Source organism: Sparus aurata, chromosome 22 (genome assembly GCF_900880675.1).
Source record: "Sparus aurata chromosome 22, fSpaAur1.1, whole genome shotgun sequence".
Lineage (NCBI taxonomy): Eukaryota > Metazoa > Chordata > Actinopteri > Spariformes > Sparidae > Sparus > Sparus aurata.
The window spans coordinates 28,159,924-28,448,281 of NC_044208.1; the positions used below are offsets into that span (position 1 = coordinate 28,159,924).

Genomic DNA, 288,358 nt, shown 5'->3' on the forward strand with positions numbered 1-288,358 from the left:
GCTGCTGGAGTTCTGTACAGTTGTGCACTTTGCCTTGAATGTAAATGTTAATGCTGGAAACTCTCGTTATGACCATCAACGACACCATTGTTAACTTTGGTGCGAGACAAGTTGAGGGAAATAAACTTCTCATATATCGTCATATCTCTCAAATACTTCATCAAATGATCAGCAAATCTTAGACAGCTTAGCATTGTTCACCAATTCACCAAAAATGTAGAAGAAGAGACGGAGCATGCACATAAAGCTTGCGCGCTGTAGTAGACAGACAGTAGAAGGAGAAACCAAACACAAGAAGAAGAAGACGAAAATGGCTCGTGCAAGGAAACCAGAATCATTTGTGTGTACCGATAATGAGGTCGAACTGCTGCTGTGACCGACTACAAGGCGAGGCACGCTCAATATCTCCTGCAGCACAAAGTCTGCCATTGTTGTTGTTGTTGTTGTTGTTGTTAAGAGACGTCGCTGGGTTCAGAGGTGGAAGGCTAGAGGTCGAGGGGGTGGGCGATGATGTCAGCGATACGCAAAGTATGCAGATTCGCTATCCAAACGAGAACGTAAGTGCAGCATTTTCAAATTCTTCCACCCTGAGACCAGGTTTCAAAAAAGTGCGTTTACATAATCCATGTGGATTTCCATGTTTCCATGTTGACGCCCCTAAATAGTAAAGAAAACAGCCTGCAGCCTGTTTTTTATCATCTAGGAGCTGCACGAGTGAGAGCGATCAAGTATTGATTTGATCTGTGTCAGAATTGTTGGTTGTGACAGAACACAAAAATCGTTGCAAAGCCGAGTTATTTTGCCAGAAAGTACACACACACACACACACACACACACACACACACACACAGGCACACACACACACACAGGCACACACTCAGTCACAAAATGTACCAAGTTTCTGTAAAAACGATCTTTTTATCAGCTTTTGTCACGAAGCTTCTCTCGTCTGACAATGACGCCGCCTGAATGGCATTTGCTGGAAACTGCTCACAGATTCGTCTGAAGCGTTCAAGTCATTTTCTAAATGGCATCAGTTTTTTCTCGCTGGCCTAAAGAGACCAAATCTGTGCCATTCTGAGAGTTCTTTTTTTTTTTTTTTTTGGTCAGCTTGGACTGATTTCTAACGCTGAGTCACATCAAGCTAAAGGGCTGCCTCATTCCTGACAGATGTCTCATTTAACATTTCTATGAAGTCTGTCAGAGCCCCTTCAGAACAAGCTGCTCAGCGCACATTAATCTGGTAATGTGAGAGGTTTACAGATCCAGTCCTGAAGGAGACATGTTATTCTCATTTTCAGGTTCATGATTATGTTAAATCAGATGTTGGGTTACTACCAGAACAGGTTTACGCAGTTTAAACGCATCAGTTTTCTTTCACTGCCCGGTTCTGCAGCACTGTATCCCCCCGCTGTGTGAGACGCTCCGTTTTACTCTCCTGTGATTGGTCGGCTCACACATGCCTGACCCAGCACGGCTAACAACAACAGAGCGGCTAAACCAAGAAAGGAGCTTCTGTCGGTGCGGACTGGCTTTATTTTGTAGTACTTTCTCTCTGCACAAGAACCTATAAAACACTGAAGGAAAGGAAAAAACAAAAACAAGCATAAAAGTTCTCCTCAGATTCTGCTGAACCGGTCACAGAGTCATCGTGGCGACCCAGATCGTTTCACACATGTTTTATATTTACCATTTAAAACCCAGATGATTACATCAGTACTTTCCCAAGCCGGACCGCAAAATCGATGAAAGGGTTATCCCGGAGCAGCTAACGATAAATATTCTAGCCCTTGAGGGTAACGTTAGCTAGCATGCTGCTGTTGACAGACACTTATAGTATCACCTCCAGCTCTCGTATTTACAGCGAACACATCACATGTACAAACTGCCCCAAATTTAATACTGCACGTCCGTGAGTCCTCAGAAACAAACCTGTTAAGTACGAAGCAGCTCGGACAAACGGTTCTCGAGACATACGAATCACAGACGGACAGATTCCTTTGCGTTTTAGAAAAAAAAGTGTTATAAAATACTAAAAATCACATCCATCAATATCCTTTCATTTGCACTGCATGAATGCTGTCGCTCAACAGACTCCACAGACAGAAACTGTACATGTTACATTCATGGCCAAGCGTTTCACATTTCTGGCTTTATGTGTGAAACACACAGCGGGACATCAACACGTGGGCGAGCGTGACGAAATAATTCACTGGTGAGCAGCACCGCTGGCAGTAACGTGATTCTTTGACGTGCTACTATCTGAAGGCAACACCTTTACAATGACGCCTGCGCCCGCCGTCCAAATCCTGTCCGTCTCATTTCACGCCTCCCGTCGACTCACAATGGCGTCCGCTTTTTTTTCCAGCGTGTCAAACATTGTACAGCACCGATTCTACAACACACGGCAAAAGTCACACCTCAGCTGTATTCACGTTAAGATCTGGCTGCATTTACTTTGTGTTTTTCTTATTTTTCTGCTTTCATTCTTACATTCCTTCATATCTCAGTCCGTTTTATGTTAGTTTGCTTTATAAATTCATGATCTTGGGAAATATATCAACTTAAATAAGGCACGATTCTGTCAGGATTGTTTCATTATGAATGTAAAAAGAATAAAAAGGAGTCTGGATGAGCCTCCTACCTGTCAGATCCACCTTCTCTAATCTAGGAATAGCCACCTTCTAAAACTAAGTGCTCACCACTTTTTTGAATGCGCACTAAATACCTCGCGGCCACGCTGTCAGAAGTGTCTGATCGCCGAGCTGTCCTGTTATTTCCTGCGAGAAGGAGGCAGAACGTGGGAGAGAAGGGAACATATCGCTGACTCAGAGGCTGGGAAATGACCCGCGTCAGCTTTGGCGAGTTGCTCTCGCTTTAGTTTACACGCATCTGACGTTGGACGGCGCTCGGGGAGATGTCTCTGGTCAGTGTCATTCTCCCAGACGCACCAAGAGGAGGAGACGTTAAATGTGCATCAGCTTGTAAGAGATCCGTATTCCCCAGTGACAACTTTTTAAAATAGTATCACCACAGGCAGAGGCTGATTTAAGATTCTTTTAGCTGGTGGCTCGAAGTGATAATGAACTTAAAAGACCTCCACTGAGACCAGCGAGGAGACGAAGGGGTTTATTCCCACGGCGGCAGGATTCTGTCTTTTTGATGCTCTGGGGCTCGTGATGAAAACCGCCCCGACTTAAATGAGTCTCCACTGATTTAGCGTCGCACTTTAGTAACACAGTTGGACTCGGTGGACAGTTTTGGACTCTGATGTCATCTATTTTTACTCCACATATTCTTCTACCTTGTCAAAGCCTGGTGCCTAGATTTCCCACAATGCACCAACCTACAGGTCATGAGGAAGGTTTGGGGAGTGGCTGATTTAGTCTCAGGATGCTGGCCTCAAACAGAACACCAATGTTTTTTACTTCCAAACAAACACTTCTTCATCAGTCCCAGAACTCAGGAGAAACATGGCCGAGCAGCTTGTAACGACCCATATTTGACGTTTCTCGTTAGACAACGACCTCTATACAATCAAGATCTTTATGTACCACAAATCAACTTTTTATTTGTGTAAACATTACATACCCTGTCAAGAGCAATAGATGAAATAAAATAAAAAATAAATAAAATTTACTTGCCTTACTCCCCAAGTGAGGCAAAAAAGGCTTCAACATCATTTTAAACAAAAAGAGGCATACAGTTTACTGCCACTGTTATATCCCTCCACCTTTTACTGTCCCTGCTGTAAGGCTCCAGACGTCTAAACGTTTCACTTACAGTGAGCTGAGTGACGGGTGTCTTTGGGATTTGCTTTGCCCGGGCTTGTTTCTCATACTCGCCGTATTCTGTTGTGTGGCGCGTTCTCAAATGCCGGATGAGGTTAGTTGTATTAAATTGTCGTTGTTGGTTACCACCTCTTGGAATTTCGGCGTCACATGTCTTGCAAACAGCGAGTTTTACATCTTTTTCGGAAATTCTGAAAGGAAAAGGAAATTCTGGAAATTCCAGACCGGAGAACTCATGCTGCCAGTGCCAGCCTCATTCATGTGGGCGGAAAAACAGTCACAGGTCATTTACGTCACGCACGGAAAACAGTCTCGGGTAAAAAAAAAGATTAAAAAAATTATAATATATATATTTATCATGGCAGCAAAAAGCAAAGGAGGAAGTTAGGTTGATAAGAATAAAGAGTGAAAACATCTGCATGAGGAGGAGGAGGAGAAAAACAAGCACAGGATTTCTGCCGAGGAAACTACTGTCCTACAAAGGTCTTGTACGCCAGTCAGTGCTACGCTAGAACTCTCACGCTGTATTGGAAACATGATAAATCTAGTTTTGGGAGCATAAATGGTAAATAAATGTGTTTGCATCTTTCACTAGTACTTGACCTGTTCAGTTGTTAGTTTTATTGATATGTCAGACGTCGGGCAGGTTGAAGGCGTTGGCGTTGGCGTTGGGGTCGGTTATGGTTAATGATGGCAGAACCCCCACCCCGTCGTTCTGCCTTGTGATTTGGCCTCCTGCTGAGTTTACACTTGCTGCATGACCTTCACGATACGCAGCGATGCCTTCATAATCTCCATAAACTGCAGCAATGTGGTCAACAGGGACAACAGCTTATGATGCTTGTTAGCCTGAAAGAACCCAACAACATCTGGGAAAACCGGCGGAGATGTACATACATTATGCCACTTTTATCTGTGCGGCAAATGAAGCGGGGTCCTCTCCCAAGATAAGATGTGTACACACACACACACACACACACACACACACACAATGCATTTCTGATACTCTAAGCACATTTTTAAACGCTGATATATATGTACAAGTTGGCAAAAGTCAAAGAGGTTAATGTGTTGCATGGATAAGGTTGAGCGGGGACAGGAGATAAGGGCCTTCAGACGAGCATGTCCTTGTGTGGGTTTGCCTCTGCGCACATACTGTACACACACACACACACACACACACAGCCATCATTTCCAGCCTGATTAGCTCTACAAGCAGCAATATCCTGAGGAGAAGACAGAGTGTTTTGTTCCACCCTTTCGCAGCTTCAGAGACAAGAAGCAAAGCAGGAGATTAAGAGCAACGTCGCTCCGACTCAGAGAGAATCTTTGATGAGGTCCCTTTTCATACGCCCGCTGTTTTGAAGCTATAGTGGATATAATAGATATCAAATGGAATGTCTTTAATAATGTAAAGGATCTAACGGGAAGAATTTGCCCGTGCTTACCGTCGATAGAGATCACAGGGGATGAGATAACATAGTGTGTTTGGAAAGTGTAAACATCGGAGTCTGTGCAGAGAATCAGAGTCCAAACCACTGACAATGCATTGTGAAATGTCAGAAAATGCATATGCATTAGCGATGAAGTCAATACATTGTTCTCTGGCCAAACATTGACTTCAGGGAATACGAGGGTACAGGACACCGACGACACCCGCGGAACTGCAGGAATATAAATCAGCGAGCTGTCCATAGCTGATATATACTGTACATCTACATGGAGTGTGTGAGGTAATTTAAATTCATTAGATCTAACAAAAGGCCAAAGGTGCACAAAAGATAATAAAGTTCTATATATACACTGAAGCAGCCCACGAGATGTACAATATTTGCATAGTTGGCCTCAGCCGTCACTGACGAACGCGGTTAATAAAGGCGGCAGGAATTTATCTTGCACATGAATTCTGACAGTTTCATTATTTTCATACAGACGCAGCTCCTCTGCAAAATTGTTTTTCGCCAATTTAAAAAAAAAAAAAGGATAAATCAATAATTTCTTTCCAGGCCACGAGCTCGTCGCTGCACGTTTTTTGCATAACTTCTCTCTCCGTGCCGCCATTTGCAAGGCAAAACCCCAAAAGTCACTACAGATTTGGATTTTTGTTTTTTTTTTCCCGAATCTCCCCCATTTAATCACAAATCTGCATAAAAACTTCCACTGCAGCCGTAAATATCTATAAGAACTCCCGCTGTCGTCTTAAAATTGCATATCATTTCTTTCCTCCGCCACAACTTTGCATAAAAACTCCCTGAATTTGCATCCGGTTCCACGCATCACCAAAATAGTGTCAGGTTTTGGACATTTGCACATTCCAAGTATAAAATCCTCACATTGCATCAGTGCCACAGAAAGAAAAAAGCTGCAACTGGAGGAAGAAATGTTTTTCCAGAGAGTGACGTCACATTTCTACAAGTTCTTTGCGGTGTCATGGTCACCAGAGGATATACTGCATATTAAACATACTGCTAGCCCCGTCTGTTAGCGACAGTGCTAACACCTGCACAAAATATCTCATCCTCCTGTTAAAAGTATTTTTAATACCACTTAACTTTGACGGTTCATCATGTTGAGCTCAGCTTCTTCTCACATCCAGTATTCTGCAAAACTAACTGCAGCAGTAAATGAAAGTATTTACTTTATTATGTGTCATGGAGCAAAAGCATTTAAAAAGTGGTTTCACTTTTGGCCTCTGGTAGAAAAGACGGCTCGTTTAACGCAGCCCAGCGTCTGAGAATGATTGAAGATATTTGTCCAGTTAATGTTCATGGACCTTCTTAACTAACGTTAGCTTCTGTTGCTCTCCGTTAGCAGAAAGCACTTTGACAAGACACCTGAGAACGTGCATGAGGTCACATCGTTCGGATTGTCAAAGAATTGAAAAGAAATCCACGATCCAGCAGCGTTTAACAACTAGACGGCAGAAATTCTCATATTTCACGTTACAATCCGCTCACACAAGGCCAATAAACAAGTGATTAATTGATGTACATTGCTACTAATTGTCACATAAATCCCCTTTTTAATGAAAACAAGCGACTGAGTTGTAACGTCATGCCCTCTTCCTGCTTCCAAAACATAAAGCAGGCTCTTTATAAAGCCTGCCTGCGAGGTCACACAGTCTTGCTAATGACAGAAGGCAGTAATGTAGTGGGGTTTTTTTATTCTGAGATTTGATCATAATATGTGAGAAGCTCTGGAATGAGACCACAGGCGGGCGCTTTGAAAGGGGCAGAACAATCGCGAGTCTCAGAGGAGAAGCTGCGTCGGAGGAGGACGGAGCCAATTCCAGCCTTGTTTTTTTTTTTTTTTTTTTTTCAGCCTCTCTTTGTATTCTCTCAGATCTGCGTGGCCTCAATCCCTCCGTCTCTCATTTCTCCCAATTTTCCCGATAATTAATAGGTTTTTTAATATTTCAGCAAAGCGCAGAAGAACACACACACACGCACGCTCGCTCAAAAGAAGAAGAAGAGGAGTCACATTCGATTTGATCTCAGCTATTGTTTGCGAGTTCAATGAAAGGCACGGGTTTTGGGAAAATGCTCTCGAACATCTCGACTGAACTTTAGAGGCAGCGGCTGGTTATTGGATGTGACTGTATAGGGCCAGAAAGCAGAGCTGATTATTACAGATAAAAGAGGGAATGGGAAGATAGAAATATGCCGCCTTGTGAAGGGATCAAGTTCGATTAGCGGCTGAAGAATATGCAGCGATGTATCCCATCATTTCCGATCTATGGATCTGGATTAACACGCAGCCGCTGAGCGCTTGATCAAGGGCCTGTCTGCTGTATTCCACGTCCACGCGAACCTGAGACGACTGCATGGACGAACTCGTCTCAAGTGGGAGTTGAGCCTCTCTCCCTCTCTCAGGAGACATAATTAGGAGGGAACATTTTTGATGATGAGAAAACGCTTCTAGGCGGATTTTCAGTGCAGTGCATATGAGATTAACTGTACATTACATGGGTTTATAATCCCTAGGCTCACTAAGCCAGGAATTAGCATGCATGATTAGGGGTTTTAAGCCAGCTATTAGATGAGAATAATACTGTAATTCACCTAAAAGGGCTTGCAGCTGGGTTTATGACTGCTCTATAGTCATGAACTATTCCAATAACCTGAAACTGGAGACATAAACAAACCGTCTGAGAAATCCTGGTGGAGTAAAAACTAAGTACAGTATTTTGAGATGTTTATTTGCTGAGTGCAGATTTTTTAACATGACCTGCCTCCTTTATTTTTCAGCAGTAACCTGATTTTCCACTCACGCTGTTAGACTTGATTCGTTTTTTGGAGCAGCTCAGTAAAACCAGGCTTCTACTTTTGGCCTCTGAACGGCTGTCGGCTGAGAAAGAGAGGAGAGAGCGCTCCTCATTCAGTCGCTCTGTTCAGGCGACCAGATGGTCTAAATCTGAACTGGCCATAAAGGGCCGTTCAGACTGAACACGATAGACGCAAATTGAGCGGCAACTCTACACTGAAAATCAATGTAAATGGCGTGATGACACGCGATTCAAGCGGCGGCAGCGGCGCAAATGGAGCGTCTAGCGCGGCACGAATGAAACGTCTGGAGCGTCTGAAGTGACGCGAATAAAGTTGAAAATATCGAACTTTTCAGACGGCATCGCACCGCGACATCCAATCAGCGACGAGTTCAAGCTGACGACGTCACTCACGTACGGTTGTTTACACTCAGACCAACATGGAGGAGAAGCTAATTGTAGCTGTGTGTGGGCACCGACCCGAGCTAACAGGTCCTCGAAACTGGGCTCCAGTCAGCCTGAGGTACCGCTGGAACCGGTCGTCATCCAGGCGGAGCTCCTGGAGGTGACAGTGAAATTCCCTCAGCTCTGTGTGTCTCCGGAGGACTTCATGAGCCAGACACGACGGCGGGTGGTTTTCCGGCGTTTCTGGGACTTGTACAGCAGGTACAGTGCAGCAATGGTGGTGATATCAGCCATGATCGACGTGGAAAGAGAGCGGGTTGAGAAATACCGGTTCAAAAATGAGCAGGCAAGCGCAAATGACGCGAATAGTCCAAAATGAATAAGCAGCGCGATACAAGCGTCTGAAGCGATTGTATTCGCGTTGTGTCTGAACGCCCCTTAAGTCTTCCTCGACTATCTTTTGGACTAATGCTGCCTCTGTAGGACTTCAGAGCGACTGTGTCAGACCAGGTGAAGGAAAAGTCAAACCTCAGATTTGATATTAAACTCTCACACACATCAGGGACAGGAAGTGATTGATCATCCTGCTCTGCCTCCTCTGAATCCTCCTGAAGACATCAAGCAGTGTTAATGCTCGGGACACAGTGGCTCTTTGAGCTAAATGCTAACATGCACACAATGCTAAAGCCGTTGTTGCACGAGTAAGTTAATCATGTTCACCTCAGTTTGATGAGAGTTTTACAACATTTGTGAGTTTAACACAGAGTAACTGTCACTTAATCATCAACTAAAGTTGTGGTTTAATCTAAGTTTGACCCGATATTGCTGCTCCATGAAAGGTCCAGCTGATACCGACACCGGTTGTTTTGCAGATGCTGAAGGTACCCTATAGCATCTTTGTGCATGCTTTCTAACATGTGGTTTAGTCACAAGTACCTGGTTAGGTTTAGAAAAAGATTGTTGATGTGTGCGTTCACACTGAACAGGAACCCGTCTCCTGGGTGAAGGTCCTGAGCAGGTCCGTTGTTTGGATGCGCTCACATCTGAGACAGTTGTTCACCACGAAGATGCTAAAGGGTTCGTCTGCGTCCACCTGAGATGTCGAGGTAAGTGACAAAATGTGCAAATTCACACTGACTTCTGTTTGAGCTTCGGCTGATCTTTCTTTTGGGGAAAACAGAACTTTTGCAAACAACAACCACCTAAAGGCTGTTGTCAAATAATTTCCCCTCTAACCTGCTCTTGTGCCGCGCCACATGAACTCACACCTCCCTCCAAGTGTTCTTGCTATTCTTCTGTATGTTTAAGAATTCATTCCCAGGCCTCCGAGTTCCTCAAGCCTCTCTGAGCTTGTTTTGTAAATGCCCTGCGGCTTCATCAGTATTCCATGGATGCAGCCGGCTCTCCCTCTCTCCCTGTATGATTGTGTTCCTGTGCAGGGGAATAAGATCTGATGTGGCTGTCTACAGGTAGACCGGCAGCTCCCCGGAGTCCAGCCACCGGAGCAAAGCTTAGCCCCCCGATTCCTAAAGCCGGATGGACAGAGAGAGGAGAGGAGCCAGGTGTGTGTGTGTGTGTGTGTGTGTGTGTGTGTGTGTGTGTGTGATACAGTAGAACAGACTGAGGGATAGATGTGATGTCACAAATGTCTAACTTTTTGATTGAGTCAACACTCAGATACTCCTGAACCATCGCAGAACACAAAAGGTCATCTGCGCTTCCAGACACAGTAAACATGTGCGCTGGTTCCCAAGTCTGAGACTTTTAAATTGCCGGCCACGCCTGAGACTGTTTCAGTGATTTGAGTAGGAGCAATAAATCCTCCAGATTAAAACAAAATGCTTTGTTCCTTTTTAGAATGAGGTACAGAAGTGTTCTCTGGTCCGAGCCTCTGTCGGCAGGACAAAATCATTCGTCTGTGATTTCCCAAAGCATTCCTGTGTTTTATGATGTGACGATGCACAAAAACAACTTACTTTTATAGAAACGTGACTATCTTTTGTCATCATGGTACAATAATAACCACCAGGTTAATGTTAAACAAAATGCATGACCTGGCCCAGCCTCGTCTCACGCCAAGGTGTTAACAGACCTGCTGGTCCAGTAGAAGTCACTCTCCTGGGAAACTGAAATAAGGTCTTTAGGGTTATTTGGTCACAGAAGAGGCCAAAAACTGCTTTGTCATGTTCAATAATATTGTGACCGAGGGCAATAAGTTGTGTCTATACTTATGATATAAATAATAACACAAGGTTCCGTAATCAGTCAGCAAAATTTTATTTTCCGGCCAGAACTGAAGCACATACAAGGGAGAAGAAGAACGCTGCAACGAAGAAGAAGAAGAAGGCAGCTGAAGAGGAAGAAGGTGGCAGCGAAAGTGAAGAAGAAGAAGGTGGTGAAGAAGAAGACGGCAGCGAAGAAAAAGGAGGCGGCGGCAACAAATAAAAAGAAAAGGCGGTAGCAAAAAAGAAGAATGCGGTGGCGAAGAAGAATGCGGCGAAGAAGAAGAATGCGGCGAAGAAGAAGAATGCGGCGAAGAAGAAGAATGCGGCGGCGAAGAAGAAGAATGCGGCGGCGAAGAAGAAGGCAGCAGCAAAGAAGAAGGCGGCGAAGAAGAAGTCGGCGGGAGCAACGAATAAGAGGAATGCGGTGGCGAAGAAGAATGCGGCGAAGAAGAAGAATGCGGCGAAGAAGAAGAATGCGGCGAAGAAGAAGAAGGCGGCGGCAAAGAAGAAGAATGCGGCAGTGAAGAAGAAGAATGCGGCAGCAAAGAAGAAGGCGGCGGCGAAGAAGGCAAACATGGCGAAGAAGAAAAACGTGGCGAGAAGAAGCATGCGATGAAGAAGAAGAAGGTGACGAACAAGACGAAGAAGAAGAAGAAGAAGGTGGAGAAGAAGAAAAAGGCAGCGAAGAAGAAGAAGAATTTATGTCAAGGGCGGTGGCGCTCAAACTGCTTTTGTCCACAGGGGGCGCCAGAATCAACAACAAAGAAAAGTTCTGTAGCGGCTTTAAGTCTTTCAGTTATTTTATTCACTGGATTTTCCAAAAACAGACGGCGCGGTTGGTTCATCTGCATAATAGCTCTTCAATAAAATATACCAGAGATGTATAAAACCACACATATACATATAGATACACACTTTATAAAACAATGCATCTGTCTATGGAAGATTTTTGCGTGTATTACACTCCAACAGTGTGAAATATACGAGACTGGAAACAGTCGGGCTGACAATTGTAATCCATACTTCAGGTACAGCAGCAGCACATAAAGGCACAGAGAAAAAGGTATTATTGACTTATTTTCTGCTCGCTAATGATTCTGTCACACTTAAGCAAGCAGCAAATAATATATTACCCCCTCCAAAAAGTCACCGAGGCCGAGGCCATCTACAGTAAACTCTCAGGCCCCGGAGTGTTAATAACGTGCCAAAAAGCTGTGAAATTAACTCTCATTGCACCTTTAATTCCAAGTGAAGCCGGCGCTGCTGTTGAGTTACGGATAAGGGTGTCACGGTGGAGGAGCTGCGTGTGCGAGAGGACGAGGACGCGGGGCGAAGAGATAAATGTGTTTTATTGCAGACTGTTTAATTACATCCTTAAGAATAGAATATGAAGGCATCAATTATACTCACTCACCTAGCGAATGTTCTGCATTAGGTAAACAGGAGGATACTGTTTACTCTTGACAAATGCGCTCTGGAGAGCATGAATAATTGTGAAGGGCACAACCTCTGCCTCGCTCAGATTAATATTTATGAAGGCAATTTTGTCTTTTAATTTTCCTCCCGGAGCTCAGTGGCTATAACCGGGGTTTTTTTTTTATTTTATATGTGTTGATTGGAGAGACTCAAACCTCTGAGGAAGGATATGATGGTGTCATCAAAATGTTTTTTTGGGTTTCACTCTTTATTTCCCCGACCCGGATCGATCTGCGCTGACATCTCACAGCTTATTATCTGAGATGAGAAACTCTCTCTCACACAATGCTTCTAATATTTTCCCTTTTCATCGTGCACTTTGTCTGAACTCATTCGTATAGAAGCGAACAGCTTCTACCTATGGTTCTCAGGCAGCTCATCCACTATATATGGCATCGATCAGAGAACAAACACAGAACTTCGCAGCCTGCTCTGCTCCCCTCGCTCACCCCTCGAGACGTTGTTGATCTTGTTTGTGTGTTCTGGCCCGGGTTGCCAGGTCTTGGTGAAACTGTTTGTTGTTCTGTTGCCTCCCCTGGCAGAAGAAATTCGCGGACAGCGAGGCATCGAACGTGGGCACGGTCAAGATCTCATTTCTTCCCTTCTGTTGTGTTTCACTCCATCAAACCCGCCAATCAACAGAGAGACCTGACACTGGAAACCTCAAAGCGAGAGCGAGGAGGTGAGGGAAGGGAAGGTAACGCCGTTCAGTGTGTACGCAGAGGGAAGTGAGCTCGCGATCGGACGAGAGCGTGGAGCTGGTCATTATTCCCAGATTGTCTGCAGATCGCGTCATCGCTCATGTCAGCGGTAAAATTAAACCTCCACACACACACACACACACACACAAATCACAACGGAGGCAATACAGTCGGAGCGCGGCTTCTCTCCGGAGTCAATAGTTCAGATTTCATGGCCGTATAACTCCCAACGGGACCAAATGAAACCAGATCTTTGCAGCGAGCGTTGATTATCGCTACAGTAGTGGCTTCACAAACAATTTCATAAGACTTATTAGTGACACTCGTCTACATGCGGCCCATTATGACCTATAAACAAATTAGACCTTGTATTTCTTAATAGACGCCGGTTTTCTAACGGCGTCACATCCCTCGGTGCTGCTGGTGTGGTCAGCTCATTTCACGGCAGGGAGAGAAAGATGCAATTCAACAGCGACGTAAATTTGACTGATCACCTGGACTCTCCGCTTTTATGGAGGCAGTGAAAACCTCTATTTCACACATCATCTCAAAATATCCCATAAACGCTCAGCCGGGCACATATACGGTTATTGAGAGGAGCCGCGCCGAATGGACAAACAGAGGCGGAGACAGGCGGGCTGCCGGGTGTCCGACGCCACCCAGAGAGACGGATCGGCACCCCGCGTTCATATTATAATAATGCAGCTCGGGAATAATTTACACTGAGATAATCCATGAGCCCGGCTTCAGGTCTGAACTATAGCAGGGACATTAAAAAGGTATTAATGCAGTACAATAACAGCAGGCCGTCTGTCTGAACCCGTCTCTCCCTCAGGCCCGGCTCAGACCGGATTTCAACATGCAGTATCATATTACGGGTTATCTGATTTCCACTCGATTCACTGAAAAGCAAACTGCACGTTCACGCTCTCTTAACCCGTCAGTGACAGCAGCAGATGTTTGTGTCGGCACAGTTTCAACCAGCCGATTCATCCGGAACCTGCAGAATCACCAGACGTCCTGAAGAACTGTGTGATTTTAAGAGATGTCGAGTGAAGAGACACTTTAATTCAAGTTAAACAGAACAAAGATTAACTAAAGTCATCAACAGAGTGTGAAGGATTAACAGTTTAGAAGTCATATCTATGTATTGTATTAAGATATCTAATGAATTTAGCATGCTAACCAGCTAGCCTCATCCTAGCATCTGTGCTAGGTATCTGAGCTCAGAGCTTACAGTCCGACCGTTAGATGCATTTCTAACCATGCTAACTAGCAGTTACTCTGTTTATATGCTGCCCCCTGTTGGTTTTGAGTATGAAGTGATGAACAGGTGGTCATTTTAGTTTTTTTTATATTGCAGCTTTTACATGCGATACATTCATTGTTTTCCTCCTTGTAAAACTACCAGCCTGTCTGAAGTGCGTCTTAACATTTAGCAGCTGTTTGAACAGTTTCAAGTTAATTTCAACATTTATACCAAATTTAGAAATTAAGTTAATGTTTTGTGACAGTGTAAACATGTCAAATTTTGCGGAAAGTAAACATGTATATATAGGAAATTTCTTTGGACGCCGTAGGAAAATCACCAGACTCCCTTCAGAATTTGCTAAATTTGGGATTTTTAGTTTGAAAGAAACTTTACAGACTTTTGGAAACAATGTCCACAACAAAGTCGTAACTACTTGTGGCTTCTTGTTAATTCGGCAAATGTTATACATGAAGATGTTTCTGATGTTTGTGTCTATTTGCGATCAGAAGTGGTCAATTACAACTCCAGATGATCCAATCAAAGATAAAATAAATCAGAATATTCAGTTCATCATATGTTAAGATATGAAGTCTGAAACTGACAGCAGTAATATAGAACATTTCTCCTTCATTTAATAAATTAAAATCCAATCTTATCTCTTCATTTTAGTCATTTGCTGATTATTAAAGATGCAAATAAAGATTATTTTCACAGTCAACTGATCTGTCAATTACTTTTTTTAATTGTTTGGTCTCGAAAATATCAGAAAATGGTGAAAAATGTCAGTCCATGTTTCATAAATCCAAAGATGACATCCTAAACGTCAAAGACGAGTAAATAAACCAGAAAATATTCACATTTAATCACAAAATATTCACTTTTTTGTATAAAAATCTACTTAAACTGACTTGAATATTAATTCAACAGATGACAGCTTATTGATTGCTCGATTAATCACCGCTGCTCTGATAATTACACACATTAGCGTCTGGATGGCTCCAACATCGCCTCGTCTGAAAGTCTGATGTGTGTATGAATGTGTACAAAAAGCATTGAGAGGATTTCTTCCTGGTTTTGAGCCAAAGCCCTTTTTTTTTTTCTTGCAAAAGAAAATCGCCCCTAAGCTTCACAATCCCCTCGCTCCTCTTCACTCCTCTCTCCTCCTCAGTGATTGGCATGGATTTAATAAAGCAGAAATCGGTGAGGGGATAATGGCTTTTACCTGGCTTCACCTCATCAGTGTATTCCGAGCGAAGAGCATATTTAATGCGCGTTAAGTGGGCTGTACATACTTGGCGTGTGGCTACTTATTCCTTACCGGTGGGGGGAAAAAAAGCCACATTTCTGGGCTGATGAGCCTGTAGAAGAGAGAAATGTGTGGAGGAAATAAAAGTGATCATCTGGAAAAGTTATGCAGGCACTTATTAGAATTCGCTTTGCCTTCCTCGGGATAATTACGCTGATTACATGTCAATAAACGTTCCCTTCATTAGCTGCAGAGCTCGTACAGCTCAGACAGCCGCTGATGGTGGTGATGAATGGTGGAGAGGAAAAAGTCTCCGAAGCAGCTTTTTACACAATAGATACTAAATCTAATTTATCATCAATAAAAGTCCCTGATAATAGGTTTTGGACATGCAGTCATCTCAGCGACTGATGTTCTGTGAGATCACGTTGATATGATTTAAATCATCATCATCATCACACCATTTTCTCCGTATTTATATTATAATCCAGCAGATTTAGCTTCGGTTCATTCTTGACCTTGGCAGCAGCAGTTGGAGACGAGCTGCACTCAGTGCTCATTTACTTCATCCACCATAACACACACACACACACACACACACACACACACACACACACACACACACACACACCTCATCAACATGAGCCTGGACCTGTGGGGATTTGTCAAATGCCAATATGAACCTCGGTGCTCAGAATAATGAAGGTGAGTGGATGATAGTGTGCAAATGACTCACAACACATGAAGGAGCCTTCATACATGTTTATGACTTATTTGTGTCATTTGATTAAATTAGAAATGACATTTTTGTCCCAAACAAAGACATCAATAACTTTACAATTTGGTCAAAAATGCAAAAATTGGGTGTCCAAGCTCTGTTCACAGTTTTAATGTTGAATACAGCTCACGTTAGCTGACTGACCGACCACATGAAGCATTTTTCTTCTTTTGGCGAAGGCGAGCTGTCTCCCGTCAACTCCAACGCTGAGCGGCAACTTTTAGGGTGTAAAAATGAAGCTGATGCAGAAGTATTTAACACTGCAGTTCCTCAAATGGCCACTTGAAGCTGTCAATCCCTGCCAGACGTCACTGTAAAAAGCCCGACTTAAAGGGATATTCCGGTGTAAATTTAATCCATTGTCTAAATCACCGTGAAACTGTGTTAGACTCCCTCTCGAGAGATCAAGTTTGCAAAACGCTAGCTAACTTAGTTTTAGCATCCCCAGAAACGACCGCACGACAACAATACACTGCAGTAAATGGATCCAAATATAAAACCGCTATCAAAAAGGCACAAATAATGCTCAGAACAGCACCAAGTCCCGCAGTAATGATCATCATTGAGCTGTGGAACTCTGCACTCGGTAATCGACTCACAGGGCTTCCCCACAACAAGGAGGGCTTCTCGGGTGGTGAGATTTGTTTATCTATTCCGAAAAATCCGGCAATGATATCAAATGTTTGATGCCTCGAAATATGTGCTGGGACCCTGTTTCTAATGTTGCTGAAGTTTGGAGCTGTTCTGAGCATTATTTGGAAAATCCCTTTAACAGAAGCACGTTTACATCTGAGTACAAAAAATCAGTTGGTCTCTGTAGCTCATTTCCCTGCTCATGACTGTACAGGGGCTGAATTTTATATAAATCACTTGTTTATCCTACATTAGGGTTAAAAGTTATGCATAAATAAGGTAATTGTCATGTAACAGCTAGCAGACCGCCTCCTCAGCTTCACCTCAGTCAGGCATTGATGCCTTTTGGCACATTTTTTTTTAAATGCAAAAATCAGAAATATCACTAAAAGTAATTCCAAAATATCACATTTCCGCTCATCATTCTGTAGCTCTTGTAATTCTGGGTCTGTATGAATCAAGCTAAAATGACTGGATGTCAACACGATGCATTTCTTAGTAAATATGTGAGCATGCAGTTCCTTGATGTTCACTGATCTGTTGTTTATTCGTCATGCAATTACATAACATCTCCTCAGATCCTCTGCAACACTTGGAAGCCTAAACTGTTATTTGCATGGCTCAGTAATGTACACAGAAAAGGCTGAAAACGATGATGTTGTGTTTTAGAAATTAAATGCCGCGCTACAGGTGGTTTCTGATTAATTAATAGGTTAATTTGCTCGTTGAAGGGATCACGTCTTAATCCCAACGAAAAAAAAAAACCCACGCTCCACTTAAATACAGACGTCAGCCCTTTATGTCAGCTGGAATCAGTTTTAAAGAATACAGACTATATAACAAGCGTTGCAAAAGGAGTGTGTGGGCCGTGTTAAATGCTTACTCATATAGCGCTCCTCTCACCTTCCTGTCTTAAACTTCTTAAATCACAGGCGTCGCAGTAGCAGCTGCAAGTCGCTTCTATTCAAATGCCACAGTTCCCCTGAGCACACATGGCAGATTGTTAATTACAACAAGTCTGGGGGAAAATTACTTTATCGATTTGCATCAGGCCAGCTACTCCGAGAGAGAATACAGAGCGGCTGAGGCCGAATTTGACTGAGTCTGATGTTTATATAAAACAACCTCTTCTGTACGAGCTGCCGGAGCGAGTGTTTTATGTCACTTGCAACCAATTTGCCTTCATCCCGTGACGTCTTTATCAGTTATGCATCATGGGTACTTTGCTGCCGAGGTGAAGTCACCCAGCGTTGGCGCTCAGCATCCCTCCGTGTGTCTGACGGCGTCTGATATGGCACTGCTGTCTGTTCCACTGCAGTACCTCTGGGAGAGCTGCAAAAGTTCAGACAGGGAGAGGAAGGTTGTGCAAGAGGAGTTGAGGGGCAAAATATAGAAGGGATGAAAGAGAGAAAGATGGAATAGAGGGGGAAGGAGGGGTGACAGAGAGAAATAGAGAGGTCAGGGACCCGAGGGGGAAGTAAAGGGACAGAGAGAAGAGGAGAGAAAATGTAATGTGCCGAGGCCAGAGCCAGATAGACACAGCCACTCTGGGCGATGGAGACATCAGGACTGACAGAACTGGCCCGAGTCCAGGTAAGAAGAAAAAAAAAATAGACAGGCTGTACAGGGAATTAACTGAACGACCGGGGGCATGGCTTCAACAGCCACGTCTGGAGAACTGACAACTGTAGATGAGCCAAGAGACACTGAGGAAATATGTCAGGCAATCAGCTAAAGCTGACAAGCGTAGCCGTGGTTGCTAAAAATCTATTGACTCGACAGGAGCTGACCGCTTGATACGGTTTCTGCAGGAGTGCTGGGAGAGGTGGACGGTGGCGCGCTCTGCCCGGAGTTATTCCTGCTTGTGCCGAGCGATGAATCTTAGTTTTTTAAAACTTGGTCATCACAGCTGTGCTCTAATTGCTCCGGTCTCCAAACACTGATGCATATATGTACACCTGCCAACGTACCGCTGCAGGGATTAACACACGCACAGCACATGTTTTTTTAATGTCTACCTTCTTATACATGCATCACTCACTTCGGTGAACGCGTGCTGCAGAAAGCGAGCAAACAAACCAAAGTCTTTAATCTATAATTGATCTGATACAGGCGTAGATGTTGGCCCTCGGCGAGAAACAACCACCGTCCCCTCACGTCGGTTGATCCGCTTGTAAAAACCAAGAGGATCTTTATTTATTCCCTTTGATGGACATGTAAAATAACTGCTCTGGTTAACAGCACAGGCCTCATTCAAAAGAACACATGATGAAGACATCTGAGAAACTAGAAAGCTGATAAAAACGTCCTCCAACAGAATTTATTCCTCAAAATACATTCAGGATATACAGTAGAGTGATCTGACATATCTTCCGCCTCGGTTAGACTCCACGAGGACGAAGCGTTTGCATCGTGAATGTCGATGAGCGCTGATTAAACACGCTCTATTGCAGAAAACACCTGTGACAGCCCAGGAATATTTACTGGATGTTTATCTACTTCAAAGCAATCTTATTATCTCATTATCTCATTATCTTTGCATTCTGGTGAGCCTCCGTTTGCTGCATTGTGCTAAATGAGTCTTATTAACACCTGCCGCTGCCCTTGAGAAGCGAGAGGAAGGGAGAGGACAGGTTGATGGGAGGGATAATCTCCACTATAGCTCGTCTTTAAGTGGTGATTTGTTCAAATTTAGCGGGGATGTTATTCACAGGGAGGCTGAGTCATATCAGGGACGTTATGTGTGGAGGTCAGTATGTAAAAAACAGACTGACAGAGTCTCAAGGTTGAGTACTTGTCGAGGTAACTGTGGAGTTAATTGAAGTCTCGTCGCTCACTGTTTTTATGCAGAGCACATTAACGACATTAAGCTTTTTTATTTTTTGAGGCAGACGTGTGGGAGTCAGCCGCCGTGACAGCAGCTCTGACTGAGGCTGCAGCACTGCTGCTTTCAGATAAATGCTAATGTACTTACAACTACAATGCTAACATACTAATAGGCCTATTCAGCAGGTGTAATGTTTACCAGGATCCTTAATGTAGCGTGTTAGCATGCTAACACACAACGTACAGCTGACATTCACGTAAATGTCGTTGTAGTTTCGAGGCAATTAAGTTATTTTAGCAATGAAATCATTTGTTTGGAGTTAGCTTAGAGCTAATTTACACCCGCAGTGCCCTGACAATGTGTGAGGTTTTGTGCTCAAGACATGAGGAGACAATAAATGTTCATGTAGGTAATAAATGCTCAAGTTTGCAACTTATTTTTGTACGAGTTTGTTAGAAAACAGCAAAAAAAAATAAGCCCAAAGTTTTCGTGTTCCTGAGTTTTTTTGTTTCATTTCCGCTTTTATTTTGAAACTATGCCCTTGTGTGTCTCCTCTTTCTCTTCAGGTTCTCCTGTTTTTCCCCTCGTTACCTCACATGTTCCTCATCCTGTCGTTAGTGTGTCTGTATCGTCTTTGTCAGTTTGTTTCATGATGTCCTCCGTCAGTCTGTCTGGTTCCTCGTGTCTCCTTTTGGTATGTTTTGGGTTCTTCCTTCTCGTTTTGATTAGAACTTTGTTTTTGTCCTCGCGACTCATTTTGTTTTTTTCTAACTCTCCTGGTTTTTGTGCTTTTCCAGCTTGTTAAAATAAAAGCTCGTATTTTGTTTCCCCCATTTCCAGCCTCCTGTATTTGTGTGTCTGCATTTGAGTCCTAAAGCATGACCTCACCATAACAAAAGTAATCTTTAAACCCAAAGTAATGTCTTCAAATAAACTTGCTATCAAATGAGTTTGATTCATATCACATCACCTCAGAGTACAATCTGTACAGTGAGCGACACCCTCCATCTTCATCCATGAGTGAGATGAAACGCATTAACACCATATTGAAAAAAATAAAAAAAAACCTTTTAACAAGGAAGATGAAAGAAACCTCAGAAGAGCCACAGAGGATGGATCGCTCTCCAAGGACGGACAGACACGCAACAGATTGTACAAAAACAGAAATCAAAGTTTAAAAATGTAATTGAAAGAATCTCATACAAGGAGAGTACAAACTAATCCGTCTAATATGACAAAAATATGTGTAAGACGATGGTAAGACAAGGTGCTGTTTTTCATATTTAACATCAAGTTTTGACTGTTTTAATGTCGTTATTTCAAGTGAAAACAAGATTTTTATTTAACCTCACCAAGTAGATTTAGTGGCTTTTATTTTGAAAATATAAAGGGCATGTTTGTAAGCTAATGACTTGACCACAGAAGAGACCGGAGAGGTGACAGTGACACAGTCGAAGGCTGACGAGGAAGCAGCACGTTTCACAGCATCCGTCCAGTGACTGCTGCGATATGTCAGCCTGGACTGGACCGGACCGGACCGGAGCGGAGCAGAGCGGTGGAGCCAGGAAAGGTCACTGCCGCATGCATGACTAAATAGAATTACCCACCACCAGTCAAACAGCTGTTACTGAGCTGTGGTGTCGAATAATCAAATCAATTTTGTTTATGTAGCCAGAAATCACAAATCACGTCACTTCAGGACAGACAGACGTACAAAAAAGGTGTCACATTAAAGGGATATTCCGGTGTAAGTTTAATCCATGGTCTAACACACAGTGAAACTGTGTTAGACTCCCTCTCGAGAGATCAAGTTAGCAGACCGCTAATTTACGGAGTTTTATCAACCTCAGAAACGACCGCACGACAACAATACACTGCAGTAAATGGATCCAAATATAAACCGCCACCAAAAAGCCACCAATAATGCTCAGAACAGCACCAAACTTCAGCAACAGTACAAATAGGGTCTCAGCACATAGTCCGGGGCATTAAAACTTCGCTAGCTTAGCTGGATTTCTACTGTGAAGCTGACTAAATTTACCACTCTTCTGCAGCAGCTTCCTGTTGACGGGAAGTCCCGACGAGTCGATTACCGAGTGCAGTAGAGTTCCGCGGCTCATGGATGAAAATGTATGATTATGACTCCATGGAAAAGCAATCAAAGTTCATATGTGTCTTACCTGCCAGTTTATAACAGTTATTATCGAGAGCGGACAGGGAAAAGAACAGAATTGAGCATTTCTAACCGCACTCGGTAATCGTCGCGTCAGGACTTCCCCGACCCGGAAGCTGATGGAGGAGAGTTGAAATCTGTTTTTAGCTTCACAATAGAAATCCAGCTAAGCTAGCGGAGGTTAGATGCCCCGGACTATGTGCTGAGACCCTATTTGTACTGTTGCTGAAGTTTGGTGCTGTTCTGAGCATTATTTGTGGCTTTTTGGTGGCGGTTTATATTTGGATCCATTTACTGCAGTGTATTGTTGTCGTGCGGTTGTTTCTGAGGTTGATAAAACTCCGTAAATTAGCGGTCTGCTAACTTGATCTCTCGAGAGGGAGTCTAACACAGTTTCACTGTGATTTAGACCATGGATTAAACTTACACCAGAATATCCCTTTAACAGAACAAAATGGACAAAAACATTTTCAGCAGATTACTATGATGTCATTCACAATGTCTATACCAGACAGGAGCACAAGATGCTATTTGTTGTACAAGCATCAGCAGCTGAGCAGGACATTGTAATGACTCTCTGTACACTTACAGTCAAATTAAACATTATTCGAGTGTTTTTTTCTCTCTCGGGTCAATAAAAAGGTGACACATCCATCCGTTTCATCGATAACAAGCTCCTAAAAGCAGCTTTTCTCGGGCATACGCTTTGATTTGGGATTATTAATCGTCTTGTCTCCTTTTCGCCAGGCACATTACAGCGCCGGGGTGGCCTAGCTAACACGGTTACATCAGCGGCGGCCTGGCTAACAAACCCAAGCATCTGCCGTCCCTCTCCCCCAGTCTCTGCCTCTAATGTCGTTAAGCCTGATCCAAGACACTTTGTTACCATCGACTGCGGAGTAATGATGCATGGTTACTGATCACTCCAATACTTTCTGTCTTTATAAGCCTGCCCGGGGTCGCTCTCGCTTCTCAAACAAGCCATTTTTTCCCCTGACCAAAACCAGGAAAAGCCGGTGTAATTAAGTATCGATCACACAGAGCAGGTAAAGTATTCAATATCCAAGTGTGGCTCTCCTGAACAGACATTTATCATAAAGAAAAGACTGAATTTACTTCTGTTATTTCCCCGTAAGTCGGAAGATGAACTGTCAGTCGAAGTTAAAGTTGTGTCTGTTTAATGAATCATAAGTTACAGACTCATTCTGCGAGTCCACGGCCGATAGAACGTCCTCATAATGAATCATTCCTCCCCAAATAAAACCATTTCTCTGCTGCGTGCATTTTGTAATATCACATTAGGATTAGAGACGATAGGTGGCGAGTGTTTGTGTGTGATTATTGAACTGTCTCATCTGCCAGTCTCTGCTTTTATAAAGTCTATATTTTCTTTGAGCGTGGACTTTAACAGCGTGTTCATGGTCGGGAGTGTTTTACTGCTGATTGGATTACATTGCGAGCGTGTTTTGTCCCCTTTATGCCTTTACACACCGCTCTGATGTTGGTTTACGCACCGATACAGCAGACAAGGGGAGGATTTCCTTACAACCAACTGAATCAGACGTCACATAAAAATCTTTTCATGGGACACAAGTTTTGTTGACTGCTCAGCGGCTGTGATGAGCGAGCATCGGCTTTTAGACCTCGACTGGTGTTCTGCAGACGTCACCGGGAAGGAAATTGATTTAATAATCCGTTCAGAAAACAAACAGCATGCTCCGGCGTTGGTCCGATAATGCTGCGTTGATCCGTTCTTCCGCCCCGGACCTCATCCCTTCTTGGACAGAACCAGTCTGTCGGCCTTATGGACAATCTGGAGCTCGCTAGTTTTACAAGCTGTTTATGAACTATTCAATTTTAAACGGAAATCCTCTTTTAGCTAATATCTTCTGTGCAGTCTAGAGTCTCACTGTTCACTGAGAGGCGGCTGAGCCCAGATAAGCTGCGCCCCCACATGATCCAAAGTCCTGGTCCAGGCAGACTCCAGTCAGCTAATGGGCCACCTGGTCCCACGGCTAACTGGGCTTATTAGCAACATGAGCTAGCTAGTCCCCCTTGTGGACACTTTGTCTGCAGCTTGCTGGTTTACGAGCTGTTAAAGATATATTAGCATACAGGCTAACCTCTTCTACTGTTCATATCTGAATTTTAACAATGCTTGCCACAAATTAGATGTTTGTATTTTTATGTTTCATACAAGCAAAACGAGCAAAACGTCCTTTAACCATCACAAAGGCTGTCGTTTCCTCGAAGGAGCAATTTGTGGGATTTTGACAGAATTTGGGTTTTTAACATAACAGAAAGTGAAGTACAGATGGCGTTGACACCATGTCAAAGACGCCCATGCACTGTAATGCAGGGATGCTTACTGAAGTTAGCATGCTAACTAGCTAGCCCCAGCCCATCCTGTCCCGTAACACCACTTTGTACCTCCAGAGGCGACAGTCTGAACCAGTCCAGGCGACTGAGGTTGCACAAAGACTACAGTCAGCCAACAGAGCTACTAGCTCCAGGGTATCTAGCTACAGAAATCAATAGCTTGCAAAGAGCAGCAGTTAAAAATATTGGCATATTTTACAATATACACATTTTTCACTCCAGTCTTATGAAAAGTTGCTCGATAAACTTTAAGATCTTTTCAGACAAATCCTCCTTCACTTCCATGAAAATCATCTCCTTCAATACCAGACGAGATTACAATGATGCAACAAATGTTCTCATATTATTCTTCAAATTTGTGAAAGTAGAAGATCAACACACGCTTAAATTACAGCACTTCAACACAGGCAGTGAGCCCACAAACACTAATGTATTGGTACTCACTAACTAAGACCGTCTCTTTTATGTTTGGGCAAACACAGCAGCAGCTGAACAGAAGCGGCGCAGTCGGGGAGGAAACAACTCATATTCTTGCATTACATCTTGTGTTTCATGACATGTTTATGCGCGCGCCTGTGGAGGGGGTGTCTGCCTCACGTCTGATGTGAACTCGCATGACTGTGCAGGACTGTATATGTGCGAGTGTTTGTGTGCAGTATGCAGATCGAGCGTCAGAGGACAGACTGCTCCCCTGCTGTTCTCTGCAGGGACTATGATTAGCTCGTCTCTCCAGGACTGAGACCTCAGCCAGCATCTGTGTTGCTGCTCCGCGACCTTATTGATGAGCCGCCACGAGCTGTAACAAGCACGCTTTGTGCCGCAGCACGCCTCCTGTAGGAGAATCACGGGCAGGACAGGAAGCCAGCGAGGAATCCCGGGCCCTCCCTGTGAAACAAACTGCTCTGTAGATCAGACACCACGGCAAGTACATTTAAAATGAGCTGCAACTGCAACAGAGTCGAGAAAGTTAGCAGTCCTGTGGTGATTTGGTTTTGGGCTGAATTTCAAAAACCTCTCTGTACTGACTGCAGTGGATTCAGTTCACCTGTGTGCAGGTGAGGAGACTGACCACTGATTAATGAGTGGAAGCTGCTTGGGCCTTTTGCAGACCTCATCATGAGAGAGTACCAGAAACTCTGGTCTGTTGAGGCCCCCGTTAAGATTTCTTTGGCTTCATTTCATTCTAGTTGTGTTTATTCTTCTTCCAAGTTGAGTGACCACAGAAAGACACCAGTCCCTGACCTGCAATCTGTAAACTATGGGCCAAATTCCAATGCATCTTTTTCCCCAGCAACTAAACCCAACTGAGTTCACACCCAGGATCTGTGTCCCATGTAGTCTTCAAACCCAGCGTTATGAGAACTCAATGGTCCCTTCCTTGTGTTGTGTTGCATTGATACAGTTACATTTCCCGAGAAAACAAAACCTGAAGGACAGAGGTCGCAGGTTGGGACACTAACAAAAAAACACTGCACAAATCACAAAGAAGGGTCAGAGCTAATTGGTCCCTCGGTGTCTAAAATGTGGCGGTGGGAATAAAACACACAGCCACCCGCTGATTCTATCAAAATGATTGGACTCAAAATCAGAAGGTGAAGTAGGAGGCACTGGACAGAGAGGAAACAAAATGTATAGACGCCGGCCAGAAGAAAACTCTCAAACAGAAAGTCGACTGATGGTGTCGACTCTGTGGAGACACTCGAGCATCCGAACAGAGGAGCTGCAACCTCCTTATAAAACCTCCCAGCTGACACTCAGTCAGAAATCAGTCAGCTGAGTGAAACATCACAGGTGTCAACAGCTCCTGATGACCTGGATCTTGGAAAATCTCTGATTCTGATCTGAGATAATAAAGAAGGACATAAATCACCCATCTTGGAGACATTTGTCTTAAACCTGGAGGTGACACACACAGGATATATTTATACAACGTGCAACCTGACACACTGCAGCGTCACACTATCCCAGCATTCAAGTTTCCCACCCTGAGCGGGACATTGGAGGAAAATGGCCACCGTGTTTCTAAAGTGTGCTGCTCAGCTTTTGCTTCCAGTCGGGCTGCTCGGCGCACTGCAGAGAAACAATTCCCCTGTGGCACGAAAAGCATTTTCCCCAAAGAGAAACTGTTGACAGAACATCAGGAACCGCACACAAGGTTGATTATGACTCTTTGCATTATGAGCTGAGCATATTTAATGAGCTGCATAACCAGGAAGTGAACGTGGAAGCTGGACAGCGTTTTTTGTGGTGTATGTGATAATGAGCGATTATCACCAGTTTGGATGAGTCCATGTTTCCATCCACACACTCTTCACCTCCTGCTTGTTGCAGCTGAAAGAGCACAAAGTGTTTCCTGGATGTTTCTGCACTCTCAGTTCTACGGACGACTGCGGAAACAGCCAATTTTTCGAACTTCATCCGACACCTCAGCGACTCCCTGTGGAGCCGAAGTTTCATTCAGTTCTCTACATCAGCAATACAATTATTTATAGTGTCTTGTTTTCCCCCAGAGTGAAATGTCTCAAGTGTTTTTCCAAAGTGCCTCAGTTCGGATGAACAACACTTCCATTTATGCCGTTTTTCTATTTCAAATTGTCTCTCAGTGACGAGGAAAGAAAGTGTCTGAGTCCTGAACTGATAGAGCAGGAACGGTTTCAGGTGTACGCACCGAGAGTCGGCTTGTTATCAGGATTTCTCTGCCAAATATAGAAGCTAAAGTTGAACTGCAGAGAAGAAAAGCAACAGTACTCTGTACTTTAATATTGTATTTATTCACTGAAACCTTAAAAAGCACAGCAAGTACAAGTTGTCTTGAGTAGAGTAACTCTGGAAAGTAAGTAAAAGTAGAAAGTAGAGAAGTTGTGCATTTCCAAAAATGAAAACCACAAACACAACATCTTGCCGGTCATTGGCAAGATGTTGTGTTTTGGTGCTGGTCTTAGCTGTTTTTTCCAGCAGGGCGCTCTGCAACTTATTGTCCAGAGGATCCACGTCTTCGTTCTAAAGCACCGACACTTAATATCATATTGTACGTCCCGTAATCTTTAACCCGTTTGACATTGTTTTGCAATTCAGCTGCAATACAAATGGTTGAAGTATTTGAGGTTCAGGAAAGTAAACAGAAACCTGACATGTAGGTACGACTGGGCCGCTGCTAACTATCAGACGTAGCCGAGACGAGCAGTTTCAGCAGCTGCTTGTATAAAATCAAGACAGCATCGTGTTTCAGCGTGCCACTGATGAACCAGCAGCTGCTCTCTCTGCTCTTACTATCCTGCTAGCTGAGTTACAACAACACAACTGTACAACCTCATCCAGAGGTGGCTGGTACCGCTCGCCACGAAACCCTCGGGAATGCATCAGCCATTTTCCTTTTCTGTCTTTTGGGAACACGCACTGAAATTGGATTACATTTTTCTAAAACACCTTTTTAGGGGACTGGGTGCTGCGAAACATTACCACATCGCTGCCATATGTCTGACTGACACACAAACACAAACTCCACAAACAAAAGTGGCTTCATCTCCTAACAAACGACGATCTGAAGCGTTGTACATACTGTGTTTAAAGTGTACAGTCACGCAGGCTCTCAGCAGGAGGTGTTTCTGTCGAGGTCGCCGTGAAGTTGCAGTTGTACCCATACGTTTGTTTCTGCAGCAGCCACCTCGACTCACGCTGTTCTCTTTATCTCCTCCCACAGTAAAGCCTCTCCTCTGTGAACTCGCGAGCATCTTATCTGGGCAGCGCTGTCTCCACACCGGCACAGATGTTCATATCAGGCTATTGCATCACTTTTTCTTTCCCGCAGACAGGCAGGAGAGAGGAGAAGTACAAAAGGAGCGGGAATAAATCACGGCTTTTGTTATTCTAATTCAGAAGGGTGCAGATGGAGAGGTTGGCTGCTTTAATAAAAAGTACAGAGAACATTAGCAAAACATGATTATAAATGACACCACGAAGAGTCTGGTGTGAACACTCAGTTCCAAAGTTGGGAAAACAAGTTTCAGGAGGATTTATTGTGCTGAGAGTCAAACTCCACAGACAGACGACACGTATCATCACGTATGCAGAGTCTGTCGGTGAACTTTGCGTTGGATCCGCTTTGTTCAAATACCAATTATATTAAGAGAGAGAGACTGATAAATAATACATGTCTCACTTCTGTACAGACAAACAGGAAAACAAAGACGGAATAACTCCCGACGTGTGCGAAGCTCATCTCGTAATTTGAGCTGCTGCTAATAGAATTATCAAAAATGAGATGGAACGAAACAAAAAGCCAAACATCTGGAGGCTCAAAGGGAGACGAGTCAATAAACAAGTTTAAAGCAGCTAGAATCAATATTTCTTATGGTAAGTTTGTTCAAATAACAACGTGACAATATCAAAATTTACAAAGGTTCTGTTAAAACACTCTAGAAAGAGAATCACGTCCTAAACCTGCAGCTCTTCTCGTCTCTGCGGAGCTTCATATTGAGTTTCAGCTCTTTGTTTATCCGTCCGACCCGCAATTTGACCATTTCTGTTCGCTCTCATGTCTCGTAGCGTTGCATTTGTCCACAGCAGGCAGCTGATTTCAGAGAAAAAAGCTTTTAAAACTGGAGGTGCTCTACCCGCCGAGCACCAAACAGCTGAGAGTGCGTTGCAGCTAAAAAGCCCAGAAATGTCCTTCAGGAGCGGCTCGAGACGGAAAAACAGCGACAAAAGAGGAGAAAACATCGGAAATGAAGCACAACTCAACTACTACTCTTATACTCTGATATATCAACGCACGGCAGAACATATTGCTGTTCGCTCCACACCAGTTTACTACAGCAGCACACTCAGGAAGTAGTGAAAGAGGGCCTTAAAGGGATATTCCGGTGTAAGTTTAATCCATGGTCTAACACACCGTGAAACTGTGTTAGTCTCCCTCTCGAGAGATCAAGTTAGCAGACCGCTAATTTACGGAGTTTTATCAACCTCAGAAACGACCGCACAACAACAATACACTGCAGTAAATGGATCCAAATATAAACCGCCACCAAAAAGCCACAAATAATGCTCAGAACAGCACCAAACTTCAGCAACAGTACAAATAGGGTCTCAGCACATAGTCCGGGGCATCTAACCTCCGCTAGCTTAGCTGGATTTCTACTGAAAAGCTGACTAAATTTACCACTCTTCTGCAGCAGCTTCCTGTTGACGGGAAGTCCCGACGAGTCGATTACCGAGTGCAGTAGAGTTCCGCGGCTCATGGATGAAAATGTATGATTATGACTCCATGGAAAAGCAATCAAAGTTCATATGTGTCTTACCTGCCAGTTTATAACAGTTCATTATCGAGAGCGGACAGGGAAAAGAACAGGAATTGAGCATTTCTAACCGCACTCGGTAATCGTCGCGTCGGGACTTCCCCGACCCGGAAGCTGATGGAGGAGAGTTGAAAGTCTGTTTTTAGCTTCCCAATAGAAATCCAGCTAAGCTAGCGGAGGTTAGATGCCCCGGACTATGTGCTGAGACCCTATTTGTACTGTTGCTGAAGTTTGGTGCTGTTCTGAGCATTATTTGTGGCTTTTTGGTGGCGGTTTATATTTGGATCCATTTACTGCAGTGTATTGTTGTCGTGCGGTCGTTTCTGAGGTTGATAAAACTCCGTAAATTAGCGGTCTGCTAACTTGATCTCTCGAGAGGGAGTCTAACACAGTTTCACGGTGTGTTAGACCATGGATTAAATTTACACCGGAATATCCCTTTAAGTGCAACCCCTGCACTGAATAACAAAGTGACTCCTGCGCCGCCGTCTCCACCAGCACGGCGACGGCAAATATACGGTTTGAAGGTTTCCATCTGACGGCGGGTCCAAACAGGCCATTACTAAAGGGAGTGGGGCTGTAGTGCAGAACAAGGTGGATGAAAGGGACCACCAACCCTCTCATTAACATAAATAAGGAGACGGGCACACACCCCTTTATATTTAGGAAGATTTGAGGGGAAGCAACCATTTTACCTCCTCTCCCTCTTGTGTTCAGGCTCACCCGAGCAGCCGCTTCTGTGCAAACATTCATCAAACTGCGAATAAAAATACCGTCACTGGAGCTCTGCAGGGATTTATGCAATTATTCAACTGGTTTATCAATTTAAGGCTATTGAACAACTCACAAAACAGCAACTGTTGTTTGTCAAATGATGCTTGCTAATAACTTTTTCTTTTTCCTGCCGTATACAAATTCCGTAATTCATTACAAGTTGCAGACGTTTCCTCAGCTCAACGCTCTCGCACTGCAGCCGGAGAACAACAGAATGGATGTCGGGGGAAGAAAAAATAAATAAGCACCCCATTTAACGCACCTCTAACCATATTTGCCACATTCATCATCATCATCTACTTTTACCTTGAAGCGAGTATTTTGTTGCGAGATGCAGCATGTGTGCACAGAGGCCCGCGACACGAGCGCCGCCGAGTGCAAACAAAGCCGGCGCCGCGCTGATGTTTGTTTCTCCCTGCAGAGAACGCAGCGGACCACAGTGACACTAAACCTGGTCGACTCTAAGAACAAATGGCAGGAGGAGAGCGCCAACACGCAGCCAAGGTCCTTTCTGCCCCCGTGGCTGCTCGCTGATCGAGGATGATAAATGGCTGAACATGGCCGAACCCTCATTTGGCTCTCACAGCATCAGGTGATAAAAGCGAAGCCCTTGTCAGGGATGGAGTGTGCTCTGCTCTGCAAGGACAAGGCCTCACACCCACAGAGACACTAGAGGAGAATGGACTTAATATTCACAGCAGGCAGGCAGGCAGGCGGTGTGTTCGGGAGCTGGCTGTGGAAATACAAGAGACGTGTCAAGACACAACTCTGTAGCCGAGTAAAGAACGACTGTAATCACACACAGAGGTGGAACTACAGCATGTATTTACAACAAACCACATCAGGAAGCTGTCGTAAATATTAACCCGTCATCACATTAGCCTTTTGCAGGTAAACGTGAACATCATCATCGACTCGTTCATAAATCAAACACGGACAGCGGTGAGTTATTAACAGCAGGAGAGCCGCGCGGCAACCGCATCGCACTTTAGGACGATTCGACGGTTAATTATCCGAGCGGGTCTCACCGGGCTAATCACTTATCAAACATCCCTGCATAATGTGAATCCACTCTGACGAAGTGAACAGAACAGGAAGAAAAAAAAAAATCTTTTAATTAAAGGAAGCAAGCAAACAAAGTAAAAGCCACGGCTAATTATATTCAATCAGTTTGCAATCATAATGTTGCGTGTCTCAATTACAGGATTTCAGTGCCCTCATCGCTGTAATCGCACAAGGCATGTTTGGGTTTTTGCAGCCGGCCTCCTCTGTTAAAAAATGCCCACCCAGCTCTCTATTATTATAGCATGCTGCCTTTTGGGATAATTGATTTGGTTTAATATAATAGAGGATGGCGAACAGGGAAGTCTCAAAGGAAATAGGACTGTCATCCGCCTTCCATTCTATTATAACACGTCGTCCCCTCACCTCAATCTGCTGATCTCCACAACTAATGAAGTCGTATTTGCATACAGACGTTACACGCGGCTGTGGATGTTCAGAAAATGATTGTTTTGTCTTCAGTATATCTATTTTTGTGCACGTCGAGGTAAAAATATTTTTGCTTTTTCTTTTTTATCGCAGGTCGGGGAAACAGAACTGTGCTTCTCATCTCTCAGATGATGAGACGAAGATGGTCGTCTGATGTATAAACGTGAGCAATGTTACAAGAACGCAGATCCATGTCATGTGACGGGACATAAAGCAGCATGTACAGAAATATCCAGTGTTCTGATTCATTCCTAAACATGTGTTTGTTTCCTGCCGTCGTCTGTACTCCTCATCCCAACGAGATTTAAGCATAGCTGCTCACAAAATGTCCAAACATCTCATTTAAAGACGACATGTGTAGTTTTAATGACGCCTTCAAAAGAGAAAATGAAGTGATACGTCTAAAATAAAGTGTGTGCAGCTGTGTCAAGGTTGTGTATATTATCCAGATGTGTTTAAGGAAACCGACTCAGACACAGATCGACTGTGAAAACACATTAAAATGACCCACAGTGAAGTTAACTGTCAGATGTAACTTGAGTTAAACGTGCGTAGATTCACAACTGAATTCACAAAAGTAACGTAGTTGTTTGAACCCAAACTAGATGTTTTCTTAAAACTAGTAATAGTTTTATTGTCTGAACCTAACCGAGCTGTGACAGCGACAGACTCGTCCAGATGTTTTAGGATTCAAAACACGACCTTCTGGGAGCTCCTGTCAATCAACTTATTCAGTCGTGTAGGTGCGAGAGTTGTTAAAAGTTAGGCTACCATGAGGAAATGAGTCTTCCTAATATTTTTTATTGATTTTAATGTGTATTTTAAGACACACAGCCTTTAAAACTTTCTCAGCAATAACTCGGCGGACCGGTGTGGTAACACTGACGACGCCTCATGTTGAAAGAAATCTCAACCTTAAGCCTGAATGATAACTGCGACTTCTTAAAAGCAAAATAAGAAAGCGTTGTTAAACAGTTTGCAGTGAACCGTCGCCGCGATCTACGAGAAAAGTGGAACCTTTATTTTGCTAAATGCTAAAATGTCAGGATATAAAATTCGAGCATGAACTTTCTGCATCTGTTTGTTAGTTGCAGCTCGACATCCTCGTGTTTCTACGTCCATATCGACATTATCTAGAACTGGACTGCGTGTCTTGTGTGCAGGTTGTGATCGTCTGCCGGCCTCTTAAATGTCAGTACGACACTGAGTTGAACGCCTGATGAACACAGGTTTGTTTTTCTCCGGCTGCTGTGGATCGTATTACATCAGCGTCATGTACGACGGGCCTGTTTAACCTTCTTCATGTGCGGTATTATTCTGATTACCGTTTAAGCCATAGGTTTGCAATTACTCGCTAATATTAATGTCAATATGTCGGTGCTCTAATAGACCTCCTGTCACTCCGCTAACCCAAATATTAGCCATCTGGTGCGGCGCTGCGAGGGGGTACAAATCCATCCTATCTGTGTACTAAGGAGCTGATTATGAATGATGTTTAATTGGGAGTCTGATAAAGCTTTCATGAGCTCGGAATTTCCATAAGTCATTATCCTGCAAGGTTTTAATATCTGTAATCATATTAATCCACGGAGCACAGGTGCATGAATCAAAGGCGCTCGTATTTAAAGGATGGACAATTTTCTGTGAACAGTTGTTTGCTGTTTTCTGAACGATGGGGTTGAGTCGGGCTGTCGTTTGTCTGCTGTCAGAACCGGTGCGGGGGGGAGAGAGGTGAGTCAGTGGAGGAATAATGTGATTCAGGAACAAGGCTCGGTTCTGTTGGCTGCAGGATGAGTCTCGCGTTAAAGGGATATTCCGGTGTAAGTTTAATCCATGGTCTAAATCACCGTGAAACTGTGTTAGACTCCCTCTCGAGAGATCAAGTTAGCAGACCGCTAATTTACGGAGTTTTATCAACCTCAGAAACGACCGCACGACAACAATACACTGCAGTAAATGGATCCAAATATAAACCGCCACCAAAAGCCACAAATAATGCTCAGAACAGCACCAAACTTCAGCAACAGTACAAATAGGGTCTCAGCACATAGTCCGGGGCATCTAACCTCCGCTAGCTTAGCTGGATTTCTACTGAAAAGCTGACTAAATTTACCTCTCTTCTGCAGCAGCTTCCTGTTGACGGGAAGTCCCGACGAGTCGATTACCGAGTGCAGTAGAGTTCCGCGGCTCATAGATGAAAATGTATGATTATGACTCCATGGAAAAGCAATCAAAGTTCATATGTGTCTTACCTGCCAGTTTATAACAGTCATTATCGAGAGCGGACAGGGAAAAGAACGGAATTGAGCATTTCTAACCGCACTCGGTAATCGTCGCGTCGGGACTTCCCCGACCCGGAAGCTGATGGAGGAGAGTTGAAATCTGTTTTTAGCTTCCCAATAGAAATCCAGCTAAGCTAGCGGAGGTTAGATGCCCCGGACTATGTGCTGAGACCCTATTTGTACTGTTGCTGAAGTTTGGTGCTGTTCTGAGCATTATTTGTGGCTTTTTGGTGGCGGTTTATATTTGGATCCATTTACTGCAGTGTATTGTTGTCGTGCGGTCGTTTCTGAGGTTGATAAAACTCCGTAAATTAGCGGTCTGCTAACTTGATCTCTTGAGAGGGAGTCTAACACAGTTTCACTGTGTGTTAGACCATGGATTAAACTTACACCGGAATATCCCTTTAAAGAGACGAGCCAGCGTCAGTATGTTACCTCTGTTTTTGCATACCATTCTTCAAATGCATGCTGTTGGTCATCTATTTTATCATCATAGTAATACACTTCTATTTCTATTTCTTATTGTTACAACCACACAGAAAGAAAACCCTGACAAGTTTCAGCTTCAACCTTTGTTAAAAACAACACACTTCTGACCTCCAGGCTGTTTAATGTTGAGAACTTCTCCGAACAAGCCGTGCCGCCTCGCCCACTGTCAGTATGTATTTAGCTCCTGAAGCTAAGTTGCCGTTAGCCGTTAAGCGATGATGCTCATTAGCCGGCTGAGGGATACTTGTGCGGCCTCCTTCAGGAGAAAGTATAGTTTATACATTCATTAAGTATCTGGCTGACAGAAAGCGGGATGCCTCATTAAATATATGCACAGTTTATCCTTTGGGACATTAATGCACGTCTGGGTACATTTGATGTGATTCACGCAGTTTAAGCTAACGCTGCCTGAGGTGTGTTCAGCTCGAGCTTGAGGGAGAGTTTCTCAACGTTCGTTAGTGTTAGCATCGGCATGTTGCAAGCGTGGCTCATACACGCAACAGTTTGTTGTTTTGAAGGCATAAATTATCCAGCCAGATTCCTTCAAACTTACTTTTTTATCAAAGTCAAATGTTCATAAATTCCTTTTCAAAACTGGCCCCCAAATAAATTAAGAACACCCCGAGCGATTGAAATATCTGAAATCCTATTTGGATGTATTTAAGCTCAGTTTTATTTCTCCCCCCTGCTTACAAATGAGCTCTTGCCCAGGAGGAAGAAGCAAGAAGCTGTATTTTTTTTATATCTCTTCATCTGAGAAGCAATAATGATATTTTTCATATCTTCATCTGGCGCAGGGACGAGCTTTAATTACACAGATATGCAGCCCCAGAGTGCATCTTGCAGAGCAGTACGTAGGTACTAACCTCAGCCGCGCTGCCTCCGAGGCCACGCTGATGGAGCGGGAGATAGTACGATGAGTTCTAAAGAGAGGCAAGAGGAAGTACAGTAATGAGAAGTGGCAGAGGAGCCTATTGTCCAGTCACAAGGTCAGATCCAGCCGGGCATTCAGCTTCAGCCATCAGCGTTTTTATGATGCTGCTTGTGTTTGTTCTCTGAGGGATGTTTGAACTTGGAGTGCAGCCTCAGAGTGTGCTTTACGTTTCCTGCAACACTTCTAAAGTCACACTAAGATGTATTCTACAGCTACAAGTGGATTCCCAATGTTTGATTGCTCAATCTGATTTCCGTTCTAGATTTGTACACAACAGCGTCTAGATAATCAGCACAGAAGTCCAAAACAACCTTAAAAAAATGTCTTGGATAACTGTTTCCTGTCTTTGCTGCCTCTGTGGTTCGTGTGATAGTTAGCTTAAATCATTTGGTGAACGGACAAAATGTACATTTGCTGACCGAACTGTGAGATGCAGTTAAAGGTAAAAATGTTCTTACTTTCTTCAGGAAGAATCACGTTCGTAGTTCAAAGAAGCCACAATGAACCATGAAGTGAGTTTCCATCGATGTGTTTTTACAATGTAAACATTAAAAAGTGGAAAAAAGGTGAAGAATTAAAACACGAAACTTACAAGACTGACAAATTGGTGGCAGGTACATCATTTTAGTTGCTTTTTTTGGAGTTATCTGCATTCATATACAGATTAGTGGTCGTCTTCCAACTTAATTCTCTAGTCTCTAGTTGCAAATCGTACTGTAAACACTGACAGATATCTGCAGGCTACACAGAAAGCCTCAAACGTTATCTGTGATCCTGAGAGGATTAAGTGTCGTCTGATGGCAGCTGATGGGTTCAAGGACGGAAAAATGTAAAGATCGTTCATTTTAACTGTTTAACATTTTCATTTGTCTGCTGAGGATCAGCTCGTTAGCACACATCTGACGCAGGAACCTCTCCTGACAGTCAGGTACATATCTCCCTCTCCACCCGTCGCTCCTCCTATTATTATCAAAATTTAAATGAAATTGCGCTCCTGATCTCTGAACAAGAACTTAATCGCCCGTCCAAACAGTCCAATCTGTTCGTGTAGTCGCGCCGTCACATCTCAGCTCTTCTTGTCTTTGATCCAGTGAGCTCATAAAGTCCGACTGGTTTTCGAGCGGTTAATTAAAGCCGGTCCTGTAGGGCCAGTTTAACATCACGGCACCCTCCAGACATTCAGTGGCCTTAATTCAGTCTGCTAAGGACGTAGGGAAACTGGGAAGTCTTGTGCTCTGTACACTTGTAGCTTAATAGGTAGCAAGTTAATTAGTGAGAGGCTAAATTTAACCTCAGATGTTGCTAGCTGCAGTGCTAACTGTGTATTTAGTCACATGGCGTGAAAACATCAAGTTACCATCAGATTTAATGTTTGCTTTTTCACAGAATTTGGCACCAAAACCAGCACCAATACACAACATATGCTGGGCTGGCTGGTGACCCAGCCAGCCCAGCATATGTTGTGTATTGGTGCTGGTTTTGGTGCTGGTCTATGCTGGTTTTTAAGGATGAATGAATATAGCACCACTGTAGGAACACAAGCCGTTGTCTCTGCATCTTAAAGTGGTCTCATTTTGGCCATGATTACCTTTAACCCAAATCAACTCCTTTTTCCAGCATTTGGGACTGAAAGCCCCCATATCCTGGCCTGGCAAATTCCTCTCCTCTCCAAAGAGTGGGAAGATGTTGTTTTTCTTGCAATAAACAGATCACCAGAGATCTTCTTTGTAATTTACAACGACTAAAGCACATCTGGTCTGTTCCTCTTCCTCCAAAGAAGATGAACCCCTGTTCCTCAGGTCAAACAAGGTCAAGCCTGATAGAGTTTTCTTTGGTCACACCAAAAGGAAGAAGGACTGGTTTCTAACATAGATGTGGTGATTTAAGATGTTTTTCAAATCTACGTTTCTCTTCCTCTGGAACATTCTCCAGTGGGGGAAGGCTTAATGGGGAACCTTATCTGTGTGTTCTTCTCCTCACATGTCCAACTGTTATTTACGATCGTTGTTGTTCCTGGGTCTGACATACCATTCGCCCTTTTGCAGTCTTCTGTTCTCACCCTAATTCAAATAAGTCTTAAATAACAAATAAACTACATCTCAATTTCTTAAATTTAACGGATCCCGAAATAGAGTTAAGAAGGTCATTCAACAAGATCTTTCTTATGTTATTGTGAAGCCCAAATGAAGTTTATTACTCAATAAGTTTGAGGTCAACAGAAACCCCCTCCCCTTTGTCGATGGAGGAGAGATTTGAAGATCACCATTCCTTGTGTAATACTTGTATTATTTACCAGTTAAATGTCTGATATGTTTTGTTAAAGATAGAACTACAAGGAATATGTATAAGTCCTTGGTTCTACTGTGTATTGTATACTTTATTGTCATATGTTGTATACTTAAGTGCTTCATGTTTTAATCAGGTTATAATTCTTTTGAATGACAAATGATCATTATCATGTTGCATCTTTTCACAAAGGCAAACATTCGACTTTTAAGATGGTGAAGTTTTGGGAAGGTTAACACATGATTTCAAAACATTAAATACAATAGTATAGTTAGATTAAGTTTTTGGGAGCCTCAACTCAGATCACAGGAGGTGTGACACTGTCAGCCAGCCCCTGCTACAGGTCATAAAAAGAGACGCTCTCTCATTCCTCTTCTCTTCCTGCTCTTCTGCTCTTCTTCTCCGTACACGCTCTCCCCCTGTCCTCTTCTCCCCCTGCTTCTTCTCCCTCTTCTTCTTTCTTCTCTTCTTTGTTTTTCATTTTTATTTTATTTTTATTTTTAAAGTAATCTTTACTTTTATTTTTGCAACAAGCTAAGACAAGCGAATTGAATCCCTACTTTAAGTATTCACTTTTATTCAAGTTTTTAATAGGACAAATTCTTTTCTTTTGATTTTATACTGTTAAAGTATCACCGCCTGGTCCAGAAGAAGTTGAATTAGTTTCAGAACCAGAACTTGACTACCACTATTTGAAACCACCAACAAAAGTCTTTTTCAAGACTGTAATCATCTGATGAAGAACGTTGCAGTCCATCGTCTGCCTCAGAAGCCGTGCAAGGAGTCTCCGTAAATAGAGCCTTTGTGTGCTCCCAGCCGAGATCAACTCTGCCCCCAGCGCTCCCAAGGCGGAAACCCGCTGGGCCTTCGGACCAAGAGTCCCTCAACAGAGTACCGGCCTTCCCTCTGGCTACTGGACCGACGCGCCGTGCCGTGGTTCAACCCAGAACTCTCAAAGAGACCAAGCTTCAGTGCCTCCTGACGCCCAGACAAAACAGGCTGAACGTCTTCATACAGCTGGATCCACACACGTGAGAATGAGTGGTGTCTAAAGTTCTGACTTCTGTCTAAAGTTCTGACTTCTGTCTAAAGTTCTGACTTCTGTCAAAGTTCTAACTTCTATCTTATGAACTTAAAAGAATTAAGATTAGGGTCTCGTTAGTATTAAAAGATTACTCCCGTAATATTTAATATATAAAAACCCGACCCTTTAACTTTACCATCTACCGACGGTCACACGACTTTATTACTTTCCTAATTGCAGTCTTTACATTTTCTGTTATCTGTTGTTCGTCTAAAATTGTCATGTCTTTTATTTTACCCAAATTATTTAGTCAATAAACATATAATCGTTTGTCTTTGTCTGGAACTTAATTTTAATATGGAGAACCGATGGATACGTGCAAAGAATTCACTACTTCAGAATATTGAGACTGAATATTGATTGATATTGAATAAATTGATTTTGAATGGACTCTAACTGTCCAAGCCAACTGGTACAGTTAGGTGTTTGGAATAATGTCCTCCGGATTATTCCAATAACTAAACACGGAGGTGGTGCCCCCTTTAACGAGTGTAATATTAATTGCTAGTGATTAATAATCATATATATATCAAAGTAGTGTGTGAGCAGTGTCTCCTACATCATATATTTATGGTGCTGCCCATGTCAGGACCGCACACCATAGTATCCTACATTATTATTATGGTGCCGCCGTGTGAGGCCACCTCAAAACCACGGTTCTCTGCATTAAATTAACTACAGACAAACATCGATTGTAATAATCAAAACCAAGCTGTTTAAATATCGTCTGACTGTCCACCGAGTGATTAGTGTGATACTTAACTTTATATTCTTGCCTGCACACACCTTGAATTGTGCATGAACATAAAATTTCGCTGAGCTTTAAGAGTTGCTTAAGATAAAATTAATGAGTACAAATGCTGCATTGTAACAAGATTTATGAGAAATAAGAGAGCTTTCCACCACCCTTATGTTGAAAGTAATGTACCCAGATTCTGCGTTGTAATCAGATCTGTGAGTTAGAGGCTGTTTAGAGCCACCGCGCGTTATTCTTTTGGCCGGATGCTGCGAGTTCCAGATCCGTGACCTAATTTGCATGCAGAAGTGTCACTGTACACTTTTTAATAATCGATTTGGATAAGTCATTTCTGCTGCGCGACGACAGGGAATTGATCTTATTCCTAAGTTAAATTGCAATCGGCTGCGAGACTCCAGCGATATGTTTAATTTGCTTAGACCCTCGCGTGTCCTAAATTAGCGTAGCTAACTAAGGAGGGCCACAGCTGTGAAAGCAGTCAGAGGTTGTTCGTTAAGGTATCACTCTGTGTAGTGTAATACCAAGATCGGTTGCCGTGGCAACAATCCTGTCAAGAAGGCAGTGTATTTTGACTGTGTAAAGGCGACGAAATCCCTTTCTCAAGTCCATATTGCGAAAATACCAGTAAAGAAAAGCAATGCTTGTAGCTGGTTAAAAGAAAAAGTTTAGGCCGTGAAAAAGGGGCGAAGAAATCCTCCTACCGGTTTAAATTGTGAAATCCGAAGTAAATGGATAAAATGCTTACTGCGGATTAAAAGAAAAGTTTAGACTGTGTAAAAGAGGCGAAGAAATCCCTCGATCAGTTTAAATTGTGAAATCAGAAGTAAAAGAATGAAATACTTATGCTGATTAAAAGTTTTCTGAAGCATTGGAAAACTGTCTGTGAAAAAGAGATCACTTCTGGCCGCCGTCGCCCAGAAGTTGCTGTTGAGTGAAAAGTGAACTCAACTGCTGTGAATTCCACAGCTTAGAAGTTACTCCCTCAGTGGTCAAACCACCATTGAGCCAAATTCTGCTAAAACAAGTGGGGGTATATAAGTGGGTGGAGCTAAAAAAGCCCCTCCTCTTGACTCCTTGATCTGTTGCTCAAACTGTAGTAAGACATCCCAAATTTGTGAATAGCACCTATCTGTGCTCGGCTCTATTAAATTGAATTTGTAAAATTACTCGTAAGTGGCTGATTGTGTTAACAACAAATACTTTTAAAATAACCTGCTTTGAGGATTGACTTGGTAAATGGAATTATGATCTTTTCACCTTTAATAGGTTGAAATCCCAAACATTGAGTTGATCAATTGTTAATAATGAAACTTGTAATACTACCAACCTTAACATAGGAAATTGATGTGTCTAATTACGCAGGTAAATCAAATAATTTAATTGTAGAATCCTACATCCGATAATTTAACCCAAATTTAATCAAAACTTTAGTTTCCTTCAAAAATATTTGGAATTTGATTTTTATATATGCTTCGCATATGCAAGTCAAACAATTAAACTGTTAACTAGTATCCAAGTGGCTTTACGATTAGATTCAATACTTAGCTTTTGTGTTAACACACTAGCTCTCAGACCCTTTAAAACTTAGATGATTGCAGTTTAAATCAAACCTCAAGTCAATTAACCAAACAAACTCCACTTTTAATTCAAAAAAAAAAAAAAAAAATCATATTAGATAAATAAAATAAGCAAAGTACTGATGAAATAATTTAAAAGTACACGCTAAAGACAGGTCTAACTACCGATATAACTGTCAAACAGGGAAGACAGAAATCCCTTAAGAGTCCTACAAGAGGCCTCATGAAGCCTACTTTGGACCAAGAATGAAACAAAAATAAAGGAAGAATACGGTGTAAACTTGATAAATGCACAAATGTATTATCTGAAATAATCTGAAGGTCGTGACTCCAATGAGTCTTACAGCTAGTCATGATAGTCACTAACACTATAAGACTAGTACTTCTTACTAACCCTCAGAAGAAGTTAGGGTTATCAATATTGTTTCCTCCTCCCTTTTCCTTTGCTATATGATTAGACCTTAGCATATGATAGAGACAGACACCAACTCTGATCTTGAAGTGTGCCACGAAGATGCCTCAACGACGGACAGTGTGACTTCATCGATCCAAAGTTCCTGCTACCACGGACATTGGATCGAAGTGGGGGAATATGTAGGAACACAAGCCGTTGTCTCTGCATCTTAAAGTGGTCTCATTTTGGCCATGATTACCTTTAACCCAAATCAACTCCTTTTTCCAGCATTTGGGACTGAAAGCCCCCATATCCTGGCCTGGCAAATTCCTCTCCTCTCCAAAGAGTGGGAAGATGTTGTTTTTCTTGCAATAAACAGATCACCAGAGATCTTCTTTGTAATTTACAACGACTAAAGCACATCTGGTCTGTTCCTCTTCCTCCAAAGAAGATGAACCCCTGTTCCTCAGGTCAAACAAGGTCAAGCCTGATAGAGTTTTCTTTGGTCACACCAAAAGGAAGAAGGACTGGTTTCTAACATAGATGTGGTGATTTAAGATGTTTTTCAAATCTACGTTTCTCTTCCTCTGGAACATTCTCCAGTGGGGGAAGGCTTAATGGGGAACCTTATCTGTGTGTTCTTCTCCTCACATGTCCAACTGTTATTTACGATCGTTGTTGTTCCTGGGTCTGACATACCATTCGCCCTTTTGCAGTCTTCTGTTCTCACCCTAATTCAAATAAGTCTTAAATAACAAATAAACTACATCTCAATTTCTTAAATTTAACGGATCCCGAAATAGAGTTAAGAAGGTCATTCAACAAGATCTTTCTTATGTTATTGTGAAGCCCAAATGAAGTTTATTACTCAATAAGTTTGAGGTCAACAGAAACCCCCTCCCCTTTGTCGATGGAGGAGAGATTTGAAGATCACCATTCCTTGTGTAATACTTGTATTATTTACCAGTTAAATGTCTGATATGTTTTGTTAAAGATAGAACTACAAGGAATATGTATAAGTCCTTGGTTCTACTGTGTATTGTATACTTTATTGTCATATGTTGTATACTTAAGTGCTTCATGTTTTAATCAGGTTATAATTCTTTTGAATGACAAATGATCATTATCATGTTGCATCTTTTCACAAAGGCAAACATTCGACTTTTAAGATGGTGAAGTTTTGGGAAGGTTAACACATGATTTCAAAACATTAAATACAATAGTATAGTTAGATTAAGTTTTTGGGAGCCTCAACTCAGATCACAGGAGGTGTGACACTGTCAGCCAGCCCCTGCTACAGGTCATAAAAAGAGACGCTCTCTCATTCCTCTTCTCTTCCTGCTCTTCTGCTCTTCTTCTCCGTACACGCTCTCCCCCTGTCCTCTTCTCCCCCTGCTTCTTCTCCCTCTTCTTCTTTCTTCTCTTCTTTGTTTTCATTTTTATTTTATTTTTATTTTTAAAGTAATCTTTACTTTTATTTTTGCAACAAGCTAAGACAAGCGAATTGAATCCCTACTTTAAGTATTCACTTTTATTCAAGTTTTTAATAGGACAAATTCTTTTCTTTTTGATTTTATACTGTTAAAGTATCACCGCCTGGTCCAGAAGAAGTTGAATTAGTTTCAGAACCAGAACTTGACTACCACTATTTGAAACCACCAACAAAAGTCTTTTTCAAGACTGTAATCATCTGATGAAGAACGTTGCAGTCCATCGTCTGCCTCAGAAGCCGTGCAAGGAGTCTCCGTAAATAGAGCCTTTGTGTGCTCCCAGCCGAGATCAACTCTGCCCCCAGCGCTCCCAAGGCGGAAACCCGCTGGGCCTTCGGACCAAGAGTCCCTCAACAGAGTACCGGCCTTCCCTCTGGCTACTGGACCGACGCGCCGTGCCGTGGTTCAACCCAGAACTCTCAAAGAGACCAAGCTTCAGTGCCTCCTGACGCCCAGACAAAACAGGCTGAACGTCTTCATACAGCTGGATCCACACACGTGAGAATGAGTGGTGTCTAAAGTTCTGACTTCTGTCTAAAGTTCTGACTTCTGTCTAAAGTTCTGACTTCTGTCAAAGTTCTAACTTCTATCTTATGAACTTAAAAGAATTAAGATTAGGGTCTCGTTAGTATTAAAAGATTACTCCCGTAATATTTAATATATAAAAACCCGACCCTTTAACTTTACCATCTACCGACGGTCACACGACTTTATTACTTTCCTAATTGCAGTCTTTACATTTTCTGTTATCTGTTGTTCGTCTAAAATTGTCATGTCTTTTATTTTACCCAAATTATTTAGTCAATAAACATATAATCGTTTGTCTTTGTCTGGAACTTAATTTTAATATGGAGAACCGATGGATACGTGCAAAGAATTCACTACTTCAGAATATTGAGACTGAATATTGATTGATATTGAATAAATTGATTTTGAATGGACTCTAACTGTCCAAGCCAACTGGTACAGTTAGGTGTTTGGAATAATGTCCTCCGGATTATTCCAATAACTAAACACGGAGGTGGTGCCCCCTTTAACGAGTGTAATATTAATTGCTAGTGATTAATAATCATATATATATCAAAGTAGTGTGTGAGCAGTGTCTCCTACATCATATATTTATGGTGCTGCCCATGTCAGGACCGCACACCATAGTATCCTACACCACGCTGTTCATCCATCAAAGTGTCGGGACACGTAGCACTTTTGGGAGCTAAAGCTCAGACGTCTTTACTCTAAACTCTCCAACAATAAAAGCCTTTTCTCTCAGATGTAGCCACTCAAACAAACATGAAAACATCACCATGTTTGAGTTATTGCTAAAATATTCCCTCTCTACCTCTCTCATTTGCAACATACACTCGGATGGAGAGCCGGCTATTGTCTATAGCAACGAGAGCGAGTCTCAGAGGCTGCCTGAGCATAAATAATGCATTGTGTTTACGCTGACAGCGTTCTCCATAGGGTAAGTGAGAGCAGGGTCCTACAGCGAGAACACTCTGCGAGCAGCGGGGAAAAACAGACGTGATGGACCGCTCTGCTTCTCTCCGGTGCACAGCCATTTTGTTAAACATTGCAATCATCACGGGGTGCTGCCGAGGACAAAGAAATCGTCCCAATTGTTTCAGCCCGTCCTCACTCCTGCTGGTATCTACCCGTGCTGCTGTCTCCGCTCTGACAGGGAGTGTGTTTCAAAACTGCCTGTCACAATGGATTGGCAGGTTGAGAAGGTGTGTGTGTGTGTGCGATACGTTACCTGTGAGCGGGTTGATTGGCAGGCGAGTGTCTCGGAGGAGTGCTACAAAATTGTCACTCCAGTTGACGCGCTGGCTCCTGTCGGTCGCTGCAGAGTTCGATTGGAAACCATCTCGATTCTCACTCCTCACATTTTGTAATCACGCGGATAGAAAGTGTAACAGTCGGATAATGTTTGGAATAAATACTCGTAGTTTTTTCTTCCACTGATTGAAGTATACCAGCATGCAATTAGTAGTTTCAGTAGTAGTTTCTGGGCTTTCCTCCTAAAAGGTGTCGGCGTGTAGTTTGATGATAAAAGAATTCTGCTGAGGCAAGGCTGGGTGGAATGATAGAGCAATCTTTATTGAAACAGAATCTGGAGCCCTGTGTCCGGATCAGAAGCGGCCGCTTTCTGATATTTTCAAATCTATGGAAAAAGCAATGCCAAAATGCTTCAGAACTCCTATCAGCCTTCGAATCTTAGGAGATCTACCAAGTGCCACGCTCTCGTTGTTCCTGTGAGGGCCTTTTTAGAGTCCCTTCTCAAGTACACCCATGTCTTCTGATTGGTCCCCTTGCCAAATTATCCAATAGACTAAAAGAAGAGTTTGACCTGTGTTAGGCATCTCTCACCATTTGGCATGCAGGTCAAACTTAGCTAAGCACTTTATCGTCTGTTAACCTTTGACCCCTCACAGTTGGAAGCCAACCCCTGGACCTTCACTCACACAATGAATATCAATGAGTCATGATTGAACTAAGTAGATCAGTCATGACTGAATCTAACCTAAGTAGATCAGAATGTGTTGCCCTCCAGATACCTCACGATCCCTTCAATGTAACGCCGATCAGTAAGTGTATTGACTCAAGTGTTTGTGTGTATAACAAAATAGTTTTCTTGCCTTATTTTCGAGTGTACGATCAGGTCAAGTATGATGAGACCTTGTCCGCTGATTCGTCCACGTTTGGGGATGATGTGTTGTTTTGGGACATAATTTTATTCAGTCATTTCAGTGCGAGATGTGTCGTTTATTGCGTAACGCTGAGGAGGAACTGAAGTGTCCCACAGCCTGAGGAGAGAAGCTGCTCTGCAGTCTGGTGGAACGGCACTGAAACAAAGTCTACATGACTGTCGGCATCCTCTAAAAACAAAAGGTCCTCGAAGCTGCATTGAGTAAGAGATGAAAAACATCCTCCACTGCTGAACTCATGCAAATGATCTTTAAAATGACACAACATACATTATTCTGAGTGGCAGTTTGGTTTCACACATATGATGAGTTCATGCAGATGTTCACTTCAAATGTCAGTGACATGTAGAGTCTATAAATAAGAACCCGCTTATAACTAAGCCACGACGAGCGAATCATCTGCATGAAACAGAGTTGAGCAGCGTGCAGGTTGGTACATAAAGGAGGCAGGAGCACAAACACGATCTACAGGGACATCAGGAGCATTTCATGATTTCCAAGCAGTCGTACTGTGAGTAGAGATATACAGTAATTGCTGTAACAGAGCTTCACGCTGCAGACAAAATTATTTCCTCCAGACGTCTGAGTCGGTTCTCAGAACTGAAGGCACTGACACGCAGACTTGTGGGCTGAAGGCGAGCAATAAAAGTGTCGCTCCAGTGGGCGCTGACGCTCGTCTCCGTTAGTCACTCGGAACAGCAGGCAGAGCCAACATGGTGGAACATACGAGCAGCTGAAGTGTTTTAAAGTCCGCCTCCGCCGCCCTCCTCAACCCACTGAAAGTTATAAGCTGGCCTGCAAATGAGTCGAACAGTACAGTGTGTCATAATATGTATATAAAATAAATGGGGTGGGCGTGGCTTATTGTGGAAGTGGGCGGGGCTAGCTGAACGATCTTATTGATGAATTTCACTTGTTTTTTTTCTTTTTATCGCCACAAAAATATAAAAATTCCAGATGCTTTGTCACAGTTGGTGTTTCTCTCTCTCGTACTCCTTGGCAGGGAGCACGCAGCCAACCCTCAGGTGTGTGTGTTCAGGTGTGTCGTGTCAGTGTGCAGGTGTAACTCAGCGAGCGAGCGTGGCAGAGGGTTTCCCCCTGGTTCATCAGTTGCATATTGAAACATGATCGCCTGTTCTCGTTTACAGCGATGCAGCTGCAACTCCCACACATTCCTGATGAAGCCAATAAGATGAGTTTATTGTTAAAGTCTCAAATACTTGTTCATCGCAGAAAGTTTTTCAGGGATTATAATCCAGCTCTGCCGCGGCTGTCGGAGATTCAGCAGAAGACAGTGAATCTGATATCAATGACGGAGAATCACGATCAGTTACGTGGCATCGTTTGCTGTTAATCCCTCGTGAGCAGGGAGGAAATCTGATCCCACATGAGAACGGGAAGTCTACAATATAGAAAAGTGATTAAATACATTTAATGGCTATAGTTGAAAAAGAAGAGCCGACAGTGCTTGATGTCATCATGCAACAAATGCTCCGCCAGCTGAAAGACATCTGCTTATTATTCCGATCTCGTACAGTTGTAATCCAGCGGTGTAACTGCAGTTTGGAGCAGGTAATCTGTAAATCATTACAGTTTTCCTTTTGGAAAATAATCCCCCACAACACGAGCGATCGGTGTGACAGTGTGGAGGACCTGCTCTCTGTATCTGTCACTCTCTGCTGATTGGCAGGTAGCATTCTGGAGGTGAGCCATGAAACTGTCACCTCAGCGGGCGCCCGGGGGCCTGGCTGTGCCGATATGATTTATGTAGGCGCTGATTGTGTCAGTTACTCTGCAAAATGATTGTGTCACTCCTTCCTGTAATCCCGAGCCCTGCAGTGGCTCTCTGCAGCAGGGGGGCGAGAAGCAGGACCGCTTCACAGAGGAAGCCTGGGTGGAAAGGTTTCCTGCAAAACTCGTACATTTTTAAAGAAATGTCAAATTCCCTGATAGCACTTCTAAGTGTAAATTTGACTTTGAGGATGTAGGTCAGCAAATCCTTGAACACGAGGACGTGTCTGCGCACCATCAAAGGAGGAGATCGAAGGTAGTCCTGGTGCCAAACACACAGTTCAGTCTCATTAAATTCTAAGTCGCTCTGCTTGTGCATCGAGGTGCTGCAATCAAGAGGAGAGAATTTAGATGAGTGCTCCTCTGGCCCTCATTTGGTTGTATAATTCACCCAGAGGACATCTGTAACAGGGAAAAAAAAGGGGGAACGGTGTTAAAAGCAGGAGCGCAGGTTGATGAGGCTGAGAACTGTGGCGGATCACAGAGTGGGTTAAATTAAGAGGGACATTTCAGACATGCTGCGAGGATGGCAGTCACAAATCAGAGGAGAGATTCAACATGGCAGCGACCAATAACTTAAACAAATAACGCTTATTCTGAGGGCGCTCTGATTGATTCCAGTGAGTCGTGCTGAAAAGCTACGGCGGGCTCGAGACGGTGACCTGAAAAGAAAAAGTTGAAGTTGAAGTAGTGACAACAGTTCCTCTCCACGGCATCGTGTCTGCACTAATCACAAGCCCCGGCTGCTCGGCTCCAGAACTAAGAAACAAACGAGGATGATGATTTGTTCTGTGGTACCGGTCCACCTATCCCCTCAGCCACAAACAGCTCGCTGCCAGGACCTCGCAAAATATGCTGCGAAAGGAATCCGTCATTTTCAAAAATCTCCACTTGTTTTTTTACTTTCATGCAACCAAATTCTGGTTCTGTGTTGTGTTATTGTAGTTCTGTCACATCTAGTAATTATCTGGTCCCTCAAATAAAGTCGCAGGATTAAGAAGATCATAACTATTGTACATCTGTCTGCAGACTTAAGAAGTTATTTGATATGGAAACGAGAGAAAGTGAGTCTGGCCTCCGCTCAGCAGAACTCGCTGCACCATCTCATCTATTTCTGGTTGGCATTTGAAAACCAGACTGTGAAAAAGTCCAATTTGTTGGGAAAAACCAAAAGAATGAATGCATAATTAATTCTTTTTGGCATCTCAACATACGTCGAGTGTGTGTGTGTGTGTGTATTCAATACTGTTACTTTGCAAACTCTTGTTCTAACCTGGCATTATTCAGACTGGCATTAGTTAAAGCTACTTACTCGGAGCACTATTCTCCGTGTTTGAGCAGCTGAAAATGCAATAAGTTGAGGTTTTGTTTCCAAAACAGAGTCGGAGCCAGAAAACTTAATGAGTTCGCTCTCCATGCACAGCCATGAGATCCGGCATTGAGGCCAACCAGAGCAGGAATAATACAAGGTTGAGGATTCAGTCTGACATGGAGTGTTTAAAAATGTAATTCTGTCAAAGCTGCACTCATCAATATTTGAGATTACCAATGGAAACTTTTTTTTTTTTAAGTAAAACCTGTGTGTGATGTGAAAGTGGTTTTCTGTTGCGTCGTCAACTTCCCAGCTCACCTCAGATTTGCAGAGTTGTAGAGTCTTTCAGCTCGTTGTTTTGGTTTCACCGCCTGCTAAAGTTAGCAGCTAGCAGTGGAACATGATTGAGCATTTAGCTCAGTGCAGCCAACAAACCCTCGTACGTAAAGAACCTTATTAAAGGTCGTTAACTCTCAAAAGAACATGAACATCGTTGTGTACCAGCTAGTGATGGCTCGGTCGCGAACGAATCAGTTCAAACGAACGACTCTTAAGAGCGAACGAACTGAACTGATGCCCTGTTTCACTTCTCTCTCGTTCGTTCATTCTCACAGATGAGTCGCTGTGTTGTTCACTGTTTAGTTATCAGTGGTGGTGAAGAGGAGGACTGAGAGCCAGCCAATCGTATGCTGAGTCTAGGACACTGTTGTCAAATTTTAGCCAATGAGAAACAGCAAAGCATAGCAACCGTTTCCATGAAAAAAAAAAAACATTTTCTTCATAGCTCATCGTTCTTGTTCGTTCACTGATTCCTCTCCTGGCGTTCTCGTTCAGTCAGTCACTCGTTCTTGGCTAGCCGGCTTTAGCTGTTAGCTGCTAACTGTAGTGTTGTCTAAAAGTGCATATAATCATGAAGTTGCAGCTATGTATTTGCCTTCAACTACAGTGTTATGTTGACCGTTAGTACGATCGAACTGTGCATTACGTGATTCACCGCTAAATGACGTTGTACTGCTAACGCGACTGAACGAACGAACGAACGAACTACATGAACGATTCTTCCTGCCGAACTGACCGACGGGAACTGAATCTGCACATCGAACGATGAAATCCACCTCTAGTAACAGCGACAGGCATACCGGACCTTCACACGCTTGTTTGTCATGTTAAGTCAAGAAATCTACGAAGTTAGGTTCAGGCGAACATGTGACGTAACTGAACTACACAAGTCAAGCCACCGTTGACTCGACCAGCCGTCTGCTGGGGGGAAAGTCTTGTGCTTGTTCGATCTGACCATCTGTTTATACTACTTTGTCTGACTTCCTCCTTTGCTGTCTTGACCAGTAGAGGTCGCTAACTTATGTGAATCATAATCAGGTGTTGTCACACTGATCATGTGCTTCAGACTGGATGTGGCATTTTCCATTCTGCTAAAGAGCCACTTGGTGAAGACGGAGCTGAAAGGAGACTTGAAAATTGGAGTCGCAGTTATCCGGTGGCCAGAAACAGTCGTTAGTTTGATTCCCGGCTACCTGCCTCTGTAAGTATGTGTGGACAAACCCCAAACTGCTCTCAATGACTCTTTCATCGGTGTGCGAGTGCGTATGAATTGTTATTGCTCCTAAAAGTAGTCTTTTTGTGTTCTGATGATCTACCTGTGGTCCATGTAGCAGCACCAGCCCGGTCGGATGGTGTACGTACCTGCCGATTCTCCCAATTTTCAGTCATTTCGAGTGATTGTTTATTATTTCCTAGTGATCCAAATCAAATGTGTGTTCCTCGGCTTCTGTGTGGAGTATGTGTGGTGTTACCTGGCAACCCAACCCAGAGGCAGAGGTGTGCACTCGTAAACGACCCTGACTTGACGAGGGTCACCCTCGCTGCTCTCGCCGCCCGCCGCACTCAGTTTGCCGCTGAAAATGGAGGTCACGTAAAGAAGAAATACACTCCCAAATTTTCAGTGAGCTCGGCGTGAGACTTTCACCTTTTTATTGACATTCCCCTCCTCGCTCACTCTCAGCGGTCCTGCCGCCTCCGCTCTGCAGACCGAGCCCCGCATCCTTTTATCCTTCCAGCCATTTTACTTTCCCATCCTTTTACTTCATTATTCTGTGGGTAAAAAGGGAACAGGCGCCAAATCCAGACACCAGAGAAAATCCCATTCATTTCCAACAGCCTTATATTGGCAGGTGTATTGAATGAGTGTACCATTTGTAAAAAAAATAAACCAAAAACCCGGGCCTGAATCCTCCCTGTTTGAAATTCAGATGAGCCGGTGTATGGAGCATGTGGGAGCACATCCTGCCGGCTGCATGCTGCATTCACTGCATATTCAATTATCCGTAAATATGATCCTCAGTCAAGTGCTAATCACAAATACAATCTGTGAGCACTGTTATTTCTCCGATATCGCCACAGCCAAGAGCCAGTGAGTCAGTGTAAACAGTAAATATGGCAATGTGTTGTGTTGTCTGCATCACAAGGTATAAAAAATAGAACCGCGGTATCGACGGTCCAATCATTACAGCGCAGCGGTGATTGTGCTTTTGTTATTGACCGGGTTTAATAGAGCCTGCTTCTCTCAGCTGTGTCTCTTCTATCAGCTTGCAATCAAGGTAATTTAAAAAAAAAAGAAAAAAAAAATTAGAGGTTTTGCTGTTTTCACTGCGAGCTGCTTGATTGCATTTCCATCTCTGAGGGAATATAAATAAACCTCCTGGGTGATGTCGAGCAAGAAGAGAAAGACTCTTCAACGGTGAGAGTTGGATTTGTGGATCAAAACTCACACAAACACACAAACAAACACACACTCAGAACAAATGCTGCATGAGGCATCGCGGTCGGTCGTCATCGGGTCGAGAGCAGATTTGTCACTTACATTTCGTGTCTCCTCTTAATGCCTCGGCGTCGCGTCGGCACGTCCCACTCTGCAGACATATCAGCGACCTGATCGTCCGCCCACACGCCGTCACGCACTCTAATTGTCTGGGTGTTGATTCTGTCCCATCAGTTTTTGTACTACGTTTCTTTTACGGGAATTGTGGGTTACGACTCCCTTTACTGTCTGAATGAAACGGCTGAAGAAGAAGTTAAAAATGTGACAAATTCCCAGAGGCTGCTATTTCAAAAAGTACTCATGTAATATAGACGTAATATTCTGGTGCTAAAGAAGATTAATGCCTCCAGCTGGCACAGCGTTGCCATCTAGCTTCATTTTAAGAGTTTTAAAAGTAGAAAGACACTGCCTGCATCAGTCACATTGTACATATTGCTTAAAGGTATTAAAATTTAAAGGCGGAATTGGAACGATGTGCCTCCGTCGAACTGTCTAAATCTCCATCTTTCACGTCTGGAAAGACTTGCCATCTTCCTCCTAATCCGCTCCTTCTTCACAAAGTTCTGGAAACTGTAAAGCTCTTAAAAATCACAGAGCAGACGAGAGCGAGCGTGGGTAAAAGGGAGGAAAAAAAACCTGGCAAGAGCACCGGCGGGGCGGAAAGTTCAGCTCGATGAAGAGGGGGGGGGAGCAGTGGGACCTGAATTCATCTGAGCAATCAGCCTGTTTTTAACAACATCAAAGATGCAGAAATCAAAAGAACACAATCACACACACGGATTCATTTAACGCCGCAATGACATCGGCCTTTTTTTTTTTTAGTTTCTACAAAACTTTTACTAAAGTTGATTCTGTGCTGATTTTGTTTCTGGAGCCTCAAATGGCCCGAGTCCCCCAGCAGGCACCGTCCACAACCCACCAAAACAGCAACATCAGTGACACACACACACACACACACACACACACACACACACTCATCACATCCCTAAGCTTGTGAGAAACCCGCTGGTCGGACCTCAGATCTCATCAGAGGCAGCGTTGCCTGGTTACGTGCGGCAGGTTGCTCACAGAGCAGCAGTGTTAAGCACGGATGGAAAGGTCAGCCGCGGGGTCCTGCCAAGTATTTTATCAAATCACACAGCTGTGTGGCTGATGAGGATTGGAGGGACTGTGTGTGTGTGTGTGTGTGTGTGTGTGTGTGTGTGTGTGTGGAGTCAGCTGTGCCTGCCTGACTACCCATGCATTTGATGTTGTCTTTTAAAACTCGATACCTGCAGGGGTATTCGCGCTAATGCCGCTTTCCAAATAAAAGCGACTGCGCCCGTGACTGAACATATTCTGGAATTAGCCGACGAGCAAAAGGAGGAAAAAATAAGAGCGTTATTAAGGCAGCAGCCCCCCGTGCAGCGCGATTGTGTGGCGACTGTAAATCCCATCAGGTTTGGAGCTTTAGGAACCGGCAGTCCTTCGCTCTCTGATTGGAAGCGAGTCCTCGGAGGTTTGGGGGAAAGAGACGGAGAGGGACGGTGAGAAGGGAAAGTGAGCGATCAGGCTGCAGCAGATGTGAATTCACACACGCAGACAGATAAGCCTTTTTTGTCTTCGAATCAACATACAGTACAAAGTCAGCTACATTCAATCGGGGCCCTTTCAAGTGTGACGTAATCGCACATCGACTCAATATCACACATCCATAACAGCCCATGTGCCTCTGGTCCGCGCAGCACAGGCTATTAGCATTCTCAGTACACTGACAAATCTGAATCCTCTTATAAATATTCAATCATCTGGCAGTTTTTAAGGTCTCTGACTCAGGAGTCCATCACAGCAGCAGGAGTCCAGACGCAGAGTGCAGCCGTTTGATCAGCAGGGCGTCAGATGAGCGGAGCTGTGCCGCTCAGGCGAGCTATTACAGCCCGTCAGAAATAATGCACAAATGCAGACAGGGGGGGTTTTTTTTGTGAAAAGAGCTAAAGAGTGACTGTGTTTTTTAAAAAGAACAAGAATTGTTAACCACCAGCACATTTAGGGAGCCATTAGAGCCTCGGTATATTTCAGCTGAGACAAAAACCAAACAGCATTTCCAGCTCTCGCAGGTCCCATTCTACATGTCTGGAGACAATAAATGCAATTACCAGCGCTGCATTCAAGTGGCATCGCAGCTGAATCTGGTGTTGTGGCTCTGCATGGAGTCTGCTGGGGTGAAGATCTGACGTCTGCTACAGAGGGAGAAGAAATGAGGCGAACTCTTCTCCAGAGCGGCTCCTGAGTCCTGTAACTCTGCTAACAGACGCTCTGTCACCCTGAGCTAACTACAGTGCAATTACCAGCTGGTCTCATTGATTTGAATTGAGACACGTCGCAAACACTGGCTGATGTTGCTGATCGCTAGCATGGATCCAACAATTAATATCTGATTCACTAACAAAGACCACGCCAAAAGCTGTATGGAATGAAAACAGGAATTTATTACGCATAATGACGCATGTTAGATGCTGGGAAGGAAAGGGTCGAGGGATGGAAGGATGAAGGGATGATGGGGTAGGGGTCGAGGGATGGGGGATGAGGGGGTTTAGGAAGGACGGGTGAGGGTTGACAGGAAGGGAAAGAAGCTGGTGGGATGAGAGGATGGAAGGGGAGGTTTGGCGAGAGGAACAGGAGGAACGGAGCGGGTGTGGAGACGCTGAGTGGGGGAGCCGCCTCCGATCTCTTCGTTAGCCCCCTGGTTCCTGTATGTGGATGAGAGAGAGAAAACACAAGGAAAGAAGGGGAATGGGAGGGAGGGATGTAGAGAATCAGTCAAAGAGGGAGTGAACGGATGGGGTGTGCTTAAATATATTTCGGGCGGAAATGAGATGAGTTCGAGGCGTGGTCTTTGTTCCCGAACCTAGTTATAAAACTTCATTGAAAGCTGCTCAGTGGTGCGTGGATCCAAAAGAGCTCGACTTCCTGGGAATAAAATGACGTGTCGACGTTTCTGTGGCTTTCACACACGTGAGCTGGTTACTTCAGCTCTTAATGAATGCACATAGTTGTTTTTACAGTTTCAGATTGTCCTCTCCCTTCTTGACTTTGCGTCTATGTGTTCGCGGAGGAGGAAGCGACTGAATCGTCTGTTTGCAGCCTTTGATAGAGACGTAGCTACACGTGCGTGTAACAAAGCTTTGGCGTTCACTTCTCCTGCTCGTTACTCGTTAATCGTATTCACGCCTGATGCTAAATATGTTACCTGCGATTGGCAAAGATCCCTTTTATTGTACCGCGCATTCAAAAGCGAACACAATAGACGGCGATGTAAATGAGCAGCTGTGTGAAGCACCACTTTGTGCGTGTTTGACGGACGTGACGCCGGCTCTTTGTTGGCGAGGAATGTACGAAAGCATGAAGTGTGACATTGAAAAGGCATCGGAGGGATGATGTGAGTGAGCAGGCAGCCGCCCGGCGGTCGGTCCGGCGCTCAGGTGGTGTATTACTCTACTTTTTTCTCATTCTTCTATTCCTGTGTTGCCCCCCGCCTTTGTTCAGCCCTGCCGGCTGCAGCTCGCCCCGTCTGCCCGACAGATTCTGCAATGAATACGTTCAGAGAATCCCCTCTTTGTGGAACATGATGGATGAGGAGTGCAGGAAATACATTCACCGCTAATGCTTTCCCCTTGACCCACTCTCACGACACGCCGCACGTCTATATTTTGCATTTTAATAGCTCCTGAAACTTCTCCTGTTAGCGCATGACAAGTAAATGCACATCCTAACAAAGGAGATGCTCTCTGTACATTTTCATAAACACCATCCGTCTCCCGGAGGAGAGGCCGGGGCTCAAGTGCAAGCGCGATAGATCGACAAGCAATCAGCCGACTCTAAGAAGTGCTTACTTAGCCCATCGCTGTTACTGAACTGCGCCGCTGTTAATACAGCTGGAAGGGATTTGGAGAGAGAGAGAGCGCCTGTGGAAGTGCTTCAGTGCAGCTCTCGCCTCGTTCTCTCGTCTCCTCCTGTGACGTTTAGTCAGTCAAGGGAGACATTAGCGGAAGGAAATATATATTACAAACTTCTCGCAGTCTTCAGAGAGTCGAGAGAGTAATGTTGCTTCGGAAGAACACATCAATCCATCCGGCCACGAGCTATTAAAGTTTTTTGAGCCAGTGTCTAGTGATTCCTGTGATAGTCTCCCTGCATGGAGACAAATGGATCCAGTGCAGCTCTGTGATCCAAAGTGAACATCAGACTGACGTTTCCAGTGGAACATGGAGGCAGATGGGATGCAGAGCGAGCTGAGATTTTAACAATGCACTGCAGACCCCTGAGTCATGTCTGCGAGCGGTTACAAGAATGTGCCTAAAACTTTTCTGTCAAAATTTGTGTTTCTTCTTCGCAGCGCTTGAATCCTTTTTTTCACAGCTCGCCGCCGATGCAGACGCGAGCGTGTACACTCGCTATCGTGGGTTTTTTTTGTCTTTTGAATCACCAAGAAATCTAGTCCAACAACATTTCAGAGGAAGCAGGTGGCGATGTGCCACGAGCTACATTAAATCAGATGATCCGCTGTGTTTTTTATGAAGCGCCGCGTGTTGTTTTGTGTGTTTCATAAGATGAAAGTGTGTTTTTCGCTGTAGCTTCCAGTCTCTTCGGAGAGAGCGAGGCACAGACAGGGGTGATTGCAATTTGCTCGCTCCTCAGTCGCTGCAATGGATGGATGGCATGTTTGGAGCCATTAAATTTTTACTGTGCAGAGAGAGAGAGAAAGAGAAAGAGAGAGAGGGAGGGAGAGAGGAAGGAGAAGCAACCTGGCTGCCGTGTGCATTCCTCACCGTTGACTTTACTGGTCCGCCGGGAAGATGTGGCGAGAATGTGTTTTCACCACGCAGTGACGGAGAGCTCGGGAATTCATTAGAGATGTTGGGGAAACGAGCGGAGACGAGCCGCGGCTGTCCTCGGGGCTCCGGGAGAGGGAAAAGAAAACTGCAGCAGATCAATCAGTTATTAATACAGTCATTTTAGCTCACGCAGCCTCATTTTGTCTGGTCTTCGAGGTCGAATTAAGCGACGAACTAATGAACACATCAGTAACACTCGGCTTGAGGTGATAAGGGATTATAACACATCACGAGCAGACGATAAGAACATAATGAGGGCATTAGCATCATTATTATTAGGACATTATATAATTTGCAAAAATATGCCAAATCCCAGAGGATTTACTGCTTTCTAGGGCAACGGCATGACTAATAACATTTTCACGAGAGTCATTCCAGATTTCAAATGTTTCTACAATAATTCTCCTAATTTGTGACGCATGTAATATTCGCGAGCATGTGTTTCTACCGCAAACAACCCGAGGAGAACTTTACTGGCGCTCCTGTGACACGAGTCCGTTCTCCTCAGAACCTCGTTTCGCGAGTCAGATAACTGCTTCCGACGGCCTCGTCCAATTAGCCAACGCGTCTACGTTCATTGGCGACGAAAAAACCTGCTAATGAAGAGCAATGAAAACTTTTACGGCTCGATCCTGTAGGTCTGGAGGAAATAATTAAGCTCGGAGTGCGGAGGCTCTCCCCCGCACACGACTCGTAAAAAGCCGGTTCTGTCATCGCAGATGGCGGAGGAGTTAATTCACGAGGCGTTCTCTTCGCATAATTGGGTCATCCGAGCAGTCAAAACTGTGTCTTGATATGGGTTTTAGCAGACAAGCAGTACCCAGGGAGCTCCGAGCACACAAACATTTTATTTGCCCATTAAGAGGGAGGATGTTCAGACAAAACTTTTACAGAACAATGTTCTCCCTCTTGTCCTGTGGTGGTTAGTGGAGGGAGGAGGTGCAGATCAGAGCGGCGGTGAGGAGGAGGAGGAGGAGGAGGAGGAGGAGGAAGAGGAGGAGGAGGGTTAATTTAGGAAAGGCTCGTAAACACGACGTGGTGCATCCGCCGGTGTTTACTTAATGTTGCAGCTGCTGCTACCGTTCCTCCACCAGATCCTGCTTCCTCTTCTTCTTCCTCCTCTTCTTCTTCTTCTTCTTCTTCTTTCTTCCCCCTCGTTCAACTGGAGGAGGATAAAATGAACGCGCTGATGAGCCAGCATGAGTCTGAAATATTTTATCGCCGCAATCACAGCCATCATCATTATCATTACCATCATCATCATCATCATCATCATCACCTCTGTCATCATCTCTACGAGCATTGTAATTGTAAAAATGTCTGTTTGATTATGACAAATGACGAGGCAGAGATTTGGGGGGTTTTTGTTCTGCTCGCAAACTAGAATTATTAGCGACACTCTCGTTATCAGACGAGTGTAATCCCATTTGCATGCCTGCGCAGCCACAATAACGAGGTTTCCGGCGCCGAGTTGAGGAGGACGGCTTCTGTGTATCTCTCTGTTTTTTATTTAACCTTCATGTAACACCCCGCAGATGCTCGGCTCACCAGTGCACCATTACAATCTGTGTGAAGCGAGTTTCTTTTTTCCCTCTCAGCGAGTGCCGCGACAAGCTAATCTGCTTCCAGCTAAGTTGTCCTAGCAGCCCATTACAGTCAGCTCACAGCGAGCCGTGCCACTGGGCCCGGCGACAACAGGGCCCGATAAGCTATGAACATTCCTCTGATTTTGGCAGCCTGATTGGTCCGTCTGGCCTATCAGACCCCTTCAGTGGATCAGTGCAGGTTGAGCAACCGCAAGAAAAAAAATCTCTCCGCTCCTCCGGGCCGAGTTTCAAACCCACTTACACTTTTTTTTTTACTCACGCGCGGGTCATGTGCGAATAAAATGTGTCTGTCTTTAAAGTGGCCAATATACGGCTGCAGATTGAAAGAGAGATTGCCAGGCTTAGCATCTGCGGCCCTCCTCCTCCATCTCCTCCCTCTCCTCCTCCTCCTCCTCCTCTTCCTCCCTCTGCTGCTCCTCTTGTCTGTTCCGCAGCGATCCAATAGTTCTGGCTCTTCTGGGTATTTAGCTGTGGCCCAAATATGCAGCTCGTGTCACGCGGGGCAGCAGGCATTCCAGCGACATCACAAAGATGGATTAAGTCATGCGTTAAATTGCCTCTTTGAAGGAAATGAATAAATAAATTTGAGGGACTAATTCCTTGACTGTGCACCATCTCTTGTGTGAGTGTGATTGCATGATGCTGGCTTAAAACATCCCCCCTCTCTGCTCCGCTCTGTTCTCCGCTGTGTTTCTGTCGCTGGGTTAATTCTCCAGAATTGCTTTTTTCCATGACCTGGCAATGTCAAGAAAGCTATAATTGCATTTGTGTACTAAATGTATTAGCACGTATAGAATCAGGCAGCTGGATGTACATTAAACAAAACAAAAAAACAACGAGCCATGTTCGATTTTTAAGAAAAAGTTGATGTATGCCTGCAGGATGTGTGTCCTGATTCTCCTCAGCACACAGGCACGATCAATGTTAATGTCTGGCTTCTAATTTTTACATTTTATAAGGTGTAGCATTTATTTCCTGTTGGCTAAACTACAATATTCATCAGCTGTCTGTTGTCTGTACACCAGAGATGATTACAGTCTAATAAACGTAGGAAATCTGACAAATTGTGATCATTTAGAGGATAACAGACGGTGTTTGATCGGCCACTAGCTAAAGTTAGCATTCAACAACCTCCTAGCTCAACTTACTGTTCAATTACCAGTGATGTGCACAAAACATTGTGGCCCAATTGTTGAAAAACGTACACTAAAGTGCCCTCCTGGTTGGCAAAACACACTAAACTGCCCCCTTGGCTGGTTAAAATATGATAAACTGCCCTCTTGGGAGCCAAAACGCGCTAAAGTGCCTTCTTGGGAGCCAAAACGCGTTAAAGTGCCTTCTTGGGAGCCAAAATACGTGCTAAACTGTCCTCTTGGGAGCCAAAACGCGCTAAAGTGCCTTCTTGGGAGCCAAAACGCGCTAAAGTGCCCTCTTGGGAGCCAAAACACGTGCTAAAAATGCCCTCTTGGTTGGCAAAACACACTAAACTGCCCCCTTGGCTGGTTAAAATATGACAAACTGCCCTCTTGGGAACCCAAAACGCGCTAAAGTGCCCTCTTGGGAGTCAAAATACGTGCTAAACTGCTCTCTTGGGAGCCAAAACGCGCTAAAGTGCCTTCTTGGGAGCCAAAACGCGCTAAAGTGCCCTCTTGGGAGCCAAAACGCGCTAAAGTGCCCTCTTGGGAGCCATAATGCGCTAAAGTGCCTTCTTGGGAGCCAAAATACACGCTAAAGTGCCCTCTTGGGAGCCAAAACACACGCTAAAGTGCCCTTCTTTTCGCCTTTTCAAACAGTCTGCGCACGCCACTGTCGGTTACATCTGTGTTTTTCCCGTTCAGGCTTAAATAAATGTGTCTGACATGTTTGTGTTGATATTTAAGAACCTTACCCATCAATTCGTCTCTCCAGATCTCACATTCGACTGTCTCTGCAGGCACTGATCAATCAGGAAGTGGTGAAGCGGTAAGAAACCAACACTCATGTGTCTTCCCGTCACTCCACAAAGAGCGCTTCAGTCGTGAAGTTTGAATAAGGAGTAATTCATACGATGGCATCGCCTTTTTTACCAGACAAACCTCAGAAAAAGGAACCATGTGGCTGGAGTGTCCATCTCTACTTGCTGTTGTCTGTACAGGAAACATCTAAATATCACAGTATATTCTGTTTTAAAACCCACAAACGCAGGATTTGATCTCCAGTGCACAGCAGCTGATCGGTAGTCTGTTTACACGACAGAACAAAATGGAGACCCAGTGTGCTTTTTTTTTTGGTTCTTGTGCATGTAAAAGATCTTGAAGGTTAAAAAGCCCAGTGTCTGTGCCAGCAGGAGCTCCTCTCTCTGTCGCTGCTCCTGTGGCGCCTGAAACACGCCTCATCAGTCGTCTCGCCTTTTGATGCCGTGGCTTCTTTGACATCACACATGCGTCTGTTCACGGTGGGAGTGAAGCTAAGTGGAAGCTGAGGACGGCGCAGAGCCCGACAGGAGGCGCGGCGAGCAGACTGAGACGAGATTATTAGACAACTGAAGTCTGTAAACTTATTCTGCTGGTAACACAAAATAAAATTATAAACCTCTTAAACTTTTGAGCTGGACTGTGCGAGGTCACGGGAGATACATTGCAGTGTGCAAAATAAAAGCGACTGGTGACTAAAAACGACAGTTCGGTGTTTCGACGTCAGGTACCGACGGCGGCTGACAGCTCGGACTCGGCGTGATTAGCCAGGATTTCCTCCTCCATACTTTTAATTGCATCAGCTCTTCACCTCGATCGATGTGTTTGGACATCCAGGAGTGAGTGGCCAATCAGTGAAATCATGACATCAGTTAATATTAGCACAGGAGCGACAGGAGAGGGACGGCGCCGTCGACAGGATCACGTCAGCTTTAATTGTCATACGTGAGATAAGTGACACACCAGCAGTTTGTCAATATAACCAGAAGTAAACAACTTCACCTGTATATAATACAATCTGACTCGGGTACAATAATAGAACGGTTGTTTGAGTATCACAGCTGTAAATTAGTTTTGACTTTTTTCTTTTGCTTTAAGCTGAAATACTGATAAAGATATTTATATTATCGGAAGAAAGAAATCACGAGAATCATATCGCCTGAGGGAAAACCTTAAATATTGAGAAACAAAAATAACTATTATCAGGAGAAAAATAAGAAGATGGAACGACAGAGGACGAGGATCTCTCTCTCAGGACGGACAGACATGCAAAAGATGTCGTACGTACAGAACAGAACAGCAAAAATCACAGTTTACAAGTTGCATCAACTGAATATCTGTTTGTGACACATGACTGAGCAGGACGACGCTCAGAATCTCCACCGTGGTGACCTGGAGGAGGACGCACAAGATAATGAGTAATAAAACAGAGAAGATCAGAGTGAAGAGGCGTCAGTTTAACAGAAATACAGATATAAGAGCAGAGGAGAGCAATGATCCAGATCCAGAACAGGATGTGACGATCCATAAGCAGCAATATGTGAGGCAGCAGGAGCCAGGAGAGGTAGATGGTCCCAGAGGCCGGCGGTCCATCCAGAGGAGGAGGAGAGAGTGAGAGAGCGACACAGCTTGCAGCTTGTGGAGACAGACGTGTGTCGTCTTTATTCTCAGGCTCCAGATGTTCCTTCCGCAAGTGACGCAATTCCTGAGAGCCTGTTGCCGGTTGGATTGGAGATGCGTAACCGTGGTAACCCGTGTCAACCGTCAACCTCACCTCTACCGGCAATCTGCAATAATACTTGTGTAAAACATGTTTTATTTGGCTTTTACTTAAGTATAAGGTTTCACTTATGATGACACACTGTTGTGGATGTAATGTTAACTGAGTTGACTAAGGAGCTTACGTTAATTAAACAGCTACCGTTAGAAACTAAAATTGAAGCATTATAACGTTAGACGTTAAACCAGAGCTGCACTGGTCGCTGTCCGCCGTTGTCTGTTGTGTTGTTGTCGTCACCGCTGCATTGCATTGTGGGATATTTATGCCGGCGTAGTGTCCAGTGCTTGCATACCAGTGGCGTGCGCAGACTTTTTGAAGGGCAGGGGCGAAAAGAAGGGCACTTAAGCACGCGTTTTGGCTCCCAAGAGGGCACTTTAGCGCGCGTTTTGGCTCCCAAGAGGGCACTTTAGCGCGTGTTTTGGCTCCCAAGAGGGCACTTTAGCGCGTGCTTTGGCTCCCAAGAGGGCAGTTTATCATGTTTTAACCAGCCAAGGGGGCAGTTTAGTGTGTTTTGCCAACCAAGAGGGCACTTTGGCATGCTTTTTTGGCTCTCAGGAGGGCATTTTAGCACGTGTTTTGGCTCTCAGGAGGGCACTTTAGCATGCGTTTTGGCTCTCAGGAGGGCACTTTAGCGTGCGTTTTGGCTCTCAGGAGGGCACTTTAGCGCGCGTTTTTCAACAATTGGGCCACATCACTGTTGCATACTGTAATATTTACCAGAAATAGTATGCACCTCACGTACTATTAGGTTCATACTAAGGTTTCGGACATACTAAAAAATCTCACATACTGTTTTAACATACTCAATAGCATGTTAGCATGGAATTTCAGTACGTCCACACTCGTCTAAACTACGAGCTACCACGGCTCCAGCGATGCGTGTGTTATCACGGTCTTCCACAGCTGATATACTGTGAACTTACACTGGTAGAGTATGTAAATGTGTTCATTCACAATTCATTTAACAGCTGACAATAAGCGAACACATCTGACTGGGAGATGATGAAGGCGGTGCGTCGCAGAGATCCAGCCGCCGCCCGAGGAGACGAGCTCTGGAGAGTTTATCCGACTCGCTCTAACACGCTGTCACTCGGCACCAGCACATTCTTAATTGATGCCGAACATCTCTCTCTTTTTTTTTCTTTTCCTTCATATCTTGTGATTCACTCTACACATTATTAACAGAATAATTCTCTTTGTTCCTTTGGTAATTTCTCCTCAAAATACCCTCAGGGTCTTTTCTGTAACATTGATTTAAATGTCATAACCAATACATCCGGTTCTTTTTCCCACATTTAATCTCGACTTGTAGTACTCCACAAGGCACATGTGGAAGTGATTTGTCAAAACTATCAGTGTTGAAATTGCTGTAATCAGAGGGTAACAAAAGATTGTACTCAGACGCCCCCGCAAGAAACCTCGTGTGATTTCATTTTATGTTAAACTGAAGCATGATGGTTGTGGTGTCTGTACAACACACGGGAGCAGCAGCTGTCAACGACTGCAGCACATTCACACTGTTCCACAGTTTTAAGGACTGTATGCATATTTCTGTTGGAGAGATGGGTTTGGATCTTTGGGGACAAAAAAGGGGGATTGTAGTGTTTTGGGTCTGTTGTGGAAAATCACCTAACAAGCCACTGCTCAAAAACAGGATTGTGCATTGAACTTTTGTTAATATTGGTAGAATATCTGACAAGGTGTCTGTTATTGGGAATTCATGGACGACATGGAGACGCTTAGCTTGTAAAATCTAAAGTTTTTCTCTTTCTTTTTGTTAGCCTTGGTGGTTTGATTAATACCTGGAGCAATATTCACAATTCCATAAGGTTCTAATGCAATAGAAACCTTCCCTACTCCAGTAAATACGATCGTTAGAGAGGACTTGGAGGTAAACTATTCGGCTCGGCTGTTATTAGCCAGGTAGCTAACGTTAATCCATCAGCCAGCAACGTCACTGTCCCCAAATCTTAACTAGGACGTGGCCTGATACCAGTCGGTTCAGAGGGACCGGGTCGGATCTATAAAAGTGCATCGTGCTAATATAACCATCAGTTATGTGCGAGATGGTCAATGGTCAGACTCCTTGATGAACGTTGAGTGAAAGTCATCTGCACTCCGACATCAGCCAAAAACAAATCACACGGTAGAAAGTTAGCAACATCTCTCGCTCGCTTTGGTTTGTTGCTAAGGGAATCAACGACCAGGCTTTTGAAAGGGTTCACTGGCAGTGACTGAAGACAAACACTGAAGAGTTGTTTCGCACATCCTGAAGTAAAATGCCAAAGTTAGAAACTGGAGCTGCGACAAGATGGAAAAAGAAAAATGAGTCAGGAGAGACGTCTGCTGTGAAGATCCTGACATGTACATAAAGTGAGACAAATGTAGACAACTGGCACCTACATTACCCACAATGCAACCTGAAATCTGACAGTTTGTTTGCAGATTTTTGTTATGCTAGTAGCAGCTAATGTAGCCTTGAGCTGTTAGCCTCCAGCAGAGCTGAGGCGCAGGCTTACAGAGGTCGAATTCTTTCCAACACCAAACCCTCAATTTATTTCCAACTTTTCACAAATGCACGAGCACTTCGCAACACCTGTAAATACATTTTGACGTGTGAAATCGATCATCGTGGCTGTTTGAGAGCTTTTCTTTGCGACTGTTTCACACATCAGCTCTTATTTTCCTGGATCTTCCTGCAGCCGAGCTCTTCAGGACACAATCAGCACCACGGAACGGCTCAAAGCGAAGGAGTTACGTAAATTCTTGTCTGTTGTTTCGTTACATAAAATCATCTGATTGGCTGTTATTACTGCAGCTTCAGTGAACGCTGTTTGATCCGTGTCTCACACAGCAGAGGATGTGCTGTCATGTGATGACTGGTGCGCCGTTCAGCTGATAACCTCTAAACGTCCTCTGTTGAAAAGAAAATAAGTTTTATGGCCCCTTTTTCCACCATTGTGTTGAATAAATGAACAAAGTGAGGAGGATCAGAAAATCAAAGCTTCTAACTAAAACATGATGCGGGCGTCTCAGCAGGGGGCTCAAACAGGCCCGGTTTACATAAAGGAACGTCTCCAACAAAAGCCGCTTTCAGATGTTGGCCCGCTTCTTTCATCAGCTTGAGGACGCAACGGACATTACTTGAGAATTCAGGGCATCAGAGCGTTGCTTTGATATTTTTATGTAGTGTTCCTTTAAAGTAAAAGCTTCAGATGGTAAAGATAGTTTTTATATTCTGTTCATTCTGAGGAGAAGCCTGTGTAAGTACAGTACACGTGCGAACGCAGCAGAAACACAGGATTTAAACCGCCTTTAACATTTTTACCGATTGTTTTGACGTCATTGCCGTTGCGCAAATGACCGGAGACGCATGAGAGGAGACTGAGCTGCACTGTAGCGCCGCGGCAGCAGATATACATCAAGAGGAAAGACGGGCGAGCCGACTGAAAAACATCTGGATGGGTGTGAGAGATGGTGCGTCTACCTTCTGCAGACACGATAGAGGGCAGGGAGGTATCAACAGCTCGGCCTATTATCTGGTCTAATGGAGGCCCTTCTGTTAGAAACAAAAGCCCTGGGTTGTTTTGCATCAGCTCCTCCGATGATTGGCCGACGCTCGTCCCACGTCGATGGAGTCAATTAAAAGCTCCATCCGTCAAGCGGCGCCGGCTGCCTGACGCCGAGCCTCAGCGGAGAACACACACACACACACACACACACACTGTCGCTCACTCACCAGTTTACTGTCACGGGGTGTCTTTTCTCCGTCTTGGTTTATTTTCTTTCTCTCTCAGTCTGTCTTTCAATCTGTCTTTCTTTCTTTCTCTTCTTCGTCTTCTTCTTCCTCTTCGTCGTCTGTCTAAGTCACCATGCCAGACTTCTAAAAGCAATTTCATCCTTCCTGTGCTGTCACGCTCCGTGTACACAATTTCCACCATTGTTTGGTTTCAAGTGTAATTTCTAAAATTTTTCAATACGCTGAGTATATATTGGAACTGTACGGTGTGCGGTGTACTTAATAATAAATGGTCTTGAAGCTGAATGTGGAATCGCAGCAGCCGGAGTGTGTCGTGTGTTTTAAGGAGGTATTTAATGAAAACAGGAGCTAAAACAATGAGCTGATAAAAATTCACATCCACATATTTGTCTTTGTCCCTAATAGGATTAGGAGGATTGTTCCTGCCAGCCCTCATCCTGGAGTTGGCACACTGCGCTATATAAAATAATGCACACACACACACACACTTGTGAGCGTCAACCATGAATCTGAATTCCACATGTACGTTTAAAATACCAAATACTGTAGGCTACACGTCAGGTTATACACGACACAGAACAGGTTTTACGGACCATAAAACCACTCATATGTTAACAAAAGCCTGACAGAACAGCTGATATTACAGAGTCGCCGTCCTCCGTTCTTTCTCTCTTTAAAGGATAAACGTGCAGCGGCGGAGCCACGTCGACTTTAGCCAACTGCAATTACCACATTCCTCTTAAACGAGACTGGAGCGAGTCTATTACTCAGACATTTATAGTTTTATATACCGGCACAGCAGGCTGGAGTCATTATAATAATTCCAACAATAAAAAGGCGTGACTATAATTACTGAAGACTTCTTTCCAAATATCAGTTTACACTTAATAGCCGTGTAAGCTTAGCTCGAGGCTAATATGCATAGACGGTCGCAGCTGATGAATAGATCGTAAATGAGCAACTTAGATTAGAGGAAGAAATGTGAAGGTGTGACGTAACGGTGCGTAACAATGCATTGTGTCGATAAAATGCTAAATATAATAAATAATCGTACGACGATCTGAAGATATCAACGCTTCCTGGAGCATCTTGTGTCGTCCGGAAACATTATTTAAAACCCCCGAAACGACACAATACAGTAATAATTTTTTCTTGAGTTGTGCTTTTTAAGAGACTTGTAACCGTGGTTACTGGCGTTCATGCTGCGCGGTTATTGGTGTTCATGCAGCCGTGGATAATACACTGTAATTCACAGGAGAGAGAAGCACTGGGGTTATAAATTGTTTAATTAAGGAACATATTAGTGGATGGATGCGCTCCCTGTCTGTCACACCAGCCAGACCGCCACTGGAAACGTCCTGGAAAATCATCTGCGTATATTTAGAGATGATTTCACCCCACAAAAATAATAATCAGTGATTTTTATTTTGTTTCTTTCACATTATTCTCGTCATTAGAAACATCTGGCAGCCTTAATTATACCTCACGGTGAAGCCAACTTTGGTCCGAGCTGGTGTAGGAGGCAGTAAATGAAATTCCTTCTTAACTTTCACCAAAAATCATGAGTCAGAGTCGGTCGGCTTCAGAGCTGCTGGATCTGCATCTGCATCCACTTCTGGCTCCACAGCCGGCGGTCAGCACGCTCTCCTCAGTCCATTTTAAAGCTGCTATAATAACTGTTTTTATATTAGCAATGGGTATAATGAGTATGTGTCATGCTTGTAGTAATTAACCTGCAGAGATGCATCAGGCAGCGGTGTGCTGTGAGTTGTGAACTTGTTGTTGAAGAGGACGTTTTGTTTAAGACCAAAAACCGATCTTAAAAACTGAATGCATAACCCTGAGAGTTAATTCTCCTCCTTAGCTGCTCATTAATTATGTAAAGGTGCACAGGCTGCAGCTTTGTGACACAAAAAATAAAAATACATCTCTTGGGTGATAATGAGACCTGCTTCTAAACCCAGAACATCCGAGGTAATCTCAAATAATCTCATTACAGCAAACCTGTGAACCTCTGCTCTTCATATAAAAGTGGCCATTCCTTCCCTTCTCTTCAAAAGAGAGCAAATATTTGATTTTTATCTCTGATGCTCACTAAAGTAATTCTTTAGCGAGGAGATTGTCGCCCAGCGTGAAAGAGCTTAATCTCAGACTCTAAAGCTTCACTGAGCGGTCGCTCAAGGGTCAATTATCCAGAGGAAAGATATAAAACTCAGACGTTGGCGTTGTTTACCACAAATAATAAAGCGAAAGTGTTGCATAGCCCTCGTCAATATTTGGCAAAGATGCAGTCCAAAGAAACACAAATAACCTCAAGTGCAAAGAGAAAAATGTTCTGTAAGACCTTCAATTATTTGCTCGGAAACCTGATTACTTATTTAGGCTAAATGATTCGGAAACACCTAATGAACAAGTGGGATTTTAAAAGACGGCGCTCTGGAATAATTCTCACCCTGCTTAACACTTATGACTTGCTGATGGGGTCTAAATTGAGTGTGTCAGGCCTATTCGTCTTGACCGCCCCCCCCCATCATCTCCTGAAAGCTCTGCGCCACATTGATTAAGTTCAACAATGGCCTCGTTCACACAGCCTGAGAAATGGAGGGGGAGCGCCTCGGAGCCAAAGTAATCGTGTATATTAAAAGGAAAGGACGCTTTTGTGTTAATAAACCTTCACACCCAATAATTACTTATAATGACAATGAACAATATGATATCGGTTCAACTTTAATGGCTGTTTACAAAGCTGGCGACTATAATAGTCAGAGTGGATGTGATGGAGGGAGGTACTGGGGTTATTAAAACAATATAATTGTAATATATTAGTGTTGCTGGAGGTGTTGGTGTCGGGAAGTTTGGACGTATACGCCAATATTTTTATATCAGCTGATGATATCGGCCATTTGATGGTTCAGTCAGGCTCTAATTTGGAACGATATAGCCGAAGAACGCGATTTAACCAAGTTTGCATCAAAGTTTTGGGCGTTTTTAGACATTTTAAATCCTGTTTTTGGACATAGCAGAACTTTGACAGTTGAATTTGCGCCGTTGAATGCTAGCAAGTCGTCTTCACGCTGCGGATGTCCAAAATAGACAAAGCTATCGTAGCCTGTCTCTTTTGAATGAACTGTGTGAACTTATTGTGCTAAGCTAAGCTAAGCTAGCTTTTTAGCACATTTGAAGCTAACGAGCCAACAGGTTTGCTAAACAAGCTCGTTAGGTGTCAAGATATTCCAACAGGGCTTCATTCCCCTCGACATTAACGCTCTATTGAATTAATATTGTGTTGTGGTCGAGCTACACTCTCTCATTATGAGTCCGCCCATAGAAATGTGTTACTGTAAACATTATGTGATGTTAATTTTGGATTTGTATTTCTTAGTTTGTAGCACAAAGAAAATTAGCACTTCTTCTTCTTCTTTTTCTCCTTGGGGAATAAAAAAAGACTCATTCTCTCTACATAAAGACAAAGCCAATTAAAAATGAGACGCATCGTCAGGAAGTAATTTCATGTCAATTGTCAACAAATACAAGGCATTTCCATAGAATCACACGGGAATTTCACTCTTCGGAGTCGTGAGCTGCCTCCAGCCTAAACAGAACCGGCAGGTAAACAGAGTGGATCTCAGGAAGGAGGATCTGGACGTGATGAGGCGGTGCGACTGAAATCCTCCATGTACTGATCCGGTGGACGTCAGCTGACTGACATGTGGAGCTGCTGCCTCGAGGGGACGCTAGCAGGACTGGAGACACCCGGACAGACAAAAAGAGTTCTCACACTTGCGTCTCGATCGAATTCTCGTGGCCTCTGTGACCAGAACATCTCACGCCCAACAGACATTCGACAGCTCGGTTGCCTCGTATTATGCCGTCACTCAAACGCACCGATAAATTATTGATGATGGGAAAGAAAGAAAAAAAGTGTCACGAGAGACGATCTTTAAATTATTTATTTTTCATGTCTTATTTACGCTTCGGTTCAACCGCAGCAGTCAGCTCTGGGTGATATGTCACACATCTGACACGGCGCGGTGCAGCCCGGGGTAATCACAGCGGCGCTACATCAATGCCGGAGACATAGAGTATAAAGGCGCACCGGGAGGGAAATAGGTGGCCTGTAATAGCTCCGCGGTCGATGAGATTGGCTCGAGCCACATCATCCATTTCTTAGACCCAAACAACAGCAACCACAAGACCTTCTGTGACTGTGATTATTTCCTCTGACAGATACTCTGTTACGTTATTGAGCGAATTAACAAAATGAGAGCAACACCGCAGGATTAGGAAGGTTTGGACGACTCATTATGAATCCTTAACGTTTGGAAAAAGTGCAGAATCACTTCTGAACTTTGTAGTTTTGAGTTTTTAATCAGAAGAGAATAAAGATCTTCACTGACTGAATTCTTTGTTTATGCTTTATGCTCTTTGTTCTCATAACTGAATAAGCAATCAATGAGCACTTTCATTCTGCTTGACTTTGTTTATATGTGGCGGACTCTGCCACCTTTCCAGCTTCAAACGCTGATCTGTGCACCTTATTTCCCTCTGAGAGCAGCTTGTTTATTCAGTGATGGAGAAAATAAAAGAAACAGAATGTGTCGGAGCTTGTTTTAGCACCTCTTTAATATTGTAAATAAAGAGTTTGAATTTCTTCTCCAAAACTACACAGCGACCCTTTAAGCAGACAGTTTTTGTTCCTGTGTGTGTGCGTTCGTACTCGCCGTTCGTGCTCTTTGAGAGACGCTCTCGTCCATTACAGAATATCCCGGGCTGTAATCACGAGCCATTTAGTTTGACGATTAACCGTTCCCATTGACCTGTCCTTTCTATTATGGAGCGCTGCCCTGCATTAGCCTCCCTGCATCTGTAAACATTAACCTCTGCTGGTATTATTACACATGCTAATCCAGTTAGCTGGCTTGCCGTCGACATCCGGCCCCTTGTTTAGCTTCCTGATCTACTTACTCTCTCTCTCTCTGTCGGTCTCGCTCTCTCCAGCTCAGCATGCAGGACGTTGGTTTGCAGCTCAGACAGTCATCATTTGATAGCTCCTGAGCTGCGCTTATCTACTCCAGGGTCATCAGACAATATTTCTCTCAGTTATCTCTCCGCTCCCTCCATCAGTCCATCCATCTCGCCGGCTCACGCTCACTCTGGATGACACATTTAAAAGAGGCGATCAGTCAGAAGCAAAAGTGCCTCTTTTAGGGCGAAACATGTTATTACTTCATGACGTGTTGCAGCGTTATGTCTGCTTTTTTTAAATCGTGGTTTTTTGTTGGTGCAGAGTAGAAGGTTAGATGTGTGTGAAGAGACGGTCTTTAATCAGTCTCAGCTCCGGTGTCGGTGAGTGTCTGCCCTGCTGGAGATGTCCTTGTGCGTTGTGTTGAATATTCGTTCAGCTCAGGTAAACTGAATAAAACATTTTCAAAATAGGGAAAGTCTGACACGGTTGAGATCAGGCTCATTCCAGGAGAAGTGTCAGGTATGTGTAGCCAAGATGCACATTCACATTGTCCAACACAAAAAGCTTTTAGAAAGAAGACGCAAGAAGCAAAATCAACCTGAAGCGGCAAAAACAGCAGAAGATGAAGGACACTTCTCTTATAATTCATGAAATCTTAAAGGGATATTCCGGTGTAAGTTTAATCCATGGTCTAAATCACCGTGAAACTGTGTTAGACTCCCTCTCCAGAGATCAAGTTAGCAGACCGCTAATTTACGGAGTTTCATCAACCTCAGAAACGACCGCACAACAACAATACACTGCAGTAAATGGATCCAAATATAAACCGCCACCAAAAAGCCACAAATAATGCTCAGAACAGCACCAAACTTCAGCAGCAGTACAAATAGGGTCTCAGCACATAGTCCGGGGCATCTAACCTCCGCTAGCTTAGCTGGATTTCTATTGTGAAGCTAAAAACAGATTTCAACTCTCCTCCATCAGCTTCCGGGTCGGGGAAGTCCCGACGCGACGATTACCGAGTGCGGTTAGAAATGCTCAATTCCGTTCTTTTCCCTGTCCGCTCTCGATAATAACTGCTATAAACTGGCAGGTAAGACACATATGAACTTTGATTGCTTTTCCATGGAGTCATAATCATACATTTTCATCCATGAGCCGCGGAACTCTACTGCACTCGGTAATCGACTCGTCGGGACTTCCCGTCAACAGGAAGCTGCTGCAGAAGAGTGGTAAATTTAGTCAGCTTTTCAGTAGAAATCCAGCTAAGCTAGCGGAGGTTAGATGCCCCGGACTATGTGCTGAGACCCTATTTGTACTGTTGCTGAAGTTTGGTGCTGTTCTGAGCATTATTTGTGGCTTTTTGGTGGCGGTTTATATTTGGATCCATTTACTGCAGTGTATTGTTGTCGTGCGGTCGTTTCTGAAGTTGATAAAACTCCGTAAATTAGCGGTCTGCTAACTTAAACTCTCCAGAGGGAGTCTAACACAGTTTCACGGTGTGTTAGACCATGGATTAAATTTACACCGGAATATCCCTTTAAAGTTGCACCAACGCTTGGACGCTTTTGTCGGACCACAGCGGTAAGAACGCTTTGCTCCTGCAGGTCGGCGGTTGTGAAAACGCCGCACATTAAAGTTTTAGATTTCATGCTCCGTGTTTTGTTTCCACACATTTTGTCCACTTCACATGTGACAGATTTCCTTCTCTGAGAGACTGGAAGCTAAAAAATTGAGACTAAACCACTCTGGAACTGTTTGCAGGATGAAGTGCTTCCATTACCATCACCCATTAGGGAAGCATCATTACATGGGAGCCTTAAAAAGAAGTGTTATGGTGGTATTTGGTTCAGGAACAGCGAGTCACTTCCTAACTCACTTAGTCAAGCCCGACCCTATTTCCCCATCCACAGTCCCCCTCAGCTGTTGAAGTTGAGCGGTCCCTCCCTCTGATGAGTGGATTCGGTCCTCTCACTCACTCGGAGATAAAAATCAATGCTCTCCCACAGAGCTGTAATCAATAGCTCGGCTTCCACGTGGAGCCGAGAGAGAGCGGCGGGGAGCTTCTTTCATTATCCGAGATTGTGACAGTTCTATTCTTCCGTGATGGTTTTTTTACATTTTGATTGACCAAAGCTTTTACTGTTATTTCCAGCGCAGCCAGGGTGTTAAATAGGTAGATGAGCTGGTTTTGTACAGACATGCTGGTTCTTAGATTTAAAAAGCAACGCTCAGAAAAAGATTGGAATATGAATTGTTTGTCACAAAGCACTAAATATTGTTAGGCACTAATTTTATGACTAATGACGACGACATGTTGCTTCTGCACACATCACTGTGGCATCAGGTTTAGATTTTCTAACTATGATATTCAGTTTTAATATAATATTTAATTCACATAGTACAGGGAAGGATCATTAACAGATGTTGGAGGTAAACTACACCTGCTCTAAATTAGCCATGAAGAAGTTGAAGTATTTGCTACCACATTTAAAACAACGTCATCATGTCAAACAGCTGCAGCTTTGAGCTAAATGCTAACGTTAACATTCCAATATGTTTACAATGAGAATGCCAACATGCTGAGGATGTTCACCACTTCAGTTTAACATGCTACTGTTTGCTAATTGTCACAAGGCCCTTTTAAATAGAAAATGCTCCACATTTGCAGCCAGGTAAAGGCTGCAATGTGCCGTCTTGTCCATGTGAAAAGGTGGTGTAGTATTCCTTCCTTCTTTTCTAAAAAACGCCACTGGTGTGGGCGTAAACATGTGACGTGAAGCACCAGACAGGAAGCAGGTCGAATTTGTCTTCAAAATAAGGGCTTTACATTGCACCCCATTGGAGTTTAGAACTGGGCTCTTAGCGGGGGGCTTTTAATTTGAAAGTAGCGACCGTTAGTAGCTAGCAGCTACAACAACAACAAGTGGACAACGAAGACAGCTACAGAGACGCTAGCATCTCCTGGATCTCAGCGGCTGTCCAGTTAATCATCTTAACGTCCGCGGATGAAGTGATGGACTGACTGCTGTGATCAGCTGTTTCCTGGTTTTAAAACTCCCCGGCTGTGTGTCGCACAACTGCACACGTCATCAACACCTCCGCACATCTCACGCAGTTGTCGGCATCTATGGCTCGGACTGACATAGCAGTGGAGGTGGAAAAAAGTGTACCCTCTGAGGTGTCCAAAACAGACCCCCAATATATCACCTTCTGTCTAAATCTGCGGACCTAGCTGCATAAAAACAGCTACTGATTTTGCAATATTGTGCAGAGACACACGGAGGCAGGCAGGTCAGACAGCAAACAAGCAAGCTCTAATGATGAAAATCATAATCCAAACAATGAAAGGCAGGCAAAGGAAAGTTCAAGGAAAGAAACTAAAGAGACTGAAGTTAAACCAGGACAAAGTGGGAACACAAGGACGGGAGAACAGGCGCCGGAAACATGAGGGGAAAAGACGTCTTCACACTTCCCGTTCATCGTCTGTGTCACGTTGGCAGATCACCAGGAATCTCAGAGCAGAGTGGCGCTCGTCCAATCAGGTTCAGCCGTTGAGTTTTGTAAGCATGGTGGACGGAGGGTGTAGTTTTTTATCTGTCAAAGCGAGGAAGCGTTGCGTCACTTGTAAAACATAATGACTGATGAACGATTGACACACACACAAAGAAAAAAAGGACAAAGGAAATGGAAAGTCACAGCAAGAATCACAAGGAAGGAAGTGCTTCATACAACTGTACTGAACCTTTATTCAGTCCTCATCCAACACAATCAGTCCTGTTTATTCACTCGTTTTGTGCCTCTCTGACTCTGTCGCTCCTGCTGCCGGCTGAATGTCATCTCCAGTCCTTGACGGGAAACAAACAAAGAGCTGAAACAACAAATGATACAAAAAAAAAGTCTCCTCAGTGGCGTTTACATGACCGCTGGGTTCAAATCGCTCTATAGTTTGTTTCTGAAAGTTTTTCCAAACCATAAGAGAAACTTTTTAAAACTGGTCGTCATAAAGGACTTTATAGTTTATCGACTTTACAGCGTCTCTCCGTGAGAAGTGACTTCTCAGCTTTCTCTTAAACTGAATGGGCTCAAATCCAGAGAGGTCTCTGCTGAAAGAGCCGTTATGAAGCGGTGGTGATGGTGATGTTTCAGGAGTTTATCCAGTTCACGTATACGTTGGCCAACAAAAAACTGCCTGTTTTGTTTTGTTTATTGCCCTTTAAAGCTGCAGATGAAGGTCCATTTTCCTCCGTCGCCTCTGTGTCGCTGTATTTTTATTTGCAGCATCGAGACGCTGCGTCGTCATTTGCAAGAATATTCTATAAATTAAAATGACTACCTGTGCTCAGATGGCTTTTTAGCAGATAAGTGCTGCTCTTGCACGTCTAACAGCGTCGTTCCTGTGGGTGAAGGTTTCATCTACACATGTGAGGATGTGTGTGTGTTTGAGCTGGACCCCCGAGGCTGCTCACAGTGTCCGACTGGAGAAACAACCTGAAGATAATTTCCGCTCAATGTGGTCATTTCTACAGCACAACGTTTGAAAAAGGTGTGTGACCTTATCTGACAGTCGGCGTGGAGAGAGACAGGAAACACGGGGAGGCAGCAGCGTCGTGAAATGCATCTTAAAGGGCAACTCCTCAATTTTTACACATCAAAGTGTGTTTGCAGGTCTTTTGAAGTGCTGCTGCATGTATGAAGCCTTTTGTGTCTCCAGAGGGAGCTCAGTCAAGGCAGATAAATGCCCTCGAGTGATGTCACCGGAGGCTACAGTGCCATCACTCGAGGGCAGCTGGAGCTGCAGACTACTAGTTTGAATATGAAACAAAAATCTGTGAGTGTGAAGTCAAAAAATAACTGAGCTCAACAGACATCTGAAGCTGCATTAGCCACAGATAGAATAACACGACCGAGCACGCTAAAAAGCAGCACAGGTGACCTCATACTTCATTATATAAACAATAAGTAAGTCTGTGGGCTGAACTGTGTTCACATGGAGGCCGTTCTGCTCTGACATCATCCTCAGGGCGGGAAATCAAAATGTCGTTCAGCTGCATCCCAGAAAAGAAAATGGACAGTTAAAAAATGTGGAGGGACGTATTTCAAAATGAAAACAACATTTTGTACAACACGTTAGCGAACGATAGCATTCAACGACTTCCTGGTTTACATTTTTCTTGCGAGGCGTGTGATGTCACAAATCCATCTCGCCAGGCTTCATTCTATTTACGCGTGTGGTTAGTCAGAAAATGCTCAGAGCAGTCGGACGTCCTTTTCAGGAAAGGTGGTCGTTACGGGGGCGTGGTTTAAGATGTGACGATGGCGGGAAGCGGTCGCTAACTTGTAAACAATGGCGGTCTCCGAAGACATTAATGTGGATGTTTTATCAGAGCTGGACAACATTTTTTAATTTAAAGAAGAGCAAAGAATGGCACTGAAGGCTTTCATTCTTTCTGCAACCGGTTAAGATCAGAGTTAGATTTAGCAGCTGGTTGAGTTCTTCTACTGTTGATCTGATCAGCTGACGTTAACCTGTGATGGCTCGTCCAATCAACTTCCAAGTTTTTTTATGACAGAGCCTGACAGTTTCCAGCGTCTCCTTCCCAGATCGATCTGTGAAAACAAACCAGGTAACTAAACTAAAATAACAGTTACATTACACGATACGAGAGGAAAGTTTTAGATTGATTCTTAAATATCACCACACCTCACTGCTAACATTAGCTAATGTATCAAAAATGTTTTACCTTGAAATACATCCTGATTTTAACAATTCATCATCGTTAAAGTTGCTGATCAATCTGAAGTGGTGAAACAATAATAAACTAATACGCAGCATGACTTTATCACAGCACTCGAGCTTCCCACCACAAACGTGACGTCTGAGGAAACTGACTGAGAGTTAAGAGGATATTTTTGTGATGACTCAACACACTTCCTAGTTTTCTAACGATGATCACTCTCATGTTTGAAGAAACACTGCTTAAGTGCCGTCCTGGAGTTCCCTGTGGTAGATAAAACATAATAATAATCCTGTGTGTGTTTTGTTGAAGAGGTGGAATAGTTATAATCACATAATTAAACATTTTAATTGTTTCATTATGAATGTATCACAACCGTCTGAGTCACACTGCGTACTGACTAGAAAGTTACTTAGAGTCATCATCATCATCTGTGTCCGTCACTTCCTTGTCTGTCGATAAAGTTGGATTGAATAACACTTTTAATGCCTTGCTCCGCAGGTGTCAAACTCATCTTTGATTTAAAGCAATTCCAGTTTCCTCCGAGTTAGTTTTGCTCCGCTCTCCTCTCCAGATTCGTCTCTGGTGTTCGAGCATTCGTCTTCCTGAGTTTGCAAGAAAATTAAACACAATGAAACTTTAATGATCAGTCTGGGGGAAATTGATTGGAATTATCTCATAGAAACTTGTTAATGAACCCCCCGAAAAATTTTAAGTCGGACGTGTACATTGTACGAGCGCGGGATAAACGACGTCTCCAGAATGATGTCTTACGTAAGCGTCTTTCAGAACAGAACGGCATTAATATTCTAATTATCTCTCCTTTTGACGGAGAACAAAGTGGCAGCAGCCTGTGAACGACCCGGGAATGTTATCTGAGTAAAACACACTCTGCACAATGATGCAACTGAGAACAAGACGGCGCAGTGTTTTCTCTTTTTTTTTTTGTATGTATAGGACCGACGTTCCCACCTGTTCCCCAGATATCTCGTATATTACATTCTTTATATATATTCTTTAGATACGAGGGAGCATGTGTGGGTGTTTTAATGAAATATCAGTAAGAAGGAGGAAAAGAAAAGAGCCGCTTGTCAAACTCAGAACTTCGCCTCGACACAGAGGCAGTTAATTAAGGACCTTAGCGACGGCACGTGGCTTTGAATTAATCTGTCCTCATTACCGCCGGAAGAAAGACTTGTTAGTTTATTTTCATCCTTTCTCTTTTAATCTGTTTCTCATCGTCCTACATTCGTTTCCTCTCCCATCCTCCCGTCACCTCCGCTCTCTGCTGATGGCTTCATGTGCGTTAGCCCACAAGGTGATGTCACAGCCGATAAACTGGAGCTGAAGCTGGTGGTGTGGCGGCGTGCGAGATGTAAAGCAGATCTGACTTCTGATTGTTATTTGAAGACAGAAAGCAAACTGTTTTTCAGAGTTTATTACAAAATAATTATTTGAGCGAGGCCGCAATGATTCGCAGTGTCTTGTCTTGAGTCTTTGTCTGATTTTGAACAGAAAAGTCACCTGTACTAACATCTTAAACCAACAGAAATATAAGTGATTATGTGTAAAGTGGGAAAAAATAGTGCGTAATTTGAACAGCGGACTTTGCGAGTCAACGTGAAGATTTTTTGAGCCAGTTCAGGCTTTTGTGTCCGAGACAGGTCGTAGAAATACTTCAAGAGCCTCAACCGACTTCTCCACGGAGGAGAAGCTTCAACAAATATTGTTAATTTCTCATCCAAGACTCCAGCACTGTAATCTTGAGCTTCCACCAGTAATTATTAATGCACAGAACACAGTTTGAAGTTCTGTGTTTGGATGTTTTCTTTCTGAAATGTGTTTATGTAACAGCCCGTCCTCCTCAGAAAGATGAGCAGATCGTTCGAAGCTCCTCACAACCCAAATTTACGTTTCTTGTTAGGCAGCAGAGAAAACGGGCGCTCTGGTTGAGGAGAGAAAGAAGGAGGGTTCAAGAGAAACAGATCAACTCCTCCTCCTCCTCCTCCTCCTCCTCCTCCTCCTCCGTTGGACCTCGAGGGACAGATAAATTGATCTGTATCTGTGAACAGGTGACTGTAATGTTAAGCGCCACCATGAGAGGAATCATAAATCATAAAAGTTCACAGGTTTTGTCTTACGCAGCCGTCAATCATCGCAGGCTCCCCAAGTTGTCTCTCAGTCGTCAAAACTTTGAGGAGCTCCTGATTTATTTGTCCTCAGGGACTCCACATATCATACCTGCCATCCCTCACGGTTTTCCTCCAGCGACTCTTGTTCTTCTTCATTCATCCTTCCGGGGTCACAACTCGCCTGTAATGTCTGTTGTTCTGTTTGCATCTCGTCCTCCTCAGCGAGTGAGAGGAAGAAGAATTCCTGTTAAACGTAAAGCTTTAAAGGAAGAAGGCGTGCATCCTGTTAATCACGGAGGTCCAACGATGTCAGTCATCATCGAGAGGCTGGAGGGCGAAGGCGTGAACAGATACACTGATGACTGTATGGAAGGGGCGGCATTGTTTGAGGATTAAAAGTGCAAAGTTATTTTGTTATTTTGTTATTTTCATTCTTTAAATGTCTCTGAAACTCTTATTTTTTAAAAATCCTTCCAATTTCTGAGGATTCAAAGTCGGCTAGTCGTCACACTCTTCACCTCTATGTCAGCTCGAACATTCTGATGAGTTGCAGGTATTTATTTTTAAATAAAACACGAAACACAAAGTACAGTGGAGGCTGACGGGCATGTCATTAGTTTGGGTGATTAACCAAAGTTCTGCCTCAGAGCGGATCACCGATGTCATCACGATCAATCCTGCGGGGGAAACTGGTTCCGTTTCAGTCACATCCTCCATCACCTCCACCAGCACATCCTCCATCACCTCCACCAGCACATCCTCCATCACCTCCACCATCGCCTCCACCATCGCCTCCACCATCACATCCTCCATCACCTCCACCATCACCTCCACCATCACCTCCACCAGCACATCTACCAGCACCTCCACCATCACATCCACCATCACCTCCACCATCGCCTCCACCAGCACATCCACCATCACCTCCACATCACCTCCACCATCACCTCCACCATCGCCTCCACCATCACATCCTCCATCACCTCCACATCACCTCCACCATCGCCTCCACCATCGCCTCCACCATCACATCCTCCATCACCTCCACCATCACCTCCACCATCACCTCCACCATCACCTCCACCATCACATCCTCCATCACCTCCACCAGCACATCTACCAGCACCTCCACCATCACATCCACCATCGCCTCCACCATCGCCTCCACCATCACATCTACCAGCACCTCCACCAGCACATCTACCAGCACCTCCACCATCACCTCCACCATCACATCCACCATCGCCTCCACCATCGCCTCCACCATCACATCCTCCATCACCTCCACCATCACCTCCACCATCACCTCCACCATCGCCTCCACCATCACATCCTCCATCACCTCCACCAGCACATCCTCCATCACCTCCACCAGCACATCCTCCATCACCTCCACCATCGCCTCCACCATCACATCCTCCATCACCTCCACCATCACCTCCACCATCACCTCCACCATCACATCCTCCATCACCTCCACCATCACCTCCACCAGCACCTCCTCCATCACCTCCACCATCACCTCCACCATCACATCCTCCATCACCTCCACCATCACATCCTCCATCACCTCCACCATCACCTCCACCATCACCTCCACCATCACATCCTCCATCACCTCCACCAGCACATCTACCAGCACCTCCACCATCACATCCACCATCACCTCCATCATCGCCTCCACCAGCACATCCACCATCACCTCCACCATCACCTCCACCATCACCTCCACCATCGCCTCCACCATCACCTCCACCAGCACATCTACCAGCACCTCCACCATCACATCCACCATCACCTCCACCATCGCCTCCACCAGCACATCCACCATCACCTCCACCATCACCTCCACCAGCACATCTACCAGCACCTCCACCATCACATCCACCATCACCTCCACCATCGCCTCCACCAGCACATCCACCATCACCTCCACCAGCACATCCACCATCACCTCCACATCACCTCCACCATCGCCTCCACCATCACATCCTCCATCACCTCCACCAGCACCTCCACCATCACCTCCACCATCACATCCTCCATCACCTCCACCAGCACCTCCTCCATCTCCTCCACCATCACCTCCACCACCACCTCCACCATCGCCTCCACCATCACATCCTCCATCTCCTCCACCATCACATCCTCCATCTCCTCCACCATCACCTCCACCATCACATCCTCCATCACCTCCACCATCACCTCCACCATCACCTCCACCATCACATCCTCCATCACCTCCACCAGCACCTCCTCCATCTCCTCCACCATCACCTCCACCACCACCTCCACCATCGCCTCCACCATCACATCCTCCATCTCCTCCACCATCACATCCTCCATCTCCTCCACCATCACCTCCACCACCACCTCCACCATCGCCTCCACCATCACATCCTCCATCTCCTCCACCATCACATCCTCCATCTCCTCCACCATCGCCTCCACCAGCACATCCACCATCACCTCCACATCACATCCACCATCGCCTCCACCATCACATCCTCCATCACCCTCCACCAGCACCTCCACCATCACCTCCACCATCACATCCTCCATCACCTCCACCAGCACCTCCTCCATCTCCTCCACCATCACCTCCACCACCACCTCCACCATCGCCTCCACCATCACATCCTCCATCTCCTCCACCATCACCTCCACCACCACCTCCACCACCACCTCCACCATCACATCCTCCATCACATCCACCATCACCTCCACCATCACATCCTCCATCACCTCCTCCATCACCTCCACCATCACCTCCACCATCACCTCCACCATCACATCCACCATCACCTCCACCATCACCTCCACCACCACCTCCTCCATCACCTCCACCATCACCTCCTCCATCACCTCCACCATCACCTCCTCCATCACCTCCACCATCACCTCCACCACCACCTCCTCCATCACCTCCACCATCACCTCCTCCATCACCTCCACCATCACATCCTCCAGCAGGAACAATGTCCGCACTGCACTTATGTGGGCTGATACGGCCACGCAATGATTTTTATAGGTCCAATAACGCCGGGGCTTAATAAGTGTAATCTGTCCGCCAGCCCAAAGGTTGAAGCCTCGCAATATATCAGCGTCCCAGCGCTATATTGCCGATCTGTAATTGCCTGGCTGGTGGCTTAATTGTTGAGGTGTACGTGGAGATCATTTGGAAATGATCCATCACTTAGTACTGTAATAATGAGTTTCCAATGGTTGGCTGGGCTGAAGCAGCCTCCCTCGCTCCCCACAGAGGGAGTTGTTGAACCGGTGCTGCACTGTGTGGTGAGCTGCAGCAGAGTGGAATCGTAAATGTGAGACTGTGTGTGTGAAGGAGGGATTGTTTATGTGTGGACGTGTATATATATATGTGTGTGTGTGTGTGTGTGTGTGTTACTCACTGCAGCACTTTTAATCAAACCGTCACTATCCCCATGCGTCCTTCAATTTGTAAGTACAAACCTGCATCGCATAGAAATCAGGAGCGAGCCTCCTCTTAATCCATGAAGCTGCATCGTCTCAAATTATCACGAGAGGAGGCTGAACGGCTGAACTCGCTCTATTCTCTCGCCACTTTCTGCCTCCCCTCGCTGCGAACTGACAAATAAAAGCTAAAGTGCCGCTGTCTAAAAAAAAATAAAAAGGCGGGGGACAGCCACTTCCACCATTTACCCAGTGGACACACACACGGCGCTCCAATTTGCAATTTTCTTGTTTTAAATGTCAACCTGCAGTTGATTATGCAGTCTGCTTTTTTTCCATTAAGCAGCATCTCAAAAGGATTTAATGCACTTGGAGTACAAAGGTTACGAGGGGGCTGTTTTTGAAAAGGCGCCCATTACCATAATAAAGAGCACACAATTTCTGTAATCAAACAGGCCTGCTGTCGCCGCGCGGCCCTCGAACGCCACGCAGCAGGTAATTTGAGCAGTTTGAGCTGAACTTGAGAATTTTCTGTAATGTCGATTGATGAGCGGTTAAGAAAAACACTTTTCTTCCCGCTGGAACTTCATGAAAGTGACAGCTACTGATGGATGGGATGTCATTAGAAACAAACGACATGAAAAGCTAAGGGACGGTTGATCGTAGCTGCTGCTGTCATCGTGAAATATCGCTGTGAGGCGACCAATCTCCAAAAAAAAAACACCCTCCCTCCGTATCTGTGGGTTTAAAGTGTGAAGAGAGAGAGTCGTCTGCTGGATGCTCCCTTCAGCCACACTGTGAGCGCCGCGCTGTAATGAGAGATGTTGTTTGGTTTTGTCTACAGTGATATATGATAATGACGCCATGTTTTGTTATGTGGAGTCAGAAATGTTGTTGTTCTAACATTTTCTTTCAACCGTCCCGACTGCACAAAGACATGATGCCTCACTCGGTTTACTCATCTGAGCAGCGCAGCATCTGCTGCTGGACCACATGCACGCCGAGAGGCATTTCCAGAGTGAGCAAATGCTGTGAATCATTTGGCATTGATGCTATTTTAAATATATGCAGCAATCACTGTGTAATTATATTCAAATACATATGGGTTTATCTTTCCTACTCAGACCAAAATCCATGAGAGAGTAATTCAATCTGTAACCACGTGATGCTCTGTGATTGTTGCTGCAATATAGGTGTTATTTCTGTGTTTTGTATTTCAGATACAAACCTACAGTTGTGTCCTAACTCACACACTAACACCGCTTGTCCACTGGCCGAAAATCCCACTAAGATCAAGTTTTTGTGTGCAGTGGGAATGTGTGAAGTGATGAAGCATTAAAGCAAAACTCTCGCTAAAATGCAACCGAGGCTTTTTTTGTGAATGTGCCCGAGTCAAACCTTCGTGTAAAAGCATCATTACAACGAAAGATTTAAAGTATTTTCGTTTTAGGGTCAAACTCATTTTCAATGGGAGTGCTACGGGCACTTTTACGATAGCATCAAAATCTCTATTTTTAAAACAGTAAGAAGGCTCGACACAACATGAAACTTTGCTGGTAGTATCACCAGGGTCTCTACACATGAACACGAGCATTGAGAACATTGTTTGTGTACACAGAGTTTACTAAAAAGAAGGTTTTTGAACAACTCACGTTAGCAGTAGCTTGTTCCGCTCGCCGCCTCCTGCCAGTGGAGAAGTGTCGATCTCAGAATGTGACGTAACCTGGAGGACAGTTAAGGTGGAACTACTGACTTCCAGCAACAACGCAACGCGATATCTCACGTGACTTTTCTGGCTTTTTATTTTAGTATTGTTTCTTATATGAGGCTCCTTTTTCAACTTCAAGGTCAATATTGTTTTTCACTAACGACAAAACAACAAATTATCCTGCATTTATATGGAACTAAGCTTTAGGAGCGTTCCACCTTAACTGTCCTCCAGGTTACGTCACATTCTGAGATCGACACTTCTCCACTGGCAGGACGGCGGTGAGCGGAACAAGCTACTGCTAACGTGAGTTGTTCAAAAACCTTCTTTTTAGTAAACTCTGTGTACACAACAATGTTCTCAATGCTCGTGTTCATGTGTAGAGACCCTGGTGATACTACCAGCAAAGTTTCATGTTGTGTCGAGACTTCTTACTGTTTTAAAAATAGAGATTTTGATGCTAGCGTAAAAGTGCCCGTAACTAAAAAAGCTCAAATCCGCTTAGCCGTCGTCTAACTTGAATTTGGATGAGATCATTTAATCGTGTGGCTCTTCTAGACTTTCCAAATGTTGTCGGACAGAACGGCTCAAATTCTGACAGTGAAATGAATCACGTCAGGAGGGTTGAGATGCTCAAATGAATGATTTCACAATGGCTCTGTTATTGTTCCAGCTGTTTCCAGTACATGTTCACCAGGATGCTGCTGGCCGGGTCATTGTTGTGTAACTTAGTGTCATCCTTCTGAATTTAGCGTTTTCATCAGAGTCGTACTGGCACATGTACGAACACACAAACTGCAACTGAAGCAACAGAATACATTTTGACATTTATCACAGCTGAATATTGAAATTTCAGCCAGTTTATGGTGATTAAATAAGTAATCGTGAATTGACGTCGTCTCTTTGAAATTCCAAGTCAATTTCAAGTCTTGTAAAGCAAATTTTTTTAAACCTGAACAGTCTCACAAATTCAAGTAGACCAATTATTTACATCAGCTGTATTCAAATCGTTCAAATCCAGTTTGAACAATGAAAGTCAGACACTATGAAACAAGATTAAAAAATTCAAACTCAAAATTCTAATCCGAACCTCCAGTAAAAGTTTATATTCATATGGATATAAATATTTGTACATACAAGCTCGGTCCTTGTGTTTATAAAATGCCTGAGAGGAGATTTTAAAACATCAAGATATAAAATGTGTTTTGAGATAAAGCCTCAAAAACACCCCCCAAATTATTTTAAGTCCATATCGCCTCAGCCTTTCATTCTATAAATAAAAGCATGCATTACATTTTTATCTATTCTATTATTTTTTATGTACTATCTATAAATCTGCGTGTCACTTTATGATGCGTCAGTGTGGGAGACGTAAAAATAACACCGGCGCAGGTTGTTAAAGTCGCCCCTCGCCCATCGATCATGTGACACCTGTGTTTCTGACGGCTCACCCTTCACAATTCATCTTTATTTGGCCACCGTGTAATTTCTACACCGCAGCTATGCTCTGGTCAAGCCACTCATCTCTCTCTACAATTTAACTGTCTCATTTCTCCACCTAAAAACTGCAGCCATCACACGAGTGATTTATATCTTCCTCGTGTGTGTTTTTTTTCTCCTTCTCCTTCCACTCTGACTTTCCTGGCAGGCTGAAATTGCTTTATTATTCCCCCAGAGTCTGTCAAATCCCCCAGCAGCTACAAACTCATCACCCATCACTGACTCTTTGTCTGGGAGGAAATAAAGTGTCGGGATTTCCTGGGTGACAGATTTGTGTAATCGTCCTTCGTCCGGGCCGAGGGGAACAACTCGGTGGACGCAGGAGGAGAGAAAAGGGAACGAGAGCGAGCGGGTGGCAGATCAGTCTGCCTCTTAAAGTGAAAATTGAGTTTCTTTGAAGGGGAGCATCTCAGGTAGTCAGGGTCCAGGACCTTTTCCTTTTGAATCCTGAAAAAGGAGAAAGTCATCCTTCCGGTCTCTGCCTCTATCCAATGCCTTATCATGGACCGGCTGACAAGAAAGACCGCAGCATTCAGGCTGAAGGTTTCCTCAGCTGTTTGTGTGTGTTGCCTCAGATCTGTGTGAGGACACCATTTTTACTCTCCTCTCTTCTACTCTATAGAGCAGAAATGGAGGGATAAACCGAATTATTCCCACCATTGATTTGTTGAAATTGCGATTATGGCAGTTTCTCATCTTTATCAGTTTGTCGTCTCTAAAAGGAAAAAGCCCAGCGAGTCTGCCGAGGGTTGTTTGCTTTCTTGAGAGTTATATGAGAGCAATGGATACAGGAGAAACTTAGCTTAGCTTAGTTTAGCCTAGCTTAGCTTAGCTTAGCACAAAGAGTGAACGCAGGGCAGTGGCGTGCACAGACTTTTTGAAGGGCAGGGGCGAAAAGAAGGGCACTAGCACGTGTTTTGGCTTTCATGAAGGCACTTTAGCAAGCGTTTTTGCCACCCAAGAGGGCAGTTTATCATGTTTTAACCAGCCAAGGGGGCAGTTTAGTGTGTTTTGCCAACCAAGATGGCACTTAAGCGCGCGTTTTGGCTCAAGAGGGCACTTTAGTATGTGTTTTGGATCCCAGGAGGGCACTTCAGCGTGCGTTTTGGCTCCCAAGAGGGCACTTTAGTATGCGTTTTGGATCCCACGTGGGCACTTTAGCGCGCGTTTTGGCTCCCAAGAGGGCACTTTAGTATGCGTTTTGGATCCCACGAGGGCACTTTAGCGTGCGTTTTGGCTCCCAAGAGGGCAATTTAGCACGTGTTTTTCAACAATTGGGCCACACCACTGACGCAGGGTGAAGCCCGGTTCTGTCCACCAGCACCAGCACAGCTCACTGATCACTGCAGTCCGTTAAAAAAACTGTTTCATAAAGATTCAGGCGCTTCAAGGCAAGAAATAGTCAGGCACTTAATGTTAATTAAAAATAGCAGACGACTGTTTGCTCCCACATATCATCTGTTCCTGTAAGAACAGGCGGCGTGTTGTGGATATTGATCGGGTCGGGTCGGTGATTACAAAGGCCAATAGCGCTTCATGTGCATTAACGCTGACTCTGACGGAGCTCGCAGTCCTGCCGGGTCGACTCTTGTCGTGGTGGCGACTCTAAGTGACGGACTGACACGGAGAAGACGGAGGCTGGACGACAGGGATCACGGTACAGACGGGTTCTTCTTGCCGTGTTTGTGCTCCAAATAGGACTTCAGCACCAAAAGGAAGTTCTATACCTTGGTTCTGCACAGCCTCAAGCCAGACGGTTAATCAGGAGGCTGCTGGTTAGCAATAACGCTAATTAGCAGTTACTTTAGCGTCATGTGCAGTAAAGCTAACTGTTCAGAGTTGAAGCAAAACAGCTGGTGGACAGCAGAAAATACGTTCTTCCTAAAAATATGATCTAGTTTCACCCAAATCACTGCAGTGTCCTTCTTTTTATACATGGCACGATCATAAAAATGAAGAAAGTGTTTATTGGATGCAAAATTAGTACACGCCCCCAAGTGCAGAATGAGTCATCAATGTTTTTTTATCCTCTCCAGGAAGTTACAAGCTCTAAAAACACAATTAAAAATACCTGAACTTGTGTTAAAGTGTGATGGAAACACTCAAACATCCTTTTTGACTTCATGGAAACTCTTAGAAAATAAACTCTGTTCCTCTGAGTGAACCATTCAACACTGTCAATGGGTTTACAGGAACAAATGTCACGGAAACATTTTCCTCAGTCAAAACTTTGCAGTTGCTGACGATGCGTATCAGCGTGGATTAAAGGGGCAGGTCACACAAACACAGTCATAACAGTCCTGTCATATTTCTTGTACCAGTTGTTTTGCAGTTTGAACTTAAACCAAGACTAGCGAGTCAGGATCATTCGCAGAAAGTGACAAAAATATGTAAAATTCACCATCGACCCCCCTGAAAGCAGTTCTGCTCTATTATTCTTCATAGTTACAGGTTAAACCCTGCAGCCTTTCATTAAGAGCTGCAGAAAACTGGGACGCTCTGAATGTCTGTAATCAAACTGTCGTTATTTTTTTTCGCCCGCCAGGCAAAAAAACTATTGTCCATGAAAATCACATCTCGAGAGAAACATGGAGGTACAGAAATTTAACTGAGTGTTGATGGAAGGAAAGCGTATAAGTTTCAGCCACGGCCAACTTTTTCTCAGCTTGTTGACGTTCACGTATCGGACGGCTCTCGGTGGACACCGCAGGCTGTAGGAAATAAATAATCTGGTCCAGAAGACGAAGGGCCAAAGCATCGCTTTCTCACAGTGGGAAAGTCTGAAGCTTGTTGCCAACTTTAAAAAAATCAAACTGTCAAGGATCCCCTTTAAAAATCACATCCCCAGGCATGTGAGTGTAAAAGACATCCTGTGGAAACAAATCCGAGTACGTGAATCAGGGGTTCGGTATCGATTCCCTCCTGAGACACGTCAGTAATATCATCCGTATTAATAAACATCATCGTCTTCTCACTCGTCACGTCGACCCCGGTTCCACCGACTCCGGCCTCCACGCTGGACTCCTCACGTCCTCCTCCTGCAGACCTGTCAGGGTTTCTGCAGATGGAAGATGAGCAGCTGTCGGCGGCGATCAGCCTCGTTACAGAACACCAGCTTGTTATCAATAAAGTTTCTAGAAGTTCTCTCCGGAGCAATTTGCAGCGTCTGTGCTGCTCCGAACGAGCCAGACTTCTGATTTCACAAAGTAAGCTCACTTATTTCTCAGAGGAGGCGATAAATTAAATTCAGGGACTTGACTAGATTTCAAAATTCATGCTTTTGTGATTATTGTTCTCCTCGCGCATTCAAAGATGGATTTATTGGCTTTGTCTACGCGAACAATTAAGCCTCTGACATGTGATGTATTCTCTCTCGCTGTTTGTCTTGTTTATTATATTTCATATATTCACTCATCCGTCCCTCGTTTCTTTAACGCAGACAATCGCGTATTGTTTATTAATTGTTCACTCTGTCACCCATCAGTTTGTGTAGGCTGTGTGATTACACAATCCCTGCAAACAAATGTATTATTTTCAGTCCATGTAAAACCAAATCTTCTCCTCTGAAATATATAAATCAAAACATGAAGCCTACAAACGGCACAAATGCAGTTTATTGTATTATCACGTAACACTCGGCCGATCGGTTTACCAGTGAGAGGAAGAAAACCTCGTCAACAAATAAGAATGTAATCAAATTACCAGCCGTCATGTTGAATTAACACCAAAGAAAAATAATCAGCAAAATTAAGATTGACAGGAGCAGAGCAGGGCCACACACACACACACACACACAGGCATCTCGTTTATGTTCCTGATCTCCAGGAAACCAGAGAGTCAGTCGGACATTAAAGAAAGTTTAACACAGTTTGGAGTCAGAACCGTTCAGACCCAAAGTTGAAACACCAGCGTCGTGTCTCTGACGCTGCGTCCGATCCTCTAATCTTCAGTGAACCCGGCAGGATGACCTCCGTCTGACCGCTCACACCTCAGCTCACACGTTTAAAAAAGGGCAACATTTCACAATGAATCACTTCATTTCAGTGGACCCACAACACTCGCTGGCGTCACACAGAACCGGTGTCAGCAGGCGACCGCATGTGTGTTAGAAACGACCGCCCTACATCAGGGTTTGTGTGGCGCACTCACAGGTGTAGGAAAGTCTGTATATTACTCAAATTATCTCCTGATATGATGTCACGGCTCCGCATGATATCAATGTTTCAGATGTTCCTCAGCAGCCACATTATCGATATAGTTCAGGGTTAATTTGCCCACTTCATGCATGTGTTACACGTGTAAATACACGTTCATAACCCTCCCTGTCATCAGTCGACTGAGTGTAATCGTTCAGTTGCATGAAACAGGCGTTTAAAAAGAAAGAAAACCCCAAATCACCAACATGCTGCTCTGTGCAGGACTAACATGATCCCATGACCTCGCATGTTTAGTGACGTGGCAGATTAGTGCAGGGTTCAGGTCACAGACAGCGCTGTAGCTGGACTTTAAATTGCAAATTTGCATTGTTGACCGAATGGTAAACGGCTGTGACAGCGCTGATTCCTGAAGAGTTGTGTGCTGACATTTTAATGCTCAAACCCAGAGAAAGCCATGATGTTATTTAAGGTAACAGTGTGTTTCATTTGGTCACATGTTGCTAACTTCCAGGAAAATATCAGAAGATGTGAACATTGTAAATGTAACATGAACCTAAATACCATGACATATTATTATATTCATATTACCTCATCTATGCATATCTCTGCAAAGCAGATGACTCTGCAGCAATGGTGGTTGTTTAACAGATAAAAACTCCCATGATCCCACACTTCTTCACAACCCCGTCTAACTATGTCTTTTGTGTTTTATTGTGAAAGAGAGACACCGAGCAGCAGAGGTTATAAAGTGTGTTTAAGGGGGCGGCTGGTGTGAATTATTAGCTATATTGCACAGTCCACTTCCTTTTAACCTCTTCTGTCTGGTCCTGAAGAGCAACGGTTTGCAGACCGCAGTCAGTGTGACAACAGTCTGTCCCATTATCAACCGAGCTACCGGCTACTGAGTGACAGTCGGCGAGCTCGGAGGGAGCTGACGCTATTGTAACTGAGCAGCGCTAGCATGGCGGCAGCTAGCATACGAGCTACAGTATTTTACTGACGAGCCCTGAAGAAATGTTCACTACCATGACCAACTGTTTTTGGAGGATGCACCGCTACGATCCTTCGTGGCCTCTCGTATCACAAGATTCTTTGCGCGCCCAAAAAAGAAGAAAGAAAAAAAGAAAGAAAGAAAGAAAATGGCGTAGATCATCACTGTCGCGGGCCTGGGCGGCAGAAATGGTGACATAAGGAAATGCTCCAAAGGCTAGACCGTCACATTTAACAACGGCTGATGAGGTTAACAAGGTCTCTCGGAAGGACTCGCCTTCGAAGACCGAAAAGGTCGAGTCTTTCAGAGGATGCAGACCCTGAACTGAGACGCAACATGTGACCAACACATCCTCGTACCAAAACTCCTGAATAAGTTGTTTGCCAGTGACTCCAAAAACAGGCGTACTTAACCTTTGTTCCCCAACCGTCTGTCCCCGACCTCCAACCTCTCAATACTACTGCCCTTCACTTCCTCCTTTGCAGCTGTAATATTTGCCTACAGCCACAAGAGGTTGCCGACATAACAAGAAACAAAAATGTGGTTCATAAAAACCTGCTTTCATAATCAACCTCATGCTTATGGTGGTTTATTCTGACGTGGACGGGCTGGTCACGGCACGTTCTCGACCGGGTATCCAGGACTCCTGTAGAATCAGTATTTATGATCAATCCTAAGTGATCCACACAAAACAGCTCAGTCTGAACACAATATGTCTGATGTTCATATTGATATTTCCAGCAGCCTCGTCCCAACACCGATAAACCTCATTATACGTTTGGAAAACAAGCGTGCCCTAATATTTAGAAATCAAATTGGGGAGCGCAGCCACGTGAAACTGCACCCGCTCTCGTCTTCTCCCCGAAAGGTTCAGGAGGGCTGCCTGTTCCACCAACTTGGTTTAATTACACTGATGTGAGAAGCCAGTGAGAGCTTGTTAAGCCTCTCTGATTGTTCTCCTCCGGAGCCCTTCACCTATCTCTCCCCCGACGATGACACTGCCCAGCATCACACCAGCTCAATTATCCATGAAATATTCTCCCGCACGCGTCCTCTGATGGCGCATTATGTCGAGAATGACTCTCTGGTTGTGCTTTTCAGCTACGCATGAAGATCCAGGATGCCGAGTGATTAAAAACAACAACAACACGACCGAGCAGGCTGGATGTGAGGGCCCCCCCGCTTTCATTTTCACCTTGTTTGTCGTTTTTTTGTCTTTAATTAAGCAGCTGATGGTAAATTGTTTGTTGGCTCTTATTGGTCTGTTCCCCGGCTCGTTCACAGTGCAGACTGGTGTGCCGCCGGTCACAGTTGCCATGACAACAGCAGGGACACCAGCCACCGGTGGGAAGTTTTGCTCTCTCATGCTATAGATTGGTCCCATTGTTCTATTTATACCCGCTGGGGAGGAGAATTTAAAGTGCTTTAAAAAATATAAACACAAGCCAAAAATAAGTTGTGCTGTGTTTTTTTTTTTTTTTTGTGAAATGCAGTGGGATGTGATGTGAATGGCATGCGCAGAAATGTGAAGTGATCCAGCTTTTTGTTATTCAGCGCCAGCACCGCACTGCGATAGCAAAACTCCAGCCTCATCTTTAATTCATGATTTACCACTTCACAAAAAAAAAAAAAAAAAAAATCTGCTTCTCCAAAATAATCCAGTTCTACAAAAGCCACGCATGTTTGTTCCAACTAAATCTGCTTCCCTGTTTGAATCAAGATGTTCCTAAAAAAAAAAAATATGGAGTGAAGTAGCAAACGGCTGTCAGGTGACAAAGGTTTTGCATCAGAGAGAATAGAGCAACGCCGCCGGCAATCACGTAAGGAGCCCCTCCGGAGACCGTAGGTGGTTGTCTGTGCTGACACATTCGCAGCCCGTTCACGCCGCGGTTTATCCTGCTGCTCGCCCAATACCTCACAACAGGACCACCGGGCCTGGGCCGCTTTATCACCGAAACACATGAAGACACAGACGCAGACGCCTCGCAGGGCCGGAACAACAGTCTGCAGGGCCGCTGTGGAGAGGTGGAGGGGGGTAAACAAAGAGCCGCATCGTCTCGGGAATACAACAGGAAAACACTGCTGAGGATCAACACACAACACACAGTATTCTCATTACCGAACACAGTCAGCTCATCGCAGAGGTCTGTCTGGATTTCTCCGTTTTAGCAAATATATCACAGACTGGGGCCTTTTACTGGGTTCTTAATGAGAAGCAGACGACAGGAGGACGGTTACAGAACTGTTCTGTCAGATTCTAACAGGAACCGTGTGAGAAAACACACCGTCTGGCAAAGTTTGGTGATGACGTTTGCGTTTTTTCTGGAAGCGTACCAGATTTTACAGGGTGAAACTGTAGGTGTCTCAATCTCCATTTAACTCGATAAGCAGTTGGAAAGTGGGAACGTATAAATGTGAACGCAGTCGCTGTGGGAGATTTTTGGATGGCGACGCTTCACTGAGAGGAGAAAATCACTCTGAAATAACTTTGAGTGAAAGACTGGGCAGGTTCACCCAAGTGGCAACCGACCACGGCTGAGTGTGGGAGCCAAATGTGGAAGTAATTTAAAGCAGCACCGATCAATTTTCTTTTATCAATCAAATGACTATGAAAAGGTGCCACTAAGTGACGAGGTCCGCGGAGAGTCGCCCACCTCTGCAGCTCCCCTCGAGTCTATAGATCTTTTTGTCAGCTAATTGTTTTGGCCCCAGCTCGCACTAACTTCATTTCCAGTCGTAGCAAACAGATGTTTTTAGTAAAAACGCTCTGATAACAAAGCTGAGCTACGCTACGAGCCCGATACCAAACAACAGGCGTTAGATATTAGCAAGTAGCCGGTGAACGTAGCGAAGCATTTTGTAGCTAAAGGCGCACACAGCGCCGAAATGCTGATTTATCGCCTTATAATGATGTTTTTTGCAAACAAATGACACATGTGCACGTCCAGCAGATGCAAAGAAACATTAGCATTCATATTAGGTCGTGTTTCTGCTCTGTTTTGCTTTCCACCAAATTGTGAAATAAACATCTGGATCTTTAGCTGCTTAACAACAACTTCTACGGTGTGTTCAGCAGCTAGCTGCTAGCTCTATCCGTCCTGAACAGCTTCAGGGTTTCTAGCTAGAGTTTAGATTCTCTGCCCGAGCCCGACCCAGACCCAGACCCGACCCACGGCCCTTGATCAAGCATTTGTGTGTGTGTGTTTTTTAATAACTCAAAATAATGACTGTATTTCCAGCTAGAAAACGCACATCTCTCTCCTCCCTCCAAGTTGCTTGTGTCGCTGCGTGGTTTTACACATGAGTTGTCCTCGTGCTGAAAACGTGACTTCTCACGTACATGACGTCACTCCTCGAGACGCAAGAAGAAAGAAAAATATATATTTTTACTACGGAAAATGACAAAAATAATAGTAACACACAGTGACTTGAATAAGTAACTTTAATCTGATTACTGGTTTGGAAATATTACTGCGTTAGAGGTCAAGGTCAAGGTAAACTTTATTATCCCACAGGTGGGAAACTCATGTGGTCACCATTGCACATTACAAACAACAACAGGACAGACCAAACAACAAGAACATGAAAAGACATGACAGGCATGTGTGAATGAATAAAATAACTGAATGTTCATTTGAAATAGTTTAAAATACTTAGGAATGTTTTAGTCTATTGTTGTACAGTCTAATTTCTGTAGGCACGAAAGACTTGTTGTACCTTGTGGTCCTGATTTTCCTCTGCAGGATTCTGCCACTTGACCTGCTACTTCTTAGAAAACTCAGGTGAAGAGGGTGGGTTGAGTCATTTAGGATTTGATCTATCTTATTTAAACTGAGGTCAACTCCAATGATCCTACTGGCTATTTTGACTATTCATTGCAGTTTCTTTTGATCCTGAATATACATGTTTCCAAAGGCACAAATAAGGCCGAAGGATAAGACACTCTGCAAGAGAGTTTTGTAAAACATCTGACGAAAGGCAGCTATCTATCTGAAAATGTTTCAGTTTCCTAAGAAAAAACATCCTCTTCTGCAATTTTTTTGGTCTTATTTTGTGCACATTCTTTGAATGTCAGTTTGTTATCGATTTCAACATCCCAATATGTGTTGAGACCTGCTCTACCACTTCACCACTAATATTTGAGGGCGGAACTATAATTCCTTTTTTGTTAAAATCTAAGACCATCTCTTTTGTTTTCTTCGCATTAACCACAAGGAAATTGTCTGTACACCATTTCATAAAACCTTGCATTTCCCTTTCAAAACCCTCTAGGGATGCAGTGTTAGACTTTAAAGATTACTCATTACTGAAAAAAGTGGTCAGATTAGTTACCGGCGTCACTGATTGTTTATTAAGTGCAACAAGGAGCTTGAGAACGTCAGTTAAAAAAATGTCGGGTTTAAATTGGGCTCATAATTACGGTTAATGTGTCGGGCCGGGCTCAGACACAATATTTTGGGCCCGATCTAAGCTCTATTTCTAGCTTCTTTGCTAAAAGGGCTTTCTGCTGCTGCTACTAACCGGCCTTATGTGAGGTGAATTTGATCAAAATCACAGCAATGAGCTGAGAGATGCTACACGCTCGTGTGACGTGCGTAGAGACTTCCACCATCTGACTCTCATTTGAACCAACGTTAATGTAAAATCATCGACGAGCGTTTTGGGCCGTGCGTGCTTCCACTGACAGGCGTCTCTGCCGTGGTGGTTTCTGCTCGCTCATCTCGCCTCATCTCGACCCAGCCTCTGCTCCGCTGCCCACATTTTGAATGTTGGATGGCCGATAGAAACAGCAAGATGTGTCAGAGGGGGAGCGATGGCGATCAATCAGCGCCGTGTGATTCTACGCCAAAGCGGGGGAATGCAATTCCTGTCGGTCAAGGCGAATTTGGAGGAAGTAAAAAAAAAAAAAGCTGGCAACCCAGAAGGTCGTATCTTTGTAGAAACTGTTGAAATGACATCTATTACCAGAGATCTGGAACATATTACCTGTTTCGCTTCGGGGAGATGAACTTGTTTTACCCGTGGATTGGTTTCCAACATGTTGCCTGGCTATCGAAGTCCATCTGATCCAAAAGTCTCAGCAACCTTCACTTTGGTCATGGAAACTATCGTCATTAAAACCAGAAGCGATGCGTGAAAAAAAAAATATCAGACTTTATCCGGCGTAAGTGGATAAGAATTGCATTTATACGTGCGGCGCTGAAACTCGATCGTTTTGGCTCAAATCGGGAACTTTAACTTTCGTCTTAGCGAGAGAAGGCGAGGAGGGCGAGCGTGCGGCGCTTTGTTTGCTTTGATGATCACATTTTCTCCCAGATATAAATACGAGTCTGTCTCCAGAAGTGTAATTGAAAGTGAGCGCGAGCGTTTGAACCACACCACCGGTCTCACTCTGCCACACTAATAAGCTACAATTCCAGCTTTGATGTGGAAGTATGTCACCTCCTGAGGAGAGGAGCAGAGGGAGGGACTCTCCCTCGCTCGCTCGGATTTCTTTTTTTTTTTATCTCCTCCAAAGACAGATAATATCAGTGTGTGTGTGTGTGTGAGATGTCATCTGAAATGAGCTACACACACACACGCATGCTGTTCTGTACCTCAAATTATTAATCAGCATAACAAAGAATCATCAGCAAACTGGCACAAAGGAAAGTGGCAGTTGTGTCGGTGGCTAAAGGAGCGACATCCATGATTAATTGATTGCAGATACGCCACACGGGACGAGCAGCTTTCCTGACAAATTGCCGAGCACAAAGTGAAGAACAAAAAGACGCGAGGTGTAAAAGTCGTCGCAGGAAATTCATTTTTCATTCCTCTCATCTGACATCTCCGTCTGTCCGTCCGTCCGTAAGTCTCTCCCCCCGCCTCGCCTCCCCTCGGCGTCCCCCCTCATTAACACACCTTTCAACTGCGACATATAGATGACATTTAAATATAAATCAGGAGCATTAACATTTATAAACATGAGGGTTTTATGATGGCTCGGTAATGAGGTGTTATAAATCCCAGGGCCATGGTTCACAGTGCCAGCAGATACATAAACCGCCGAGGGCACTTTAACAAGGGCACGCTGCTGTGGCGCTGCACTCTGCTGTCCCGCTGAGACTTCTGGGCTGATCCGCTGAGGCCACTCCATGACTGATTTATGGGCCCGGGCTGCAGGCAACAGACATCTGCATTTACTGTACAACATATAAATCTAATTCAAGATAGGTCGAGAGATAAAACGATGTGCTCGTTGAATATCTAATTAAATCCACGTGCACGTACACTGCACACTCTGACAGCAGCCTCCGTTGTTGATTTTGGACCCTGGCTGCAGGCGCTGGTGTTGAGCAACGAGGCCCGGCGTGCAGTCGATGTTCTGATTCAACCCAAAGACCTCGGTTGGAGTTTGAGGTCAGAGCTCTCTGTGCAAAAACTGTTTCTGCAAAAATTGACAGCGTTGTCTAATCGTTCTGTGTTGTAGCATTAAAAATGAAACTATGGAGAAACCAGCTTCACAAAGAACAATATTTATAGTTTAATACAACATGAGAAGAGTCACAAATGTCTTCATGCAGATTGTTAAAGGAACAGTTCACCCAAAAACTTAATCAAGTTACATCAAGCAGAAACAGGCGACAGACGCCGTTCAACCTGTTACAAGACACTGAACCATCAAAATGATTTCAAAGCTGCTATTTTAAATTTAAAAAGTAACATAATTAACTTTAAATAATTCTGTAAACTCTTCCTACATGCAGAGTTCACGGCCTCCTCCCTGTTTTTGCAGGTTGTCTAAGACGACGTGAGTTCTTTGTATTTAATGTTATTATTTTTACTTACTTGTAGAAGTTTACTTTTGTAATTGTGAGCGCTGCCTGCATGCAGCTGATTGCCTCTCCAGCCTTCCTTCCTGAATGTAGTCCCAATTAGTGGAAGTTTATAAAGAGGAAGTGAGGATCTGTATTGTTAGGCTCTAATGAAGAGGCGCACGGTGTCGAAGCATTAGTCCTTAAAGAAAAGTTTGCTGCTTCTCCTGATGCTACAACGCCCGACGCTTTAGATATAAAAACGCACAGAAAAGGCCGTCGACTGCGTGTGAAGAGGTTTCTTTACTTCATTAATGAAAAGATATCAAAGCTGCAAGAAGATGAGAGAGAAAACATGAGAGACAATATCACAGATTTGACTTTGGCGGAAAATTCTGTGTTCTTGCAGGAAGATGACACAGAAAAACTGTCAGAATCAGAACCATTCAAGCACAAGACTGAACATGTTTCAGTTCAAATCATAAACCAATGCTACTTTACTATCTTCTTCACTACTCACACATGCAGGGCCGGAGCCTCTGACCCTGGATCTGCTTTTAAAAGTCCTGCACTTACACAAAAGGTCTAGATGGACAGATAGAAAGACACTCTGCAACATTAATGGATAAGCGATGTTAGACAGAATCGCAGAGTAAAAGAACAACCGCTATAAAGTGCAGTTTGAATGATGCTTGTGTAAGAAAAGCCATTAAGCGGGGGATCAATAGCGGTGGACAAGCAGGCCGAGTATTAAACCGATCATGACATCAAGCTAAAGGCAGAGAAAGGCCTCTGAAGACTTCCCTTTGGCAGCACTTAATTCATCTGCAGCGGAGCCTTTTCATTAAGCACTGGACGTAATAGATGATGCATTGATTCCCTCTCCGTCCACCAGACTTTCTGTCGAAAAGAATCCGCCACGTCTCAGAGTTTTCCGACAGTCGGGAGCAATCAAAAACAAACATTCGTCTTTATTATTTTCCACTCCGAGCTGCAACGGGAAAGAAAGATCGTTTTTGTCTATTCGTCACGTCGCCCGCCTCGCCCCGGTAGGAGCCGCCGCGCTCGACTGCAGCAGCTTTTTATTTTTCAGAACTCGCAGTTCAGATTCTGTTTTCGTGCAGGAGTTGTGAGTGAGGAGTGACATCAGCTTTCAGGTGAGGGTGAGGAGGTGAGAGGTGAAGGAGAGGATGTGATGGAGCTTTTTGCCCCGCAGCAGTCTGTCAGCTCGTTGATGACACCTCCCTGTTTGACGCCGACTGTTTCTACATTTCAGCTGCGTCTCCAGAGCTGAGATTTTTCCTGCGTTGTGGATACAGCGCAGGGTTAAATCTGCGCTCGCTTCCATTCAGAGTGCTGAGGGGTCAAACCAGGAGCTGAAGTCTTTTACAGCTCTGGATGGCGGTGCATTGAGCCTCGGCGTGCCTCAGGACACAACAGCACACTTGTAACATTTTACTGCAGGTGCAGAGCGAAGCGAGTCTTTTATGATTATTTGGATTTGTAGGCTCTATATAACAGCCACTAGGGGGCACACTGTTGACAGCAGGAAAATAAGAGCGCGGATGTGACCTGACCTTACCTTTTGAGTTTATGAGGGGCTGCACTGAAGCTCAGAGCGGAGCTGAGGTGGGACCAGGAGGCAGAATCCACCACGGCTAAAGCCAAGACTGCTGTCAGGACTGGATACAGAGAAGAACAGCCAACAACGCTCCGTCCAAATGTGGTGGAAAAACCTCTCTGGATCTCTAGAGTTCACTAACTCACATGTCAAACAACTCATAACAAAACTGAAGTGTAAAAATGACTCCTGTAGAATCATAGTTTGTTTTTATCTCGTCTTCACGCGGTGCACTGACGTCCTCGAGTGGGGAAACTACAGACGTGTCAGTTTGGTTTTACACAGATCTGATAAACAAGATACAACATGTTAAATAATGAGCTTAACGATGACTGAAGAGGCAGCGTAGCATCGACAGGCGTATCGTACCATCGTTATACTTTCAAAGTCTGGTGAGATTTAGGTCAGTTTGGGTTGAAATGCTGCGTTACATCACTTCAGCTACGATCGGAGGTACCCAACTTAACTTAGGTTGTTGATATGACTTTATTATGTTGAAGTTAAGGCGCAAGCAGCAAAATCTGTGCTTTTTTAACCCGACGATCCATCCCGACCTCCTCAGAAGGTTCCTGCAGGCCAGCCATCTTTGATTTACGTTGTGCATCTATGAAATATGCTTGAAACAGCACCAGATGTTGACAACGCGTCGTTACTTGACAAAGCAGAATTAAGTGTGTTCACCTGGTTCTTACGTTTGGATCAAAGCCAAGCCGATGTGATAAGAACCGGGTCTACTGCAGAGTCAGCTGACCCGCGAGTAAATGCAGAGTGGACCTTCAGGAGATCCTTTCTTCTCATTCTCCAAGGAATCTAATCCTTCCTTTGTTGTTTCCGGTCATTATGTTATGCTAAGCTAACTAGATGCTAGCTCTCACATCGTAGTTAACAGACAGCTGTGACAGTCGGATCCACCTCATCACCTCGTTCCTGGAGAGAAGGGTGAGTTATCACATCGGTTCGACAAACAACTTTGACGTGTTTTATTACTTCTATGACATTTTTTCATTGAATTACTTTTTTTTTTAACAGGTCGCTCATCGACTTTGAACTCCTGTCAGATTCAATACTTCTGTGTGTCATACATGTGATTGTCCTGTGTCTTGTACATGTTGTTAACTCAAAAAAGAAAAATAAAGATCTATAAAAAAGGAAAGAAACACAACATTAATAACACCTGAAAACACTCCACACAGGACGGCTTCAACAGGAACGTGTAGAGAACTACTGTATATCAGTAAGTCATGTTAAATTATCACAATAATTTACTGAATCATAATAAGCGACTTGAAAACACCTACATATTGTGAGTAGTGACGCTGGCTCGTTAACATCCACTCCGTCTCATTAACTGACATCCGTCTGCACATCAACACCTGACTTATATTTAACCGTGAATCAGGTGTGAAACGACACGTGCACAATTATCAATCACAACTTGTTTCACACATTAGTTACTGACGTCGTCTCTCCTTTTAAAAAATGTTTTGCTGCTTCATAATTCCTTGATTACGGTTCCATTAATTACGGTGTTTATGTTCCCTCGGAGCAGAGCGTCGTCCTGCCAAACCTTTTCAGCTCGTCGCTGCACGGAGACAACAGATTTCTCAAAAAATATCACACTTGAATCATTTTAATTCGGAGCACATTTACATTAATATTCACACCCATATGTCACATTAGTTGCTGTGCAGAGTGTGAGAAACAACTTTTGAGAATGAAGGAGGACATTAGCATGTCGATGTTTAAGTAATGGACGCGTAGCTCGCCGATATCACTTAACGAATACATATGTAATGCAAAAACGTATATCGGGTCGGCATCAGTGTTGGCTGCCAATGTGGCATATGGATGTGAATATCATGTAAACATGCTCAGAGTTGATTATTAATGTGCGTTTGGTGTCTCCAGCTTGTGTTTCTCATGCATTAATCATGTAGGTTGGACTTGATAATTGTGGCCAATATATAATAGTGTGGAAATAAAAGCGTGTTATGGAATAAAATATGCATAAAAAGGACAGAAGTTTGAATTGTTTGCGTGCCATTTAGCTCCGGATGCAGGAACACATCAGAGAGTGCAAATTTAAACATGTGGAGGAAATAAGAAACAAACAAGTAACTTTATCATAATTTTATACCTCTTGACTTGGAGAACGGTCTGTTGATTCAAAGTAAGTTCCTGATTTGTCTCCATCTTCTCAACACTGATCATCTTCCGCGTTCCAGCTGTCTTGTGTGTTTTTAACACGGTTTTACTCGGATAGCAGCAAATTTCTCACCTCAGCTTTAAACCTAGCATGACGTCAGCTGTTAGTTTGTGGACTTTTGAGTTTAGCATTGTTTTTTTTGTTGTTTTTTGACCATATTTGGACGAGAGAGGAGCTTGGGAAGGTTTATCCTGAGGCCCTGCTGCTGTTGCACCTTGTCAATCACAACTTAGCCTCGCCATCACTGATCATCACTGCTTTATCTTCTATTTTACTCCACATGGGACCATAATTTACAAAATGAACATCATGCTGTATTGAAGAAGACTTGAAACAAGTGATTGAGTACAATAACTGTGAGGAATCTGTTTGCTGAGGTGATGAATGTAGCGACAAGTAGCATCATTTTCTCATAAGCTTACATACTTTTTGAAACCAGTGGAGTTTAACCTCTTGATGCTGAAGCTGAATTAAAACACTGTTATCATTAACATCAACACGACTTTTGGATACTCGGTGTTATTGTTATTATTCTGTTCAGCTCGTTAGAAAATATCAAATTTTTAAAGAAAGATTCAGCGAACAAGAAGCAAATTTGTACCTTTTGTGCTTTAAAGACGCCCAAAACAATTAATTGAATTTCTTCATCTTTTAATCATCACTGCAATCAAAAAATAAATAAAAATGAACATCCTGCTGTAGTTTCTAGACAACTTAAAGTTTTCTAATAAGCTTACATACACTCAGACTCCTTTTTGAAACCAGTGCCGCTTTAAGGCGTTTTTTTTTAATACGTCCCAGTTACGCTGATTTCTTCTGGTTGACAGATTACAATAAATCTTGAGTTGTGTTTCAGGAAGAGAACCTTTTTCTTGTGGCAGGTTTTGAGAGTTTGCCAAGAAAAAGGCAGAAGATCTTGTTTAAAGGCGAAGCCGCAAAATATCCGGTAACTTCGTAATGAAATGAAATGTAATAAACGGTTCGCCTGCTGCAGGTGAGCTTCTTCCTGGTGTCTGCTGGGGCGCCGGGCTCTTTGTGAGGATCAAACAAAACAACAGATCAATGTTGTACAGTGATTCTCCTCGCCGTGGTCCGTCAGCTCGCTGCTCCCGCGACTCGATTTGTTCTTTAAAGTGAACTCTCGCCAGATAACTCAAGAGGAAAACTGTCCGCTCTGCATTCCTGCTCCGGGGAGTTTACTTTGGCTGCTCATGTCAACACCTGCAGTGCATCTTTTATGATCCTGTAAATGTTTACTGATGGCCTCCATCCGACAGGTCGTAGGAGGTGGAGTGGTGTGTGTGTGTGTGTGTGTGTGTGTGTGGATGACCCTAACAGGCCAGCAGCAATTTCACCACGCATTAGCCGTGATGGATCAGCCGCACGCTGCCACACACCTTCCAGCTGCAGGTGTAAAGAAACAGCCGACACATGTATGGAGACACGAGGGGAGCGGTGTGTGATTCTGGAGGGCTGATGCAATATGACAGGGGAATAATAATGAATCGCAGCTGCTGTCTCACCGCTGACCTGGATTGATATAGAACAACTGTGATACAGAGGCAGTCAATCCTCCCAAACACAGCGGGTTCTCTCCACGTCTAATCCCATTTGTCAGCGGCGGAGGCACGCTCGAATTTTTTTTTAGGGTCGTGGCGTCGAACAACACTTTCAAACGCGTCGAGATGGCAGCCGACGCCGCTCAGAGAACGGCTTTACACAGTCACAGTGTGTACGTGTGTGTGTGTGTGTGTGTGTGGGCACAGATGCATAGGTCAGCGCAGTTAGTGAGTGATGTGCTTTGGACTGTCAGCACGAGTTACTGTAATAAAACATCACAAGCTGGGCGCGCTGTGCATACAAACATTTTTCGCTCAATTTTTCCCGCGAGTTTATCTCCCCGCCGCCACAGAGGCCTCGACATGAAAGGTGTTGCGTCGCTCACTGTACATCTCGTCATGCTCGTGGCAAGGCGGGCATAAATAATAAACATTATCGGTTTCCTTATTGTTCGTCTTTGATGCAGGAGCAGCCTCCTTCTGTCAGCCTCGCTCCTGCCTCCTCTTCTTCTCCTCCGCCGGCTTTCATGCACATTTAACGAGGTTATAACGCCGACGTTTCGGTGCGTCGGGTCTGTCGTACTTGTGTACTCAGTGGGTTTCATCATTGACACTTGCGTAAAAAAGGAAACCACGGGGGTTTTGTTCTTATTGTGTCCTCTTGGCTGATAACAATGCCACAGCCTGTGTGCAGAAGAAGTCTAGGAGGCCTCTTAATGAGAGACCCAAACACAGAATTTTAAAACTATCCCTGCTGTGATCTCAGATCTTAACGCTAGATATGAGAGAATAAACTACCCGGCCTCACTGTTATTTATTGCAGCGAGATTGCAGTAATTTAGGTGCTCGTCTGATAGCAGCCCGAGCTTCGGCTTTCCAAGCTGAGTGAAAAAAATAAATAAATAAAAGCAGCTCTGTTTTTGGGTGGATTCCCCCTTTAATGGGCGAGGCGGCGGCGCAGCTAGCACACAGATGATAGCAGATGATAGGAGACAGAGCCTTTCCACGACCTTCCGAGCACTCAGCTCGTTTGACTTTGATGTGTAAAGCAGAGCGGTGAGCGGCTGCGCTTTAATTCTCGTCTAAATTACAAACTCAAATGAGCAGAGCGCCAAGTGAACAATGGCAAGGTGCAGAGGACCCCCCGTCTGTTCCTGTGACACCACAGTGCCACCTGCTGGTACTGTGTGTGTGTGTGTGTGTGTGTGTGTGTGTGTGTGTGTGTGTGTGTGTGTGTGTGTGTGTGTGTGTGTGATACCATTTTTTTTCCACAGTCTCAACAGATGCTGCCTGTGATACTTTGATAGCAAATTAAAATATAAAGCAGAAACACTTATTTTTCCTGTTCTCTCTTCATCCTTCAGACTCTGTGACAATAATTCTACATTTTAAAGATTTGACTCCTGGACGCAGGACGTCAGAGTATTTGTGCGTGAAGTTTCCACAAACGCAAGCATCTTATTGGACAAGAAACAGCTTCTGGAACCAGGATGTGATGTTATAAAATAAGACTCTCCTGTCAGAACACTGCTGGAGGACTGCAGATGCTTACTGACCATCAACAGCTAGCTTAGCATTAGCCTCGACTTGTGACTGCACTCACCCAGAAGCTGTGTCCTGTCAGCTAACGTTCACACTTTAGGAATAAAACACCAGGACAGACGACTCAAAACACACAAAGTATAAAAGCAAGTAAGTATGTAAAATGGAGAATAATCATAAAAAAGTATATAATTAAAATGTACTGCAGTAATCTTGGTAAGAAGATCAGATTTATTGCACAGGATATATAATAGAAATAAATAGGCTACAGCGTAGGCTAACTGTTGGCTAAAGTTAGCACGCCCTATAAGAATAAACACAGAAGTCAGTAAGTTGACTTTGATGTTTTCGTTTCACATTTCTTTACTTTTGGAGGAGGTGTGTTACAGAACATGTCAGTCTGAAAAAGCACTGAGTGTACAAACTCTGTGAGACGAGTAAATCTTATTTATTTACTACATTTCGAACCTCTATCTTTAAGTCCCTACTTTACTGTTACTAAGTTATCGAATAGTGTCCCCTTTTACTTATTTTAGATATGTTGTGTCTCATTGTTTGCTTCTTTGTAGTATCTATTATCTGTTATTTCAAGTTTTCAGTGATTCTTCTTGTGTGTAACACATATTCACAATGTGTTTGATATTCTAGTTGTCTTTGAGGTCAATCAAATCAATTTTATTTATATAGCCCAAAATCAGCATCAGTGAAAATCATCCTCTGTCCTTAGTCCCTCAAATCAAGACAGGAAAAACTCGCCATGTTGAAAAAAGATGGAGGAAACTTCAGGAGGAGCCACGGAGGAGGATCCCTCTCCCAGGACGGACTGACATGCAACAGATGTCGCATTTACAGAACAGAACGACAAAATCACAGATTACAAGTTGCACTGACAGAATATCTGATGCAAATTAAATAATATATGTAAAGTTTGAGGATCCAGGAGATGACTGAGCAGGAGGAGAGTAAATCACACGGAGATATCATGGATCTGGTCTCGTGCTGGATCAACGAGGTCAAACTTGTCTTTTCTTATTCAAACTGATTCAGGGTTTAAGAGTTCAACCTCCAGCTGTCTGAGGTGTCATGTCTGTAAATTAATCTGTAATACGGGATGAAAACAGAGAATCATGAGGAGAAAACTCAGAAACATTTCTGGTTGAGCAGCCGGCGACTCACATTGGACTGTAGTTCCATTATCACTGTTTCAGTGACACCAGGAGTGCATGCAAAACATCGAGCCGGCGAGAATTCATTTGCATCTTGTCTCATTGTTCCCAGGACTCCTGATAAAATGAGATTGAATAATCACACTCAGCTGTTTTCACTGTATCTTATCACATATTGATTGAAAACCTACAGAATGCTGCTGCGGTCGGCACACAGTATCTCCTCACTGTCTGCTGTGACACCTCGTGGGTTTTTTTTGGCCTTCTTTGCTTGTGAAACTGAATAAATTCATCACAGTGTGCAAATAACCACACAGGGAAAATATGTAAATGCACGTCTGATCCTTTTCCAAATGAAATGTTGTGCTGTTTGCAACATGTGGGCACAAGGTCACGCCACACGGTGACCACGCAGCAGGATCCGTCTCAGGGTTTTTATTGACATCCGATCGCCAGCAGCTACATAAAAAACACAAAAGTTAAGCACATAAATTGATCTGAGTGCAGGAGGTCAAGGCCTTACTCTGAAAATAATCCTCATATTTAGTTATTTCTTCATGAGGTCCAAAGTCTGAAAGTGGCATAAACGAAAAAGTTCACCCAAAACTGAAAGTTCTGGCATCATCATCTGCTCAACCCGCATGTTTTCAGATCAGTTTGGGTTCTCTGGATTTTCATTTTGGTGGGAACTTTCCTTTAACTCAGACAAGAGTCTGAAAACAAAAAGAAAACGCTGCCTGTGGCCTAAAACAGCAACCAAAACAATGAGCTAAAAGAGGAGGATTATCTGGGCATCTCTCTTTTTATGTAAACCTAATCACTCACCTAATATAAACAGTATTGATCATATCATACTGGTCAAGTCACCCGGCTGGTATCTGTATCTGTATTTGTTTTGAGGCCTTTGATAGCTGCACACAAACAGCTGTTTGCATCTGGAGACTGACTGTGAACCAAAAGAGACAAGATTCCAAAACAATGAACTGAAAGATGCTAAAATGCACCTCAGTGCTGAGGAGAAATGCAGAGTTAAGGTGCTGATTATCACTTTCAGAAGCGTTTTCGTGCCGTCTGAACTTCTGTTAATGCAAAAATATTGATTATAGCAGTTTTAAGGGAAGTTGCAACGGCTGTGATCAACTTTGTTTTGAGGCCTGCACCATCCCGCAGATATCACACCGTACAGCAGCTGCTATGTGAACTTACTCTCTAGTTCCTCTTACAGTTTGCAGCTGTTCCTGTTCAGAATCCCACACGTGTGTTAAACACTGGAATATGCAGCGCGTGATGACAAAAACCTGAGACGTCCTGGTCATCGGTTCATTTTTAATGCCCTCTCCCTGCTGCCCCGCCTGTCAGTCATCGTCGCAGCGGTGAGGCGCCGCTTCTCCTCCCGCCACCTCCGACCGAATGAGCCGCGCGAGAACAGTCGAACAGAAACAGCGTCGGGCACGCCCTCGCCTCCATGGCGTATGCATTATAGATGCCCACTTCACAACGTGTCACATCATGTCTCGATTTGCATGCGTACGCTGCATTTGATCTTCTTTATGCAGGAGTAATAACCAATGAAGAGATCTGAGAGATTCTCACGAGCTCGACACTAATGAACGCGTCTTTGTGCCGAGGCTCAGAAACCACGTTGGGTTTGTGATGTTTTGCGGAGCGAGGAGGCCTCACTGCTGTGCAGATTCAACTTTGCCTATATAACTGAAGTCAAAGAGATACTTTGTGATGAAAAAAGTACTTTTGTAAGTTACATTTGCTGTAGTGAAACTGTAATGAAATGCAGAGAGGAGCATTCGACTTTCTCACTGGTGACTCTGAACGTCTACACCTTTGTAAATACGCCCGAGCCGTCTGTTTCCTCCACAGCAACACTTTGTTTTGCAGCGTCGTGGGAGGTGCTTGTGTAGGAAAGCCTCCCAGCATGCTCCAGGGCTGCTGTGTTATACATCGTGTATCTACCAGGTCTCTGCTGCTGCTGCCACACTCTCTGCTTTTATACAATTAGCTGCCGTGTGTAACTGAGGTTAAACTGCGAGAGATGATGATGATGTTAGCGCATGTTTGAGTCTGTTGCAGATCTGACTGAATGCTGCTTAAGGTCAAATCTGCTCTCTGCTGATTACTTTTAATTTATTAAAGTATTATCAGCCAGTTGACAGCGAGAGTGAACCGGCACATAAGCCCGATAAAGACCCTCTCTGAGGTTGGACTTAGAGCACAGCTGCGATTTTTCTTGCATGCCAACAAAAAATAAAGTTGCAAGAGTTATAAGAGAGGAAGCAAAATCCTCTTAAAGTGCTTTTTTGAAAAGAGCAGTCTGTAACCTCCGGAGCCAGCTGATGCTCAGTCATCTGTTTTCATCACAGCCGAACTGAGAAACAAATCAGCCGCGGACGACAGAGTGAGATTCACAACAGTTTCAACCCATTTGGACTTCTCATAAGAGGGGAAGAGAAAAATATCACACCGACACAGGATTACAGAGACAGGTGAGAGGTGGAAGCATCACCTGTCACCAAACTTTAACAGTTTTTAAAATCTGATTTGACTGTTTAAAGTCTCTCTCGTCCCGTTAAATTAGACAGAACCTGGTCTCGTTGGACCAAGACGGGAGCTGAGTGGCAAGACGTGTCTGAGGCTTTGGTTACATGCTGGTTTTAGAAACAGAATTTAGAGTTGTTTTGGAAGCTGTTAGCTGTTAGCGATCCTCCCACATCCGCTCAACATCACCACGTGAATGTGCAGCAGACTGTTCTTTGCCCTGATTGGATAAAGTGGGCAGGGATACCAGGAAATGTCTTCTCTCTTTGACTGCAGATCAGAAACATGTGCTGTGTCTCAATTCAGGATCTGCATCCTTCTGAGGAGCATTTAAAGGCCAATTACGTCACAACGCCGCGCGAAGGCTGTCCCAGTCTGAAGGCTCCTCCAGATGCTCCTTCTTCTCCCTGTTTTTGGAGGATGCACCACTACGATCCTTCGTGGCCTCACATATCCCAAGATTCTTTGCGCGCCCGAAAAAGAAGAAAGAAAGAGAGAAAACGGCGGCGTCACGTGGCGTATATCGTCACTTTCGCGGGCCTGGGCGGCAGAAATCATGACGTAAGGGTAAAACATCTGGTGACGCAACCAGGAAATGCTCCAAAGTAGACCGTCACATTTAACAACAGCTGACGAGGTTAAAGGTCTCTCTGAAGGACTCGCCTTCAAAGACCACAAAGACCGAGTCCTTGGAAGGATGCAGACCCTGAACTGAGACACATAATAACAAGATTACTGTTGGAATAAAGAGCCATTTACTGCCTGCAGTTTGTGTGTGTGTGATGTGATTGAACGTGTCGGCGTCAGCAGCAGCCTGATTACTTGCAGATAAAACTCTCTGAAGCTGATGGTTCAGATTTGGATGATCCTGAGCCACCTGCCAGGTGAAAAGAGTGTGAAAAGGCTCTCGCTGGGTCGGATCAGGACTGAGGCCGTCCGCTGTGCCTTCACCGGTCACACTGGCTGTAAAGGTCCTGGATGACGGGCAGCTTCTGCAGGGCGGTGCAGTGGCTGTGAACTTCAGCTGTATTGCTAAAAAAACAAAAAATATAACCTGGTGTTCACTGTAGTGTTGATTCTTTGAAACATAGGAGTTTACTAAAAACTTGTACAGTCCTCTAAAATGTCAAATTGGCCATTATTCATAAATAAAAACAGGAATGGGCTCAAAAATGATCGTGTGAACTGAGTTACTGACAGACTTCACTGCTGCTCAACGGTACGATGTTAACACTTCTAAAGAGCTGCACACTCAGCTTGTGTGTGTGGGTTTGTGTGTGGACGGGGAGACAAAGTGTATGTGTACCGATTGTGTAAACGCTCCTGCAGCAACTCTTCTGTTGACAGGTCAAAGGGCCGAAGTGTCATGTGAGGCCGATGACCACCAGGTCGCACATCGTCTCTCTGCTGTCTGACACCGGCCGTCTTCCTCCAGCTGACCACTGGTAGCAGATATCAGCCGCTGCGTCGGTCAGGTAACACTGATAAGGAAGCATTAGATCTGAGAGCCTCTCGTGTACTCGCTGTAACGTTGCCCGATGAGTTGAGAAATGAAATCACTTTATCTTTCAGGGTCTCTCTGTATTTTCTCCTCAGTGTAAAAGACAAGAGTTCACATTCTTACAAGCAGAAACACTCAAACTGTTTCTCACCAGGCTGCCACTCATCATTATTCTCATCATAGATCTGATTCTTTGGGCTGTAAAACATCAGAAAACTGAAAAATGCTCCCAACAATCTGGAGACAAAACTCAAAGATAGTACACACATTTAACGCTGAGATGAGTACTGTTACTTCATTTTATCTAGTAGTATTTCCCAGATAGTAAGGATATTAAAATGATGTACCAGTAGTTTACTTGCGAGTGTACTACGTCAATACTTCTTGGCCCACTTTTTCAGTTTATACACGTATTCTAAGTAGTAAACAACTACTTTACATCAAAGTTTTATTTTGTACTGCAACCACACACACTGAGCTATACAATAAGTGTATAAGTACTGGATACATATACCCACATTTTAGTTTATCAATAATATAGAAATAAAATCATTAATATAGAATGCAGAATAATCAAAAAGGACAGGAGACATAATAAAACAATAAAGGAATTAATCAAGTAAAAGCTCATTTAAAAGGGTGAGTATACTTTGTCGTGTGAGATTAGTAAACAACTTCTTTACGTCTTAAAATGTATTTAAAAAGCACAAAATTACGATCAAATGTTTTGAGATTTAATGCCTTCCAGCCTGATTAATCAATCGTCTATCAACGTAAATCGATGAAGCGGTGGATCGTCGCTCTGCTTCCACAAAACACATTGTTATGTGATTTTGCCGCCTGCAGGTTTGTCGTTCCCCCGTGAAGAAGATGCTCCCAGTGGAGTTCTCAGGATGAAAACCAGGCAGCGTCTGTCAGATTTAATGGTGGATGGTGGACTGAGGGATCCAACCTGCAGCAGGCTGACGGGGTGCCGCTGCCGCTCCCCTCTCGGTGACACTGAGCGCGGCCTTGTGGGACGCCTGCGGAGGGAAAGAGGAGGTGGCAGTCAGTCAGTTTGAAAAATGTGGAAGCTGAAGGGAGTTTTCAGTTTTCTCAGCATCCTCCGGAGGTGTGTGTCACTACTCTGCAGTCGGCGCTCTGTCAGTGGAGTTGGCGTATTCCTGCGTTGTTCATACCGACTCACATTCCCCAAAACAAACCCGAGAAGATATTCCTGCCTCTCCTACCCTCTGAGACTGAGTTTGACCTCGTCAGACCTGCCAAACAAATCAGTCATCCGCAAAAAAAACTTGCTTTTGTCCATTTCTTTTGGTTTGCTGTCCAGGGAGGCAGAGATGGAGGATCTTGGCAGGAAGAGATCAGCATCGGTGTCAGACTCAGCTACAGCCCGTCTGAGTTAAACTCATCATGAACTCATTACTTGTTTGTTTTAACCATTAACGGCCCTCTTTGCTGCAGTTTGACACAATTTCCACCGATATATATCCGGCGGATTGACGAGAGGCGGCTGACAGATTTATTAAAAATTTACAAGAAGCAGCTTTTCCCGTCTTGTGCTGTAGACGTTTCTGTCTCTTCACTTCACTGTAACACAGCTCACTCGACACTCGATCGGGTCGGAGGCGGACTCGGCAGCTGTTTGCGGTCGGCAGCGCGGCACTTCACAACGTTTTTTCGTCCACTGGAAGGAGAAGAGCACTTTATCATGTTTCGTCTATGACAGCGGCATTCAAGGAGGCACGTTTGAGGGGTTTTTCCACACATGGGGGCATCGAGCATCGCAAATCACAGAGCCACTACTCAGGAGGGTTGATACGTAGGTTAATAGATATCCAAATAAAGAATAAACAAATTGAAAGTGATGTGTAAATATACTGGTGTTGACCTGGACACTGTCTTGCTGGCTCTTCTCTGGCGTTACGTCCTGTAAACACAAAGATTTCTTGATGCAACCTCTTCTATATCACGTCGGCCTGCGTGTATCGTTGTTTTGTACGAGCTTGTAAGCGCACCTGGTGGTCGCGGTGTGGTTTTAGCTGGTAACATTGCTGGCAGGGAAAAAGAAATGAGAGGGAAAGAGTCTCAGATTGGTTGGTGACCCTGCGATGAGTTAAAACAGAGTGCTGTACTGATACCATGTTACTATTAAACAGCATTTGACAGCGACAAAATGCATACAAATCTGTTGTCATGCTCATCATCAATGTCTTCTTCGCTGCATTTGGCAGAAACTTCGATCAGACAGTTCTATTAAAGATTCACGAGGACCGTCCTCTTTTTGACGATCTTTACTGATGCAACACTCGACGCAATGTTGGTAAAGACCCACTGGTGTTGAAGAGGAGGTGCATTAAATGTGTATGATCTTACAGTAATTATTACATGTTGCAGAAATCAAGTGATGCAGCAGGAATCAGTTGTCACTGAGGGAAAGGGGAACAGTCGAGACACCGTGGTTTTTTAAAAAAAAGGTAAATGCATCGACGTGTTGCACGACTGCAGAACATGTCAGTGTCAGAACTAATGTAACACTGAGTTTCGGCTCTGCTGCCTGGTAGTTTGTTCAGTTCCCACAATATTTTATGGCTGTGGCTTTACAATGTTTGCACAAGGTTACAGCCTTCAGTCGATACCGATCCACGGCTCTCCATCTTGTTTTAGTCCAGAGTTGTAACTAAACCTGAACAGAGAGACAAGTTCATCAGCGTGTTGTTTGAAAAGGACCGCTGGAAAAAGTACATTTCATCGTTTTTGTGCATGTGAATGTGTTTTCACACAGCAACGTTATCTTTTCCAAAATGCAGTTCATAAATACTGCTGCCAGTCAGCATTCATCAAACAAAATAAACAATTTGAGCTGCATTTCAGTCTCACACTTGTCAGGCACAACGTGCACAGGACGGCCCTGGCAGATAAAAACCCAGACCAAAGAATATGATGCTCAGATTTGTCTATTTTACATATTCGTTGCATGCTCTGTCGCGTTAACGTGCTGCACTTGATGGTGAAGATCTCAGAGTGACTCGTGCCTGATTTCCTTCAGGAAATTCTCCAATGAATTGAAGCCAGAGTTTATGTCGCCTGCAGAGTCCCTAAGATTCAAACGTTGATGCTCCTGGCTGCAGCTCAGCATGTTTCATGGACCTGAACCTGGTTTAAAGGAGTTTCAGGCACAGACGGGACGGTTCAGATGCCCAGTGGCAGGTACAAGATGTTCTCTCCAACATAACCTTTGGCATTTAGGCAAAAGAAAAGTCAGTTCTTGGAAAGGAGAGCATGTGGCAGATCAACTCTCCCTCTTGGCTTTGTTCTGGGTGGTGCTGGTTCTGCTGGTGCTGCTGGTGCTGCCCGGCTGCAGCCAGCAGCACGATCACAAACAGCAAAGATCACGGGCGTCTTTACAGCCCGTCTACACGACAGGAACAACCCGAGGATGCAGTATCTGACAACAAAACACCTTCATAAATGTATATTGATACCTTCTAAACAGCAGTACACTTCTGTGTTATCACACTATGTAATCCCCACTTATAGAAACATAATTCCAATTTAAAGTCTAAAAATTCGCAAATATTATATGAAGCATTCAAAATATTATCATTAATTTCTTCTTGGCTGCATTCGGCAGAAACTTCACCATCACATTCCACCGAGAGCGGACACGTCTATTAAATATTCACGAGGACCGTCCTCTTTATTTTTTCTGTCCTGTGCCAAGAGATTTCTGGCAAGACTTTCTTTACTGATGCAACACAGCTCGCTTGACACAAAAGAACCACTGGTGCGGTCGGGGAGTTGCATTAAATGTGCATGAGCGTACAGTAATCATCCCACAAACGCAGAAATCCAATGATGCACCAGAAATCAGCGGCCATGGAGGGAAACAAACACTCGAGTGTTTCCATCAGGGTTTTGTAACGCAGTGGTTTGTGGGTCTGGAAGAAAACGGAGCTCATTTTAAAGTTAAATGCATCAGTGCGGTGCACAACTGTGTGGCGGTAAAATGCCTGCAGACCAGAACAACCTACATGAAAACATAAACAAAACACATGTTAATCTAAAGGGGACGCTCAGTGTCAGCTACGATAATCAAACTGATGTGGAGCAGCCAAGAAAACACAACAGGACCCAAACAGACCAGAGCTTCTGGATGAGACGAGGTTCTCAGTGAGCCAGGGACAGATTCAGAATCAGTACCAGAACCACCTGGTGTCTGTTCCCAACCTTTCTTAAAGGGATATTCCGGTGTAAGTTTAATCCATGGTCTAACACATCGTGAAACTGTGTTAGACTCCCTCTCGAGAGATCAAGTTAGCAGACCGCTAATTTACGGAGTTTTATCAACCTCAGAAACGACCGCACGACAACAATACACTGCAGTAAATGGATCCAAATATAAACCGCCACCAAAAAGCCACAAATAATGCTCAGAACAGCACCAAACTTCAGCAACAGTACAAATAGGGTCTCATTACATAGTCCGGGGCATCTAACCTCCGCTAAAAACAGACTTCAACTCTCCTCCATCAGCTTCCGGGTCGGGGAAGTCCCGACGCGACGATTACCGAGTGCGGTTAGAAATGCTCAATTCCATTCTTTTCCCTGTCCGCTCTCGATAATAACTGTTATAAACTGGCAGGTAAGACACATATGAACTTTGATTGCTTTTCCATGGAGTCATAATCATACATTTTCATCCATGAGCCGCGGAACTCTACTGCACTCGGCTAATCGACTCGTCGGGACTTCCCGTCAACAGGAAGCTGCTGCAGAAGAGTGGTAAATTTAGTCAGCTTTTCAGTAGAAATCCAGCTAAGCTAGCGGAGGTTAGATGCCCCGGACTATGTGCTGAGACCCTATTTGTACTGTTGCTGAAGTTTGGTGCTGTTCTGAGCATTATTTGTGGCTTTTTGGTGGCGGTTTATATTTGGATCCATTTACTGCAGTGTATTGTTGTCGTGCGGTCGTTTCTGAGGTTGATAAAACTCCGTAAATTAGCGGTCTGCTAACTTGATCTCTCGAGAGGGAGTCTAACACAGTTTCACGGTGATTAAGACCATGGATTAAATTTACACCGGAATATCCCTTTAAGCCTTCACAAAAAGGGCGTCATCACACCCTGATTGGCTGAGAAGGAAACGCCCCAAGCGGCCTCCACTCCTCCATCAGGAGTCAGTCTCTCCTCACCTGCACACAGGTGATCTGAATCACCTGCAGTCGGTCCAGAGGCTGTAATCACTCATCAATACCAAACCAGCGCTCTCTATCTAACCAAACCATCACTGAAAGACTCGACAGTCATCGTCTTGTTTTTAAATTACTCCTGGAAGATGATCACACACACTTCCTGTTAACATTTATAAAACATAATAACCAACGTCATAATTTTGCTGAAGTGTCAAAACACAACAATGTCAGAGATCTTTAACGCTGTTATGAAAAAAAAGGTTTTGTATGATGAAGTTCTCGGACTGAAACGTCGTAAATTAATGTATTTTTCCAAGTTAGACAATGTGACGGAGTTTCTCTGCAACTTTTGATCCACTCTCCTCCACACAATGGGAAACACTATATAGACTCATTAACAACTCACATTCAACTCCATCCTGTGAACTAAACAGAAGATTAGCTAGAAATGAGCTCATGAAAATGAAAACATCAGATGCCGGTTGTTCACGACAATCTTTTATTTCACAATGTTGAGACAGCAATGGAAAAAAAACAACACGTCTGCTCGAAGCGTTAACAGATGCTTCTACCTGCTCATGTTTGTATGATGCACTGCAGTCGGCTGGAAACCATATAAAATGATGCATTAAGACATTTAAACACCTGGACAGGCTCGGGTTAGGTTTTCAGATGCTGAGGTAAAAAGAAATTACCTCAGCATCTGAATGTCCTGAAGCTACTGAAGCTGCAGTGTGCACATGTAACATTCATTTCCCTCCGCATCGTTTACATGGCTGCCGGGTTGTTGATCTTGCCCATGAAGAGGATGCTCTTGGTCGAGTGCTCGCAGATGACGACCAGGAAGGGTCGGTCGAGTCTCATGATCTCAGGCATGCTCATTGGCATGATCTCCATGGTGGTGACCGCCGCCGCCTCTGTTCCTGTTTCATCCACGCTCAGCACGGCCTGGTGGGAAACCTGCGGAGGAAACCAGGAGGAGGGAGTCTCGTTAGCTCTGTGAAACATCCGCTCTGTGTATTCGCGAGCGTGTGGAGGCGTGTTTGCTTTAATCCTACCTTTGAGACTTTGAGCTTGACCTCACTAGACATGCCAGAGAAATCGGCGGTGTCTCCGAAAGCGTCAGTTATCCCCATTTCTTTCAGTGTGCTGTCCAGAGCGGCTTCAGCAGAGATGGAGAACTTGGGCAGGAACAGATCCACAGAACTGAGAAAGAGAAGAACAACAAGGTCAGACTCACTCGAATCTGGAGATACTTTAGCACTCCACTTTACAACCAGGAGGTGGAAAGGTTGAAAAGAAAACCAAAGTCATCTTACTTCCTAGAGAGCGAGTCGTGCCAGTGCATGATCTGCTCCTTGTTGATGCTGCTCTCCACCTCGGCCATCTTGCCTTCCTCGGGCAGGATGATCACCATGGAGGTGTTACCCTTGTAGGGCAGCCTGATGACGGAGGTGTGGTTTTCTCCGTCCCGGTAGAAGTCGTAGCGGCCGGTCCTCTTCATCATGTCCACCTGAACCTTGGTGGTTTCGTCCACGGTGAACTCGGCTTTGTGTGTCTGGTTCCCGTCGAAGGGTTTCTCCCACTGTCCTGTGTGACGCAACGACGGTGGGAGAAATGCAATGTAGTTACAGCACGTCAGCTCAAATCATCTTGATTTAAAATGTTGTGTTAGGGGCTGAAATTATCAGATTTATCTGTTTAACATGTGTTGCATGCTCTGTTCCCTTAAACAACCCAGGGTGAACAGGTTTCTCTGTATTCGTATGTGTCCTACCTCTGAAGTAGACGTAGTTGATCAGCACCATGGCCATTTCAGGGTCCAGGTCCTTCACCATATCTTGAATCTTGTCCTGTGTTTTGCTTGCAATCAATCTGTTGATCTCTGCTGCGGCCTCGGTCGGTTTGGTAAAGTCGACGTTGAGGATCTCACCGGAGTAGTAGTCCTTGACATCCTTCAGGAACGTTGCCAGAGGAGTGAAGCCCGTACGCACCGCGGCGGCGTTACCGACATCCAGCTTCTGCTCCTGCTGGCTGTGGCCAAGCATGTGGAAAAGATGCTGGTAAGCTTCGTTGACCTTTGCCTGGGTTTGAGCGCTGTAGCCCAAGCTGGAGAACAGCTGCCGGTGGGTTTCACCGCTGGCCCCCGCAGACAGCATGGACAGAGCGGTGGAGATGCCCAGCGGCGAGTAGAAGATGTTCTTCCCAGCAGCAGCTTTGGCACTCAGACTTTTGTAGAGGGCGAAGGCGAAGTCGGCATTGGGAGGGGACAACATGTGGCAGCTCATTTCTCCCTCGTGGCTGTGGTCGTGGTCGTGACCGTGACCGTGGTCATGGCCGTGGTCATGGCCGTCGTGCCCGATGTGGTGATCTGCCCAGGCTGCAGCCAGCAGCAGCGCTGCGAGTGCACAACTAGCAAAGATACTACGCATCTTTACAGCCTGTCCAGGAAACAAGAGGAGTCAGCTGGGCTCAGCTACAGAAGATGATATTTTATAAAACCCACTTATTTTCACAGAATGCAAAGTTGACAGTAGCTGATGACTCCATAACTTCCAGACTGTTATATATCATGTCTTCATGTCTTCAAAGCTTCAAATTTAAACCTGAGTAAAAGTCTAATCCAAGAAATAATTGTGTATTTCAATAAAGAGCTACACTTACCTCCAAAGTCCTCTTTGCTGCAGACAGTGTGCACAGAAGCTTCCTCATTATATACAGGAGCTCTGAGAGTCAGCTGACAGTTTGGTGAAACATTAACTAAGACCAGCCCCGATTCTCTGTCCTGAGGTATCTGGCCGCGCTATCTTTACTGATGCAACCAGCTCCCTCAGAATAACCCGGCTGAAGAGCCGCTGTGAGATAATGAGCCGCTGTGAAAAATCTGTTTGTTTTGCATCAAGAAAACAAATGACACACCAGAAATCACTGCGGAAAGTTTGTGTTAGTTGTTACGTGTGTTCTGCTGTGCTGCTTTTCTCTCTACCTCTCTCTTGCTCTCCCCCTGTTTCAGGTAACACCCTCCTCCCTCTTCACCTGAGCACACCTGAAATTAATTGGTGCTCTAGAGTGGGGGAGGTGATAAAATGGCAGAGAGTGCAGGAGCAGCAGCACACGGTTGAGGAGGGTTTCTCCCCTCACTCTTTTGCCCCGTTATTCTGGACGGGTTTGGTGGAAACCTCCATGCTCCTCTGGTGCTGGGGTTTTGTTGGGTTAGTTTGTTGTGTTCCTTTTTGGGCTGGAGATTGCCGGTAGTTCAGTTATCTCGTCTCTTTTGTTTTAGGTTTAGTTTTCCTTTCGGTAGTTTAGGGGAGGGTGTGGGAACGACAGCTCACTGCGCAGCTGGTCCCACATCTCATCTTTTGTTCTTTTTGGCCGGCATCTTCAGCCCTCTTTTGTTTGCTGTTGGGTTTTCTTTTGAGAAATGTACAATAAAGTTTGTTAAACGGTTTACATTGAGTGTGGCGTCCTTAATATGTTGCTTCCTCCGACCCCTTTGAGCCTAGTGCTTAGGTTATCATAATGGAGGCCGTAACATGTCATTCTTCTGCATGTTTGCATTGAGAAACCTCGAAAGTAAACCTCTATACTAAAACATATCTGAGAGATCATTTTGGAAAGTTTTTGGCAGTTCAGGAAAAAAAACTTTAAAACCGTAGCTGGAATTTAAAAGGAAGCATCTTTCAGCCTCTACGTCTGCAGGCATCTCTGCTGCTACACCCAAGAATGATATAGTACTATATATATATGTAGTATATTCTACATCTGACAGTATAAAAGATCCATTTGAAACAGCATATTGCAACCAAGGCCAGAAATAAGGACACAAACACAAAGATGTTTTCTCTCTGAAGCAGCGGCTGCATCGTCCAAGGATGAACTGGTTGAAAGTAATCAAACCGACCTCGGTCCACTACAGGTTGTTCTTTAGCTACCACAAAGGACATCCCATAATGCTAGCATCCATTCATATCTTGTATGGCGAGAGAAAACATAATGTATGTCAGTATGCCCCCACTCGAGTGCTTCAAGGCGTTTTTCTCGGCAGATGTCCTTCGTCTTATTATACAACCATCAAATCAAACTTATCCCCACTGTGCAGAGAGCGTGACTGAAACTGTGCTAATGCAACTTTCTGAACAAATACTATATAAAAAAGTAAACTAATGTATTTCACTTATCAGAAAATAAGAGTGAGATTTGTTCTTTTTATGAAACACATACGTGCAGCAGAAGGTCGATTTGTTTAGTGAGCTTTTGTTTTGAGCACCTTTTACGTTAATTCTGCTTCGATGTGTTTGCAAAGCTCGCGCAACTTTTCAACCAAACACAATCGGAAAGTGTTCAGCTTGTTCAGGATGTCCGCTGATGAAAAGCTGGCCATCGTAGAGCGGCGAGCCACAAAGATAATCTCAATACTGGAGGAGCACGAGCCATTCCTAATGCTGAGCTCGGTTGACACAAAAAAAAAGCATCCAAAACTCTCAATCATCGTCGGCACATTATCTATAAATTGATGCAGAAACCCCCTTGAACAACGTAATGATGTTCCTGCGTGCTCCACCACTCGTTAGACGTTTCACAGAGAGAAACAGCGAAGAAGAACGGAGCGTTGCATCGGAGCGCAGAGCAGCTGACAGCCGTGGGTATTTATAGCACCCGCACCATTAATTCACGACGTGTACCTGTAAGCTATCATTGGCAGCGATACGGCAGTCGTCATTATTAAACGTCAGGATGAGATGAGCGGTGATTAATACAGATAGAGCTCAGGTTGGAACAGAAACCAAGTGCCTCACAACTGAGGATACGATTAAAAGATCATTAACCCGGAGTTCAGACGAAAGCGATGGAAGGAGTCGCTCGTAAACAATCGAGTTGACACGACGATTCAAATGCAGCTCGTAAATTCGTCTTTGATTGCAGGAATAATGAGACAATCAGGGAATATCTCAAATACAGTGTTTTATTACGACGTGTCTCATCGTTTATTTAATCTCACATCACATCACCTGGAGCCGCAGCAGGAATCTGTACAGAGAGCAGCGGGGACGATGTGTTTCTGTAGGCTAATGTTAGCAGAAATGAATAAGCTCTGTGGGTAAAATGAGTTTGATACTTTAATAAGATTAACTTCACAAATAAACACTGCTTTGTTTTTGAGGCGTAAATGCAATCGGCAAAGACGAGAAGCGAACGTTCGGCTGTAAACGAACCGCTGATCTACAAGTCGGAACGTTTTAGCTGGAATAGTTTGCAAATAAACGAGAGAGCAGATGAGTCTTTGTGTTCGGCTCATTTTAGTCTCTTACGGGGCTCTTTTTAAGATTTTGTAAGAATGTACTTGTATTAAAATCTTTTTTTATTGGCCGTATATGAGCGGATTGTAACGTGACACGCAGGAGTCTTTCACCAGTCGCCGCTACGAGCACGTGGACGATGTGTTGAAGTTCTTCGCGAAGGTTTCGGGTTCAAATGTTTTAAGACAAGTCGAAGGTGGCGCTCTCCTCTCCAACGGTAGCTAATGTTTCAGTCCGCCCAGCCTCTTCTAGCTCGCGTCAGCCACCTTATTTCAGGCGTGCAGCTGAAAAGCCGTAAGAAAATAATGTCAGCAGTCGTTCCTGTGGCAGTTTGTTCACCCTGGATGTGAAGTGTGCGATCACTCTCACCACCCTTTCTTTGTCATGTGTGAATTAACTGTGTGCATGTTTTCCAGTCGCTCCGTCTGGTGGCCGTGACTTTTGAAATGTCAGTTTCAGAATCACCAGATCTATAGAAAATAAATAAATAAAACAGCAGTAATGCACCTCACCTCCGGGGACCCTCCTCTTCTCCTGTTGGAGATTTTGAAAAAGCAGCCGGACACTTCTTGATTAATAGGCTGACATTTCTGTTACTTGTGATAGATCTGTTGTCCTATTCATCAAACTCTCCTCCATTCATCATCTCCTCATTGTGCTAAATATCACGGCGACATCTCCACGAGGCCGTCTGACGCTGAGGTAAGAACGAGCTAATCTCAAGGCGCCACTAAACTCCAGCGCAGTGTGAAAATGTAACACAGTTTGATGAGTTTCTCTTTGTTGTCTCGGCGAATAAGCCTGGATGTTCTCGCAAAAAGCCATTTCCGAAAATTGCATAAGACGATAAAGAGATGTAACAGGAGGAAATGGGTTGCTGGGTGGAAAAAAAAAAATGACAAAGGAGAAAATGCTTTTGTAATGGAAGAGAAAAGTGTTTTATGTTGGGTTTTTTTGGGAGAATAGCAGCGATTCAGTCACACGGACAAATTACTGCCATTTAAATGTCTTTTCATCATTTCTGTGAGGATGGAGGAACGAAGTATAAATCATCCTGCGATGTTTGTAAGAAGTGGAGGTGAAACAAAAACACACTCTGCAGCAGCGAGGCGAGCGCGACGCTGTCGTCTACACGTCTGTGGGATCCATCATCCTCCCGATGAGCAGAACGAGCCCCGTAACATCGTCGTAGATTATGAACACGAACGGTCTGTTGAAGGTAATTCTCGGGGGGACGGAGAAGTCCAGCATGATGTCGGGTCTCCCCCCGTCCTCTGACTTAGTCTCCTCCACCTCCAGTTTGACTTCATGACGAGCCTAACGAGTGTAAAGACAGAAAAACACAGGAGTCGTGAGAAAACAGAGACACACTGAATAAAAGAGTGAATGCACATGTTAAAGGGATATTCCGGTGTAAATTTAATCCATGGTCTAAATCACCGTGAAACTGTGTTAGACTCCCTCTCGAGAGATCAAGTTAGCAGACCGCTAATTTACAGAGTTTTATCAACCTCAGAAACGACCGCACGACAACAATACACTGCAGTAAATGGATCCAAATATAAACCGCCACCAAAAAGCCACAAATAATGCTCAGAACAGCACCAAACTTCAGCAACAGTACAAATAAGGTCTCAGCACATAGTCCGGGGCATCTAACCTCCGCTAGCTTAGCTGGATTTCTATTGTGAAGCTAAAAACAGACTTCAACTCTCCTCCATCAGCTTCCGGGTCGGGGAAGTCCGGACGCGACGATTACCGAGTGCGGTTAGAAATGCTCAATTCCGTTCTTTTCCCTGTCCGCTCTCGATAATAACTGTTATAAACTGGCAGGTAAGACACATATGAACTTTGATTGCTTTTCCATGGAGTCATAATCATACATTTTCATCCATGAGCCGCGGAACTCTACTGCACTCGGTAATCGACTCGTCGGGACTTCCCGTCAACAGGAAGCTGCTGCAGAAGAGTGGTAAATTTAGTCAGCTTTTCAGTAGAAATCCAGCTAAGCTAGCGGAGGTTAGATGCCCCGGACTATGTGCTGAGACCCTATTTGTACTGTTGCTGAAGTTTGGTGCTGTCCTGAGCATTATTTGTGGCTTTTTGGTGGCGGTTTATATTTGGATCCATTTACTGCAGTGTATTGTTGTCGTGCGGTCGTTTCTGAGGTTGATAAAACTCCGTAAATTAGCGGTCTGCTAACTTGATCTCTGGAGAGGGAGTCTAACACAGTTTCACTGTGTGTTAGACCATGGATTAAACTTACACCAGAATATCCCTTTACAGACAAGGAAAAAAGTAGAGTCAGCACATCCATTGAAAGTGAATTTCTGATGTGAAGTGTGCTCCTCAAAGGTCTCAACCAAGTGCTCACATCTTCAGGTAGTTTTTGTACTTTTCCAATCTAACAAAGAAAAACAGAATACTCTCGTTCTCTCTGAACCTTGACAAGCTTCAGCGTCTTCTTCGCCGATATCGCTGAGAAGTCTGCTGAGTCGGAGAAAAGGGATGACACCCCGGCGGTCCTCAGGAGGCCTTCTAAACTGTAGGATTTCCTTAGCTGGAACTTGGGGAAAAGGATTTCTGCCCGCCTGCGAAAAACAACAATCAATGTGTGAATGGATTTGCTCGAAAAGTTGTCTTGTTACGACTCGTGCGAGCCGTCCTACAGGCCTTCACTCGCTGATGTATAGAGAGCGGTAATTACTGCTGACTTAGGAGCTGCTCAGCATCATTCATCACAAACAGCAGAAGGCAGCGTGACTGCAGGGCGAACCGGTGAGAGGCTGTCGCTCTGCGCCACGACACGGATCAATACGCTGTTCTGTACGCTCAGGGTCGAGCAAACACACTGTAAACAGGGCAGATACTGTACACGCTAACCTCACATATGCACATAAACACACGCCTCGCCCCAAATAAAGAACGCCCGGCAATAAATACGACCTCTCACTGCAACTGGACTTCAGCTTCACTTTTCATCCACAGAGGCTTCTTCAGTTCTGTACCGTTTATTGTTAAACCCGATTCAGTGGGAGCGATTCTGTCTTACATGCTGTTGAAATAACACGAAGGTTTGAACCAAGTAGTTCCAAAAATTCCCAAACTTTTTCACTTCGAGGGCCAAAACTGCTTCTTAATAATGGACCACAGATTAGAAACTAACACGTGTTGCTTTGTATCGTTGGGATGCAAAATGTAACTGTGCAGAAGTAGAAAAAACTATTCCAGTGATCCATTTTCTACTCCTGATCTAAGTTTTCTCTCCTCTGTTTATGATTTATGACTGGAAATTAAAGAAAAACATGTTTTTCTCTCAGGATAATCTGCGGACGTTCCTTATTGTTTCCACTTCCCTCTCTGTCGTCCTCAGAGCCCAAACAGTGATTCATATTATTTTACTTCATCCTGATCATCATTGTTGTTGTGAAAAAGTGAACTAACGTATGTTTTTAGTAAACAGACACACACACATTCACACGGCGGCCATTTTTCTCTGAGGGTGTGAAGCCTTTAGGGCGGCTGTGGCTCAGGGGTAGAGCCAACATCTTGTTATTGGAAGGTTGCTGGTTTGATTCCTCTGGTCTGCATATCGAGGTGTCACACAGCAAGATACTGAACTCCAAACTGCACCTTGCATGGATGTATGTATGAATTACTGTATTCACTCTGGACAAAAGCGTCTGATAAATGCCCTAAAATGTAAATGTATGCTTGAATAACATTCCAGGTTGCAAGTCTTGTAAACTTAGTGACAAATTTGAACTATTTCACCGCCTCAGAATTGTCTCCACAATATCACGGTGATGCTAACTGGGAAGTAGCTGAAGGCTAACGTTAGCTGTGATCTAAGGGAAGCTAATGATTTAGCAACATACTGTTTAACCTTGAAATATGAGCTAATGTCCCTCTCTGTGATGATGTCAGAGGAAAATGGCCACCATGTGAATGTGTTCTATTTAAGGTACCATTAAATCCACTGCAGAAGAAGACGGCGTTGGAAACATGATGAGAATATTTACATTTCCCTCACGTATTATATTTTTAAGGAAGGTTTCTGACTCTGATGGATATAAAAGTATTTACTGCCTTTTAAAAAATGTGAAAATGTTCATTGCTGTGAGCTCTATGAATTAAATTCCATCAGACTCCATTAACTCAGGCATCGGGAACAGAAATCTCAAAGACAGATGTCTCATAAACTGGACACAAAAACACAATCTGCATCGCTGGAAGCCTCCGGGGGAGTGAATCCAATATTTGGGTGTAATTAATTGTTTTTAATGCGAACCTCTCGTTATAATTTTGTCTCTCTAGCTTTACAATCACTGTGTTTTTCCACACAGTTCCTTCTGGCTTCTTCATGAATTCACTTCTGTAAAAGAACTCGATGAAATTCAAATAGGGCTGCAAAATGACAGAAGTTGAAGCTTTTCATATTCACAAGAAGTCTGTGTGAGTAGTCGGGGAGATATGCGAGCGAGAGGGAAGCGTGACGCGTTCTGCACCTCATTTGTGTTCAGCAGTTCAGATTTCCCACCTACCCCGGCTTCAGGTTGCTCAGCCAGAAGCTCATGCGGCTGTGGGAGAGGCAGTCCTCCAGAGGCTGCAGCTCGGCCTTAGGAAGCAGGAGCAGCGAGGCCAGGCGCTCTGACTGGGCCAGCCGCACCACCGTGGCCGAGCAGTTGGTGTCGTACAGCATCATGGCCTCGGAGGAGTCGTCCCTGAACATCATGGCCACCTCCACGCTGGTCGTAGCGTTCAGCTGGAAGCTCCGTGGCACCGTGTGGCGCCGCTCGAACGGCTGACGACCTGATTAATGTGTCATCGATAAAAAGGGAAAGGTTACGGGTGAAATATGAAATAAAACTGATTGTAAAAAGGTCGAACACCGACTGAAAGCAGCCGCTGTGTTAAGTCACACCACCAACTTTCACAAGTGAGCATCTGCTCTTCATAAAGGATGACTGATGAAGGAGCAGGTGCTCAGTGTGCTGTGCAGCGGGTGGTGCTGCACATATCCAAAGTGTGCAGACTTTACTTCTTCTAATTAAGCCACAATTCATTTTCATTTGAGCTTTCGCTTAAACGTGTTTTTGAAGGTGGATGTTTCTCTCTCTTTTGCAAAGCAGTGAAAGTAACGTCTGTCTGAGCGTTCTCCCTCACAGGGACTCTGAATATTCGTGCACCGAAAAAACAGCAACTTTTATCACCCGAACAACGAGAAGCTACCTTTGAAATACACAAAATTGTTAAGTTCAAGTTTGTCAGAGCCTTCCAAGTCTTTCATCAGCGTCTTAAAGCTGGTGTTGGCGGCGGCAGGTCCAGTCTGCTGAGGCCTGGATAAAAAACTGTCATAGTCTAGAGAAGATTTTCCATTAATATGAAGGTCGCTCCACATTCTCAGCTGATCCTTGGTCTTATTCTCTGCTGCATCATCAACATCAGCTCTGTTTCCAGCATCTCCAGGTCCCACCCCTGCTGCAGCCCCGGTCCCAGCCTCAGTTCCTGCTCCGGCATCAGACTCTGCCCTTTGCACCCCAGCACCGCCACCCCCACCCTCCTGGAGAGCGAGTCTGTGTTGCAGGTCTGTAAGAGCAGATATTGTGGCCTCCACGCTCCGCTCTGTCGAGTTGGCTCCCAGCCCCAGCGCCTCCAGGGCCTGGATCCGACTCTCGGACCCAGAAACGCGGGACAGCAGGGCCAGGGCTGATGCCAGGCCCAAGGGCGAGAACAAGATGTTGCTCTGCCTCGGCTGCTGGACCCCAGGCGCCGCAGTGGTTCTGGTGGCCAGGTCATGGTAAGGTTCAAAGGCCAAGGCTGTGTTTAGGGCTGATGTGTTGAGCCGCCGCTGCTGAATGACCTCTCGTTCCATCCGGCCGAAGCGTTTCTCAGGCCGTGGCAGAGCCAACCCATCTGCTGCGCGAGCCGCCAGCGACGCCAGCACCGTTAGACACGCAAAGCTGTACGCAACAGACGCCATCGCTCCTTCTCGCTCCACGCTGGCTTGGCCTGATTCAGAGATGCCGCAGGTTGATCTCACGTAGGACCGGCCAAACTCCAGCTTTGGGGAAGTGTTGTTCTTGTGGCTTTGTGCGGGGGCGGCGGGGGTGTTGAAAGTATATATCGATCTCCAGGGCCGAGCTTTCTGACCCGTGGGTCGAGTTCCACGCAAACAATGGCAGCATGTTGAGTTTCACAGAAATCCAGCAGCAGCGTGTGTGTGTGTGTACGGAGGACAGCGTATTCTCATTCCCCCCCTTAATACACCTTCTGGTCAACATGGATTTTGAACACTTACGCAACTGATGCATACTTCAGTTCTGCAGTAGTTTCACCGCACGCTCATTAGTTTTTTTCCCAACATCTCATGTAGAATTCAATATTTAGGCCGACACCTCTCATGGAAAGCACGAGACGAATCACAGAACAAGTATTTGATTTATTATTTACATCACAGTCGACAAAATATCATGAAAACGACTGCACTGTTGATTAGCTTGAACTTGATCGTATCTGCGAGGGGAACAATGAAGCGGTGCACATTCTCGGCCACAAGTGACACAGCGAGAAGCCACGAAATGTCAAAAGTGCTCATTAAATACTCTCGGCTTAATCTCCCCCATGTCAATACAGCTTCTGACTAAAACAGCAGGTCATGTGGGATTTTTCCCAGCAGTCAACAGAAAGCAGTGGAGACAGCTGCTGTTGTGATGCTGCGATGCCACCATGTGGTTGTTACCCTCCGACTGAAAGAAGCATTACGGACGTGCATTCAGCAAAACACACCTCACTCTCCCCATCTCTAATAATAATGTGTTCTGTAAGAGACCAAGCGGCTGAATAAAATGCATATTAATGAGAACAACAGCAGGAGGTGTTTGTCTGAAACAAAATATTTCTGCTGGCAGCAAAAAAAGCAAACAGCATCATTAAAAGTTGCCTTGAGGGAAATTATTGTGACACAGATAAAGAGTCAAGCCGGCGCTAAGTGTCCCTGCTCGGCTCATTTTGTGGGAAACGGAGCTAATAAGTGTTTCTTATTAAGAAAGAGCGGGGCGATGTGCAGGAGGGGGAGCTGGACTCAGAGGTTCATCTGAGGGAGGATGAAGTAGCAGTAGAGCAGAATCCACAGCAACAGCAGCGTTTCCAGCTCTGACGGGGTGACGACACAAGAGGCTGCCGGAGACGGAGCGCCGAATCCCTCCGCTCTGCTGGAGGGAAGATAAAACACGAGAGCGTCAGATTCAGACGCTTTACATCCAGAGTTACTGTGAGGAAACAGAGGATGGGTTAAAGCAATGGAACCAAGCAGATACAAAGTCATTATCTATGATGATTTACTCTTTGATCAGTTGAAGTTGAACACTGTGTAGGAAATGTATTAAAACAGTGTGTTTCCACTCTGATGTTCGCTGCAAACGATCTCCAAGAGGAAGCCAGAGTTGTTTCAAGACGAGCAGAATATAATAATGATGACTAACTTTTAGCTATATAACCACATTATTTAGTACATTAGCTTCTGAGAATAGAGAATAGATTTTGTTCTGATTCATTTTAATTAGCCTATATTTGACAGAGGTAATGTTTTTTTGCATGTTTGGCGATTTGGAGCTGCAGCTGCATCATTCCTTCGGGAGATTCATTCTGAAATTGTAATTTATTTAATGCTGTGTGCTACTCGGACCCAGTTACACATCTGAACGAGCATTTTAAGTTGTTACCTTGATTATGATACTTTGATTATTCAAACAGAAGTTGTAGTTGCAGAGATACACACTGGATGGTTCTTCACAGGTTAAAATCTTGACCTGATTTGTGTTTTTGTGGCTCCGTTCATCAGGTCCGGTCCCTCACACATTTATTTATGTCTGGAGGTTGGTGCATAAACCAACCTAACCTGATCGTGTCTGCTAGAATCAATCATTATTTCAACAGTCAATCGTCTCTGTAACTCATAAATCACAGATTATATGACCTACCTGAATGACTGAGAAGTTGCACTGCGGCCAGGTGTGAAACTGGCGTCTCCACCGTGGACGTTCACACCTCCGGTCGACTCATTTCTGGAGGTCGTTTCACCGGGACGGTCTGACGTTGTTGCCTCCTTGTCGGTCAGTTCGCGTCTCTTCGTCTCAACATCTCCATCTTTCTTCTCTGCCGCCTCGACGTCCACTGAATTCATGACTTCATCATCGTATTCTTCTTCGTCTTCACCTGTGCAATTGAAATCTTCCATTTTGTTGTCACTGACTTTGCTCTCGTCTTCTCCTCCTGTGTTAGTTCTCGTTGCTCCGGCTCCTCTCACTCCATATACAGCCTCGCTGACACTCTCCATCTCTTCCTCCGCTACGTTATCCTCTTCATCTCTTTCTTTTCCAAACTTTCTTTCCTGCCCTTCCCCAAACATCGTCAAATTGGCTTCCTCTTCCTCTCCGCCTGTCACTCGCTTTTCTCTCGCTTGTCCACATTTTTCGAACAGCCCTCTTTCTGTTTCTTCCTCCCAACTAGCCACTTCAAAAAGCTTTGTTTCCTCGGATTCATCCACCCGAGCCTCCGTTTCATCGAATCCATGTGTCACCAATTTGGCACTTTCTGTCTTCTCCGTCTTCCTCTCTTCCTCACTGTAATCACCCTCATCATTACTCTGTCCGCTGACAACTCTCTCCTCTTCCTGTCCCTCTGGCTCCGAGTCAAACACAGCTCCGGTGTTTGCCATCTCTCTGGAACTGATTTCATCCTCGTCCCAATCAGACTTCATGTGAACCGCTGACTGAGCGCCGCCGTCTGATTCAACATGTTGTGCGAGTGAGCCATCTCGATGTTTACATCCATTGCTGTTTAACATCTCAAATACTTCCAGATGTTTGGACTCATCCGTCTGCTGTCCATTCAGGAACATTTCCTCCGCTGTTTCCTCTTCAACCCTGGGTACTTGTCTTTTCGGCTGATTATACGGTTGGCAAACCTCTTTATTCAGATCCAGGATGTAGCTGTAGGCCTCCTCCTCATCTGAGTCCAGCGCTGACAGGCTGTAGATTCCTTCCTCGGAGCTCAGAGAAAAGCGACTTTCATCTACTCTTGGCTTGCTGTAGCTCTGATCCGCAGACGCTTTCTCCAACCATGATCGAATATCCTGGCTGACGACCGTCGCGTCCAGCGGACTGGGTGGCTTTAAAATGCCTCGAGACCCGCTTTTCTTTTTGTTAAACGGTGAGATGGCAGCGCTGCCCACAGATAGTTCCGTCATGCTTTGGCTACGACAGGATGAAAAGATGTCACTGCCGCTGGAGGAGAGGTCAGAGGAACTTGTGTGAGGCGAGGTGGCTCGGAGGCTCCCTGACGGTCTTCTGGCCCACTGCTTCCACAGGAGCTGCTCGCTGCTCTTCTCAAAGCCTTTTAGCAAAGCTTGTGCTTCCGGGTCATCTGTAGAGGTCTGCCCGAAGTTCACCGACTCAAGTGATCCAAAATTTGGGATATAAGGAACATCGATGTCTGTGCGATCCTGTAATTTAAAGGTTTTTTGAGAGGAAGTCACTTGATATGTCCGCAAATAAAGCCCAGGAAGAAATATGTGTGATTCAAGAATTGTTTTGATGAGAAGATCGTTACACCTGTCAGCCAAATTTGATGAGTAGGGTTTCAGTCAGAAATCAATCTTACAAATTGGACCTTCAAATCAAGATATTGTTTTAATCGGGACTAAACCTTCCATCATTACTGCACCAACCCAAGAAGTAGTCCTGCACAGAACCTCAGAGAACAGCTGTTTTTACACATGCAGTTTCTACAGATGTGAGAGTGGAATCAACTTTTTCATGCAACTCCACTAGAAAAAGCAACAACACTGATACTAACCTCATCTATCCCAGAACAATGCCTGAGGAACATTGACACATAGGTGATGATGGACTGCTCGTCTGGCGTTGTGCATGACACATCTGTGGAAAGAAGAAACAACAGTTTTCAGAGTAAAATGTTGTTAAGGAGAACGTCCTGCTGTTGGACGAGCCGGATAAAACACCATGTGATAACCAAGACACAACTGAACTGGCATTACACACACAAAAAACCACCTTTGCTGCCTGTTTCTGGCCAGATCAGCAACTAAGTCGGTCAGCGGTGCTTCGATTTACTCCGACAACCCTGTGATAGATTAAATCTTTACCCCATGCTGGGATTCCAGCACCTGCTTTGCATGGGTGCAGTGGTTTCTACTGTTCAGGTCAAGAGGCGAAAGACACTTTGTATTCTGTAAGCTTTTACCTTCAGGCTCCAGCAGAGGTGCTATATCCAAACTATGATGGGCTATCGAGAAAGCCAGCTGGAGGTTTTCACTTGGCTCTCTATGCATGCTCTCCCTCAGGTCAACCAGGGCTGGATTTATGGACTTAATCATGGCCAAGAATGCCAGCCCACTCCTCCAGCTCTTCCCAAAGTCATGCATATCCACCCCAAACCTGCAAATTAAAGAAGAAAAAAAAACAAAAAACCATGACCTCAACACAGCCAACTCAAACAGTTTGCTTCACTCGTCGTGGTTTTGCGAGTGCATGATTAGGTTAGTGATGATTCATGGACGACAGTTATTTTGTAAGCGTTTGGATCTTTTTTCGGACTCACTTTGATGTGCATCTTTGGACCCACTGCAGCAGAGTCTTGATTGCTTTCCCATGGTACTTTGGCTTCCTGGCAGCCTTCCGGCCTTTGCTTGGCAGGGTGCTGCAGGAGAAGCTGCCAATGTCATTTGGCAGGGGTGAGAGGTCAGTAGAGGAGGGGTAACTGCTCATTGATAAGGAAGAAAGGCTACAAGACAAATGCCTCTGGAGGCCTCTCGTCGCAGCCTTTACCTGGATCAGGGTAAAACAGCAGGAGTGTTTGTAAGGTCAGTGACGAAGACAATCAACTGGGCATGAACTGAAATAATACCCTGACACGTGAGTGTGATGGATGATAGGGGAAAAGAAAACCTGCCTGGAAATAGAGGATGATGTTCCAGATGAGATTCAGAACAACAGAAGGGACGCCATCAGCAATACCAGAGGCATCGATGCCAAGCAGCTTCACCTGAGTGAGCACGGGGAGAAGACGTCATCGGAAATCAAGTTTTTCCTGATTTGGAGGTACACAAATGTGCTGCATGTCCAAACAACATCACTTTATTAACGTAAAAACTAACAGACTCACATGTCTGTCATCCAGGAAGGACAGAGCCTTGGAAATGTTGTTGAGTCTGAAGAGGCGGTGAGAAGACGACCTGAACCTGTAAAGCTAATTCAGACATTACAAAAGGAATGTTTGAAGGGAAAAGTTTGACTTTTAAGGAAACATGCTGAGTGTTGGATGAGAAGATTGATACAACTCTCATGTACGATACAACTGAAGCTACAGCCAGCAGCCGATTAGCTTGACCTTGAGTAAAGACAGGAAACGGAAAAAAAAAAAACAAAACCACCAGCTCGGCTCCTTCCAAAAAAGAAACTCTTGATTTTTATTGGCTGAGCTTTACGGATGCATGTAGGTAGACCCTCCCTCAAAGGAAAACCTCCTTTCCTCCAGTCTATTTGCTAAGCTAAGCTAACTCACTTCATGCATACTGCACAGACGTGAGAGTGATATCAAACTTCATCAGACATCAGACTTTTTGGATACATTTCCTGCATCCTATAGGCTCAAAAATATGGTGCAAAGTGAATGAACTGAACTGAAACACACCAGAGACATTTAGATAACTGAGCAGTGTTGTAAACTTCTCGGTGGCATCGTTGATCTTACCAGTTTGCAGCCAGACAGCTCCTCCAGCAGAGCCATGAGTATTCTGCCGTCCTGAATGTCTGTGAACAGGTCGTGCACCGCGACTGGAGGATCTCTCTGGGAGGATAACAAATCGGAGAGCTTATCGGTGATTGCGTTTATGAGCTAAAGAATAAAAAGTTTGGGTGAGACCGTATCGATTTGTGCCTCACTCTCTGCAGGAACACATTCATCCATCTGGTGAAGGTCCTCGTCTGCGCTGCTTTCCTCTCGTCTGGGGAGAAAGAAAACAGGGACTTGGCACAGAAAATGCAGCAGTTTCACAATTGAACACTGAATATTATTGTAAGCTTGCACATGCCTGTAAAGAAAAGGCACATGGGAGGTTTGTTTGGAGTACGATAAGCAGGAGGAGTGAGACAGAACGTGGGGAAATGTTGTATGTGTTAATCCCAAAAAGACTGCATTAGAAGAAGTTTAGCAAACCTGTTTTTTAAGACATTTTAGATCCAACATGTTTCACGTTCGAGGATATTTCAGAACTTAATCATCAACTACTGAGGAAATTGTGTTTGATTGGGCAATCAGGCGCGACGGTGCCAAGTCCCAGAGACGCCCACCTGGAGAACGACTGAAAAGAAACTGGGTTGAGAGGAAAAGACAGACAAATGTTGTCCTTCACAGAGTTTCTGTGTTCAAGAGTCCTTGAAGAGTTATTTAACATCATTATCACACTGCAGGTCAGTGATAGCCATCAGCATGAGAACGTGTTTCTTGTAACAGTACCTTGAGGCTGCTCATGTTGATCACTGATCTCTCCCACTGATTTCTTTTGTGAGTCCCCGTTGGCCTCGTCTGGCATTCTCATTTAACTTCCGTCTCACTTCCACTGAGACATTGTGGAGATCAGATAGGAGAACAATTCAAAATGTCAAACACTTGAAGTAATGAGTGGCGCGCTGAGCTTTCCTTGCAGAATGAGGACGAAGAAAATGCAAAGTGGAAGCAGCGTGTCTTGCCTGAACACGCTGAAACCTCCCTCTGAGGTGTTGATCAGCTCTTCCACTCCCTCAACGCAACTCAACCTGAATCCTATTGGCAGGCTGCGGTTCATGAGGTCCTGTCAGAGGGGGCCGTCGCATGGAGTCCTCAACCGTTCAAACGGAGGAACCAGCCCGGATCGCTGTGTTAGGTTACAGGTTGAATGGCTTTTTTCTGCAGAGGCCTGTAATAAATCTCATCAGAGTGATTCACTGACTGCAGCAGTTTCAGCTCAGACTCCAGGAATGAAAAGTCTGACCCACACAGGAATGAGCAGATGGTGCAAAGGTTTTACTGAGGGTACTTTACAGCATCTGCACATAAAAAACCACATGTGTGTTATCTACAGCAGGGGTTTAAGAGACAGACTCGTTTTAACTTGTATTTTATGCTTTTATTAAATAGTGACAGCAGAGAAATCACAGGACATGAAGGGACAGAAAACCAGACTTCAGTCAGCCAAAGATAAAGTCACCCCAAAAATGAAAATGTACTCATGATCTGCTGTCCACCATGTCATTTCTGGAGCTTCACAGCAAAACTGGGTTGCAGCATGCTCCTAAATGACTGAAGCAGATGAGACGACTGAAAGAAACAAGGCAAATCTATGTCTCCAGAACTCCTGAGATCCTAAAGTGATTTGAAAAAGAGGTTATTCACGCCCTTCTTAAAGTCAGAATCTTGAGGGTACCTGCTAAGCTAAAAGCACTAGCATGCAACTCGTCTGAAGTGGATGTAAATAATGTCTGTTTAAAATCAATTTAGGATCTCAGGGCTTCTGGAGACTCTGATAATGTTGGACGAGCTGCATTGAGGCATTTCACGTTTTGTTTTTTTCCGTTGTTATCTTATTAGAACAAGTCCCGGCTGCTTCAGCTGTCTGAAAGAATGCTGCAGCGTTGTTTTGTTGTGAAGCTCCAGAAATGATTTGTGAACGATGAAACTTAATCTGACTTTCAATCAGGATGGGCGTGAATAGCTCTCGACTGAATTTTCACAATACAATCTGAAGCCAAAACGCTGCACAAAACTGGATTTTACGACTCAAATACACAATTACTTTATCTTTCAACTCGACTGTGATGAACAGAAATGTGTGTTGATTCCTCTGTGTTAGCATCCTCGCTGCACAATGAGCCCCTTCATTAGTTTTCTCTGCTGCAGAGGAAATGTGTGAGAATCAACCTGACAGCCTACTTTGGAGATTTAAAAAGGTGTATTCCCTGTACAGTTGTGTGTAATGCTTCTTTTCTAATTGTGAAAACTAATAAACAAAGCAAAGAGGAAAATAATGCATGTTTCAATGCATTTAAAAAGCCCTTCTGGGCCAACATGGCCGCTGATGACGCTAATTTGAATCAGTTTTAATATATTTGAAGAGTGAGATTGTGCTTTTTTCAGTTTGGTGACTCATAAACATTGAAAAATTGAGAATTATCCTTTAAATCCTTTAGTCCTCCATCAGCTGCTGGCATCTTAACACACATTTTCTCTGTCTTGTCTGGAGGTGGGTTTAATAAAATGCTGTATTGCGATAATACGCAATGTGTTAATGAAGATTTCTCAATGGTGAAATTATGTTTGATGCTTTTTTCTTCTTCTGCAGCTTTAAAAACCGCTTACAGTATCTCTAACCTTTTCTTTATTTTGAAAAATGTATGACATGTAATTGACTCACTTTACAAAATGTAACATTTATTAAAGAACACGCAGGGCAAAGTTTTTTAATCACTTGTGAATATCTGTGGGGAGCTAAACCCTCATCTTGAATCTCAATATGGGGCGATGAAGCCGTGAAGACAGTCCGCGCTTTATGCAGCGACCCACATTTTATGAAGAGTTCTGCTCATCAGACCTCAGCAGGCAACCTCCATGAATCTTTAATGAGTGAATTCTTCCATCAGTGAACAGAAAAGTGTATAACACGTGTCATTTATAAATTATATCAGCACCAGCTGCGGGAGGCAGACATTAAACAATCATAAAATTAAATTAGCACAAGAACCAAGACTGACAGACTCAATAACTGAAGCCGAGGTCTCGTTTGTTCTTGAGGGAACCTTATCACAATTACAAAAAAAGATAAAAGAGTGAAAGTCATTTTAAAAAAGTTCATTTATTACAAAAATTGATCCAAGTAGGTGAAACATTATGTGCCTTATTGTTTGTGACAGCTGAAAGTGTCTGACAGGAAGAGCTTCACCTGTTTCAAACAATATCAGGCTGTCAAAGGTTTTTACTCTGCCTGCCTCAAGAAAGGTGATGGCTACAGAGCGAGGCCATCACCGCCGTGGGAGGCAGGAATCTGTCCAAGGAACATCGCACGTGACACTCCTGAGCCTCCAGAAGTCACGCCTTTTCATTCTTTGAGTTGCTTTCTGCCACCTTGTTGTGCTCGCATGCAACAGTCCTTGCAGGGAGCAGCTTCACAAGGCTGCAAAGGCTGATGGAAACACACACACACACACACACACACACACACACGCGCTCTCAATGAATGAACACGAAAATCACAATCTAAATGTGAACAAACCGCATTAACACCTGACTGTCCGTGTATGTTCTCGCTTTTATTAAAACATTTAAAAGATTACATGAAATAGAGAACGTTCCCAGGAATTTTATCAAGTGAAAATTCTGAAAATCTTAAAGGATTGAGGAAAGCACAATGAAAACACTGGACGGCCTCAACATGTCTTCTTTCCATCTGGGACACTGACCACCAATATCTGCGTACACCCAAAGCTGGTTTCCTGCCTATTAAACTAAGATGACTGTGTTATTCTGATATTTTAAAAAAGGAATAGAGGACGTTTGTCTTTGTGTGGGGCCAAGTGTTTTACCCAGAGGTTGTTCTGTGATTCTGGTGTCCATGTCCCCAAAGGCCCCATGATCTGACCCCCATTTTGTCCCCAGCAGTAAGAAGCCAGCACTCAGCCCTGGCAGTGTGTCCGTCGCCCTGCAGGAGACAGAGGGCGTCATTTCCTCCCCATGATGAAGCTCGGAGCCTCGGCGTCATCATCAGCCTCTCTCTCCTCGTCGTCGTCCTCTTTTTCATCGCTGCTGTCGGAGCTCGTGTCGTCTTCTTTATCCTTTTTGGCCTCCATCTTTGCCTTCTTCGCCTGCTGCTTCTTCTGCTTCAACTTTTCCCGCTTCTTCCTGCGTTTTGCCGTCCTCTCCTCGGCGTCCTGTCTGTTTTGCTCCACCTTGTCCAGATATGTCAGGTCCTCGTTTTGTTTGTCTGCGATCTTGTCGAGAAAGTCCTGCCTCTGGTACTCTCTGCGGCGGAGGTGCCGGTAAACGTGGAACTCGCCGCTGCCTGCTCCGGCGCTGGACCCCATCACATCTCGGACGAACTCCGGCGGAGCCCGCGGGTTCCATTCTTTGGGCCGGTCCGGGATGGGAGCGGGTTTATCCGGGTTCCGCATCAACCTCTCCAGCTTCAGACGTTGTTCCTCCGCCGGAGTTTTGGCGATTATTAGAGGCTGAGCCTCTTTTCCTCCAGGTTTCCCCGGCTTGTTATTCTTTTGCGTGTGCGCCGCCATCTTTCAAACGGTCGTCGTCTTTTTCCCCTGGACCTATTTCCGCTTTGTTCAAGTTGACCCGGAAGTTGTTAACGGCTTCTTGAAGCTGGAAAGATTTTTTAGTTTTAGTTTTTCACAATTTCTATAATAGTTTATAATTTTAATACGTATAACTGCAATATAAGTAAATAGTCATATGTTTTAATTCGTCTGTTTGATTACAAGTCCTTGTGTAACTAATGTAATTGATGTTTGTCGTCGACCAATAGCAAACCAGACTAGAATGTGTGCGCGCGCAGCTGTCCAATCGCAGTCTAGATCCCGCCCCCTTCCCGGCAGCGTAGCGTGTGTTATCGGACTAGTTTGACTCCGGGTCGTAAAGGAGCAGGCTTGTTCACTTCTACGACACTTCTCTTTTCCTTCATATCAAGTTAAAGCTTACCAAAGACCATGAACACTCTAATTAGATCGACTGCGAGCTGTTTACGGTCGGGGGTGGCGGTGTATCTGCCGAGACAAGCCGACGGACGCGTGTGCTCGGCCTCGGCCCGGCTCCTGTGCGCGGCGGCGGGCGTCCATAAAGACCTTGGTGAGATGGTGAAGAAGGACAAGGTGGTGGTGTTCATGAAGGGGACGCCGGCTCAGCCCATGTGTGGCTTCAGTAACGCCGTGGTTCAGATCTTGCGGATGCACGGCGTGGACGATTATGCTGCGTACAACGTGTTGGAGGACCAGGACCTCAGACAGGGTCAGTAAGCCGAGATAAAACCTGCTCATGACAACAACAAGTGGGCACCTCTCAATCTAACTTTGTAAACTTCTTCATGACTGACAGCGGCAGTTAGGACACTGCTAGCTTGTAGCATTCGTTAGCTTCGCTCAGCTGACACACTTTGTGTTATTGGCACATTCAGACTCGTATATCAGCCGTTCTTTAACGGCCGGGTCCAGTTCTCAGAGGAGAGTTTATCAGCTCCCAGCAGCAGGACCGGAGGGTGTGGTCCAACGTTCCCCCATCAGCCTGTCTGTCACACAGCTAACACCAACATTGTTTTCAATAAAGGCGTTAAGGAAGAAGGAAACGGTCTGTGGTGCTGTTACGTCAGCTCTGACCTTTTTACGGGGATTTTCTTAATTGAGATTTATGTTGCAACAGCAGTGAAATAATGCCAAGTCATCATGACACACGTCATGCTGAGGAGGGACAGACCGACTCAGTTTAATTCACCCAGGATCCAATTTAGTTTGGGACCAGGTGTAGTGTTGTCAAAGAACAGCAATCCAGATATTTTACCTTAGTTGGATTAATTACAACGATGCTGCATTGATTTAGTGTCTGCAGAGTGAGAAGAGCAGGAAAAACACCACATTCCTTCTTGTAGTTTCACACAACAGTAAGTGAACTGAGCGCTAACAGGAGGAAGAGCTCTCAAAATGTCACACAGGAGAGGCTGATGAAGATTTTGTTATTGTTTTAACACACTGACCGAGTCTGTATTACTGGTTTGACCAAGTTCCACTGCACCCAGTTCATTTTAAGTTTCTATTTGATTCATTTCATGTTGTATATTTTTCTTTTTACATTTGTATCCTATTTACATTTGACGTACCTAACATTTCTTACTTTTATGTAAGTAACAATGTATTTGTAGTTGACTGTTTTGCACTCTTGCACAGTTCATATTAAAACAGTTAACTTGTTCACTGTAAATTTATTGTCTGCAGGTTTATTTTGTTACTTTCCAGCTCACCAGTGAATCAACCCCAAATCAAATTCTGCTTAGGGCCCCATAAAGCCTCGGGGCTGGCGATATGAATCAATGTTTTCACTTTGCATTAATGCTAATGGATGATCTAGTCAACGTATCGATCCTGATCTATATATTATTACACCCCTTGTATCAAGGTTGTGTTATTGTGACAGCCTCACTCTGCACACCTTTGTCCAGGTCAGTCTACTACACAGCCTCTTAAAAGGACTGTCTGTCCACTAATACTTTATTTATTGGTTATATCAATTAAAACTTGTACGTGATACTGCGAATATAAAGCAACCATATTTTACCATGTACATGTTTTTACTCTGGTGATGTCTTTACTGATTGGTTGTTGTTCTGGAGTACCAATCTGAGATCACTTGATGATTAAATTACAGTTGGTGCTGTTGTGGTTTCTTTGAATTTGCCATCAGTTGTATGTGACTTCTAACTGGCTTTAACCTGAAATTACTTGAACTTAATTGATAAAGTATTGGCATTAGTTTAAATCTGATTCTGACACCGACGCTATCTGTCTTCAACAGGAGTCAAGGAGTTCTCCAACTGGCCCACGATCCCTCAGGTGTACTTCAACGGCGAGTTCGTTGGAGGCTGTGACATCCTGCTCCAGATGCATCAGAACGGAGATCTGGTGGACGAATTAAAGAAGCTAGGCATCAGCTCTGCACTGCTGGACGCTGAGAAAGAGTCCAAGTAGAGGAACACGATAAACTTCACAACAGCTGACGAGACAGAGGACACATTTATCAGGTTGAACCCCCACTCAGACGATCACAGGCAACTCAACTCTCCAGGCAGACTTTTTGCAAAATTGATTCGCCCTTCCGGCTGGCCGACAAGGCTGATGAAAGTGACAGGTGTAGGCAGTTTTGGTGGCAGCACTGTATCCTGAGCCACGGATATTTATGTCTCATATCTTAAGCAGCTTGAAGAGCGACACAGAGCTTCTGCTGCACTGCTAATACTCCATTCAGGTCCTCAGAGTTTGCAAAATCACGTGCCTAACAAGTGAGGGCTTTAATGAAGGAAAAACAGTTCCACCTAACCCTCCACCCACATTTCTCATCCTCTCTTTAAAGCTGCAATGACGATATTTGTCCATGCAGGGGCAGCGCAAACCAGTTGCAAAAACAACACTGACCTATATGCCTTGGCGATATGACAAACTCATCAGCAGCTTAGCCTCAATAAGAGTTGTTTCTGGACACATGAGACTTCTTCCAGCTCTCTCTCGGTCTCCAGCAGCTCACCTGCTAGTCGCAGACTTTGTCTGTCTGGTCCAGGTATCACACACACACACACACACACTCAGACAACAGCTGCCTCCTGTAGCAAAAAACAACTGAACCAAAACAGTGAAGTGTGTTCGTCAGTACGAGCAACGTCTGTCCCATCACACACGTCATCATTTGATCCACTGATCATTACTTTAATATCTCTAAAAGTTTGCTCTTCACCCTCTAGTTTCTACGCTTTGAGTACTTTTCTATAATCTTGATCCTTATAAACATACAGGAAAAATACAATATTATTACCAGCATGGTTGTTGGAATCACAAGCTTTTTCTGATAAATACAGTAATGAACATCGAGTCACAGCACAGTTGAACTTCTACTGCCAGAGGGAGACTGTCAAGTTCCCTTCCTATGTTTAAAATAAAAAAAGCCCTGCTACCTCTACTGCCCACCTTTTTCTCCAAATTACAGCCTGTTGACCACATGAGCCTCAAGGTGCACTGACGCTAATTAAGATCTTTATTTTGCTGCCTGGTCACACATGGAGAACATGACATCATCAAGCTTCTAGTTGTGCTGCCTGTTACTACAGTATACAAGACGGAAGAACAAAGAGGGGAACACACTGATGGTTTAATGAAATGTTTTAGTCTAATGTCTGGCCCATTACATGTCTCATGTCGATGTGACACACATGCACTGTCAATACTTCTTTGATCGGCCCCTCTTTGTTCTACCAGAAACCACGTTTCACTCTGTATGTGTCCTCTCTGTTTTAATGTGTACACCCGCTGAAACGCAACAAACATACCTGGATACCTTTTTTTTCCCTGAAGATGACCGCTGTACAGCACATCTGGGCCGACAGAGGCAGTTCTATTTAAAACCATGTTGTGTTGGTCCAAACGTGCGATATTTAATGTGTCACTGAGGGAAGTGTTTTGTTTTTGGAGGGGTGGGGGAGTGTGTCTGTGTGAACTGTTCTCACTGAGCCCTCTGACGTTTATCAATCCCACATGTTCTTCCTGCTGCACACAGTTGTATTATCAAAGCAATGGTCACGTAGTACACTGTAAGATATTGTACATTGAAAGCATATTATTAAATGTATTTTAGCTGCACGTAAACCCTGCACCCATTAAATATTTTGTGTGAGACACAACAAGCGACTCAGCTTCTTTTCTGACACCCGTTAAAAGCAGAGATATGTTGGTATTGGCGTATGTATGATCTGATATGAGACTATATAAAACACAGTGTTGGGAAGATTACTTTGGAAATGTAGTTGGTTACAATTACAAGTTACCCTGTTGAAAATGTAATAGTAGTGTAACTATTTCAATTACTTTCTCAAAGTAATGTAACTAATTACATTTGATTACATTATGATTACTTTTCTTAATTTTGAATGAAATCTCTCAACTGCTAACCATTTTCACATTTTAAGACCTATAGTGTGATAAACCTTTCAGTTCAAAGGTTTCACCATATATTATGAGTCTGACCTTAGGCCTGTACTGCGAAGGAGGCTCACTTCCTCACTAAATGGAGCGACAACAGGCTGATTTCAGCCAAGAGGAGCAGGTTGTTTTAATGGAGAGAGTATGAGTGATACAAAAAAGCCTGATCACAGCCTGAAGCAACAGTGTTGCTGCAAATATGACAAGAGGAGGCTGATTTTAATTTCTGACAGCTCTACATTGAGCTGCTTTTAAATATGAAGCTTTAGAGCAACAACAACTGTTGTTTTAAACTGTGTTTTATATTGTTTTCAAATATTTCACTGATCACAATAATAAAATGCCAGTGTGTGTTTTATTGAAAGCGAGGCTGGTGTGCGTATGAAAATAGGTTACAGTGGGTTTTTTAGGTGCTGTAGCTACAAGCAAATCACATGTTGTCTCTGTACAAAGACCTTTTTAAATGTGAGAAAACAGTAGACTACTCAAGATTTGCGTTTGGGCAACACATAACAGGCGATACAATTAATTTATTCATGGCCACATTAAGTTAAATGATCTGTCCTGCTGCGAGCGCACAACTTCTTTCAGTGGTGACTGACTGTATATAAAAGTAAATAGGCTATAGCCTAATAAATGACCTCCTGACATGAGTCGGCTCATCAGCTGAGCAGCGTATCCCCTCAGCTGAACATCTGTAGGCGGAGACGCTCAGAGAGAAAGTAACCAGCAGCGGATCAGCGCGATCTCTCCCTCCGTACAAATGCTCTGTTCTGATCCAGCTCCACTGGACTTTCAAAGTAAAGGTGACGCCAGTTGTAAATGAGTTAAATAGTGAAACAGCGGCGCTTTTATAGCCGATTTTATGATTAAACTCTGAACAGAACCTGGTCGGGATCAGGTTATGAGCTAAGCATAAGTTACCATGGTGATGTAGTCGGGTTAAAAGAGAGCCACCTTTGTAATACAGGGAAGCCTGGCTTCTGTCTGTATGAAGTGTTTTTTGTATTTCCAGCCCAGGAACATCTTGTGTGCCGCTGACACTGTTGCTGCCGCCGTACAGTTTGTAGGTTGAGTCGAATGGCACATGACCAGAGAGAGCCAATCACAAGCGTCAGTTTTGGCGGGAGGATGTTGATATGAAAAAAACTAAAAACAAACATGAATCCAGGGGGGCGAAAAACTATTTGATAAATCCGAGCTTTTGCGGCGATTTTTCAAATGTAACTTAAGTTGTAATCATTGAAATTTCCAAAAGCAACTGTAATTTAATTACATATTTTCTCCCAGTAATGTAACGGATTACAATTACGTAAATTTTGTAATTAAATTACGTAACGTCGTTACATGTAATTCGTTACTCCCCAACACTGATAAAACAATATTTTTTCAGGTATTATGATGTAGAGAAAGATGATTTAGTGATAACTAATACAGTCAGTGTATACAATGTATACATTGTGTTGTGTATACAATGTTGTTTAAGTGCATTAGTGTAATTTTAGACAACGTTTTGTTAAATATCCTGCCTGCTACATCTTTTACACAAGTGTTTCATTAAATTTAAGGTATAACTACCAAAAATTTCTTTATTTTTGGTCGATATAACCAAGTTTAAATCCTGAAAACTTCTCTTAACTATTACTATATTAATTATTTTGCTTTGTCTTGTCCACAAACCAAACACATTCAGTTAACTGTCAGAGAAAAGAAACAGAACACATTTATAAAGTTTAAATCATTCCCCTTAAAAATTATTAAAGTAGTTGCCTAATAATTCTAATAGTTGACAACTGATTTTTGCGTTGTTGCAGCTCTTTACAACTTTTCCAAGCTATCGATCATAAAACCTCTGCAGACGTGTGGTTGGATGGATGCAGCAGACATGATGAGCTGATGGCAGGAAAAGCAGTTTCAGGAATCTCATCAACAAGCCAATATGAACGTTGGACCAGGATCCTGAAACTGACGTCATGCACCTGTGCTTCTCTTACTGTGTCAGATACAGATAAACATTTTTGTACCAATATCATGACATCTGGACACCTGCGACATCTTTAGCAAATAAGTTGATCAAAAACTGACATTTGATTCCATTTGTTATGTCTGGATTGCTAAAAGCCAGTTAAGACCCTTTAAAAAAAAAAAAAAAAAAAAAAAAAATTAGATTACGCAAAAATCAAAAGACTCAGCAGAATTGACCCAGACGACGTTACAGTTTAACGGCTTTGACATTTTTTGTTGAATTTCTTTTCTCACTTCCTCGTTTGGAAAACCCAACTCATGACTGATGATCTTTGTTTTTTTTCTTGTACATTTTACTGTATTAGTTTCCTTATTAAAGAGGTTGCAGTGATGAGATCATCCTTAACATGTTTGAAAAAACTTTTAATACAAAATACTTTCTTTTTTTTTACAAAATATAACTGGTCTTTACAGTATAACGACTGTAAAAGTTGCAGTGTTAAATACATGGAGACAGTCCAGTTCACAGCTCTGTGTCACGTCCTCCCCCTCCACCATCATCTCAGTTGCTATCCGCAGTCCAGTAAAGCAGAATACTGTTAGAAAAACAATAAGGAGGCGTGGAGAGGATTCAGGTCAGAGCTTCTGCAGGAAGCGGAGCACCAGGTCTCTCAGTGTGGTGCGCAGCGGCTCGTTGTTGTCACAGACGATGTGCGTCCCGTCCTCCTCCAGCTGAATCAGCGTGTCCTCGGCCTGCAGGTGGAGGATGTGTCCGTCTGCCGTCTCCTCCACCTTCACCTCTGTGATGCCGTGCTGCAGGAGGAGGAGAGAAACGCACAGTCAAGGTCGTACAGGTGTGTTTCTCTGCATGTCATTCAGGTGTGGATGCAGAAAGAGGGGGATTCTCTTTATTTAGGGCACAGGTAAAATGTCCTGGTCTCTGTTGGAACTAGTTCAACTCTGTGTGTTATTGCTTCTTATTACAATGTTTGCCCATGCTTTAAATTCAATCTAAAATGTCGTACTTTAGATTTATTATTTTAAATCCCCGGTCTCCGCTATAAAAAAAAAAAAAACCTACTAATCCCAATAACATTATGCGTGAGGAGACTGTAACATCAGATACGATGAGATTCAAGGGTGCCATCATCTCCTCTGGGAATACTAAAGCCACAGTTAAACGAGGGCGCGGTGTCAAGTACAGAAATTAATTTAAACTGCTGGCTGTTATAAAAACACACAGATGTCTCACCTTCTGCAGAGTGGCCAGGAAAGCATCCAGCGGCACCGCTCCACTCAGCAGGGGTTTGGGGGCCAGCACTACTGGAGGCTCCTCCATCACCCGCTTCCTCTTCTTGCTGGGGGGCACTGGAGGGGGTTTGGGAACCGACTGGCAACACAGGAGAGGAAAAACCATCGATGTCTGGCAAAGTTATGCCAATCGTGTCCAAATATACAAAGCTGCAAATACACGTGACAGACACACACTCACCTGCAGCGTGTGTTTGTTGTCTTTGGAGTGCAGCACTGCCGACACTGTTGCAAGGGAGACGCCGGGTTTAATCTCGGAGGGCACCAGGGAGTTGGCCAGCTAGGAACACAAGAATGTGGCTCTTAGACATGAAAATTAGCCACCTGGTTTCTGAGGAGTTGGACTATCACCATAATGCATTCCTCTCCGTAACTGTGACAGCTTTTTCTACACCATATGCCACTGTCGTCTACCCACACACCAGAGAGTTTAAAGTCTGCGCTCACCATCTGTTACCTCAGGGACAGAGTTTATCTTTCACTCAGCACTGTCAGCGGAGTCTGTCAGGTTGCTTTTAACCCGACAAGTTGAAGAATATATATTCATAGCCACATGAGCTGGAGCTCACCTCAGGCAGTATGTAGACGCGCTCGTAGCAGCGTCTGAAGGGCAAGTTGAGTACAGAGCAGCGTCTGTAGGGCATGGGAGGAGGCTGCAGCTCCAGCATCAGATCCGAGCGGTGGGACTGGGTCAGGGGAGGCTGGGTGTACTGCTCTGGACACACCACATGGAGGGGCTGCAGGAGGGGGGAGACGAGAGACAGGGGTCAACTCCCGGTGGGTGAAACAGTCCTTTGAGAAGCTTTTAGCTACACCATGTTGTGGGCGGAGCCTGTCGTTTATTGAAGATACAGCAGGTATGACTGAAGGAGGGTTTAAACTAAAGTGTGTGGCTGATGCAGCTCGTGAAACTGTACAGTCCCATGACCTCTGCTGTCACTTGATTTGTGGTTGCCTTTAATAGCGAATGTCAGTGTTTTGGAAATGGAACTGAAAGCCTGCATCACATCAGGAGAGAGATGGTGGACATCATGCTACTTAACAGTACAGCCAAACCATCAGTTTGCGGTCCCTGTAGCACTCTAGGATTTGTTGTGTATTCCCTGCAACTTTGCCCGACATGCTGATCTAACGCAGTTCTGTTTTTCTGTATGTGCCTTCGCCTTTTAGCTTGTCAAATTGTTTCCATCCTCTGGTTTTTACCCACAGGATTCCTCCTGACTCAGTGTTTATTGGCTTATTGCAAAATTCTCCACATGGGAACAAAAAACCTGTGAGGCAGCAGTTTCTGCACTCGACAAACTGATGGAGTTCCAGTATTTATCTTGCTCTATTTGCCAATAAAAACCAGCACAGTCCCACTTTAAACCACATTACGGTTATAAAAATCAGGTCAGGTAGGTGTAATCCCTTATTTCTCGTATATAGTGCTAACAGTAAGACCGTACCTGGACTTCCTTGAGCAGCTTTGACACCTGGTGGAAATTGAGCCGTGTGTCAATGGGACAGTAAACACACTTCATCGCCAGCGGCTGGTAGGGAGCCAGAGCATCCAGGTAAGAAAAGTCTGGCTCTGGTGGCGATAAAGAAAAGTCATGGAGACTTTTAGAAACATCACTTTAGCTGGAAAACATCTTTTGCATTCCTGGCCAGAGTGTAAAATAAGAAGCTCGTAATACAGCTGAAGTTACCGGTGAAGATGATGGTGTTGAGACTGGACTTGCCCCACAGCTCCATGAAGTGAACCACATCACCAAAGCGCAGAGACGGGTGACCAGTGAATACCACACATGGCTGACGGAACTCACTGCTGAAGTCTCCGTGAATACTGGGGTAGTGCTTCAGCTTGTTGGTCTGGATCAGCTGAAACAACAACACAGGAAGAGAAATGTCAACAAAACTGTTTCTATCTTCGGAGCAGAGACCCGTGGGAGAGACTGGAGCTCAAGGAAATTCTCAGACCAAGAAAAGAAACCAGATGAACGGTACACATGTGCAGAATACAACTAAATTATTCATTGCAGCCCTAACTTCATTACAGAAACCCTCTCCAAGCTTTTTACAGACTTACAAGGTCACTTCAGCCCTCAGCAGATAAATAACTTCTGTATCGACTTTCTCTGAGACACAGCAGCAGAACTCACCTCTGCATGAGGGAATGGAGGCTCTGGAAGATACACCTTTGATTGCTTGTTATGGCAAAGCCTACAACCAGAAAAATTAATTAAAATCACAAATCTAATCAGAATATCCCAACATCATGCTGAGGAAAAACATCACTGTTACAAATATTTCAGTTTTATAATTTCCTGCTATTTCATTGCTGCTTTTGTTCTTGTAAAACAGGCGCTCCTCACCACTCGGCGAAGATCTGAGAGAACTCCAGCGAGCTGTTGGCGACAGGTGAGATGAAGTAGAAGGGCGTGGTCCCCAGGTTGGCGCTCTCTATGAACTGGTACAGACACTCCAGCAGATCATATATCACCCCAGAGGAGTAGCATGGCACCAGCACGTTGCCTCCGGCTCGGATCGTCATGGCTAAAGGCACGGGTTCAATAAACAACCGAGATTAAAACACTCAGAATTAACAAAGACTCCAGAGACAGAACAGAAGTATGACAAATATTTCAACATTATGAAACTTAATGTTGTCCAGTAAACCTACCGAGGTTGCTGCAGAATTCTCCCAGCATGCCGTCTGGGTTGGCGGTTGGCATCTGGGTGAGGCCTGTCAGAATCAGAACATCACTGTTCTTCAGGGAGCTTTGGTCCATCGGCTGAGAGAAGAAGAAGAACAACAACAGATTATATAAAGCTTTTTCTTCAGGGCTTGTCCTGATCTTCTATAGCAAGGAGGCTGGACAAACCTTAACAACACTGCAATACCTTCTCAATTACTCAAAAGTTAAAGAAAAAGATCAATTTGTTCACTGTACGTTATATTTTGGAAAGAACAAGAGTTTGTTTTTCCTATTTTCTACAATCATAACTGACAAAAACTGATAGATGAAAACAGAAATACAATAAGAGGGTTTGATAAAGTTTCAGTTCGGAGAGCCATTAAGGATCTGACTTGTTCATGTCAAAGCATTTTACATTCATAATGTTAAGTGAAACACAAATATCAAACTCTTGATCACTGCACGGTTTTCTCGGGCCAGTGTGTAATTTACGCATTAGGACTGTTGACCCACCTGTGGATGTGTGGTGAGGAGGGATGAACCTGACACATAGGACACTTTCTCATAATGAGACTGGATGATCCAGTTGGAGCTGCCCAGTGAGTAACCAGAGCTTAAGGGGGAGACCTGCACAGCTCCAAACAACTCCTGGAGGAAGAAAAAAGTGGACAAGTACATTTATTTTCTTACTTTGTACAGGCAGAATAATTCCTCCTGTCCTCATGGTACACTGGTGTATGACTATGCAGACAGTGTAGGAGGAAAGAGGCTCTTACCACTTTCTGTGAGTATCCCACAAGCTGAACTTTGCTTAGGGCAGAGTTGACCTCCTGCATGCTGTAGCACCGCTTCCACGTCCACACCTCTACTGCATCCTTCAGTGGCCCAGGGAGCATCCTGACATAATACAATCAGGGTTTCATTCATATCATACTATGTTAGTATTATGTTGTGTAAGTATGTATTATGTATGTAAGCAAGAATGAAAAACATGACATTCAACTTCAAAAAGATTGTACGAGATGTCAACAATCACCTACAGTCACTGTTCAGTTTATCTACCTTTGTATTTCTTTATTCTTCCAGCAGGTGGCAGACTGGGCTTTGGGAACTCTCTCCATGAAGTTCACCAATTCCTCCATCAACAGTCTGAGGAAAATAACAGCAAAACATCTCAGCACTTCTCACATATCTCAAACCAACGTCTTCAGATTCAAAATACAGCATCAGCTGTATTTATTGTTCTGAGATGACATATTATTATTCAAACACGACAAAGCAAGGTTGTTTTTCGACCTCTATTTCTTCTTACGTAACCATGATAAAAATGACACATGCAGTGTTAAAATTACTGCATATTTTTTTTACTAAATTATAATAAAAACAATATGGTGAATTTTTCATCCTTTGAATCTTCCTACCTGCCAATCTGCAGGGTGGGCTCTGTAGCATACACTGTCCCAGTGAAGCCTGTGTGTTCAGTGATGTAGGGCAGGGCCATCATACAGTGGTAGTTAGAGATCAGGATGACATCAATGGTAGACAGATCCAGCAGCTCTTTCTGTGACCAAAATTAAAGTGAAATATAGTTTATTCAGATCAAAATTGTATTGTTCTCCAAGTAGAGCAAAGTCACTTGTTTGAAGCATGTGATTGGTTGTGTCTTAATTAAATCCACTGTTTGTGTTGGGGCTGCGTGGTTTACCTCAGGGAGACAGAACTCTGGCTGCGAGTCCACAAACACACGTCCTGCACATTCCTTCAGCTCCTGAAAAGATAGAAACTGACAGTTTTATTTTCCTTTTGTAGCTTTATGTCACAGATAAACCGTAATACAGTTGCACTTTAATGACATAGACAGAAAACCAGACTTGACCTGTAACACAAATTGTGTGCTGTACCTTTTCCAAGTTTAACGTTCCATCCTTAGAGACCCAACCAGGTAACTTAGAGAGTCTTGGGCTGAAACAGCACAGAAATAGAAACATGCATCATGATTCAGAACAATGAGAACTCTACCACTAATGAAATGATGGACTGAAAGAAGTCACTAATGTCAGTGACTCACCTGTGCACCAGAGGAAGGGGCAGGAAGTTGAGGACCGAGGTGGTGTCCAGCCCACAGTCCAACATGATAGTGGTGGATTTGAATTTGAGGACATTGCAAGGCAATGTTGGATGGCCAGACAGACAGTACTGAAAGACACGAAGGAGTCACCAGAGACAAACGTAGAAATAAAACAACAACTGTGACAACAACAGAATACATGACAGATGCAGCAGAAGCAGATAAATCATCATGTATTTTATCTTATTTATTTTGTGTCTCTTTTCTGTCTTCTCCTTATTCCCTTTATGTGATTTTGCCTTTTTTTAAAAATCATTTTTACTCCTTTTACTGTAATAACTTTTCTTGTTTTAACTCACTTCAGACTAGACTTCCTTGTGTTTGTCTTTACTTTTGAGTGCTTATTCAATAGTATACTGTCTTCCTGACTTTCCTGCTTTACTTGATTGTCAAAGCAATTTGTAAACTCTCTTTTTGAAAGGTGCTCTATTAATTAAGTTTATTAATAATTTTATATCATGACATTATATTCAGTCCAGGCAAGAGATGCTGTCAGTCTATAGGTGTGTATAAAGGCACGCACAGTCTCACTATAAGAATAGAGTGATTAATTTATGATATCAACCAATTAACTCAGCGTTGTATAAACTTTATGGACGTTATATATCAAATAGTTTGCACAAGTTAGCAGTTAGCTGACTAGGTAACGTTAGCAACAGGGGTCCAGACAGGAGCAGACACATATTAGCTGCTAAGCTAACAGAGAAGCTATAGCTACACGTTCCCTGGACGTTAATATAATGCGTTATTATAGTCAGCTGGAGAAGACTTGGTTATATTACTAATGCTAACAGTCTGTTACTCACCAATTTCATTTTCAACAATAGTTAACGAGTGATGCGCTAGCTGTAGTTAGCCGGCTTTGCTAACGCTGCATCCTGCAACAGTGTTTGTGGGGACTCCGGTGGTTGTGGCTACGTCACTTCCTGTCCACAGCGCCCCCTGCTGACGCGGAGTGTTTCTTAAGTGCCGGTTAAAAAGTTAACAGGCGCGTCGAACGAGCCGAACACTGAGCAGAAAAACATGTATCAGAGTGTCAGCGACTGTCCCGAGAAACACACAGCGCCTCACACAACGTCCATTAAATACAAATCAGAGCAAAGATAGTCGCTGTCAACAAATGCACGTGCACACAGGAAGCTCGGATTCGCTGAACCGAACAAGAGCCGTAGATATTTGAGTTCACGCAATTTCATCAGGGGGCTTTTGTGTAATTATTATCATGAATGTTATTATTGTGGTAATAAAAGCTCAACATTACGTATTATTGTAACTGTTTAATGACATTGTGTTTAGTTTAATTCAGTTTTAGGAGAGCGGGGTGACTGCTACAGGACCGTAAGGCAACCGTCCCCATCCACCACTCTGGTTTAGCCGCCTCCCATGCTAGCAGCGGCTAACTAACTCCAACAGAACTAACGACCTGTCAAACCACTCCCGAGTGACTCATGCCGGGAGATTAATCTCGACAAAGTTAAATAAGTAACGCGGTAATGTTGCGAAACTGATGTAGTGACGTTGGCACACGGCTCCGTCTGTATCTCCGGTAGGCCTCGTTTTCTTCATATAAAGTTATTTGGGTGTTTTTGTGGCTAACGGCTAACCAGAGGATACCGAGGTTAGCTCGCCTTTCCAACAGCTGAGGTCGATGTTTTCTCATGGAGGATTTGTACAATTGTTAGTCAAAAGGATTTACGAGTGGGCAAGGACAGGTAGGGGCTGAGACACCGCGGTTACCACCGACATGGTTGATATAGACACACACATACGTCTTCTACAGCTAAAGGTTAATGTGAGGACAAAACACCTGGAAAGTTTAGTGATGGTGGCTTAATGGAAAAGTGAAGCTTGGCTCGGACCCAGGTGACGTCTGGGGAAGTTAGCCAACGGTCACATATCGTAATAACTGCTCGAGCTGAGTCAATGTCGCCCTCTGCTCTATGAAACATCTGCTACTCTGTTCTTAAACACTCAAAACAGGAGTCAAAGACAAGTATAGGTCTTATTTACATTTACATTACATCAATTCTTACATATTTAATAGGTAGAATATTCATATTGTAAAGGAAAACAATGCATTTGGCTTTTTTTTATACTGCTCAACAAAACTTTCCATGTCTGTATTCATAACTTGGTCACATTAAGTTGTGCACACAAAGTCTGAGTGTCTATTTTTTTGTGTCTAGTCATGTTGTCTGTGTCATGACTGTCAACCACGTTAGTCACCCGTCACTGCTTCCTGTTTATGCTGACTTGAGTGCTTCATCCAGTAAGTGTCCTTGTGTTGAACAGACCAGAGGAGGTACACGCTCGGTTTCTTAACCATGGGGAACGCCTGCAGTAATCACCTTGGGATCCCTCCCGCCAAGGGCCCCTATGCTGTGGGGTGCACTGACTTCATGATGGACCACACTGCACAGGTACCAGCAGAACAGAGGATATGAGCACGTTGTCTGTGTGTAAAATACAGTATATGTCTTGTATGTTAGGACAACAAGGAAAAAGACAGAGGTGCTGACTTGTGTGAGCTTCTTGTTCACAGGGAAGCTTCTTCCGGCTGTACTATCCCTGCCAAGAGACTGAGAAGGCAGAAAAACCAGACTGGGTCCCGTGCAAGGAGTATTTTAACGGTCTGGCAGACTTCATGAAAATCAACAGGACTCTTAGTGAAAAGATTTTCAACTACCTCTTTGGTAATTTAACTTAAATCAGTCAAACAGTATGCAAACACTTCACAACTCTTTTAAACACGTGTATGTCCACTGTGTCTCTTTTCAGGAAGCAAGTGTTGTTTTTGCATGTTTATGATACTGCTCAAAATATGAATTTTTCACTAAAATGTTGCGCCACATAGTGTAGTATAAGTTGTGTTATTGTTGCATATAAATGCGTACTTTCGCTTCATTACCTAGCAAGAATAATCTATTAAAAGCAGAAATCATGTCCTTTATTATTAGTATCATTATAAATGATCTTCCTCTGCTAAGTTTCAACTCTGCAGGTTAATGCTGTCCTTGCCTTTTTTAAAAAAAAAGCTTGTGCTTGTATCATTTGTTTATTTCAGGGTCCTTTAAGATCCCAGCCTACTTGGATGCTCCGTTTAAATCAAATGGAAAATGTCCTGTAGTTATCTTCTCTCATGGCCTCGGAGCCTTTAGGTAGGTGCACACTCTATCTGAGCGCTGCTAAACCATTTACTCATTCTTATCTGTCACTATACATGGGCTCATTTATTTATTCTTGGTGTTTTCTAGGACTTTGTATTCAGCTATATGTGCAGAATTGGCCTCTCGGGGATTCATTGTGGCGTCTGTGGAACACAGGTATGTGTGCAAGATTTTATTTATTTACTAAATATACTTACAGCTGATATCGTCATGATGATGTCGGGATTTATTTCATCAACTCACACCACATAAATAAAGGTAGTACGGGCTTCAGAGAGATGTTTGAAAAGTGCTGAAATTTTAGATACAGTGTTTGGAATTGAAACTTCACAGCTTTTAAATGAGAAGATGTTTTATATTGGCTCAGGTTGTATTCAACGCCAAGTCTACTTAGAGACAGGTGACACATTCAAACACGAAACTTTCCCTTTCCCTTTTGTTTGTCACCCTTAGAAGGTTATCGTGAAATATATTGGTTTTAATTTGAGGAAGTGAAATAATCATTTGAGTGTATGTATGTATGTGTACTATTATGTGATCAGCCACAAGTTGCTGAAAATGCTTGAAAAGTGCTTGAATTTGACTGTAGACAATGTGAAGGGACTCTGATAATAGATGTATTATCAGTCAGTAATTCAAACAGGCCACATGTTGGAAGTTTTAATGTATGGATTCTTTAGGTATTTGAACTATATTCAGACAGTTGGACTGACGATACGCACGCTGGAAATGTGAAACTCAGGCCGCGTGTCAGTCGGAGGAAATTCTAGTTGAACGTGAGTCAAGCAAACAAAACCACCAGGCAGTCTCTTCTGCAGGCGGCTGTCTGTTTATCTGTGGAGTAGGAGTGGAAAGGGTGTGCAGACAATAGTACGAACCAGGTCATCACATTTCTTTTCAGTATAGAGACCATAGGGGGACCATATGGAGATGAACATAATGGCCACAGTTAGTCCGTCACTCATGTGGACTAAAGTGGTATTTCACTCAGTTTTAGCGGCTGGTTAACGGCTGAAGCCACAGAAAAAAAGCCTGAGCGTGTGCTGTGACGTTGTTTCACATGCCTGCACTGGCGGTCAGAGGTCAGTCCCTCCGCTCACACTGCTTTTGTCACACTGCCAAATTAGTTTGCTAAGCCTTTGAGCATAAACAAACCAACGCAGTCAGAGAAAAGAATCTATCATTGATCTGCAACCTAGAAACTTTCCGTATTTCTTAATCATGTGAAAGAAGACGTATAGTAAGCTACATTATAGTTATATTCATCTTTTAGTTTAATTTAAACTTTGATTCAGTTTTGTTTAAAGAGACAGTGAAACCCAAAATCAAAATACACACGTTTCGTCTTACCTGTAGGGCTTTTTATCCATCCAGATAGTTTTTGTGTGAGCGGCTGAGTTTTGGAGATGTTGGCCGTAGAGTCTGCCTTCACTTGGCTTGTGGTGCCTAAAGAAAGAATAAAAAGGAATACAGTGGAAAAACTCGTCAGCAACATCTCTTTTTAGAGAATCATGACTCAGTTATTTAAGATAATCCACAGACTTTGTTGTGAGCAGTTTCATTTCATTTTCTTTCTAATGAAAACCACCTGCAGACTGTATTACTGCTCAGGAGGAAGCCTGATGAAACCTCCTGATGGACGAGAGGCTCGTGTCCACGTGGGATGTAAACATAAGTGCTGTCGTCCTCAGATGAGCTGTGACGTTAGCCATCTTAATATGCTCAGTCAGCTAGCCACGAGCACTACAGGAGGACAAATATGTTGTTTTTTTATGAGGTGAACTTAACTTCCAAACACATCCAAAGTTGACTAAAGAAAGTTTGGAGCGAAAATTTGGAGAGTAAAAAAGTTTTAAGGAAAAATGTTAAAAAGATCTAAATATTGAAGATTTTTCCTGTGACCGTTTTCATAATTATGTATACATCTTTTCTATGCAGAGACCAGTCAGCCTCAGCTACATATTATTTTCGGGAGAAGACGGAGTCAGAGATGGCGAATGATAACGTGCCTAAAACATCGGCCTCGGCCCAAGACAGCATGATCAGAGAGTGGATTTACTACAGAGTGTTGCAGCACGGGGAGAGTGAGTTCCCCCTCCGCAATAAACAGGTAGGAGGTCTTTACGTGCGTGACTTGCTTCTCACTGTTACAAGGCAAATTTTCCACTTGTCTGCGTGTTTGGAAGTCTTCCAGCAGCTGGATTGCACAACATCTGAACTTTACACACAATAACCAAAGTGTTGCGTGACCTTATCGAATCAAACCACATCCTCGCTCCTTCAACCTCCTCTTTGATATTTTATGTGATACATGTAACAGTCGATCTTTTCCTCTGTTATCAGGTTTGGTTTTATGTGAAGCTGTAGCAGCATTTGCTGTATGCTTTTTCATTTTCTTCTAACCTGTGTGAATGTTTGGTTTCACCCCCAGGTGAAGCAGAGAGCAGATGAATGCATTCTGGCTTTGGACAGACTCACTCAGATCAACTCAGGGAGACCAGTGCAAAATGTTCTGCAGACAAAGTTTGACTGCACGACGTTGGAGGTGACCTTTTCATGGACTTTGTTGTTTTTCTTTGATCAGTTTTATAGAATTTGTGGGTTTCTTTTGAAATGAAACAAAGCAGCAGCACACAAGCTTTAACAAAACAATGAAAAAGAAAAAGAAATGTCAACATTACAGGAAGTCTGTGCCCCACAGATACCGCTGGTAATACAAGCTGGAACATGAAATACATGTGTCACAAGAGTCAGCATGTTTAAGTTCTTTCATTTAGATATTGTTGCACAAGCAAAGAAGAAACAACTCGTAAATGAATCGAAGTCGTCTCATAGGGGTGGGTGGACCGCTTTTTAAGGCAAATAACAAAAATGTTCTTTAGGAATCTCCTCAGTGAAATACCAAAGTATTGAAGCCAACATACAGGAATCCTGTACGTTTTACAGTTTGACAAAAAGGTTATTATAGCCAACCATTTTCATGTCTCAGGTTTGAGGTAGAATATTTTTGCAGTTTTATTAATATAATTTATTTAGATAAGTTTCAGTGGGCTGACTGTATTAGCTGGATGTCTGAACATAACATGTTATACTTAACAGGTATGACTAAGATATTATTTCACTGTATGTGCCTGGGCATTCCCTGCCTCGGCAAAAGACTCTACTATCCGGGGGTTGTGGGTGCTGATGAAGCATCTTAATCCTAATTTAATCAAGGTAACGGTGCTTTTCATGTGGTCACATGTTGCTGTTATTGACGGGGGAATGACAGACAATATGTTACAACAAGCCCAAATCCAGTTTTTACATATCCAGATTGATTATAGGGGGTGTGGACAGCAAAATCCCAAATGAAAACACAAACAGCATTTTTGAAGTGGTTTGAACCAACACAGTCTGTGGAGTCGCACTGAAATACACTGACTCAACAGACAACAACTCCCATGATCCCACGCTGCTTCACATCCTCATCAAGTTACATCTCTTGTTTTCATTGTTTTGACTGAAAGACGCCGAGCAGCAGAAATGTCACACCGTGCATTAAACAGTTTTCTCTTCTTTAACGTCTCTTCCTCTTGTCTCCTGGCTAACAGAACTCCATGGATCTGTGTCGGATAGCAGCCATGGGACATTCCTTCGGGGGAGCAACTGTGGTTGAAGCTCTGTGCAAAGAGGTTAAATTCAAGTACGTAAGGATTTATAATGTACATCCATCAAACAGCGTGTCTGCTTGTTGAGTAGAAGCAGGGATATGATACAAGAACAAGTACCGTGTGTTATTTTTTATCATAAATTAAAAGTGAGGACTTGCAATCTAACAGAAACACATCAAGCATGAAAGCTCAGCAAGATTTTAAGCAGCTATACCAAGTAACGTGTATTTTGTAATAACATCACCTGAAATCTCTTCAATCAGGTGTGGTGTGGCGTTGGACGCCTGGATGTTCCCTTTAGACGACGAGATCTTTGCACGGGTGAAGCAGCCGATCTTCTTCATCAACTCAGAGAAGTTCCAGTGGGCGGGGAACATCAGCCGCATGAAGAAGCTGGACTCTGCCAGCATACAGAGGAAAATGATCACCATCAGGTACAGGCAGCGCTGACGTTAGGTGAAAATGAAGTCGGCGTAGTTTTGTGGGTTGTGTACAAATCTGTGTTGTTTTCTTTGAACTGCGGTCCTTCATCAGAGGGACAGTCCACCAGAGTTTCCCAGACTTCACCTTCCTGACGGGCAACTGGATCGGGAAGCTGATGAAGCTGAAGGGAGAGATCGACCCTGAGATCGCCATAGACCTCTCCAACAAAGCAACACTAGCCTTTCTGCAGCGTCACCTCGGTGAGAAGCTTTCACCATCCCTGCCAGTCATTTCTTTGACTTTCTTAATATTCTGTGTACCGAGTGATCATAAATCTTGTTTGGATTTTGCAGGTCTGGAGGCGAACTTTAACCAATGGGACCCTCTGATTGATGGACAAGATGAAAACCTCATTCCAGGAACTAATGTTACCGTGCTTCAGTCGGCCATCTGAACTGCCTCATGCTGCAGAAACTTCCCTGTGACTGTCTGGCCGTCAGCTGCATGGTTCCACCTGATGCACGGGACTCGGTGGAACGGTCCCAAAATGTGAAGCCAGGGCCAGCTGGCCCTTCAGGATATCATTTTGGTGTATTAATAGATCGAAGATAATCTCTACCTCACCAGCAGGAAGGATTTGTTTTTCTCGACAGCGAAAGCGCTCTCAGTGGACCAGCGTTTGTTTCATGAGGCCTGAATGTTGCGTACGAGCAGTTGAACACTTCCTCTTTTCACTGTTAGTGAAATCTTCACTATTATCAGCAATTTCTTCAAGACGCTCTTTTAATCATTTTCCTCTTTGAGTGTATATAAAGCCAGCTGAGATGATAATGTTATTTCACAAATACTGTACGTATCTTTGGATATATATGAGCTTTCCAGCAGACGTGAGCTCCACTATGATTGCAGTGTTATTATGCGATGAGGCCTGTAATGAGAATCATATCCAACCGACTGGTTCTGCATTGAAGACCCCTGATTTTAGTTAATTATTAGCTGAGATAGTGAACTAAATGTATCCATCCTGATTGAACAGAGTACATAAGCAAATCAGTGTCTTTAAAAGAATACAAACACTAAAATGTTCTAACATGCCATAACTCACAGCTCTGTTCCTCCAGGGTCAGTATCATGTTACAGCCTTCCACTTTTATACACATCTGCCATTTATACACAACAGAAATCCAATAAATCGGGTTTGTATACAAGTTCAGTGTGTCCCAATTTCTTCAGCTGACTTCCGGTGACCTCCAGGTTCTGTTTTCCAAGTCATAAACCCCTTAAAAGGAACAGTTCACCCAAAATTCTACTCTACTACTTACCTTCGTAAGCGTTAGCGTGCAAGTTTAAGTTACATCTTTTCAAATCAATTTGGGATCTCGGGGGTTAAAGAGACTAGATAAAGCTGTCTGAGCTGTGTGGATTTGCTTTATTTTTTGAAATATCTTAAAACAAGTCTGCATCTTCTGTGGTTACTTAGCAGAGCGCTGAGACGCTGTTTTGTTGTAAAGATCCAAAAATATTTATGGAATTCTCCAGTCTTCCTATTTGCATGAGGTTGAGTAGATAATGACTCATGAACTGATCCTTTAATGCTGGGAGCTTAGAAACGGATTATAAAGGCTAAAAGTGAAGCTCCTGGACATACCTGTGTAAACTTCAGAGGTAGACTGCCATCAGCCATTTGACATTATGCTGAAAAGTAGTATTGAGCTTTTTGTGGATCCAGGGATGCATTATGGGTAATGAAGGCACTCGATTTTGAAAAGAGAGAATATGTGGAATATATGGGTGATATCTGGTTCTGCTGTATCGACTGTGTATTTGTTCACAATGAGTACACAAGTGTTACAGGAGTACAGTGGTAGTTAGACCAGTGGACTGCTTTTCAAAACCTGGCACCTATTTATTACCCACAATGCAACTGGAGGCAATTAAAAGATCACATGCAGCTTTTTCTGCAGTCACAAAAGGCTTTATTATGTTTTATCCATATGCAGTAGTACTCCCCAAGACCTTTAATAAGTGTAACAACAAACCATAACACATCTTTACAGATCTGCAACAATATTTATTTTGCCAACATAAAGATATCTTCAACACATGCATGTATCCACACAAAATACAGAAAGATTTCTTGAAAACTGCTGAATGTCGCCTGACAACTGCACAAATCAGCGTTACTCTGAAATAAAAGATTCAGTACTTCTAAAAGAACTATCAGGCGTTTCATCACTACAGATCATCTGTAACACAACAGTGCCCTGAGTAACACTGGGCAAGCACACACTGACAAGCATCACTGTATGAGAGCACTTTTAACAAGATGCTTGTAGAACAATTAAATTATTGGGTCAAAAGATAATGATGACCTGCAGGTCCAATCCAATCAAACAAAACTGCCACTGCGGACTTTGAGAACAAACACAAAGAGAAACAAACTGAACTGAAGCCTGTTTGATTTAACTAAAGCAAATGAAGCTGATACATTTCAATGTGATGTATCAGATAAAGACACACGAAGGAAACAGAGAAGTGTTTACTCCTCTGGCTGCTGCTCAACAGGCAGGATGTCAGCAGAATCATCATTAATGATCAGAGAGAGATGAGTTATCTTCGTCAGCTGAGCCTCTAAAAAGGAAGAACAAAAAAATACTGTTTTGGTAACTTGGTTTTGCACGCAACACATATCACAGTGTGGATACAATTCTGCAAAGGAAAGAAAACAAGTGATGAAGATTAGAACAAACAAGAGGAAACTGCTTTAGATCAGCTGACAGGAAATCTGAACATTTCCATGTCAGCTGAGTGATCAAAGTTAAAGATGTGCTAAAGACTGATAAGACAGTCTTCAACTCCGACATATACCACAACTGCTTCATGCTACTATTGTAAGCATCAAGTTTATTTATTTTAACTACACTGACATAATTATAACATCATTCATTAATATCACTTACCAAAACTGTCATCAGCAGAAAATGATATTTCTTCACCAAGCTCACCATCGCTGGAATCCTGTAAACACATTTAGAGAACTCAGACAGGTTGTTTTCTGGCATTTATTTGACATCTCCTGTTCTCTGCTGGCCATGTAAACACACTGTGTTTCTCTTTTGGGGACACTTGAGGTCTAACACAACTAATAAAGTGCATATACCTCCTTAGGAAGGTGCACTGCAAGCATCCGACATAGGCCTAGTACATCCTGAGTGCCTTGTTAACACCATGTAATGTCTACAATCTAGAGCTACAAACACTTATCCATTTAAACCTTAAAGTATCAAAGTTATCGAGACACACGTGGCCATTTTAACCCTGCGGTTATACTAGAATGAACTCAACCATCAAAAGACACTTTCCTCGCACAATTACCTCGTCTGTGTGCACCAGCTGCTCACTGTCCTCCGTCTCAGATTCTTGTTGTGGGTCTGAAAGCATAAGGAGGAATCAGTACGAGCAGGCTTACAAACCAAATTAATTTAGTTAGAACATCAATTGCCATGCATGGCTGGCTTATTAAGTTGTTACCTTTGCACGAGTCCGTCAGACTGATCTGTCTGACAAGACAGGTGACCTCTTCAACCAGGTTATCCTGAAACGCAACAAAGACAGCATTCACTCATCAGTGACGTGATGTTCTGGTGTTTCATTTTAACACCGTGTTGATTGATCTCATTACCAAATCTGGACAGCAAACTGTGCAGGCTTGTGGCTCAGCGTCAGATGGCAGAGCTGCATACACAGAGGCAGGTGACACAAATATCACACTGTATGTTGGCATGTTTCTAAATAGACTATAATCAATGCAAAGGATTCACATGGACCATGGGAGTAGAGTATGTTCAGTTAAATGATATGGCTCTGATGGAGCTTCTGTGGGGAAGCTCCACATCTGTTGCACATCCTTGAACATAATGTGAGAACACAATGGGATAAATAAACATAAACAAGAGACTCGTCAAGACCAATCACGGACCGATCTGTAGACCAGGCTGATGAAAAGCTTAACAGTTAATATGAGTAAGAACTGGTCTGTGGAAATGTCCAGGGGTTAATAACACTTTCTTTGAGAATAACTTCCTTGTGATATTTATTATTGCACAGCCATTGGCATATTATGTCAAGTATGTTTTATTAGAAACAACTCACCATCTAACTGTTCATGAGGAAGCTCCACGTCAGGAAGCAGCGATTCATTTTGGCCCTGAAAATTTCAGACATTGCACCACTTTAATGGAAAGAAAAACAAATTTAGACACATTAAAAATAACAGCTCTGTATGTGTAGCACTTTACAAACAAAACCAGCACACAGGCAGGGAGGACCAAGAGGACCGTCAGTCGTGGTTGGTTAAATGAAATATAACCTGCCTCTCAGTGTTTCTGTAACTGGCCACGTTTATTATTTGAAGATCATAAAGTGTTCACCTCTGAATAGCCTCATATGTTTAAAAGAGGTCTGCGTTTTACCCGCCCTGAGCTACACTTCAATAACATCACAAAGCCTGCATCACACTATAAAGACCCCGCAGATGCATGTCCTCATATGTAGAAACTCAATGTGAAGCAATTTACCATTTCCTCTGAAGTCTCACTGCTGGGACCATCATCTCTTGCACTGGTGAATTTGCTGTCTTCACTTGGCTCGTTTACATCTGCACGCACAAAACAGAAGTAATTGATAACACAATATGAGCTGTGATGAGAGAGATTAACATGCCTGGCACACGCCTGGTCACTGGAGTATCATACCTGTGCAGACATCCGTCAAACAGGCCAAATCTTCATCCTTGTCAACCTGAGCAGCAATAAAGACAAAATTCACATGTCAGACATGACAAGCTCTGCAGTTCAAGGTTGAGATTTCTGTGAATTTAAATTCTTTACCGATTCTTTAGAGGGAGTTGTGCAGGTGTGTAGCTCACTGTGTGTTGTGTCAGTGTCAGCATGCAGGGCTGCAGAAACACAAGGACAGATCATGTAGATACACTAAGAGTTTCCCTGATGACCAAGAAGCCTCTTTGATGGCACAAGAGAATGAGATTAAAATATTTCACATTATACGTTAGATCAACAACTCAGACAACAAGATGATGTCATCAAACCTGAATATGTATCCTCATGACGAGCCAAGGTGTCCCCTTCATCCGTCACGTCATTCTATAACAGAGCAGATTATCCATCACTGACCTGAGGGCTTAGCCTAATGCAGAGTGTCACTGAATGAATGATGTGAAAGTGTCACACACAGTTTTACACCCTGTTCACTTTTACTTCACTATTGGCAAATCCACCGCACAAAATACAACATTTCCATAACATCACCTCAACATGTGTGGTAGCACACAGCACCTCTTCCCTTGGGACAGTATCTCCAGCTTCGATTCCCGGCTGTGTCACAGTATCTACGAAGACAATCACACTCCATCATCAAAATACAGTCACTGAAAAACACACAGCATGACATTTTACACTTATTTTACCCAACAAATGTATTTCCACCAACATTTGTGGAGTGGGACATCATTTACATAACATACATAAACAAACTAATTTTTCTAAACCTTATCCTTAAACATAATTCCCTTTTACAGAGCATTCTGTAGCCAAAGTACATGTGTGTTGTGTGGTTAAAAGTAAGAATTCCTCACCAGATGCCGAAAGCTCAGAGAAGGGCAGCTCCAATTTAGTCGTAATCTAAAATGTGACAAAATATAAAAGTGAAATCAGGGAACTAAAATATTATGTCATTGCAAGTATTTTTCTCCATTACAGGTTTTATTCAATTGTCTCCTATGGAGATACTACATTTCCATAAGCTTACCTCCAGGTGTGCAGTAACACATGGCACCTCTTCCTTTGGGACACCATCTCCAGCTTCAGTTTCCTGTTCCGTGAGATCATATATGATCTGAAACATGGAGCACAAAAAGGCCAAATGTCAATACATGTTTCATATTGAGATGAGGTACAGCTCTCATCTCCATACAACTAAAATCATGACAAAACACCTCCAAAACCTTGATCACATGCATTCATCAAGTACTTCTTCTTAGGTAAGATTGCAAAAAACATGTACCTTGTACATATACATGTACAAGTCTTCAGATTTGGTTTCAGTCGTTTCCAGATCCAAGCTTTCCCTGGGACAGACAACTTCACGGGGAACCTTGAGAAGAACAAAATACTGTATCAGAATTCATCAAGTCTACCCATTTGTACTCACGTCAGTGGTAGTATGTGTGTAGATGTGCGTTGTTATTTTCTGGCATAAAGTCACTGAACCAAATTTACCATTTTCGCTGTTGTCGTCCTGCCAGGAGGATTATCCCTTACAAGGGCAACCTCGCTGTCATCTCTCTGCTTATGTGGATCTATGCAAAGAAAAAACAACAACAAACACAACATTATTAGCTCGCTATATTACTGACCACAACTTAACAGGTGACCATCAGTTGTGATACAATTTTAATTTCCATATTTATAAGACTCTTCTCATTTGATGAAGAGGAAATGCATCATATTTTCTACTCATTAGTAACAAAGATAAAAGAAGAAAATTAAATATGTTGCTTACCAGTAGTAGTCATGTTGTCAAAGCTGGTATCCATGCTGTAGGTATTTATCTCTTCGAGCACAGACTCCAAGCCAGTAATTGCAACCTTGGACTCATCTTTGGCTTCTGTAGGGTTCTCATCTAAAGGAGAACTTAAGGCATCTGGCCCAATAGTGTCCATCCCTGAGGCACCTTCCTCTTCAGTGCTTTTCTCAGTTTCCACCTCATTCGTGTCACAACTTAAGGTCAAAATAACTTGGTCACTTTGGTTACTGGGTGGTGGTAGCTTGGTTTCATCACTATCACAAGGCACAATGTCTTCAGGTTTGGTTTGAGGGACCTCTGTAGTGCCAACTTTTTTCTCCCCTTCATTATAAACATTTTCTCTTAGGCTCTCCGTCTTTCTCAGTATTTGAGGTTCAGTTGTCACACATTCTGACAAAATCTGATCCTTCTTTCCTTCGTGGGACTCCACAGAAGATTCAGAATGAAGATTCTCTTCAGAGCTTTTACTGTGCTCTAAACTACTTGCTGGTCTGTGGATGTCATCTGCTGTTTGAGTGTCAACAAGTTCGTCATCGCCCTGCTTTTCACTGCTGTGTCCCTGAGGGTGATCGTCAACAACAGCAGTGTCCTTTTCTTGACATTCATGAGAGTCTGGCTGATCCTTGGGTGTTGCAGTCTCTTTCAAAGATGGGTCACACTGCAGTGGTGTTTCGCATGAAGCAGTAGGTCCAACATCGCCAGGTTGGTTTTCTATCACAGAGCTCTTCCACCAGGTTTTCAGTGCCTCATTTATCACCTGGCCCTCACACTGCATCTGAACAAGGCATTTGGTTTGTCTTTCTTCCCTTGTCACTCTAGTGACAGTCAGCTGCAACACTTTGTCTGTTGTAAGTGCTGACAACTCATCTACTGCACCACTGTCCCAGGATCCATGCGAAGCACCAAAGCCTTCAAGCTCACACAAAAAAGCCTGTTGAGGAGTTTCCATCAGGTCGGTAGGCATTTCCCTCACATCTGTAACACTGACTTGGGATTGGTTTCCATAGTCTACAAAGAGAACTGACAACTTGTCTCCATCTTTGTCGATGACCTCTGCACGGTACCACAGATGATCATCTGCAAAAAGAGCAATACATGGGCAGCCAGGGGATAGAGAGCCTGGGATGATAGGTTTGTGATCAACTGCGCCCCCAACTTCTGAGACACTTGATGTTATCTTATCAAGCTCTTCTGAGTCTGCAAGCTGACACCAAAATGTCTGAGCATCATTGACAGTTGTGATGTAGACCTCTAACTTTTGTCCCTCTGAAAACTCTCGCTGGTGGTAACGTAGAGAACATGAGCTCAAGAGTGATGACTGTGAGTTCTCTGGTACTTGCCTGATGTCAGAGTGCTGGGCAGGTGTTTCCTTAACTTGTCCAAGTTTCCCTAAAGTGATTTCAGACTCATCAGTGGAACATCTAGCAGGAACTTTACACTTGATTTTCACACCATTGTCTTCTACACTTACTTCCCACACAGATCCTGTCTGCCTGATGAACTGGCATTTGAGCACCTTCTCTCCATTACCACCAATGTCTTCTCTGAAAGCTGACATCACTTCTGGATCAAGCACTTTCCCTTTTCCAAGAGCTGCAGCATCACTCAGCATACAGTGTGTGCTGTACATGCGAAGTTTCAAGAAATCCAAATCGAGTCTGGCTATCTTGGAAATTGGCACCACTGCTGTATTTCCAAAATCAATAAACTCAACAAGAGTCATTGCATTGCTGTGAATTTCTCTTACAACTGCTCGGTACCATGAGGAATCATCTAGGAACTCTGCTTGAACAAGGTCACCTTGATGCACATCTTTGATGTCTTCTTTGGGGGTGGATTGGGGGTCATTGAGTTTTTCAGCAAGGGAGAATAGTTCATCCTCCTCTTTGACAAGCTGGACGTAGAAACTCAGTGGGCTGTTGCAATGCGAGACATAAACATCTGCTACCATACCTGATGTGATAGATTTTGAGGGCAGGTCTGCCAGTTGAGGGAGTTTACCAGCATCATTGTTCTCTACACATTCTTTGCCAGTTGATTTGGGCTTTATGATTTGTTTAGTTTCTGAAGGAGGGCTCTCTTTTTTTGGTTTGATAGAGGCACCTGCCAGCTCAGAACCATTTCCCACATTACTTGGTTTGCTTTCACATGACTGCCTTTGGTGTGGAGGTCTGTACAGCGGTAACCAAGCACCTTTGGCCCTCTGACCATTTTCACAAACTTGCCGCAAAGGCTTCTGTGCAGACTGCAGATTCACGCTGGCATCCCTGACTTGATGTCTTGGTTTCGGAGCAGGGACATTTTTTTTGATGGTTTGAGTTTGATCTTCTATCTCTACAGCTTGTTTTGCCACAGTAGTTTTTGGAGTCTTTTTTGCATGGCTTTCAGATGCTTCAGGTCTTTTCCAACTCTGGCAGACAACCTGCTCTTCTGAGGGCATCTCAATCTGGAACATCTTCTTGATTTTTGAATTAATCTGAGTTTTTCCATTGTATAGCTCAACCAAGAGTTTCCCATCTGGTTCTCGAGCCACTACGAGGGCTCGGAATTTACACTCTGTAGCATTTGTCTCAAACCAGCTGTTGACCTCACTCTGAACATTGGCAGGGACATCAGAGAGACCACACACAAGTGCTTGTACAGGCACAGACATTATGTCATTAGCCTCTCTGGGAACTGGAAGCAAGTCAGATTTTTCCACCTCAAGAGTGTCACCATAATCCACAAAATGAACCAGAATAGCTGGCTTTGTGGCCTTGATCTGTCCCCTGTACCACTGACCATCAGTGTACCTTGCAAAACACAAAGTTCCAAGGACTGTTGGGAGCTTAACATTCTCAAGCTGAAGGCAGAGATTGTTCACTTTGATTCTCAGATCTTTTGTCACATCAGCGTTCCTCTCCAGGTGGCAGTAGAACTGATTGACATTGTTTACACATGTCACCATGACCTGTTCCTCTGTTCCAGTTTTGACGTTGTGCGTTGAATAGTAGTATGTGTCCAAACGGAAAGATGGCCCAGCGCCTATCTTGGGAGGTGCACTTTTGACCAGGCTGACTAAACTGGCAGAGATGCTCTCAAAGGGAGTCTCTAGATCCACAATGTTGAAAACAATCTTCTGCTCACTGTACATAACAGCATATATGGTGCACTTCAAAATCACAAGGTTGGATGCGGCAGTTTGCACAAAGCTGTGGAACCTTGATGTTGCTTCGTCATTCCACTTATTTTTGGCAGACGAGGGGTCAGTGGGGTTTAACAGACTGCATCGAAAAGCTTGGCCTTGCAGATCGAGGAATTCAGGGTGAATTCTCCTCAGTTCATAGATGGAGACTGTCTCCATCTGGCCATAGTCAACAAACAACACATCCACATGAGGTGTTTCATGTCTGTGAATTACAAGGGCTCTGTACCACATTCCGTTATTCGGGTGGCGAGCAACACAAGCTGTTTCAACAAGAGGTTGAAACTCGCTGCCTGCGTAATGAGCCTGTATTCTATGCATGAGCAACTTGTAGTGTCCTGTATTCTGAACTAGTTGGCACCAAAAATCATTTGGGCTTTCAATGTAGGAGACACTAACATCAAGGACACTTCCAATGGAAAACATCTGCTCCTTGAATGTAGGAGTTCTCCTTTCATTACTGGCAGGGCCAACTGTGTTTAGGATCTGGCACACTCCTTTGTTCCTAGATACACCTGATAATCTGGCACCAGGAAGCTGTATGGGAGGCAGAAAAGCTGGTTGTGTGGCAATTTTGGCTTTAGGTTGTCTTTGTGTTTCAGCCCGTTCAGCAAAGCCAGAACTACACATCAGCATACTGAGATCTTTATCTCCCTGTGCTTTAGGATCTGTTAGTTGGACAACATAGCCCTCCTCATGTTTGGCTGTCACATGTACATTTAGTGTTTTATCTGTGACTGCTTTGATGAAAAAGTCACAGGCACTTTGACTCCATCTTCCATCTTTTGGCCTGATACCAGCCAGGGAGCATTTCAGTGCAAGACATGGCAACTTTTTGAACTCGTCAGGAAGGGCCTTGATGTTATTTTTGTCAACCACTTCAGTGTTTCCATAATCGACAAAGAACACCTTGATTTGTGTCTTACAAACCTCAGCCACAGTTGCTCTGTAGAAATTACCATCTTCTGAATTGGCAGCACAGTAGAGCCCAACTGTTGGATTTTTCACCAAATGTTTATTCTCTGAGTCTTTGTACAAATGGTAGATACTATCCATAAGTTCATCCAATTTGTTTGCATAGTTCTCTGTTTGGATCCAAAACTCTGATGGATCAGAAACATGCTGAACAGCCGCCACATGAGAGGAGCTGAGAGAGAGGTCTTCAGATGGCAACGTCTTCCCTCTTCCTTGCCCTCCTTCTTCCCCTACAGCCTGTCCAGGAGTTAACATCTTTCTTTGGTTTGCCTCCTGCTGTGCTGGACGCTGATGGCTGTATGCAGTGTTACAGATAGCATAATCTGCAAGTGTTTTTTCACACTCCAACGAACAGCTCTCCTTGGACCCAAACAAGTTGTTAATGTTTTTGATATCATCACTGTACAGCGTGACATACTGAACACCCTCAGAGATGCTTTGGTACTCAAATTTGGCAATCACCGTCTTGTGCAGAAGAAGGGTCCTGAGATAGTCAATCTGACTGCTTGTCCATCCAACCCCTTTGTCAATGATTCCATGGAGGGAGCAGACGTAAGTCACAACAGGCAGCCTGAAGAACTCTGCAGCCAGTGGTCTAATATGCTCCACTAGAACAAACTGTTTGGTTCCATAGTCAACGTTCAACACTTCCACCATTTTGTTAGTTGGGAGAATCTGTTGTAGTACAGAGCGGTACCACCTGCCATCACTTCCTCTTGCAGCACAAGGAAACCCAATCATTTCTGGACCAACAATACAACTGGTAATTCTGCCCTCACAGCACTGTGTGATTTGCTCTGAGAGTTTCTTCAACTCTTGTGAGAACACCTTCAACTGGCAAAAAATCCTCTGTGGGTTTGTCACATCTGTGATGATGACTTTCTCGACGGTTCCTGCTGGCAGCTCTGGGTACAAGAAGAGCTCCTTCTTCTGCAGTCGCTCACCACCTCCGTCTTGAGACATTTCGGCTCCACTTTGTGACTGCAGCGACTTGAGAACAAAGTCCTGAAACATGTTTGGAGACATCTTGGCAATTCCCATCTCATACATTTGTTTAGATATGCAAGGTATGTGCAGGATAAATGTTCTGTGTGGTACCAGTACATCTTGCACATGTGCCTTCACAGATTTTCCAGAGAGAGATCTCAGAAACTCAAGAGCCACAGGAGACCATCTGTTCTCAGCTGACAGGGGTAACACGTTGGCTAGTACACAGAATTCCACCTCAGGTGGCAGTAGGAAATGCTTCTTCTCACCCCATGACAACTTACTTGTGGTGGTAGTATTTGACACCCCTTTGTCAATGAGGAACACACTGTATTTTGAGCCATTCCTTGAGACAATGCGAGACCGGTACCACGTACCATCTATCTGGACCAAGCACTCATCACCAGGATTTCCTTCAAGTTCTTGAAATGCATTTCCAGGAGATTGAATGTCTTTGGCCAACGACTCATAATCTGCTGTCCTCTCCTGGCTAAATTTTCCCCAGAACTCCACAAGGACACAAAGGGGATGCAAGTTAACCTTGGTTATGAGAATAGTTACATCTGATCCTCGTGTAGGCAATCCTTGGATTGAGGACATTTTGGCAGTTTCATGAAGTCAAGCTACCTATGAGGTATCATCCCTCATCAACACATGGATGTTATCTGGAAAAAAAACAAACAACACACACACAAGAAAACATTTAAGTCCTACTCCAATGTATTTTGGTATTCTCATGAAATTTCATTATTTTTCTTTAAAAGGCAATGTTGATGAGCAATGCCATTTGCCATATAGTTTTTTGACAAAAATGTAGCTTTGCGCTCAAAGCCACAAAATTTAAGCTCCTTTAAGAAACAGGGCAGTGCGTATTGTGTGGGTGGTCAGGAAAGAGGAAGCAAGAGAAGCACAGATAGCTGCAGTGACCGTGTTCATAGCAGACCGGTGTTAGGGACAGTTTAGCATAAGTTCTGACGTGGCTGTAAACGTACAGTTCAGGTCACATTTTCATCACATCCCTGCTAATATTCATGCTGCTTATCCATACCAATATCAATGTTATCATAATCGCTTTACCTTGCTAAAACGCCAGTGTGGTTGCAATTAGGGGTGTCAACGTTTACAATTTGTTCTACACGTGTAAACGGGGCTTCTAACCGACGTGTACCCGGTTACACGTCAGAGATTTATGATCTCTTTCTATCGCAGTTGTGGTAGCACCGATGCCAGCAGCAGTCTCTCCCTCCAAATTGTTTGGGTGTTTCCATCACAGGTGGTTTAGCATGGATCTCGTGCTGTTGTTGTAAGCCAACTTTGCCTGACATAGCCTACACTCAACTTGATTTCCACTGGCAGTTTGTTCAAAAAACACACAGTGCTCCGCTTGTTGACCGCCGCCATCGTGTCCCCCAGTCAACTTGAAGTGATGTGACGCGACACTGGCTGTGGGTTTTTTTTTTTATATCAACGTAACATTGTGCCCCATTCATCTACTATGTATGCGGATAACTGCACTAGTGGGAACATTTAAGTGTATAGTTATTATCTGAAGCTTTCAGGCAACATTATCTTACTTTCAGTTTTAAAAATTGCGCACGTCCAATTTTCCTTCGGGCGTTGGTATCAATTTATAGCGGGTCGGCTCTGGTACGGAATGTAATCTGTGCTACTGTCGGAAAACAGGTCGGATGCGGTGACCCGTGCAGGACTCTGCTCTAAGTGACCATTTTAATCCTCTAGCCAATTATCAAGCTAAATATCCAACATGCTAGTTAACGTCAAAGACTGCGGTGGAAGACGGTAAAATATTTCCACTGGATTTATTTATGCCTGAATTTTTAAGGTGTGGCGGCTTTTATTTTTTGCCGTGGCGGTGCGCCACAGTCAATTACATGTAGGGGAAACCCTGAATACTATATATATTGATGAGAAATGAACGAGGAGGAGGAGGAGGAAGAAAAAAAGACGTGTAAACGGTTATTGATTTTTCTAAACGGTTATGATTTGTTATGCGTGTATCCGTTTACACGTGTAGACGTTGACACCCCTAGTTGCAATGGTAATCATGACATATGACTATTAACCAAGCCCCCACTGGTTAAAACACTGCTGCCTGTTAGACAGGAAGAAAAACTGACTGAAGGGGGGCTTTAAACACAACAATGCCCCTCACTTCCAGAAACTCTAGAAGACTGATCATGATTAGGGCTGCAACACTTTTTATTACAGATTCATTTGCCAATATCTCCTTAATAAATATGATCAATAAATCTTACATTAAGCCCAAGATGCTGACTTTAAATTGCTTATTTTGGCCAAACAAGATACACTGCTGAAGGCATTACAATAGTCTGAATACATGTAAAACTACAGAAATTAACCTCCTCCCATCTTTTAAGGATAAGTTTTAGACACAAGCTAAAGTTACTAATCATTTAAATGTAAACACTTGATGTGTGATTTTATTAGTGTATACAACTTTTTTATTTTTGTAGCATCCTCCACTGTGTGCTTCCATGTTGGACTATTTTCTACAGTAACAACGTGAAGTGAAAAAAGAGTGAACACCTTCACCATTTTTCTCGAGTGCCTATACAAGCCCGAGAATGATTTGTTTAATAGTGTAATGTTAAAAATATATTGGCACTACATTTGTTTGATAACTTTAGTTACTAATTATTTTGCAGATGACATACAGCATCACAGCCAAAGTAGCACTTCTTTTTTTTTATTAATTTGTCAGCGATCTTTTTTTTTTTTTTTTTCAAATAGAAATGTATAGATTCTGAGCATCTGAAAAATTTTAATTTTCAACTCAGTTAATCATTCAAGTCCATAATGTATTGACCCATGTCAATAGTAAGAGTAGGCCATTTGTTTTTGTCCGACAGTAGGTTCACATTAAGGAACAGCTTTATACTCCAAACTTTCACTATGACGCAAAACAAGCCACACCATCATTGGAAAACACCTAACACTTGCTACTTTGACTATCTTGAAAAACAGACCAATAGCGCCGAGATCGAAAAGTGGCTTAAGGTATGTCGATTGCTGCTTAAAGGCATATAGCGATCCCTAGAATGGCATACCGATCCCCAGACTGACATACAGATCCTCAGAGTGGTATAAACCGATCCTCAGACTGACATACAGATTCTCGGAGTGGTATGCTGCTATTATGCCGCTGTTATTCCACCGACACATGACGGTATGTGCAGCTTGAGATTGTTATGGCACTGAGAGACTGTTGAATGGGTACCGCTCCCTGATGAATGTGCAAATGTAATGCCACTGGGCTGGTTTGACGACAAGTACAGCTGTAAACATATACTTTTCTTTTTTTTTGTCTTTATTGACAATGCTAACTTAACACTTTACCGCAAGTAATGTTATGTTGTTGGGATTGTAGGCATATAGACAGTAATTACACGTGGGACTCTTACGATATGATAGAAAAGCAATATGTCTAAATGTCCGCCTATAAACTACCTAAAGCTAATGAAAGCGCTAACCTTAGCTAACATGGCTAATATTAGCCCAGCCACCATAATAATGAAAACCCATCACTAAGTATTGTTTTGTTGGCAGGCTCAAAAGTTCTGCTATCGATTAGTCAGACTGGCTATAAGGTGGCTGGGCTAATATTAGCCATGTTAGCTAAGGTTAGCGCTTTCATTAGCTTTAAGTAGTTTATAGGCGGACATTTACACATATTACTTTACTATCATATCGTAAGAGTTCCACGTGTAATTACTGTCTATATGCCTACAATCCCAACAACATAACATTACTTGCGATAAAGTGTCATGTTAGCATTGTCAATAAAGACAAAAAAAAAAAAAAAAAAGTTTATGTTTACGGCTACACTTGTCGTCAAACCAGCCCAGTGGCATTACATTTGCATATTCATCAGGGAGCGGTACCCATCCAACAGTCTCTCAGTGCCATAACAATCTCAAGTGGCATATACCGTCATGTGTCGGTGGAATAACAGCGGCATAATAGCAGCATACCACTCCGAGAATCTGTATGTCAGTCTGGGGATCGGTTTATACCACTCCGAGAATCTGTATGTCAGTCTGGGGATCGGTATATACCACTCCGAGAATATGTATGTCAGTCTGGGGATCGGTATGGCATTCTAGGGATCGGTATATGCCGTTTAGCCGCAATCGACATACCTTTAGCCACTTTTCGATCTCGCCGTCACTCCAGCACACTACTCTCAGGTTACATACCCCAACACAATATAACAATCTGGAGAAAAACATCAGGCATTTTTAAGCCGTTTTCACTTCTTAAAATTTAATTTGTAGAAATCACATATAAAAGGAATATCTTTACAATTGACTTAATGTTATACTTACAATCTTTAACAACACAAAATACATTTATAAGAAAAAATAATGAATAAAACTGGTCTGAAATCTCTGAAGACCGAGAAAATTGGAAATTAAGAGTAAGCAGATGAGGCAAATTCAACATTTGCAAGCGAGCGGGCCGGTTTGAACTGAATTTTGAAATCCGCACTACAGTCGTGCATTAGCTAAATCAGTTTTTACAACAAAGGCAAGGAATTTGTTTCATGTGAGCTACGATTGTATCCAGATGTAGTTAGCTGGCAAAAAAAAAAAATAATAATAAAAACGCTAACGTTAGTCACTTTCATTATTAGCAACAAAGTTGACGTTAACGTACTTCGACCATGACGCCATTTTAACGTGAACATGGCTCGGCAGTTGACATTGACTGTGCCAAACGAATGATGGACAAATTAGCATGGCAGTTTAGATTTATACATTCACATCAGCTCAGACAGACTTGTAACACGACAACTCACCTGTTTTATCACAGGAGCTGCTGCTGAATCTCCTCAAAGTCAAGACGACGATGGCGGCCGAGTTTCTACAAAATGTTAGCTAACCTAGCCAAAACACACACACACAGCAACCGGTGGCGCTAACGTTAACCCGACCGCCCAGACTTTGCAGATTTTGCTCCACCGATGTTGGTCCGTTGTTTTTTTTTCTGCTGTTGTGATAGATGATCCGATAAACTGCCACAAAATGTTTCAGTGTAGCTACGACTTCAACAAACTGCGCACAAACCGACGTTAGCTGTCAGTTAGCGGCTAACGTCACGCAGGGCAGGATCGAGCGCGTGCCGAAGACGCTAAACGGTTTTTTTTTCTGACCCGGAACTAACGCTGCTGCCGCGTCACACGTGGACGTCAACACGTCAAACTAATTAATAAAATTACACGTTGATTATTCTGAATATTACACATATTGTATCACACATTACATAGTGTGTAATATAAAATGTTTAAACACAAGATGATTAACACATATAAAATGAACATGAACATCTTTACATAAAATGAGTTTGGGGATTTTGTATTTAAAATGTGCTGCAGCTGACAAAATGTTTTATTGTTTGTTTAAGTGATTTGTTTTCTAAAGCTATAAAGCATTACGTTAATGTAACTACCAGGGTATTTGTCTTTTATAAGTTGGAAAATGACCAAAAATAAACTAATCTAGATAGATAGATAAAATGCTTAGTACTTATGAGATAAAATACAATAAAAATATTGAGGTAGATAAAATTAAATGTTCAGGTAAGTGAAACTAAGGTGCAAGGGGACATACTACAAATGACACAAAAATTAAGCAATTTTTTTTTTTTTCATAAAAATATATATTTTTTTTAAGGAGAAATGACAGATTAATGTAAAAGCCTGGCTCTGATCCTCAGAGTGCTTTGTCTTTTCCCACCACCAGATGAAAGCTGCTCGACACATCACGTAAAAGATTCTCACTGTATTTTGTCATGATATTATTTCACACTGCAGTTCATGAACACAACAATCAAAGTCCTGTTTAAATGTTTAAAGGTCAAAGGCGACTACTTCCTCCTCTTTGAAAGCTACCATTCACAGCATGGTGCAGGCAGTTCAACCACATGGATTCATTCCTTCATGTTTCTTTTCATTTATGAAGTAGGAGAATGTTGAATTACTGAATTGAACTAGCTCAAAAGTTTTTTTTATATTACTTTGGTGAACTGACAAATGACTGTGATAACTGGCAGTACTGCGAGTTACCTGGTTAGTGTCACTAATGTCTTGTCTGTTAAATTTTTCAGGAAACATGTTGTGGTTCAAAGAAACACTTTTGCAGGGGTGATGAGGAAAGTGTTGCCTCAGGAGTTACTTCACAGGCACCTTCCTCTCCACAGACACGACGAAAGCAAAAGGAAGCTCACAGCATGTATAGATAAGTAAAGTCGAAACACCACAGGAAGTGTGTTTAATCATCTGTTAAGTTAAACAGGATATGTGGAGAAGAGCAGTAGATAAATGTTACCATAGATTTTGATTATGTTAATCAAGTTTGATTTGAACACAGATTGATTTACACAATGAACCTTCTGTCCGTCACTTTACCATGAGAAGTAAAGCGTCTGTCATTTCATCAAGCTGCAGACCTGCTGCACACACTCTCCTGCAACCACAAGAATCAGCGAGCCTGCTTTCAGAAAGTCTTGTATTTATAACTCATATTGCCCAAACTGCAGTCTCTAACGATGTGGTTATCTATTTTGGTCATGTTTATTCTTACATGTGGTTGAATTTATGAAAATGACATGCAAATTATTTTATGTGCATGTTTGGTTCTATGCAAAAATGAAGGAAAGTGATACTGTCATTGGTGCATCTCTGTGGTTGACATGGCTGAATCACACCAGAGGGGGGAGCTAATGAACCATAATGAAGTAACTCTTGCACAAAGTACTGTTCATCCTGTGAGTCAGATTTCTACTGTCAGACTGTAACATCGGGTGATCTTTTTCACTGGATGACTGTTCAGAAAACTTGGCTACATAAGTACACAAAAATATTTTAAAACAGACCATCTAATAATTTTATGGATAATGCAGTGAAGTCAGTGACACCTGACAGTTGTCCGACCAAACCATTGTGTAATAATGTTTGTCAGCTTAATGTGCAGAAACCTGCTTCTCACACAGGTGGCTGGATGTGCAATCAGCACTAAACATGTCGCACAAAATGCTTATTTGGTGTACCACATTTATCTAATCTTTTATCGCCATTTTTTATCTTAAGTCATAGAAACAGAATTATGAAATGTAGCCAAGGTTATGTGCTGTAAAAATAACTACATGAGAGCTTGTGGAAATTAAAACTACCCTGAGAAGTGATGAGAACTGGCATTCAGGGGACGAAACCTCAAAGACAAAACTTACATCTTCTATAAACTGAATTCATCATTAGTAATGCCATTTATTATTATGAATACATTATTATACACATTTTGAGCAACAGAAACCACTCAGTTATCAAAATGTTCAGCTTTTTAAGGACACGGTGGTGTCTTTCATTTCTATCTATCATACCTTGGGAAATGTTTAGCTTTTTCTGCAATTTTTTTCCCATTCTTCCTTATGGGGTTTTTTAAAATTTTTAATTCTGCTACTACTTCAGTAAACGTTCAAGCTAGAATAGCAAGTTATAAGTTATATACTATAAAATATTAGTTATACAATTAAAAACACATAACACATGTCCTGCCCTGGGAACAGACTCTTCAGAGGCTCTTTATTAGAGGATCCGGGTGAGTGTTTCCCTCCGGAGCCGCAGAGGGCGGCACCGCGCCGTCAAGCTCCGACAACCGGAAACAGGAAGTCCGTCACCAGTTGACGACAGCAGCCATTTTGACTGGAGGAGTGAAGCTCTCTGGAACTGCGTGTTTAGTTGTTCAGCGGTCATATTAACACATAAAAATCCGTCACTATGGCTATGCAAGCGGCGAAACGCGCTAATGTAAGTCCGAGCGGGTCGGCGGGAATATTCTGTGATCAAAGTTAACGATGATATTAGCTTGGTTAGGCTACCAGCTCCTCGTCAGCCAGCGTTAGCATACAGCTAGTCGGTTAGCATGCTAACGTTTTGAAAACAATCACACCGCTGGTGCTGAAATCTGTCGCAATTTTTCATATTTATTTTAAGAATACAACATTTCACTAATTTAGGTGACTTTCTTTGGGGTTTTATGCCGTCTGTAGTTTTGTTTGATAAACGTGGCAACATATCTGCTTACGTAAACACTGCTACATCGGCTAATATTGTGTTAGCTAAGACGGTTATCGGTTCAACAGAGTAACTTCACTTTAGTTAGTCTAGAAGAGGGTTATATGGTCTCTGTTTCATTGCTGGTCAAGAAGATAACTTAACTGATAGTCATTTCAAATATAAGTCAGTCAAATAGTAAAAGAAATTTGTAGCTGTTAGTATGAGGAAGTTTATCTGAAGCGTGTTTCCATCAACTGTTAGCTGTAATCGAGTAGCCTTTACGTTGTGACATTGACTTCTCTGTGGTTTAACCGAAAACCGTGTTTTTTACCTGCTGTGTTCTGCAGATCCGATTACCTCCAGAGGTGAACAGGATCCTGTACGTCAGGAATCTTCCTTACAAGATCACTGCCGAGGAAATGTATGACATCTTTGGGAAATATGGCCCAATACGGCAAATCAGAACGTGAGTATTTGTACACAGCTGGAGGGTTTTCAGCTGTCACATCTTTTAAAAGAAAACTTGGTTTGATCATTTTCATTAATGATAGTTAGCAATCAGGCAGATCTGCCTGAATTTAATCATTGTGTGTGTTGTTACCAGACATTTTCCCTCTTAGCTCCTGATATTGTTGAATCTAAATAAACATTTCAGGCTCTGAGAGGTAAAGCTCTGAAATATTTAACAAAAAAGCCAAGACTAGACTGAAGTTCAGGAAAAATAATAAACGCTTGTGTAGCAGGATGCTGGATTTTGTTGCCAGTTGTTGAAAATTGACATTGTTTTGTGTTATTTCAGTTACTTTATAATTCGCTTTGTGTTCTTTTAACTCAATGTAGCGTACTCGGATTTTACATTAAACACAGATCATGTCAGTAGCTCAAACAGTTTGCTAAAGGAAAAATGTCCAGCATATTTGATACATTTTTAATGATGAATTGAGTGCAGCTGACTGTAGCTTAAAGAAATCATTTACAATTTGTATCCCTGCTTGAGTTCCCAAGTAGGGAGGTGGGTTCATCAGCACTGATGCAGGTTTCCCTCAAAAGTTTAGACTTTTTGTGAGATAGCAGGAAAACATCACCTGAAAGAGGATGGTCAGAATGTTTTAGAGCATCTCCCTCTATTTTGTAGGGCTGGGTATCACCAGGTACCTCGCCATATGATACTATCACAATATTTTGCCCACGATAATATCATGGTACAGCGATAATCGATATATTGCAAGAAATGTCATCCACGATACATCACGATATCTGTGTCACTGAAGAAATCTAGAATTGATTGACTGTACTGAATCCATTTCACAGGAATTACAAAACACTGTCAATCAATTTCACATGAATGACAGCCAAGTAAACCAAGTGTTTACTGCACAGTGGCTCTTCTTGACACACACACTGACCGCAACTTAAATATTATTAAATATCGATATTTGGCGTCAGTGTATCGATAACGTACCCCAAGACGAAATAAAGCGATATAGTATCGAAATTTTGGTACACCCCTACTATTTAGGCAGCTCACCAGGAAATACATATCAGTAATGTCCGTGTATATTTAATCAAAATATTCTCTGAAAAAATGGTCTCTAAACTGCTTCAGTGATATTTAAATGTCCTTTTAGGTTGCATTTACACTGAACCGTCCTGTGGGGCATCGCAGTTGTGGGTCTTGTAGTCACTTCCTGTGTGTTTCTCTCTTCCTTGCCTCTCAGGGGGAACACACCTGAAACAAGAGGAACAGCCTACGTGGTTTATGAAGACATCTTTGATGCCAAGAACGCCTGTGACCATCTGTCAGGCTTCAATGTCTGCAACCGTTACCTGGTGGTCCTCTACTACAACGCAAACAGAGTACGTATGAGTGTTACCGTGTCTGTAGGCGTCGTGCGGTCAAAGGGCAGTCATCAAATATGCTTCAGTAAATGTCTAACAAAAACACGGTTTTCAGAATAAAGGCTCTGATCTTTATCTCTTTTCTCTGTTTTCTCGTCTCGACTTTGCAGGCTTTCCAGAAGATGGATACAAAGAAGAAGGAGGAACAGTTGAAACTTCTAAAAGAGAAATATGGCATCAACACAGACCCTCCAAAGTAACAGTCTGGAAACCCGATCCACCACCGTCGCCTCGTACACCTCCACGTCTACAGTCTTTCCTTTTCTATCTGTACAAAAATCACAAGTCTACGCTGGTATTGAATGACTGATACCGATGTTGAAAATGTTTTTTTTTTAATGATTTTGTTAAATGAGTTTGAAATATTATGTATCATTTCCATCAAGTGAGTTAACATCAGGGCCGGGAGCTGTTGTGTGCCATTCATATTAAATATTGTTTCTCAAAATTAACCCTTCAGTTAGATTTCCAGAAAAGAACTTGGGTTTCTGTTTCTGTTGGAACAATCAACAGGAAGAAACAATATTTACCCTGTGAAAGATGTTGAAATCTAAAAGGGCAGATTGTTTTTCAGTCTTTTTGTTTTAAGTTTGACTATTTCATCCACCTTTTTAATTTAAAGCCGACCTGCATTAAACTGTGTGTGATGCCACATTGTGTTGATCAGCGCCGACCATAAATGTAAATGGTTTCTGTAAAATAAATGTTCCTTTTCTAAAAGCTCCCGTCTCCTCCTCTCTCCGTACACACACTGTACAGGTAACATAGCAGAAGCGCTGTCATCTGTGTGAACCCTTATAGACCAATAAGATTTATACATGTGATGATGCAGTTTGCTTCATATGTGTGAGGACACGAGCCTCCAAATGAACCCGTTGCAATTGGTGTCATTGGACCACAGAGTCCTGGGCAAACAGACATGTGCTGTGTCTTAATTCAGGGTCTGCATAATTCACGGCTACGATCTTTCGCGGCCTCACATATCCCAAGATTCTTTGAGCGCCCGAAAAAGAAGAAAGAAAGAGAGAAAATGGCGACATCGTGTGGCGTAGATCGTCACTTTTGTGGGCCTGGGTGACAGAAATCGTGATGTAAGGGTAAAACATCTGGTGACGCAACCAGGAAATGCTCCAAAGGCTAGACCGTCACATTTAACAACAGCTGACGAGGTTAACAAGGTCTCTCTGAAGGACTCGCCTTTAAAGACCACAAAGACCGAGTCCTTCAGAGGATGCAGACCCTGAACTGAGACACAGCAGTGGTTTCCTCTGTAATGTGTTTGTTTCAAAAGTGACATCTAGTGGTTGCACAGGGACATTATGGCATCATGTCTTCATGAACTGAATAGTATCTCTTAATATGTAGCATTTATTACTAGATAAGCAGTTTAAACAGTTAGCTTTCAGTTAAATGAATGTAGCCTATTTAAATGTTTAGAATTCTATTTGTATGTAAATTAGCTTAAAGAAGTGGATAAAATATCTCAACAGGCATCTTAAATTACTGGCTGGACAGAAACAGCTGACAGTAGGTTAGTGCAGAAACACTTTGTGACAGATAAACACTTAAATTATGTTAAACAACTGGATGAAATCTTGAATGAGCTTTTACTCGAACAGTGGAGATAGTTAAAACCGCTGCTCTAGGTGAACGTCTACTAAATATTGTGCAGGAGGCGGTTCGTTAAGTCAGCAGACGAGACGAGAGCCCATAGAGTTCCTTTTATTAGATTAAATCACAACACAGGGAGTAGTGCAGCCATGTCGTCAGGGACACAATACATGCTACAAAAGAATCCTTGTACACGTTTGCCTTTGCTTACATTTGGTATCTTGATAGCAATTAACAGAGTTGGAGTTAGAAACATTGTCTGGCCCAAAGATGTTCATGTAAAGAAGTTCAGATTAGAAACTGACAGGTGGGGCGGGGGGGGCGGGGTTGGCAAGCCACACTGCGGCGAGATGACGATGGACTGGCAATGTTAGATCTTTATTGCAGTACTGTACGTTGTGACACGTCACCTGTCTCCTCTGACCTCCTTCAGCTCTTACAAAGCACTGGTGGTGTCGGTGCTTTCAGCCGGGGGCCAGGTAAACTTACTGAAGAAGAAGAAGGTACAAGGTGGTTTACAGGCTATTTCCAAATCGTTTTTCTTTTTGTTTTTTATTCCAGGAGGTAACCACGCTGAACTTCTCTACATTTCGTATGCATCAGTACGTGTACAACGTGTGAGAGAGGGGAGTAAAAAAGTACAAAAAGATTGACTGATCGGTAAGAGAGAAATACTTCGAGGGTCAGGGAGGGCGAATAGTCCAACCTACGAAAAAACATGGCTTCACAGTAAGGGCCGTCCTCTACTAGTTACAGTGTATAATAATGAAACGCCATTCACTTGCTCCTCTCACTAACTAGCATTCGTTTACTTCCACTGAAAAACAACAAACAAGAGAGTTAAAATGCTGCGCGGGGCCTTACAGTATTGTCTTCTCCTCAGCGAATCTCCTCTGAATTTATCGTAGTTGATATGCAACCTGCAGGCTAAACATAGTAAAACAGTGGATGTGATGGTGACACATAACTAACCGATGACAGTTTAGATGAATACTTCTTGAAATCCAGCTAAAGGAAGCGTCATTCATTCTCCGGAGGAGGGGGAGGGGGGGGGAATCCTGATCTTAGAATGCTTAATCTCACTTGTCTGATTGCTTCAATAATGCATCAATTTATCTCCGCGTCCAAAACGATGGATTCCTCCACATTCAACGTCTACTCAGTTGTAACGAGATAAGTGTGTTTGAGATGCACGAGGGAGGGGGAACATACACTACGGTTAATCTACGAGGAAACATGCTCCCACAGTTAAAAGCAGTCAAAAGAAAACGTCTCGACAGATCACAAAAAGTTACATCCCATACGACGATACTTGTAGAAGGACCTACTGCAAGGTGGTTTATTTTTTTCTTCTCCCTATTCAGTTAAAATCTTTTCTCAGGGCTTCTCCCGAGTGTCACGTGATAAGGCTTTCTGTCTGCAATTACAGGATGCAAAATGAGGAGATTTTTAAGGCAGAACCTAAAGGCATGCAAATTAACTACGTTTACATTTCTCTTTACTGACAGTACAAGCATGTTTCGGAAGGAAAAAAGTTGGACAAACGCTGATCCATCTCTTCTAGAGCTAACGTTTTTCGAGACGATGGATAAGAGTGTCTTACTGGAGGCAGATACATCATCATAGGAATTTGGTTCAGTCGACATTACTCGGTATTATGAAACACATACAGCTAGCGTCAGTAAACTCGGTAACGATAAATAGAGTAGCGGCAAATTCAACGTAGCACATCACTGATGCGCAAGCTCCAGTCGAATGAAACTTTATGGAAAATACTTTGCACACTTCACATTTTGGCAGTTGATCTTTGAATAATTTAAATATATATTCATATTTATAGATCTATATATATATTATTTGTGCGTGGTGTTCTTATGTAGTGAGCTGTGTGTGTGTGTGTGTGTGTGTGTGTGTACTGTGAGTGTGCACCTGCACTCTTGAACCCGCACACTGTTTGTATGTTGTGTGTAGATCTTTTTATAGCAAATAACATTCTCATGCACACGAGTGTTTCAAACACAAGAAGCAGATCCATTGAAAGGTAGTCCAAGCATATATTTTTTTTTTCAGTGGAAATAGCTGCAAACTGAATGGAACATGAAATTTCTTTCTGTGCAGTCCGTGGCGGCTGGTGGAGCGCTGCGCTCGCCCTCCGGCCTATTTCTGGAGGTCACACTGCAGCAGTAATACGATGGACGGGTCGCTCTTGGCCGCCTCTTTGAACTCCTCCAGTGAGATCTGGTCGTCGTTGTTCTTATCCATCTTGGAGAAGATCTTGTCCACCCTCTGCTCGGGCGTCAGGCCGTCCTCGTTCATTTTCATCATGATCACAGTGCCGACCATCTTGTAGATCGCCTGCAGGGGGAGAAAGAGAGCAGCAGATCTTTAGACGAGATTGGGTGCATCTCAAGCCTCTTAATGCACCCATGTTTCCTCCGCTTGTGTCTTTTCCTGAGTGGTGCAAGGAAAAGACGTGTGAGGAGAGGAAGCAAGGAACCAAGGAAACATGTTGGTGTGTTTAGGTGACCAGCATCTGACAGCAGCACAGATGGAGCCCAGCTGGCAGGATACAATTTTTGCAGCTCACCACAGATACATTCACATTTGTCACACGCTGCGTACCGTATTGACATTTCTGCAAAATGTGTCATATCAAGAGCACATTACATCAGAGGTGGATGTGGCCACAGGTCACCAAGATGGCGTTTTCTAAAACATTTGTAAGCGTGACATCACTGGAAGTTTTCAAAGAGACCTCGGGAAAATGTTCCAGCCGTGTTTGTGGCGACAAAAACAGGTATTTTAAGCCGAAACATCTTTTCTGACCCCAAAACACACAATTATTGTAATCAGAGCACGAGTAAAACATTGCAACAAGATGAAACTGAAAACTGTTGCAACATAAAGAAATGTAAAGTGCACATAAAACATGCAGAGACCAACGCTGCCAACAGTTATTCTGGCTCACCTGTCAGTCAGCGCTGAGTTTGTGTTCGCACAGATAACACGATGTTCAGAAATGACAGCCTGTGCTATTAGTTTTGTTTTTTTTTTACTGACATCCTCCCACATGAGAGAACAGAATGTGAAAGATTACATCCACACATGCATGAATAAATTTATTCTATATTTGTACTATGTACAGATCAGAACCACAGTTTGTTGTTGGACTTCACAGCTCCGATCGGACAGTTCTGTTTTTATTTCAATCTAAATATTTAAGAGAAATAATTCCCTATGTAATATATCTCACATACAGATATAATTATTGAGGTGTAGTGATTTTAACAAAACACGAGTCAAAATCACCATGATAATGTTTTTACTGCAGAACACCAGATCTCCTCCTCTGAGTATTATATCATCCACCAGACAAAGTGCCCCAAATTCTACATGACTCGGCTCTAAAAATGCACTTTTACCTCTCTTTGCTTGTTTTATGTTATTTGTGTTTATGAATAATTCATGTCTTGTCAGACCCTGCAGGCTCAGCCCTCTGCTGCATAACCTTTAACCAGAAAAAATAAAAAATCAAAAGCGCTGCATCCCTGTGAGTCAGCAGGTTAAAAACGTAGAAGCCATGAAGCAAAGCAGGAGAACGTTTAAGAACCAGTCGATACCCAAGTATGCAAAGTATTACTAATTCTTCTAACCTGAGTAAACTAATAAAACAAAGTCAATTAAGCTCTCTTAAAAAGATAATTCTGAGATTATTCTTTACTGCGATACCTCGATGATCTCCAGCATCTCCACCCGTGTGATCTTGCCGTCTCCGTCCAGGTCGTACATGTTGAAGGCCCAGTTGAGTTTCTGCTCGAAGCTGCCTCGTGATGTGATGGACAGGGCGCAGATGAACTCTCTGAAGTCGATGGTGCCGTCGCCGTTCTTGTCGAAGGTCCTGAAGGCGTGCTGGGCGAACTTGGACGCGTCTCCGTAAGGGAAGAACTGGAATGGAAAAACAGGAAACAGGATTGAGTGAAAGAAAGAAATGCACCGGATTCGCCGAAAGACAGAGAACTATTTGCATTTAAATCAGTGGAGTCATTAAGTAAACTTTGATTTCCTATTCTCATCCAGTGCTTTTATGTTCTACCTTTGCAAATGTATTCATGTGGTGGCTTACAGGAGTCTCACATATATGCTGTATAGTTTCTAGCCCGTCTTTTCAAACTATCAACAACCTGCAACACATCCTACGAGATTTATCGGGAATTCTTGTTCTCAAATAAGTGATAACACTAAAGTTCTTTTTGATTCCTGGAGGGATGTTGTCTTTTCTCCTTCAGGCTTGAGGGACCAGGAGCCGGTGGATCCATTTGTTTGTTCACTCACTTTAAACCTTCACACACCAGTTGACACATTCACCTTGAATATAAGTCCACCAGTTGAAGGACCTCCTGCCTCGCAACTCAACTTTTGAAGTATTCTTCTGCTGTGTGGAGTAAGTAAGACACTTCAAGGTTAAACTCTCAGCTTTCATGGGTCCTGTGGGTTTTAGCAGCCGGTAAAATTCTAACTGCAGCTAATCAAACTTAATTTTGACTGTTTGTAATCACTTTGGTGAGACGTCTGCCCTCATGTAGCACCATCATCAGGTCAAAATGTACATTATTCCAAGATTTGTGCTGTTTATTTTTGACCAAACAGGCAAATTAACGTCTCAACTCTGCTTTGTGTGTGTGTGTGTGTGTGTGTGTGTGTGTGTGTGTTAATGCTAATTAGCCCATGCTAGCATGCTAAACCAGGATGGTGAGTGATTCAAACATACCTGCTAGAAATCTTAGTACTGTCACATTTTGAGCATGTTAGCATGCTAACTTTAGCTTTGAGCTCAAAGCAACACAACAGACTCTTAATCTTGTACATCATTATTCCCCTTTGATGTGATGGTACAGCATTTAATAGGACAAGAGCACTGGATCGCACAGTAACGGTGAAATAGATAAAACAATTACATTTTATGTTGTTTGCACAGCAGACAAATTGATTTTAATCGACCGTAATCTATTTGTGTGCGATGACGCCACAGTCTTCTGTCCTGTAACTCAGATATAGATTACAAATACGAGGAATCAGCTGTGTTCTCGGTGTTAGTTCAAACTTAAAGCCCTTCTCCAAGTCGGCAGTCTGAGCCATCCATGTCATCACTGCAGAACTGCGCCACTCGTACACAAGGTCAGAGGTTAATGCAGAAACTCTGTCGATGACCGCTGAGCCCACTGCTCTGCTCCTCATCTCCTGAGCACCACGAACACCCGTGGACAGCCGGGAGAAGCTGAACGATTCATTAGATACAAACGTCCACTTGACCTCTCTGGTAAACACTCTCAGAGCCGATGGGTAATCTAAGCTAAGCGGGGATCCTCTCTGAGGACTTGTAACAGCCTTCATCACTGGAATGCAGCAAACCAGAAGGGAAACATCATTTTGTTTAATCAGTAGAGAGAAAGTCTTGTAGTTTATTTTCTATGTACATAAACTATAAATAACAGAGTTAAACAAAGGAACAGCTGAAGATAAAGTCAGTGAATCATCACAGAAAATAAAAATGACTTCTGTTTGATGTTGATGTGACGATGAGACAGCCAATGTGAGCCGACGCATCGTGCACACAAAACCTGTTTAGCGCTGAACAGGAAACAGAGTGAGTTTTCAGAGCTAGAATTGACGAAAGTGGAGAAAATAAGACCAACTCAATGAGACACGGAAAACTTTTGTAAAGCCGAGGGGAGGAACTGCAGAGTCGGTAGCAGCTTTTTTTCAATTATTCACTGGTATTTGATAATGTAGGTGAAGTGAAGTTTCATCACGATATGATATTATATTGATTCTTTGGACAAAGCTGCTGATATCACAAAGTCTGCCACAATACGATTTCGATTGGATTGGATACACGAGACTGTGATTGGTAAGAGATGATGTCATATGTCCTTTTAACACAGTTACATTCATATAAACTCACAAAAAGCAACTAAAATATGATTTGACAGTTGGAAATGTTATTGTATCAATAGTTCCAGACATGTAAAGACGGCTGAAAAACAATCTGTTGTCTTTAATAAAAACAAAGCTCTGTTGAGCTGTTTAGCTCTCTCTGTTTGGAAACGGTGACATAGATGTCTCATGGGAATTTCAAAATAAAGGCGTATGTGGTGATATGAATCAATGTTTTCAGTTTGCATTGATGCTATTGGATCGTTGAATCAATCTATCGATCTGGATCGATGTATCGTTGCACCCCTACTGGAGAGTAACAGGAAACAGGAAGAGAGAGAGAGAAGGGGTGTGAAATGCAGCAAAGAGCCACAGGTTGATTTGAATCCTTGACACGGCTTCAGTACGTGGGCAGCCTAATTATTGTGGCTTTAAAGTCCCAAAAAAGAAGCCAGAACATCGAAATCTGTAGCAGTTTCAGGCAGCAAGCAGATCCGAGGCACGTGGACTTTTGTTTCAGGCGGTGCGAGACTGTTCTACATCGTGTCCTTGCCCGTGTGCAAAGCAGACCGTCCTGTCATCCAGGAGCGGATAAAAAAAGGCGAGGACGCTGCCTTAGCCGCTCTGAAGAGTAACCGCCACAGCACGAACAAACTGTCTGCAGTCACAACAGGGGGGGGGAGTTAAGGCCATGAATCCTAATGGGAGGGGAGAGAGTGCAGGGGATGGGAGATAGAAGGAGAGAGGAAGAGAAACAGATGAGGAGGTGGATAAATAAGACAAGGTGAGATGCTGAGAGTCAGTTTGGGTTGCAAAGCTGCCCATCTGCAATGAGGTCCCACCCATGTAAATTGTGCTGCAGCAGCAAAACCGATCAGACTGCAGTGAGAAGTTAACAGACAGAGGAGAGGGAGGGGGGCAGAGAAAAGATGAAGGAGGAGGCTGAAATGGGTGTGACAGAGATCCAGGTCTCTATCTGCTCTCCTGCTCAGGAGAAGCTGAACTCATTTAAAAGGAGTACGTCTCCGGGGGATGGCTGCTGCCAGGAGGAAACAGGACGCCGCCTGACACTTTCTGCACGAATGCGACATGGTTTTTTCTCCCACGAGCGCTGCCTCCTGCCCCCGTCTGGCCTCGCCTCGGCTCATCTGTCCGAGCCTTGGAGGAGGAGGAGGAGGAGGAGGAGACACGTGGATGGACGGGACAATGTAGGAGTTTTTGAGAGGGAGGGAGGGAGAGGGGAAAAAATGAGAGGGAGGAGGAAAAGGTGTCAGGGAAGTGATGCGGGAGCGATGTCGATGGCGGGAGGGAGGGGGGAGAAAAGCCACTGCGGCTCCTCGACAATCTGGCAAGTTATGAAACACTTTGTTATGTAAAAACAGAGAGAGGAACGACAGAAAGTGGGGCAGACTGTGAGATTCCTCCATCTGAGTGTCTTTGGTTGGTCTTTTCTGTCTTTGTCACATGGAGAAGTCTTCACAGACGGCAGCTGTCGGGGATCAAAACCAAAACCTTCACTTGATGACACACAATAACCACGTAACAACAGAAGTGACACAGTCAGGACCCGACGCCACCGTCCTCTCGCCTTTACAGCTACGGATGTTAGGCTGTTAACATTTCCATTAAGTCTTACTTCGCTCCTGATTTGGCTCCCGTTTGCTGTTATGGCTGTTTGATACGGCTGTTTGGAGTCGGCCATCAAAGGACAGGCTGAACGCCAGACGCTTCCATCCACTCAGGGAAGAGCCAGGCGGACGGGCACAGCTGGCTTAATAAAGGCTAATGTTGCCGTGTCTGTGTGTGTGTGTGTGTGTGAATGAGTGTGTGTGACGAGGCCTATTCTGTCAAACAACAATCCAACCCCAACACTCAACCTCTGCACACACACACACACACACACACACACACGACCCCTAACATGCTGCTGTTAAATGGAACATTAAAGCCTTCGTAATCAGCCTGCAAGCTGGCGCTGGTGCTGATCCAAAAACCGAGAGAGGGAGAGCCAGAGAAGGGGGTAAAAATTATGCAGGACGGGGAAAAAAGAAGATAGGTGGAAAAAGAGAGAGAGAGCAGCCATACTTACATGAAGGCTGTTTCACGCTGACGAAACAGTGACAAGATCATATAACAGATGAATAACACAGATCGAAACACAGTGAATCAACAGCTAACCCTCAAACGACAGGCTCATCAGTAACAAATGACTGGTGTTTGGTTTTAAAATAACTTCAAGAGTTAGGTAACAGCGGCGTTCGATCCAGATTTTGTGTTCAGTCGGCCCGCCTGCGCTGCCAGCTCTTCAGATAACAGCTAAGCCGGACAGACATCTTGTAGCTTAAAAGCTTCGCAGTGATGAGCTCGCGAGGGTCAGGATTTAAACGAGATGAAGATTTATTTACTATATGCACATTCTGTCGAGGTTTGGGGAAGCTTGCAGATTGCATGTAACTGGATTATTGTTATCTGTGTACTCACAAAATAGTAAAAAAAAAAAAAAAGATTTAAAAGTATATTGGTGACTGATCTAAGGCAGACTGCAGGGAGAAGTTAGGGATCGTTCTGACTCTGCAGAAACATGATCGATGTAGAAGAAGTATGAATGAATGAATCTGCCGTTTGAGCTGCTGTTTGTCTTATCAGTTAAATATTTGATATTTAGTTATACAATGTCGGTGTCACAACTTGTACGGTGTGCTGACTGCGTTTTAAGCTTTAAACCACGTCTTCCCTAACGATGATCGTTATCTCAATGCTAACTGAGTAAACTGTCCACTGAGGAGGATCACAAGACACGGCTGAAAGCTCTAGAAATGGACCTTTAGATTTTTAGTTTTAGGTTTAAAAGAATCGTTTTATTCGAAGGAGGAGAGGAGGCTACTTTTTGGTAGCTTAGCTTAACCTTTATTTATATTGTAAGCAGCTTATCTTTTCTTTTTTAAATGACAAAATGCCGTCTTTGTTATGTCTAAAACGGCAATATTCTGCATCATTTCCTGTGAATCCCTTGTTATTACCACACGGGAAAGGCGGACTCCGCCAGCGGCCACAACTATTTTATTTACACTTTAAGCCGCTTATCTTTCTTTTTTTTCAATGGACAAAATACAGATTTCTAGTTGGTGTGTACTAAGTTCAATAAAACGATGACTTGATGTGAATCCCTTGTTTTTATCACACGGGAAAGGCGGACTCCGCCAGCAGCAATAAAAACTGCTTTGAAAAGAGGTATTGTAAATGTAAATATTTGTGTCATATATATATATATATATATATATATTTACATTTCTTTGAACATGAATAGTATCAAAAAATAGTATCTGAGATCATTAAGTTCTATAATATCACTAAAGTTTTTATCCATTGATTCTATCTTGATTAAATAATAATCAAATTAAGACTCAGTATCGTCTCCGCCTGCTGTAATTAGGCCAACAGACAGGAAATCAGACACCAGCCAAAACAGATCCCTCCCTGTCCACCTTATCTCCCAGAAGATGACCCAGTGGGAGATCATTCACGCACTCACTGTCCCCTGATGCACGCTTTGGACCGGCGCCACGGCGATACCACGCTTTGTAGCATGCACCTCTATTTTCCACTGATAAGTGACCGATTCCAAATCCGTCCCTCTGTATATCTTTCAGTTCTCCTTGCTGCTTCCAAAGTCTGGACACACACACACACACACACACTTTTGGGAGCCTCGGGGCTCATTTATGCAATATGGACGGTTCAGTGTGGTTTCTCCCCGTGGATAAATGTTATCATTACCTGCAGGACTGCTGCCAAATGAAAAATGAATCCTCATTGTACATGTTGCTGCTCAGTGGCCACCAGAACTAGACCCACCAGAGAATAAAATAGAATACAATAGATCAAAAAGCCTGCTAATATTTCCAGTCAGCTTTCATGAAGCCCACAAGGTCATCTCTCCCCGCATGAGGGTCCTACAGGCACGGCCTCTAATGTTATCAACAATATGTAGCACGTCTGCCATTGGCTGTTCGTCTCCCCAGCATACAGAATCTGGTTTTAGAGGTCAGACTGAGACAGTAATTTGCCCTTCAAAGCATTAGGGGTCTGCATTCCCCCCTTAGCAACATGTTTAAAACTGAGGCTTTAGTTTTGACTTGTTTGCTACGGTTTCTGTCATTCCACTGCAGCACCAGAGGGCTGTGTAAATAATGCCTTATGTTTCATGCATCCCTTTTGCTAACATTGTCAGAAGCAGTCAAGCCCGTTTGGAGGAACACACGAGCAGGACCTTGACTTGACAGCACTAGCTGTCGCTGCATATGGCCGTGTGCATCACTTTGTCAAAGAACCGCTTAGCTGCCTCTTCACTGAGCAGAAGGAAGAGCGAGCGGGAATACATGCATAATCCATTGCCCGGGTATTTACAGAGTGTGTGTGTCTGCGTGAGAGAGATGGAGCCCGCGTGTGCTCTTACATAAACCCTCAGTGACATGCCAGGCAGCAACAGAAACTTAGCCATGCTACCGCTTCCAAGTCTCCAGGGTCTGCACGGATAGAAAACACACACATGCAATCCCCTCCGCTCTGTAAAAATGCATTTCTAATCATCCTCTTGTTAGTCTCAGACGGGTGTCTGCTGTGATATCAGTGTCACCGGGTGTAAACAAGTGAGCAGTAATTTACTCCTGAGAATGATTCCAACATTAACTGCTAAAACAAGCGCACTACATTGTTCGAAAGTCCGATTCCAGGTGCTCATGACTTGATGGAAAAAAAGACAGATGAGTGACTTTTTTTATTAAAACTACGTGAATATATTTGGCTGCGCTGTAAACGGATATGCAGTTGCTCTTCTGTTGTATTTCTGACGATGCAGCTGATGAGTTTTTTGCCTGTTGGCTTAAAAGTGCACTCGCCGTTGCCGTGGTAACCGCGGGTGTTGCCAAATGAACCAGACTGAGATCTTAAAAGTCCGTCTTAACATTAAATCCACTCTCTTGGGTCAGTAGCTTCCACGTGGAGTCACGAGTTCAGCAGAAACACACGCTATTTTTTTTTTTTTTACCTTTTTCAGAGAAAGTCTAGTAATTCTGTCTGAGCCTGCGTGTATGTGTACAAATGTTTCCTTTTAAGGCTGCATGTTCATGTTAGAATGAGGTGTTCAGTTGCAGTTTGAATTTTCTCAGCGAATCTGTCGAGATCAGCTCAGGTATGCAAAGTCAGCAGATCGGGAAGAACAGGAGAAACACTCCCCTGTTCCTGACCGAAGGTGCTGCTGACTTGTAGACACAACTGAAAAATAGCCACTTTTGTTGTGTTACGTGTTTGTAGCAGCTTGAGTGAGAGTGAAACCAGATAGATTTATTGTTAAACAACCAAACCAGCTAATTAAAATCTGGCAGTGTGACTCAGGAAGACATGTTCTTGGACAAAGTAATGCATTAAAGTTTCATCCTCACTCAGCATGCTAACAGCTAGTTGATCGAGCGTTACCCTCTGGTTCCCCCGGTCTGTTCCGGACCTCCTGCTCTGTGGTCCAAAGCTCCTGTGCTTGTGATGTAAACACCGACACTCCCAGTCCAGGCAGAGTGAGCTAACAGGACCGCTAGCTGCATAGCTAACTGAGCTCTGGTGGTATTCTGTGTCATATTTGTTTGGATTATACATTTAAGATAGCCAATTCTTATATATTGCTCATTGAAGACAGCTGAATAAATTATTTTTGTATAAATATTGGTTTTATTTCATCATTATTCTACATCGTCATCGTTGCCATCATGCCGACAGTTTGCTGGCACATCTGTGGTTGTTTTAACCAAATGGAAGAAATCATCAGTGTCAGTGTCTTTGACTCAGATTACAAGTTGAAGTCTGACATCAGTTTTTTTTCTTCTTCTCATAATTTGAAAACTGAGACCTGAATGCAGCATGACCTGAACAATCAAAGGTGCTACGATGAGGCGGCAGGCATCAATCTCTGCCTTCGCTCGAGCCAGACTGCATTAACGCACGTGTGACCTTTGTTTATGGTCAAGGTCTGTAAGATTGCTTTGGTACTGAGGGATGAGCCTTTCAGTCAGAGAGACAACAGGCTTCCAAGAAGAGGGGCCACTTGATTAAAACATAAACCGCGAAATGATAAGTATAACCGCGACTGGTTATGTGGAGGCAGCAGACACTGAAGGTCGGCGGTGCTCTTCTCTGACATTACATGCACGCCCTACCCTACAACAGAATGACCGAAAGGATATTTACCCCGCTTTAAACGGCTGACTAGATCCATTATGGTGTCCATTATGACTGATTGTGTGCATTCCAGGAACGAGCCTGATTCCTGGACTGCACACGATAATTCAGCTTGTGATTTAAGAGGAATTTGGAGCAGACCTGTCTCTGACCCGGGTTTATCTGTGGTTACAAAACACCCATCTGGCAGCACTAACTCTGCGTAGATGACAGCAGATGGCACTATTGAGTGCGGAACGTATTTCAAGCCTCTGGGGACGGCGAGGGGAATCTGTATCGGCATTGAGGGATAGAAAGAGTGGGAAGGCTGCAGCGAGAGGTGAATACATCAGAATACATACAAAGCATTAATCCACATCAGTAACTTTCCATTCTAGTGCTGAAAAAAGAAGATATTTATCAGCGGTACATAATACTGTTGTCTGCATTCCACCAATGCCTTGTTGATACCGACTCTGATCCAAATAAGATACAGAGGAGCAGCCAAGCCAGGCAGCAAGCGGAGTGTGACTCACTGCCAGGTAGACCTGAGGGCTACCCTCTGCTCCTTGTGACGCAATTCAAAGCGCGGCAGAGTATCAGAGGAAAAAAAAGGGGGGAGGACTCGCTCGCTTTATCTTCACTCGCCAGTGGTGTTTCCAGAATGGCTAGTCTCTAAAGTGCTTGGCATGATAAATCCACAGCAGCTTGTGCGGTTTGAAGCCACCTTTAAAAAAGCTCATAATCAGCCTGCGAGCTTCTCCAGCTCAGCAGGGCCAAGAGACGGCACCAGAGAGGAGAGGAAGAAGAAGAAGAAGAAGGAGGAGGAGGCGAGGGAAGAAAGGGAACACCACCCAGAGAGAGAACAGAGAGAGAACACCACCCAGCAAAACACAACACACAACCTCTTTCCCATTTCCTCTCGGTGTCTACAGTACGGTTCATTATTTATATATCGTGCCTCCATTATACGACATGACTCATCAAACCTCGTTGGATACTCCTCCTCAAGCATGAATTCATCATTCATGGCTCCTCAATCAGGACTCAGTCTGTGCGTTTGTGCAGAAGCACCTCAGGATTCTGAATCTGCATGCAAACATTTATGTGTTTGTACTCTCTGCTGCCTCAACATTACTTCCAATTGACTTACAGAGAGCTGAAACACCCACAACATGTCTTCAGGGTTTATCTGCCTCATATTTGAGTCCATTTATCAAAGTCAGAGATCTGAATTTAATGTGCACTTCTTCTCACAGCAGGGGACTTAATAGGTAACTGACTCACCTGTGAACACCTGCGTTATAAACACTTTGTAGTTTTTAGTATTGTAATGCTCTGAGTTCATCTGCAACCCCTCGCTTTCCCTTTCTCTGCATCTACTTTTCCCAGGTATCAGTGCTTTTCCCCACACTCTGGTGTCTGTGTGAGTTTACCTGAGGGGTAACTGGGTCTGTCTGGTACAAAACACTCACCTCATTTCTTTTTATCTACACCTCACTTCAGATTTATTGTTTTTTGGTGCTTGAAGTGCAGTTAAACTGTTTCTCTCCTGCACTAAATCATTTATACATTCACTGTCTGAATAGTGACAGTTTATATATTTTGAGGCATGCTGGCTGCGCGGCTCTAGAGATGGTGATGACGGCCGTTCAATGAATGGATCACTTTGGTCTGATCTTAACATTTTGTACAGACGTTCATCATCCACGGAGGATGAACCCTCATAACAATGATGATCTCCTGACTTTTCCTCTCGTACCACAAGCAGGTCAGTTCATCCAATACTTTGGTATTCGATGTACATATCAAACTCAGATCTGCTAATTAATTAATGTTAGCATTCCAATATGCAAAACTGTCACTGTGAACATGTTAGCATGCTGATGTTAGCTTGAAGCTAAAGTACAGAGCCACAGAACTACAAGGTTGGTTGCTGACTCACAGCCATGTTATCTAACATCCCACTAACCAGTCCAAGCTTAACTAAATAATGAGAGACGGTACAAAATGTTTTAACCGTAATTTTCTCAAACCAAACTGTTCCTAACCCTGAATATGAATACTTACTTTCTCTGCCTACACAAAGCAAGTGCAGTTCATCTCCAAGATATTGGCAGTGAAAAAAAGACGTTTGACAATTCAGAATATAAATCTTTCTGTTTGTCATTACACACAGTTCTCGTCTGATTGGCAGAATAACAAGTGCTACACTCGTACATTGATGTGTCCATCTGTGCATTAAAAAGGAGCGTTCTTGCATTTACAACATGGGAAAAAATGTCCCATCAATCTCTCCGAACATCTTAAATGTTCAGTTGTTGATCAGGTCAACAGAGAGAAACTGAAAAAGCTTCTGTCTCTTCCTCGTTTCCTCCACACTCAAACAAGGTAAATGTTTTTCTCGGTACATGGAGGGTAAGTTTACGTTCTCTGGTCTTCATTAGTGTTAAGTGAATAATAATACTGCTGAAATATTCATCCCAACCAAAGTAAAAACAAATGCAGTACATAAAATGTAACAACTGTTTCCATGTGCTCAGATTTATATCTGCAGTTAAACCCTGTTGATCAGCTGTATTCAGGGAAACAAGCTCTATAAGCTATTAAACTTAATTTGCTCATGAGCAGTGAAACTCAGACGATACTGATCAGAAGTCCACAGAACCACAAATGGATTTATCACAAATTTACTGATGTGTTTATCAAACTGTTTCAACCATGTAGATGCAATTTCAAATCCCATCTGAACTATAACAAGTGTGGATATTCCACACGCATATCTTTTGGCTCTCATTGGTTTAATAGTTTTACTTCCTGTCCTTTAGTTTGGAGAACAGTGTCACTCTTTCAATCAGTTAATTTATTTAAGTTATGCTGATTGGACAGCTGGGTCAGTGACGGTGAATGGCAAGACTGCAAAGAACAGAATGTCTGAACACAATCTGAACCAAATCATCGCAGAAACTCTGGACTTCATGAGCGATACTTAGAGAAGTGGTTGGTTAGTGTGACAGCAAACAAGAGTGGACCGAGTGCTGAACCCTGAGGAACACCTACATATAAGAGTAAACGCAGTACAACTACAAATAACAACATTATTTATTTACTCTACCACCCTACATCTGAACACAAATATCTGAACTTTCTCCTCCTCACATTTTCAAAACAGGCTTGTTGCTTTAGTTTTAATGCATTCGAGGGGAATTATAAATTATTCTTATTTGGCCTCACCGCACACCGCCTTCCCAACAGACTGATGTTGACCTATCAGAGCACATCACGCCTGGCAGAAGTAGTGAGAAAAATAGACGCAAGAAGACGAAAACAGACAGAGAGGGAGACTGGAATGTGGAGAAAAGGCGTGTTAGTGTCTCGTATCTGCAGAGAGTTTCTGATTTTCTCTCTTTGTTGCTGCTCGGGACGCTTTACCAACCCAACATGTGTCTATTTGACGTCCTGGGAATGAGACTCAACAATCAACTGTCTTTGTGGTGCGTTCAGGAGCAGCTGGGACAAATCCTACTGATTCTACCTTTAACTTTAATTGTCTTTGAATTATTTTAATATGACGTGAGCTTCAGTTAGCTTTGACCACAAATGTCCTTCAGAGGGAGACTTTTAACATTGAAACTTTGGGGCTACAGTTAAAGAATTACTCTTAATTAATTCTTGCTGAGAGGTAAATGAAAAGATGGACACCCCTCTCGTCTGTGTGCTGAATATGAAATGAGTTTTACTAATTTATCAGTCACTTGTTCAAACTTCATTACAGCTCGACAAGCTCATTTTGTGTATATATTAGCTGCTGTTACGTTGTCATCGTTAAGCTGACTTCCTGTCCATTTTGCCGTTAGCAATCCACTCCTTCCTCTCTATATGCCATAGCAGGAGCATCCTGCTCTCTGCACATTCAGGAGCACACAGTACGGCCTCTTTACGGAGCTATTTAACACGTATTCTAATAAAAATACACTGATGTGGTTTTATTTTTACTATAAAAGAGCCAGGCAAGCCGTTTCCCTCTGTTAACCATCTCCTTGGCGGCTTCTTGATTGATATTCATCATAAAGACACAAGATTGGTATTGACATTCTCTCAGTCTTGGCAAGACGGTGAAAGAAGTGTATTCCCTAAAATGTCAACCTACTACTTGAACTGTCATTATGTTGGGCTATTGATCAGTAACAGGGAGACTTAACAGACTGAACAAAACTATAAAAAAGAATTATTACATACGGCAGGACAGCCAGAGAAACCGAGAGAGTGAAAATCTAAAACAAGATAAAGAGAGCAGGAAAGAAAGAAGGAGGGGAGCCAGGATACTAACCTAATAATGTCCTACTCTAAAGCACTACAAGCTAGGAAGAGGAGGGCTACTCCACTGATTAGCAAGACCCATTTTATTTACAGAGTACTTTGACAAATGCAAGATGACCTGACTTGACATTGAGGGCATATTAATCCACGCCATTGTCTTGGCAGATTTTCTTTATGTACTATCTGATGTGATTACAGTGTTTTCTAACACGATTTGGGCAAGAATGTAATGTTTATTTCTCATAATCTTTCTTTTAATGCACAATACAAATGGAAAATAATGTATGAGCAGTAATCAGATTACTGCATGGTCCAGCATCCTTTCTCAAGGGTGGATACTTGCTGACTCAGCGGCTTGAACACTTGTTAACCAGCTGAAGGTAATTTCCCACGACCACCCAACTGCACCGCAGGCTAAAAGCTCTGTGGCCTGTCGCCTTCTCAGATCGACCACGATAAATGGGTTGTTCTTACGGAGGGTGTGCTAATGGTTACACACAGCTCAATCTGAAAATCATTCCCCCACCCAGAAAAGGCCCCATTATCTTACTAGAAGCATCTAAAGGTACTCACTATCTTCCATTTTCTGCTTCTCACACTGCAGCAGCAGAAGCAGTGACACAGGCTGAAGCTCGCTGGATAATTCAATTACAACTTCAAGGTTCAAAGTGAGACACAACAGCTGGGCCAGAGAGCAGCTGATAGGTTCAAAAGAAATTCATCACCACATATCCGCCCATCTGTCCATTTTCTTCCCCCTCTCTGTCTCTACCTGTCCATCATCCTGTCGTCCTTTTCTGCCGCTCTGAGTGTATTTATGTGTTGTTTGTCTCCGTTTCAGTGATTTTTGGACACCAACAATCAAATTACTGTTCTGAAAGACCGCACAAAATTGAAAATAAAAACACTGTTTGTCTTCATGAAATTACAGTCTACTAATTCAGTGTCAGATTCTCCTCCCTCCGTGCTTTCTAAACATTGTAAACGACTGACTGTCATAATGAGTGAGTCACTTAGTCCAGAGTTTATCATTAGCGTTTGCATGACTCAAATTCTCTGAGCTCTAAACAAAGACTGTTTCTATATTCGAGCACAGTGCAATGTGCAAAATGAGGTCTTCTCAAGTGAACACGTATTGTTTCATACTGCCGAACAGAATTTCCCTGAGTTTGTGTGTGTGCCTGTGTTGTGACAGCGATGGAGACGGGCATGAGAGCTTCTGAGATGGCAAAAGCTATTTTTAGTGTATGGCAGCCACAAGCCTACTTGGACAGAGAGGAAGGGAGGTGAGAGAGGAGGTGGGTAAAGACAGAGACGGGGAAAAAAAACACCAAGGGATGAGAGAGAAGGATGGAAAGAGTGCCGTGTAGTGAAACGGAGGAGATGGAGAGGAATAATTCATGTTATGCAATGTTATGAAAAGCTACATAAATACACCCACACCACCAGCTGCACTGTATTCATGCAAGAGGGGACACCCCATTATTTTTTTGGCAACATATCTTTGGCTTAAGCTTTTAATCACGTCAGAATTAAAGGAGTACACATATATAACCGGTGTCCAAACTGACTTAAAAAGATGTTTTTATATCCTTTAGAAAGCCAAATTCTTCACTTTAGTTGCAAAGCTAAAAGCATTAGTGTGCATCCCCGTCTGGAGTGGATACAGGAGATACTATACCAAACATCAAGGTTATAAATAATGTATTTTTAAATCAATCTTGGATCTCTGGGGGTCTGCAGACCTGAATTATGCTAGACGGACTGTATGGATTCATTTTATGTTTGTTTCCTCAGTTGTTTTTCTGCATTTTAAATCAAGTCTCCAGCTCCTTCAGTTGTTTAGCAGAATGCTGCAACACTGTTTTGCTGTGACGCTCCAGAAATATTTTGTGGACCACGAAACTTCATGTGACTTTCCATCAGCGCGAGGGTGATTAGATAATGACTGAATGCCTATTTCTGGGTGAACTTGTCCTTTCAGTAAAATCGCATCATGATAGTGAGTTGAGCACATATTTGTATTTAGTTCAGATGTTGTAAACGTTAATATAATAGTTGCATATTTATCTAAAAGAGGAAATTATAGTTTTTATTTATTTGTCTTTCTTGAATTGTTAAAATATGTGTACCGATACACTTTTAAAATGTTTTATGATAGGCTGTTAAAGAACAGTGTGGTGCTTGAATGTTCTGCTCACTGTGACTACAGCTTTATGCAATTAAGGTTGTTTTTAATTCAAGAAGGAAATCAACTATTATTATAAGAATCCATTAATATCACAAATCACAATCACACTTCAGAGTTTTTTTTACAATCTGTATAAGCATCAGCCTAAAAACTCACACCTGGCTTGGCAGTAACGTTGAGAGGTCTGTTTGACGTGATGAATAGAAGTGGAACACAGTTGGATTACCTTTTTGTTTTACATGTCATGTCGACGCCACTGCAGAGACCAAACCCCAATATGTGTCTCACACATCCAAATTATTACAAAAGGATTTTCCAGGTAACACTTCCCGGTGGGCTTTTACAGCTGATTCCCACGTTGATCTACAGCTGCACCTCTATCTTTTCTATCTGTGGTTTGTCTTCTGTGATCAGGTGACATATGTTCCCTCACAGAAAGCAGGCTGTCGGCCAGATGATGTCATTGTCCGTCTGTCGCTCCATTTACTCTCTGTGTGTCTGTGTGTCTGTCTGGGGAGGCGATAAACACTATCACAGTGTTGCTGAGCGGTCAGTGGTGCACACACACACACACAGAGAAACACACACAGCGCACACCCGTCAGCAGCAGAAGCCTTGAGGCTATGCAAGCGAGACGCAACAGAGCGGAATCCATCCATACAGTGCATCTATATTCAGGTCAGCATGCATCTGTGTGTGTGTGTGTGTGTGAGTGTGTGTGTGTGTGTGTGTGTGTGTGTGTGTGTGTGTGTGTGTGCCAGTATTACAGCACTGCTTCCAATCTACAGCAGGGCCGTCTCTCCCCTTCACAACGCTTCTCATCTGAAGCACCAAAGCAGAAGTTCACTGTTGACATTCTTCGTTTCAAACCGTCAGACTTTTTGATGCTACACTACAACTACTGAATCTTTCTCCGCGGCTTTCCGGAGCTGCACAGAAACCGCGAAAAGGTGAAAATACAACAGTTGAACTATCAAACTCTTTGTGTTTGTGTTTTCCTGTACTTCGGTGCGTGTTCTCTCCATAGAAACAATCAGAGAGTAATATGAGCGGCAGAGACAGAGATGGAGAGTTGCTGCGTGTAGCAGAAACCATAATGAAGTCCATTATGCTGACATCCATCCAATCACAATAACATCAACAGAACACCGACTGGCAGGCGACCAACAACACTAATGCTCATTTCATGTTACTGTCAACCAACACACTAAAACTCTGAATAGACAGATACGACAACAGCAGGGCAACAATAGTATTTCCCTGTTTTAAACGAAAGACTAATGTTGTTGTTGTGGACGTGTATGGATCTGTTAAATGGATGTGCTGTCTCTGCATGCATCAATCGCAGGAAGGGAAAAATTCAAGTGACAAAATCTATCACCTTAACATCTCAGTGAGTGTCGTTATCTTGTTACGAATGGCTCCCGCGGCGGCTGGTGTGTCAGAGATGAGAAATTTCACACACCGTGGCATACAAGCACTTGAGTGTGAATCGTCGCAGAGGCCTCACTTCCATTTTTATGTCGCTGTCTGGCATTGGCGATGCCACTAAAAGTGAAAATCCACTGGGAAACAAAAACATGCGGGAGGTCAATTGATGATCCGGCGCGGTTGACCAGGATTTATGACAGCGACGCTCCGCTGGGAAAGTGAAGAAACAAGACAGACAAGACGTGGATACTGGGAGTGTTAAGTGATTGAACATCTTGTTAAAACCTTCGTTGTATAATAAAATTACACCTGACAAACAAAGTGAGACTAAAACCTGAGCTACCGGTTCATTTCTCAGAGGCATTTTCTTTATTACACTGGGGCCCAGACACACAAACAGCGATGACTGAAGGAAAAGATGAGGATGAAAGAGGAAAAGCTGACTGCACTTCAACCCACCATGAAGACTTCAGCCAATGTACGTTCCCTCATAAGGGAGCCGAAGACTCAGGACTGCAAATATACAAACTGGAGTGATTGTTGATCATTTTTGCAACACTCCTGCTATTATATCCATCTCTAATTGAGAATATGTCTGACAAACAGTTGTAAGTGGTATTAGAGAGAGTGTGGAGGCAAAAAAATAAGGAAGTGGAATACAGAATACAGATACCAGTTGTGGAATATCGTGGCAACAAAGGCGATGTGCACGATATTTGGGAGTTTATTACAGATTAATTGGCCTGACAGCAGTTAATCTGTATGCCTGCACGCAGCGCTTCAACATACAGACGTGGAGGACTTAGTTTCTAAGAGCGGCAGTTTTTATAATATATGGGGTTTAAAGTGTGACAAAAAGGCCAGCCGAGGGATTTAAATGAGGCTACATGCTGTACATCACCCAGCACAGTTAGAGCAACGATAATATTGACTATCGTGATATTTGAGTCGGACAATATTATGATTGTATCGTGCCAATGGCGTGAACACACTGCGAAAACTAAGGCAACAGATGCGCACAGACGGTCCTGACGTTGACCGCCGGCGTCTCACGACAGGGAGCTTACGGATTCATGGCAAAACGACTGGTCCATCAATCAATCAATCAATCAGTCAGTCGATTTGCAGAAAATTAACTCTAAATTGTGTTTCTAAGATTTGGTTTAATCTATTTCAGGACTGTAATATATCAAATAATGATTTTTACTCTGACGATGATTTTCACAATTGATCGAATATTACTTTAGAAAAATTTAAAAAATCACAAATTCCAAGAGCTCAAAGTAATGTCCTCAATTTTTTATTTTGTCCAACCACCAGTCCAAATCTTCACCGATTCATTTACTATCATAAATAAAGAAAACAGAAAATCTATTTTCAGAAAAGAAACCATTCATCAAATATCAAAATAGTTTTCTTTCTTTATCTTTTAATTTTCTTTCCATCAACTGATCAGTGTCAAGCACTTTGATGCTTTGCTAGATTTTTATTATTCAAAAGACTAAATCGTCTCTTCAGCCTCGTCCCCACAGTGAGAGTTAACTGATATTTCAAATGTTAAATATGCATTTCAATAAGTTGTTTCATTTGAGCTGACATTACCGATGGACATTTAAATTACGTTATTATCTCCTGGAAAACCGTTTCATCTACTTCTAATTTCACAATCTAAATTTCCACATCCATTCAGCCGGACTTTTGAATACAGCAATTGATAAAGATGAATTCTTAAACTTTATAGAAGAAATCTGACTGACATTCATTACTTTTAATGAGTTCTTTTGTGATGAGTTATTCATGAGCTCTCGTCCTGATCAAATGAAACCATCCAGAGTGATAACACTGGTTCTGGTGTTCAGAGAAATACGTACTGTCGACTGTACGATACACCGCGGCGTCAACTCTGAATATCACGGACTGCCCTGAGATACACAAACCTATTATTTCCAGCCGACATGCTACACCTGCTTTCTCTCTTCCCGTCCTTTCATGGCTCTACTTCTCAACTCTCCCTCTTTATCACTTCCTCTTCCTCACTCTTCCTTTTCACAGCCTAAAGGATGATCACCACCACAAAGGTGCCAGGCTGAACGAGACAGAACAAAGAAAGAAAGAAAAAAATATACACAAAAGAAGAAGCAAGAGAACAGCGTTTTCGACTTCCAACCATAACAGTACATTGAGTCCGGGCAGGCAGCCGAGTGGAGGTAACACTGCAGTTAGCACCCTGGCGGGGGGGAGCGGCTGGCCGACTGTCACAGGTGCAGATCTGTGCAAATGGTGTGGGAGTGCAGAGATATAAAGATCTCGGTGCACAGGTGTACGTCGAACCCTGCCAATCTCACGCATGCATGCACAGGGATGACTCACAAACACACACACACACACACAAACACACACACACACATATTCCTGTACATTCCTTATTCTAATTAACTGATAACTAATGAATAATGAACACAGACTTTCCCTTCCCTTCTTTTGTTATCTTCTCGCTTTCAACTGACGCAAAAAAAACACACTTTTCTTTCTCCCCCTTCCTCCCACTAAACATATGACCCCCCCTTATCACACACACACTACACACACACACACACACACACACACACACATGCAGAGTCACTCTTCACAGGAACAATTTGTCCCGTTAATGTGAGGTCGCAGCAGAACGTTTTTCCACTTATCAGCCCTCTGGATTTAAATAAAGCGCTATCACTGATACGCTGTTGCCTAGAAACACAATAGGATGCATCAATAATAGGATTTACCCAGAAGCCTACAAGACCCTTCAACATGGGAGCAATGTTGCCACCCTTTGAGCCGTCGTATTGTGCTGTGAAGGGATTTTAAGGGATATTCCATCTGATTTCTCTTGTGTTTGTATCCGTCTATCAGAGCTGCCAAACTCTCTATTATTTCCCAGGGGTCGGGGTTATTTTTATAGTTCAATTTTAAAAGGATTTTGATGCTTTTTAGTAGGTTTTAACGGGACAAATTGGTCCAAATGGAAAAAAAAATGTCACTCCCGACGGTGACAGATGTGCTTCGTTCTGATCCTGGCAGACGTGCGTTCGCTCACGTCTGATGTTTTTCACCATTTTATTTCTTCAGGTCTCAGCTGATGCATGAGCTCCGATGGCATTTAGAGGAAGTGCACCCGTGACCCCGGTGCCCAGGCGTGTCTTATATAACGGCAGCCCACCCCCTCTGGTTATGAGGCATTTCCTGGCACCATTGATAAAAGGCCTATTCTTACACTACTCGCTTCTTTAATGAACTCTGAGGACATTAAAGGAATAGAGGACAAGAGGACACAAGATGCCTGACGTAACAGCTAAAACAGGGACTGAGAGTATTTTGAATAAAGTAAACAAGAATAAACTTCCAGACGAGTTTAGGCTCGATATTTACTCAATAATGTTACAGTTTTAGACTTTCAAAGACAGTGTTTCCTCGAGGTGCTGAGGATCTTTGGCTGGGCGATGTGGGCTTCAAACTATATCTCAATATGTTTTAAATTACATCACAATACATGATGTACATCTCAATTTTAAACAACTTACTTCACTGTAACGCAGCATTTAAAACCAGGAAAAGAGGACACTTCTGCCAAATCATGATATAATGATCCCGGCTGTAAGATGATACATAGTTTCATTTTATTAATAAAAGATATAAACCAAATAAATAAGTAATGATATATACTGATATATTGCTCAGTTCTAGTACATTTATCTTTCTGTAAAAGGATCGGTAGGTCGCAGCTCACATTAGTCTCATTTCGAGCCAGGAAATAACCCATTTCATCCACTTTTTATAGCAGCAGCAGATGATAGTATAGTAGAAACACTCCCAGACGTAGTGAGTCTACATTTATAGCTACTTATTGTGCTATTTAACCGTAAATTCTCTTCCATTATGAGATCACTGTTTCAATGAATGTGTTCCCGCCTGATTTTATACGACCAAATGAATAAATCACGGAATGAATTCACACTCTTCTGTCTGAGGTAATGAGATACCGTAGGGCTACTTATTAGCATGAGAAGATAATCATCTGATCCTGCCTCTCTGTTGGTTTTCTGCCCAGATACAAGAGTGGCCAATGGGAACATGGCAGGATGCCTGCTAAAATCTTACAGGGTTTATACTGGGAGTCCCTCCGTGGTTTTTGGTGGTGACTCAGAATATATTCATGTGACCCCAAACAACACTGTTAATATTTCAGCTACACTATCACCAATATCCTGCCATAAACATAACAAACTACACACTCACCTGGATCTAAAGCTACAAATTCAATGTTTTTATATTAACACAGACTGATATGACATGTTGGTTCAATTATCCATTTTGCTCATCAACATTGTTTTGTTCTGAACTGTGTACTACCTGTCCTGCACCAGACAGAGGACGGGTGCAGCTAGCATGTCGCTAGTGATCATAGCTTAGCATGTAGCCATGACAGAGCTGAATATTTGTGTAGAAACAAAGAAAGAAAAAAGGAGAGTGAAAAAACTGGACTGAAGGTTTCTCTGTGTTCTCTGCTGGATGTGTTTGCTAACACGCTAACCAAATTAAGTAGCAATAAAATCAGCTTCAAACACATTTACTTCAATTACCAACTATAGTATGATTTTGTTTAGATCAATGCTGGGGCGATCATGGTATCAGATTTTAACTGCAGAATTATCGTGCCAAAAGAATTTCGCGAGTACATCATTATGGAAAGACGAGGAAATGATTTAAAGGTGTAATTTGTAGAATTATTTGTGGCCAGAATTTGAAGGTAGCTCCAAAAACATACGGGGCAGCAGATCATCAGAGTAAACAACAACTACTGCTCTTTGCTAGCTATCTTTGGCTAGCTGCTAAACATCTACTGCTTTACAGAACTCTGGTCAAACTTGCTCAGAGGTGTGTGTTTACTGAGTTTGTGTGTGTGGCGAGCACAAACAAATGAGTGCTGAAACGTACGATACATGTACGATGCATCGACTGACAGTGAGTCAGTGGAGTCTCACCTTGACATAGAGCTGCTGGAACTCGTCCAGGTTGAGTCGGCCGGTGGGACAGTCCTTCAGGAAACCCTTGTACCACTGCTTCAGCTCGTGTTCGTTAAACTCTGTGTTCTTCACCAGGTCCTCCATCACTTCAGGGGTCAGCTTGCTGTTCTGTTTCCCCATTTTGCCTGAGAAAAGCAGCACGTACACACACAAACAGACACACACGTATAGTAAATGAATGATCTTAAGCATTTTTCATTTAATGCAGAATGCAAAGAAATGCCTTTTTAATGACGTCAATGTTATGAACCTAAAAGTCTGGAGGCCCTTTGGGAGAAAAACAGAGATTTCTAATAAAGTGCAAACCACAGATTCATCTAAAAATAAGCTTTAAAAACCAATGGAGTGTAAAATAACAAACTGAAACAGTGTCACATGTTGGGAAATAGTCCTCAACGGTTATTTCTTCTTGTATAAATGGGTCAGTTTGTAAGACATGCAGCTTTTATGTTCTCTCTTCCTTTGAGCAGCTGCTTGTCCTAGTTTTGTTTGTTTGTTGTTAGAGTTCTGAACCCTTAAAATCCGTCCAGAGCGTTTTCTTTACAATGATAAACTGTATTATATAAACATATGGATTGAGGGAACCACTCTAGTTGGGTTTCACCCTGTTAAAGCTGAAAAAAAAACCCACTTCCTCCACAAAACTACAACAATTCCCAACTTCAACCCTAACCCTCCTGACTCTACCCTATTAAAGGTGCAATATGTAACACTTTTGTGGTAAAAGGTGAAAAGGTAAAGGTACATCACAAGGGTTTAAAAACAAATGAATCATTGTTTAAGTCCTGCTACATGAGGAGTAATGTATAAAATTTAAAAAAAAACACTTAAATTATCAACAAAGTGTGAAGAAATAACAGGTTTTAAGCTATTTACTTTCAATATCTCACTTTGGAGTGACACCCCGTGGATTTTTCAAAAGGGTAATTATGACATCTTAAAAGTCACTGGTCCGCTGTGACTTTTAAGAGGAACTCAAGTGTGTTTTTGGTATTTAATGTCCATTAATTTCTCCACTGGAGCTGTTAGCACCCAGCTGCCTCTGTGGGAAGTCATTTTATAGCCTTGATTAGTTCATTAACCAACACGTAATTATTATAATTTCCAAAAAAGATGGTAAGAGTTTTGGAACATTCCTTCTCGTACTCTCTGCTGAGATGTTTTATTAGACCTCTTTACCTTCAAAAAGACCGAGCGAGACACGAATCAGTGTGTGTGGTGCCAATCTGTCTCTTCGTGCCCAGGAGTGAGAACAGGAGACTCAGGCAAGCATCCAAGAAGTGCTGCTGCAGTAATATATATACACTGAGGCCTGCCATGCTGCATTGGTTTTTGCAAAGCACCGTTCAAGCGAGCAACTTCAAACTGACCATTTTTCAAAAGCATGCCGTAAGTTTGGAGATTGATCTCGCACGTCTCAGGCTGCTACTGGCTTCTATTTATTTAAATACACTACAAATCAACAATGCAGTGATGTGAAGCTCACTTAGGACTTAGGCATCACTTCACTGCTGATAATGAAGCTGGCTGCCAAACGGCAACCTTTTTACTGCAAAAAAATGATTAAATCTTTCATAGCAGTCACGTTAGCTGATTGTCCACTCTCAGGGCTTGATTATGTCACAGCACAGCTCGGTACCGTATTTCAGCAGCCAACTGTCATACGTGATGCCAGATTGTGTTGAACATACAACCAAGGCAAGTTTCCAAATTGTTCCTGCTCACAAGTACATTACCACAGTTCAATAATAGCTGCACCAAAACAATAAAGTAGAAAGGCCATCTGTGACAGCTAGGTTATGTTAAGAGAGTCTCTGCAAGTTCATGGATGATAGTGAAATGAAATTAAGTAAAATGAAACAGAAACCACTGGTTCCAAGGACAGAAGAAATGCATCATGTCAAAATGAAATTAACAAGAAAATACATAGTACCCTTTGTACATTGTTAGTTGAAGTAGGAAGGATTTCTCATTTGTTAACTGAAACTAATATAGGAATAGCAACAGTAGTCATACAGTGCACTACAGTAATAAATGGGTTTTGGGAAATACCCATAGTTAGTTGTCACAGTAGTCTAGCTCTGCGTAAAAGTAAACACCAGAATTGGCAGCTTTACAGGGGGCTAAGCTAACTAGCTGGCTGCAGTAGCTTGATATAGTCCAGACATTAAGGTGCCATCAATCTTTTTAATTTCCTGAAATGCACAACAATTTCTTTCAGCCTTTATCAAACTGGAATTGGGCCAAAAATATGTTTTACTCCTTTTCATTACATCTAGAGAGGTGTGTGTCTTCTTTAATACAGGCACTGATATACACAGGGGTCGAATTATTTCAAAAAGTTGTGAAATAAAGGACTGACGAACGCCTGTGTGTATCTGTGTGTGTGTTCGCTGACAGTTAGTTGATCTATTTTGGTCGTCTACGTTGTTGATGAAGAGGGAGAAAAGGTGGAGGGACAGACACATCTATCAGAAAAGTTATTCTCAAAGTTTAATAAACAATTCCTCATCTCTAGGAACCTCCCTGTGTTCCTGCACCACAATTTGGAAACTATTAGTCTCAGGAAGATAGATATACTTTGCCCTGAAATCCAATTTTGAAGAATGATTTCAGCCGGGCTCAGCATGAACCCGCGCTCTGTGAGGAGCACGGGATTCATGATGTGCAACTCTTAAAATTAAGTTGTGACTAATCATGCTTCCACACTGCCTGTAAACCAAATGAACAATGCAACAAATACATTAATTCATTACTAATGAAATCACTGCAGGTATCACAAAGGCTAAGCTGTCCCCATGGTGATAGAACATGAAGTTGGTTAATTGGATAATCATAATAATAATAAACAGAAAATGCAATTTAGTCAGTGACACAATGAAATTATTTTATATGGAAAGAAGAAACAATCCTATTAGGTTTAACAACTTTTGGGAGGTTCACTAGAGCTGTGAAATTCTGATGAATCTTTCAACATTTTATGGGCTAAACAATCGAATAAGAATAAGAAATTTAATCCATAAAGATAATGATCTACAATTTGATGGTGAGATGGACGACTTTTCTACCAGCTGAGCTCATTCAGCACCTCGACTGGGCTGAATCTCTCTGACACGTGTGGGAAAAGCATAATTTGGGGGTTTGATAACGGCTGAATATCATCTCAGCTACTCATCACTAGTTTTCTAAAGGCCACTTAGAAAGCCTTGATCACAAAGGGACGCTTGATTCAAGTACTGTGGATATCACAGGTATCAGGTAAGAGTTATGGGTCATTTATTGAGGTGAGACAAAGCAACATAACATCCCATTCAGCCAGACTCTTCCCTTACATTTATACTCCTGGACTAGTAATGACATTCAATACCTGTGGGTGAGGAGGTCGTACTTTCTGTGGGTCGACACAGATTATGCAATATGTATAAAAATCTTTCATCTTTTAAGTAATATTGCATAGTGTCCTGGTGGATATTGTAAAGGCATTCAGGTGTTTTAGAAAAGGACAGAAGCTGGTTAATGGAGGCTCTACAATTTTCTGACTCACAACTGACCCTGTGGTTTTTTCAACTGCAGCTTCAATGGGAACATTTTACTAAATTGGTGTTCTGAGATTTTCAAAAGCAACTATTTAGCAGGCCAACGGCAAAACTGCCAAGAAGACAAAATGTGCAATAGAGTCTCTTTTGTTAAACAACTGATTTTTTCTGTATAATACAGGCGCGTAGCCGTCTGACTCATCTGGCATTCAGAATGTCTCTCTAATATGTTAAACTAACCATACAGCATTCACTAAGGGGATATTAACATGTCAAAACAGACTCTGAATTTTTCTGATTCTTACAATGGATGACAAACACATGATTTCAGCATTTCGTAGAGGTTACATTTTGGATTCGGTGGTAAAGGACCTGCTGAAAAAGCGGTCATCAGTTGAAGTGGTAATTCAGTGATTTGATTGTGCAAGAAGGGCAGACAGATTTAAAAATGGAATTGAAGCATTAAAGGCCAAAGTATCCTGACATATGGGTCAAGAAACATTTTAACCTATATTTGCCACAACGCAAAGTCACATAATCTTTTGTTAGAACCTCCCTGTATTGTAAACACGCTCATCTTTTCAACTCCACAAAGCCCAGGAAACCCCAATGACATCAATGTGACATAATCAGGGATTTACATCTGTTACACCAACTGAAATCACATAGAGTCATCTCTCTATCTGATCAAAAATAATGTTTTAAATGTACTGGATAGCTTTTTTTTTACCATCAAATAAAAGAAAAGGTGTCTTTGGGGATGTATCGGTGGGATACTTTCATCTCAGCTGTCTGGAGGGGCGTGTCCCCGTCTGTTTGATTGACAGAAGGTGGTGGTGATACAGAAGAGGGAACAAGAGACGGAGCAGTTGCAGGCAGACAGCGTGTTGTTGGAGGTATTTAGGGGTAAAGAGCTACACGAGTATCTGTAATGTGCTGCTGCTGAATGTTAGTTTGGTGCAGGGTTGAACTGTTGGACAAAGCCAACGCTGATGGCTGACAGTCATCGTCTGCAGAGTCCTGTATCGTTGTGATATCGTGATTTAGAGAGCACAAAAAACTAGTGTGCCTCCTCACAGTGTGAATAAGGGAATGGTTACTGGTGTGGAGGGAAAATGAAAAAAAGTTTGGTGCTGTTTAATGCGCTAACGTTGCGTCTTTGTCTCTCCTTTATCATTTGTGAACTCAAGACACTCAGTTACACTGGTGGCAGCGGCGTTTCTTTTCTTGTGGTCGCTTTAAGTGTGTTTGTCTCAATCATGTAATTTGCGTTTTTCCTCAGTATAGCTCGCCAGCCTCTGAGGCTGCACACACCTAAGTTACGGACATGAGGTGGATTTAAAAACCCTCTATAACTCATGTACCTAGTGACACTCACTAGGCAGGGATGTGAGAGCTGATGTGACTTCTTCATTGGTGACGAGACACTTTCTCATGTGTATATACATGTGATGACGGGTTAAACAACACTGTCTAAAGACAACTACAGACCAGCCTGTTCTTCTATGTCAGACGATCAGAAACATCCCCGGGAACGAGCCAAAAGTCTGTCAGTACTGCGTTGAGACTGAGGAGGCAGTGCACTCCGACAGCAGGTTGCAAAACACTTTCCTGTTACAATATGAGCTGTCAGACAAGATGGGCTGAGGCTGAAGACGGCAGCTGCAGCGGGAGACAGATGTGTCCCGGGAGAGATGTGAGCACAAGACACATGACAGCCGCTGCATCATGGGACTGTGTAGATGTGTGTGTGTGTGTGTGTGTGTGTGTGTGTGTGTGTGTGTGCGTGTGTGTGTGTGCAGGCCGGTGTGTGTGTGTGTAGGCCGGTGTGTGTGTGTGTGTGTGGGCACTTGTATAATAGAAAGGAAATGCATTTATATTGATACAGCATGTATGTACAGTATGTGAACTGGTGCATGTGTTCATGCTTACAGTATATATGGTATATCTTCCACCAGTCACACATGTCAGTGTCTGCAACATGTATTCAAGAATGCACGTCTGTCACATTTGCTTATAGAAAATAAACCACTTTGCATCTTAGACCTACAGAAGTCATTAAGAATTAAGCTTAAATTCTGCATGTCAGGCACGCCACGAGCACGCTGTCTGCATATATGATGCTCAGAGGGATTAAATGGATTATGATGTGGTGCTTTATGTTTATTGACTTCTAACATGTTCACAAAGTGGTAGCGTAGCTCTGCATCATAATGTTACTCATGACTCCGTCTTCCTTGATTCATGCAACAAGCGGCAGAGCTGAATCTGCATCTGTATCGTGTCAGTGTGTCGCCGCCGGCACAGCTTTATGTTGAACAGTAATATACCTGGGCCTTATTAATTCGTTTTTAAAAATAGCTTATATCATAATATGTAATAACATTTAGTCCTTGAGAAAGAATTCATCTGGAGTGTCTAATTCATGGTGTACAAAAAGGCAACACTTAAATAAATCACACATCCCCCACAGCTCATTTTATGTAAAACCTGCAAACGCACAACCGTAAATGTGACGCAAGTAGCAACATGGTGTGTTAAGAGCATTTTCAAAACATCGTACTCCTTTTTGAAGATCTTCACCTGCTGCTTGTGTTATGTGTTTGAGCTATTTGATGTTCAGTTGGGCTTTAAGAAAACACACATTTACGGATTATTTCGTTGAAAGAATTATACAGAAGATGGAAATGCTTCATTTTTTACCCCATTTTAACAACATGGCTTGTAGAGAAAGTACTTCTTTTAATTACCATCCCTCACAGCATCAGCTGGTAATGTTTTCTTCAGGGTTGTTTGTGTCATCACAGCAAAATGTGTTTCTGGTGACGACTTTTCTTGCAGGGGAACTAAGACAGAAGCAATCTGAGTATTTTGCCAGGTGTTGAAAGATCGCCTGACTGCAAGATATAGTCCTGAAATTTAACAGGTGGGTAGCTGAATTTGAAAATGGGTTGAGCCTGAGCGAGGAGGCCAGAATAGGGAGGTAGGAAGTAGGAAAGAGGGCCACTGGTTTCACACTTTACGTCTCTGGCCCGCATTCATTTGAAGTAATTGATCACTGTATCCATCAGTTCTACATACATGTCACTGTTTTCTCCTTGTCTCTCTGTCAGCCATCTTTTTCCCAAAGTTGTTGCACAGATTCTTCCTGATCATCTAGACATTGTTATCAAAAGTTAAATTACATAACACACTTCTGGTACATCCCCAATTTCATGTACATCGTGAAGATTTTCTACACAATCGCCCAGAGACCATCAAATGAGACCCGGCTGACCGACACACGCTGCAGCAAACAACCGAAGAAGAAAACTCGGAGCTGAGTCTGTTTCTGAGCCTGTTCAGTGTCTCGGACGGTGATGTCGGCGCATCAGAGAAGCTGCAGCTCTCCACCGCTAAAAGACACGACGTTAATCACAACAGAGCAGAGCAGCTCCACCGCCCCCGCGTTTTTGTTTTTCTCATCGAGGGCAGGAGATTGTAAAATGCTTTCAAATTAATTAAAGTCATTAACGTTTTTTTTTTTTTTAAATGAAAAGACTGAAAAACCATTCATCTTAATTGCCAGTTGTGTTTCATGTTGTATTTGAGTGGAAAAAGGACACTGATGAATGGTTTGGCACACAGTGTACTGGAGCAGACTGAACCGTCTGTCTCTGATCAGGTGAGAATAGATTCACAACTGAATCAGACATCAAGGAATCAGAATTGAATCGAATCATGAGGCTTCCAAAGATTTCCCACCTGTAGTATTTTAGTAACGTGTGACTCACGTTACAGTCCTCGTCTTTTTAATACGTATACCCAGCAGCTCTGGCGACGCTCTGTGCACACTGTAATGCTTATTTAAGGTCAGTGAAGATTGTGTGAACACCCTTGTGTGTGACCTGGTATCTGGCATTTGGAATCCAAATCAGATGCCTGGTGTGTCTCAGGTTTCTTCTTCTTGTCTTGGAAGAAATATCCCTTTGAGTAATGACTTCTGCCTGAATGAGCTGTTTCTGCCGTCCTTGGTAGGATGACTTTTATTTTCTTCCAGGATGTGGCGGTGTTGTGTGTCTGCTCTGTTTGTCTTTGAGTAGTTTGGCTATTAAATTCTGCACATGGTCTTTGCATTCCACTCCTGCTATCCTCAAATGTTGATGCTTTGAATGCCCCTCCAGATCTGCACATTATCTGATAATTTTAACACCAAGCTGCACTTTTCAACTCGTCTGTAGCATCGTAGCTAACTATAAGCTAACTCTACCCTCAAGTGGTTAAGGCGGCCTGAATGGTTTCCAGCGTACAGTTGATTTCAGTTTTCAGTCGTAGAATTTCTCCCGCTTCTGTTTGGCCCCTCTCTTCTAAATTTTTGTGAAGGTGGAATTATGGATGATTTTGTCCATTCGTGCTGTCGATCTTTCCAAATGTGAAGACATTGTGACTTTGTGTTTCTTCCCATGGCACCACAGGAAGTCCAGAAAGAAACATCTGTCTTCCATATCTTTAATTCTTCTCGTCTTACATCTCAGCTGTCATATTTTCAGAATGATGTAAGAGCCTTTCCATCCTCTCCTCTGCCCGCTTAATGTTTACCCTCAGCCTTGTACTGCACGAAATGAGGAATGGAACGAAAACCATTTTTTAAACGTTCGATAACTGAACAAAAATCTCTCCACTCAGCCTTTGCTATATAGTCAGCAGCCTACAAATGTGACAATGATGAAATTCCTTCCACGTTCTGCAGCTCGCGCATACATCTTCACCATCTCTCACAGAGAAGTGCACCAGCAGTGAAAATATGAACAAAGACATACATGCAAATGAAAGTTATTTGCGCGTAACAAGGGGTGTGATCCCAGACAGATGCGGTGGCATGACACTCTCATTAGCACGAGCACTGAACACACACCCTCCCCTCCCCTCTTAGCTCTTACGCATGGTAATGCTTCTCACCAGCTTCTCACATATACATGAGGAACAAAACAGACAGCGTGCTGCATAATCAGCAGATGTCAGCGCCGGAGAAACGATGGGGGGGAAACCGGGTCTGGGACGAGACTCTCTGGGTCAGTTTGCAAGTGCATTGCAGAGCAAACCTGAGTCATAGCCCTTTGTCTTTAGTCCGCCGGGGCCTCGTCAGAGCCAAATATAATCTAAAAAATCAGACAGCAGGCAGGTGTGGACTGACACAAAGATGTACTGTCAGATGAGTACATTTTACAGTCCTGTAGCAACCAGCAGACCTGCCCCTCAGCCGGGCGGCGAGCTATTACGTAACACTGTCCCTTTACCATCGTTTGCCAACAGGGGGGATGACCTTGAGAGCCTGGCAGAGACCCACAGCCAAGAGAGGCAACACCAGAAAAACTGATTCTGGGGAAATATGTAGATTTTGATGTAATTCTGCTGCCTTCATTGTGTAGCTATATGTGTGTGTGTGTGTGTGTGTGTGTGTGTGTGTGCAGGAGATACAGGCGCAGTTGGATGAGATGTGTTTTCATGGCTGCATTGATTTGCAAAAGTAAGCCTCATGGGGAGTGTGCAGCATGTTGTGGGTTAAGAACACACACCCACCTTCCTCCTGCACACACACACACACACACACACACACACACTAACAACATCAGCACCAGTGCCAAACTAACACCGGGATACATCACTCACACAAATCGTGCCATGTCGTGCCAAAAGCTAAAAAGACATCTCCCTCGCAAACTTGAAAAACACACACAGTCTGCCTCTCTGATCAGGATAAATCAGCTGTGACCGAGGCTGATGTGTCTTTTTTACACTTTTGTTGTTGTTGGAACAAAAATCCCTGGTGTGTAAAAAACCCATGCATGACACAGACATGTTAGTTTGCTTCCCAAAAACGTGCATTTGGAGCAGGAGTTGATTAAAAAACAGCTGATATGTGTGTTTATTCCCTCATTAACATGGACGCAGATAAATCTATCTATAAATCTATAAATCAGTCTCGTGGAAAGCACAATAAAAAAGGACACATCATGCAGGTTTATGTCTAATATTTAATATAACATCCAGCCTACCTTGCGAGAGTGCGGAGCCGACCAACGGGAGAGAAGTCCGGTCTGATGTCTGGAGCTGCGGGGGGAAAAACCTGCGAGGACGGTGGAGGAAAAAAGAGCTAATTCAAAAAGGTGTCGAGCCACTAGTAGTTAAAGATATCTGCCGTGAGTATTGTTCTATTCTAGCGTTGTTTTTATTGTGTTTTCTTAAAAAGTCAGCCTCGAGCTGCGGGTCCGTAGGATGCTGCTGCTGAACGCACACTGAAGCCGCTGCTGCCGTCCTGAGAGCCGGAGACAGACAGACAGGCAGGCGGGGAGAGAGAGAGAGAAGGAGCGCTGCCTCTCTGCCTCTCTCCACCCCCGCTGTGTGGCCGACAGCAGGCTGAACACACGTAAAGACAGCAAGAAAACACAATCTGTATCCGACCTGCCTGTAAACACGACAATAATTTGTTTAAAGACAATAGGTAAATTCAGGCTACAATTTGTTAGCTAGCTGAAGCAGAACGATAGAGAAAACCTACCTGCTTTGTTCAGCGGCGGTAGTTTCGCGCCATAAGTTACGTTCTGTGCTAGCTAACTTAGCTAGCTGAGTAAACTGGCTAGCTGAGTCATGCTAGGCTTCATTCTAAACTAACTAATTTATAAGGTGAGTGACTTTTTGGAATAACTAATGCCAGCTGGATAAAAATGGGAAAATATATGAGTAGCTTAAAATGTCAGCTAACATCAAGTTAGATATAAGGTTAGCTAATAAAGTCAAATATGAGCTATCCAACTTACCAAGTAGATTAGAATGTCAGCTAACGCTAAGGTCAAAGTCAAAAGCAGAAAGTAACATGTAAGGTTTGCTAATGGCTATAAATTAATCAAATATCAAGGTCTGTGTTAGTAACATTTGCCAGCCAACTAACCAAGTAATGCAGTTAGGTATGAGTAACTTTTTGCAACAACTCATGCTAGCTGGATAAATAAGTAAAATATATGAGTAGCTTCAAGTTAGATGTAAAATTAGCTAATGGCTATAGATAAAGTCAGATATTAGCTCGCCAACTCACCAGGTCATTTAGCTGGTTATGTATAAATTAATTTATGAGATTAGTAACTTTTTGGGACAACTGATACTAGCTAGATAAATACCTGACTCATAATGTAGCTTAGAATGTCAGCCAACGTCAAAGTCAAAAGCAGAAAGTAACATATAAGTTTAGCTAATGGCTATAAATAAAGTTAAATATTAAGGTTTGTGTCGTTAACATGAGCTAGCCATCTCACCAAGTAATGCAGTTTGACTGCATTTTAGACATGTCATGGGGGTAAAAGCACAAGGGTAAATTATAAAATAAAAGCTGACAGAAGTCTGTTTAGCTGGTTTCGTTTCAGGTATTGTGAATGCTGCCTCATTGTGTCAGAGCTTACTGGGGCATTTCAATAAAACAGAGCCATAGTTAATGTTATTAGTAACACCTGTTTTTTACCCTGCTATGACAAGGCAGTATGTCTGATGTGCAAAAGGCCTTTTGTGTTCATTATAACAAAGCTCGCATTGTCTGATGAAACTGATGCACGGCAGTTCCAGATTGGGGTGTTAGAATAGGGAGGCAACAGCTCAACGACAGTGCTGTAGTGCCATCTCTGTATTCTGTGCAATGAATCAGCATCACGCTGTGTTACAATCTGTTCTGGTATAGGACATCCACTCCCTGAACGTCACGTTGTCTTTTATTTATTTTCTTCGTGGGTTTGTTTTGGGATTACCTCCATGTTATATGCCTGAAGGTTTGGTTTAAGGTGAGTTACTTTTTTAGGAGGTTCACAAGACTTTTAAGCAGCCATTTTAGAAACACAAGACTCCATAGTCTGTTTGAGCATCTGAAAAGTCTCTCTTTAATGTGGAATAGCTTCTCTAGGATCTACGGAAGTAAACTATGGACGTGATTGCATTCTTTTGATAGAGTTACAGTTATTGATCTGAGCAGTGTGGCTTTCTGATGCAGTGTTCACACTCAAGCTGTTTCTATTTTAGGTTCAGTTAATGGGAGAAAAAATGGATGAAACCATGCAGGAAGATATCAGGCCGCAAACCGAGAGAGAGCTTATGTCACCACTCTCCCCCAAACGACCGAGGACAGATTCAGATTCTACACCGACTACCAACCACGGTGGGAAAAGCAGGTTTGACTTTCCAGCACTTGTGAGATTTCGGAAAACCATCAGTTTCCCATCATCCCCAAGTAAGTTGAAGGACATTGTGTGCGCAGCAGAATGTGGAGTTGTCCAAGATGAGCAACGTGACGCTAAATTAATTCTCAGCCCTATTACGAAGTTGACTACTCTACACGGTGACGGTGCACACACAGGATCATCTAACGCCTATTTTATCTCTGCTGAGAGACGCTTCCTACCTCTGGTGGAAGATGAGCAGCCCCCCGTTACTGAAAGTGACAAGCTCAGCTCAAACCCAGTAGATGATGCAGGCGGGCCATTAGCAGAAACTGACTCTGGGGAAGACACCAGCGCTGACCCGTCCAGTCATCCTGATTGCAAATGGCTCGGGGAATCACTTGAAGTCGAGCCCCCTGGTGGTTGCAATTCTTCCACTGGAAATGATGAAGACGAGAGACAGGTGCTAGATAGTGTCAGTCAAATCCAAGTGTTCACACATAGTTCAGGTGATGAGGAGGTCCGATGTCAGTCTGATTGCACTTGTGAAAATACACTTCATGACACAGGTTTCTGTGATACATGGAGCCAATCTGGTGAAGTTGAAAAGAGTAATCAGAAGAAGTACTGGCATGGATTTAGTGAGAACAGAGAACAGGAAGAGCGTGACAGTCCCATCTCTTCCAGTGATTATGCAGATACAAAATCATTCTTCTCAAACCCTGAAGAGGATCCCTCTGGGAACCTGGCTGAAGGTGTAAGAAATGAGCGAAAAATATTAGAATTGCAGATATGTGAAAATGAAAATGTTGCCTTCTGTGATGGGGAAACAAAGAGCCGAGTTAATGAGAACGGCCTGAACAAGAACTCCATCCCTTCTGCTGCTGAATGTGCCGAGGGTTCAATTGTTTTATATGATCTGGTATTAGACAGAAATATTGCAACTGAGACTGTGAGTCTTGACGCTGATGACTTCTGTGGGGTAAAAGAAGAGCATGCTGCTGGCGAGATGATAGCCAAAGCTCAGAGTGAAACAGCTGATCACACAACAGAGACTCCAATGCCGGCAAGAATCAGTCAAGAGCCTGCTGAAGGAGATAATGATGCAGGGCCTTTCAGTGTAATTGACCCCACAATCTGGAGTGAAACTGACAGGGAGGCTGGAGAGGAACACTGTAACTCAGAGAGCTCTGCAGGTGCAAAATTATCTCCATCAGTAAAAGTCTGCGAGATGGAAATGCCTCTTCCACTCTGTTCAGGCGTTGGGCCGTCACAGGAGGCTTCAGCTCCCGACCAGAGCCGGCAGTTTAATCACCAAAGCAGAACACAGCAGTGCAACGATGAAAAAGAGGACTTATATCAGTCATATGCAGAACAACAGACTTGTGCCATCACCACAAACAAAAAACACAAAGAGACTGGTAATGAAGGCAGCTGTCTGTGTAAATCCAGTCCCAGCAGCAGTCCAGAGCCGCCTCCTGCTGGGGATGCAAGACAAGAAAGTCACGATACCGTAAGACATCAGTTAAAAGAGCAGGATGAGGCTGGCTGTTTTCCTGTCAGTCTTGACGCCCAGAAGACACAGGAGGTTGAATACATACAGACTGAAATTGTTAGAATGGACGAGGCAACTGAGATTACAGAGAGAGAAGAAATACAAACTGATGAACACGGGAAGTCAGAAAACTCGGTGGACTTAGAGGAAAGACTAATGAAAGAAAATGAGATATACAAAGAAGACAAGACTGAAGTATCAGCTGATGTGTGCATGGACTGGACAGAGGGTGGAACAAGTGAATATGGTGACAAATTAACATGTGAGGAGTTTGAAAGTATCCTTGAATGCTTGACTGATCACGCTTACAGTGCTCTGATTCAAATGATGGAAGGGGAAACAGAGAGAAAGGAAAGAACAGAAGAGGCCAGTGTTGGAGAAAAAACTGATGGGCAACATAACTCAGAGATATCGGTGGCTTCAGACGGTCATCAACAACGAGGTGAACAGAGAGGAGACGTGGCTGAGGCGTCACCTGATGACTGTGTCAGTGAATGGACAGAGGGCAACATGAGTAACTGTGCAAACAAACTAACCTCAGCTAGTCAACATGAACCAGCAGACAAGCTCAGTTGTTTCTCTGATCACCAACACAAAGCTGAGACATTCATGGTTGTCTCTTCCCCTGCAACTAGTGATGCAGTTGTGCCAGGTCCGCATGAATTAATCCCTTCGCAAAACGCTGACAGCAGCCCCACAGCCCTAAATGGTCATGACAGATTTTCCTCAGTACCATCTGCCTTCACTTTCTGTGACCGTGTGCCAGAGGGGTTTGACACTTTCGAAAAGATCCAGCTCTCACTGGATGATGATGACGATGATGACGCTGGCCCGAGTACCAGCCCTCTCATCAGCAGCCTGCCCAGGCAGCTGTTGAAATCACCCCAGCCACAACTTCAACACTCCATGCCAGAGGCAGAGAGCAATGAGCACGAGGAGGCACCAGAAGAGGCGGGTGTGGGTGAGGAGGAAGTGGAAGGTTTCCAGTGTCACACTGAGAACATGGCAAATAGATTTTTAAGCAGTGATTACAGTTGTAATGAACTCCCAAACTTTATCTCAGCAGCAGATGTTACTGCTCTCGAATGGCCGGAGCAACAGAATAACAGTGAATCAACCTGTAATTCCACTGAGTGCTTCCAGGATGAGTCAAACCCGCACACGATGTCCTCCAACGTTTCCTCTGAGAGCGACAGTCCAGCTGCAGATGTGAACCACCAACCTCAGTTTGAGATGAAAAAACATTTTGACATGGTCTTGAAAGAGCTGCACTTGTATTTTGATATCAGTATGAGTGATTTTGCGAGTGACAGTAAAGCGGCAGCACCTCAGCAGCGTAGTGATGTAACTGAAGTCTCAGGGGAAGACGACACTTCAAACTGCAAAGAACAGCTCAGCAGCCCAGAGGTGGGATGCCACATATCATCAGGTAACAAGTGACACACAACAAACAACAGACTGCAGTTTTACTGAACAGCACACAATAAATACATTTAGTCTGTAGTTTTAAGGGTTGTACTGATCATCCCTGGTAGATTATCGGGCCAATATTCAGCATTTTTTCCAATTATCAGTATCTTTTAATTTGCTAGATGAAATAAACAAATATAAAATGTGGTACTTTGGCTCAGATACAGCATCCTCTCACACCATGTCCCGCCCACAACAGTATCTTATTGGTAGCACATCACTATTAATAGCCTATGTTGATAATAATCTCAATAGCAAACAGATAGGAGAGTGTTATCAATCCTCTCCTCTAACTCTGAGGTGGATAATAAGGTGTATAAGGTTAATTTCCAAATATTGCAAACGGTTCTATACACCAGTGTTTTACCACCATCTTCCTTTGTATGCTTTAGATGTTTCTCTGCTCCAACACACCCTGATTCAAATGATCAACTCGTCATCACACTCTGCTAAAGCCTGATAACGACCCATCCATTTGAATCAGGTCTGTTGGAGCAGGGTTGAGTTATGTAAACTGCTGCATCTTTTCAACATGTAGCTGAGGAAAGAAATGCACTTCAAGCTCAGTATGTAGGATCTTTTCTTCAGTTTTCTCCCAAGTGAAGTGAAAATTTAAGCTCTCATGTTTAGATTGAATATATAACCCTGTGTCAATGATTTAGAGCGTAGTAAGGACAAACACTCGAGTCAGCCTTGTATAATATTTAATATCTCACATTCAAAATTACCACGAAGAGCAGGCTTTCGGTTATTTAATCATCTTTATTGACACCATGATCATGTTCAAACAGTGATTCCAGAAAAAACCATCAGACCAAACTGCTACGTGTCCTAAAATATTCTGCCTGCACTGTGTGTTGCACGTCGATTGTCAAGATGATGCTGATGAAGAAAGCTGCCTGGACATGTGCGGAGGTGATCCAGTGGTTTCTTGTACCGCTGGCAGCCGTGATGGCGAGCAGGAGGTGCCAGTTGGCAGCCGTCTGGACCAGGAAGCATCCGTGTATACTGCAGAGAAACACAGAGGTTTGTAGTTTCAGTTTAATAAGTAAAAGACGACAGCAAAAAGCTTTTTTTATCTTCAGCTACAAAAGATCCGAATGTCAACAAAGTAAATCGCAAAATTAAAATGTCTGACAAGTCTAAAAACATTATTATGGAAATAGTTTAATTAGTGCCAGCTGTTCTTCTGTTCATTAACCATGCGTGGTCACAATGTTTTTCCAGAGTGTTGGGTGATAGACTGTCAACAGGTCAGCTGGGTTAATTCAGCGAGGAAACACAATTACTTTCTATTGATTCGCCTTTTCAAATTGACTGAGCTTCCTCTCATGAATGTTCAAAAAAATATTAATTTCTCTTCTCTAATAAGCTGCAGTGAAATGATAACACCTCCATAAATGCAAAAAAACACAGTTTAAGGGTAAGCAGTGCAGCAAATAGGACACAATTAGCCTGCCTGTACTGACTGACGATGTGTTTCTTTCAGAGCCCCAGGAGACGGAGCAGAAAAAGAAAATGTGGTCTCCGTCCTTCATGTGTCGGCCATTCTTGGAACAACTGAGCCAAAGTGAGTTTCATATTGTGATAACAGATAAAAGAAACACCCTCGAGCTTTTAATTCATAAAAATGCCGGGGGTTCTTTTTGGATACGAGTCGTGTTTGTTTGAAGATTAAGAAAGTCCCATTTAAAAGGTTTTCAATGTCTGGCGCAAAACAGTATTGATCAGCCTCGTAATGTCATTTTTGCAAAATTGCACTGCATTAAGAACCAGAGCGTGTCTGCTGGGATCTAAGTGGGCTGGTCTCTGAATATTTAAGAGGAGAGTCAGTCTAACAACCTGCCTACGTAGAGACGCAATGTGTTCACCTTGTCAGTTTGAGGAAAAACGTTCAGTCTAACAACACGACTACTCTCCCTGCACATTGAGAAGGACTGTGCAACTTGTCAGCTTTGGTAAAGACTCTGAAAGCAGTATGTTCATCATCTGTAGTTTCATTAACAAAAACAAACCTCAGAATGACCTGTGGGCTGAAACACATGCACAGCTGATGCTCAGTATAGATTATGTTGGTGAACAAGCAGCTGGACTGGAGCTTACTGGGTTGTATATTTTTTTGTGTTTCTGTGTACAGGGCCACCAGAGCTGCACAGGAGACTGGAGCCTCTGAGAACGTGCACACGGCCAATCCGGGTTGGACTTTCAAAGAGAGCCAGGACCAAACAACTACACCATCACCACCCCTACAAATGAACACCATAACCTCGGCCAGGTGATGTCCACAAGTCTTAAAGAAGCTCTTAAAGAGGACATGAATCGTTAAACTTGATTGATTGCTTCATGTCCACTTTTAAAAGCCGTCTTTGTTGCCATGTTGTTCTCTGAGTTGCAGGATTGTTCATGGTTGTCTTGTGCGTTCGCTCTTGTTTGGTTTTTGTGAGCAGTTCCCGTCTCCCGTACATTTAAATGTCTTTTACTCAGTGAAGATTGAATCCACAAAATGTCTCATAAACACATCGACCTGCATCATTTCATGGAAGGTTTCTCTATAATCACAGTCTGCTGCTGCTGCTGCAGCTGGGGAGTAAAGTGCCTGGCACAAGGACACTCTGACAGTAATTGTTGATAAAAGAAAAACTTTCTGTCCACATTTGCCCTGCAGGTAATACATTCTAGTTTTAAAAGGTATTTTACCCAATATTTATTTATTTATTTATTTGCTTGTTTGCTTCCCTGATTGTGGTTTAGAAAATTAGTCTTATTTATATACTCAGAAGTTTATAGTAATATATTAAAATAACTACACAGTAATACAACTATGTTATTGTTTTGTTTTAAATACACTGATGTTTTATTGAGCGCTGTTCCATAATTGGCCCCGATGTGTTTCACTGTAGGTGTATTGATGCATGCTACGTGTTCCTGTTCTGTGTGGGTGTTTTTTCAGTAAATGAGTATCTTCACTTGTTGTGTTCACATGTGCAGTATGCAACATATCCTTGAGCAGTTCTGTGGGAGGTTAGCTGGAGTTGAATTATAAAACAGCCTGTTAGCTACTGATTTAATCTAATATAAATGCATATCAAATGTGTTTTTCATGTATGTACTACTACATGACGGAACCTTTAGGCAAAACATAGTTCAGTGCCTGTTATTGTGACGAACAAGAACATTTACGTATTTTCTGTTCCGTCACATAAGAAACACTGTGACACTTCTGCATTCTGTATGTTTGTGTCTGGTTTGTTTGTGAGCTGTGGGCCGCCTTCCACAGAACAACTTAAATATTAAAGACATAGTTTATAACTCACGATCACATTCACTCTTTAACTCCTGGAGCACAACACAACAATAAATATTAATGAGCTGATCATAAATTCATTCCTCCATGTCATTAAACTCTGATAAGAATATTGTGATGAATTAAAGTGGTTGCTGAAAAGCTGCGAGTGTCATAGAAATGCAGTTTACCTCATTTAATGCTCAGTGCTTCAAGATACAACTGGCAGAGCGATGCTGAGTTGATTCAGACTCAGCACTTGCTGTAGTGGCTGTAGGCTGCGGAAGCGACACCTCAGCTCAAGTTATAACGATGGTATCAGGAGGGCTGTTTGGGTTTGTTTACTTGGCAGCCACAGCTCCTGAAATGTGAAATGAAAAGGTTTGTTTTTATTCTTTAGTCAGGCTGTGTTTTTAGGACAGGTGGTGCATGTTGGAGACATATGGAGAGAGGTCCAGTGGGCAGAGGCGAGGAAACAATGACAACTTGACTATTTATAATGAATACAGTAGCCGCTTTGCATTTGTGTATTTTCCTTCATTTAGCACTATTAAATGTGACATAATCCAAAATGTTAAAACCTCGCCAATTAACCTGCACTCTTAACTATTTAGTGATCTGAAACTCACTTTTCCCACCTACCTTGATTGGCTTAATTATGCCTTTGTAATGGATCAGAATGAAAAAGTAGAAATAATATGACACACTTTGTTTTGAAAAGAGTGATTAGGATTTTTGTTTTCTCTTGAATGTAGCTCCAATCGTTCCTTTTTGTGTCAGCAGGACTCCCTCAGTGTATTTTATCAAAGCAATTTGACCAATGTTGTATCCACTGATGTTTTTCAGTACTTGGGAATAACGTTGTTTTCATGTCCCGATCACATCTCTGCATCAAATGTTTTTTTTTTTCTTCAGTAAATATAAGAAGAGTTTTTTTTGGGGGGGAGAGCATTTTGTGTCAGTGAGCAAGGTGTCTCAGCTGGCAGACAGGCAAGTGCAAATCAAAAGGAAACAACGCCACGGTATGGCTTTCCAAAAAATAATTGGATTCAGACGCTACACATTCAATCTGCCTGTTTAATCTGGCACAGTCCGTGAAGGCTGATCGAGATGAATTACATTTTTTATTTTTATTTTTTTTCGATTGATAAAAACTTTGTCAGTGCTCGTTTGTGTTCGAGCTGTATTCGCTGAGTGTTAGCTGATGTGTTGCAGGGCTTGTGTGTATAATGTATTCGGTTGTTCATAATGACGGTGTGTTATACATACAAACTTCATAAATTATTGATATATCAATTTCTATTATTCGAACAACTTAATGCTCCGTTCATGCTCGTTAATGAGATCAGAATTTTCATCTGCAGCCACTAGAACGGTGTTTCATCTCTCGCTGTTCCTTATTGATGACACACGGCCGGTAATCCTCTGGTTTTAGTTACACTTCACTTGAAGTGCAGTGGAGTGTGTTACCAATGCACTATTCTTACATAATTGTCATTTTAGAAATAAAGCACGATGAGGCATTACCGCATGCATTGTAATGAGGGTGGGGAATTAATTCCAGACAATTTTACAGTTAATGAACCAGACTATTATTATTATTAGTAAGTCTGTTCTGTTCTAAAAATGTGTGTGGCCTACATACTGTAGGCACATTTGAAGGTAGAAGAATTTTTAAACACACCTGCTGCAGCTCGTGGGTTAAACGTTTGTCTTAATAGATTTCATAATAAATTACACATGTGATTTTTTTACCGCCACAGTAGAAGTTAAGTTTTCACCCGTGTCTGTTGGTTGGTTGGTTGGTTGGTTGGTTTGTCGGCAGGATTATACAAGAACAGCAGATTGAATTGGAGGATGGGTCCCTTTCTTTGACGTTGCATTTTTCAATATTACTTTTTCTCAGGAAATTACACTGATGAACTTGATGAAAAAAATCAGGTGTATGAATGTGGCTGGCATCCGTGAGTGGGTACAAAAGGGGACGCCATTGCAGGATGCTTTATGTTTTATAACATATTACTACCAGTTAATATCATGTGTCCTTTCAATGCCTCTTGCATGTGAACATACTCACAGTGGAAGTCCTAATAATAGTGATGGTTAGTAGGTGTTATGTTAATCATCTTCTCAATCTTAATCCATTTTCTTTATGCTAAATTTAGCTAATTATCCTTAAGTAGCTCCAGAGGAAAATTCAAGTCAGGGCCGAAAGTCGTGGGCCAACCATTTTTTCTATTTGTTACATTGCACAGTTGGCATAAAGTCTTATTGGGATAATACTGGGCTCAATAATGGAGATGTATTATGATGTAAAATGATGACCCTGGTCCATGTTGTAGCTGTCTTACTAGAAGTCATGTAAACAGATATATGTTATGGTCTAAAAGGAGCAAAAACTCAACAAATCCCCCAAACATAGTTCATGCAGCAGAAGATTCTCTCTAATGTGAGATGTGATATTAGGTTTCATTAAACTTGTATCTGCTGCCTGTCTGTGTAACATGAAAGAGACATTAGAGCTTAAGAAAAGAGGCTTCAAAGGCTGCAGTCAAGCCCGAAGTTATCTCTTTTTTTAAACTCTTTAGCGCTTACAAAATCGCTCCTCCCCTTCCAACAAAAGCTTCCCTTCTTAATGAACCTGCCACACATTATGATCTCCTAGCATAACCCGGGGATCCAGCACGCACAACAATACTAGAAATTAAACTTGGCATGGATTTGCATTCCTGTGTTTTTAATTTCCTCCCCACCACCAAAATTAAAGGGATTAGGCATGCACACATTTGTTTATTTTCATTAGGCAGAACGGGGGACAGACATTATCCCAGTGTGAGAGTCCAAGTAATGATATTATGTTGGTGTAGAGACCTTGAAGATGCAGAAAACACACACATTCGTCTCCCTTTATGCCCCTCGAATCATTTACATTGTTCCTCCATGTGGGAAGAACCACAGAGGTCTATACTTAGAAGCTTATTACTGGAAAGCTGGAGGATAATAATTGGGCATCAGCCGATATGCCTTCAATATTTAAACGGCTAGCAGGAGCGGTTGTTATATGGCTTTGAATTGCTACTTCTGCTTTGACCCAGGCTTCCTGCAGGTTGAGATTAAAGAGCAACTGTGAGCGAAGCAACGATTAACAAGCAAGAAATGTCCATCATATATGAAAATAATGGCTTGTTTCTCCCGTGCAGAGAAAACACAAATGCTTTATCTTTTTATTTCAACTGTTGTAACGAATACACACTAGAGACTAAAGGTATCTGTCTGCATCAGAAGGTTGTTTCAGTACAGTAGCAGATGCTTCTTTGCATTATTATCAAAGCAGTGGCGTCAAACTGTCTGCACCAGATCACAGCAACTTTCCAAAGCAAACGAGCAGGGCTTTAGCTAAGAGTTTGTATTTCACACACATTACAGCACTGGATGTATACTCACTCACAGACACACTCAGTCACATAATCTAAGCCTGAATGTATTTGCTGCCTTTTTCAGATCAATAGCAATCACCGTGCCACAGCAGCAGAATCAGATGATCGACTCGAGACTAAAAATACACTGGAATATCTATCGGCTCTCTACACTGCTGAGCTCACTGTAGTGGACTGTAATCCCATGACAGTGACCAGAACTAAACACTTTTGAATCTACAAACATCATTTCATGGATTCTTTTATCATGAGTGCATGATGCACTTCATTTTTAATCACGATGGGATCGCATTGAAAAGCAGCTCTGATAGAGAGCCTGTTGTGGGCCAGGACAAAAATAGTGTTAGGTGGAGCTTTCATCAATTTAAAGTTGTTGAATCACACTTGATTTATCCCGCGCATCATCTAAATAGTCTCAAAAGTGGACAATTTGTGAACACTAGAAAAATATCCCACTGCTGTTTCGCTCAGGTCAGCCTGCGCAGTAATCTCTACTTTGGTGCAGGACAGAATGAAGGGGAGCGTAGAAAGGACAATAAGAGGATTTCACAGTCGAGTGTTATGACACAACTTTGCATTATTATTTTTGCGTGCTTCTGAAAAGCTCTAATTAAATTGGCATTGACGAGACAGAAGACCTGTCTGAGTGCAGCAAACGGCTTCATTGTTTGAAGAAACAGGATCCTCGCTGCCTTGTGGCAGAGCCGAGAGTCACAGGGCGGTAGGAGGTCAGTCGCTCGACGAAGGCCTGCGATAAAGTAAAACATCGAACAGATTTGTTTGTTTACACTTCACACAACATGGTGGCTCAAGATTTAAGATTAAAGAGATTACTGTAACTCTTAGTTAAGTCTGGCAGATCAGTACTCTGTAGAAAAGACTCACTCTTTAATAATGTGGACAGATGTTAAGACACACAGCAGAAATCTGACTCACTGCATTGTGAGACTGTAGTAGTGTGCATCCAGCACAAACAAAACCTTTCCATTACATTTAGATTTTTTGATTGTGGATACATTTAACACATTGTTCATCATAACAAATAGAAATGTTAGGTTCTGTCTGAAACATTGAGGAAAAATTCAACCTTGGTGGCCAAATGTTTAACTTAAAACAGTACATAATATTATATAAGTTTACAATGAATGAAGCCTGAAGCGCTCTGACGATTCCCTTCATCTTCACTCACATAAAAAAATCCATCGGACCTCTCGATGAACTTAGAGAGTTTACTTCAACAAAAGAAAACGGGGCACAGAAAAATTGTCCATTCCAAAAGTTTCTTTAAAACTGGATAGACGACATCCTCTATCTTTATACCCATGATTCATATAAAAACCTCTCTAACTGTGTACTGTCTAACATTGTATCTATACGCATTAAATTGGCTTGATTATTGGCTTGATTATTAAGTCCAAACTCAGATATATCAGTTTCCTAGTCTTGGATTTTTTAACACTATTGATAAGGTAGAAACTGGAAATGATGATCCAGATATAAGGAGAATAGAAGGCCACATGTAATTTATTCACTCAGACTATTAAGTGGGCCTTTCCATTTGTTGTTTTCTTCACTTATTTAATTTATCCTTGAAAATTTAAATATCTGCATTTCACTCGTGCAAAATAGAGCGTATAATTTTATTTCTTTGGTGAAAAGGTTTCCAGTCATTCAGACAGTTGCAGATGATTACACACACACACAAATAATTAACCTAGTTATATCAAAAGGCTGCAGCTTTATCATCATCAATCATCTATTAGAGTAGTGCTTCTAATGGCAGCTTACCGCTTGAGTGGTTTAAATGTCAAAGGTTATGACTAGAGTTAAGATTCTAGAGTCATATTTAAGAGGTGGTTCTGGATGGATGGATGGATGGATGGATGGAGGTAAATCATGACTTCTTTCTCACAGATACTGGCTGTTTTGGCTTTGTAGGTCAGAACTAGACAGCTCCCACCATACAATAAATCATCATTAGGGTCCTTAACATCAAATGTTGTTGTGGGCATCAGTGAAATCTGCTGCTGAGCGATGAGGCGGATGGTTATTTTAGTGAGGCGAAGTCCAGATGAGTGTGTGGAGCCTGAAACAGGGCCAGGGCCTATCAGCTAAAAGAACGTAGGTGGGGCCATTTAGTAATGGCCTGAATTAACAAGTGCCAAAATCTCTCATAATTCCATTATGGTACTTCATTACGTACATGCTGCCGTACCATTTTAATCCACCCACACTCTCAACGCTGGCCTTTTGTATCCCAGCTGTCTCCAGAGTTCACGCTTGAAGCTAAATATTGTACATTGTTATGCAGATATGCAAAATGTAAAAATAATCATGCTGGTATACGTTTGAACGTGTTAGGTTTGAAAGGGAATTTGACTGGCGCACAAGGGTCTGCAAGTTCAACACAGATTTTATGACATGTTCACATTGGGCCGATTAAACAAGAAGATATTCAAAGTGTGCGTTAGTGCTAAAGTACAGCCACTGAGCTGACGTGAAAATGAAGAGCTGTCATGAATTCACTGCTCCCGGTGACTAATCGCTGTCTGCCTCTCAGCTAACCCCATGAGCATGATGGGAAAGGGCATTAATCTGCAGAGGACTCGCTGGGGAATTTGTTCCCTGTCTGATGGCTGCACTTTGTGCTGTTAACCTGTTTCTAAAACAGCAACTGCTTTAATGAGCCGCTCATATTAAAGGATATTAAAAGGGAAGTCACCCTCGAGTAAATAAAACAGAGAAGGTTGTAGCAGTCCGGTTGTGTAAGACTTGCAATCTTTTTTTGGTTTTGGGCAGAATTTCAAAATCCCTCTGGGCTGATTGCAGTGGATTCAAATTACCTGTGTGCAGGTTGTGGAGACTGACTCCTAATTAATGAATGGAAGCAGCTTGAGGTTTGACTCATTCTGAATCTGTCCCTGACTCACTGCAGACCTCATCCTGAGATCTTACCAGCCAAACTCTGGTCTGTTTAGACCCCCATTAAGATTTTTTTGTTGCCACATTTCCTTTTAGTTTGATGGAAATTGTGTTTGTTCTTCATCACAGTTGAGTGACCACAAAAGTCACCTGTCAACGAGGCTACCTGCATCCGGACCGTCCTCATTTGTGCAGGGGTTTCTTGTTTCCTTACAAATACCCGGACGTCTGCAGGTTTTATTTTGTTTATCTTAAGGCCCAGTTTACACCAAGGGAAGACGCAGATATTTCCCTGCGGTTTGGCCTCTCATTTACACGAAAACCCTGTTTTTATCACAGAAAACGATTATTTCTAAAAACTCCAGCCAAAGTGGAGATTTCTGATAACGCCGGATATGTGTTGCTGTGTCAACTGGGAGAAACAGGGTTTTAGGTTCTCAAACGTCACATTATGCGCCAGAAAATGCTTAACGTCATGTGAGCACCCTATGTTTACAGTTTGTTTGAAAACGAGGAAGTCGCTCGTGTTATTCGTTGTTGTTGTTGGCATAGTTATAATGGCGCTCGACAGCGTATTCATTTGGGTTGATGTAAATGACAACTTTTGTGAAAACGATGTTGTGTGCACAATGTTATTATTGAAAACGGAGGGGGGGAAATATTCGTTTCTCTAAATACCCGGCTATGTGTAAATGTGGCTTTAGTTTATCTTATCTAAACCCCCTGAAACTAAAGCCTCTATACACCTTCAAGTTTTCCCATTTGATTTCTTTGGGCACTTGAGAGCTTGTAAAAGCACATTTCAATTTCATGATCCCAGAAGAGACATTTGTTTATTGTCCAGGTAGTTCACGTTTGGCATTTCCTGTAGATATACACATGATTTGTTTATGTTTTTATGAAGGTTGGGGCTGGTTTGTAAGTATTTTACTGCCGGTACCGTCCTGGAGAGGCAGTCCATTAAGAACCGCTCCTGTGGACTGACTGCCATAGAAATGTGTTCATGTTTTAAATGGGATGAGCTTTCTGTAGAAACTGCTTGGTAAAGCTGGAATGTTTGGTACAACTGTGACTGAATTGAACAGAACATTTTTTCTTTTTCTAAGAAGATATGCCAGCTTTTTGATTGTGGTGCGCCATAGCAATGAACATTTCCAAGGCAGTTTTATCAAAATATCCCATGGCTGCCGTTTTGCTGTACCAGTCAAATGGCTATTAATCTGTTTTTTTGTAGTTCTGAGAGTCGGTTCACCAGTGAGAAGAGGCTGCAGAGCGGCAGCAGCTTAACATTGCAAGCAAAGACCGAAGACGTGTTATTTTCTTTCAGCAGTTAATCAGATTTATGAATTTTTTTTTCTCCTCAGACACTGAAGCATTATTTTTCCATGTGGATAATCTTTGAAATGGCTTGGCACTCTCCTCCTAAATATGTCAGGCACGCTCCTCATTTCTGGTGAATGATGTTCAAGCTTTTTGTTTGTGACCCCGACAGCACTCTGAGGCAGCACACAACTCTGTGCTGTAAGCTCTTTGGTGGAGGAAATTATAGTATTTGGTCTGGCATTACGGCAACAAATGGTAATATTCAGCAAGAAACACATAAAAGAACCCCAAATTTAAAAACACATATGCAGCATTTTTAGCCAAGCGAGGGATTGAGTGGGTAGATGGTCTACCACTTTGGTCCAGAGGTAAATATCTTGACAATTTTCTGATTTTCTTTTTGTCCAAATATTCCTGATTTCTTAACAATGAATTGTTATGATTGTAGTGAACTTCTTCCAGCATCAAAATATGGTTGACATTTTTGGTTTTGTTCCCTTCAGGATAGATTGTAATAACATTTGTTTATTTTTTTTTCCTCTGGTGAGACTGTGAATCATTTTGTTTTGCAACCAGAATATTTTCCCAATGATGACATTCCCTCCAGCCTCACTGGTACTTTTTTGTTTATTGCTTATTAGCAATTCAGATGGAAACCTTGATCCATGATGACAAATGTCATTTTAAACATACAGTTTTTATTAAACATTAAAGTTTGGTAGGAATATGAGGCTGGAGAGTGGATTGAATGATAGATTAAATATGTTGATCAAAGGTTTGTTTTGGTGGGTTAGTACAAAGCCACACACTGCAGGGAAAGCACAGGTGTGAAAAATGCAGTTAATGATGTCTGAATTCTCTTTAGTTGCTTCAGTTTCAGGTCCTGATATTGTTAAAGATCACTCGCACTGTCATGACATTTGAATACAAAGGAGACATTTTTAGTGTAACTAGCAGCACCTGAGCTTTTCCTCCTTTGACAAAAAGGCCACACAAGTAGAAAAATGACCTCTCATCTTAAAACCCAGAGGGAAAGACATTTAACAGGTATTCGAGGGGTGATTGACTGTAAAAGTATTTCATAATGTGTCTAGATGAGGCCTCTGCTGATTGGCTGACAGGACACGCTGCTTATATTCAACAGTAGAGAAACTGAATGGATTTACTTGGTGCCATTAGCGTCCCGGCATGAGTCACATCAACGAGAAGTTACCGTCTCTGATTGTTTCTTACATCAGTGCTGAGATGGCACAAGTGAGAATCATGCACAAAGCAGTATTGATCATGATCAATGATGTTTGATTTGTTCAGAGCTACACTGTACCATGTCTGTTGCTCTGCTTGTGTCTGGTTGGGGATCCTGGAGTCAGCATTCGCCCGGGTGCTTAATTAGGTGTATTTATTTCAGCTGTGGGAGAGAGGGGGTGAGGAGAGTTGTCAGTGAAATTGTTTATAGTGCATTGATCCTCCAGGCTAATTCTCATTCCACACGGGCCCCCCTGATTCCAGCATTGATCCCCTGGGTGCTGTTCCACAACAGTCATGACGAAACAGCTCCGGACGCTGCTGCACTTGTTTCTGCTGCTGCTGACTGATTTTTTTTTATACATGTGATACCAAATAGAAATGATAGATTGAAACGCTTCCAATAAGCTGTCTGGTGATTGGTGGTGGCAGGCAGAGACAGAGGAGAAAGAACGGAGGGGTGGAAATGACTGATGGCATGCAAGAATAGGAACATTGCTGCTGTGTTATTGCATCAGTCCTGAAAATCTATAGCTGCTTCTTTTTGTGGCACACCAGGAATAAATCTTTACACTAAGTGGATAATTTAACATTTGCACTTCAGAATTTATCACTGAAGTGTTACCTCTGGCCACTGCAGAGACTGATGTGGCCACCCCAGCTGGGAAACAATTTTCTGCAACATAATCCAGCAATTTTCACTAAAATCTCAAAGGTCCGTTAAATGCAGCGAAGGGTCTGACCCAGTCTGTCTCTTGGTTAATGATAAAGCACTGCACAGCACAGTGACAGCCCAGAATCAACATCAAGACATCTGGGCCCTTCGTTCACAGACTGAGGCTGACAATTATCTGCACAGCTGCATCAAATTAATGATTTTTCTTGTATGTATTTTGAACTATTTACAGTATTAAATGATACAAAATAATGATCATACACAAGGGTTCAGCAGAGGTAACAATAAATCAGTCTGCATCAATTTAGCGATACAGTAATCAGCCAATAGCATCAATGCAAAGTGAGAACATTGATTCATAATGCCGCCATTGTAAAGATACTTTTTGTAACTGATTGAAATCATATCCAGGCAGATTTTGTGATATTGGCAAATATCGTATCGTCGTCCAAAGAATCAATGATATTATATTGTGATAAAACTTACCATTTGACAGTAGTAGAGTTAACAGTAGTCATATTGTTTTTGATATATTTTTGAAACCACCCTCAGGTATGGAGCAGGAGCCTGGAACCGATTAGCTTACATTAGCACTATTACTAAGGGAAGGAGAAAGTAATTAGCCTAGCTCTGCCCAAAGTTGAAAAATGCACCAACAAACATCTCTTAAACTCACTAATTAACAATTTCATTAGAAAAAATGAACCACAGAAGCAACAATTAGGTGTAAGCTAAATGTGAAGCTATTGTAGAGCCAGGAGACTGTTTAGTCAGACTCAGAGGTGATGCTGACGGTTCTGTGAAGCAACAGCAAACAACCCTGAGCCCTTGAGCTGAATGTTAGCTAGCATGCTACTGTTGACCGCGATAAAACCAACAGTTAAAATCTCAGCTCCTTTACTTATTGAGGGAAATAGTTCGGGTTATGCTTTGTTGTCTCGAACACAGCTGTATATGGCCCAACTTCCCATCATAAAATATCTGGGTTTGTTGCCACAAACATGGATGGACATTTTTTTGAGGTCTCCTTAAAAAATATCCATGGTGGTCACATTTAAAAATGTTGAAACACTGTCGTCCCTCGTCGATCTTATCCAGTCGCTTCTCACTTGCAAATGCCAAAATTTGGACCCAAACTTTTGATTTTGTCGCCTGTAACTCCACCATCTTCGCCTCCACATCCCATTGAGCAGTCAAGTAATAAACATATAATGTGAACGTGAAATGACCAGCTGTGTAGAAATATCCATCTAGTACAAATTGGTAGAGGAAGAGTAAACTACACTCTCTTCTGTTATGACCTACAGGAGGTTGTAACAAAATGGGAACTCCTGGGGAACAAGTTGACTGTTTTGGTACCATGGAGTCTAGTTTTTGTGGTAATTTGGGCCGGTTTACTTTGTTGTGTTGCTTCCTCCTTTGTGTTTTGTATTTTCACCATGGTTCCCTGCAGGCTTTCCTGTCATAACGACTGTACAAGTGTGAAAAGCTTTGACCTCTGCAGGAGGTTTTGTCGATACCGTGACCCAGGATCACACCTCCTCAATCAGCCGTCTCACACACCCCCAAAGGGATTAGCTGATTTGTCACAGAAAAAAATAGCGGACTATTTGTCTAAATCAGGAGGAGCAGGCAACACCTTCCACGGAATAATATTGATGTTTTTGGAATTGATGTCTGTGTTGGCACAGAGGCTAATAAATTGCATTGATCTGGTCAGAGAAATGAAACTCCAGTGAAGACGGGCGGGGTATTAATGCTGCTGATTAAATAATACTGTGAATTAGGGGAATATATAAATGAAAGTATTATGGATTAGAAAATATGGAAGATAAAAAAAACAACAGATGAGAGCAAGAAATAGGAGAAAAACAAAATCTCCGGGATCTTCTCAGCACGTGTGTTTCTTCAGAACTAGTGCAACAGATCAATCCAGCTAAGAGAGCGATGCTGTGAGTCGCTGTTTTTAATGCGAGGAGTTGAACTGAGATTTCGACTGCCATGTTTTCCTTTCTTCTCTCTTTTTTTTTTCTTTTACCCTCCCTCCTTTCCAGAGAGATGGCCATGAGGGAACCACTACTGCAATGCAGCAAAACAAATCATGAGAATCTATTAAGTGTTTGTGATTGTGAGCCTCTCCCTTGTTTCTCATTTTCACTTTGCTATCTCTCTGGTTGGCTCTCTGTGGTCAGACCGTAAAACAAACGAACACTCATGCTGAATAACAAGACTGGAGGAAAACAATACATGTCCATATATTTTGAGGACCTGTAGATTGTAATTTATTTAGAAAATCAGCTTTTTGCAATCACATATCTTTGTATCTTGTTTTTTTCTTTTATATAAGGAACTGATTAGAGAAACACACAATGACAATGATAGACCTGACCTGGACACCATTTCAAATCACGTAAAGTACAACCTAAGATGCATCAAGGTTGTCTTTTATTCCCCTTCAAGCTTTACTTCTCCCACCTTCAGTGTTCACTGGCAAAGGTATTGTACAACCACACTCATCCAAAGATTTTCAGTACATTAGAAACTAGAAGCTAGAAGCTGAAGAACATATACAGTGAACACCATAGTTTTCTTTATCTGCAGGCCAACATAAAAAGCTTGTGACGTACATCACCCCCTCAGTCTTTTAATGATAAGAAGCATTAAGCAGATTCATGAAATTCTTTTTCTGAATAAATACCAGACCTTTACTTGCAGAGCTTTCCCACCTCACTTCTTTATTTTCCACCTTAGAAAGTCTACTCGAGACGATGCCTTTTTGTCTTTTTTAAATAAGAAAAACAGAATTATAATCTGCAATGACATTGTCAATCACTGATTCAGACAAATAAAGCCTGCGTTCTTCTCCTCATCCGTCATTACCAACACATTTTTGCTTGCTACCGTGACAATTCCAAACAACGTCGTCCTCCTAAGCTAGGTGGAAATTTACATCGTTGAGGAGGGCAGGAGCATGAGGCTACATGTAAAAATAAATTGCTCTTTCCTCCCCGACTAAGCTTCTGGCAGCTACGCAAAGACATTCAATATTTCTCTCTTGTCTTCTCTCTGCTCAGTGCTCGACGTGGCACCAATCCACACAGTGATGGAGAGCGGAAATGAGAAACACCCAGAGTGAACACATCTCTGGCCAGGGGGATTTACTGTATACTTACTGAAAAATAGCGATACTGTACCTTTATGTGTCAGTGTCCATCTTCCAGAGCCAGGCAGTCCAGAAGTACATTAAAGTGAAACTCTCGCCAAAAAGCGACCGAGGCTTTACTTGTGATTGAAAATGAGTCAAACCTTCGTGTAAAAGCATAATTACGACGAAAGAGGCACTTTTAAGATTTACTGTAGTTTCGTTTTCGGGCAAGCTCATTTTAATGGAGTACAGGGGGCACTGGCACACTAGCATCAAAATACGATGGAAGAGGCACATTTAAGATTTACCGTAGTTTTTTTTGGGCAAGCTAATTTTCAATGGGAGTGCTACGGGCACTTTTACGATAGCATGAAAACCTCTATTTTTAAAACAGTAAGAAGGCTCGACACAACATGAAACGTTGCTGGTAGTATCACCAGGGTCTCTACACATGAACACGAGCATTGAGGAGAGGAATGGTGGACCTCCTGCCTGTCAGGTAGCTCTCGGGGATCGACACTTTTTGTCTGCCATGACGGCGGCATGCCGGTGGTGCTACTACGGTAAGTAGTTCAAAAACCTTCTTTTTTGTAAACTCTGTGTACACAAACAATTTTCTCAATGCTCGTGTTCATGTGTAGAGACCCTGGTGATACTACCAGCAAAGTTTCATGTTGTGTTGAGCCTTCTTACTGTTTTAAAAATAGAGATTTTGATGCTAGCGTCAGAGTGCCCCTGCACACTGTTAAAAATTAGCTTGCCCGAAAAAACTAAACTACAGTAAATCTTAAAAGTGCCTTTTTCGTCGTAATTATGCATTTACACAAAGGTTTGACTCATATTCAATCACAAAAAAGCCTCGGTTGCTTTTTGGCGAGAGTTTCACTTTAAACCTGTGTTTGTTTTAATGGCCAGCTGAGAGGACTACACTGGTTCAAAAAGAAATATGATTGTTTGTAAGCTTAAATGACCTTTACTACTCACTTAATGAGTTTATAGTCTCAATCACTCATTTCAAGTCTTCTACAATGAAGAAAGATCATTTTATTAATTATGGTCCTATTTTTAGAGTACAATAAGACGTTATGCAAACTTTGTTGCTCTTCTTACCAAGTTGCCTGATGTTCTTTGTGGTTTGTCTGAGTTACCGTGGGTTAATGCTTGGATAGAAAGCACTAATAGATGTGATTATTTATCTTTTCATTGAACAATGTATCCAACAACACATTGAGAGGTTGTATGGTATCGTTCTGAGCATTTGCTCAATGTTATGCAGCAGCTCAGTTGTTGTTCTGTACGTGTATTGATACGGTGAGCTTATCAACAAAGTGACTGGATCTGACAAGACTGAAGGCAGAGGAACTATCTGTATACAACTCAGTGTCCTGGTTTGCCTCTCTGTCCCTCCGTCTTCCTCTCCTCTGTTCCTCGCCACCGGCAGGGATCTTTCATATCCTAAACATCGCAATCAATTAAAACATTTTCACCGCCATAAATCACAGCCACCGACCTGTCAGACACATCAGGGCGCATTATGCAGTGGAAACCGCGTCAGCATGTTTTTAACAGTCCGTTCAACAGTACAGAGGATGCTACTTTGTGCGTGATCATAGGTTACAGCAGTGTGATTATAAATGAGCACACACAGTGAACATCAGATCTCAAAATAATGCGTTTCTTATTTTTTAGCAGCACAAATCTGCCTCACAAAGCGAGCGAGACGTCCGGGGTGACAAAGTTGAGCGACTGAGGCGAGCTGCAGAGAGCGACGGAGAGAGGACTTTTCATGTCAAACTGTACAAAAAACTGGAATTAATTTATGTTCTGCAGGTCGACATGGGACTCATCGCCATGGTAACAGGCCATGTGCCACACCACCTTCCATCTCCATCTCCACCTCCTCCCCGTCCCCTCCCCTCCCACAGCCATCACTCGTTTCAGGGAGATGACACTGATTTCTTCTCTCTGTCACCGCTGCTGTCTGTGAATTAACCCCCACTGGATGTTGAATATTCACCACCCACCACGACATCCAGGGGAGACGCGACACCCTCTAATTAACAGTCCCTCCGTCTCTCTGTTGGTCTCACTTTCTACCCATCTCTCACTCGTTATCCACCGCGGTATCTCCTTCGTTCTCAACATCTCTCAGCAAAAAACAAACTACGTGTGGACACGGGGAGGAAACGGGGCCGAGCTGAAGTGCAGCCCAGCGCCAGATGCTTATTTCCCCGCTGAGTACCTGAATGATCACAGTGTGGTCTGCTGATTATTTGGCCTGTTTATCTCTTATAAAACCTTCAACAGGGAGAACCTCTAATTTCGACACGATGGATTTAATGGGATGCAGTTTACTGACCAGCTCATGTGGGCTCAGAGTAATCACCAGTCATAACAATAATGATATAAATTTTCACATTGTGTCTCGGGTGTTAACTAGACATTACATGCAACAACCTTGAAGCGATCAAACTCTTGGATGTATGGACGGTGTTTCAACAGAGCTGTGAGAGCTTTGAAGGCACTGACACTTTGATCTGCCCCCTATGGCTCCTGTAAGCAACCCAGTTCCAATCCTGATATTGATGTTTTATTCAAAAAGAGAACAGATGATGAAAAATTCCATCCACTTATGTACTGTATTCATTTATATAGAGGCAAATTCCAGCAAGATGGTTACACAGTAGGTAACACAGGCATACCTGATGTGGTTTAAGGCATTTGAAAGCCTGTTTAAGTGTTGACAGTAGAATGTGTATGCTCATATTTCAAGGCTAGTGACGTTGGAATCAGTCTTTGTGGATGTAGACAAATATGTACTGTATGCTGAGAAAGAGCTGGTTTGAATGTGAGTTGATCAGAAAAACTTAAATGGATATTCCAGCAATTTGTTCCCCTTTAACACTGGACAAAAACCCACTAACAGCCGCTAACATCTGGCTTCTGCCTTTAATTTAAATGTGTTTAATTGGTATAAAATCCCAGCTCAAATGATTCTGCAGTAGTCACAGGTGTTTCATCGGCTCCAGCTCTGATTAGCTGTGATGAAAACACAACACCCGGGCCAACACGCTGATTTTCTCCCCTTTACAGGCTCGTTGCTGTAACGTGTGAAGATGTTAAAGACGCTGGATGTCCAGTATTTTTCTGTCCGTCTCTGTTTAAGCGGCATCTAACGTTGTTCAGCTGGTGCTGACATTGAAAGAGACACTGAAGAAAAATATATTTAAATAGTAACCGTTTGTTAGTGGCTTCAGTTTCACTAGCAGCCTTGTCAGCTGCCTGATCAGTACTGCACATGTGCAGCTCTGAACAGAGATGGGAAAGAAGCGAGGTGTCTCACTCTTAAAGTGGCGCCTTTTATCATCTCCGGTAAAAACAGTGACGTTGAGTCGGATGATCTGCTGCTTTCTGCGGTTCACAGGACACACAAGGAAATGAAAACAGACAGGTTAACTCCTGACAGCTGGAAAGGAAACACTCTCCTGTTTTAAAAAACCTGCATATACGGTCGAGCAGAGGCCATGAAATCCTGACTTCATCAGGTTTATTCAGAAATTATTACACAACTTGTGCTTCTGATGGCGTACAAACTGATCCTAATGTGTAAAACCAGTCAGTTCTCCTTTAAGGGAAAGGTACAACTTTGTGTTCTACTGTGGGAGAAAAAGTTTTCCAACAGTCACAACGTGTTTGAAAACCATTCCACTGTTATTACAGTTATTTCAGAAACACCATAAAATGATACTTGTGTCACATCACTCTCGCAGCCCCGGTCACAGTGGGCTGTTGAGCAGAGACGTATGAATTTAATGGTTTCTTTACCATCTGCAGGGCTTCACTGTAATTTTCCCTGCAGGGCTACAGCTGCCTGAGAGAAGTACAATATCACACACAAAAATGGCTAAATGCACACAAACATTACTGTAGTGGAATTTGCGCCAAAGGTAATTTTAAAATGCATGTAAAAAGAATCAAAAACAACCTAACAATCCAGTATATGATTAATTAAAGACTTACACTGACAGCACATAAAGAATAATGACCCCACACTGAGCAGCGTGTGATCTATCAGCACTTAAAAATAGAGCTGCGAATCTCTTGATCCTCGACTTATTGCAGTTTCAAAAGCTGAGCTACACTGAGCAAGTAAAACGATACCATTACCAGCCGAGGGAAATATTGACACCTGCTTCAAAATTACTGCAAACAATAAACATGAGCTCATAGAAATATTTGCTGAAATATGGATGAGGATATTGTCCTGCGCCGTCGCCTGAAAATCTCCCCAGTAGCTGCTGTTGACTCAGTGAAGACTCGACAGCTGAAACAAAACCCCGTTCGCAGCAAATGCACACAGAGAGCGAGCAGCTATATAAATCTTTTGCTACAAATTCAGCCACAAGCAAGTCAAATTGATTCCAGATTGCATTTACCAAAGGATCCTTTCAAGTCCATCGACAGATTGGCTTGGTGCATACACACCCACTGCTGGGAAGCTGCAGAAGAAGCTGCAGTGGTGCTAATGTTGCACTCACAGGGAGAGTCACACTCGATAAAAGCATCAGATGAAATCAGATGACATTTTTAAATCTAAAATGTGGCTCTTCACTTGTACATTTCCTCAGCTGGATTTCTCAAGGCAAATGCAGAAAGGTTGGCAGAATTGAGATTACTGCCTGCTTCCTGTGATCCTTACATTTCTGTCCCGAGTCTTTAATGACAACTCAAATACCAGAAGAGACATTTACACATGAGTTAAGAGAGTCCTCCGGCCCATCTGCTCAACAGCAGGCCTATAGGCAGTTCTCAGGGGGCCTGACTGTTATTTAACAAGCGCTCGGCTTGACCAGAGGAGTAGATGAAGAGAAATAGACTGAGAGAGAGTGAGGAAGAGAGGAGGAGGAATGTTTGTACGTTGAGTCAGAGGTGGCAGGCAGGCAGGCAGCTCAGAGCTCCAGTCAAGCTTGCTCCAAGACACAATGAAACTTTAATGAAGTTGTGCTGCTGCCGCATGGTAATGCTGAGTCTCAGGGGCCTCTGAGGTAGGGGCTGGCTGCAGCAGGCCTGGAGGAGAGTGTTTCTACTGTCACTCAACAGTAGAGACGTGAGCCCAGGTCAAACCATTTAAAGGTGTTGCCTTGAGCGGCACGTTAAGTCCAAGTTTAGACTGATGTTTTGTTTCCGGGTCGAGCTGAAGATGAAGAAAGGTGTCATGTCATGATTTGTCCCCGTTCTGATGTAAGTGATGAGCTTGTCAGTCGATGGTTGAATAATTTAGTGAGGGAGGAGAGAGGAGGGGCAGTGCACTGTTAACCTCTGTCCTCTGAAAGCTCCTGGAGCTTTGAGCCAACAGAGCGAGAGAGAAGCAATGCAAGAGAATGCAATGAGATGGGTAAAGATATATACAGTTAAATTTTGTCTATCCAAGAAGGGGAAATACTGTTCAGCAGACGGTTTTCATGAGAAAAGTCACGGATCACTGGTCAATTTTTCAAACAGTTGGAACAACATATGTTCAACGTTTCCCTGGAAAGCAATCTCTTGCGTGAATCAGATTTGTTCGGCTCCGGTGCAAACGGATCTCTTCTCCAACCTTTGTTTCTCTCCTCACTCCTCTGCAGAATCCCAATTAGACGTATAAACATTCTCAGCTCGTAAAGACAATATGAGGACCTTCAGAATTTGTACCAGGCGAGGTACAGTCGAGTACATCTGTTATCTGAGTGTGTCAGACACGTTTAATTAACATTCCTACACACTGCGCAACTTCTCTAATCTTCAGGTTGCAGGTACGGTTTTTGAACTCTAATTAAGCTCTTTCTACCTTCGCAGCCGAGGTAATTAGAGTTGTAGTAACATTAAACTTCAGTTACATGTAACTGTCGAAAGGTACACCTAAAAGGATGCTACGAGAGATCTGAATTCAGTTTCAGTTGGACAACTGGATTTTAACTTGATATGATGCCAATTGAATCCCGTCCCGAATTCAATTTTGACCAGGAGAAGAGTTCCAAAAACAAAATAGAGGAAACTACCATCACCTACAAGACGTACAACAGGTTGAGCATGCTGAATAAACCGAGTCAACTTATTAATTTGGTTTGACTCAGAGCTAAATGACAGTTAGCAAGCCAGCTAGCTCTTGTGACCAACAACGGTAGCGGTTTCCCAACAGACTAGCATGTTACAGATGTCCAAAATCACGTCCTTGTAAAGACGACTATCAGTAGTTTGCTGTATAATTAGCAGGACATTGATATTTCAGGCACGTGTCAATCATCAGCATTTTGACTGTTTAATCCTCCACATTATTGCTGCCATGAAATAAAACCATTGAAGGATCTTGACTAAGTGTTGGACCAGTGTTTTAACCAGGTACACTTGGAGAGATGTTGAGACTGATTGTAGTGTCTAAAGGTCTTTGTCAGCCCTTTTCTCCTCTCCATTACTTCCCCCCTTTGTACTCACCTTTCTTCCACTCTCTTAGCTCTGTCTTTTGTCTTTCTGTAGAGGTATTCTTGGCTTCTACTCAGAGGTCACCTCTTGATCTGTTTCTTAGGGTCGACTAACCATCGATCTGTCCCCCTCCTTCTCCCTCCGTCTTCCATCAATCCCTCTGAGATTGTCAGTCAGCCCACAGCCAATCTCAAAGAAACACAATCACCTTGCATCTTGACGCTCTGATCTTCGGCCAGAAGAAGTCGGGCAAATGAGCTTTTTCACTTACCGGAGAGTCTTAGTAGTCTACTGGAAATTTCTTGCACCCAGTAATCATGTTTCCTATAAACTTTTATGATTGAAATGTAGTCTATAGGCCTAGTGGATGAAATTTAACTTGGTTGCTAAGAGTTGCATGTTGGGCAATTTGAGTAATCAGCATAATTAGCTAATAAAGGGGAGACACTACAGGTGAAGAATAGGGACATTTTTTTTAACTAATGTGTATCACCATGAAACTTCCCCAGTTGATAACTTACATTAAGACAATTATTTTTTGTATTATGAGTTTTCTGAAATTGTATGTTTAAATATGCAAATGAGGCATTATCTAATTAAATATGCACTAATTTATATAAATATTGGATAAAGCCAGGTTCAAAATTCTTGTTTCATTTTGTTGACATATTATAGCCAAAGGTTTTTACAGAGGGAATGTTGGATATCTCTTTTTATCACTCCACAAATCAGAAAATACTGTCAACAGCCATAAAAAAACAATATTCGCCCTGTTTTTAGGAATAAAATGTTAAATAAATCAGGCTATGAATGATATATTAACAAACCCCTCTGTTAAAACCTTCAGAATATAGATAGAAATAAAATTGGAAAGTTTGGTGTATATAAGTTCTACTGAAGTGGAGATTTTTGGCTCAGAGTATGAGAAAAAACTCATTTTGAGAAAACGTCCTTTAAAGATATGTATTGTATAAGAAATCTATATATCATTATAATAATTACGCAAATTGCCAACCATGCAACTTTTAGCAACCAAGCTTAATCTCATCTGCTCGACCTATAGATGACATTTTAATAATAAAGGTTTATAGGAAACAACATTTCTGGGTTTAGTATGGGCCATATAGGGGTTTCCAGTAGACTATAGAGGTTCGCTCTGTAAGGAACGAGCTGGATGGTTACAGAAAGCAAACTGTCTTTTCTGTGTCTGTGTGAATGTTTTATACCAGAAAACCCTGATTGAGGCATCTGTCGATCGCATGAGTGACTAGCTAAAAAAAAGAGTTTACAAACCTCTGGAAATCCTACAAATGAAGCCGTTGTAACTCATTTGTCTTTTCTACTCCCTTCTATGAAAAAAAAATGAAAACAATCAGCATTTGACGTGACGTTATTTCATGGCCAATTTGCTTGGCATCATGCATTTCTTTTTGTTTTAAACGTATTTTACAACCGAGAGCCCGAACACACAGAGAAATGCATACAATTACATTCACTTTATTCACTTCAACACCACTCAAAACCAAGAATATAACATCAAAACACACTGATGAATCTCTGATTGGATGGTCAGGTTATAATGATACACTGAGCATATTTCACAGCAGAGCTTGCCAAGCTGGAATCTCCAGATAATAGGCTTTTCTGCCGACCACAGTCGCTGCCATGAAAAGATTTAGAGCCACAGTTCACAGGTTTACACTCCCAGCTGCCGCTATCACTCTGTCATATTGTGCTTGGTTGACTTTAGGATGCTGAGATGGAAAAATTTAGTTTATTGAATTTTGAGCCCATAACAAGTGATAACAAACATGGCAGGACAGTCCAAGAAAGATGCAAGTATTGCATGTTTGAAGAAGGGAAAGGAAACTTTTTCATGTTACTTGCCAAGAAAACATCGATACCACTTTCATGTCTGTGCATCAAGTACAGATCTGGATCCTGGAGCAGCTTTGTTTCGCTTAAAGACTGGAAGCAGAGAGACGCTACTTTGGATCTGTTCAAAGTTCCAAAGTGATGCTGGTGGATTACTTGGTTTATGTATCAAAGAAACTGTGGTAACCATCAACTGCCGCTCTGCTCGCTATCCTTGGCTTCAGCTAGCTGCCCGTTAGCTAATTATCTCATGGCTCAGTAGCCTGGACAGAGACCGCAGATCATGGAGGGAGTAACCACATGACATAATTGAGACAAACAAATATCTTTTCATAATGATGAAAGCAGCAGCTTTTATTTACAATACAACATAATACTACTTGAGCGACATTTTTAACTTAAGCCTGCACATTACAGCTTTGGTATGGAGTTAATAGTGAGAGTAAAGGCCCCCACACACTGCCCAGACCTCCAGCTGCCTTCTCCGACCACTCCGTTGCCTCTTGTCTGACCCGTTCAGCAGAAGGGTGCATTGAACACACCGCTTCGACGTGCTGCCTACTCCACAGTAGCGTGTACGTTCTGCACTTGCGCGAGATGCAATAAGCAGGTGGCGCTTGTGTTGTGAGTTGTAAACGAGAGGTTTATGCACGCAACTCTCTTTAGTTTCAATCAAAACGAACCTTAACTATTTCCGCTAAAAACAGCTGCATACTAAACATGCAGCGAGGCATTACCAAACGCACACAGATTAATTCGTCCTGAACGGACATAATAACAGCTAGTCTCATGCCAGTACTGCAAACATGAAAACAGGGAATGACGGAAAGGAGTGAATAGAAAAACAAAGCGCACACAGTATTCCGTCCCTCCCACACACTGCGCTGATTCGCTAGCACAACGCCAATCAGAACTGCCATTCAGCTGGCACACAATCAGTCAGAGAATCCAATGGCTCAGACGTCCAACAGCCCTCCTCCTCAGACTTCGCATGTTGAATCGGATCAGACAACGTCCGCGTGTCTCCTAAAGCTTCCAACGCAGCTGAACACACCGAACAGATTTGTTCCTGATCTTGCCCGAGTCTCTCCAAGCGCTTCAGACGTCCAACGGTTGGGCCGGTGTGTTCCTGCCTTAAAAGTCATCTGTGAAAGATTTAGAGTGGTTTGTTTTACAGCTGCATTCGGTTTAAGTCCATATTAATCCAGGGTCGAGGAAATGACATGCCCATTGGCAGCAGTACAGCTGGATAGGACATGTTTTGTTTTGTTTAGATTTTTTTAGAGCCTAATTACAGTGAATAGCAGGACATCTGAGCCAAGATGAGTCAATCATACCCAAAAAACACAACAGCATTTTTAAAAAGTGGTAGTGCTGTTGCCATGGACTCCACAAGGCAGCCATTCATCTTGGAGGGCTGACAGTTGTTAGGGAGGCACAAACTGTTTGTGCGGTGGCTGTATTTAAGATCCGTGTGCGCTATTTACAGGTTGTTATCACTGATTTTTGAGGCCTTGTACACCGAGGAGGAAGAGTAAAGATGGATGGGAGTCATGGATTAGACTGAAGTCAGAGTACACGGTAAACAGATATATGAATTTTCCATGTGGCCTTGAAATATTCTAGAGTTTGATTCATAGCACGTATACACCGATACGTGCTGCCTCCAGGAAACAGTTAGATGTAAAGTGGAAAACAAGTGCTAGTACTCCTTTTACTCACTGTTTTTCACATGCACTTCTCCACACTGGTCTTGTAGTCGCATATAGTGCAGATGATGTATAACATACATCCTTTTATGTGTTCCTTGAACTGTAATTGGTTGACATGGGAACTAAAAGGAAGCCGGCAGTGCTTCAGTTTGCTTTGTGGTGCATCCACCTCCCGCGTCTCTCTGCTGTAACGTGGGGAGAAAAGAGTACTGGCAGCTTGTGAGTAGTGTCGGTAGTGTCACAGCACACCACAGAGTAAAATAAGGTTAAACACATATAAGCTTAAAGGGATATTCCGGTGTAAGTTTAATCCATGGTCTAAATCACTGTGAAACTGTGTTAGACTCCCTCTCGAGAGATCAAGTTAGCAGACCGCTAATTTACGGAGTTTTATCAACCTCAGAAACGACCGCACGACAACAATACACTGCAGTAAATGGATCCAAATATAAACCGGCACCAAAAAGCCACAAATAATGCTCAGAACAGCACCAAACTTCAGCAACAGTACAAACAGGGTCTCAGCACATAGTCCGGGGCATCTAACCTCCGCTAGCTTAGCTGGATTTCTATTGTGAAGCTAAAAACAGATTTCAACTCTCCTCCATCAGCTTCCGGGTCGGGGAAGTCCCGACGCGACGATTACCGAGTGCGGTTAGAAATGCTCAATTCCATTCTTTTCCCTGTCCGCTCTCGATAATAACTGTTATAAACTGGCAGGTAAGACACATATGAACTTTGATTGCTTTTCCATGGAGTCATAATCATACATTTTCATCCTTGAGCCGCAGAACTCTACTGCACTCGGTAATCGACTCGTCGGGACTTCCCGTCAACAGGAAGCTGCTGCAGAAGAGTGGTAAATTTAGTCAATTTTTCAGTAGAAATCCAGCTAAGCTAGCGGAGGTTAGATGCCCCGGACTATGTGCTGAGACCCTATTTGTACTGTTGCTGAAGTTTGGTACTGTTCTGAGCATTATTTGTGGCTTTTTGGTGGCGGTTTATATTTGGATCCATTTACTGCAGTGTATTGTTGTCGTGCGGTCGTTTCTGAGGTTGATAAAACTCCGTAAATTAGCGGTCTGCTAACTTGATCTCTTGAGAGGGAGTCTAACACAGTTTCACGATGATTTAGACCATGGATTAAACTTACACCGGAATATCCCTTTAATAATGCAGAGGGATAATCAATTGTTCTTTTCATGTAACTGTGCCTTGTGTTATTGTTTCTGAAAAACGTGCAACACCAAATACTCAAAAACTTCAAATCACAATCTGAACGATCCTGAACCTGAAGTGCCGTAACCTCAGATCTGACTCGGTGCTGTGGGTGTCGAAATGTTGTGCTTCGTACGCCGACCTTCCACCCTGACAACCTCCGTACAACCTCTGTGTGATCTAACCCTTCGGTGTGTATTTAGGGCCGACAATTATCACTTCTGCCTTGTTTGAGGTTAGTTCAGTAAAAAGTTGCACATATTAAACTACTCAAACCAGTTAAAGGAGGCTGTAGGTGTCAAGAAGGTGTCGACAACCCAACTGCTGGCTCTTATGAACTGGCTTTTCCTGGAAGTTGAATATAATTACAGGGAAAATTTTGATTTAGAATCATGACAGCCTGAGAACACCTGTGACTTGCTGATTTGAATATGACGCACGCTGGTGAAAGTGATGCATCTCATAGTTGAAGGATTCTTTCCAACGTCACATTTAAAGCTTTGTTTTGTCGATGACGCACGTTGGACGATGTGGCTTTTGCGTTTTTGTCTGTCACACGTGTTTTTCCTGCATGCGTCAGTTTGATATTCGGATGACTCACCGTGAACTGGACAACACCTATGTAGGAGGAGAGAGGGAGTGATTTAGCCTGTGTAAATAATGATACGTCTTATCTGCAGGCATGTTTGTTCTTTCTGAGCCATCTTTTCTCACCTAAAGGAACAAGTAAAGCCATTTTCTCACGAGGTCTGAAGGTCTCTGTTCATACATATAGAGATTGTTAGATGTGTGCTCACCTACTGCAAATACTCACTTTAGTTTCTCCTGACAAGGAGGAGGATAAATCTGTATTGATGACTGTTTTTGCATTTATATAAGTACTACATGTATTTGGACAACCGTAATATCAACTAGTACGAAGCAGCATGTTATCAACACACCCACGTGCGCTGTGAATTCTCTTCACAGTGTCCTGATTTACTCTGTCAGGGGCTGAACTGGACATCACACAGACTTTATACTAGGCAGCTGGCTGGTTAATGTCTGGTTCAACTGATTCTGGCAATTGCTTTCCTACATACAGCTCCCCGAGGCAAAGTCCAGAGAAGTTACGTAGCGATGCATATGTGATTAAGAGCTAGACAACACGATCAACTGCTACACCTCCTGCTGTAGATCGTGTCAGCCAAACTGGACGAGGGGGGAGTTTATGATCCAAGTGCAGGAGTTTATGTATCTTGCACGGGAAAATGGAGCGTGAGATGGATTGGTGGTTTGTTGTGGCATCAGCAGTAACGACCTGAGCTGAGCTGGAAGGCAAAGCATTTGATTTGCCGGTCGAGATGTCTTCTAACCCGCAGCTATGGTCGTGAGCTTTGGCTACGGAGTTTTTTCCCCCGTGTAGTGACTGGGCTCGGCCTGAGGGACAGGGTGAGGACCTTGGACATTCGGGTGAAGCTCAGAGTAAAGACGCTGCCCCTTCACGTCAAAAGGAGGCAGCTGGGGCACCACCTCTGGATGTTCTCCAGGCATGACTAACCACCACCTGTTTTTGGAGAATGCACCGCTACGATCCTTCGTGACCTCACATATCCCAGAAAGAGAGAAAACTTTCGCGGGCCTGGGCGGCAGAAATCGTGATGAAAGGGTAAAACATCTGGTGACGCAACCAGGAAATGCTCCAAAGGCTAGACCGTCACATTTAACAACGGCTGACGAGGTTAACAAGGTCTCTCCGAAGGACTCGCCTTCAAAGACCGCAAAGTCCGGGTCCTTCGAAGGATGCAGACCCTGAACTGAGACACAGCAAATATTTCCTGGTTTGTTAGTGAAGACCTGACTGGACCTTTAGAAGACAAAAGAAACAACATCACCATCTGGCAAATCCGCCTCATAACCACGCAGCAACTCTCTCCGACCGGAACAATTTTTTTGGCCAGGGACAAAATGTCACCGTCCCTCAGATGTTTGCCGGGCATACATAGTTGCAGTAAACTGGAATTTTCTTTTAGCTTTTGATTTGTTTACAATATGAGACGAACATGCCTCCCAGTCAGATTTCCAGAGACGCTGTGCCTCATTGTTTTAGGAAGCGTGCCGTAATTTAATAAGCCCGTATAAGCTTTGCAGTGTTCAGTGGAGCAAACCACATTTGAGTGCCCTGAAAGACAGAGACAAATAAGAGAAGCAGCTCCTTCACAGTGTATTTCCAGTGAATAACCGCACACAATCGCACATTTGTGCATACTGAAATGCTCACACAGACTTCCCATACAGCGCAGATGTACAGACTTCGTTGCAGAGACAGGATGGCCCCAAAGCACATTATGAGTCAGCCGGCATTCACACTGCCAGTGAAGATTTATGACAGCCAAGTGGGCAAACTTCTTCTCTTGCCTTCTGTTTTCCTCTCAAAGCATAAAATCCCTCTGGTAGTTGTTCACAGCTTTTGGCAGCAGGTGAATTTGCCCTGACCAGCGTTTCATCACATTGTGCAGTGAATCGGTGGCTGCTGTTGTGGGTGGTAGTCTGCTAGCCTAAGCTTAGCATCTTGCCTGAGTTATAGCCTCACATTAAGGATCAATAAAACAGGAAGCTGACAGAATTTAACTGGATACAAATACGCTTCTACAATTTTCAACTCAGGCATCATCGCTATGCAGGTTTATTCTGACATGGTCGATCAAGACTTTCACATTCTTTTGTGTTACAGAGAGCAAACTGGATCTGATGCGTGTTTCTGGGAATATCATTAATCCGGATAAAAAAGTGAGCAGAGATTAGAAACAGATCTGATCCCATGTCACTCATGCAAATGAAGGCAGGAGTATCTCCCAGGGACCACTAAATTAAAAGTGCACTAATGCTAATCAATAGCATGGGAGGGATTTGTGTGAAGAATCGATTAGTCATTCAGGCCCGCTAAAAAGGCCCCAAGTGCAATTTCCATCAATGGCTAATGCCTGCATACTTTACGACAAACTTCATTAGGAACGAGCTCATCTGTCGCGCTCATACATTTCCTTTTAGTTACAAGCTCACATCCTCGCCTGATGAGCTTTTAATGATCAGTAACGATGTTGTTGGAAATACTGGCTATGCTCGAGGATGTCGAATGTTCAAACACTACATGTTGGATGCTGATAACTAAAGCTCACATGAATGTTTTGATCGGTGCTGCGATCGTCTCCTGAAACGAGTTAAAACTGGATGAATGTCAAAGACTGATGCTGAGAAATCTTTAGCTGCAGCTGCCTAATGTTCATCATAATCACTATGATATATTAAACATAATTGGTTGGGCTGATGAGACCCTTAATTGCACAAATTAGTGTGCTGATTAGCAAATATTTTAGTGTCCTGGTTACTCTGGATGATCCATAAACGCCACTGTGATCAATCTTTACTGGGTCTACTATACTGTGCAAATCCATTGTGTGAGACCCTGAAGGTCCTTTCCTCTTTTTTTTTTATTTATTTGGGCCTTGTCATGGTTTTATTGACAGGTCAGCTTGAGAGAGATGACATGAGATGGGATGGGAGGGATGACATGCAGCAGAGGGCCGCAGGTGGGGCTCGAACCCTGAACTGCTGCAGTGAGGACAGGGTGTCTGTACTCACACGCTCGACCAAATGAGCTGCAGGTCCTTTTATTTACTGTAAATAATCAATATTCTTTGTATTAACAGTTGAGAAAATAACCATCTGTAGCCTGGAAGGAGTAGCTCACAGTGGCAAACCCATAAAGACGGTGCTGGTTCAGTCTCACAGCTATTATCAGCCTCATTTCCAGAAGCATCAGGCAGCTGCTATCACCGAAAACAAAACTCTAACAACCTCCTGAACACGACCTGCTCAGCCCCAAACAGCAGACAGGCAAGGGAGGAAAATAGCTTGTGAACAAAGTTGAGTATTTACCAGCTAAAGAAGCTGAACTGAATAGAACTTCGCTTCCATGGCTGAGTCCAGGTATAATTTTAATGTCCTTGAGGAAGGATGATTAAAAAAAACCTGCCGTGTTGTGACGTGAAAACGATGGAAGCGGCTGAATGTCATCAGTAACTCCTTTCAGTCGTGTCTGCTCAGTTGTTGTACCTTTTGAATGAACAGATTCTAGTGATTCAGTACACCAAAATTAACGTTTAACCCATCACTACTGTGTATACTTATAATTAGATATACATGACGTGTATATAAATCATTTGTGAACACCTACATCACTAGGGCCCTGTGATTTCCGCGATCACGGAATTGCGGACGGAATTGCGGAATTGGCCGATTAAAACGGAATCTATTTTTAACGCGGAATTTGACATAAGTTCACTGAAATGCTGTTTTCGTGTGGAAGAGGAACGTATGTCTGAGGAAAACTGCACGGAGGGAAGCAAATCTGGGTGGCACAACAAGCACACAGACTGTGCTTCCCTGTCAAAACAATGTAAGCATGGCGAAGCGGCTTCCCGCGGCTACGTCTTCGTCGGCGAAAAAACTGAGAAACTCGACATTAACCCCTCAGTACAGAGCCGAGCAGGTGAACTGTTGTATTGCAAAGAAGCAGACCTGAGAAATCATAATTAAAGGTGTAATGCGTGAGAGTTAGCCACCTGTCCGATTCATATTATCGGCATATCACCAGAGTGACTGCTAACTGCTGCTAACAGTAGCTGCTGTTAGCTAGTTAGCCCCGTTTGCCACAGCCCTTTTAGCTGACTCTGCTTGGGCTGGGAGCTCAGAGCAGAGTCCTGCACAGGTTCGGGTACCCGACGGGTGACCCGCACAATTTGGATGAAACGGGTGAAAAATAATGTCCTGTGTCGGACACGGGTGCAGATCGGGTCGGACGCCTAGAGAGCGCGAGTCGGATTTTGCGATTGTCATTTTCATGGTGTCACGTGCAAAAAAAACAAAAAAACAAAAACAAAAATCTACACATCTACAAAAATATGCCTGCATTTCAAAATGATAAGCATGTATATTTCATATGAGCTCATTCATGCGTGCTTGCGCCCTCCCAGAACTCCCATTCCCCACGCTGGCTTACTTTCATTTTTTAAAATTGCGTCAGTCTAATTTTGCTTCGGGTGCGGGTCGGGCGTCGGTATCAATTTATAGCGGGTTGGCTCGGGTGCGGAATGTAATTTGTACTACCGACGGGAAACGGGTCGGATGCGGTTTTAAGTACGACGGGTACGGGCGAGTGCGGGTTTGCAAAGTAAGACCCGTGCAGGACTCTGGCTCAGAGGACAGGGGGAGGGTTGGTGTTTTCACTGCTAGCTGGTTAGTATGCTAGCTAATGTCACCAATATAATTTCTCATTTTGTTGGTCATCTTTGCTAATTTAAACTAAAACTTTCAGAACAATTTTGGTATGCAAAAATATACTGGATCTGCCCGGCCGATGAAGACATGATGAAGTCAAATGTTTTTGATGCACTTTAATGTACTGTACGGTACCGTATTGAGGAAATGTGTTTGTCAACTCAATAAATTTAAGGTAGTTTCCATTTAATTTGTGCACATTTTGGTCATTTACATTAAAAACACACTGTTTTGGTAGTATAATAAGAGTATAAGGTAAGAAAAACGTGATTCCCAAAAATTAAAACGGAAAAAACGAAATCTGGGATAAAATAAAACAGATTTTTTGGGCACTACATCACCACAGATTCTTACAAACATGAGATCAGTGACCATGGCTTGGTGCGGAAAGCAGGAATTCATTTTCTGGAATAAAACGAGTTGTGAGCCCGGCAAACCAAGTTCCTTTCATCCACATTGTATTCAGGCACAGCTTGATATCACTGGAAGTCTATGTGAAAATAAGTTTGTTGTGTGGTGAGCAATCGGGAATAGAAAGTTTGAAAACATTTCTGATACCTTCCCCGCCTCAGCGTTCCTGCTGTCTGGTTGGCACCAAAGCCTCGTTCTTGTCTTTGGACTCCGCCGGCTGATAGACTCGACTTCACTATCTCAGCCTGGTCTCATGTGCTCCTCTCGAGGGGTATTGAACAGGCTTAGGATAATACCTTGACACGGATTCACCAGTCATTTACATTCTGAGCCGCTTCGCTGAATATTGCAGCATAAGAGTCTTTTTTCTTCTTAAGGGAAATCATGTTAGAGTCCAATAACAATTCAGCATGGAAAAAGATTTGCAGCCCATTTTCTCAATAAAAGCAGACATTTTAGATTTGGCCCCATGACAGCGAACACAAAGCAGAGGGATGAAACATAAAAAGCGTTTAACGGATGATAGATGAAAACAATGCCGCTAAATTAAGTCGCATTTTCTGGAATAAAGACGGGAGGCTCAGTGCCAAGTACAGTCATAATTGCAATAACAAAAATGGGGTTTAGAAGGATTTCGGTGCTTCCAGCTCGTCACATCGAGTGCAATTACAGCACGAACACGAGACGGCAAAACTGGAAACACCAGCTTTCACATAATCAACATCAGTGTGTGTTGTACAGCAGAGCTGCTGCTGTGACTGTTGTGTGTCTGCTCTGTTGTCTGTCTGCTCTGTTGTGTGTCTGCTCTGTTGTGTGTCTGCTCTGTTGTCTGACTGCTCTGTTGTCTGACTGCTCTGTTGTGCGACTGCTCTGTTGTGTGTCTGCTCTGTTGTGTGACTGCTCTGTTGTCTGACTGCTCTGTTGTGTGTCTGCTCTGTTGTCTGACTGCTCTGTTGTGCGTCTGCTCTGTTGTGTGTCTGCTCTGTTGTGTGACTGCTCTGTTGTCTGACTGCTCTGTTGTCTGACTGCTCTGTTGTGCGTCTGCTCTGTTGTGCGTCTGCTCTGTTGTGTGACTGCTCTGTTGTGCGTCTGCTCTGTTGTGTGTCTGCTCTGTTGTCTGTCTGTTCTGTTGTGTGACTGTTCTGTTGTGTGTCTGCTCTGTTGTGTGACTGTTCTGTTGTGCGACTGTTCTGTTGTGTGTCTGCTCTGTTGTGCGTCTGCTCTGTTGTGCGTCTGTTCTGTTGTGTGACTGTTCTGTTGTGTGTCTGCTCTGTTGTGCGACTGCTCTGTTGTGCGACTGCTCTGTTGTGCGACTGCTCTGTTGTGTGTCTGCTCTGTTGTGTGACTGCTCTGTTGTGCGTCTGCTCTGTTGTCTGACTGCTCTGTTGTGTGACTGCTCTGTTGTGTGTCTGCTCTGTTGTGTGTCTGCTCTGTTGTCTGACTGCTCTGTTGTGCGACTGCTCTGTTGTGTGACTGCTCTGTTGTGCGACTGCTCTGTTGTGTGTCTGCTCTGTTGTGTGTCTGCTCTGTTGTGTGTCTGCTCTGTTGTGTGACTGCTCTGTTGTCTGACTGCTCTGTTGTGTGACTGCTCTGTTGTGTGACTGCTCTGTTGTGTGACTGCTCTGTTGTGCGTCTGCTCTGTTGTCTGTCTGCTCTGTTGTCTGACTCCTCTGTTGTGTGACTGCTCTGTTGTGCGTCTGCTCTGTTGTGTGACTGCTCTGTTGTGTGTCTGCTCTGTTGTGCGACTGCTCTGTTGTGTGACTGCTCTGTTGTGCGTCTGCTCTGTTGTGTGACTGCTCTGTTGTGTGTCTGCTCTGTTGTGTGTCTGCTCTGTTGTCTGACTCCTCTGTTGTCTGACTCCTCTGTTGTGCGACTGCTCTGTTGTGTGTCTGCTCTGTTGTGTGTCTGCTCTGTTGTGTGTCTGCTCTGTTGTGTGACTGCGGAGAATCGAGCGCTCCTCAGAACTCTGCAGAGACGATCCAGCTGTGGTTTGGATATTTTATCAGACGGCAGACACACAAGTACGCACCCACAGTGGAGAAAGTGTCCTCTCTGATGAGCAGCAGCAGGGCTCGGCGGTGCACCAGGTGCTGGAGTGCTGAGCTAAGCGGACGAGACTTTGAAGTGAAGAATCTCTCCGGCTACGCGGTGCAGCCGCTCCCTGCTCGGCTGAGTTATTGCAGTTTGAGCAGAAAGGCGCCGAGAAGCCGAGCTGATACTCTGCAGTGAGGGAATAACAACAAATATTGTGTTGCAACACTGATTCTAAGGGGTTTTAGTGTGTCGTACGCTCAACATCCCAGCATGTATATTAAAGGGAAACTCTCGCCAAAAAGCAACCGAGGCTTTTTTGTGAATGAATATGAGTCAAACCTTTGTGTAAATGCATAATTACGATGAAAGAGGCACTTTTAAGATTTACCGTAGTTTTGTTTTTGGGCAAGCTAATTTTCGGTGGAGTGCTTTTACTTTTACGCTAGCATCAAAATCTCTATTTTTAAAACAGTAAGAAGTCTCGACACAACATGAAACTTTGCTGTAGTATCACCAGGGTCTCTACTCATGAACACGAGCATTGAGAACATTGTTTGTGTACACAGAGTTTACTAAAAAGAAGCTTTTTGAACAACTCACCATTGGAGCTGGAGCTCCGCTGCGCCGCCGTCATGGCAGACAAAAAGTGTCGATCCCCGAGTGCGACCTGACAGGCAGGAGAGTGATGTTGGACCTCCTGCCTGTTAGGTCGCACTCGGGGATCGACACTTTTTGTCTGCAATGAAGGCGATGCGCCAGGGGTGCGACTGTTAATGTTAGTTGTCCAGAAACGTTCTTTTTAGTAAACTCTGTGTACACAAACAATGTTCTCAATGCTCGTGTTCATGTGTAGAGACCCTGGTGATGCTACCAGCAAAGTTTCATGTTGTGTCGAGACTTCTTACTGTTTTAAAAATAGAGATGTTGATGCTATCGTAAAGGTGCCCGTAGCACTCCCATTGAAAATAAACTTGCCCGAAAAACGAACCTACGGTAAATCTTAAAAGTGCCTTTTACTTCGTAATTATACATTTACACGGATTGAATTATATTCAATCACACATAAAGCCTCGGTTGCTTTTTGGCGAGAGTTTTACTTTAAGGTTGCATGATCACGGAGGGGGATATCGGTTGTTACTACTGTTGTAGCAGTTGTGAGCAGAAAGAAAAGCAACCTTTATTCTGTGAATTACAAAGCTTCACTACATGATTAAATGAGGCAACATTTACATTACCTATAATTCTCACATTACATTTCTGATTGTATCAAGAAGAAGAAGAAGAATGATTTAACTTCTGAATCTAAATCCTGTTAAATACCAAAGTTACGACTCGTGATGACGGCTCAGGATTGCAGATGGTGTAGGAACGCAACATGCCGGTGTTCCAGATGAATAGCAGTCAGAAAACAAACTGTCAGATGCTGCAATGATGCCAGATAAGTTTAAGAGACATCTGGAGAGAAAAAGTTGTCTTTGGCTGGCAAAACTGTTGAATGTTTCAGGGAGAGGCAAAAACAAACAATGTCACATTAGAAAATATATAATTAAAAGTGATATTTGGATATTTAGAAGTGTGGTTCTATGAGGTGCTTATTATCCAGAGTCAGTGTAGACAGTAGATTGTTGGTCAGCGCAGCCCGAGCTTGGAGAAGCAGACAGGAGTGCAGCTGAACTTATATTTCTATTACTTTCCCAACCAGAAGCCGTCATGTTGTTGTCACTAAATCGCTGTCAGTTGGAGACAACATCACCAAGATGCAGGAAATCTGAATACGTCAATCAATGACAGGGATGTAATGATTATATTTTGATGGACAGACTTGATGCACAGCTGTGAAAATGAATCAGTAAAAAACAAAACATTTCTTCAAAGCTTTTATCGTAAAAGTTCTGTTTTTAGCTCGTCGTCGTCTCATCTTTGTCGTGGAAATAAGTTGTTTTGGTTTATAAAATCAACACTGCTCTCAAAGTTTCAAAGTATACGTCAAAAAAGCTGAAATTGTGCAGCAGTTTAAACAAGTTTCGTGAACTACAAGCACTAGGTTTCCTATCAGGAAGATATTTCTGCTATGATGCTTTGAGAAAGCACTTCTCAGCCAGTGAGAAGATAATTAAAGGTTGAATATGTAATATGCTTATTAAAAGCTACATTTTTTCAAAAATAATACATCCACGGGCCGTTTAGAGGGGCGCAGATTAAAAGTAATGCATTTCGTTGAAAAATTATATTTAGTCTGAAATAAATAATTTAAGAAATTTTGACGGGTTCGACAATGACTTCCTGTTTACATCGTACCAGCCAAATAGCGGCCGGCATTGCGGGTTGCCAATTTCGCAACCTCGGCAAAGCTCGGCACAGCTCGGCACAGCTCGGCACAGCTAGGCACAGCTAGGCTGACACTGGGTAAAATGGCGGAGTCTGCAAGCTCCTCAGAGCCCCAGCGAACGGTGCGTTATCTGTCCCAGCAGCTGAGTGACCGGAGAAGAGCAAAAACCAGAATAAATATCGGTGAAGCATACGCTCGATGGACTCAGGTGAAGGATTTCCACGGCATCAAAACACACGGAAATGGCGAACTTTCTCCTGGATCAGTAAGCTAACTCGCTTGCTAACTTAGCTAACGTTACCTGTCGGTCAAACTCCTCTGCTATACTTATCTTCATTATATCACGTTGATCCTAGATATGAGAATACTGATCGTGACCCATCGACCTCCACACCCAGTAAACGGAGGAAACGGAGGCGGCTCAATCTGCTGGAATTACCTTTTTGTTGTCACGACTACGATCTTGAGACACTAGATGGCGGCATTCAGCTCATATTCCATATTCCATCTTTAAAGTGTTCTCAAGTTCTTGATGTAAATGGCTGAGTCAGATCACATCTTTTGAAGGTTATCACTCGTCAATAAAATTACAGTATTAATGTCTAAAAAATCCTTTTATATCATTACCCAGCAGTGAATCTGAATCTTTCTTTCCGATGGCCAAAATGCGAATGCGACGCTGCCGTGAGGGAGGAGCCTCGCTGGGCGCAGTAAGTGGCGTAATGAAGGTGAAGTACCGGCAATCACATCCGCATCTGAAATGACTCCGGAGACGTGTGAAGCGAAGGAGCAGGACCGTGAACTGACACCTGCTTGATTCGCAGGCACAATGGGACAGCATTCATCATTAGAGGTTGTAATTGCTCGAGTTGGTGGAGAAGTGGTTTCGGACACACCGGGTGTGGACTTACAAAGAAAATGTGGATGTGGCTGCAGAATAATGTTGAAGCACAAAATACATAAAAACCTTTAGGAAAAGCAAAACGTGCACATTTTCATTTTTGATGATTTGTTCTTTATTGTATTGTTTGTTTTTGGTCTGTTGTGTTTGTCCAAGTGGTGTCGGACATGCATCCAGGGAACCATCTCGGCACTGTACATCTTTCTCGTATAGTTATTTTAAATTCATGCAAGCAAAAAACCTTGGCGAAGAAGAGCCGTCTTACTGTTTTGTGTATGATACAACAACACAACATTGACAGACTCTTGGTAACATCGTCAGCTCAGCAAGGGTCCGGTGATTGGATGTGTTCTACACTTCCTGGTATCAGAACCATGCTTTGCTAAAAAGCAGACTTCAGATTTGGACCGTATCTGATCTGTGCCTTCAGATGTTTCACGCGTCCACGAGACCTAAATGTTGAGGAAAAAGAGGAAATTGTTCAGTATGATATCAAGGCCATGAGGTGTTTTTCTAAAGAACTGTCTCATTGAATTCCCTCCCTGCCTTCCTTGTTCTGGAATCACAATCTGAGCCCCCCTGCTGGATTCAGTCACATAAATCTGAGCACTGAAGAGTAAAATGTAGTCTGTTGTCCTGTGTTGCTCCTGGGCCTCCGCTGTAGCTCGTGAGCCTGTAGCCTTTCAGAATAAAAACACCACGTCCTTTACCTCCAGTATGGATCTACTCCCACCACCTGTGTGCATGTAAATTAACTCTTCTTCTTTTTTTTCCAGCTGCACTCAGTGTTGTGTTTTGTATGTGATGTGTCCAATGAATATTAATGATCTCCTGGAGATCTCGTAGCGATCGCTGCTGTTAGGCGAGGTAATTTCCATCCCCTGGCTGACATCAGCAGCCCTCTCGGACACCTCTCCGCCGCCGCTGCCCACCCACTACCCCCATTACAGCCTTACAAGTAATAAAAATCAGAGCGCCCTGCCAATTACATACAAGGGCATCTTGGAGAAAACAGAGAGGAGATGCACAAACAAACAATGTTTTATAGAGAGGATGCACCTCTTCAAATAATCCCGGTGCAGACGTGATATAAAAAATGCATGAAGAAGTTCTGCATTTGTTTTTATTTCGGTGTGTGAAAACCCCCTGGATCGTTCTTTTTCGTCTGTATCGTGTCTTGACTAAAAAGTCTATTAGAAGGTGCTGCAGGGGAGAATTTTCTTTTGGCTTTCAGTAATGTGTAAATGGACAGAGTCTATGCCTTTGACAGAAGTAATGAATCACATTAATGTGAAAAGAAAATAGGGCCACACAGTCTGCTTCGGTGCAGCCGGCTCCCTCGGCAGATCTTTACGTTTTTACTCAAACTGTGATGTCAGCCTAACTTCAAGGATATTGATTAAGCCACATTTGTACGTCCATCTCTATCACATGAGATATGTGCGTTGAGAAAGTTATCAGTCACTGTCTTTCGATTAGATAAGAGGAAAACTGAGATCAGACTGCTAAGTATTGGTCTGATAACGATGTTATCGTGACAGATGGGGCATCTGAAACAGAATGAAGCTCACGTGCAGCAACTACTGAAACTGTCCCTTGTGGTGGAAATGCAAATCCCTGCTGTGCCGAGTCAAGACGAGTTGAGCCAGGCACGCAGATGAGATGGAAAAACGGCATAAGTCAGCCTCTTCTTAGGTTGGACCACTTCAGGTGCATTTGGATGCTGACAGTATAAATATATCTTTGCAATTTAAGAAAGGAAACATCGATGTAAGCATGAACGATCACGTCACTGCTTGTTCTGTGGAGGATTGTGAAGCTTCGTGCTTGGAATAGCAAATGTTCAAGCTTTAATGAACTCAGGATACAGTGGGATGAATCATGATTGTGTAACTTCAATCATCCACCAACAGGAGTTTGAAAACTGACATTTAGTTTTGAAGATGTGTTTTGGTATTTTTGGACACCTGGCGGTAACATGTGACTTGGATGCAGATAACCACAGAGCGTTCACACTTATTATTCAGCCGTCCTAAAGATTGATTTGCTTCGGCATTTGGACTCGAGTGGTGATGTGGGCTGAATGAGTGGTGATGGCAGTATTCTAAAAATATATCTGAGATATGATGATGGTTGTGATAAGATGCCTTCGTGATTAAAAGTGAACAGCTCTGACTGTTGGTCGAACGCTGGTCACAAACCAACCTGAAGCTTACTTTTGGTTAAAACTTTATGTTTCTTGAGGTTCAATTTTCAATTTCATCTTGTGAAAATGATGAGTTTAAGTTCTGGTTTAGATTAGGCACAAAAAACACTTGGTAAGCGTTCAGAAAAGATCATGTTTTGGCTTAAAATATATGATTTGGTGTGTTTTCTACATTTTTTTCCTTGTTTAAAGGGATATTCCGGTGTAAGTTTAATCCATGGTCTAACACACCGTGTAATTTACGGAGTTTTATCAACCTCAGAAACGACCGCACGACAACAATACACTGCAGTAAATGGATCCAAATATAAACCGCCACCAAAAAGCCACAAATAATGCTCAGAACAGCACCAAACTTCAGCAACAGTACAAATAGGGTCTCAGCACATAGTCCGGGGCATCTAACCTCCGCTAGCTTAGCTGGATTTCTACTGAAAAGCTGACTAAATTTACCACTCTTCTGCAGCAGCTTCCTGTTGACGGGAAGTCCCGACGAGTCGATTACCGAGTGCAGTAGAGTTCCGCGGCTCATGGATGAAAATGTATGATTATGACTCCATGGAAAAGCAATCAAAGTTCATATGTGTCTTACCTGCCAGTTTATAACAGTTATTATCGAGAGCGGACAGGGAAAAGAACGGAATTGAGCATTTCTAACCGCACTCGGTAATCGTCGTGTCGGGACTTCCCCGACCCGGAAGCTGATGGAGGAGAGTTGAACTCTGTTTTTAGCTTCCCAATAGAAATCCAGCTAAGCTAGCGGAGGTTAGATGCCCCGGACTATGTGCTGAGACCCTATTTGTACTGTTGCTGAAGTTTGGTGCTGTTCTGAGCATTATTTGTGGCTTTTTGGTGGCGGTTTATATTTGGATCCATTTACTGCAGTGTATTGTTGTCGTGCGGTCGTTTCTGAGGTTGATAAAACTCCGTAAATTAGCGGTCTGCTAACTTGATCTCTCGAGAGGGAGTCTAACACAGTTTCACGGTGTGTTAGACCATGGATTAAAGCCTCTGAGAAGACGGAGAGCAGTTTGATGACAGTACTTGAATCGGACGGTTGAGTCAGCGAATAGGAGCGCTTACCAAGTTAACAGCAGCGAACTATATTTAGCAGCAGTGTAGCACTTACTTTAAAACTACCGGTATCTGTCTAACAGGAAACTCCGTACATCACCTCAGTACTGTGAGGCCACACACAGGCCCGGTCCAGAGCGTCGACACAGTTTCTCCCAAATCAGAGGATAAAGTCATGTGGTTGTGTTATGAAGTCTCAGTATTGTACAGTAATCGTACGACTCTCTGCTCTGGTGGCGTTCTTCTTATTATACATCCGTGACAGCATCATAAAATAAAGAAAGTGTTTATCAGATAAATAATTAATATACGCCCACAAGTGCAGGATGAGTCAACAACATTTTAAATGATTTTCCAGGAAGTTAAACTGAAAAATGGAGCAGGACATAAGTGATAAAAACACTTAGACAGAGATGAACTAATAACCAGGCTGACCCAGTGTGATGCAGTTACACTGTCAATAACCAATACACATTTGTTTATGTGTTTATATGTTATGGATTATTACCTCAGATGATGAAAGAGTAAAGCACTTTGTAATGTAGGAGGAAAAACAAAGGACGGTAATGGCCTTTTGTTTTTCCCAGCATCCTCCATCGTAGCGAGCTGTGTGCTGTCTGTTTCTTGCGTCATTGGACACTCTGGAAATGAGACTGTGACATTTTGAGAAAGTACTCGAGGCAAAATGAAGCGATGAAGACGCACGCAGAGGGAGACTTGCAGGAGAAGTTGGGGGTGGGGGTGCACAGCTGCTCCCACATGGTTTACGAAACGTAGCTGAAACCAAAGAGGACGCACGGAGACGCAGTGAGCTGCTGACGGCCTCATCGTTGTGCCTGTAATCACAACACAAAGACACCGTCGCAGGTGTTATTGTTGTATTAACTCTTGTTCTTACTACAATTCAAATAATGCTCCGGTAATGGCTTCGTAATGTGCTTTCAATAAGTTATGAGCAAAATGAAAGGAAGACTGATCATCGGGGAGATTAGAGGGAAAACTAAATAAATTAGCTTTATACACACAACAGCAGCTGCTATGAATGAGTAAAATACTGCCTGTGTAGTAACAAGTCCCGTCGTATTTAAAGTGCAGAAGCATATTTATCTTTAACTTGTCAAGAAATGACAGTTATATGGTGTAAAAAAACTAATTTAACATCTCTAATATCACCAGACGAATGTTCACATCACGCACACAGACTGCGTCTCCTTCCCAGCAGCATTGAGTCATCACTGTATAGATTTTTCTGTTAAATGTCACTTCCAGTATTTCTCCTCTGGTGCTGCAGCTACGGGTCTAAAAAACACAGAAAACAAATCCCAAACCGCCGGTAACAGCGTCTTCACCAGTGACTCATCTGTGTAAGTAACTTAAATCAACTATAAAAGTGCCACCCACTGCTGAGCTCTTTCATCAGCGGTTCCAGCTTCCCGGGTGTCTGCGACTGCTGGCCCAGAATGAAGTGTGCATCATTAAAGGGGTCAAATCAATAAGAGCTATTCTAAATATGTCTTGTTTGGAAGATAAACCAACAGTGTGGCCTTCAGGTAAAGGTTAGATATTATTCTTTGGAGCAGAAAAGCCTGTGGATGTTTATGGCTCACCGTCACTGGAATAATATCTGAGTAGAAGCGACATTATGTGACTGTTTTACCTTCAAAATCACTTTGATGATATAGTGACTTGTAATATGAGGACAACAGTGCGTTACGCTTTACGTCAATACATCACACACAGCGTCAGTGATGAATGATTCTCGTAAAACTGAATAAAACAGACGTGTAAGTTGCAGCACTCGCTATATTTACGTGAGTGAGAAGTTACAGGCTGCTTTCAATGCATCCACTGTGATCTGTAGGTAAATAGAGATTTTTATAAAGATAGGCGATAACATCCAAATGGACAAGAATATAAACATTAAAAATCTCTATCTCTGTCAAAACGAAGAGCGTTTCTTCTGAACTTGGCGATCAACTAATCCGTCTTCAGTTCTCAGAGTGTTCCACTCATCCATGCAGCCGTCTGCTGCTGACCCTCGCTCGTTTTAATATGGCAACTCATCAAGAACAAAGACAGACCTCCCTTTAGAAAGACTTCACGCTGCGTTAACATCATCACGCTCCAGTACGCCAGATCAGTTTTCATTAGTGGAGTTTGTGTGAAAAGTTTGGCATGAATATCTTTTCTCGGATCAAAGAGATACTTTGGGTGATTCGCTGAGTTGATCCTTTTCGTGTAATTCGTTTGAACGTCTTGAACTTTCTCAAGCTCAAACACAAAACTAGTCTTGTATTGATTACCTCTTTGGCTTGTCCTTGGTTGTGCAATAAGACATTCCCAGCCTGGTTTATAATTAACATGCAGTGAACTTCAGTTTGCAGACATTTCCACATAACTAACAAATTTCATATTTCATAAATCAGTAAAACAGTTCTTGAAGAGTTACATAACAGCACAAGCAGCTGGTTGTGTGAGCATGGAAAAAACCTCCACTGCATTCATTCATGGACTAAAAGAAAAAACATAATGACCCCAAACTTTCTGCAGAATTTTAAAATACAGAGTTCTTGATTTTCCATAATAGATTGGAAAATCATGCATAAAGGTTCTTTCGGCTTGCTGGCACAGAAAAACGCAATATGGTCAGAGCAGATTTGGCTCACATGCTCAGGCAAAAAGGCAGGACAGGACAGTTGCAGTTCTTCTGTTGACGACTCTGGCAAGAACTGCAACGAGCTAATTAAAGTCATTCAGCGGGGGACTCTCCACCCTCATTGTCTCGCCGAGCCCAGACGGCTTTAACAAGAGATCTGGACAATTCACAACACAAATACTTTCTCCCTATCTTTATCTCTCTGTGTGTCAAACGCTCGCCACACAAGCCGTCAAACACACACTCGGTGTTGGGAAAACACAGCCGTGCGTGTTGAGAAGGCCAGACGTCACTCTGATCGATCCTGACAGCTAATGCGCCCGGCACCACGCCACCGCGTTGCCAGATCTAATCACACACACGTCTAATTTGACGAGGAAATGTGAATGAGAGCTCTCACGAGAGTCGATGCACCGAGGGAACAGCTGCTGTGATTATACCGAGACGCTGAGAAACAAGAGCGAGAGAAAGAAGTGGCTGGTGAATTGTAGACTTCATAATGAGAAGGACACAGGTTGGGGAGATTGGCTCTTTATCCAGTGGCACAATTTACCCATCATTCAGTTTGCTGATGGTGCTTCCTGTTCATTCAGCGCAGAATAAAGCCTGTTTTATTACCTCTGTTGATGAAAGTTTCACAGCCACTCGAAACATTTTTAGGATGCTGTATTGGAAAGTTAGCTGTGTAGAGAGGCGAAGGAATCACAGGACCTTAGAAAAATAAACATGGTCGTAAACGGCGAGAGACAAATAATGTTTTGGCACCTTTTTGAATTGTGCCCTGAATTACAGATATTTATTTACCCAACAGTCTCATTTAACAATCAGCATCATCTAGTATGAGCTAACTCTGATTGTTCTGAATGTCTTTAATACTTTCTCTTGTCTGAGCTGACCGCCCTGTTGGTGTTGGTGACGTATATTAAGCAAGACGATGTCGTTCACACAAAACTAAATGATAATTTCACATCTTCAGGTAAGGCGGGTTTATTTGTACAACACAGTTCAGACACAAGGCAACTCAAAGTGCTTTACAGGGGCGTAAAATTACATTTAAAGACATTAAAATACATTAAAAACAAGTAGGAAGACATCAGGAAACAGGAAATTAAGCTGAAATAGACAAGGTTTAAAACAGACAACACTAAAGAATAAATTTAAATGTCTTCAATAAAAGATGGTGGCAAACAAAAGGTCTTCAGTCTTGATTTAAAAGAAGTGAGAGTTGGAGCGAACCTGCAGTTTTCTGGGAGTATGTTGGTGCTGAAGAACTGAGCGCTGCTTCTACGTGTTCAGTTTTGACTCCAGGGACTGAAACAGACCTGAACCTGAAGAACTCAGAGGTTTTGGATATTTTGAAACCATCCAGTGTTTTACAGTTTCAATGTCATGATCCAGTTTGCCTTTTGACCGAATCAGCTAAAAAAACCTCCAACAAAGCCGACCGACACGCTGTCATGTGAACATTCAACGGCGTCTCATCTCGTCACATTGATGTGAATTGATTGTGACCTTCTTGTCATAAATCTTTGATTTACAGTGGTTGTAATTTCTCATGTTGCCCTGGGACTGTGTACATGAGTCACGAGCCAGTACTCATTTCAGAGATGTCACTCCCGTTCAGACTGCAGTGTGAGAGACGGGGCGAGATTCTCTTACTGGGAAGAAATGATGTCCTTTGAGGCAAATTGCATGACAGCGTTCAATTTGTACACTTACATCTAATTTACATGACCACAGAGTGAAATTTCTACCACCAGGAGTCTCTAAAAGTGAGGGATCATGGGAGTTTTTGTCTTCGTCGTTACTCAGGCAGAAGTTGTTTATATATGTACGCCAACCCAATTACAAGAATAAATGTCAGCAAAGTAAGTTTCTGCAGAAGTTAAACCTGAACGTTTCTTTATGTTGCAGCTTTACGTTTGTTTAGGTTCAGTTTTCTGTTCTCTCTTGTCATGACCATGTGCTTATAATATAACACAGCGGGAAATGTTACAAGGTCTCCCTAAAAAACAAATACAGCTGGAGGTTCTTCTGCGTTCTCCTCAAAAATATCCACTAGTGTCACACTTACAAATCTTGAAACGCAGGCTGGAGCTGTGGTCGTCTGTTTTGCAGCCTCCTCACTGGTATGGTTCGTAGCTTGACATTATATTCTGGCGACTGGGCTGCGTTCAACAACTTCCCTCCTCACACTCTTATATCGACAGGCAGCATATTGAAACACAAGATTCATTAGCTTGAATGAAAATAGGATTCCTCTGGGTTTGAACATTGTTGGAAATCCTCCCTCGTAGACGTTTGCTGATACAGTTGTTGCTTTTTTAAAATTCTGCAGCATTTTGCACCTTTGAGAAGGAAGTTGTTATTTAGATAGAGTCGTTATTGATCATACAGTCCTAATTGGGCTGCCACAAGCCGTATGAATATCAGTCTGCATGCACTGACAAAATAAATGATATCCCCCTTTAAGTCTTCCTCGGGGCCGGCATTAGAAACTGCTCAGAGGAAGCCAAACGCTGCGCTGTGCTCTTTAATGGATCTAATAGATCAACATTATAATGCAAGAACGCAGCCTATCAAACCTCGCCTGCCTTCTATTCCGTCTCTCCAATAACAATTCAGCCCCTCAGGCTTCAGACCGGTGTGCCATTTATTCTCATTGCCTCTGTGTGTGTGTGTGTGTGTGTTCATGCATCTATTACCCAGCGGATGTGTGTGTGTGCAGTAACTGGAGAAGAACCCGAGTGACCACGGCTCAGAACAGCAGAGTGTTTAGCCACCAGCGTCACAGTTTGATTGCCCGACCTCCATCTCTCCAGCGGTGCTCCTGTCCATGACCTCCCTCCCTCCGTTACATCACACACACACACACACTCCCTCGCTCTACACAAGGAATATTTCTTCCTTTTGTTTACTGAGTAGTGTGACGATAACAAAGAAATCGAATACCGCATAATAATATATCCCACAGCAGAGCGAGGGTTGCATCTTTTCCGTTCTCTCCCTCTTTTGTCCTTCTTTGCTGCTCATATTAAAATCATGAGCGAGCCTCGTTGGCGATGGTTTATTTTCAGCACAGGAGCAGAAGGGCACACACACACACACACACACACACACACTCAACGAAAAGAGAAACAAAACAAAAACCCAGCATGTTCTTCGACACAGCGGCTTGTTTGGTTGCTTAACGTCAAAGTGAAATGCCAGAAAGAAAATCTTTGTCACTCTAGTCTCGGCAAAGCGGAGGGACATGACGGCTGCCTTCACAGAAATCCGATGGATAAAATGTGTTTTTGTGGGATAAACCTCGACAGGCGCGTTCCTGCTAATAAAACAGGCCTTGATGACGCATTTCTACGTACACGTGCCTCTTTAGCGTTACAGCGATGTATTTAATGGAAGTAATCACCTTTTAAATGCTGTTAACTGCGGTGTTTCAGCAGTCTGTGATGCTCAATTAATTTCAGGACTTGCTTTGCATTTCAGCTGCTGGCTGTGAGTGTAGGTGGAAGCAGAGCTGGCGGTGGCATAGTAACAAACATTACATTCGATTTTCTTGTTGGGAAAACAAGTCCTGCCCTTTGCTGAAGAGTGCAACAAACGCTGGCTGCAGAGCATTTATATCCATTTCAACCTCTGTCGGAGGAGAAACCGGCGTCTCTGACTCTCCTGCCATCATCATCGAGCTCATAGGAAGCGGACAGAAGTCCTTCTTGGTTTCTGATGGCCGTCAGTATCGTGATCGATGGTTTGATGCTGAACAGATATCTTCACGTCAAAGTGAACTGACAGCACATGTCTGTCTGGCAAGTCAGCCACCAGAGGAGAACAAAAATAAAGTAAAAAAGCAATCTTCATTATCACAACACAGGTTTTTTAGCTTGGAGTAAGATGAAGATGAATTGCAGTGTCACCACGATGCACACACAGTTTAGGGTAGCAGAGCAGAATGCAATCAGCCTAGTTTAGCATAAAGACAGGAAGCTGGGATAAGCTCACTGATTAACGTGTGTTTCTTTGTGTAATCCAAACACAAGTAAGAATGACAGTGTGCAGTTTCAGTGGATAATATGATGTAACTGTTTCCAGACATGTGACTCCAGTCGTTTGGTTCAGGTCTCAAGAAAGCCCCGAGTCATTTTTCCTTCCACCGGGATCAGACTACATGATATTCATGTGGTTAACGGTCGTCACCATGTCAGATTAGGCGATCACAGAGGCATAAATTCTGTGTCTCGGTCGAGAGTCTGGCAACACCAGAGTATGACCCTCCGACCAATCACCGTTCACGACTCTCCGTGAGTTCATAGGTCATCAGGAAGGCGGGAAAGGAATTTTTTATCTAACAAGCAAGTTGCTCACCGGGCTGCTGATGTGCCGCCGCCATTTCTCTCCAACATTCTTCTTTTTTTACTGTGTTGTGGTCGTCCCTCGAAGGGAAACATCAAAAAAGGTGGGCAGGCAGGCGTTTCTCAATAAAAACAGGGTTAGTGCAGTGCAGGAGGGAGCCTGGTGACAGGTTAGAGTTGTGAAGGTTATGAACAGGCTAAAGTTCAACTACAGTGATTGTGTTTTGGGCTCTAAGTGCTGCCAAAAAGTGGACGATCGACACAGATATTGAGCACTGAAGCTGCTAACTTGATCGACTGCACAACCCGTATAGACACAGTGTTTGTGCTAAACCTCACGACGGTGCAGATACACTTCTACGTGCACACAGCAACACCGCCAACTGGTATTTTTGATTTGCACAATGCACCTCAATACAAAGTGTTCTTTCTCTGCACGAATGTAATTGGAAATGTTTCATATCTGTTGTGCAGCTTCTATATGCCAGTCGTTTGTGTTTTTTTCCTTTATGCTAATGTTGTAGCGTTTATCCGTGTGTGTGTGTGTGTGTGTGTGTGTGTGTGTGTGTGTGTGTGTGTGTGTGTGTGTGTGTGGGAGGCCCTCCTGTGATCTGGCGCTGCAGCTCCACAGAGTGTGTTGGGTGCAGGCAGGTACTGTTGCTCATTTACAAGTCAGTCGAATTCCCCTGGTGTCTTCTGGGAAGAAGGAGTGAATATGCAGAGTGTGTCACTCCTCTCTGGGTGCATCAGTGCACAGATGCTTTCTGAAACTGCTGCAGGGAGCAGAAAGCAAAAATAAACATATTTCAGAACTGCATTACTTTAAATACAGTTGAATTTAACAGTTAAGGCGAATTAACAGCTGCATTAACGATGATTTATTGCCCCTCAGCTCAGAGCCTTTGAGTTCTCTTTCAGCTGGTGTTTTGGTTGTACAGTCCACAAACTCTGATCTTACACCCTCATATTTGTAATATGTTAATAACTACCAAGTTCAACATGAAGCTCCTAGAGACTCTGATTATTCCTCTGAGAATAAAAAAATAGAGCTAAAAGTTTATTTGACTGTTGTTGAACAGATTTCCACAAAACTTGGATGCAGGATTCAGGATCCCAGGATCCGGACGAAGAAACTAATCCTGGAATTGTCTCTTATTTTATATTAATATTGCAAGATTTTGCTTCTCTCAGTGAATAACGAACTGATATTGTTGGTATCTACGAGTGAGCGCACAAGGAGACTGTTGAATGCAACTCTAATCTAAGTGAGACTACCAAGAAACAAATCAACTCTGGTAAAAACAAGAAAGGAACTAGAACAGCACTCAGTCGAGCACATTCCTCTGCCAAGACTCACTCACACACAGCTGAGTTTCACATCCAGATCTCGGCTTCATTAGTTAGTTTATAGTCGCAGCGTTGCAGATTTATTTCAGCACTTCTCCTGGGTGACTCGTGTGACACCACAGCTGTGCAGCGGAACATTTTTTTAATGATTTAATAGCATTTCTTCGGTGAGTGGCAGCGTCTGACTGTTCACTGACAGCAGAAATATGAATGTGCTTTTCCCGAGGCTTCGGCCTGAATGGAAGAGTAGTGACGGAGTCTTACGTAACTCCGTTCTGATGCTGCAGCTACTTTAGTGCCGTATTATTATTCTCCGCTGTGCAGTCGACTGGAGCCGCTTCTGCTCTCCGTCTACAAAACATCAAAAGTAGCCGAGCGCTCTATTTTTTATTGAACTTTTTCTCGTTCTCTCCGACCTTCTCAGTCTCTCTTTCAACATCCTGTCTATCATTCTTTCTGTCATTCTCGCTTTCTCGGCTTTTTATCGTCTCATTTGCTCCTTCATTACCACCAGTTGATACATGGATGCAGGAGATTGCCTTTGAAAAGAGACGACAGGGTGCGTTTCGCTTCATTATCCATGACAATGCCTCTGTGTGTTGGTCTCATCTCATCCCTAATTTCGATTTTTAATGTTTTTATTTCAAACATGAAGATGAGGAGCTGTATTGGCAGCTGGATGACACAGCTGGATGGGCCCGCTGTGACCTCAGCAGGTGGTGACTTGCAGCGGGGTGATGCTCTACGGGTCGACAGTGGAGTTTCATTTCCACAGCTTGTTGGTCGTCTATGATTCACTCCTGCTTCGCTCGCTGGTTCGTACCACAGTGTGCTCCCTCTCTCACCCACTCGCTCGCTCACCCACTCACTTCCTCTGCTATTCTTCTCGTTGCCTCTCTGACTCACTCTCTTAATTGTTCGGTCACTTGTCATTCACTCGGCACGAGTCATTCACTGCAGAACTCATTCACTGAATCGCTCGCTGACAACACAAGAGATGAGGCTTTTTTGTTTTTTACTGTAAGGGAGAATGAAAATGCTTTGTGAAATCTTGAAGGTCAACATTTTTTTCATTATTCATGATTGTGATCACATCCGCGGTCAGATTTGTGCACATATTAAAGAGGCAATCTCGAAGACTTCCTGAAGCAGAGATTGCAGACGTATTTTTGGACTTCACTGCTTCCCAGAGATCCAGTGTCGCCTCTGTGACGTCAGTCAGTTGTCAGTTAGCAGCTTTGCTTTCGTAACATTTCATTCCTCCATTTCTCGTCTGCTGTTACCTGTTTTTTCTTTGTTTGTTTGGCCATGACTGTTCAAGCGAAACTCTCCCCAAAATGTAACCAAGGCTTCTTTTGTGAATGTACCTGAGTCAAACCTTCATATAAAAGCATAATTACGACAAAAGAGGCACTTTTAAGATTTGCCGTATTTTAGTTTTCGGGTCAAACTCATTTTCAATGGGAGTGCTACGGGCACTTTTACGATAGCATCAAAATCTCTATTTTTAAAACAGTAAGAAGTCTCGACACAACATGAAACTTTGCTGGTAGTATCACCAGGGTCTCTACACATGAACACGAGCATTGAGAACATTGTTTGTGTACACAGAGTTTACTAAAAAGAAGGTTTTTGAACAACTCATGTTAGCAGTAGTTTGAAATTGGGGGTGAGCTTTAGGAGCGTTCCACCTTAACTGTCCTCCAGGTTACGTCACATTCTGAGATCGACACTTCTCCACTGGCAGGACGGCGGCGAGCGGAACAAGCTACTGCTAACGTGAGTTGTTCAAAAACTTTCTTTTTAGTAACTCTGTGTACACAAATGTTCGCTAAAGTGCCCATAGCACTCCCATTGAAAATGAGTTTGACCCGAAAACTAAAATACGGTAAATCTTAAAAGTGCCTCTTTTGTTGTTATTATGCTTTTACACGAAGGTTTGACTCGGGTACATTCACAAAAAAAGCCTAAGTTGCATTTTGGTGAGAGTTTCACTTTGACTGTTTGCTCCCAACGCCAGCAGAGACCAGTACAAACAACTGTTACGTCCCGTGTGAACCACCGACTCTCTCTGGCTGACGACCTCTGTTGGGTGATCGCTTGTGATATTTTCCAGGAAAATCGCCACGACCCCCAGTGTACATCTTCGGTATTACAGTAATACTTTGGTGACATGTGCAGTGTTTCCCGTCCTTTCCACTGGGGACCCACTTTTTTAAAATGATGAACGAACTCAGAATGAGTTTAATAATCTCCAGAGGAGCAACTCTGTGCATAGATTAACGCTCTTGACCATTTTTAGCGAGACGATGCATTTGAGAGCGTGCGAAAAGTCACATCCTTTGGACTGTTGAGACAAATCTGAAAAATCTGTTTCCTTCTCAAATAAATCCACAGTCCAGCAGCATCAAACAAATTAAACTAATTACCCACAGGCTCGTTTAGGCAGCGAGAGAGACGGGAGAGTAAATTGCTACAAATTGTTACATAGAGCTACTTTAAGACCTGCAACTGTTCTAATTAGCTGTTGCTGCTCTATGCTGACATTTCTGTATTTAAAAGACGTCCTCCATGTTTCCCTGTCGTCTGAATAAATTCAGGATAAAATACATTTTCACTGCAACAATCCATCAGTACAACTACTCACTCACTCGCTCTGCTTTTTCCTCTTTTCCGTCACACTCGATCCATAATGTTGCTGTGCACAGAGTTCTACTTCAAGGCTCCCTCGGCTCTAACAAGTCGAGATGAAAGCGTTTCCGTGTTGATATTGATTTGCGGTATTACGGTATGAAGTTTTTTCTCACACTCGCTATTAACTTATGAAATGTTTCTCTTCACCAAAACCTTGAAAAAGAGGCAATTAAGGAGTGAAGTTGAGAGTTTGGATCAAGTCAGAAATGCCGTTATTTGTTTTTCTGAAAAGTTAAAAGCAGACACATGGAGAGACTTTGTTCACGTTCCTCCTCTCTCATTTACATTTAACATTTTTGGCCTTTTCCTGGCTTTATTGACACGACAGCTTCAGGACGTCTTCAGGTCGCACGCTCCGCCATCTGAGCTTCCTGCATTTGATACTTGTTTACTCGGGCTGCAGTAGCACGACTAAACACTTCAACACAAGCAAACAAACATGTAAGCAGGGATGAACCGGACATGTGTAATAAGATCTAACAGAGAAATCAATAGCGTCCCTCTCTTTGTACTGACACAAAGCTGTAGTCGACCTGCTGTCTGTCAGCAGCTGAACAGCAGGGACACAGTTTAAAACAGGCTGTTGTGCTGCCGTCTCGATGTGAGTTTCATCTGAATTCAACAGGAGAAAAAAATCAATATGTGGCAAAATAAAAAGCTCTCACAGGTCAGCTGAAATTATGCTACTTTAAGCTCGAGGAAATAAACGATATTTGTCTGGATGAAGAAGCTGGGCTGAGAATTTCTCCCATACAGAAGCTGTTTATTACATTTACATCGTCCGTTCACGTTTCACTGCTGATGAGCGACAGCCTGAGTTCATGTCGAGGGTCTACAGGTGAATTTGAATTTGTAAGCGTGCACGTCTCTGCTTGTTGTTTGATCTGAGTCGGGAGCTGGCGCGGACATCTCGTCTCTTTCTGTGGCCCGGCCAGCCTCCCCGTCCCTGGGATCGCGTGGCCGCGTGCAGGCCCTGGTGGCCCTGGAAGCCGGGCCCTCGGCCAGCTGCACTGAAACAAATAAAGCTGCAAATTCACCGGAACAGGTTGTCCTGGAAGATTGTGTGTGTGTGTGTGTGTGTGTGTGTGTGTGTGTGTGTGTGTGTGTGTGTGTGTGTGTGTGTGTGTGCGCGTGTGTGATTATGTAAATGGAGGATACTGTACGTACTCGCTGCTTTAGGTCCGGGTTTCCCTGCATGTTTGCCAGTCTCCCTCTCACACATGTTTTCCGTGACAACATTGTTCACTGTATTCACTCCCAAACATCCGTCACGTGAGTTGACGGCATTGATTGTCAGTCATGTCACGGTTAAGTTATCGCTCTAAATGCGGATCTAGACAATCGAAACTAACTGTCGCAAACCGACTGGTGATGATTGAAGCCCGTTTCCTGTGTAGGCAAATTAACTTAAGAGGTTTTGATCAATCAGAGAGTGAAATATATCACTCACTGACCGTGTGTCAGAGCCACACGTGCATAGTCGTGTAATTAAATGCTTCATAGCAGCCGCTGAACTGTTCCTCTCTCTCTCTCATTAACAGATTGTCCACCACATTTTGTAGAAACTGTTTTTCAGAAAGTCAGCGTTTAAGTCAGAGCCTCGCTCACGCTGCGTTCTCCCTCCTATGAAAGATGAGGACAATAACACTCTTAATTTAATTTGCATAATGATTTTCTGATTTATGGGTTATGGGAGTTTGAAAGGAAAGAGATGATTGTAGATTATCCTCACATGGTCTCCCGTGGTTGTCCAAAAGGAAGAAGAAGAAGAAGAATGTCTTCCTACTCGTGAAGTCCCAGAACAGGCAATTAGCTTTGCAGTAAGAAAAATCAGATATAAGATCTTTTTCCCAAACATCACATGTGTTTAATGGCTGTGTATGAAGCAGCGAATGGGAGAAGCTACAAAAGCTTCTGCGGTGTTGAGAATAAAGGGAACGCTTAATCGAAGAGAGAGTGATGGAAAGTCATGAAAAAGCAAAAGAAGATAAAGCAAAAAGAAAAATGATGGGAGCTCGCCTTTTATTAATCAGTGGCTCCTGGGTTATGAGGACAATCTGCACTAATGCTGCCAAATCAAACACAAAGCGGCCGTGTGTGTGTTCTCATATAGATACTGTTGAAAAAGGTCAGATCGTATTTTTAATGAGCGACACCCTTTGGGAAGCGCTCGAACTTAATGGCACTTATCACTCCTATTCATTACTTAATTACTGCTCCCAGTTTATAGCCGCTCAAGTTTTGAGTTTTCACAGCTGGAGTCATTCGATCTGCATTAATGTTCAGTGGATCTCCAATGTGTATGTGTGCTGTAATGTGCTGACTCTGGCACACATGATACTGTGTATGACCCTGGAGACAAGACTGTGAGGATATCGAGTGAAGGTGGAGGTGGGTCTGTGGATTTCTACCTGATGATGGTGAGGAAGGCCTGTTAGAATCACCAAAGTGTGCACAGCTCATCCTCAGGGGAGCAGGAACCTCGACATTTTAATCCAAACTGTCTCACTTTACACAAAAGGAAGGCAAACAGAAAAGGCACACAGAGAGGCCGGCAGGTTGGAAACAAAAAGTCAGATAATGAGCCGATGTCCAACATCCAGAAGAACAAAACCGAAGACGAACCAGATAAACATGAAGAGCAAATTAGGAGCACAGGGAACAGACATGACCGGGAAACAGGCACAGGAGAGGAGAAACAGAAACAGGACGGGAGGACGAGAGCAGGCGGAACAACACCGGCTTAAAAAACAAATGAACTATAATAAAGTGCAGGTGGAGAGACGCTGCGAACGAGGCGGTGCCGATGATGCTGATGTGAGACAGGTGTGGAGGAGGGGAACAGACTCAGGAGGAGCACAGGTGAGCAGGAAGTACAAAGTGACAACAAGAGATGAAAGAGGATATGACTACAAAATAAAACCGTGAGTTATGAACCAAGAAACCTAAACGACGTCAAGAACCACAAATGTCAACCTCAGCAACAGGCCACCCGTCATCGTCAGTGACAGCCAGCAAATCGATTTTGTTTTTGACGGTTGTGACAAGCAACCAATCAAAGTCGAGCTTGCCTCAACTTTGAACGGTGACTTGGCAACAACGTAAATGTCACATCTGCCATTTTTTTACTTTGCTCGCTGTATCAATATAGAATAAAAGTACAAAATGTCAACCTGCTGTCGGCCCTGAAGGACAAATCAGGCAGATTCATAAACTGGGAACCATGATTGTGTGTAACTGTCTGAACTGGAATATCTTCCAACACACAATATGCTCATATTTTTCAACTCATTTCACGCAATTGCAGACGCTGACACAGATTTAAACACATATTTTATCCACCTGTGAAGAAAATAACAGCTCTCTTCTGTAGGGAATCAACATATAATTATCTCTGCTCTTACTGTGTTGGTCCACTAGAAGTTGTGGATATACGGCGCCCTTCAAAATGTACAAATATAAAACATCCTCGTATCGTCTGGTCATGTTGGCAAAAATGTTCATTTCTGGCTGATGCCAATATTTCAATTTAAACCCTTTTTATCAGCTGTTTTGATGACGAGCCGATATTATCACGCAAAAAATAATAATTTGCACATTCTTGCCGGTGCTCCTGCAGAACCGAGCTCCATTTCATGTCGATAGCTCCGAGCCGCTGTATGGAGTCTCAGCTCAGTGAGCTACAAGATTTAAAAAACGTCACAAAAAGAGAGAGAAAGAGATAAAACCACAGAGAGGCAGTCACCCAGTTAGGTTTTCTCTTTTGATTCAATCGAGAGAAATTCCTTTATGTGCCTCAAACTGCTGCGTCACTAAACCATCCAGACTTCTGGTTCTGGTACTGTGACCAGTTACCAGTTATTCTGTAAGTGCTTATATGCAGTGCAGAAGTTCAGACGCTCGAGGAACTTGCAAGTTTGATCCGATGATGAAAATACGACGCTGTGAGCACGCTGCAGTCTTTTTTATCCACCAACATAAATCCTCCCTCCCGTCTTTGAAACTGACTCCATTAATTCCGAGCGAGCGGTGTTGCCATTTGAAGTCCTCACGCAGCAGAGGCCATAATGTAGATCCACTTCACTCCATTTGGCTTTTAGTGTTAGTGTGTCTTACATAAATGCAGCTTTTGCAAAGGGGGAGGGATGAAAGGAGTGATGAATGGATGGGTAGATGGATGGATGGCAGAGGAGGGAGGATGGAGATGGAGGACGGATCGCTCTGTGAACCGTTAACATCCCCATCCATCCTTAACCAGCGAGGGAAACTCATGCGTGTGCTTGTTGCTCACAGAAATGCCCACACATGTAAATACAGGCAGAAATGATATCTGTCTGTGCTGTTGTGTCATTAAGAAAGACAGACAAATGTGGGAGGTGTGTGTGTGTGTGTGTGTGTGTGTGGTCGTGTGTTTGGATCCTGGAGAGGGTTTGAAATCGTTTTACAGTGAAGGATTCCATATGCTGTAATCTAACTCTTCCATCTGTTCAGCCTCCTCCTGCATTAGCATTTAGATTCATATGTTTATTTCAGCGTGTTCCTCTCTTTGCATGTTCATTATATTTAAATGTTGTGTACGTCAGGCTGTATCGGAGGGCTCCACCAGACTGTTTGTGTCCAGTTTGTGCAGATTTGTCACGCAGCATTACACCAAGGGAGTAATACGGACATATTCATCTGACCACGCTGCAGTTAAAGGGATATTCCGGTGTAAGTTTAATCCATGGTCTAAATCACTGTGAAACTGTGTTAGACTCCCTCTCGAGAGATCAAGTTAGCAGACCTGTTAGCTGGATTTCTATTGGGAAGCTGACTAAATTTACCACTCTTCTGCAGCAGCTTCCTGTTGACGGGAAGTCCCGACGAGTCGATTACCGAGTGCAGTAGAGTTCCGCGGCTCATGGATGAAAATGTATGATTATGACTCCATGGAAAAGCAATCAAAGTTCATATGTGTCTTACCTGCCAGTTTATAACAGTTATTATCGAGAGCGGACAGGGAAAAGAACGGAATTGAGCATTTCTAACCGCACTCGGTAATCGTCGCGTCGGGACTTCCCCGACCCGGAAGCTGATGGAGGAGAGTTGAAATCTGTTTTTAGCTTCACAATAGAAATCCAGCTAAGCTAGCGGAGGTTAGATGCCCCGGACTATGTGCTGAGACCCTATTTATACTGTTGCTGAAGTTTGGTGCTGTTCTGAGCATTATTTGTGGCTTTTTGGTGGCGGTTTATATTTGGATCCATTTACTGCAGTGTATTGTTGTCGTGCGGTCGTTTCTGAGGTTGATAAAACTCCGTAAATTAGCGGTCTGCTAACTTGATCTCTCGAGAGGGAGTCTAACACAGTTTCACGGTGATTTAGACCATGGATTAAATTTACACCGGAATATCCCTTTAATAAGTGGTTCAAACGATGTGTGAAATCCGAATACATAAATGGCTGTAAACTGTAAAATACGAGCTTCAAACCTGCATAAAGTGATCGGCTGCTCTCACTTGTAACGTCATCCAACGCTTAAATGCTTCTGCATTAAAGCAGAAAGAAGTTTTAATGCTTCTGCATTGAGTCTGACATTGTTATTGTCGCCATCTTGTGTCTTTGGAGCCAGAAGTGACCATATTTGGACGATAGGGTGGAGCTGAGGTGGATATCCTGATTGGATCTATAACGTCTCTATCACAAGGTAGCCATGTCTTAAGACATACCCTGCTTTATCCTCTGTTTTTTAAAAAAAGACCTGACATTAGTGATTGGGACCATAAACCAATCAGGAAACTGTTACTGAGCTAATAAAGCAAGTGAGAAGATGGGTTATTTTCTCATAAGCTTACATGTAAGGTTGTTATGGTTGCTATTATTTAATTTATTTTTCTTTTCCATTGTTGTACAGTATTTCCACCTACGTTTTGTTCGTGTAAGGTGTAATAATAGGTAGCTAGCTGCTAACTGCATCTATCAGCCATTTTGTGCCGGGCTGACAGTTGCCTGCTGAAGTGGCAAGCCAAAAAAACAAACACATGCTAACAGGAAACCCCTGTGTGGATGCTCTGTGGGTGTGTTTGGGGCTTTAAATGCTGAAGATGACCTTGTTGTGAAGCCTCACCTGTGTGCGCCTGACAGAAAGGTGAGAAAACACGAGTAAACTCCACTCAGCACGTCTCTTCAGTGAGCTGTTGTCTCCAATCTTAAAAATTTCGCTGTCACCCCCCATTAATAAGATGCTCCATCTGCTTTGCTCTGCCAAACCCCCGTCTGCTGTTATGTAACAGTGCAGTGTGTGTGTGTGTGTGTGTGTGTGTGTGTGTGCTCTAACCTAAACAGAAGCTTCCCTGCAAAACTGAGGTAATTATTATTTTAGCAGGAGTTTCCACAAAACTGGAGCTTCCCGCTGATGAGAGACACACTTTTCTCAACCAGTCACATCTTTGTCGTTTTCTCTGTGAACCAACACGTTCTTCAGACGATAGACACTTTTCACAGCAGACATTTTGACATGTCAGAGTAGGAAAAGCACAGGTGAGACGGATGTTATCGACAGTTTTCGTTAAGAGTCCAGAAATGGTTGATTATAAAATGACGACAGATCTTTAGCGACTCCTCCCGAAATGATCACAATTGTACCAAATGATCAGTTATAAGTCAGTATGTTTACATGCACAGCTTAGTCAGATTACAGCCATAGTTCGACTCTGCTGCTCAATCAGACAACTACAATTATCCGAGTATACATGCCGGTGAGAAAATCGGATTATTGTCCTGTCAGCATGTCATACCCGGTATGATAGGTGGCGCTGTACCCATTTCAGCTAGTGGCAACAGAAACACCTCCGGCTGACCTCTTTACGTCACCAGCTGCCTCGGCATTTGAGAAAGATGGCGTACGAAGAGCGAGACGAAGCTACATCTTTGTACATTTCGTATATGGTGTACATGATAATTACACAAACTAGGTGCACAGTGGCGCTCTTGCTCGCGGTGATTTCAGAGAAAAGACGCCGCCGTCCTTCTACTTCCGGCTCACAGCCCCGGGAAAGAAATCTCGCGCCTGCGCAGAACGCAAAATCCGATCCGATCTGATGGAACGTATACATGCAGGAGTAATGCGACTATCAATCAAATAATCTAGGTGCTTTAATTCGACTATGAGAAATCCGATCCGGTCCAATTTGAGTCAGACTAAGGTGTATACATGCATCTTAAAGAGCCAATCATAGTCGGACTAACACAGTAATTCGGTTTTCTTAAGTGTCATGTAAACGCACTGAGTGAGTGTAGTTTTCAAACACACCCACAGAATGTAATAAAGCACCTTCGGGAAGACTAAGTTGTCTTTGATTAGGCAGTAAAAGCAGCAGTGAGTCAGCCCGTGAATCACTTTCAGCTCAGCTGTAACCTTGGATTAAAAAAAAAAACACCATAAAATCTCAAAGTGCTTCGTCTTTCTCCTCGTGTGCTCGTCTGGGAGGTTCCCACGTGAGCCTCAGAGCTCTCCGTCTGCTGCCATCAGGGCCGCAGCATTGATTCCCGGTCGCCGCGGAGAGAAAACACGCTGCCACAGCACACACACGCAGGGAGGAAACACACCCGCGAACAGAACACACACGCAGGGCGAGCGACGCAATCCGCCGGCATGAGCGCCGCTCGAACATGGGCGTGGAGGGCACCCGAGCCATCTGTCGCACACAGGCGTGCACATGCATCAAAGATACACACTCGTCTGCACACATATACAGTTTAATGCAAATGCAGGAAACACACGCACGAGACAATTCAATATAATGGAGACACACATACATCAAGACGTAGTAAAGTGTGGAGAAAGGTTAAACGAGCATGTTGCAGACAAGTGGAGGTATTTATAGGAAATGTTTTGAACTCGCTCTTCTTAAATCCCAGAATCAGAGGAGGAGGTCGGGTGGAGGTGGACGGAGCTGCTGCAGCAAACTGTGTTGGCACGAGTGCGTTAGAGCCATAAAGGTAAAAAAAAGAAAAGAAAAGAAAAGGAGAGGATCAGGTCATATCGGCCTGTTTGAAGATGATTGGATGTTACTAGTCAGCTGAGTTATGAATGAGCCAGTGAGTGTCGGGCATGAATTAAAACAGCCAATCGGTGAAAGGATGCGACTGCATGTATTATGTTTAAGAAAAAGACAACGAGAACCAAAATAATGAATTGATCCGACTAACAAACTATTAACAAAACACCAATGAGCCGCTGGATGACACGTTCATGATGACCAACACACGTCAGTACAGTGCTGAACACAGAATCAGCTGCTGAGATCGTCTCTCAACAAACACACCTTTATGTTGTTTGTCTGCTTGAGTAATAGTTGCTTAAAAAACAACTACTTAAATTACATTTTTGTGAATTATACAATATCTAGTAAAGACGGCTCGTTTGCGAAAGAATCAGTTTGAAGGAACGACTCTTTAACGCAAACGAAATTATGTGATTCCACATTTCACTTCTCTCTTGTTCGTTCTTTCGTTCTCACAGACGAGTCGTTGTGTTGTTCAGTGGTGAAGAGGACTGACAGCCGGCCAATCGTATGCTGAGTCTGGGGCACAGTTGTCGAATTTTAGCCAATGAGAAACAGGAAAGCATAGCAACCGTTTCCATGAAGAAAAAACATCTAATTTCATTCGTAGCTTATCGTTCTCGTTCAGTCAGTCAGTCACTCTCGGCTTTGCTTCAATACATGTCAGTTTAATGTCAGGGTGAATATTCACATTATCCACTGTTTTGTTGTCTAAAAGTGCACATAATCATGAAGTTGCAGCTTTGTGTTTGCCTTGAACTACAGTGTTATGTTGACCGTTAGCACGATCGTTTGAGAACGAGGAGCTGAGAACTGTGTGTTTCATGATTCACCGCTAAACAGCGTTGTACTGGAAACGCGACTGAACAAACAAACGAACGAACAATATGAACGATTCTTCCTGCAGAACTGACTGACGGGAACTGAATCTCCACATCGAGCGATGAAATCCACCTCTGCTATCTAACAAATCCTGTCTCCTACAAATAACATCAACACGTCCTCGTACCTTTAAAAACACAGGACTGGTTTCTCCGGCTGACATTATGTTTCCTTCATGAGTCATTCCTAGAAGACATTTGTTACGTATTGATTAATGCAATGTTGGTTTTTCGTCATCTCATTGAATTAGATGAGAACTTGAAAAGCTCCAGTTTTATATTCATGTTGTAGCCCGACGCTGACATTAATAACCAGAGGAACAGGAGAAGCGGGTTTTCTTCAGATCTTTACTAACTGAAGTTATTACTCCTCCGAACGACGGAGCCCACAGGCCTCGTTATCACGACTCGCGTCCTCGCGTCATTTCTCCTCACCGGACTCGGGGCGCTCATAAATGCAGCTTAATTAAATCAATCTAAATCTGCTCCGTGGCAACATTGTGAAGAAGGCGTTGTTAGATTTGACTCCCGATCCAAACCTGCCGTTCATCCTGATTGGGGGGTAAAAAAAGGGGAGCGTGGACTTTGATTGCTCGCTTGGCTTGTTTGATTGTAGGTCAAGTACGGGGCGTTTGTCCGTGTCTGAGCTTGATTAGAGTTTCATTATTCAAAAACAGACCTTTTCATGAACAGATTGAAGACTCGAGGAGGAGATGACATCATTTGAAGTTGGGAGTCGGAGGAGCTTGTGGTAAAACTTGGCGATTTATACTTTCCCTCTCATCTCAGCGGTGAATATTACAGATCCAGAAGAAGAAAAATCATTTATTCCTCCCGCAGAGTGTGACGGGACGACAAGCTGCTCGGGACCACGTGAAAAAGTTGAAATTGTTTCCTCGGCTCGGCGTCTTTGAAAGCTCAGTGTGGGGCTCAAACGCATTAGCCAGCGAGTGACACAGAGCAAACCAAGACTTTCACTCCCAGCTGGTCGCTTCTGTCTCTATCTGCTCTCACTCACTGTCGCTTTCACATCAAGACAGACATGCATACATGTACTGTGCAATGACACACACACACACACACACACACACACACTGCAGATGAGAACAGAAGAAGTGCGCTTTGAATTATTGAGCCCAGCTGATAAAAATAGGCATTGAAAAGAATCCTCATTAAATATTCAGAGGTATCTTAAGCAATCCGTGGCAGATAGTGGAGAGCAGCTCCTGTGCATCAGGCTGATTATAGAGCCCCCCCCCCTCAGGAGGAATAACATTTACATTAAAGTTATGTTTCGTAATGTTTTTAGCCCAAAATGAGAAGCTGTTACACCGCGGACCAAAACAGAAACAAACATTTAAGTTGGTTGTTTGAGCGTCTGCGTTCGATTCAGAATGTACATAAATAAAGAGAGCTGGTGGGTTTTGATTGTGTGTTTTGCTCGCTGATTACAGCAAACACGCCGTTCATCTACATAAATATGAGTTCATAAAGTTATAATGTTTAGAGACAAACAGTATTTCTTTAAAACTTCATATTCCTCCAAAGCAGCACAGTTACATAACAAGTGAAACGACTGGTATTACAATAAAGTAATGTATTTAAAGTTGATTAACGCACAACTTTTAACATCCTACTATATATTATATTATGTTCTTCTCGGTGCACGATTTTTGTGAGAGTATTCAGAATATTATATATTATATGTTCTTCTCGGTGCAAGATTTTAGTGAGAGTATTCAGAATATTATATTTAAAGGGGAAATGTGTGAGGTTTTGATTAGAGACAAATCCAAGCACAACACAAACCTTTTGTCTGTTTGTTGTTGTGTTTATTAGGGGTGTGCCAAAATATCGATACTACGATATATCGCGATATTTCATCTTGAGGTACGTTATCGATACACTGGTGCCAAATATCGATATTTAAAAATGTACCACCACAAATGGCCCACCACCACCCCTCTTCGGAGGTCAGCTTTAACTTTATTCAAACATAGGTATACAACCAAATAGAATTAAAAAAAATGGTTTAAGTAGCTCTGAAACCCACACATATAGATATTTAATGATAGTTGTAGTCAGTGTGTGTGTTAAGAAGAGACACTGTGCAATACACTCTTTGTTACTTGGCTGTTATTCATGTGAAATTGACTGACAATGTTTTGTAATTCCTGTGAAATGGATTCAGTGCAGTCAATAAATTCTGAATTTCTTCAGCGACACAGATATCGTGATGTATCGTGGATGAAATTCCTTGCAATATATCGATTATCGCAGAATCGCTGTATCGTGATATTATCGTTATCGTGGGCAAAATATCGTGATAGTATCGTATCGCGAGGTACCTGGTGATACCCAGCCCTAGTGTTTATAACACATATGTTTAACTTCAGTTGCGCGTGATTCTTTAATTATCGCGGGAACTCCTCAGTCTCGCCAGTCCAGCTGTCCGGCGGTGCTAAACAGAGCCGAAGGGTGAACGTGCAACCGGTGGAGTTTCCGGGTTAGTGAGCAGCAGTCGGTGGTTCTGCATCATCCCGCTCCACATCAAACCGACGAGAAAAGCCCAGACAGAACGAAGAAACACAGAAATATCTCATTCTAACTATTTTGGCACCTTTTCTTCTATGAAAACATGTTGTATTCATTCATTTATTGCTCACTGAGGAAGTTTATAGATAAATATCTTTTCAGGGCTTTAAAAACAAAGCTGTCCCTCTTCAACTAATTCTCTAATCAGATTTAATGTCAAGGTCGTGATGGTACAGCAGGTAAACTCGTGCTCTGCTTCGCTCTGTAAAGGTTCATTCACTCACTACTTGTACACAGATACAGTCGATCAGTTATATGCATTATATTACAACTATATGCTGGGCTCAAAAAGCCGAGCGTGAACGATGGTGTTCTGCACGATATGTGTTCAGGGTCAATACATGACACATCGTCTAACGCGAGCAGAAGTCTGGGTTGTTCACGCTGCTGCAGGGCCGATGTTGTGACCTGATTATGCAGCAACAGCTCAGACTACTTACAGTAAAACTGACACATACAGTAACGTAGCCGCGATCCACCATTCACTCCCACCACAGGAGAGGATTGTGTTTCTAGAAATCCTTTCCTCAGCCTGGTTTCACACACCAGAGGAGCTCAACTAATCAGATGTATTGACCATCAACCAACACACTCAGATTTGTAATGACTTAACCTCGTTTGCGTGACATTAGTGTGAACAAAAATGAGTAATCTTTGGAAATGTCAGATCAATTATATCAGTGTCCCCCTCCTCACACTCCGGGACCTGACCCACAGCTGACAGCTCCGACCCTGAAGACAACGTGGGGGAAAAGAGCAAGCGGAGAGCCGGGCATCTGTCTCATCAGCACACAGTATATCCACTGAAGCAAACTCAAGATTTCAGACTAACCCTCCACTGCTGACACCAAGTTTGTGAGATGTATTACTGTTCATCAAGACTATTACACTACGAGGACTGCGTTTATCATCGCCGTGTGTAAAGTGAGTTAGCTCTTAGTGCTAATAAGCTAGTTTCAAACTCATGATGTATTAAATTCGGCTGGATCATTAACACGTAATAGATATATTAGCCAGCAGAGAGCGTCATCTATAAATCAGTTGCAAGACAACAACTGTAGCGCTCTGCAATCACAAGCAATCAGCCGTTTAAAGCTACCAAGCATAAACGTCCCTGCACACTAGGAGACACCTGCTGAGTCTCAGTTCAGGGTCTGCATCCTCTGAAGGACTCGGCCTTTGTGGTCTTTGAAGGCGAGTCCTTCAGAGAGACCTTGTTAACCTCGTCAGCCGTTGTTAAATGTGACGGTCTAGCCTTTGGAGCATTTCCTGGTTGCGTCACCAGATGTTTTACCCTTACGTCACGATTTCTGCCGCTGATGCCCACGAAAGTGACGATCTGCGCCACGCGATGTCGCCATTTTCTCTCTTTTTTCTTCTTTTTCGTGCAAGAATCTTGGGATATGTGAGGCCACAAAGGATTGTAGCGGTGCATCCAAAAACAGGGAGAAGAAGGAGCATCTGGAGGAGCCTTCAGACTGGGACAGCCTTCGCACAGCGTTGTGACGCTCAAATGCTCCTCTGAAGGACCCTGAATTGAGACACAGCAACATTTAAGGTAGGAAGATGGCCACTGAATTGGATGTCGTCACCCTTGTTTCCCACTCTAAGTCTGACAACAACCCTCAAAAGACTCTCCCAGCAGAGAAAACTGTCCTCTGTCACCAGCGAAGGAAGTCAGATCAACTCTTACGCCCCTGCCCGGTGAGCGTCCAGCGTTTCTCTCTGTTCCGGGTTCAAGCGGGTCTCCATCTCCACCACGTGTCTGTAACTCAGCTGTGTGCAGCCTCAGAGGCTTCAAACAAAGTTAGTCAGCTGTCTAAAGTGAAGAAACGAGGACACGATTGAGAGAGACATGCTAACAGCAGCCTGCAGAAAATAAACTTCACTGTCATCGTCTGTGGGTTTGCCTCACTGGGCAGGTTTATTAAGGATATAATAAATGGGACATTGGATGCATTAGTCCACCGAGCAGCAACAAACTCCCTTTCATTTTCCCTTCAACATGTCACAAACACCAACAACTCCCGGCTTACGGCAACTCTGAGGGGACACTCGCCTTTTTGTCCTTTTAAAACCTTGGACCTAACAATTAAACTGGATACCTGGATAAAATGGCCCCCGGGCATCGATATGAAAGCTGCTCAGAGGCGCATGAAGCCAAAAAAAGCTCGATCACTTGGTATAAAACCACCAGGACCACAGAGCGAACGAACCAGAGACCTCTGCTGACCGAGCCGGATAACTAAAATGATTTAATCATGCAGCTCGTCTAGACAGCGATCAGCAACTGGGACGTGTTTAAAACAAGCAGAAACTGGACAAGATGGCTGCAGCGACTCTGCACTGCTATAATCAGGGGTTTGGTGCAGGTGTGCACAGCTGACACATCCCTGATCAGGTGTTTCAGGTATATTTACATGAGCCTACAGGTTAAAAACATATTGTAAATGAGCATAAGGGGATAAGACATTGGTTGGTAAATGATTCATGCAGAGTACTGACAGAAATGTGGGCTTTTCTTCGCTCAAACATTAACTTTTGATATCACCTTGGTGCCCGCTGTGCTGTGGCTCATTCTGCTGCAGGATCAGAAAAACAAACCCAGGTCTCTGTTTGCATCTGAAGAGAATAATCAGTAAGATAAAACAAAGCTCTCGCCTCGGGGCAAGAAGCAGCCGCAGAGAGAAGAAAGCTACTGTACTTTCTTTGAACTAACAACACCCACAGCTTCACTGACATGTCACACAGGCCCAGTAACAACAGAGCTAACGCTGTGAGGCAGAATCACACCGCGGGATACAAACAAACTCTGCACTTCAGCCGTGTGCATATGTGCAAGTTGCTTCAAGACCACTGGGGTGTTTCTCCAAATGCCTCCGTACAATCTTTAAATTTGCTCTCGTATCACACAGATGGAGTCGCTGCTGAACTGCTGCAGAGTTTCTGCTTCGACTCAGTGAGATCTTATCATTTCATATTTCAGTCACAAGAAGGTGCAGTGCAGCACCATCCAAAAAAAAAAAGATCCAACGTTTTAGAGGATGTAAGCTCATGGGACAAAGTCTTGACGATGTAGTTACGCAGTTTGGCAACACGCTTTGGCGCTCTTCCTGGCGGCCTGCTGCACAATGAGGTCATAATCGTACGGGGCGTGTGCACAACGAAGGTCGGCTGCATCTCTGCGCCTGACGGGGGAATTTGGTACAATAACACAACATTAGATTTTTACTTCTGCAACAAAACACGTTAGTGTCATAAACATGTGTTTGCCACAGAGTTATTTTCTGCAGTAATCTGAAATCTAGTCGAAAAATCTGCTTTTTATCGTCTTCCGGGTTAGCCCACTGAAATACTTCGTCCCTGCAGCAACTTTAACTCATCATTTTTTCATATTTTCATGTCTTGTTGAACATTTTGACATTATCTACATCTCCCACCCATTATTTGACAAGTGGCATGAAATTGGAAGACAGTCTACATCGTGACGTCTTTATCACTTTCATTTGTTTGTGGTGCAACTTACTAAAAATGTACTTAGTCTGCTCTGCTGCTGAAACACCTCAACAGTTGTGTTCAGTGGATGGATGCATTCATGATAATGATCGTGCTACTTAACCTCACATGTTGCACATACGTACGGTTCATTCTGCATCTGCAGCAATGTGCAGTGACTCACTGGTTAGTCCCTCATACATGTACGCTTCTCTGGCTCTAATTAGGTTAATTTATGCTAATACCTCTCTTGTTGCTTCCCCTAATACTCCTACTGCCTCCCACTATTTCTTATAATAGTATAATTCCTAGTGCTACAAGCAAAACAGAAGAAAATCCCATAAAACATGCAACATCAGGTCACTAGTATTTGATACATAAAGCTGGAAACATTCAGTTAGTTCATTAGCGACTGTCCTTGTAACGACCACGTGAACCTGACATGCCCTTCGTATGTGATGGACTCTGCAGGCCGGGCGCTACATCATCACAGCAGGCAAAAAAGCGCCGCACATGTTCTCTGTAATAATCTGAGCAGGCGGGAAAACACCAGCCTGCAGAGGAGGGAGGGAGGGTGCACGAAGAGAGAGATGTGTGCAGGAAAGCCGTTGAGACAAAGACGAATGATGGGCGGGGAATCTGAGGAAGAAGCAGCGTGATGAAGAACAACAAGGGGGCTGTGATGAGACGATGGCGGCAGGAAGGTGGCATGGCGAACGGGAGGAGAAGTGGGTAAGACGTGCAGGGTGGAGGAAGCAGGGGAGGGGGATGAAGGTCACGGAGAGAGCGGTGTAATAAGAGAGAGAGAGAGGATGGATAAAGAGCAGGAGGAATTGGAGATGAAGGAGTAGGAGACAGGAGGAGCGACATATATATAAACTGAGAGACGGGGAAGACAAAGAGAGGGATAAAGAGCCAGCGAGGGGAGAGACAGACGGGGAGAGAGACTATGTATGTGTGTGGCAGCGGGAGGAGAGAGAGAGCGAGGGGGGAAGCCCGGCAGATCTTGTCTGGAGGGGAAATTGCATTGCTAAGGATTTATTGCTTCAAGTGTAATTGGGTTCAACCAGCGCCAGGAGAGAAAATCCATTGAAGTCTCCTCTCCTGTGCAGCGGAGAGCAGGTTGTTGATCTGCTCGACTTCCACATCCCCACTGCTGCTGCTGCAGAGCGAGGCATTACCGCACAGCTGCAGCAGCCCAATCATCTGCCCCCAAATGAACACACCTAAATAGCATAATAGCAGGAGGGGCGCTAATAAAGAAGCCCCATAATTTCAGATACTTAGCAGCTCGGCTCGCTATCTATCCTCCCCGATCGACTCTGAGCTGCTTTGTCTCTGATGGTGATTCCACCCGAGTGCATTCTGGTGTTACAGGCTGTAATATGATCCATTGTTGAAGCACATTGTTTCTGAAGTCTTATTCAGTTTGTCTGCTGTAGACGAATATCCAGCTCGGAGGTGGAAGCAGATAATGCAGCAATTACCACGCTGGCGCCTCATTATTTGAAGATAAGTTAAAGAAGTTTTGCAGTCTACAAAACATTTCTGGAGCCTCACAGTGAAAACAGCGTCGCAGCATCTTCCTCAACAGCTGCAGCAGACGGGGACGGTGTAGTCCAAGTCTCCAGAAGAGAACAGATCACACACTGATCTGAAAAGATTTTATTTACATCCTTTATAAGCTG

At 43.2% G+C, this 288,358-nt stretch overlaps 11 protein-coding genes and 1 non-coding gene across 17 annotated transcripts; 4 read left to right on the forward strand and 8 right to left on the reverse strand.

The window, feature by feature from the left end:
- Positions 1-114,853: 114,853 nt before the first annotated feature.
- Positions 114,854-117,194, reverse strand: LOC115574674 (alpha-1-antitrypsin homolog). Its single transcript, XM_030406350.1, has 5 exons — positions 117,040-117,194; positions 116,153-116,816; positions 115,695-115,965; positions 115,434-115,581; positions 114,854-115,335 (listed from the first exon to the last, which is right to left on the reverse strand). Exons 1-5 carry the CDS (start codon positions 117,085-117,087, stop codon positions 115,144-115,146), a joined length of 1,323 nt encoding a protein of 440 aa, XP_030262210.1. The 5' UTR covers positions 117,088-117,194; the 3' UTR covers positions 114,854-115,143.
- Positions 117,195-120,586: 3,392 nt separating this feature from the next.
- Positions 120,587-125,899, reverse strand: LOC115573568 (alpha-1-antiproteinase-like). The gene is made up of 4 exons (XM_030404386.1): positions 124,908-125,899; positions 124,220-124,487; positions 122,119-122,266; positions 120,587-120,992 (listed from the first exon to the last, which is right to left on the reverse strand). The coding sequence occupies exons 1-4, from the start codon at positions 125,656-125,658 to the stop codon at positions 120,804-120,806; spliced, it is 1,356 nt and encodes a 451-aa protein (XP_030260246.1). The 5' UTR covers positions 125,659-125,899; the 3' UTR covers positions 120,587-120,803.
- Positions 125,900-126,102: 203 nt separating this feature from the next.
- On the reverse strand, positions 126,103-132,418 carry clmnb (calmin b). 2 transcript variants are annotated; one of them, XM_030404385.1, is made up of 10 exons: positions 132,216-132,418; positions 131,642-131,703; positions 131,451-131,546; positions 130,863-130,946; positions 130,650-130,742; positions 130,299-130,525; positions 129,942-130,135; positions 129,534-129,616; positions 127,658-129,180; positions 126,103-126,886 (listed from the first exon to the last, which is right to left on the reverse strand). In XM_030404385.1, the coding sequence occupies exons 1-10, from the start codon at positions 132,295-132,297 to the stop codon at positions 126,760-126,762; spliced, it is 2,571 nt and encodes an 856-aa protein (XP_030260245.1). In that variant the 5' UTR covers positions 132,298-132,418; the 3' UTR covers positions 126,103-126,759. The 2 variants fall into 2 exon arrangements, with proteins under 2 accessions (XP_030260245.1, XP_030260244.1); XM_030404384.1 differs by having other exon boundaries at positions 126,103-126,889.
- Positions 132,419-134,567: 2,149 nt separating this feature from the next.
- prkrip1 (PRKR interacting protein 1) lies at positions 134,568-136,067 on the reverse strand. The gene has a single exon (XM_030405487.1). It carries the CDS (start codon positions 136,013-136,015, stop codon positions 135,449-135,451), a length of 567 nt encoding a protein of 188 aa, XP_030261347.1. The 5' UTR covers positions 136,016-136,067; the 3' UTR covers positions 134,568-135,448.
- LOC115574704 (small Cajal body-specific RNA 13) lies at positions 134,634-134,911 on the reverse strand. The gene has a single exon (XR_003982559.1).
- A 196-nt stretch (positions 136,068-136,263) lies between the features above and the next one.
- Positions 136,264-140,169, forward strand: glrx5 (glutaredoxin 5 homolog (S. cerevisiae)). The gene is made up of 2 exons (XM_030405488.1): positions 136,264-136,742; positions 138,297-140,169. The coding sequence occupies exons 1-2, from the start codon at positions 136,445-136,447 to the stop codon at positions 138,467-138,469; spliced, it is 471 nt and encodes a 156-aa protein (XP_030261348.1). The 5' UTR covers positions 136,264-136,444; the 3' UTR covers positions 138,470-140,169.
- A 2,665-nt stretch (positions 140,170-142,834) lies between these two features.
- On the reverse strand, positions 142,835-149,594 carry ints9 (integrator complex subunit 9). Its single transcript, XM_030405789.1, has 17 exons — positions 149,359-149,594; positions 148,493-148,620; positions 148,326-148,386; positions 148,130-148,192; positions 147,846-147,985; positions 147,487-147,573; positions 147,201-147,321; positions 146,938-147,072; positions 146,409-146,520; positions 146,101-146,281; positions 145,888-145,948; positions 145,435-145,606; positions 145,192-145,316; positions 144,313-144,480; positions 143,925-144,023; positions 143,685-143,822; positions 142,835-143,245 (listed from the first exon to the last, which is right to left on the reverse strand). Exons 1-17 carry the CDS (start codon positions 149,365-149,367, stop codon positions 143,069-143,071), a joined length of 1,977 nt encoding a protein of 658 aa, XP_030261649.1. The 5' UTR covers positions 149,368-149,594; the 3' UTR covers positions 142,835-143,068.
- Positions 149,595-149,792: 198 nt separating this feature from the next.
- Positions 149,793-157,003, forward strand: pla2g7 (phospholipase A2, group VII (platelet-activating factor acetylhydrolase, plasma)). 2 transcript variants are annotated; one of them, XM_030405790.1, is made up of 11 exons: positions 149,793-150,264; positions 150,845-150,972; positions 151,095-151,245; positions 151,617-151,710; positions 151,807-151,875; positions 153,658-153,829; positions 154,151-154,264; positions 155,313-155,404; positions 155,636-155,806; positions 155,907-156,055; positions 156,149-157,003. In XM_030405790.1, the coding sequence occupies exons 1-11, from the start codon at positions 150,201-150,203 to the stop codon at positions 156,247-156,249; spliced, it is 1,305 nt and encodes a 434-aa protein (XP_030261650.1). In that variant the 5' UTR covers positions 149,793-150,200; the 3' UTR covers positions 156,250-157,003. The 2 variants fall into 2 exon arrangements, with proteins under 2 accessions (XP_030261650.1, XP_030261651.1); XM_030405791.1 differs by having other exon boundaries at positions 149,800-150,098.
- An 842-nt stretch (positions 157,004-157,845) lies between these two features.
- On the reverse strand, positions 157,846-172,736 carry tdrd6a (tudor domain containing 6a). 2 transcript variants are annotated; one of them, XM_030406188.1, is made up of 17 exons: positions 172,385-172,736; positions 162,375-168,209; positions 162,092-162,171; positions 161,877-161,966; positions 161,622-161,708; positions 161,449-161,494; positions 161,150-161,202; positions 160,903-160,957; positions 160,685-160,752; positions 160,550-160,595; positions 160,373-160,452; positions 159,948-160,002; positions 159,478-159,530; positions 159,327-159,390; positions 159,171-159,226; positions 158,756-158,813; positions 157,846-158,426 (listed from the first exon to the last, which is right to left on the reverse strand). In XM_030406188.1, exons 2-17 carry the CDS (start codon positions 168,142-168,144, stop codon positions 158,335-158,337), a joined length of 6,753 nt encoding a protein of 2,250 aa, XP_030262048.1. In that variant the 5' UTR covers positions 168,145-168,209; positions 172,385-172,736; the 3' UTR covers positions 157,846-158,334. The 2 variants fall into 2 exon arrangements, with proteins under 2 accessions (XP_030262048.1, XP_030262046.1); XM_030406186.1 differs by having other exon boundaries at positions 161,123-161,202.
- Positions 172,737-175,231: 2,495 nt separating this feature from the next.
- On the forward strand, positions 175,232-178,258 carry sf3b6 (splicing factor 3b, subunit 6). The gene is made up of 4 exons (XM_030404265.1): positions 175,232-175,390; positions 175,987-176,105; positions 177,358-177,496; positions 177,649-178,258. Exons 1-4 carry the CDS (start codon positions 175,361-175,363, stop codon positions 177,736-177,738), a joined length of 378 nt encoding a protein of 125 aa, XP_030260125.1. The 5' UTR covers positions 175,232-175,360; the 3' UTR covers positions 177,739-178,258.
- A 986-nt stretch (positions 178,259-179,244) lies between these two features.
- Positions 179,245-214,215, reverse strand: vsnl1a (visinin-like 1a). Its single transcript, XM_030405194.1, has 4 exons — positions 213,870-214,215; positions 204,257-204,423; positions 182,879-183,094; positions 179,245-181,504 (listed from the first exon to the last, which is right to left on the reverse strand). Exons 2-4 carry the CDS (start codon positions 204,416-204,418, stop codon positions 181,307-181,309), a joined length of 576 nt encoding a protein of 191 aa, XP_030261054.1. The 5' UTR covers positions 204,419-204,423; positions 213,870-214,215; the 3' UTR covers positions 179,245-181,306.
- On the forward strand, positions 214,177-222,485 carry LOC115574008 (uncharacterized). Of its 3 annotated transcripts, XM_030405191.1 has the most exons (6): positions 214,335-214,497; positions 215,590-215,639; positions 215,875-218,995; positions 219,913-220,062; positions 220,526-220,606; positions 221,174-222,485. In XM_030405191.1, exons 3-6 carry the CDS (start codon positions 215,884-215,886, stop codon positions 221,290-221,292), a joined length of 3,462 nt encoding a protein of 1,153 aa, XP_030261051.1. In that variant the 5' UTR covers positions 214,335-214,497; positions 215,590-215,639; positions 215,875-215,883; the 3' UTR covers positions 221,293-222,485. The 3 variants fall into 3 exon arrangements, with proteins under 3 accessions (XP_030261053.1, XP_030261051.1, XP_030261052.1); XM_030405193.1 differs by lacking the exons at positions 214,335-214,497; positions 215,590-215,639 and adding an exon at positions 214,177-214,315 and having other exon boundaries at positions 221,174-222,409; XM_030405192.1 differs by lacking the exon at positions 215,590-215,639.
- The last annotated feature ends 65,873 nt before the right edge of the window (positions 222,486-288,358 follow it).

Coding starts and splice junctions, on each gene's coding strand:
- LOC115574674 (XM_030406350.1), bottom strand. CDS start 117,087: ATGAGGAAGCTTCTGTGCACACTGTCTGCAGCAAAGAGGACTTTGGAG. Junction 115,966..116,152: donor CAACTACGTCTACTTCAGAG/GTAGGACACATA, acceptor TGCGTCACACAG/GACAGTGGGAGAAACCCTTC. Junction 115,582..115,694: donor CACGACTCGCTCTCTAGGAA/GTAAGATGACTT, acceptor TCTCTTTCTCAG/TTCTGTGGATCTGTTCCTGC.
- LOC115573568 (XM_030404386.1), bottom strand. CDS start 125,658: ATGGCGTCTGTTGCGTACAGCTTTGCGTGTCTAACGGTGCTGGCGTCG. Junction 124,488..124,907: donor CAATTTTGTGTATTTCAAAG/GTAGCTTCTCGT, acceptor CACATTAATCAG/GTCGTCAGCCGTTCGAGCGG. Junction 120,993..122,118: donor AGACGCTGAAGCTTGTCAAG/GTTCAGAGAGAA, acceptor TACACTCGTTAG/GCTCGTCATGAAGTCAAACT.
- clmnb (XM_030404384.1), bottom strand. CDS start 132,297: ATGAGAATGCCAGACGAGGCCAACGGGGACTCACAAAAGAAATCAGTG. Junction 130,526..130,649: donor ACATCATCCTCTATTTCCAG/GCAGGTTTTCTT, acceptor ACCCTGATCCAG/GTAAAGGCTGCGACGAGAGG. Junction 130,136..130,298: donor GTCCAAAGATGCACATCAAA/GTGAGTCCGAAA, acceptor TTTAATTTGCAG/GTTTGGGGTGGATATGCATG.
- prkrip1 (XM_030405487.1), bottom strand. CDS start 136,015: ATGGCGGCGCACACGCAAAAGAATAACAAGCCGGGGAAACCTGGAGGA.
- glrx5 (XM_030405488.1), top strand. CDS start 136,445: ATGAACACTCTAATTAGATCGACTGCGAGCTGTTTACGGTCGGGGGTG. Junction 136,743..138,296: donor GGACCAGGACCTCAGACAGG/GTCAGTAAGCCG, acceptor TGTCTTCAACAG/GAGTCAAGGAGTTCTCCAAC.
- ints9 (XM_030405789.1), bottom strand. Junction 144,024..144,312: donor GCGTCTACATACTGCCTGAG/GTGAGCTCCAGC, acceptor TTGTGTTCCTAG/CTGGCCAACTCCCTGGTGCC. Junction 143,246..143,684: donor TCCTGGCCACTCTGCAGAAG/GTGAGACATCTG, acceptor CTCCTCCTGCAG/CACGGCATCACAGAGGTGAA.
- pla2g7 (XM_030405790.1), top strand. CDS start 150,201: ATGTTTTCTCATGGAGGATTTGTACAATTGTTAGTCAAAAGGATTTAC. Junction 150,265..150,844: donor TTACGAGTGGGCAAGGACAG/GTAGGGGCTGAG, acceptor TGTGTTGAACAG/ACCAGAGGAGGTACACGCTC. Junction 151,876..153,657: donor GTGGCGTCTGTGGAACACAG/GTATGTGTGCAA, acceptor TTTTCTATGCAG/AGACCAGTCAGCCTCAGCTA.
- tdrd6a (XM_030406186.1), bottom strand. CDS start 168,144: ATGTCCTCAATCCAAGGATTGCCTACACGAGGATCAGATGTAACTATT. Junction 161,709..161,876: donor TGTACATGTATATGTACAAG/GTACATGTTTTT, acceptor TCCATGTTTCAG/ATCATATATGATCTCACGGA. Junction 160,596..160,684: donor CAACTCCCTCTAAAGAATCG/GTAAAGAATTTA, acceptor ATTGCTGCTCAG/GTTGACAAGGATGAAGATTT.
- sf3b6 (XM_030404265.1), top strand. CDS start 175,361: ATGGCTATGCAAGCGGCGAAACGCGCTAAT. Junction 175,391..175,986: donor AAGCGGCGAAACGCGCTAAT/GTAAGTCCGAGC, acceptor TGTGTTCTGCAG/ATCCGATTACCTCCAGAGGT. Junction 177,497..177,648: donor TCTACTACAACGCAAACAGA/GTACGTATGAGT, acceptor TCGACTTTGCAG/GCTTTCCAGAAGATGGATAC.
- vsnl1a (XM_030405194.1), bottom strand. CDS start 204,418: ATGGGGAAACAGAACAGCAAGCTGACCCCTGAAGTGATGGAGGACCTG. Junction 183,095..204,256: donor TCCAGCAGCTCTATGTCAAG/GTGAGACTCCAC, acceptor TTTCCATTCCAG/TTCTTCCCTTACGGAGACGC. Junction 181,505..182,878: donor AGATGCTGGAGATCATCGAG/GTATCGCAGTAA, acceptor CTCCCCCTGCAG/GCGATCTACAAGATGGTCGG.
- LOC115574008 (XM_030405193.1), top strand. CDS start 215,884: ATGGGAGAAAAAATGGATGAAACCATGCAGGAAGATATCAGGCCGCAA. Junction 218,996..219,912: donor GGGATGCCACATATCATCAG/GTAACAAGTGAC, acceptor TCGATTGTCAAG/ATGATGCTGATGAAGAAAGC. Junction 220,607..221,173: donor CTTGGAACAACTGAGCCAAA/GTGAGTTTCATA, acceptor TTCTGTGTACAG/GGCCACCAGAGCTGCACAGG.